Source organism: Melanerpes formicivorus, unplaced genomic scaffold (assembly GCF_026170545.1).
Source record: "Melanerpes formicivorus ecotype bairdi unplaced genomic scaffold, bMelFor1.0.p_v2 SCAF_1, whole genome shotgun sequence".
NCBI classification, from domain to species: domain Eukaryota; kingdom Metazoa; phylum Chordata; class Aves; order Piciformes; family Picidae; genus Melanerpes; species Melanerpes formicivorus.
Genome location: NW_027142353.1, coordinates 34,356,889 through 34,642,098, shown reverse-complemented (window position 1 = coordinate 34,642,098; position 285,210 = coordinate 34,356,889). Strand labels below are relative to the sequence as shown.

General features: G+C 48.0%; 4 protein-coding genes across 12 annotated transcripts in view; 3 read left to right on the top strand and 1 right to left on the bottom strand.

The window, feature by feature from the left end:
- CLNS1A (chloride nucleotide-sensitive channel 1A) overlaps window positions 1-6,813 on the top strand; it is a 22,323-nt gene extending 15,510 nt beyond the window's left edge. The window contains exons 6-7 of the mRNA XM_068139778.1: window positions 2,481-2,558; window positions 6,197-6,813. Coding sequence (XP_067995879.1) covers window positions 2,481-2,548 — 68 coding nt within the window. The 3' untranslated portion in view covers window positions 2,549-2,558; window positions 6,197-6,813. The remainder of the gene's footprint in view (window positions 1-2,480; window positions 2,559-6,196) is intronic.
- Window positions 6,814-15,377: 8,564 nt separating this feature from the next.
- On the bottom strand, window positions 15,378-30,035 carry AQP11 (aquaporin 11). Its single transcript, XM_068139763.1, has 3 exons — window positions 28,872-30,035; window positions 21,641-21,757; window positions 15,378-16,740 (listed from the first exon to the last, which is right to left on the bottom strand). The coding sequence occupies exons 1-3, from the start codon at window positions 29,464-29,466 to the stop codon at window positions 16,688-16,690; spliced, it is 765 nt and encodes a 254-aa protein (XP_067995864.1). The 5' UTR covers window positions 29,467-30,035; the 3' UTR covers window positions 15,378-16,687.
- Window positions 30,036-74,569: 44,534 nt separating this feature from the next.
- On the top strand, window positions 74,570-195,419 carry PAK1 (p21 (RAC1) activated kinase 1). Of its 9 annotated transcripts, none has more exons than XM_068139693.1 (16): window positions 74,587-74,666; window positions 114,198-114,273; window positions 137,430-137,639; window positions 152,069-152,169; window positions 154,541-154,688; window positions 156,559-156,596; window positions 162,294-162,410; window positions 162,750-162,924; window positions 168,614-168,677; window positions 170,529-170,577; window positions 172,846-172,958; window positions 183,985-184,102; window positions 184,555-184,654; window positions 187,982-188,178; window positions 190,308-190,445; window positions 194,943-195,419. In XM_068139693.1, exons 3-16 carry the CDS (start codon window positions 137,450-137,452, stop codon window positions 195,027-195,029), a joined length of 1,635 nt encoding a protein of 544 aa, XP_067995794.1. In that variant the 5' UTR covers window positions 74,587-74,666; window positions 114,198-114,273; window positions 137,430-137,449; the 3' UTR covers window positions 195,030-195,419. The 9 variants fall into 9 exon arrangements, with proteins under 9 accessions (XP_067995824.1, XP_067995794.1, XP_067995777.1 ...); XM_068139676.1 differs by lacking the exon at window positions 74,587-74,666 and adding an exon at window positions 74,931-75,005; XM_068139685.1 differs by lacking the exon at window positions 74,587-74,666 and adding an exon at window positions 75,181-75,360.
- A 16,821-nt stretch (window positions 195,420-212,240) lies between these two features.
- GDPD4 (glycerophosphodiester phosphodiesterase domain containing 4) lies at window positions 212,241-284,654 on the top strand. The gene is given in 17 exon segments (XM_068139664.1): window positions 212,241-212,411; window positions 236,882-237,090; window positions 238,712-238,815; window positions 240,415-240,508; window positions 257,268-257,309; window positions 257,311-257,328; window positions 259,355-259,453; window positions 261,411-261,504; window positions 262,789-262,934; window positions 264,447-264,529; window positions 267,024-267,174; window positions 267,898-268,122; window positions 271,436-271,593; window positions 273,915-274,062; window positions 278,458-278,540; window positions 282,710-282,792; window positions 283,563-284,654. Coding segments are annotated over 16 exon segments (1,743 nt in total). The 5' UTR covers window positions 212,241-212,411; window positions 236,882-236,907; the 3' UTR covers window positions 283,595-284,654.
- The last annotated feature ends 556 nt before the right edge of the window (window positions 284,655-285,210 follow it).

The window sequence follows — 285,210 nt, the reverse complement described above, 5'->3', positions numbered from 1 at the left end:
TGTTTGTAACTTAAAGATAACTGTAGGTGTTGTAGGGTAGATTTAGCCTGAATAATAGAAAGAAATTCTTTACAGTGAGGCTGGTATGACACTGGAACAGGATGCCCAAGTAGGTTGTGGATGCCCCCTCCCTGGAGGTGTTCAGGGCCAGGTTGGATGAGGCCTTGAGCAACCTGGGCTAGTGGAAGGTGTCCCTGTACATGGCAGTGGGGTTGGAACTGGATGATAGACTAGACTAGACTAGACCAGACCAGGTTGGAAGAGACCTTCAAGATCATCATGTCCAACCTGTCATCCAACACCACCCAACCAACTAACCCATGCAACCAAGCACCCTGTCAAGTCTCCTTCTGAACACCTCCAGTGATGGTGACTCCACCACCTCCCCAGACAGCCCATTCCAATGGGCAATCACTCTCTCTGTGTAAAACTTCCTCCTAACCTCCAGCCTGAACCTCCCCTGGCGCAGCCTGAGACTGTATCCTCTTGTTCTGGTACTGGCTGCCTGGGAGAAGAGACCAACCTCTGCCTGATCCTTGAGGTCCCTTCCAATCCCAACCATTGTATGATTCTATGATACTCAGGGTTCAGCAGTGCCCTTCAGCTGAAAGTTTTGACAGTTTCTGACCCCAAATTCTGAAAATGGAGATAAATGGATCAGCCAGAATGTCATGTCTCTGGAAGCCATCTTCATCCATTTTATTTGCCTCCATAATTTTATTTGCTGTGGTGCTGCCTCCTGGCTTGCTGCAATTATTGATGTCCCCTGGGCTTGGTCAGTTTTCAGAGAGATGTTGTTTTCTAACATCACAGCACAGAGTCATTGTTTGTGTTTTCAGCGTGACTGCTGAGAGATGTTTCAGAATAGGATTCAACCCCTTTCTGTTAGAGCCTTGTAGTGGGTTGAGAGAGAAGGCCTAGCTTTCCCTCCCCCACAAAGAGGAAAAAACCCCACAGCTAACTCGGCTTGAGAAGCAAAAGGGATGCTATGTTTACAAGCAGTGTGAAAATGCAGGTTGTATATATACACAATATATACAGTATTTACAATTTATGTACAGAAATATACAGCAAGGGAAAAAAGAATACAGGAACGAAATTCCCTCCTCCAGACAGAGAAGCGTTCCTCCCACTGTACACCCTCTCTCTCCCCCTACCTCCCTTTTTTCCCAAAAAGGGTTAAAGAGAGAAAAAGGCAGTTATTAAGGAACAATGGTTTTAGTAGGCCTCATGTGAATTAATAATAATAAAAAACCAGGTTGGAAGAGACCTTCAAGATCATCGCGTCCAACCCATCAACCAATCCAACCCACCTAAACAACTAACCCATGGCACCAAGCACCCCATCAAGTCTCCTGAACACCTCCAATGATGGTGACTCCACCACCTCCAATGTAGGATTAGTGCTTATTTTATCCAGGGTCGCTCTGGCTAGGTGCCCAGAAGCAGGCAAGCTGGAAAAGGGAGAGGGAAAGGAACGAACTGAGAAAAAATTCCAGCTGCACTAAAACTTAAATCTGCGTTCTACCAATCTACCAATGAAATTTCTTTAGACCTGTCTTTGTTTACAAAACATTCAGCCAGAGTGTCCCAGCACTGTCCCTTTCTTCAAGGCACAGCCTCAAACGGTCGCAAGCCTAATTAAAGCCATTAATGGGGATAATTTGTTACACCAGAACTTCATTTGAAAAATGAACTGGTTCATATCTGGTATTTAGGTCTCTTAATGAGACAGGGTGAGATGGGGGTGTAGGTGACCAAACCCCCTGGATGTGTTCCTGTGCCACCTAATCTAGGTGTACCTGTGTTAGCAGGGAGGATTGGACTAGATGATCTCCAGAGGTCCTTTCCAACCCCTACTATGCTGTGATCATGTCTTAAGTGATCAACTGATGGAGCTGGTAGAACCCACACCCTTGAGCACATTGACGTTTCCCTTCAGCCGCTCTCAGTTCAGGGAAGGAGTTTTCTGCTCTGACTGACTCTTGTCAGCAGAGGGCACTCCCTCTCTTTCCTGGGATAGCAGAGAATCGTTGAATTGTTTTGGTTGGAAAAGGCAGAGCTAAGATCCTTGAGTTCAACCGTCAGCCTAACACCACCATGCCCTCTAAACCATGTCCCAAAGCGCTATGTCCACAGGTTTCTTGAACACCTCCAGGGATGGTGACTCCAGCAGCTCCCTGGGCAGCCTATTCCAATGCCTGACCACTCTTTCAGTGAAAGAAATTTTTTCTAATCTCCAACCTAAACCTTCCCTGGCACAATTTCAGACCATTTCCTCTTGTTGTATTACCTGACACTAGGGAGAAGAGACCAATCCCCCACCTTATTCCAACCTCCTTTCAGGGAGCTGTAGAGATCAATGAGGTCTCCCATCAGCCTCCTCTTCTCCAGACTAAAGCCCAGATTCCTCAGCCATTCCTCATAAGACTTGTTCACATCATCCACTCCTGAGCCTTATGTAGTTTCCTCTTTTTCAGATGGGATGGAGGTGGACATAGCACCAGTAGTTGCCGGGCAGTTTGAAGACGCCGAAGTGGATCACTGAGGAGGCTGCTGTAAGTGCTTCTGTCTCCCCACACCAACACTTTTCAGTCCTGCAGAGCCTTCTGTAACTTGTGTAAATGCACTTCATCACAGATCTCCTACAGGAAATGTCTTGTGGTATCAGGGTGATGGTGATTTAGAGAAGTTTTCTGTAGTGATGACAAAGGTGGGAAGATGTTCAGTGATCTGTCTGAAATTGCCTGTTGGTGTGAGCTGTCATGTTGTGTGGGTAACCCAGAAGGCAGGGCAGCCCTTTGGTAAATTAAGAACTGTCTGATCTCAGAGGCTCTCAGATGCTGATACATGAATGTGGGAAGTTACTCTCCTCAGTATCCATTATTTTGCCCTTAGCCTGCAAGGTTTCCCAGGCCTCTCAAGGGGGCAGAACATGTCACAGCACTGCGCTTCCCTCTCCTTTGCTGTAAGCAGAGCAGGAATGGTTCCTGGTAAAGTCATGGAACAATCTTGATGGGGTTGTTGTCACAATTGCCTGACTTGTAAACAACACCCTGCTCAGGGCATTGTACAAGTGTGCCCTCTTGCTTGCCCACCCTGTACTGCTTTTCTCCCTTTGGTAGCTTTACAGGATGTGCCAGTGCTTCCTGGGAGAGGAGGAGCAGCTTCTTCTGGGGCTGCGTTTGAGGAGAGGCACAGGCACAATGGGTGTTGTGATTCCACCCCTGCTTCAATGCTGGTCCCTGCTGCATGGCTTGCCCCTGCTCTGGTGCTGGTGGCTTGTCCTGGTTTTTTTGCCTCTCTGAGAAGCAAAACCACCAGCTCTCACCTCAGACTGAGCACCACAACTGTCCCTCTGAAATGCCAGAAAAAAGAGTTGTGGGGCAGACAGGCAAAAACTTGGGGGAGAAAATAGGTAAAGGTGCACAGGGGGAAAGAGCCACAACTAAGGAGGCAAGAATGGAAATGTCAATGGAAATGACATGTCAGAAATGTCAGAAGTTGTTCAGGGATGCCAGTGTCACAGAGAAGCAGAAGGGCTGCTGTGCAGGGGTGATGCACACCTGCTTTCCCCTCCTGTTTCTTACTTTCCTGTGTTGCTGTTGGTGCTTCTGCAGTTCTGAAAGCCTCTGAGCAGCCCTCTGTTCACTGACCTCAACCACTGCCACTGGGCCTGAGTTAGTATTTCTTGTTTAGTGTAAGGACTTGAACTTTTCTTCAGTTGTATTTCTCACTGTGGCAAAGACTTTTCAGATTAGAGAGAAGGTTTTCCAGTAAAAATTGAAATACTGTTGCTGTGTGTTTGAAGCATTATGTCATCTGATAAAGAACACCTTTTAAAACTAAGGAAAACTCTTCACCTGTAATTAAAGAGCCTTTTAGCATAGAACCATGGGATTGTTCTGGCTGGGAAAGACCTTTAGGATCATCAAGTTCAACCATTTTCTAACTTTGGCAAGTCTGCTGCTTGGTTCAGATGATTCCACCTCCAATGCTTACTGTCATAGTTTATATTTGAGCAGGATTAAGAAGAGTTAGTGGCTGGTGGCAGATCTCAAAGGAGTTTGAAAGTGCTGGTGGAAACTACTCTAAGTAGTTTTGGTTAGTTAAGTCCTTCCTGCTGCTGACTCACCTGCATCCAGGTCTGGAGTCCTCAATAAAGGAAGGATGTGGACCTGATGGAACAGGTCCAGAGGAGGGCCACAAAAATGATCAGGGAATTGGAACAGCTCTGCTCTGAGGACAGGCTGAGGGAGCTGGGGGTGTTCAGCCTGGAGAAGAGGAGGCTCTAGGAACACCTAATAGCAGCCTTCCAGCACCTGAAGGAGGCCTACAAGAATGGAGAGAGACTGTTTACAAAGGCCTGCAGTGACAGGACGAGGGGCAATGGCTTAAAAGTAGAGAAGAGCAGATTTAGATTGGATGCTAGGAACAACTAGCATGTTGTTCAACAGTGTAGCACAGCTATGCTTCTTTAGCATGAGGGTAGTGGAACACTGGAAGAGGTTGCCCAGGGAGGAGTTTGGGACTTCATCCCTGGAGATATTCAAGGTGAGGCTCAACAGTCCCTGCTGACTGCAGAGGGGCTTGGATTAGATGACCTTCAGAGGTCCCTTCCAACCCAGACCATTCTGGGGTTCTATGACTCTGTGCCTTCCACAGCATGGCAAATGACTGTGGAGATGAATGCTGCCAGAGGTGACTGGATAGGGAGTTCTCAGAGCTGAGGAACTGGTCCTTGTTGGGGCAGATCAAGTAATCTGCACATGCAGTGTCAAGTGTGGCAGCGCTGTCACTCTAGGTAGCAGTTGTGGAGATGTGGGTGTGCTGGCTCTTTTTCAAGTAACCAGCAGCCTGAGTGTGGTGATGTCATTGCAGAAGGTTCAACTCCCTAGGATTTAAGGCAGCAACAAAGAGCTGCACATGGAGTCTTCTGCTCTGGGGACTTTCAAAACTCACCTGGATGCATTCCTGTGCAGACTACCCTAAGTGATCCTGCTTTGGCAGGGAGGTTGGACTGGATGATCTCTGATGTACTGTGATACTGTGCCAGGTGACAAGAACAGCTCTTGCAGCTCTGTGCCAGTCACCTCGCTAACAAGTTTGAGCAGGAGGGTGGCTTGGTTCCACACAGAAAATAGGGAGCAGGCTCTGATCTTCTTAGTACTCTGAAGCAGCTCAGCCCTTCTGAACTGCCAGAATGATCTACAGGAGCATCTTGTTGGTGCTCCTTGAGGGAGCACCATGCTGCTCTGCCTCTGAAGCGCAGCCTGCCGGGCCACTCATGTTGCATGTTACTGCTCATTACCCAAATGAGATGTGACAGTTGCTCGCTGAAGCTCCTGCAAGACTTGCTGGCAGCTGATAGGGGACATTCCCACTGGTCTTGTAATGAGGGGTGGTTTGTCTGTGGCATCATGAGGTTGCAGTAATTGTTTTGAAGCAACTGGTGTCTCTGTCTGTCTTCTGGGACACAGGCATGCAACTGCGTGAGTGCAGTGCTGTCCTTGACTGACCCTAGTTCAGAACTGCTGCCCTTCTGGAAAGCAGGGGGGTTTGCTATGAAGTGCTGTCCTCTGTGACTGCAAGAAGCCACTCTGGAAGGGTGAAAATAAAATACAGGAAGAACTTGCCAGGAAAGCTAATGTAGGAAAAATGGGGTGTTATTGAACAGCATATTAAAGGTCAGGCAGTAAGTGAGCTGGAAATTCCTCATCTGGAAGCAATGGAAGTAAAAAGCTCAGGAATATTAGTTTACATGTAACTGAGTTACTGAATTGATAGAATGAGATAGATGCTTTCCTAGCAGGTGTTGAACATGCTGCTTTTGTGTAGAGAAGAGAGCAGGTGTCATTGCCAGGGTGAAGAGGACCAGTGGGTGTCCCCTTGGGTTAGCCTGTGCAGAACTGTTTACAACTAAGAATGAGCTCAAACTGGAGTAAATGAAGGAGTAAGGCCAGTGGAATGTGCTGCCCAGGGAGGTGGTGGAGTCACCATCCCTGGGGGTGTTCAAAAAAAGATTGGATGTGGCACTTGGAGCCATGGTTTACTTGTCAGGTGGTGTGAGATATTAGGTAATAGGTTGGACTTGCTGATCTCTGAGGTCTTTTCCCACCTGGTTGATTCTGTGATTGACTGCTGAGTTTTGATTTGAATGCCCATTTAGTTAAACTTGGTGCCTTGTGTCTTTCAGGTTCCTCCCGTGGCACTTGCAGGATCAGCTGTAAAACAGAAGGCGTTGCGGTGACGCTCGGGAGTTAGCTTTCCTTTTAATGACCTAAGCTTAGCCATCTAGGTCTGTAAATGCTTTTCTAGGTGTTCAAACACGGGGTTTGGCATTTGTGACCACTATGAGGTTATTGAAAACAGCGAAACAAACCACAAAGCAGTAAAACCTCTTGCATCTAACACTTGAATGGGCCTAATCGGCGGGGGGGGGGGCGTTTCAAAGAAGCCTTTGTAGGAGTTCTAGGACTGCAGAGATAAAAGTGGAAGCAGAACAGAATTTTAGATTGTCCTGGAATTTTCCATATTTTTTAATAGCTGTTCATTTGAGCTGTGGAGCAGAAAGGCCACAGAAATGTTACAAAGTCTGACTAAAAGGAAAATGAGGTCTGTCAAGGATTAAAAGCAAAGCTCAATTTACTGCCCCTCAAGTTTCAGTGCTGTACTTTTCTGTCCCTCTGAGAGCAGAGATTGGGTGGTGAGGAGGTGGAGTGCAGCCTGGAAAGTCCTGAACCAGAACTGTCTGTGTCTTTGTATTAAATGTTAACAACATTGTTAAATAAACTAAGATTTTTTTGTATCTCACGACCAGCTCTGTGTTGCAGTTCTCAGTCCTTTACCTCCAGCAGCTGGTGACTTTGAGCTGATGTCCCTCAAATTTCAGCCCTCTCTGCTGTGGCCAAAAGAAGTCCATTGAAGCTGTTTTCATCATTTACCTGGATAGCAGGGCAGCACCTTTGCAGGATGCAGCTGTAAGGTAGAATTACTCTGACACTTCCTGCACTTAGGAGCCCAGCTTTAGAGTCCCAGCAGATCCCTCCTGCTGGAGCTCTTACTGGTTACCTCTCTGTTGGGGGGTGGTGTTTGCCATGGGACAACAGTGCCAAATCCAAGGATTTTTAACTCACTCTGACTGCAAGTCTGGCACTAAACTTTTTCCACTTCCCTTTGATTTGAAGTTGCTTTGTGAATTTTTTTAAAGGATTCCCTGTGTCCAGTTTTGGACTCCCCAGTTCAAAAAAGACAGGGATCTGATGGAGAGAGTCCAGTGGAGAGCTACCAGGATGACTGGGGGACTTGAACATCTCTCCTCTGAGGAAAGGCTGAGAAACTTGGGGCTGTTTAAGGCTGAGAGAGGATTTTACCAGTGTTTATAAATACCTGAGGGTTGGGTGTCAGGATGAAGGTGCCAGGATTTTTTCATGGTGCCCAGTGATAGGACAAGGGACAACTGGTAAAACTGGAATGTAGAAAGTTCTACCTCAACACAGACTTTATGGTGAGAGTGACAGAGGCCTGGAGCAGGCTGCCCAGAGAGGTTGTGGTCTCCTCTCTGGAGACTCAAAATCCATGTGGATGTGTTCTTGTGTGGCCTGCCCTAGGTGATCCTTCTTTGGCAGGGGGGTTGGATTTGGTGATCTTTGGAGGTCCCTTCCAACCCCTACTATTCTCTGATTCTATTATACTGGTGTATGAAGAATTTTCTTTACCAGCCCAACCCTCTTGGAATGGTATTGAGTGGTCCTGCCCTGCTCAGCCTGCTGGCATCTGGTTTGGGTTCAAGGTGTGTGAAAATGAGAACCACTCTGTGGAATATTCATTGGGAATGCCAAAGCAGCGATGGCTTAATCATGCTGGGAGCTATTGAAGCTGCAGAATAAATCAGGTATTCAGCTTGGGACACAAGAAGACATGCTACCAGAGACCATTTCCTAGCCCCTTTGCACACAGATGTAGAGATGGTTATGCAAATGTATGCATGGTTTTGTTGGGGATACCGAGTGACAAAGGAGGGGACAGAGTGAGGCTTTTCACTGCTGCACTGGCATTTGGAGAATCCTCACGGGGTGAGATTAAGGGAAAGCTGAAACTCTGCCAGCACTGTAGTTTCATCATTGTCATCATGAATCCCCATTAACAATGCTTATCAACAGCTAAAGGGCAGGGGCCAAAAGGTTGGGGCTGGGCTCTTTCAGTAGTGCCCAGTGACAGGAGAAGGGGCAATGGCCACAAATGAGAACACAGGAAGTTCCACCTAAACATGAGGAGAAGTTTTTTTCCTTTGAGGGTGCCAGAGCTGCCCAGAGAGGTCGTGGAGTCTCATTCTCTAGAAGCATTCAAAACCTGCCTGGATGTGATCCTGGGCAACCTGCTCTGGGTGACCCTGCTTTAGCAGGGAGGTTGGACTGAATGATCTCCAGAGGCCTCTTCCAACCCCCACCATTCTTTGATCCTGTGATCATAAAGACGCTGTGACCTTAAAGATCACCTAGAAAGAAGGCTCACAGAGCTCAAAATGGCCATTCATTGTTACAGCAGAGGGGGTTGATTGCTCCCTTTTTTGAGTAGATCTGACTTGCTGGAGTGTGGGCTTTCTGTTGTTGGGCATCTCAAACTGCAGACTCCCTCTTGGATGTCCTGGCAGATGGGCACAGTTAACCTACAGGGCAGCAGGACTCTGCAGCTCCTCTTGGTACTTTCATGCAGTGTCCAAGCAGTAGGAAGCTCCAATAAGGAGAATTTGTGTTGTATTGGTGCAGAACTCCAGGAGCAGACATCACAGGATGCTTCCAGGTGAAATCAGTGGTGCGAGGTTGTGCCCCTGGACTGCTAAGGCCACACCTCAAATAATGGGTTCAGGTTTAGGTCCCTCACTCCAAGGATATTGGGGTCCTGGAGCAGGTCCAGAGAAGGGTAACAAAGCTGATGAAGGGTCTGGAGAACAAGACCTGTGAGGAGGAGTTGAGGGAAGTGTGGTTGTTCAGTCTGGAGGAGACTGAGGGGACACCTCACTGCTGTCTACAACTCCCTGAAAGGAGGTTGGAGTGAAGTGGGGGTTGGTCTTCTCTCCCAACAACAAGTGACATGACAAGAGAAAATGACCTCAGGTTGTGCCAGGGGAGGTTCAGGTTGGACATTTGGAAAAAATTCTTCCCTGAAAGGGTTGTCAAGCCCTGGAACAGGCTGCCCAGAGAAGTGGAGGAGTGACCATCCCTGGAAAGATTCAAAAGCCGTGTAGAAATGGTCCTGAGGGTCAGGGTTTAGCGGTGAGCTGGCAGTGCTGGGTGGCATTCGATGACCTGAATGGTCTCTTCCAACCAAAACTATTCTACGTTTTATGATTAGCTTTGTTGATGTGGAAATACCTGGATGAGCCCTGAAGACCACACTGAGGAATGCCTTGTGCAGACTGACAAGTTTTGTCTTCAGTAACACCTTGTATTTAAGCCGTGTGTAAGTGTTCAGGGAGCATTGATACTTCCTAAGCACTCGGAATGTAAAATACAAATTTTTGTCTGTACTACCAAGAGCTGTTAAATTCATCATACTTTTTTTGTTGTTTTGCCTTAATTTAGTCAATTTAAGACTTTTCTATTTCTTAGTGATTTTTACTTTGTATTCTAGTGGCTATGAAATACAGGCCAGGTTTATATCAAGTGGTTTTCAAACTGTCTAATGTCAAAACAACCAACAGAGGTAGGCACACAGAAGTTTTGGGTTGGAAGGGACCTTTAAAGGTCATCTAGTTCAACCTTAGCAGTGAGCAGGGACATCTTCAGCTAGATCAGGTTGCACAGAGCCCTGTCCAACCTGACCTGGAATGTTTCCAGGGACAGGGCCACAAATCGGATCTGAGCTCTTTGCTTTATGGACTTTGTTTTTGCAGGCAGTGGAGATAGGTTAGAATAGAATAGACCAGGTTGGAATAGACCTTCAAGATCATCGTGTCCAACCTATCATCCAACACCACCTAATCAACTAACCCATGCAACCAAGCACCCCATCAAGTCTCCTCCTGAACACCTCCAGTGATGGTGACTCCACCACCTCCTCAGGCAGCCCATTCCAATGGGCAATCACTCTCTCTGTGTAGAACTTCCTCCTAACCTCCAGCCTGAACCTCCCCTGGCACAGCCTGAGACTGTGTCCTCTTGTTCTGGTACTGGTTGCCTGGGAGAAGAGACCAACCCCTGCCTGTCTACAACCTCCCTTCAGGTAGTTGTAGAGAGCAATAAGGTCTCCCCTGAGTCTCCTCTTCTCCAGGCTAAGCAACCCCAGCTCCCTCAGCCTCTCCTCATAGGGCTTGTGTTCCAAACCCCTCACCAATCTAACCAATCCTGGTTGCCTGTGTCTCTGATTGCTCTTTCTGTTCGCTGCCTGATTTTATGCTCTCCCAAGGTTTAGTTTTGAGATCTTTAGCCTGTGGGCCGCATGGGCTCAAAGGAGACATGCAAATGAGTTCATTATGTAAGGCTCATTTCCATAACAAAAATGAGGTTGACACGTGGGCTTGAGTGCACCAGTAAATGGGAACCCCCCAGGGAGAAAAAAAACCAACATCCTAGTCTGTAAGGTATGGATCACTGTAGAAACAGCCAGAAGTGATAAAATATCATAAAGCAAGAAAGTGACAGAGAGAAGCCTCTGCAGCCTCTGTTTTAGAAGCAGAATGTGGTATTAAGTTACTTACGTTTCAGGTCTCATGCATTGGGGTTTTTGCTCTAGTTGTGGGATACAAATCCTAGAATCAGCATCATTTTGATTGGAAAGGACCTTTAAGGTCATTGAGTCAAACATTCTCTAACTCTACCATGTACTAAGCCATGTCCCTCAGCACCACATTTCTGCATCTTTATTAGAATAAACCTTTATTAGAATAAACCAAACCAGGTTGGAAGAGACCTTCAAGATCATCGTGTCCAACCCATCAACCAATCCAACCCACCCAAACAGCTAACCCATGGCACCAAGCACCCCATCAAGTCTCCTTCTGAACACCTTCAATGACGGCGACTCCACCACCTCCCCGGGCAACCCATTCCATAGCGCAATCACTCTTTCTGTATAGAACTTCTTCCTAACATCCAACCTGAACCTCCCCTGGCGCAGCCTGAGACTGTGTCCTCTTGTTCTGGTACTGGGTGCCTGGGAGAAGAGACCATCATCAGCCTGTCTACAACCTCCCTTCAGGTAGTTGTAGAGAGTGATAAGGTCACCCCTAAGTCTCCTCTTCTCCAGGCTAAGCAGCCCCAGCTCCCTCAGCCTCTCCTCATAGGGCTTGTGTTCCAAACCCCTCACCAACTTTGTTGCCCTTCTCTGGACTCGTTCCAGCAAGTCAACATCCTTCCTAAACTGAGGGGCCCAGAACTGGACACAGTACTCGAGGTGTGGCCTAACCAGTGCAGTGTACAGGGGCAGAATGACCTCCCTGCTCCTGCTGGCCACACTGTTCTTGATGCAGGCCAGGATGCCATTGGCCCTCTTGGCTGCCTGGGCACACTGCAGGCTCATGTTAAGCCTACCATCAACCAGCACCCCCAGATCCCTCTCTGCCTGGCTGCTCTCTAGCCACTCTGACCCCAGCCTGTAGCATTGCATGGGGTTGTTGTGGCCAATGTGCAGAACCCGGCATTTGGATGTGTTAAATCTCATGCCGTTGGATTCTGCCCATCTGTCCAGCCTGTCCAGGTCTCTCTGCAGAGCCTCTCTACCCTCCAGCAGATCAACTCTTGCCCCCAGCTTGGTGTCGTCAGCAAATTTACTGATGATGGACTCAATGCCCTCATCCAGATCATCAATAAAGATGTTAAAGAGCACAGGGCCCAGCACTGATCCTTGGGGCACACCACTAGTGACTGGCTGCCAGCTGGATGTGGCACCATTCACCACCACTCTCTGGGCTCGGCCCTCCAGCCAGTTCCTAACCCATCGCAGTGTGCTCCCGTCCAAGCCATGGGCTGACAGCTTGGCCAGCAGTTTGCTATGGGGGACGGTGTCAAAGGCCTTGCTGAGGTCCAGGTAGACTACATCAACAGGCCTCCCCACATCCACCAGGCGGGTCACCTGATCATAGAAGGAGATCAGGTTGGTCAGGCAGGACCTGCCCTTCCTAAATCCATGCTGGCTAGGCCTGATCCCTTGGCCATCCTGTAAGTGTTGTGTTATTGCACTCAGGATGACCTGTTCCATGATCTTGCCTGGCACTGAGGTCAGGCTGACAGGCCTGTAATTCCCTGGCTCATCCAACCGGCCCTTCTTATGGATGGGCACCACATTGGCCAGCTTCCAGTCCTCTGGGACCTCACCAGTGAGCCAGGACTGCTGGAAAATTATGGAGAGTGGCTTGGCCAGCTCATCTGCCAGCTCTCTCAGCACCCTAGGATGAATCCCATCTGGTCCCATGGACTTGTGGGGATCCAAGCTGCTAAGGAGAGTTCCAACTACCGCCTCATGGAACATAGGGAAACTGTGCAGCTCCCTGGCTCCTTCTGCTAGCTCTGCAGGCCAGCTGTCAGGAAGACGTTCTGCCCTTCTAGTAAAAATTGAGGCAAAGAAGGTGTTAAGTATCTCTGCCTTTTCCTTATCCTTGGTTACAATGTTCCCCTCCGTATCCACCAAGGAGTGGAGGTTTTCCTTCCCCTTCCTCTTACTATTAATGTATTTATAGAAGGACTTTTTGTTGTCCTTCACAGTAGAGGCCAGTTTAAGTTCCAAGTGTGCTTTTGCCTCCCTAATTCTCTTCCTACAAGACCTAGCAACATCCTTAAACATTCTGTGGGTTGCCTCCCCTCTCTTCCAAAGGTGATACACCCTCTTTTTTTCCCTCAGTTCCATTAAAAGTTCATGAACCATCCAGGCTGGCCGTCTGCCCCAGCGGCTCATCTTCTGGCACATTGGCACAGCCTGTCCCTGAGCCTTCAACAATTCTTCATTGAAGTAGGTCCAGCTCTCCTGGACCCCTTTGTTTTTAAGGACTTTATCCCAAGGAACCCTCTGAATTAGTTCCTTGAGTAACCCAAAGTCTGCCCTCCGGAAGTCCAGAGTGGAGGTCTTCTTGCCGCCCCTCTTGGCTTGACCAAAAACCGAGAATTCAATTATCTCGTGGTCACTGGACCCCAAACACCCTCCAACCACCACATCGCCCCCCAGTCCTTCCCTGTTGGTGAAGAGGAGGTCAAGCATAGCCTTGCCCCTGGTAGGCTCTCGCAGCACCTGGGATAAGAAGCTGTCCTCCATGCATTCTAAAAACCTTCTAGACTGTCTCCTCTCTGCCGTGTTGAGTTCCCAGCAGATGTCAGGCAGGTTGAAGTCGCCCATGAGAACAAGGTCCGGAGATCTTGAGACAGCCCTAAGCTGCCTATAGAATGCTTTGTCAACATCTTCCTCCTGGTTGGGTGGTCTATAACAGACTCCAACCAGGGTGTCTGCCCTGCTGGTCTTCCCTCTAATTCTTATCCACAAGCATTCAACCCGATCATCCCTAGCCTCCATCTCAATGGCATCTAGTGCCTTCCTGATGTAAAGGGCCACCCCTCCACCCCTTCTTCGTCTCCTGTCTCTCCTGAAGAGCTTGTAACCGTCAATTGCAGCGCTCCAGTCATGTGAGTCGTCCCACCACGTCTCTGTGATGGCAACTATATCATAATTTTCCTGCTGCATCAAGGCTTCCAGCTCCTCCTGTTTGTTACCCATGCTTCGTGCATTAGTGTACATGCACTTCAGCTGGGCTGCTGGTTTCACCTCCAACTCTAGCTTGTCGCCCCCAGACTCTTGTCTGAGAGGACTCTCTTCAGCCCCTTCCCCCTTCGAAACTAGTTTAAAGCCCTGTCTATGAGACCTGCCAATTCCCTACCCAGGATTTTTTTATCTTTGGGGGACAGTCCGTTCTCATATACAGTGATCTTTCCCCTTCTCTGGGACAGATGTACTCTATCTGTTGCCAGCTGGCCTTTTAGACACCTCCAAGGATGGGGATTCAGCCACCAGTTTCAGAATCCTTTCAGTGAAGAAGTTTCTTCTAATATCCAACCTAACCCTCCTCTGCTGCAACTTGAGGTCATTACCTCTTGTCTCCTATCACTTGTTACTGGTGAGAAGAGGCCAACCACCACCTCACTACCTCCTTTCAGGTAGTTGTAGAGAACCAGGTCTCCCCTCCAGCCACCTTTTCTCCAGGATAAACAACCCCAGTTCCCTTGGACAGTTACAGAATCCTAGAATGGTTTAGGTCAGAAGAGATCTCCAAAGGTCCAGTCCAACCCCCCTGCAGTGAGCAGGGACATCCTCTTTTAGATCAGGTTGCCCAGAGCCTGCCCTGTTGAGCCTCATCTTGAATAGCTCCAGGGATGGGGCTTCAACTACCTCCCTGGGCAACCTGTTCCAGTGTTCCACTCTTCTCATAGTAAAGAACATGTTCCTAACATCCAATCTAAATCTATTCTTCTCTAATTCCAAATCATTTCCCCTCGCCCTATCACTGCAGGCCTTTGTAAGCAGCCTTCTTGTAGGTCCCCTTTGGTACTGGCAGGCTGCTATTAGGTTTCTCTGGAGCAATCTCTTCGTCATGCTGAGCAACCCAAGCTCCCTCAGCCTCTCCTCATAGGAGAGCTGTTCCAGACTGGTCATTTTAGTGACCCTTGTTCTCTAGACCCTTCACCAGCTTTGTTGCCCTTCTCTGGACATGCTCCAGCACCTCAGTGTCCTTCTTGTAGTAAAGGGCCCAGAACTGAGCACAGTGTTTGAAGCATGGCCTCACCAGTGCCACTTACAGGGGCAAGATCACTTCCTTGGTCTCGCTGGTCACACTTCCCAATACAAGCCAGGATGCTGTTGGCTTTCTTGGCCACCTGAGCACCACACTGCTGCTTCATATTCAGCTGGCTCTTGACCAACACCCCCAGGTCCTTTACCACAAGCCTGCAGTATTGCATGGGGTTGTGTCCCAGCTGCAGGCCCCAGAACTTGTTGAACCTCATACAGTTGGCCTTGGCCCATCAATGCAGCCTGTCCAGGTCCTTCCGTAGACCTTCGCTGCCTTCAAGCAGATGAACACTCCCACCCAACTTGTGTCAGCAGCAGCAAATAAGCAGAAGAATGTAAAACCAGCTGAAGGGTCACATCTTAACCAGCTCAGAGTGTAGTGGGTTGTAGTCCTGACCATGATGAAATTTACCAAAGATCAGTTTCCTTTCTTGGTCCAGCTCACACCAGCACCAAGGTGCTGCTAAACAATAACCCAGCAGCTCTTCAGAGCTACTTTTATATGAACTCTCTGAATCCAGGTCATGAGTAAGGCTCTCTTCTGTGAAAGGCAGTTTCAAGCAGTTGATTTCATTTTGCAATATCATCTTAAACATACCTTGGAAAAATTAGAAGGAAAGATTTTTATTGCAGCAAGTAAGAAACTACATCAAAACATTTGCTTCCCAAGGTCTTACAAAAAACACCCCCCAAAAAAACCAGGTTGACAACTGCAGCAGTTCACAGCTGGGTTCATCATTTTGTGGTGGAAAAATTATCTGATTTGCCCCCTTCCTTTTAGAATCTGGTCTGCAAGGTGACTTGAGAGGCCTGCTACTGGGATCCTGTAGAGCTTGTTAACCATCTCTCCTTTCTAACCCACTAACTACAGTGGGAAAAAGTGAATTTAGCTTTAAGTATGAAAAATACTTTAGCATCTGTAAAAAAGAAGATGTAGCCAGGAGAAACCTCATGCTAGAAACAGAACTTCAGAGGCTGGAGCCTGTCAGTGGTCCTGTGTCCTTTATAGCTGAGGCTAGAAAGGGTGTGTTTGTGCCATTTGCTCTTCTATTTATTCCCCTGTATTGCAAATTAATTTATTGCAAGAGAAATACCTGATGACAGTTAGCTAAAAGCTAGGACAAATCAAGTTCCACATGGTTCATCCCTATACACTGAGTCCATTTCACAGGCAGCACTAACCTCAGAGAGCAGGATTTGTGGTGGTGTTGCCTAAATCACCTTTTTCATGTGTACTTACAGAATTTTATGGTACTTTATTGCTGTTCTTTCCAGCCAAGATAAATATTCACCAGACCATGGTGGGAGAGGATGGGGCAGAGCCTTCCCCAAAGGAAGCAAGGGGTTACTTACCTCCTTTTGGGTATTATTAAAACCACGCTGGTTGGTCCTACAGACTTTTAATTTTGGTGTAGGACACCTCTAGAACACAGCTGGAGAACCTCTTCTAGGGAGCTGTGGAGCCTTCCTTCTTCTCAGGGTGGTGGATATGGCAGGTAGGAATAGGATGAGGACTGAGATTGTCAGCTCCTTTTCTGCCAGGTTCCTTCTAGGGGAAGAAATCCAATCAAATGAAACCTTTGAAAGGACAGGGTGTTTCTCTAAAATCAGCTTGCATGCTGTTGGAATAAAGATCAGCAAATGGCACTTATGGCTAAAGTGACAAGTGTCAGTGTTTCCCCAGTCCCATCGTGTTCAGGTGGCGTAGCTGAAGCTGTTGGCAGATCGTCTCAGCATCCCAACGTGCTGTTACAAAATAGGTCACCTCCGACTCTGTGTTCAGATGCATCATTCACCTGTGAAATCTACTGGAAGGTGCCTGGGAAGTCAAATGTCACCAGGTCCCTGAAAGCTCCATCTCTGCAGATGCTGGGAGTCATTCTCAATCTGCTGCTGCCAGCTGTCAGAATCTGCCGTCTCAGGACAGCCGGGGGAGGATCCCATCCCATATGAAGGCCACAAGCATTGTACCTGGAAAGTGAAAGTACAGACAGGTTGTCCAGGGAATTAAAACCCCGTCCCTGGAGATATTCAGGGGAGGTTTGACAGGGCTCTGGGCAGCCTGATCTAGTTGAGGATGTCCCCGCTTACTGCAGAGGGGATTGGACCAGATGAGCCTTGCATGTCCCTTCCAACCCAGACCGTTCTGTGATTCTGATTTAAAAGTAGTTCAGCAAAGCCAAGGTCAAGGGCCTGCACCAGGGACCGGGCAATCCCAAACACAAATACCAGGTGGGTGGAGAATGAACAGAGAGCAGTCCTGAGGAGAAGGACTTGGGACTGCTGGTTGATGAGAAGCTCAACATGAGCCAACAATGTGCACTCACAGTGCAGAAAGCCAACCATATCCTGGGCTTTATCAAAAGTGGTGTGGCCAGCAGGTTGAGGGAGAGGATTCTCCTACTCTGCTCTCATGACATCCCTTCTCTGGGCAACCTGTGCCAGTATCTCACCACCCTCATAGTAAAGAACTTCTTCCTTGTATCTAGTCTAAATCTCCCCTCTCAGATTGAAACCATCACCTCTTGTGATCATAGAATACTCAGGTTGGAAGGGACCCACAGGGACCATTGAGCCCAAATACAGGTATCTAAACACAGCTTATGAAGTCCATTTTTTTTATCTTGGGGCAAAAAAATTATTATATCTGTATATCCTGTTTCAGAAATGAAGAGGATTCTGGTTGACAGCATTCCTCCACCCTAGCTCGTATTTTGGGAAGCTTCATAGATGACAGAATTGCTTAGAGGAAAGGATTCCCTCTAGCCCTGCCTCCCACAGGACTGTTTGCTGCGCTAGACAGGTCAGGCGTGGCTTTGTGTAGCCCAGTGGTGAGAGCCTCCAGGGATGGAGACTGTAGCATTTCTGCCAGTAACTTGTTTCAGTGTTGCTGCACCTGAAGGTGTTCCGGGAATGCAATCTGAACCTCCCAGCCGGCCCTGTTGTTACATTGTCTGCCAATGAGAACAGTTCATCTTTGTAACCACTCTTCAAATTAGGGTCAACTGCTCCTAGATCACCCTTCTGCCTCTTTAGCAGCATAAGCAAGTCCAGCTTTGTACTCCAGGCCTGTCACCATCTTGGCAGTCCTCCACTGGACCCTCTATTTTCTCCAGGTGAGGTCTCACCAGAGTGGAGTAGAACAGCCTTGGGGGTGCTGGTGGGCAAGAAGCTCAACATGAGCTCTCAGTGTGCACTTGCAGCCTGGAAAGCCAATCAGATCCTGGGCTGCATCAGGAGAAGTGTGGCCAGCAGGTCAAGGGAGGTGATCCTCCCCCTCTACTCAGCCCTGGTGAGACCCCACCTGGAGTACTGTGTCCAGTTCTGGAGCCCCTATTACAAGAGGGATGTGGAGGTGCTGGAAGGTGTCCAGAGAAGGGCCACGAGGATGATCAGAGGGCTGGAGCACCTCTCCTGTGAGGACAGACTGAAGGAGTTGGAGCTGTTCAGTCTGGAGAAGAGAAGGCTCCCAGGTGACCTAACTGTGGCCTTCCAGTATCTGAAGGGGGCCTACAGGAAGGCTGGGGAGGGACTTCTCAGGATCTCAGGTAGTGATAGGACTAGGGGGAATGGAATGAAGCTGGAGGTGGGGAGATTCAGGCTAGATGTGAGGAAGAAATTCTTCCCCATGAGAGTGGTGAAGCCCTGGAATGGGTTGTCCAGGGAGGTGGTCGAGGCCCTGTCCCTGGAGGTGTTTAAGCCCAGGCTGGCTGAGGCTCTGGCCAGGCTGATCTAGTGTGGGGTGTCCCTGCCCATGGCAGGGGGGTTGGAACTAGATGATCCTTGTGGTCCCTTCCAACCCTGAATGATACTATGATACTACCTCTACAACTGCTTGGTCCGGAGTTCCTTCCCTCGTAAATTAAGAGCACTTGATACACTCTGTATCTAGGGTTTTTTATATATTAGCTAACAATTTTCACAGAAGTGTAACATTACTCCTGAATCACATTCTAAATTCCTCACTTTGTGGTTTTATGTGTGGTAACACCTGCTGATTTTCTTACTCAAGCTGAAGTCACCTGCAGGCTTTCTGTGAAACAGTTCTGCAGGGTCCAACTTGCTAACTAAGCAGAATGTGGTGGTTCAGAATGCTCCTGTTTAGATCACTTGCCAAAATATTAAATCCCAAGTAGCTACAGCCTGGAAAATCTCAAAATAGTTATCAGGTTGCAGTCAGTTTATATACCCAGAAAGCTACCCTGGAATTCTGGTAAACAGCTGTGATGAGCTGGTGATGCTGTTCAGCTTTGCCTAAGACATTTCTTTAGCTGCTGCCTGGACCAGTTACTCTATGGTTAAGTCATCCTGCCTGGCTATTGAATTTAACAAAATTCTGTTCAATTGGATTTTAGTCAGACTAAGAATTCTTATCTGCATTTGTGACTGAAACTCAATGCAAGCAGAACATAATTTCATAGTATCAGTCAGGGTTGGGAGGGACCACAAGGATCATCTAGTTCCAACCCCCCTGCCATGGGCAGGGACACCCCACACTAGATCAGGCTGCCCAGAGCCTCAGCCAGCCTGGGCTTAAACACCTCCAGGGACAGGGCCTCAACCACCTCCCTGGACAACCCATTCCAGGGCTTCACCACTCTCACGGGGAAGAACTTCCTCCTCTCATCTAGCCTGAATCTCCCAACCTCCAGCTTCATTCCATTCCCCCTAGTCCTATCACTACCTGAGATCCTCAGAAGTCCCTCCCCAGCCTTCCTGTAGGCCCCCTTCAGATACTGGAAGGCCACAATCAGGTCACCTGGGAGCCTTCTCTTCTGCAGACTGAACAGCCCCAACTCCTTCAGTCTGTCCTCACAGGAGAGGTGCTCCAGCCCTCTGATCATCCTCGTGGCCCTTCTCTGGACACCTTCCAGCACCTCCAGATCCCTCTTGTAATAGGGGCTCCAGAACTGGAGGCAGTACTCCAGGTGGGGTCTCACCAGAGCTGAGTAGAGGGGGAGAATCACCTTCCTTGACCTGCTGGCCACACTTCTCCTGATGCAGCCCAGGATCTGATTGGCTTTGCGGGCTGCAAGTGCACATTGAGAGCTCATGTTGAGCTTCTTGTCCACCAGCACCCCCAAGTCTCTCCCCTCAGGGCTGCTTTCCAGCCAGTCCCTGGCCAGCCTGGATTTGTGCCTGGGATTGCCTCGACCCAGATGCAGGACCCTGCACTTGCTCTTGTTGAACCTCCTGAGGTTGGCTTGTGCCCACCTCTCCAGCCTGTCCAGGTCCCTCTGGATGGCCTCCCTTCCCTCCAGCGTGCCTGCTGCACCACACAGCTTGGTGTCATCAGCAAACTTGCTGAGGGTGCACTCAATGCCACTGTCCATGGCACCCACAAAGATGTTGAACAAGACAGGTCCCAGGACTGATCCCTGAGGGACTCCGCTTGTCACTGGCCTCCACTGGGACATGGAGCCATTGACAGCCACTCTTTGTGTGCGGCCATCAAGCCAGTTCCTTATCCATCTAGTGGTCCACCCATCAAACCCATGTGTCACCAGTTTGGAGACCAGGATGTGGTGTGGGACAGTGTCGAAGGCTGTGCTCAGGTCCAGGTAAACGACATCAGTTGCTTGCCCCTCAGCTATTAATTTTGTCACCTGCTCATAGAAGGCCACCAGGTTGGTCAGGCAGGATTTGCCCTTGGCAAAGCCATGCTGACTGTTCCCAATCACCTCTTCACTATTCTTCTGAACCAGTAGTGCCTCCAGGAGGATCTGCTCCATGATCTTTCTGGGCACAGAGGTGAGACTGACTGGCCTGTAGTTCCCTGGTTCCTCCTTCTTACCCTTTTTGAAGATGGGGGCAATGTTTCCCCTTTTCCAGTCTGTGGGGACTTCACCAGACTGCCATGACTTTTGAAATATAATAGAGAGGGGCTTAGCAACCTCATCTGCCAGTTCTCTCAGTACCCGTGGGTGTAACCTGTCGGGTCCCATGGACTTGAACACTTTCAGGTTCTTCAGGTGATCACGAACCTGATCTGCACTTACAATGGGCAGTTCTTCCTCCCTGTCCCTGGCTTTGACTTCCATAACATCAGGAGTGTGGCTAGAGGCCCTTGCAGTGAAGACTGAGGTAAAGAAGTTATTGAGTACCTCAGCCTTTTCCTCATCACTTGTGACCATGTCACCAGTTTCCTTTCTGAGGGGGCCCACACCTTCCCTAGTCTTCTTCTTCCCATTAATATACCTGTAAAAGTTCTTAGTGTTCCCTTTAATCTCCCTGGCTAGATTCAATTCGAACTCTGCTTTGGCTTTCCTAACCAGGACTCTTGCTGCTCGGGCAGCTTCCTTATATACCCCCTGTTCTACCTGTCCTTCTCTCCACTTCCTGTAGAGTTTCCTTTTAAGTAATAGTGTGTTCAGTAGCTCCTTGCTCATCCAGGCAGGCCTCCTAGCATTCCTTCCTGCTTTCCTCTTTGTTGGTATACATGAACAGATATGAACTCAGACAGGCAAAAGAAGTTATTTGTTATAATTGGAGCCCTTTGAGGTTTTTCCTGGTGATGTTTTCCATGCTGTTGCACCTTCATCAGTGTTGTATTGTACCTTCATCAGTGTTGTACGTTGTAATAGGATTAAGTGTGATGAAGTCAGGATTAGCTGACTGCTTCTTTATATACCCTTTAAGCAGAAAGCTCAAGATTTGTAAGGACTAACTGTAAACAGCATGAGGTATTGCGTGGGGTATTTCCATCTGCACACAGCTGAAAGGTAAAATATTTTCTTATGATCCAGAAAACAAAGAGGCTGTCCTGCTAAAGAAAACAAAAGGCTATCAAATAAAGAGCAGGTATTTTTGTTTAATTTTAATCCTGTACTCAATCACACTTTCACAATTACCTGAAGTGTGAAGAACTTACCTAAGGATGGTGCTATCCAGTACACAAGTGAGTAGCTCAGAAATCTGTCGTAGAAACAACTGGGATGTAGTGACAAAGCCAGTGCTGGGTTAAATACTGCTCCTGTCAGATTGCCACCTGAAATCAAATGTAAACAGTATCAGATCACATGATCCTGCTTAGCATTTCTTTTAAATTAGGGTTGAAATGCAATAGGTGAAATACATAACATGCATGTCAAAAGAGGTTTCTCCTTCCCCTGGCTCTGCTCTGCCCTAGTGAGGCCACATCTGGACTATTGACACAGTCTCAGGCTGCGCAGGGGAGGTTTAGGCTGGAGGTTAGGAAGAAGTTCTACACAGCGAGAGTGATTGCCCATTGGAATGGGCTGCCTGGGGAGGTGGTGGAGTCACCATCACTGGAGGTGTTCAGGAGGAGACTTGGTAGGGTGCTTGGTTGCATGGGTTAGTTGATTAGGTGGTGTTGGATGATAGGTTGGACACGATGATCTTGAAGGTCTCTTCCAACTTGGCTTATTCTATTCTATTCTATTCTATTCTATTCTATTCTATTCTATTCTATTCTATTCTACTCTACTCTACTCTACTCTACTCTGTGTTCAGTTCTGGGCTCCCCAGTTCAAGAGAGATGTAAAACTACTGCAGAAAGTCCAGTGGGTGCTGCAAAGATGCTGAAGGGACTGGAGCATCTCTTGTGAGGAGGAAAGGCTGAGACACCTGGGGCTGTTTATCCTGGAGAAGACTCTGAGGGGATCTTATCAATTATTTATCAATATCTGAAGTTCTTGTATCAGGAGGATGAGGCCAGACTCTTTCCAGTGGTGCCCAGTGACAAGACAAGGGGCAGTGTGGTGCAAATTGGAACACGGGAAGCTCCACCTAAATATAAGGAAGAACGTCTTTCCTTTTAGGCGGCCAGAGCGCTGGAACAGGCTGCCCAGAGAGGTTGTGGAGTCTCCTTCTCTGGAGAGATTCCAAACCTGCCTGGACATGATCCTGGGCAACCTGCTTTAGGTGACCCTACTTTAGCAGAAGGGTGGGACTAGATGATCTCCAAAGGTCCCTTACAACCCTCACCACTTTATGATTCTGTAGTATTACCAAAACCAACCAACCAACCCCCACCCCCAACAACAAAAAACCCACCCAAAAACCCCAACAAAATCAACAACAACAAAACCCACACCAACAAACCCACAAACCATTTGAACACATACACTCTTCTGAGGTTACTTACTCAATGTTATGCTTAACATTTTGTTTTCTCAAATGCTTTAAAAGAAGTGTAGGCTCCAACTTCCTTTATCTCTGCCTAGCAAATGTTCTCTGAAGAGGTGGGTTTGACTAATGTGGAATGTTTCTGTTGATAAACTATAAGCTGCTTTGCTAAACAGTCAGAGACTATTTAGAAGAGACAGAAATGACACAAAGAGATAGAAATGACACAAATATTAGTAACCAGATACTGAGCTTTCATCACATCCCCGTGTTGCATGTAACAGATGTGTGATAATGGGGACAAAAAATGACAATTGTTGTTCTTGCTGAGCTGGCCTCCATAGTTTCTTACTAGAACACTAAGATTATTATATCAATTTAGAGAACAGCAAGATGGTCATGTGGGGAAAGTCTTCACATTCTCTGTGTTCTGATTCTCCATTGTTTGAAGAAAATAAAAGCAAACCTCACTCTAGTCTCTTGCAAAAGCATCTTTGCTTGCCTCTGACTTCAGATGGAAATGAAGTTGCTTAACAATTCTATAAAGGAACGGGATCCAAATGAGTTACACCCTGAGGACTAAACTAATGGCACTGCAGAGGAACCTGGAGGTGAGTGGTTTTGATTCTGACATGTGTTGGTCCTCTCACTGTGGTCCTGAAGAAAAAACAGTGCTCAGTACAACCACAGAGGGATAGAATGGTTTGAGTTGGAAAGGGCATCTAGTCCAACCCCTCTGCACTGAGCAGGGACATCTGCAACCAGGTTGTTCAGAGCCCCCTCCAACCTGATGTGGAGTGTTTCCAGGGATGGGACAACTAGCACCTCACTGGGCAATCTGGGCCAGTGTTTCACCACCCTCACTGGAAAAAATATATTCATTTATCTGAAAATCTCTCCTCTTTCAGTTTCAAACCATCACCCTTTGTCCTATTACAACAGGCCCTGCTAAGAAGACTGTCCCCAGCTTTCTTATAGGCCCTCTGAAGTAGTGAGTGGCCACAAGAAATTATTCCTGGAGCCTTCTCATCTCCAGGTTGAGCAACCCCAATTCTCTCAGCCTGTCCTCAAAGCAGAGGGGTTGCAGTCCTCTGCTCATGTTTGTGGTTTCCTCTGGACCTGCTTCAACAGATTAATTAGCCATATTTCTATACTGTTATTAATAGATAAATCAGATATGGGGCTGTTAGTAATCTACTGCCATGAAATAATTGTGTCTATTTAGTTTCTTAAAGGTTATTCTTGATTCACTCTAATAAGCCAGCAGGAGCTTAGAACCTTTGTGCAAACACTGTGCTGCTGCAGTTCTCATTTGTTAGGAGTTTGCAATCACTGACCAGAAGTTTTAAGAAGGTCTTTCTCATTCTCTGCTTCTGCATTTCTCTTTCCATAGTCTCCATATTATTCCTTTTGCCATTACTACAGCTGGGGGAGGTTCCAATCCCTGCGGACCTACTCAGTTTACTCTGGTTTCACACTTGTTTGCAGGAGCAACTCGGATTTACTGTGCAGTCTGTTACTCTGCACGCTGACAGTGATGATCTCCATTGTTGCCAGGAAGGCCATCTGTTATCTGTTTATCAATTCACTGCTGCTGCTTTAATATCCACAAACATATATTTAGGAGTAGAATTTCACTCTTGCGGTGCAGTTGCTGTTTCTGAACACCAGGCAGAGTTTTAACTGTTGTATTTCTTCAGTGCTCATTACTAATAATTACTGGAAGAGCAGCCATAGATCAAGGCCACTAGTATGATCTTAGTGAAAACTATTAAACATCTCAGCCTGTGTTCCAAGAAAGACAAATGATTTTGTGCCAAAAGAAGTGTAACATCTTTGATGCTATACAGATAAAAACTTTAACAGGTGAAGTAATCTGTGATCCAGGCAGTATGTGAGAATGATTGAAGTTCTTAAAAGGTCAAACCAAAATGAGGAAGAAACTCCCATGTAGAGCTACAGGCTGGGGTCAGAGTGGCTGGAGAACTGCCAAACAGAGAGGGACCTGGGGGTGCTGATTGACAGCTGCCTAAACATGAGCCAGCAGTGTGCCCAGGTGGCCAAGAAGGCCAATGACATCCTGGCCTGCATTAGGAAGAGTGTGGCCAGCAGGAGCAGGGAAGTCATTGTGCCCTTGTACTCAGCACTGGTTAGGCCACACCTTGAGTCCTGTGTCCAGTTCTGGGCCCCTCAGTTTAAGAAGCACATTGAGACACTTGAACATGTCCAGAGAAGGGCAACAAGGCTGGGGAGAGGCCTTGAGCACAGCCCTGTGAGGAGAGGCTGAGGGAGCTGGGGTTGTTTAGCCTGGAGAAGGGGAGGCTCAGGAGAGACCTTATTGCCCTCTACAACTACCTGAAAGGTGGTTGTAGCCAGGAAGGGGTTGGTCTCTTCTCCCAGGCAACCAATACCAGAACAAGAGGACACAGTCTGAAGCTGCGCCAGGGGAAGTTTAGGGTGGAGGTGAGGAGAAAGTTCTTCACTGAGAGAGTTGTTAGCCTGGAATGTGCTGCCCAGGGAGGTGGTGGAGTCACCATCCCTGGGGGGGGTTCAAGAGGGGATTGGACGTGGCACTTGGTGGCATGGTTTAGTCGTGAGGTCTTGGGTGACATGTTGGACTTGATGATCTTTGAGGTCTCTTCCAACCTTGGTGATTCTGTGATTCTTATCTTGCTGTGTTAAGCTCAGAAAAATCTAAACAATTTGATATTGTTCTGGATCCATTGTAATACTGCCTCTAGATCCCAGAATGCTTCAGGTTAGAAAGGGACTTTAAAGGTCATCTAGTCCAACCCCCCTTGCAGTGAGCAGAGACATCTGCAACTACAAGTTGCTCAAAGCCACATCCAACCATCCAACCTGACCTGGGATGTTTTCAGGGATCATGTACCACTTCTCTGGGCAACCTGGCCCAGTGTTTCAACCCCCTCACAGGAAATTTTTTCCCCTTTTATCTGGTCTGAGTCTCCCCTCTTTCAGTGTAAAACCATCACCCCTTGCCCTGTCACAATGTTAGACCATGCTAAAAGTCTGTCCCCTTTTTTTTTATAGGCCCCATTAAGCACTGGAAGAATAAGGTCTCCCTGGAACCTTCTCCAGGCTGAACAACTCCAACTCTCTCAACCATTCCTCACAGCCCTCTGATCATTTTTGGGGCCTCTTGTAGACCCACACCAACAGGTCCATGTCCCTCTTATACTGAGGACCTCTAGAGTTTGACCCAGCACTGCAGGTGTTGTTTCACCAGAGCAGAGTAGAAAGGCAGAACCACTCCCCTCAACCTGCTGGCCACATGGCTGGGGCTATGCCACGGGACCACAGGATACACTGTGGGTCCCATCTATCCACCAGATGTAGGTCATGGCTGCCCACCAGGCCTTTGTGATTGCCTCAGATATGTGTCATCCTGTCAGGAGATTGTGCTGATGGCTGTGGGAAGGGGGAGGTCCCAGTCAACAGCTTTCAAAACAGAGCAGGCAAGAGACTGGAGGAAGCAGGAGACTGGAGGATATCCTGGCCAACACTTATATGCAGATGTAGGTAGGGGGAAAGAGGCATCAAGAAAGGTCTGAGAACATCTAGGGTGTCCTACCTACACTCGTGTAATAGTTCAGTGATAGGCATCTTGGGGTTTATGCCCTGCTCTGCTTCAAGAGGCTTCAATCCACATCTCAGAAGTGAACAGCAAACATCAGGCTCATGACTACTGCAGGACTAGGACAGCACTTTTCACCTTTCCTTTTGAGCCCCAAATGTACAAACTCAGGTGTTGTGTGCAAACAAAAACCATGCAAACCTCAGGAAGCTTGGAGCAACTAGAAACCCCCCAAATTTTCCACTAAAAGGGGACAGAAACTAAGTTCAGGATCTGCTTCCCAGAACACCTACTTGTTTTCACATTGGTTCTAGATTAAAAGAAAGGGAAAGAAACATGACCAGGTAGCACAAGGTGCTCTGCACATGATACAGCACAAGCTGTGCATGTGAAGGAGGCCTGGCCATTGGCCATGGCAAGTTTGCTGTTTCCTAGACGTACATGTGGATCAATTGCACTAGAGACTCTTAACAAGTCCAAGATTATGACAAAGAAGAGGACTTGGGACAACCTTCTGCTAGTTAAAGATATGAGGCCAACCTGGCCAAGGACTGGGCATGAACCCTTTGTAAGAACTAGAGAACAGAAGGGCAGTGTGACATATTTTATACCACTTTTTGCTAAGCAAGTAGAAGAATGTTAGGAATCCAGCTTCCTGTGCTTGTAGAAGAGGATAATCTTCAGCTGAGCAACTGAGAAACACATTTAATGTGCTAAACTGCACTGGCACCTCAGCTCTGCCTTCTACAATTAATTTTGGAAAGTAGTTCGAATTGCCAAGTTAATTCCCAAAATTCTCCATGGATACCTTTTAATCTTTCAGGTTTTAGCTAATTTCAGCTAAATATAATGAGGAAAGGTTGGTTGGTTGTTTTTTTTTTTTTTTTTTTCCATTACCACACCTGAAAATGCAACTGTCCTTTATTCTCCTGTATGCTACTGTGTTAGATAGAGTTAAACCTTTGGGAGATGTCAGTGACATCCTGAATGCCTGCAGATGAGAGTGATTTCCCCCTCTCATAAACTTATTGAACCATTTCCTAGAGGACTTCCCTTGGGGTGGGACTGTAGCACAAGCAAGGAACTCCATAACCATCTCTCTTTCACTTCCCTGTACCCCAATCTACAGAACCTCCTTCCTAGTACAACCTGCTCCTTGCAGGACAGTCCTCAAGTGATGACAAGTGACCTCACTCTGGTACTCCACTGGGGACAAGAGGGAGCATCCACAGTCAGCAGAAAGAAGCTCAGACTGGCTCCCCTCACCTTTTCCTTCCCACTGGTCCAGAGAGTCTGTGCAGGTGACAGTGTCCCAGCTCAGTATCACAGTATCACCAAGCTTGGAAGAGACCTCAAAGATCATCAAGTCCAACCTGTCACCACAGACCTCATGACTAGACCATGGCACCAAATGCCACATCCAATCCCCTCTTAAACACCTCCAGGACACCACCACTCTTTGGGAAGCATGAGGTGACAGGCAGAGGCAAGGGCATGGAGAGTCTTGTAAATGCCATGATACAACCTCATTTTTCTTCTGGTTTTAAATTGTTTTTCATGAGGTATTACTTTTGTCATTTCTGCATGCATCCCCCAAATAACCATTCCTGCTTTTGATTTGTGGATTGGAGGTGGTTAAATGAGCTGCACTGCTATGAATTATGCATTAATTAAATGCAGAACTTCCACGTTGTGCACCTGTACCCTGATGTTGCACAATCAGCATTTTTCTCCCCTGCTGCTCTTGCAATGCCACTTAGAAATCAGAGCACACTGGATGCAATCTCTTGTGCTATAGAGTCAGATTATGCAATGAACCTGCACTGGACTCCACAACCTCTCAGGGAAGTCTGTTCCAGTTTTCTGACACTCTCACAACAAAGAGGCTTTTCCTCATGTTGAGGTGGAACTTCCTGTGTTCCAGTTTGTGCCCATTGTCCCTTGTCCTATCACAGAATACTATTGATAAGAGTCTGGCCCCTTCTTCTTGACATCCACCCTTCAGATATTTGTAAGCATTAATAAAATCTCCCCTCATTCTTCTTTTTTTCTAGACTAAATAGTCCTAGGTCTCTCAACCTTTCCTCATCAGACAGATCTTCCAGTCCATCATCCTTGTAGCCCTTTGTGGGACACTCTCCAGTATATCCCCATCCCTCTTGATTTGGGGAGCCCAGAACTGGACAAAAATCCATAACTCATTTCATACTTAACCCCACACCTACCTGCAGTCCAACGAGGCAAACTTTATATAAACTCCACATGAACTCTGCATATGTAGGACCAAAATCTTCCCTATGTGCATTGTTTTGTAATCTAAGGATGTAATTTTACATCTTAACACTTCCAAGAAAATAGAAGCCCCTTCTGTTACAATTTTTTTGCAGGAAGGGGTGGGGTGGGTGAATAAAAGACTAACCTGCATACACCAGCATGGTGATGAGGAAAGCAATCAAATGGACTTTGTATTTGGGATTAATCCTTTCCACTCGCAGGATGGTGAGCTGGAAGACGACAGAAAAGAGCAGTTCTATGCAGAACGCCTGCACCTCTGTAGTCTGCATGGGGTTGCTGCAGCCCTGCGAGAGCGCTCCAGAATGTGGCTCTGCCATCTCCAGGCTCCAGATAAAGTGCATGAACACCCTGGCAAGCACCGCAGCCAGGAACTGAGCGGCGATCTTCAGTCCACCCACCCTGACCGACGTCCCACCACCCCACATCGGCTGCAAGGTGCCACAGGGGTTGCAGGTGCTGCCGGGCAGAGTCAAGCCGTGCAGGACGGTGAAGCCGTAGGTGAGGGTGAGGGCGGTGTGTGGCTTCGGCTCCACGTTGCCGAGCAGGCAGAGCTCGTTCGTGCAGGCGCAGATCTGGAAGGTGCTGAACATCTCTAGAAGGAAAGTGCACAGGCGCTGCCGGGTGCGCAGCCGGCGGCGGGTCACCCTCCGGCACAGCCCCACGGCCACCATGATGCCGGCCATCAGCAGCAGAGAGGTCCCGACCCCACCGACAGCCATGGCGAGGCTGTTTCACAGGCTGAAGGGCTCGGAAGAGTTCGCCTTGGTCCAGCCTCACCACTTACGGGGAGAAAGCAAGGGGCAGAGGGAGGAGAAACCACCACCCTTTCCCTGAGAGGCAGGAGGCAGCTCCAGTCCCCACCTGCCCGCAGGCTGCCCTGCGGCTGACTCACCCTCCGCTGCCGGGGAGCAAAGGGCAGCCCGACAGGAGGAGGGCAGCGGTGTCCCTCTGCCCTGCCCTCCCCTCCCCGCCAGAGCAGGGGGTGGGAGGAGGTAGGTCTCTGTCCCTGCGGCGGAAAAGAGGCGAAGGAAGAGCGGGGCTCTGCTGTTCTTCTCCGTCCGCGGCGGGGCGGACGGAGCTCCCCTCAACCCTCCCGCAGCGGCGGGGGAGAGAAGGAGGGCCCCGGCTGCCAGCCCCCGCTCCCGCGGTCGGTCGGTAGCACAGACGCTCGGCAGGCAGGCCACAGCAGTTAAAAGAATCGGCCCCGTCCCGCAGTGGGGCGAGGTGAGGCGGCGTCTCCTTCTCCTCCTCCTCCGCCGCCCCTCTCAGCAGGGCTCTGGGTGGCCAGGGGCGGCCGCGGCCGCCGGCAGCGCGCGTGAGGGCTGCGGGAGAGCGCATGCGCGCGGCTCCGCGGCAGGGAGCGAGCAGGAGGGGAGTGCGCGCGCCCCTCGGCTTGCCGCCTCTCGGTGCTGCGGGGGGAGGAGGTCAGGGGAGCAGGGCCCGGAGGCACGGCACCTGCCGCAGGCCTCAGCCTGGCTCTTCTGCTCCGGGGTCCTCAGCACAGGAAAGACATGGACCTGTTGGGACGGGTCCAGAGGAGGCCACAGCCGTGGTCAGAAGCTGGCTGTCAGGACAGGCTCAGAGAGTTGGGGCTGTTCAGCCCGGAGAAGAGAAGGCTTCAGGGAGACCTTACTGGGACCTTTTAGTACTTAAAGAGAGCCCGTAAGACGGGAACAGTCATTTTAGCAGGGGCTGTGGCCACAGGACAAGAGGTTGATGGTTTCAAATTAAAAGAGGGGAGATTCTAAGAGACGAGAGGCTGAGGGAGCTGGGGTTGCTTAGCCTGGAGAGGAGGAGGCTGAGGGGAGACCTCATTGCCCTCTACAACTACCTGAAGGGAGGTTGTAGCCGGGTGGGGGTTGGTCTCTTCTCCCAGGCAGCCAGCACCAGAACAAGAGGACACAGTCTGAAGCTGTGCCAGGGGAGGTTTAGGCTGGATGCTAGGAAGAAGTTCTTCACAGAAAGAGAGATTGGCCATGGGAATGTGCTGCCCAGGGAGGTGGTGGAGTCACCATCCCTGGAGGTGTTTGAAAAGAGCCTGGATGAGGCACTTAATGCCATGGTTTATTTGATGAGATGGTGTTGGGTGATAGGTTAGACTGAATGATCTTGAAGGTCTTTTCCAACCTGGTTAATTCTGTATTCTGTACACACGAGGGCAACATCTAGTTATGCTGAAGATGTTGGAGCACTGGCGCAGGTCTGCCTGGAGCAGTGGCAGATGCCCCATCCCTGGAAACATTCCTGCTCACTGCAGGGGGATTGGACTCAATGACCTTTACAAGTCCCTTCCAACCCAAACCATTTTACGTCTCTCCAAGGTTTATAGCGCGGTTCCTCTCACCCTAGGGACCCTTGCTGTGCAGCACACAGGTGTGTGGGTGAGATCAGTCTCTCCCTCCCACTCACTTGCTGGGAGAAAGGCATTTGACAGAGCAGTAGGAGGAGGCAGGTGGTGATTCTTGGGCTTCTCCAGTGGAAGCAATGTTAAAAATAGACCGTGTCCTCATCCTGCAGAAGGCGGTAGCTTTCACAGTAGTCTCCAAATGGCCTTCAGACAGACCTGAAAAATAGGCATGGCCTCCTTAAGGATAATGGTTTGTGCCTACTAACTGAGAGGGGTGAGGCTAGCATGAAGTAACTGCACGTAAATGATTCCTGTCCTCTTAGGCTGGGGTTGAGTTTTCCTTCAGCTTTCCTGCAGCCCTATTTTGCAGTTACATGTCTGGAAAAGGTTGCACCTCTCACTGCCAGCGTTTTGCAAGAAGGAAGAAAAATAATTGCATGAGAGCAGAGCACACAAATGGTTCTGCCACGTGTGCCTCAAGGTACTGCTTTAGTTTTCACCCTGTAGAAGGAATAAATGCACTTTGCAGAGCTTTCCCCTGCTTTTCATCCTTTCTGTGCCACATTTTTCAGAAGTGCCAAAATGCTGGGTTTATGAAATGCGAAACCGAAGCGCTGCTGGCAGAGGTTCCCGCTGGGCTGCCGTGAAATGCGCCTGCGAGGGGCGCCAGGCGCTGAGTGTTCCCAGGATCCAGGATTTCAGCCACGAGGTGGCAGCACAGGTGACGGGTCATCAGGCCTCTCCGGAATGAGTTTGCCCGATTAAGGTCCGCGCGGTGGTTTTCCGGGAAGGAAATGCGCAAACGTAGCTTCCAAGCAACAAAAGCAATCCCCTACTTTTAGTTGAAGGTCATCCTATCCTAGAAAGAAAAGTTGCAAAGCATGGAATAGTTTTTCTAGGAAGGAGTAGCTGTCTTGTTCAACATCTTTGTGGGTGCCATGGACAGTGGCATTGAGTGCACCCTCAGCAAGTTTGCTGATGACACCAAGCTGTGTGGTGCAGCAGACACGCTGGAGGGAAGGGAGGCCATCCAGAGGGACCTGGACAGGCTGGAGAGGTGGGCACAAGCCAACCTCATGAGGTTCAATAAGAGCAAGTGCAGGGTCCTGCATCCGGGTCGAGGCAATCCCAGGCACAAATCCAGGCTGGGCAGGGACTGGCTGGAAAGTAGCCCTGAGGAGAGAGACTTGGGGGTGCTGGTGGACAAGAAGCTCAACATGAGCTCTCAGTGTGCACTTGCAGCCCGCAAAGCCAATCAGATCCTGGGCTGCATCAGGAGAAGTGTGGCCAGCAGGTCGAGGGAGGTGATCCTCCCCCTCTACTCAGCCCTGGTGAGACCCCACCTGGAGTACTGTGTCCAGTTCTGGAGCCCCTATTACAAGAGGGATGTGGAGGTGCTGGAAGGTGTCCAGAGAAGGACCACGAGGATGATCAGAGGGCTGGAGCACCTCTCCTATGAGGACAGACTGAAGGAGTTGGGGCTGTTCAGTCTGGAGAAGAGAAGGCTCCCAGGTGACCTAATTGTGGCCTTCCAGTATCTGAAGGGGGCCTAGAAGAAGGCTGGGGAAGGACTTCTGAGGATCTCAGGTAGTGATAGGACTAGGGGGAATGGAATGAAGCTGGAGGTGGGGAGATTGAGGCTGGATGTGAGGAGGAAGTTCTTCCCCATGAGAGTGGTGAAACCCTGGAATGGGTTGTCCAGGGAGGTGGTTGAGGCCCCATCCCTGGAGGTGTTTAAGCCCAGGCTGGATGAGGCTTTGGCCAGCCTGATCTAGTGTGGGGTGTCCCTGCCCATGGCAGGGGGGTTGGAACTAGATGATCCTTGTGGTCCCTTCCAACCCTGACTGATACTATGATACTATGATACTATGACAAGCTCTGCCACATCTCCAGACATGTAGGACCACCAAGAGTTGGTCTTGATAAGTCTGGGGATAAGAGTATTTGGAGCTGGCCTGTGAGAAACAAGGATGCTTTAACACGAGAGGAAAAAAATAAACCCAACCAGCAGCTGAACAGTGGTAGTGTGAAGAGAGGAATGAAGAAAAGGGCAGAGGGGTTAATATTTGCCATTTATTCTGTGTGCAAGATTGGATGTCAAGGAATTATTAGATATTATGAGTGGGACAAGGCAGGAGACGTGACTGTGTTAAGTCATTCTGTTAGTCCCAAAGCACCTTCACGACACCCCTGATTTGAAGCAATTGCTTTTCTTAGTAATGATGTTCTGTAACTGTAAGGTGGAAGGGGGAAAAACCCCAGCCAGTTATAGCCTTTATGCATTACAGATTTTTGATTAAATTAAGGAATGTTAGAAGTAAAGATCAGAATATGAAAGCTGACTTTTAATATGCATTTAAATGCTACTCAGGTTTTTTTTTTCCCTCCTCTGACCACAACTTCATTCTCTCTTTTGAATTCACTATTGGCAATGTACACAATTATGGATGTGGTCAGCACTAAGCTGGAAAAAAAAATATCTTCCCTTTTTCACTCCTACAAGTAGCACTGCAGATTTTTATGGAATGCTTGCATTAAAGTGACATCAAGAGGCAGGAGTCTGTTGTTCCAGGTCACTGAAGAGTGAATGGCAGCTCTAAAGAGCTTGTTTTACAAAGAGACAGAGCAGGAAATTGCTGGTAACAGTTGTGTGTTTTATTTGGGAATAACTTGGGAATTTAATATTGGGTTGCTTCCTTTACTTCCAGAGCCAAGCACAGCCCTGTGCATTGTTCTTGTTCTTGCAGGTTGCCAGAGAAGATTCTTGTGCCTTTGAGTGGTGCCCAGTGATAGGACATGGGGCAGTGGGTGCAAACTGGAAGGCAGGAGGCTTCACTTGAGCTTAAGGAGAATCTTCTTTACTTTGAGGGTGTCAGAGCACTTTAATGGGCTGCCCAGAGAGGTTGTGGGGTCTCTTTCTCTGGGGAGATTCCAATCTTGTCTGGGTGCAATCCTGTGTAGCCTGCTTTAGCAGGGTAGTTGAACTAGATGCTCTCCAGAGGTTCCCTTCAACCTTTGCCATTCTTTGACCAGTCACAAATGTGTCATTTAAAAACTCAGGCCAAGAAGGTGACGTGTCATTTACAGCATGGTCTCAAGGTGGATTGGAATTGGTAGTTGGTAGGGTTTTGTTTGTTTGTGTGTGTGTGTGGGGGGTTGTCTTTGTTTTTCTCTTTGGTTTTTATTTTGTTCATTTGTTGGTTTTTCATAGAGTTGATGTCCAAGGAGACCTTATTGTGGCCTATATTAAGGGGGCCTACAAGAAAGCTGGTGAGGGACTCTTTAGGGTGTCAGGTACTGATAGGACTAGGGGAAATGGAACAAAACTAGAAATGGATGTTAGAAGAAGTTCTTCCCCATGAGGGTGGTGAGACACTGGCACAGGTTGCCCAGGGAGGTGGTGGAAGCCTCATCCCTGGAGGTTTTTAAGGCCAGGCTGGATGTGGCTCTGGGCAACCTGCTGTAGTGTGAGGTGTCTCTGCCCATGGCAGGGGGGTTGGAACTACATGATCCTTGAGGACCATTCCGACAATTTTATGGTTCTGTGAGTAAGGGGTCCAAAAAGCCATAGTTACCGGTACGGCCGGTAGCAAATCTCCGTCCTGCCTTGTGTACCTATATTGTGACCACCAGAGGGCAGTGTCGCTCCAAACAAGTCCTTTTAGTGCTCGCCATGCAATCCCCTAGCGCGCATCTATGGTTCGCCACCGAGAGGTGAAACTAGAGATCTTCTGCGTACAAGTGGAAGCCTTGTGTAAAAACGAATGTTTAGGTCTGGAATGTCTTTCAAAATTAATTTTGCAACATGTATTTTTTTATATTGAATGAGTTCAGCTCATCTGTTACTTCTTTGAGACAGTGCTGGCTACATAGTATCATAGTATCAGTCAGGGTTGGAAGGGACCACAAGGATCATCTAGTTCCAACCCCCCTGCCATGGGCAGGGACACCCCACACTACATCAGGCTGGCCAGAGCCTCATCCAGCCTGGGCTTAAACACCTCCAGGGATGGGGCCTCAACCACCTCCCTGGACAACCCATTCCAGGGCTTCACCACTCTCATGGTGAAGAACTTCCTCCTCACATCCAGCCTGAATCTCCCAACCTCCAGCTTCATTCCATTCCCCCTAGTCCTATCACTACCTGAGATCCTGAGAAGTCCCTCCCCAGCCTTCCTGTAGGCCCCCTTCAGATACTGGAAGGCCACAATTAGGTCACCTGGGAGCCTTCTCTTCTCCAGACTGAACAGCCCCAACTCCTTCAGTCTGTCCTCATAGGAGAGGTGCTCCAGCCCTCTGATCATCCTCGTGGTCCTTCTCTGGACACCTTCCAGCACCTCCACATCCCTCTTGTGATAGGGGCTCCAGAACTGGAGGCAGTACTCCAGGTGGGGTCTCACCAGACCCCAGGCATGTCTCATTCCAGGTTCTCCCTCTGGGCATCTACCAGCTCTCTCTTGTGCGTCATTGGAACCCTCATAGGAAAAAAAGTTCTTCCTCATACCTAGTCTATATCTCTCCTCTCTCTGTCTCTCTCATCCATTGTCTTGTTGCAACAGGCTGTGCTAAAAAGATTGTCCCCATCTTTCTTCTTGGCCCCTTTAGACACTGAAAGTCCACGAGATGGTCTCCCTGGAGCCTACTCTTCTCCAGACTGAACAACCCCAACTTCGTGTCATCTGCAAAGTTGATAATGATGGACTCCATCCTCTCATCCAGATCATCAATAAAGGCTCAGCCCTCCAGCCAGTTCCTAACCCAGCTCAGAGTGCTGCTGTCCAAGCCATGGGCTGACACCTTGGCCAGGAGCTTGCTATGGGGTATGGTGTCAAAAGCCTAGTCTAGCTAGAGGAAGACATTTTTTACTGTGATAGTGTTGAAACACTGCAAGAGGTTGTCCAGAGAAGCTGTGGATGCCCCATCCCTGGAAGTGTTCAAGGTCAAGTTGGATGGGGCTTTGAGCAACCTGCTCTAGTGGAAGTTGTCCATTTCCATAGCAAGGGAGTTGGAACTACCTGATCATTAAGGTCCCTCCCAACTCAACCCATTCCATGATTCTGTGATTCTCTAACTGCATTTTCTCATGTAGCACTAAAATAGATTTAAATATGCATTGGGTTAGGAACTGGCTGGAGGGCCAAGCCCAGAGAGTGGTGGTGAATGGTGCCACATCCAGCTGGCAGCCAGTCACTAGTGGTGTGCCCCCAGGGATCAGTGCTGGGCCCTGTGCTCTTTAACATCATTATTGATGATCTGGATGAGGGTATTGAGTCCATCATCAGTAAATTTGCTGATGACACCAAGCTGGGGGCAGGAGTTGATCTGCTGGAGGGTAGAGAGGCTCTGCAGAGGGACCTTGACAGGCTGGACAGATGGGCAGAGTCCAACATGATGGCATTCAACAAGTCCAAGTGCCAGGTGCTGCACTTTGGCCATGGCAACCCCATGCAGAGCTACAGGCTGGGGTCAGAGTGGCTGGAGAGCGGCCAGGCAGAGAGGGACCTGGGGGTACTGGTCGATGGCAGGCTGAACATGAGCCTGCAGTGTGCCCAGGTGGCCAAGAGGGCCAATGGCATCCTGGCCTGCATCAGGAACAGTGTGGCCAGCAGGAGCAGGGAGGTCATTCTGCCCCTGTACACTGCACTGGTTAGGCCACACCTTGAGTCCTGTGTCCAGTTCTGGGCCCCTCAGTTTAGGAAGGAGGTTGACTTGCTGGAATGAGTCCAGAAAAGGGCAACAAAGTTGGTGAGGGTTTGGAACACAGCCCTGTGAGGAGAGACTGAGGGAGCTGGGGTTGCTTAGCCTGCAGAAGAGGAGACTGAGGGGAGACCTTATCGCTCTCTACAACTACCTGAAGGGAGGTTGTAGACAGGCAGAGGTTGGTCTCTTCTCCCAGGCAACCAGCACCAGAACAAGAGGACACAGTCTCAGGCAGCACCAGGGGAGGTTAAGGTTGGATGTTAGGAAGAAGTTCTACACAGAGAGAGTGATTGCCCATTGGAATGGGCTGCCTGGGGAGGTGGTGGAGTCACCATCATTGGAGGTGTTCAGGAGGAGACTTGATGGGGTGCTTGGTGCTATGGTTTAGTTGATTAGGTGGGTTGGACTGGTTGATGGGTTGGACATGATGATCTTGAAGGTCTCTTCCAACCTGGTTTATTCTATGTAATTCTATGTAATTCTATGCCCTTCTGCTTCATGGAGCTGAGTTAGAGGCTTAAACTGCAGCAGGCTTTTAGCACCCTGCTTTGGTTTTCAAAAAACACTTAAACTCTGTGCAAACTTCTCAGCCTGGTTCATTCTGACTTTGTCCTTCAGGGATATGGCTTGTGGGTGGCAGACATTACCCTGTATGAGCAGGAGTGCTTGTATTGATCATATTGCCTTTCACACTTGATACCAAAATGGTGTTTTGGCTCAGGCAAAGCAGTTCTTGATTTAAAGTTTAATTGTAGATAAACTGCATGTGTGAGTACAAATCATCTCACTGATGTTGGTATACACCTGCCAAGTGCTCTTCTGGGCCTACCATCAGACATCACGTTCACTTCACAAGCATCAAAGCACTTATCAAAAACTGCATACTAGCAGTGTGCCAGAAACCTCCGGGTGGAAAAGAAGTCAGCTCTTTTGTTCTCCCTCTCTCAGCCCTCGGTGATAATGACTTAGGAGTTGTTTGTATCCTCAAATGTTCAACACCAGTGGTTCAGAAAGCAAACTGGGAGCTCTGCTCTGTGTTATGAACAGGTGATGACAGGTTTTAGGAGGGAAAAAAAAAAAAAGGAGGCAATTCATCTTAGAAGGATCTGAATCAGACAGCTCCAACAGCAAGCTTGACCAAAGGTGAGTGAAGATACGGATCTAAAGGGAGTGACAGATCTAAAGGGGGTGATCACAGCTTTTAGTTGGCTCTGGCGTTGTCTGCTTCTGATGCCAAAGGAAAAATTGTAGCACTGTGGAAAAGGTACATGACTAATTGATAGCTGGGTTTGTATTCACACACTCCCTTTGAGCTGTGATTTCCTTCAGAGAGAGCAGTTTGTTAAGCTCACCTTTGCTGGAGTCCCTGGTGATAAGGTGCATGTAAGTCTTGTGAGGAGCAGATGAGGGAAATGGGGTGGTTTAGTCTGGAGGAGGCTCTCTACAACTCTACAGAAGAAGGCTGGAGTGAGGTGGGGATTGCTCTCTTCTCCTTAGCATTAGGTGATAAATGAAGTTGTTCCAGGGGAGGTTTAAGTTGGATATTAGGAAATATTTCTGTCCTGAAAGAGTGGCCAAATAATAGAACAGGTTGTGCAGGGAGATGGTGGAGTCACCATCCCTGCAGGTGTCCAAGGAACATGTGGACATGACACCTGGGACATGATTTAACAGACATGATGGTGTTAGGATGATGGTTGGAGTCAATGACCTTAAAAGTCTCACCCAACTGAAACAATTCTATGATTCTATTTGCTCACTGTCTGCTTCTGCTGCCATGATGCTGAAGCAAAGAAGAACCTCAGTGTGTTAGATAGGAAGAGCAATTTGAGTGAGTGGCTCCCTGTGGCAGAAGTTTGCATTAGTGAAGTGGTTGTTTCTAGTGCTAGGAGACCTCTCATGCCAGTTTGTCATTGCCTTCACATAATTGCTTTGAAAGTTCAGTAAGATTAAGGCATTATTAACAGAACTGTTTCTTTCATTTCACTCAAGCAGACCCAGCACTTTTGCTAGGGGAAATTGCCACATCTTTTGTTTGCTTGTATTTTACACTTCAGCTTATTTTTTTGCAGTGTAACAGGTGTTAAGTGAAGCACTTTTAGTTGTGAGGGATCAGGAAATCCAGCAGCAAAGCACTGGTATGTTAGTCAAGGGAAGTACAATCTACTCCTTTTGGCGTAATTGTTTGTGTTATGGTCTTGATTGGATTCCTGTTCTGTTTGCCTGCATTCTTCTGATTGAGAGCTGCCTAAACATGAGCCAGCAGTGTGCCCAGGTGGCCGAGAAGGCCAATGGCATCCTGGCCTGCATTAGGAATAGTGTGGCCAGCAGGAGCAGGGAAGTCATTGTGCCCCTGTACTCTGCACTGGTTAGGCCACACCTTGAGTACTGTGTCCAGTTCTCGGCCCCTCAGTTTAAGAAGGACATTGAGACACTTGAACGTGTCCAGAGAAGGACAACAAGGCTGGGGAGAGGCCTTGAGCACAGCCCTGTGAGGAGAGGCTGAGGGAGCTGGGATTGTTTAGCCTGGAGAAGAGGAGGCTCAGGGGAGACCTCATTGCTCTCTACAACTACCTGAAGGGTGGTTGTAGCCAGGAGGGGGTTGGTCTCTTCTCCCAGGCAACCAGCACCAGAACAAGAGGACACAGTCTCAAGCTGCACCAGGGGAAGTTTAGGCTCGAGGTGAGGAAAAAGTTCTTCACTGAGAGAATCATTTGCCATTGGGATGTGCTGCCCAGGGAGGTGGTGGAGTCACCATCCCTGGATGTGTTCAAGAGGGGATTGGATGTGGCACTTGGTGCCATGGTCTAGTCATGGGTCTGTGGTGACAGGTTGGACTCTATGATCTTTGAGGTCTCTTCTAACCTTAGTGATACTGTGATTCTACTTTTCAATTTACAGCATAGACACTTGGATGTGTGGATGCTCATTGCAGTTTGAGATGGAATAGGGTCTCACATGGGATCTCTGCCCCTAAGGTAATACAGGGAATGAGTAAGAACAGTCACACAGAATAGTACATGAACATTAAACCTGTGTTTCACAGCACTATTACACAGAATGGCTGAGGTCAGAAGGGACCTCTAGTCCAATTCTTCTGCCAGAGTAGATTTCCCTAGAGAAGGTTGCACAGGACTGTGTGCAGGTGGGTTTTGAATGACTCCAGATACAGATGAAAATTACTCATTTTACCATGCAGTACATCAAGATAGCTAAATACCTTGATGACAGGAAGGCTGTGCATTGCATGGAGGAGCTAAGCAGCATCTAGGCCTCTTGGTGCCCAAGTTCATACTTTGATCAAAAAGACTAAAGTATGGATCCCCCTAGATGTGCTCTCCAGCTGCTTCCAGTTAGTGGTAAACTTAAGAACTGTGAGATCAGGAAGTGTTACCCAGTTCATATATGGAGAGTGCACATCCTGTGCTTGGGTCACTGTGTGTGGTTTTGTTGGTTGTTCTTTACCTTCAGCTGCTGCTTGAGTTTCTTGGCCTAAAAAGTGAGCAGTGGCTTTGCTGTTTTCTCTAGATATGCTGGGCCCACACTGAATCAGCTGGAGCTCTGGAAGTTTCTAGGAGAGTGAGCTGAGGGCACTGAGTGTCTAAGGGCTTTCTTTATTCAGTAAGATGTTAGCAACATCCTTCAAGGACAACATTAATACACCAGATATTTGAAACAACTGTGCCAAGCCTGCCATGTCTCAATTATTCTGTTTCTACCTTGGTATGAGTGTCAGCCTGCTGAGAGGTGCCATGATGAAGCTTGGAAGCCTGAACTTCCATGTCACCTTTAAACAAAGATTGGTTTGGGGTCAGATTCAGCCAAGGTGTAACTGCAGCCAGATGGTAATTTTCTCTTGTGACACTGGTTCCCCGGAATTTAAACTTTTGTTATAAACACCCTTTTTCTCCCATCTTCTCTGATTGCTGGCCCTCAGGTTTTCAGAATACAATTCACTATATGACTGAAAGGAGTTTTCAGGAATCTTGGGGAAAACACTTTTGAGACACATGGACTGATGCCTTTCTTCTCAGTGGGTAACATTTCTGAACTTAACAGATGAGATAATTTAGGTTAGGATATCACTGCAGAATTTGACTAAACACCATCACAACTTCCTAGTATGCCCAGTGGCCAAGTAAGTCTGAACAATGACAGTTTGAAAGATGATAGAAGATCTTTGCTGGGAAAAGTGACAATGTGGCAGTTTCAGACTGTGCCTGGAAAGTTTTCCACAGATCTTGAACAGAAAGTGGTAGAATGGAAGTAAATTGCCAGTGGATGTAAAAAGGAAAATAGTAAGTTCTAAACAATCCCGTGGGATAGGTAACAAACATACAGGTTAGTTGTGTACAATAACTTGCTCTGGTTTTGGCTTCTTCACTCTAGCAGATACTAGCTCTGGCTTCTGTTGGCTTTGCTGACCTTGACTGTGTGCTTTGTTGTGGCTGAGTATCTAACAAACAACTCTCTGCTCATTTCTCTCCTCTGTAGTGTACTGGGGGGGAGGTAGGGAACAGGGAAGGGGAAGCTATTAGTAGCTCCCTTGGTTTGTCCAGGGGGGGTCTTGTGCTGTTTATGAATTGTAAATACCTGTAAATATTGTGTATACGTATACAATATTTATACATATACAATATACATATTCATTGCATTTAATTTTAGATTGTGGTTGTGGTTGTAAATACAGCTTCATTTGCTTCCAACTGAGCTAGTATGGCAAATTTATGTTGGGGGAATCTTCAACCCACCACAGACAGCATCAATAGTATCATAGTATCAGTCAGGGTTGGGAGGGACCACAAGGATCATCTAGTTCCAACCCCCCTGCCATGGGCAGGGACACCCCACACTACATCAGGCTGCCCAGAGCCTCAGCCAGCCTGGGCTTAAACACCTCCAGGGACAGGGCCTCGACCACCTCCCTGGACAACCCATTCCAGGGCTTCACCACTCTCATGGTGAAGAACCTCCTCCTCACATCCAGCCTCAATCTCCCCACCTCCAGCTTCATTCCATTCCCCCTAGTCCTATCACTACGTGAGATCCTCAGAAGTCCTTCCCCAGCCTTCCTGTAGGCCCCTTTCAGATACTGGAAGGCCACAATTAGGTCACCTGGGAGCCTTCTCTTCTCCAGGCTGAACAGCCCCAACTCCTTCAGTCTGTCCTCACAGGAGAGGTGCTCCAGCCCTCTGATCATCCTCGTGGCCCTTCTCTGGACACCTTCCAGCACCTCCACATCCCTCTTGTAACAGGGGCTCCAGAACTGGAGGCAGTACTCCAGGTGGGGTCTCACCAGGGCTGAGTAGAGGGGGAGGATCACCTCCCTTGCCCTGCTGGCCACACTTCTCCTGAAGCAGCCCAGGATCTGATTGGCTTTGCAGGCTGCAAGTGCACACTGAGAGCTCATGTTGAGCTTCTTGTCCACCAGCACCCCCAAGTCTCTCTCCTCAGGGCTGCTTTCCAGCCAGTCCCTGCCCAGCCTGGATTTGTGCCTGGGATTGCCTTGACCCAGATGCAGGACCCTGCACTTGCTCTTGTTGAACCTCATGAGGTTGGCTTGTGCCCACCTCTCCAGCCTGTCCAGGTCCCTCTGGATGGCCTCCCTTCCCTCCAGCGTGTCTGCTGCACCACACAGCTTGGTGTCATCAGCAAACTTGCTGAGGGTGCACTCAATGCCACTGTCCATGGCACCCACAAAGATGTTGAACAAGACAGGTCCCAGGACTGATCCCTGAGGGACTCCGCTTGTCACTGGCCTCCACTGGGACATGGAGCCATTGACAGCCACTCTTTGGGTGCGGCCATCAAGCCAGTTCCTTATCCATCTAGTGGTCCACCCATCAAACCCATGTGTCACCAGTTTGGAGACCAGGATGTGGTGTGGGACAGTGTCGAAGGCTGTGCTCAGGTCCAGGTAAACGACATCAGTTGCTCGCCCCTCAGCTATTAATTTTGTCACCTGCTCATAGAAGGCCACCAGGTTGGTCAGGCAGGATTTGCCCTTGGCAAAGCCATGCTGACTGTTCCCAATCACCTCTTCACTATTCTTCTGAACCAGTAGTGCCTCCAGGAGGATCTGCTCCATGATCTTTCCAGGCACAGAGGTGAGACTGACTGGCCTGTAGTTCCCTGGTTCCTCCTTCTTACCCTTTTTGAAAATGGGGGTAAGAAGCATGGGAATAACAAGCCTGCTGCTTAGATACACACATTTTGTTGATTAGAGCTATCTGGTTATAGGGCCTGTCAAGTGTTTATAATGAAGCCTGAGTGCAGTAGTAGGGGTCCTGCATGTGCAACATGTCTAAGGAGAAATTCTGCAGTGAAACATTTCCATTTTGGAGAGCTTTTGGGGGAGAAATAGCTGAACAAATACCAAAGATTGTGCAAGGTCATCTCCCCTCCTGGTAGTGCCTGGTTAACGTACTTCTGTGATGTATTTTGTTCCCCAGTTCAAGAGAGGTTCTCTCTCCAATCAGGAGATTGCTGGAGAGAATCCAATGGAGAGCCATAAGGATGATTAGGGGACTTCAGCATCTCCCCAATGAAGAGAGGCTGAGAGCCCTGGGGCTGTTCAGTCTTGAGAAGAGAAGACTGAGAGAGGATCTGATCAATGTCTATCAATCTCTGAGGGGTGGGTGTCAAGTGGAGGGGGCCAGGCTCTTTTTGGTGGTGTGCTGTAATAAGACAAGAAACAATGGATACAAACTTGAACTTCAACCTGAGGAGAAACCTCTTTGCATCGAGGGTGACAGAGCCCTGGAACAGGCTGCCCAGAGAGGTTATGGAGTCTCCTTCTCTGGAGACTTCCAAAACCCACCTGGATACATTCCTGTGTGGACTACCCTAAGTGATCTTGCTCTGACAGGGAGGTTGGACTTGATCTCTGGAGGTGCCTTCCAACCTCTTTTGTTCTGTGATTCTGTGATTGCTTGTTGCAGGGTGAAAGGAGTGAGAATGGTTACAGCTTTGTGATCATGAAGAGTAAAACTTGTTTTGTTCCTGTTGTGGATGGCTTGTTCCCAGTTAACATTGCTGATAAGTGTGGAGTAGGCTGCCCAGAGAGGTTATGGAGTCTCCCTCTCTAGAGACTTTCCAAACCTGGTTGGACGTGTTCCTAGGTTACCTGCCCTAGGTGATCCTGCTTTGGCAGGGGAGTTGGACTAGATGATCTCCAGAGGTCCCTTCCAAAACCTAGCATTCTGTGATTCCATATTACAGTAGAAACAAAGCATACAAACCCCACAAATGAACAGCATTTTCAGGGCTAATTTTTAGGCAAGGCAGAATCTGCTAATTAAATTTACTAATGACATAATGTTGGAAGGCAATATCAAAACAAAGAAGGCCTGGAACATCATGTGGGAAGCACTGCATAACCCTGAGGACTGGCGTAGTAGAAATCAGGTGAAGTTTGGTAGTGCAGATCATGAAGTCATGTCCTGAGGATAAGAAGGAAAATTTTGAGAGAAGAGGTAAGATCTGCCAAGAAAAGAGAGAGCTAGAACAGCTGGGTGCAGCTGCCAGCTGCTAGTGTACTGTGGACTGGCACTTAGATGGAAGGCAAATGAAATCCTAAAATGTGTCTGGTTGCTGTCTCAGAGTACGTTGAGCAAGCTAATGCTCCACAGAGAGGTGACCTGTTTGATGTAAAAGACAATGTTGACACAAGAACAAAGGGAAAGATGCAAGAAGGAGATTCCTAAGCAAAAACAAACAAACAAATCCAGAAACACCCAAACAAGCAAACAAATAACCAAACCCCCAACACATTTGCTTTAAACTTTGATTTCCATGCTTCTAGTACCAGAGAACAATAATTCATGATTCAAAGGCCTCTTTTCCAGTCATCATTTATGTTCTCAGAATCACAGCTAAAACATGTGAGGGCTCGTTTTTGTCACCTAAATTATATCAACCACCAAGAAATGTGGGAGGCAATCCTAAAGAAAAGCCAGAGTCGGGTTGCCAGTTGGATCAGGGTTCACCAGGCCATGCCAGAGCACAGCTGGCTGTGTATAATTTGCCTGAAAAATAAAGACAAATCACAGCATCATAGAATTGTTTTGGCTGAAAAAGACCTTTAAGGTCATGGAGTCCAACCATTATCTTAACTCCACAAAGTCTGGTGCTAAACTATGTTCCCCAGCATTGCATCTCTGCATTTTTAAAACACTTCCAAAGAGGGGGATTCAACTATCTCCTTGGGGAGCCTGCTTGAGACCCCTTCCCGTGAAGAAATTTCTTCTGATATCCAACCTAAGCCTCCTCTGGTGCAACTTGAGGCCATTTCTTCAAAATGGGAAGAGTGGGTTTTGATTAAGCTCAGGATCAAACAGAGGCCCACAAAAATGCAGAATCTCTCCTAGGCTGCTCTCAGCAGAATCTTCAGCTAGCCCACTCAAAGTAAAATCAGAGCCAGGCAGGATATGGCAAAACTGATGTGTGTGTTAGGGTGAAACTGAAACTGCAGGTCAGAAAAGGGAGAAGGATGTGTGTTTTCTTTCCTAAGGAAATGAAACTTGAAAAGACAGAGCTGAGGCTTAAAAGAGTCTTGAATACCTAGGCTTCTGCATCAGAGTTTGTGAAGTGCTTGCTTCAGTCCAGTTCTACAATCTCAAACCAGTAAACCCCCAGTAGCAAAGCTAATAAATGCTTAAGATTCCAAGAGACAGGCTTGTAATGAACCAAGGAAGCGAGGCTTGGTTTTAGTACATGGAAATGAATTCTGCTGATTCTGATGGGGGGGTGGGGGGGGAGGGTATCCTTTGTATGGTAATGGCTGTAATGAATTCAAAACAGACTTAAATCATATTCAAAACATCATAATTAGTTGTATGGATCCCCTTGGGTAAGGTACTCAGCAAGTGCACATGAAGACATAATTCCCTCTGGGTGTTTACAATCTGACATGAACATGAATATAATGAACTGATGTCACAGAATCACAGCATGGTCACCCAGAGCAGGTTGCACAGGATGGCAATGTTCAGGCAGGTTTTGAACCTCTCCAGAGGAGGAGACTCCACAGCTTCTCTGGGCAGCCTGTTTCAGTGCTCCATCACCCTCAAAACAAAGACGTTCCTCCTCCTGTTTAGGTGGCATTTCAAATGTTACAGTTTGTGCCCGTTGCCCTTTGTCCTGTCACTGGGCACTAATGGAAAGAGTCTGGCCCTATCCTCTTAACCTCCACTGTTTAGATACTGCTAACCATTGAGAAAACCTTCTCTCAATCTTCTCCAGGCCAAACAGCCCCAGGTCTCAGCTTTTCATTGTCAGAGAGATGCTCCAGTTCCCTCATCATCTTTGGAGCTTCTGCTGTAATCTCTCCAGTAGTTTGCTGTCTCTTGAGAGAGAGATTCTAGAAGGGTTCCCAGTACTCTGGATGTGGGCTCAGTAGGACAGAGTAAATTCAACAACAGACCACAGCTTTGCAGATTTCTTCAGTGATGGGATAAATATCTGACCAGGCTGATCACAGCCCATATGGACACCATGAAAAAGAGCAATTTGCAAGAAAATATAATTATTTTCCTTTCACCAGTTGTAGTGGGGCCTCTCTTTGAGGCTACCTGTTTAGTTTTTCAGCCAAAGGTCTGTCCTGGGCCTGACTCATCCTCACTTCTCCCTGGAATTTTAGCCAGAGCTGTTAAGTCTCCCAGTGTGAGAAGCAAAGGATAAGTTTTTTTTCAGTTTTAAAACATCTTAGAAGCTCAGATGCTTTTGTGGCTTATTTCCCTTTGGCAAGAGGATGGACTATGTGTCAGGACTGTGCCTCTTGTGCCTGTGAAAACTGACCTAAATTTGGCCAAGTCAGAAGCCTTTGAAAAAGAATCTCATGTTCTGGGCTGTTGTGCTGAACTTCCACAGTAAAATAAAACAGTGGGTGGGAGAGTGACAGAGACTGGTTGAGAAGATGGTGGGAGAAAGGGGATGGGAAACTAGGACTGGCCTTCTGAAGGTGTTGGAAGGCTTTGGGGGAGTAGAGACAGATTTCCCTAAACAGTCTGGGGTGGGCGTGTGTGTGGCACAAATACATTGGACCAACAACCCAAAAACTACAGGATATATGGGACATGAGAAACTGGGACTGAGCAAGAGCTGTTCCCTACAGGACTGCAGAGATTATTTCTCCCCCTTCTAGAGTATTTTAAAGAGAGGAAAGAAATGCTGAGGTTCTACTATGATGAAAATCATAGGAAACTATGGAATAAACTAACATCTTCTGTCTTCAGATTTGGCCAGCTTACAAACAAACAGAAAATAAGGAGGAAAAAAGGGTTTGAGCTGCTGGTGCTGCAAAAAGTGCAATTTTGTCTCATCCCTGAGATATCTAAGTGATGTTTGCACATCCTTCATGGTAAGATCTGTTTTTCTAAAGGAGATTTAGTATACTTAAGACTCAGACTACCTAAATTTGGTGCATAAAGACAAATGACAACAATCTCCCTTTAAGTGAGTGTTGTTCTTTAGGAACCAAACAAGCAGGGATCTGCACCAACTCAGGTAAGTAAACCCCATTAAAAGGCATGTATGCAAAGGGCATTAATGAAGGTTGTGTAGCTGACATACACTTGGCATTTCAAATGCTTAGAGTTGCAAACTTCATTAGCCTTCTTTCAGCATCCTTTTTTTGTGTCTTTAATTAATGTTGTGTCTTGTTTGTATAGAAGTAGAGCCTGGAAGCAAATATTGTAAGGCTTTGCAGTCATAACATGGAGTATCTGTCAGAAGCCTCAGGTTTTCAGTTACTTGGACAACATCTGAAAAAAAAAAATCTGAGATGTATGAACTTTGTTTTGGGAACACCAATAGCAGCATGTAGTCCCTGACTTGTCTATTTAGACTGTGCCTTTCAGAACAGGAGACATGTCATCTTTGTACAGTTTCTACTACCCTTTGTTACCACCTCAGGACTCTCAATTCTGTGGTGGTAAAGATGGTTAGCAACAGCATGCAATGTAAAAGCTTTTGAAATCCTTAAGCCTCACTGCTGCACATCAGAACTCCCCAGCTGGATGTTGCAGGCTGAGTGCTGGTAACACACAATAGAGATTGTCATTTTGTCTTGTTGCAGATGCTTGTGGTTTTGAAGACATCCACTCTTCTCCTTCCCACAGAGCTCAGAGTGATTTGGGCAGGCAGTAGTGACCATGAAAGTTTCTAGCTTCTATTCATTTCTTATAGTATTAGATAAGCTGCTTGGTTTTGTAACACATGAAACAGCTGGAATCACCTTCCCTGCAAATGCTTCAGTGTCCATCACTCAACTCCTTAGGCAGGCTGGTGGTCAAGGACAGCCTGGCTGAACAATGCATGTTCTCCATCCTGCAGTCTCCTCTGACTGAGCTGGGAGAACACAGCTTGCTCAGGTCAGGAAGCTTGTCTGAGGAGCTCACTCCCTGTTGATGCCAACCATCACTCTGCTCCAGCTCTCTGCAGGTCTCTGGGTGCAGCTTTTCAAAGTCAGCACATTTTTTGGCATCTCTGTTTCCCCCTTCTTCTTTGTCAAGGGTTAGAACTGGGCCTGACACTAAAGAAGTAACAGATGCTCTCTGTGAACCCTCTGCCTTCCCAGTGGGGAAGAGAAAGGAAATAAGGGAGAGAGGCTGCTGGGTTGGGAAAGATACTAAACCAGCTTTATGGGAAATGATAGCAATAAATGACATAGATACAAATAGATGCAAACCAATAGCAACCCCCACCCCTGATGGCAATGATGTCACCATCACCAGTGGTGCTGGGAGCAGGCATTGGGAAAGTCCCAGACTGGGTGCAGGAGTTGGATTCTGAAACTGAATTCAGGTTCAAAGAACCTGACAGAGTCCTCCTTGGATGCCATCCATTGAAGAAGACTCTGAATCTCATGATCCCTCAGCTGTACACCAAACGTGACATCCATGGAATGGAATCCCTTTTTGGTCAGTTCAGGGTCATCTGTCCTGTCCACTCTTCCCCACATGTGCAGCCTTTTGCTCTGCAGCAGCAATGTGGCACACAAGATTTATCAGTGACCTTGGTCTGTACCAAAACCCTTGGCAGTAACTCTGACCATCATCATCCTTGCTGCTAGAATCAGCCACTGTCTGTGCAAAAATGTCCTGAACCTCAGAAAGTGCCTTCACTGAGCTGAGACTGAGCTGAGAAGTCTAATCACTGAGCAGAATTAGTGCTGTTTAGCTCAAACAAGAGTATTTGTTGAATTTATTTGGTACACTGAACACAGGGAGGTTGCAATGCCTACCACATCTGAGAAGCCAGAGTAAAAGGTGTAGTAGGAAGAATGAAAAAAGGTAGCAGTAGGCTAAATTTGTTGTGATTTGATTGGTTGAGAGGCTACAGCATAAGAGGGGCATGGAACTTCTGGAGTGGGTTCAGAGGAGGGCTGGAGAACCTCCCCTCTGGGGACAGGCTGAATGAGTTGGGCTGTTCAGCCTAAAGAACAGAAGGCTCTGGGGAGACCTTATGGCAATCTTCCAGTACCTGAAGGGTGCCTACAAAAGCTGGGGACAGGCTTTTTGCAATGGCTTGTAGTGACTGGATGAGAGAGAATGGATTGAAGCTTGAGGAGAGATTTAGGTTGGAGATTAGGAAGAGATGCTTGACAATGAGGATGGTGGCACACTGAAACAGGTTGCCCAGGGAGGTCATAGATGCCCCCTCACTGGAAGTACTCAAGGCCAGTTAGGATGAGGCCTTGAGCAACCTGATTAGTGGAAGGTGACACTGCCCATGGAAGGGGCGTTGGAACAAGATGATTTTCAAGTCCCTTCCAACCCAAACCATTCCATGAATCTATGAAGAGGTAAAGGGCAGCAGCTTGAACTCTGGAAGTTCCATCTTAAAATGAGGAGCAACTTCTTTACTTTGAGGGTTGTGGAGCACTGGAACAGGCTGCCCAGAGAGGTGGTGGAGTCTCCTTCTCTAGAGTAATTCCAAACCCACCTGAATGCAATCCTGTGCAACCTTCTCTGGCAAAGGGGTTGGACTAGATGATCTGGTGGTGCCTGGTGCCACATCCAGCTGGCAGCCAGGCACTAGTGGTGTCCCCCAGGGATCAGTGCTGGGTCCCATCCTCTTTAATATCTTTATTGATGATCTGGATGAGGGCATTGAGTCCATCATCAGTAAGTTTGCAGATGACACCAAGCTGGGGGCAGGAGTTGATCTGTTAGAGGGTTGGAGAGCTCTGCAGAGGGACCTTGACAGGCTGGACAGATGGGCAGAGTCCAAGGGTATGAGATTTAACACATCTAAGTGCCAGGTTCTGCACATTGGCCACAACAATGCCATGCAGTGCTACAGGCTGGGGTCAGAGTGGCTGGAGAGCAGCCAGGCAGAAAGGGACCTGGGGGTAGTGGTTGATAGAAGGCTGAGCATGAGCCAGCAGTGTGCCCAGGTGGCCAAGAAGGCCAATGGCATCCTGGCCTGGATCAGGAACAGGAGCAGGGAAGTCATTCTGCCCCTGTACTCAGCACTAGGTACACCACACCTTGAGTCCTGTGTCCAGTTCTGGGCCCCTCAGTTTAGGAAGGATGTTGACTTGCTGGAATGTGTCCAGAGAAGGGCAACAAAGCTGGGGAGAGGTCTGGAGCACAAGCCTTGTGAGGAGAGGCTGAGGGAGCTGGAGTTGCTTAGCCTGGAGAAGAGGAGGCTCAGAGGAGACCTTATTGCTGTCTACAACTACCTGAAGGGAGGTTGTAGCCAGGTGGGAGTTGGTCTCTTCTCCCAGGCAACCAGCACCAGAACAGGAGGACACAGTCTCAAGCTGTGCCAGGGGAGGTTTAGGCTGGATGTTAGGAAGAAATTCTTCATAGAAAGAGTGATTTGCCATTGGAAATTGCTGCCCAGGGAGGTGTTGGAGTCACCATCACTGGAGGTATTTAGGAAGAGACTGGATGGGGTGCTTGGTGCCATGGTTTAGTTGATTGGATAGTGTTGGATGATAGGTTGGATGTGATGATCTTGAAGGTCTCTTCCAACCTGGTTAATTCTATTCTGTACCATTCTAGTCTAGTCTAGTCTATTTCCAGAGGGCCCTTCCAACCTCCACCATTCTGTGATTCTGTGTGATTGTGTGGAAGTCTGTGGAATGTCTCTGGTCTGATGTGTGGCAGACTTGTGACTGGCAGGAGAGTTTGGCTCAGCTTGCAGGCATGTGGATGAACCTCAGGATCAAAACCTTCCGTTCCATTTCAAGCCACAAGAAAAGACATCTCACGTGCTCAGACAAAGCTTCTGGTTCATCAGCTGCCTTCTTTTGATCTGCAGCAAGTCCCACAAATCACACTTTGGATGCTTACTTTGTTGTATAAGGGAGAAGTGCTAGTGTAGACATTCCTAATGACGTCCCCTCCACCACAGAAGGTGACACCACAGCTAACAACAATAGTGGGCATAACTGGCAAACCTGTTCTCTTGAAACCAGAGTGCAAATAACACGCTGACATTGTGACTTCACTGCTCTATAATGCACTCTTTGGGTTTGTGCTGCAAGCAAAAAGGCAACTTGCTTTAAAGAAAACCCAAATCTCTGTGAGGCTGAAGTCTCAGGGGTGCTTGTTCTTCACTGGCTATCCTGCAGAGCAACCAGCAATCTGCAGCTTAGCCAGTAAGCCTCTCAAACCCAGTAATCTGGCCTCAATGCATGGGAGAGGAATGGACCTGCTGGAGAAGTTCCAGAGGATGCCACAAAATTGATCTGAGGGTTGGCACTCCTCTGCTGTGAGGACAAGCTGAGAGAGTTGGGGTTGTTCAGTCAGGAGAAGAGAAGGCTCCAGGGAGACCTTGTGGACTTTCAGTACTTTAAAGGGGGCAATTAGAAAGTTCAAAAAAGACTTTCCAGCCTGCCTAGAAAAATGGACAACAGTTTGTCTCTTCGCGGATGAAGCGAAGAAAGGGGAACAGGGACACAGGGACTCACAGGGTTCGTGCACTGTAGATTCCTCGTAGATTCTTCCTTTGGATGCGATGTAGCTGTGCAACACTCTGAAATTAAACTCTTTCAGCTAGAATTAAATTTCTTTGTGGAATACACTGAGTTTCACCATTCTCTTGCATTACCCAATAAGTGTGACCCCGACCTTCAGCTGAAACCACCCCTCGGACAGGTTTAGCCTCTCCTGAGGGTGAAAATGCCCAAACAGTTTTACCTAACAGATTCTTTTCTCTAACAACAGGAACTCTATCACCTTCTACTTTCTGTAGCAGATCTGAATGTGCAGGTCCAGCTGGGTTCACTGAACCTCTACTATTTACCAGCCAGGCTGCTTGTGCTAAATGTTTTTCCCAGTTTTTCAAAGATCCACCCCCCATGGCTTTAAGAGTGGTCTTCAACAAACCGTTGTAGTGTTCAATCTTCCCTGCAGCTGGTGCATAGTAAGGAACATGGAATATCTACTCAATACCGTGCTCTTTGGCCCAGTTCATTACAAGGTTGTTAGGTTTATATGGGGTTGGGGTTTTGTTTGTTTGTTTGTTTTGGTTTTGTTTGGGTTTGGTTTTGTTTGGTTTTGGTTTGGTTTGGTTTCAGTTTTGGTTTTGTTTCTTAAGGTACCCCAAAGAAAAGATCCCCACTAGACTGAAAAATAATCTTGTTTGTACGTCCTTATTGTGTTTCACTGAAATGGAATATGACTTCATTCCTCTCACAAGCTCTCACAATCCCTTTCGGGATTCAAGACACCACTTATGCTTATATAACACATCTAGAGCACACAGTCTCAGGCTGCGCCAGGGAGGTTCAGGCTGGAGGTCAGGAGGAAGTTTTACACGGAGAGAGTGATTGCCCATTGGAATGGGCTGCCCGGGGAGGTGGTGGAGTTGCCATCGCTGGAGGTGTTCAGGAGGAGACTTGACAGGGTGCTTGGTTGCATGGGTTAGTTGGTTGGGTGGTGTTGGATGATAGATTGGACGCGATGATCTTGAAGGTCCCTTCCAACCTGGTCTGGTCTATTCTATTCTATTCTATTCTGTTCTGTTCTGTTCTGTTCTGTTCTATTCAAAATGCCATTCTTGTCCTGCTTTGGTCTTTGCATTTTGGTTTTTTTTTAATTTCAAGAGAGTAAAGCATGCTAATGCAAAGATTTCTTTTGTTTTCATGCTTCCATTTTAAAATGAAGAGATTTCTGATTTATAGTCATGTTAAAAATATGTATCACAGAATCATAGAATCAATAAGGTTGGAAAAGACCTCAAAGATCATCAAGTCCAACCTGTCACTCAACACCTCATCACTAACTAAACCGTGGCTCAGGCCCCATTGTGACAGGGAAGGGGTGATGATTTAAAACAACAAGAGGGAGATTCAGACTAGACAGGAGTTCACCACTGACGGTGGTGAAACACTGCTCCAGGTTACCTGGAGAGGTGTTAGATGCCCCATCACTGGAAATATTCCAGGTCAGGTTGGAGGGACTCTGAGCAACCTGATTTAGCTGAAGATGTCCCTGACTAGATGACCTTTAAAGGGCCCATCAAACGCAAGCCAGCAGAATCTTTCATTTGACAGTGACTGGCCAGGCAGGAAACTTGCTTTGTAGTGGGAATCTGCCAGAAGCATTCCTCACACCCCCCAAAAGCAGGGATTTCAGCTGCATTTCTGCTCACCCTCAACACCTGCAAATAGCTATGCTGTTAAAAATAACAAACCTAGAAGGAGCAGAACTTCCTATACAGCTTTTGAGGACTGGTGTTGTTTGCTGAGCTCATTTATTTTCTTAAGCAACTTAAGTTTATGCATTTGAATTTATTCCTCTTACTAAATGTGCCTTATAACCTGCTGTTAGTTTGGTGATGTTCTTAGTCATCACATCATCTTGCAGTGTTTAGGGAAGAAAACACAGAAAAGAGATAGCCACTGGCAATCTCTGAGGTGATTTGTTTAATAATAGCATCCTGTTTACTTCTTTTTCACATTTCCCCACAAATATTCTGCTCTTCATTTACTGATTATGCATGAGGACTGTTTGTTGAAGGAAAACTAGCAGCGGGGTGGAAACCCTAGAGAGGCTAACAAAAGCTTAAGGGGACTTGCTAGTAGTGTGACTAGAGTAACAGATACTCTGAAAGGGAGTTCTTTAATAGCTCTAATTTGTATATCTGGTGCAGAATGAAACTGAGGTTCAAGAGGTGGTGAACTTTTGGTCCCCTCCTCCCTGTCATAACCTCAATGTCTGTGGAGGATCCTGGTCAGGGAAGAATGAGGCCCACTTAGGTCATTTTCCTGGATATATTTACAATGCCTGTTTGTTACAGATTAGTCATCTGTTTGCAATGTTGGATAGTTTGTACATAAGGATGTGCTGCTCCCAGTGGAAATAAACACACAATGACTCCTGCTCTCTTCAGTACCAGCGGGGCTGTTGGGATGTGTGTGTGTTATGCTGGAGCTGTGAATTCAGGTTAGGCAAACTACTGTGGAATCATTTAGGTTGGACATTACTAATCATAATTAGAAGTGGTGGTGGTGCCTACAAGCCATGGCTTTGCCATTGGGGGTTCTGATAAAGCCACTGAATAGAAGCCTTGATCTTGGTATGTATAATGCATGTGGTCCAGGCAGGATTCTCATGTATGTGCATTTAACAGGGTTTTAATAACTCTAGGGCCTGGGCAAGGTGCATGTTTTGTCTGCTTGGGCTTTATATCTGTGGTGGGTTGAGGGGCCCATCCTTCCACCATGGGCAAAAAATGAGACTCAGACAAACGGATTGCAAAAGTGGTGGAAAGTTTAAATGGAAAAGCAGTGAATGTTGTACAGAGAACCACAAGCACAGTGACAAAAGAGATCCCAAAGCATACCCAAAAGCATCCCATCCCCACCTGAGGGTACACCCAAAACCCCCAGAGCTTTCTTCCCTGCCCCCACTTAGGCTAATCTCAGCTGGCCAGATCCGAGATTGCCCTTCCCCCTGGCCTTGGGCTTAGCCAGGCCCAAGAAGCTGTGAGACAGCTCCCCCCCATTACCAGATGGTGGCAAGGGAAGAAAGAGAGAATGCAGGACCCCCACTGATGGCTTTATAAGGGAGCAAGCTATTATGGGATGAAATACGTAGCTTCCCACATCCACCCACTGGGCTGGACCCTTTGGGACGCTGCAGGAGTGGTTTGTGTGCTGGCAGCAGCAGGCACTCAGCCTGAACCACCACAATATCTGAAATGCTTTACCCAGAGGTTCAAAGAATCATAAAATCATAGAATGGTTTGGGTTGAAAGGGATCTTAAAGATCATCTAAGTCCAACTACACTGCCATGGGCAGGGACACCTTCCACTAGACCGCATGACTCAAAGCTTCACCCAGCCTATCACTGAACACTTCCAGGGATGGAGCATCCACAGCTTCTCTCTGGCATCCCTTGTGACTGTGCATGGTATTGTCCTGAAGGGACAAAAAAGCCTCAAAATTACTCTGAATCAGACAAGGAGGCAGAAGTTAGTAGATCTGGTTCTTTAGGCTTGCCTGAACATGTCTCAGAGCCAGAATGAGCCAGGTGGGCGTGCTTTTGGCCACGTTTGGAAAGAAGGCTTTCTATAGGTTGCAATACCAGGGTTTTATCCCTAGCTCTGTGTTGCTACTGGCCATTATCGCCTCGGGAAATCTGTAAGTATCAGCCCAAAGAGCCAGAGCCTTGTCTTGCAATTGTCCACGCGCTGGAAGGAACCACAAGCTTTGCTTGGAAGCTGAACTGTGTTTCAGTTTACCCAGACAAGACAGCAAGGACCCCTCGCTATTTTCAGCGTTGTAAAGCCCAGAGGACAGACACGCGTCTCGCCGGGCCGAGAGGTGAAACCCCAGAGGAGCTGAGTCCCCGGGACAGTTTCGTTTGACTGGAGAAAGGAGCCAGCACTGCTACAAAAGGATTACAGCTGAGAAACCTCCTCTCTACAAAGCTTTCAGCTACAAATCCTTTGGGAACAAATCCTGCCTCAGTAACAAGCTGCAGACACCAATAGAAAGTGAAACGGTGCTCCTGCAGCTTCCACGTGGTCACAGTATCACAGTATCACACAGTATCACCAAGGTTGGAAGAGACCTCAAGGATCATCAAGTCCAACCTGTCACCACAGACCTTATGACTAGACCATGGCACCAAGTGCCACATCCAATCCCCTCTTGAGCACCTCCCTGGGCAGCACATTCCAATGGCGAACGACTCTCTCAGTGAAGAACTTTCTCCTCACCTCAAGTCTAAACTTCCCCTAGAGCAGCTTGAGACTGTGTCCTCTTGTTCTGGTACTGGTTGCCTGGGAGAAGAGATCAACTTCCTCCTGGCTACAACCTCCCTTCAGGTAGTTGTAGAGGGCAATAAGGTCACCCCTGAGCTTCCTCTTCTCCAGGCTAAACAACCCCAGCTCCCTCAGCCTCTCCTCACAGGGCTGTGCTCAAGGCCTCTCCCCAGCCTTGTTGCCCTTCTCTGGACACATTCAGGTGTCTCAACGTCCTTCTTAAACTGAGGGGCCCAGAACTGGACACAGGACTCAAGGTGCTGCCTAACCAAAGCAGAGTACAGGGGCACAATGACCTCCCTGCTCCTGCTGGCCACACTCTTCCTAATGCAGGCCAGGATGCCATTGGCCTTCTTGGCCACCTGGGCACACTGCTGGCTCATGTTTAGGTGGCTGTTGATGCCATTTTGGTTTGTCTAGATCTTAACGTGTGCCACGAGGTACCAGGATCAGTGAGTAATTACAATATCTGATTGTTATAAGCATCTCTTGAAGGTCTGTTGCCTTAGGGAATTCTAGAGTTCCCCCCCGCCCCGTTGTGGGCGATCGCTGGCTTCAGTGCCGAGGTTGCTTTTCTTTACAGTTTAAAGTGCTGTTTGTTGTCTCTGGAGTTTTGTACATCTTCTTTAAATTGTTACTTGTTCCTGCTGGTGAGGGATCCGTTCCACGACCCAACCCCTCAAATCTGTAAATAGGTTTTGATTAGTGTCTTTTGCAGGAGTTTTGTGATTAATAAAATTATTAATATTTTTTATTAATTGCTCCGCATATTGAACATTAATTTATCCTTTTATAGACCACAACAGGTATACACAGGGTAAAAACAGAAAGGCTGATTCCTGTTTTTCTCTGTTCGTGTAGAGAGACAGCACAATGAAGGAAGGTCAATGGCATCCTGGGCTGCATCAAAAGAAGCATGGTCAGCAGGTCTCTGTCACTCTGCTCTGGTGAGATCTCACCTGGAGTACTGCATCCAGCTATGTGACCCCCCAATGCAAAGGAGACATAGACCTGCCAGAGCAGGTCCAGAGGAGGCCACAAAAATGATCAGAGGGCTGGAGCACCACTCCTATGAAGACAGGCTGAAAGAATTGTGGCTGTACAGCCTGGAGAAGAGAAGGCTGCAGGGAGACCTTATAGCTGCATTTCAGTATATTCAGTATTCCTAAGATTGGAAGAGACCTCAAAGATCATCGAGTCCAACCTGTCACCACAGACCTCATGACTAGAGTAGGGAGGACACTACTGCCCACTACAGGCTTGAACTCACAACCTTCCCATTAAGGGTCTGATGTGCTAGCAACTGAGCCACCTGAGAGGGCTAAAACAGCAACTGGGATGCTAACCAAGACTTTTTTCATCCTCCATGTGAATATTCAGTATTCCTAAGGTTGGAAGAGACCTCAAAGATCATTGAGTCCAACCTGTCAAGTATCCTACAGGAAGGTTGAGGAGGACTGTTTAGAAGGGCTTGGAGCAATAGGATGAGGACCAATAGTTTGAAACTGGAGCAGGGTAGAGTGGTGAGGATGGTGGTGAGATACTGGAACAGGTTGCCCAGGGATTTAATTGATGCCCCATGTCTGGAGATGTTCAGTATCAGACTTGATATGGGCAGCCTGATCTAGTAGAAGATGACCCTGCTCACAGCAGGGGGGTTGGACAATATGACCTTTGAGGGTCCCTACCAACCTGATGCAATCTGTGAACCTGTGGAAAATGAGGATGATTAGTGAAACAAACAGCATTTGTTGCACACCAACTGCTTCCCTCTGGCTGAGCAGTCTGAAGGCATTATCCTTAGCCTAAAATTTATTGTGGTGGGAAGGAGGTTGCAGCATTGTTCTTATGAGTTTTGTCAAGGTCTTCATGATGAAGACAGCATGGGAGCAGACATCACAGTGCTTGGAGGAGCTCCAGCTGAATGAACACTAAACAATGATACTGCTGTGGACGCTCCATTCCTGTGTGTGTTCAAGGCCAGTTTAAACAACCTGGTCTCATGGAAGGTGTCCCTACCCATGGCAGGAAGGTTGGAACTAGATAATCTTTACAGTCCCTTCCAACTCAAACCATTCTGTGATACCTGGCAGATTGTCTTCCCCTGTTGCTGTAGATACACCAGCCCACAGAGATTCTCTTTTTGTGACTATATAACTAATGTAATTTCTGTGTTCCAGTGGTGTTCTCTGATAGGAGTATCTGATGATCAAAATATTCATTTTTGTGAGCATTGTCCTGATGGATTTTAGCTGTGGAGGTTTGCAAGCATGGTCCTCAGCCAAAGTGATTTCTTTCTGGCTGGCAAAGTTTCTTGCCCTGTGATTTTTTTCCTCTGCACACTGGGCTGGATGCTGTCTTGGCAAGCAGTTCAGCTACTGCATTGCTCTTCACCTGACCCAGGATCCTTGGAGTCAGCATGACTTTGTCTGCAGCCACTGAGGAAGGTCTGGAAGCTGTGCTTCAAGCACACCTGCCTCACAGGAGATAGTGCTGAGCAGAGTGCACATCACAGCACACACAGTTCTTATGCCAGGAGACAAGTAAATAACCAAGGGTGCAGCAGCAGCATTGCAGCATTGCAGCTGGGTAGCCATGAAGAGCTTGGAGCAAGACTAGATCTCCCTTTCCCCTGGTCTGTCCTCTAACCCTTAGGCTCCTTCTTTTTAGTCTGGTAATTCCTTGCTGCACCTCAAATAGCATGCTCAATTTTGGGGTCCTCACTACATGACAGACACGGAGGTGCTGGAGAGTGTCCAGGGAAGGGCAACAAAGCTGGCGAGGGGTCTGCAGAACAAGTCTTATGAGAAGCAGCTGAGGGAACTGGGGATTTTTAGTCTGGCTGAGGGAGATCTCATTGCTCTCTACAACTCCATGAAAGGAGGTTGGGGTTATCTCTTCTCCCTAGTATCAGGTGATAGGATGGGAGGAACTGGCCTGAAATTGTGCCAGGGGAGGTTTAGGTTGGAGATTTGAGACAATTTCTTTACTGAGAGAGTAGTCAGGCTTTGGAGCAGGCTGCCCAGGGGGGTGATGGAGTCACCATCCCTAGAGGTGTTCAAGAAACATGTGGACATGACATCTGGGGACGTGATTTAATGGCCATGATGGTGTTAGGTTGACATTTGGACTTGACGATCTTAGAGGTCTTTGCCAACTCCCACAATTCTATGATTCCTAAATTGTTTGTTGCACTGTAACAAAAATCCAGGAGGAGTTTTCTTGTCCTTATTTCCTTGGAAACTTCCAGGCTTATTTTTCACTAGACTTTGGTCTTGAGCTCAGGCATTGATTGATACACTCTGGTGAGTACTGCAGTGACAGTTTGAGATGGGAGTCCTGGATTTGCCCCTCTGCTGTGGGTTACTGCTGTCAGAATGAATGTATGCTGGGGCTTCTACCTGACCACACAGACAAGCTGGTTGGAAAAAACAGAATCACAGAATGTTAGAGTTTGAAAGGGACCTCTGAAGATGATCTAGTCCAACCCCCCTGCCAGAGCAGGATCACCTAGAACAGATCACACAGGAACACATTAGGTGAGTCTTGAATATCTCCAGAGAGGGAGACTCCACAAACCCCCCTGGGCAGCCTTTTCCAGGGTTCCACCATCCTCACAGTGAAAAAGTCATTCCTCCTGTTTCCATGGAACTTCCTATGCCTCAGCTTCCACTCATTGCCCTTTGTCCTGTCCTTGGGCATCACCAAGCAGAGCCTGGCTCCATCCTCTTGGCACTTACCCTTTACATATTTATAAACATGAATGAGGTCATCCCTTAGTCTCCTCCTCTCCAAGCTAAAGAGCCCCAGCTCCCTCAGGCTCTCCTCATAAGGAAGATGTTCCACTCCCTTCATAATTTTTTTGTCTCTCAGCCAGACTCTCTCAAGCAGTTCCCAGAGGTCCTTCTTGAACTGAGGGGCCCAGAACTGGACACAATATTCCAGATGTGGCCTCACCAGGGCAGAGCAGAGGGGGAGAAGAACCTTTCTTGACCTACTAACCACACTTCTTCTAATACACTCCAGAATGGCATTGGCCTTCTTGGCCACAAGAGCAATTGCTGCCTATGATAATCCTTCCATCCTCTAACATCACTGAGTCCAACCATCAACCTAAGACCACCATAGCCATTAAATCATGTCCCAGAGTGCCATTTCTTGAACACCAAGGTAGCTGTTAAAGATGCATCTGAGTTAAGACCCTGGATTTTGGGGAGAAGCAGGCAAACTGTAGGCACATGTTTCCTTCTGCTGACTGCTGGAGGGATGGGAGCTCCAGCCTGAGGTGACAGCTAACAGCTGCTAAATGGAAACAACTTAAACTGATGCAGCTGTTGCTAAGGGATGGAGCCAAATTTAGCATTTTAATTTAGCAAACAACAAATTAATTTAGTGTACAGGTGTTAATTTACTACCTTAACTACATAGATATTTATGTTCTTTTTTTTTCCTTTTCCTCTTTGCATTTGAGGCTGCCTGGCAGTAATGGGAGAAAATTAATTTGAATCCCTGCTGCTGTCTGCTTTCTCTCTTCTCTCCGAGCTGATCCCGTGCTACGATTTATATCTTGCCATCTGAGTCTTTAATTGCACTTTGCAACAAGGAAAACCATATAAAACTTGAATTGCAAGCTGGTTCTCTGCGAGGAGCAAATGAAATAATTATTTGGAAGCCCAATCAGGAAGCATTCAAACCTTCCCTGGTGACATGCCCACTTTAGCTGTGCAGCTTTGCTTCCTCCTAGAGCGCAGACCTCAGCATTAAGATCAGCCCAGCGCGGTGAAATTGCTTAATCGGCATTTCATCACCGGCCTGAGTTCTGCTGGGTTTGGTGATGATGCTCCACTGCCAGGGTCAGATGGATTCGGGCACTGCAACTCTCCCACGCTTGTGCTGAGACCTGGCTGATCCTGAAGCAGCTTGTCAAAACAAGAGCCTACAGTTGGATCCTGGCCTGCATCAAGAATAGTGTGGCCAGCAGGAGCAGGGAAGTCATTGTGCCCCTGTACTCTGCATTGGTTAGGCCACACTTTGAGTACTGTGTCCAGTTCTCGGCCCCTCAGTTTAAGAAGGACATCGAGACACTTGAACGTGTCCAGAGAAGGACAACAAGGCTGGGGAGAGGCCTTGAGCACAGCCCTATGAGGAGAGGCTGAGAGAGCTGGGATTGTTTAGCCTGGAGAAGAGAAGGCTCAGGGGTGACCTCATTGCCCTCTACAACTACCTGAAGGGTGGTTGTAGCCAGGAAGGGGTTGGTCTCTTCTCTCAAGCAACCAGCACCAGAACAAGGGGACACAGTCTCAAGCTGCACCAGGGGAAGTTTAGGCTCGAGGTGAGGAGAAAGTTCTTCACTGAGAGAGTCATTTGCCATTGGAATGTGCTGCCCAGGGAGGTGGTGGAGTCACTGTCCCTGGAGGGGTTCAAGGGTGGATTGAATGTGGCACTTGGTGCCATGGTCTTGTCATGAGGTGACAGGTTGGACTTGATGATCTTTGAGGTCTCTTCCAACCTTGGTGATACTGTGATACTGTGATACACTTTGCTGTGGGGATCGGCTGAGAATCCAGAGACCGATACGGATACCTTGCAACTAGATACCCATGGGAATAAAAGAGAGGAGCTGAAAGAGATTAAGCAGTTCTTTGTACATTCTCCCCTGCAAAATGTAATGAACTGAGAGCTTCATTGTTTAGTAACCACTTCAAAATTAAAGGGGAAAACCAATTACTTCAGCATGCTCCTCCTGTATGTGGTTTTATTAAATGTGCTCTGCCCAGAAATCCAGGCATACATGCAACAAATGAGAAATCCTCCACACACACATTTCACAACAGAGCTTTGTCCATCATGGAGCTTGGACATTCCCAACCCCAGTTCCCCAGGAGCTTTCCCACACTCTTTCAAACACAGTCTGCATAGATCAGCAGCTGGCTCACTTTCTGCACTGTTCTTTGAAAATTATTTACCTTGTGCCTCTAGGCCCTTCTTCTCTATACACCCATTTACATCTTCCTGCCTGGGTGGGATAAAGGCTACTGTCAACAGAGAACAAGACTCAGTATCATGTTTTTCTGCAAGGCTGCTGAGTGCTAACACAAAACCTGTGGACAGAGACTGCCAATCTGATGCAAACAGCAATATTAAATGTTTCTTCTCTGTTCACCTTCCTACAGAAGCTCTCTGTATGACTGCACTGAGTCAGGTCTGTCCCACTGGCTATATAATCACTGCAGTTGGAAGCATTCAGGGGCAGTTTAAAGGGTTGATCCAGTCTTGTGAGACAGGAATGCCTGAATTCAAGAAGCAAAAACTGCTGCACAGCCTAAGGCTACTGGTTGAGCTCTTACCTCATCTTCCCCATCTGCAATACTGCTCACAGGATGGTGATTAATTTATGCAGATGAAGTTAATTATTTGGTAAAAATTGAATAATAATTTGATGGGGGATCTCTACATATCCCAGAGGATGTGGCAAAAAGTAAGCCAAAATAGCCAGCCCTGGAACTGTTAATGAAGAAACTCAGACAGGATGCTGAGATCCAAGATATGAACCTCATCAGAGATATTGTCATAGAATTGTAGAATCATAGAGGTGTGCCAGTTGGAAAAGCCCTCTAAGATCATCAAGTCCAACCATCGACCCAAAACCCACCATGGCCATTAAACCATGTCCCATAGTGCCATGTCCACACATTTCTTGAACACCTCCAGGGATGGGGACTCCAGCAACTCCCTGGGAAGCCTATTCCAAAGCCTGACCACTCTTGCATGAAAGAAATGTTTATAATATCCAACCCAAACCTCCTTTGGTGCAATTTCAGGCCATTTCCTCTTGTTCTGTCACCTGATACTTGGGAGAAGAGACCAACCCCCACCTCACTCCAACCTCTTTTCATGGAGTTGTAGAGAGCAATGAGGTCCTCCCTCAGCCTCTTCTCCAAACTAAACAGCCTCAGTTCCCTCAGCTGCTCTTCACCAGACCTGTTCTCTAGACCTTTCACCAGCTTTGTTGTCCTTCTCTGGACAAGCTCCAGCACATCAATGTCTTTCTTGTTGTGAGGGGCCCAAAACTGAACCTAGTATTTAAGGCGTTGCCTCATGAGTGCTGAGTATAGGGGCACAATCATTTCCCTACTCCTGCTGGCCACAGTAGTCCAGATACAGCCCAGTATGCTGGTAGCCCTCTTGGCAACCTGAGCACATTGCTGGCTCATGTTCAGCTGGCTGTCAACCAACCAACACCCCCAGGCCCTTTTCTGCCAGGCAACTTGCCAGCCACTCTTCCCAGGTGCCCATTACAAGGGCACAGTTTGTCTAAACTGAAGATGCTAGATGAAGTTACTCTTTCATAACCAGAGCAACTCGATGTTCCTCTGATTCCAAAGGAGGCACCTTGACAGGAATGCACAGTTAGAGGATGGCATGTTCCTGAAAGCTCACTTTTAACCTGGCAGATTTGGCAGATCTACATAGCATGCCACGGCAGCTGGTGAAAAGGCCCGGGGGTGGTGTGTTGTTGTTTCGCAGTTGCTGCAGGTACACAGGGAGGAAGCAATCGGAAAGGATTATGCAACAGAATTAATTTGTGAAGATTTCCTGTGTCCTGCCGAGCAACCCCTGAGTCACCAGCCATTTGGACAGCACTGACATGTACATCATATCAAAGGAATTCTGCAGGGCCAGCTCTCTTGGCAGGCTAGAAGTGATCTATATCTCCAGTGTAACTTTGGTTTTAGTGTGACCAACCAGTATAATTAAATTACCAAGCTCACTGTCCTCAGCCAAATTGCCCCTGAGCTTTTGTATCTCCCTCTATTGGATTAACTATCAAAGCTGCTCTTTACCTGTGGCAATGATGGCAGTAAGCAGTGTGAGCAATCTGGCAGTATAGGCCTAGAGCCTGACAGGGTGGTAGGCCATGCTCAGTGTAGGTGCAGAAGTGACTAGCAGCTTGGCAAAACAGTGCTGTGCCTGCAGCATGTAACTAAAGCAGGACACTGGTAGCTATAAACACAGAGAGTTATCTGGGAAGAACAGGACGTGCACCTGCATCAACAGCCTTGCATGTTGTTGGTAGTTTGACCAACAATCTATAATAGTGCCATGTGTGGTCACTCGTGGGAACAAATGAAGCTATGCCAACGATGCTCTCCGAGTCTATATAAGCCATAGAAGTTCCCTTAATGTGCACTATACTCTACTCACTATACTCACACTATACTCATACAATAAAGGAACAATACTGGATCATATTGGTCCTCTGCATTGACTCCATTCTCCGTCACCAACATTTACCTGCCAGAATTATAGAACAGTTTTGGTTGGAAAAGACCTCCAAGATCATCAGGTCCACCATGGCCACTGAACCATGTCCTGAAGTGCCATGTCCACATGTTTCTTGAACACCTCCAGGGATGGTGACTCCAGCACCTACCTGGGCAGACTGTTCCCATGCCTGACCACTCTTTCCATAAGGATATTTTTCCAGAATCAAATCTAAACCTCCTCTGGCACAATTTCGGGCCATTTCCTCGCATTCTGTCACCTGATGCTAGGGAGAAGAGACCACTACTGCCTGATTTTAGGCTGGAGGTTAGGAGGAAGTTCTACACAGAGAGAGTGATTGCCCATTGGAATGGGCTGCCCAGGGAGGTGGTGGAGTCACCATCACTGGAGGTGTTCAGGAGGAGACTTGACAGGGTGCTTGGTTACATGGGTTAGTTGATTAGGTGGTGTTGGATGATAGGTTGGATGCGATGATCTTGAAGGTCTCTTCCAACCTGGTCTGGTCTATTCCATTCCATTCCATTCCATTCCATTCCATTCCATTCCATTCCATTCCATTCCATTCCATTCCATTCCACAACCTCCTTTCAAGCAGTTGTAGAGAGGAATGAAGTGCTCCACGTTTCCAGCTTTTTGATTAGTTAATCATCTGACCTATCTTGATGGTTTTGTGATAATTTTAGTTCTCTGGGTGAGTACAGATCATGTAGCTGCAGATCTTTGCTTTGCATTTTAATGGAACTTGGCCGACAGATCGAGAGAGGTGATTCTCCCCCTTTACTCTGCTCTTATGAGACCCCAGCTCAAACACTGTGTCTGGTTCTGGTGTCCCCACTGTAAGAGGGACATAGATCTGTTGGAACAAGTCAAGAGGAGGTGCACAAGGATGATCCAGGGGCTGGAACATCCCTGCTATGAGGATAGGCTGAGGGACCTGGGATTGTTCAGCCCAGAGAAGAGAAGACTCTGGGGGGACCTTGTAACTGCCTTCCAATTCCTGAAGGGAACCCACAGGAAGGCTGGAGAGGGAATTTTTTCAACGCTGTCCACTGATAGGACAAGAGGAAATGGATTTAAATTGAAGCAGAATAGGTTTAGATTGGATCATAGGAGGAAATTTTTCACTACAAATTTGGCAAGGCTCTGGAATGCACTGTCCAGAGAGGTTGTGGATGCCCCATCCCTGGAGATGGGTTGGATGGGGCCTTGAGTAACCTAGTGTAGCTGACACCAGGCAGGGAGGTTGGATTAGATGATCTCTAAGGTCTCTTCCAGCCTAAGCCATTCTATGATTTAAGTGCACTGCCGATGCTCAAAGCTGCCATGAAATATCTCAAATTCGGTGTAGTTTTTCTAAAACATTTGAAGTCAGCTACTCCGTAACCTTGGGGCTACAATCCACCCTGTCCTTCCTGGCCACAATGCAAATAGGTAGGACTGCAGGGTGGTGGTTTCATATTTTCACAGCTTTCTTGTGAAGCATCTGAAGTGCCCAGAGACTCCACGTCTGTCAGCGCTCGGCAGCTTTTGGCTGCTATTCACGTAACTCAGTGAGGCAGAAGAGCAGAGATAAGGGAAAGAAGAGATGAAGATTTCCCTCTGCAGTTTATTCTCCAGGGTTTTGATCAGTCCAGTTTAAAATGGCTCAAGCTACTGAAGGGATTCGAGGCATGACATTTTGGCAGGGTGTGAAACAGAACGTGGCAGAGGAGCTCTGACTGAAGGGCTGGTTTTGTTCTCTCTGAAATGTGTGGCAAATCTCCTGCTGGCCTCACTCAGAACAGGATCTGCTCTTCAGAGTCATTCAGTTTGAATAAGCTCAGCAAAACCAGCAAAAGAATCTAACTGTCTTGTACCATTTCACTGTTACATTCTCTTTCATGCTAACTCTCCTCCATTTACCATCACTGGAGGTGTTCAGGAGGAGACTTGATGGGGTGCTTGGTGCCTTGGGTTAGTTGTTTAGGTAGGTTGGATTGGTTGATAGGTTGGACGCGATGATCTTGAAGGTCTCTCCAACCTGGTCTACTCTATTCTATTCTATTCTATTCTATTCTATTCTATTCTATTCTATTCTATTCTATTCTATTCTATTCTATTCTATTCCATTCCATTCCATTCCATTCCATTCCATTCCATTCCAGGTCCTCCAAGGCAGCCAAGACTTCCTGTGTAGAAAAATGAGCTGCTTTTGTAGGATTTTGGGTAATAAGCAGCCCTGGATCAGTAGTCCCTGTCTGATGTCTCATTCAGACTGTCTCTTGCATTACTTACCATTGGTTTTTAAATCCTGATACTGGAAGTGGAAGCTCTCCAGGGGCATACTTTAAAAAGAAAGGAAAAAAAAATCAATAAAGAGAGGAAAATTGAATTGATTTTTAAATTGTTTTTATCATTATTTCCTGTATAAGATAGTTCATTACACTTGGGCAGTCTCTAATGTGAGGGTAGTTTACTGAGCTCTGTTACACCACGCTTGCAGAGTCGTTTCTCTTGGTGCCTTAATGTTTGGGCAGTGTGTAACAACACATTGTCAAAAATAAGATAGTTTAGGATAATTTGGATTCCTTTCATTTTCAGAAGATTTATTCTGGATTCCTTACTGGTCCAACAGGAGTTTTTGAGGTCAAGTTACATGTAAACCTGTTTCTTCTGTGTTCTTGATGAGGTTTTATCTCACAAGTAGCTCAACATGAGCCAGCAGTGTGCACCTGCAGCTCAGAAAGCCAATCACATCCTGGGCTGCATCAAGAGAAGCATAGCCAGCAGGTCAAGGGAGGTGATTTCCCCCTCTGCTTCACTCTGATGAGACCCCACCTGGAGTACTGTGCCCAGTTCTGGAGCCCCTATTACAAGAAAGATCTGGACATGCTGGAACATGTCCAGAGAAGGGCCATGAGGATGATCAGAGGGCTGGAGCTCCTTTCCTATGAGGAAAGACTGAGAGAGTTGGGGCTGTTCAGTCTGGAGAAGAGAAGGCTCTGGGGAGACCTTCTTGTGGCCTTCCAGTATCTTAAGGGGGCCTACAAGAAAGCTGGGGAGGGACTTTTTAGGATGTCAGGTAGTGATAGGACTAGGGGGAATGGAGCAAAACTATAAGTGGGGAGATTCAGAGTGCATGTTAGGAAGAAATTCTTCACCACGAGGGTGGTGAGACACTGGAAGAGATTGCCTCATCCCTGGATGTTTTTAAGGCCAGGCTGGATGTGGCACTGAGCAACCTGCTCTAGTGTGAGGTGTCCCTGCCCATGGCAGTGGGGTTGGAACTAGATGATCCTTGAGGTCCCTTCCAACCCTAACAATTCTATGATTCTATGATCAAAGGTCTGTAGTAAAATAGGCAGAATAAAATGAATATGAAAGTAATTCTGAGTCTGTGTTATAAACCTATCACAATTCTGTAAGTTGAATCTTGGAAGAAAAACCTGTAACAGACTTCTCTGTGGTAAAACGCTGCTCTGAACAGCAAATTTACATTTTGGGCCAAGCTGAGTTATTTTCTTCTGCATTCTTTCTATTGAGAATTGTAGAGTACATTGTAGAGAGGTTATAGAGTCATGGTTCTGGGACAAGCCAATGAAGCTGGCTGGTGCACCTCTGCTATGAGGACAGGCTGAAGGAGCAGGGGTTGTTCAGCCTAGGGAAGAGAAGACTCTAGAGGGACCTTAATAGCTACCTTCCAATACCTGAAGGGAGCCTGCAGGAAAGCTGGAGAGGGACTTTTCACAGCAGTGTCTAGTGATGGGACAAGGGGGAACGGTTTTAAGAGTAGGTTTAGACTGGATCTTAGGAAGAAGTTATTTGTTATGAGGGTGGCGAGACTCTGGGATAGGTTGCCCAGGGAGGCTGCGGATGCCCCTCTCCTGGGGGTGTTTAAGGCCAGGTTGTATGAGGCCTTGGGTAGCCAAGTGTAATTGAGAGGTGTCCCTGCCCATGGCTGGGGGGGTGGAGTAGATGATCCCTGAGGTGCCTACCAACTTAAGCCATTCTATGATTCACACAACTGGCCAGGTCAGTCACCCAAACAGTTCTGAGAAGGCTCTGTCACACAACATGGCAGGCCAGGACCACTTGCCTGGACTGGCAGCTGGGCAGGAGCCAGCAACCATAGCTTATTCCATGATTCCCACAGGTATTTTGTCAGTCTGGAAACCAATTCTCATGTGCTTGAGCTGCTTGTCTGCCTTTACCATGCTACTTTTCACATTTTCTGCACTGTCAGCAAGTTCCTTCATGCTCCAAAGGCCTATGTGAATGAGCAGTATTTATGACCTCCCCCTTTCCCACCCCCCACCTCTAAGTGGTGCCCCTCTAGCTCTCCCTGGGCGCCTCGTTCTTCACCTGCAGCACCAGCGTGAGATGCTGCCTGCGCTTGACAAAGCAGACCTGCTGTCACAATGGAACACTGATCACTAAAGGAGTGTCTAGACTGCATGTGTTTCCTTGCCTTGGGTTGCTGGCTAAGGAAGGGAAAGGACTTTTGAAAATGGGGCGAATGATTAAGTAAGTCTGGGGTGACAAAGGGAAGGAGAAATGGGAGGAAGTAGGACTCGATGCTTCAAGAAACAGCTGGGGAAAAGCAGTAGCAGGGTTGCGTAGGGGCTTTTTGGACTGCAGGCAAAGGGAAGTTCTGAGGCAGGTCTGGGTAGCTACAACTGTAATTCAGAGATTAAAAGAGGAAATTCTGGCTCTAGTTTCCTGCCTGCTTTTGGAGCATGTCAATACTGATTTTAAAATCTGAAAGCAGGCTTTTCTGTCATGGCAGACCAGGTATTGCACAACGTAGGATTAAAATACAAATGGCCAGATCCTGGTGTAAGCTTGCCTAACTCCAGTAGCTGACCCAAAGTGTTTGAAGCTTATGCCCCCACCCCAAAATCCTGCTGGCATTTGGATATGTTTTTTACCTGAGATTACCAGCCATAATTTTCCAAGAAACAAAACTTCAGATCACTGAGAAGTGATCCACAGTGTGGAGTAAAATTTGACTTATCTTTTAAGCTTGAACTGGCAGCATGCCTCAAACTAGGGGTTTAGGTAGTTAAATTCAACTGTTAGCTAATGAATCAGACTGGTCTCACTGCTAAGCCATTATCCATCTGTATTTTATGACTTGCAGAGATACACAAGGCTTCCAGAAGCAAATAATCACTTGTGGCTTCCCTACTACTCACCCCAACTTGCTGACTGCTCACCAAAGCACTGAGTGCTCTTAGCTGTCTCCATGCAGTTTCCTGGCTAAAGGAGATCTGGAATGTGAAAGTGTATTCATCATTAGAGGTTTTGCCAGATTCCAGGACTTCAGTGAAGCAGGAAGAGGTGATTTAAAATTGAAATGGCATGAAGATTCCTCTGAGTTTTCAGACAGCTATAGGGTAACTTCACCAACAAGAAAGTAACCCTTATGGACAAAGGGAATTATTTGGCATTTAGAAATCACAAAGAGGTTATCAGTTTGTAGTTACTGTTGTACCAGTACCAGACGGATCCTGACTCTCTACTGTGAGCCTCTCAATAAAGAAATGGAGGCCCAGCTGACAAGTGGGAGCATGTCCAGTACAATGCTCTAACCATTAACCCAGAGTGAAACTGGATATAGCCAAATATTGAGAAATGGTGGTGAACAAGCTGGATTTTTCACTTGATAAAAGTGAAGGACAGTAAGAAGGACAAAAACTGTCATCCAAAGGCAGCTTTGCTACTTGCTTCTTACCACTGTATTTGCACTATTCTAGGCAGAGAAATCTCATCAAACATTTCTCCAGGATGGTAGAAAATGCACCAGAATGTTAAGTATGCACCAGGTGTAATGTGGACCTTGCATACGTTTGGAGCTGATTCTGGAGTCCTTTATGATGGATGTTACAAAGCATCTAACATCACTTTACTCCATGCTGGTGAGACCTCACTTCATCCAAGTCTGGAACACTCAATATAGGAAGGACATGGACCTGATGGAGCAGGTCCAGAGGATGGCCATGAAAATGACCAGGGGGTTGGAGCACCACTGCTACAAGGACAGGCTGAGGGAGCTGGGAGTGTTCAGTCTGGAGAAGAGAAACCTAATAGCAGCCTTCCAGTACCTGAAGAGAGCCTACAGGAAGGATGGACAGAGACTGTTTCCAAAGGCCTGGAGTGATAGATGAGGGGCAGTGGCTCAAACTAGAGAAGAGCAGATTTAGATTGGGTGTTAGGAATAGGTTCTTTACTATGAGGGTGATGGAACACTGGAACAGGTTGCCCAGGTAAGTGATTGGGGCCCCATCCCTGGAGATATTCAAGGTGAGACTTGACAGGGCTCTGGACAACCTGACCTAGTTGAGGATGTCCCTGCTGACTGCAGAGGGGGTTGGACTAGATGACCTTTGAGGGTCTCTTCCAACCCAGACCATTCTATGATTCTATGATCTATGATTGTGTGTAAAATGGGAAGGAACAAGGTGCTGCTCTCCACCAATCAGGTGTTCTGGCCCTTTTGTTATTTTGCTACTTTGCTTTTCTGGCACTAGAACAACCTTGAAATTTACTGAGGAAATGATAGATTCTTGAGGTATGCTTTTATGTGTTTGGTTAGACATAATATTTACTTCTGTGCATCACAGATTTGTGTCCAGAAACACATTCCCCACTGCTTCTGACCCTGGACAAAGTAGAATGAAAAGGAGATGGATCTGATTTGGAAGTGGTTTGTGACCATTTTGCAGAGCTGTAGAAGAGGGGTGGTGAATCATAGTCTGTCTTCATTTCTTCACACCATTATAACCACATTATTTTGCTGGACTGAGTTCTGATTTACTGGGTGAGAAGCCTCCGGGCAGTAGTATGCTGACCCACCATCACCTTTAGTTCTGCTTGTGCAGTGCTTGCTGTTCCTGCATCTTCACAGTGAGATCTTTGACTGAGGAGCTTTGTAAATGTGTATTGAGTGACTACAGGAGTCCTTTTGTCTTTTTTGTCTTTTCCCAATCCTTGCCTGACTCCTAAGACTTAAGAGGCTTGTAATTAGTTTTCAAGTCACTCATGAACTCTGGTTTCTTCCATGTAGGCTGAGGCAAATTTGTCTGTAATTACTGGAGCAGATGAAAGGAGTGGACAGATGATTGCAGCTGACTAAGTTGGTACCTCATAACAAGTTACTGTCCCTCAGCTGAGACACAGCTTGTGTGATTGCACATGCTCTTGTCTTCTCCTTGCCCTGTGTCAGCCAAGACATCTGGAGATTTCATCTGACTGAAGAACAACCAGGAAAAATCTCAGGTAGACCAGTTCCTTGGCCCTTCTATTAGAGAGCTGCACAAATAGCTGTGCTGGCACAGTGCAGGGAGGAGCACAGGAGCAGAGATGCACAGCAGGGTAAGAACTATCAATACTGGTATTGCTGACAGAAAAAGAAATCATCAGGCTATGCCCTACAGGCAGCTGGACTGTTAATTCTCCTGGGCCTCTGAAGGGGAACAAAATGTGGTTCTTGCATGATCACTGTAAAATTGACTGTCCAACAAAGCTGGTCTTTGAGGCTGGGGCCTAGTGCCAGGTTTCTTCCCACAGAACACAAGAGACCTTTTTGAGGAGTAAGAAATCCCCTTTCCCCTCCACATACTGGAAAGGGGATGTCTGACTTTATCCTGAATACAAGGCAAGGTGGATCCTTTGCTTGATAAGCCCTTAAGCACTTTCTCTGCATTGAGTGCTTAGAGGACAAATCAAATCATCTGCACTTCACTCATAAAATGATCTACATTTCACTCATTCCTTTCTCAAGCAGTAAATCCTGGTTTGCAGCAGTAGCTCTCTGTCCTGTTCTGATGTTCTTGGTGGACATCCCAAATGTCTCCTTCTCCTTTTGTTTGGGAAATCCCTCTGAAATATCCAGCAACAGTTTCACAAAAAGGAGTCTGGAGAAGAGAAGGCTCTGAGGAGACCTTATTGTGGCATTCCAGTACCTGAAGGGGGCCTACAAGAAAGCTGGAGAGGGACTTTCTAGGGTGTCAGGTAGTGATAGGACTAGTGGGAATGGATCCAAGATAGAACAAGGCAGATTCAGCTTGGATGTTAGGAAGAAGTTCTTCACCACGAGGGAGGTGAGACACTGCAATAGGTTGCCCAGGGAGATGGTAGAAGCCTCATCCCTGGGTGTTTCTAAGGCCAGGTTGGATGTGGCTCTGGGCAACCTGATCTAATGAAGGGTGCCCCTGCCCAATGCAGGGAGGTTGGAACTGCAAGATCCTTGAGGTCTCTTCCAACCCTGACAATTGATTCTCTGAGTCTTGTAATTTGGGTAGATTCAGGAAACTGTAAGTGTTGTAATCCCAGGATATCCCTTCGAGATAATCTCATTAGGATTCTGCAGTACTACAGGGCAGGACAATAGTGAGATGTAAGAATCCAGTTCAGAATGCTTTAGTGAGATCCCTTGGCAGTGGATATACAAAGACTTAAGAAACAGTTTTTGAACTGAGTTAGGCTGCATGTAGATAAAGTAATTTTTCACCTTGAAGTGGCTTTAAAAGCACCTATTATCAAAGTGCTGGCTATTTCATGCTGCTTTGAGTACCTTTAAACATCACACCAGCTGTATATGGAGCAGGCCTTAGGTCAACCACTGCAATTACTTTCCACAGCCATTCTCCAAGTGGTTGAAGGAATGTATTTAGTAAAACACCTTGTCAAACAAGGCACATTGATGTGTATTTTGGACTGATTACTTGCCTGGGCTTCAAGGTTTATTTTTCAGGTGATCAGGGTACATCCATGTTTCTGCAAAGGCTTTGTGATTTTGAGGATGGTACAGAAGGAAGCTTATCTCCAGATCTCAGTTCAGGGCTGCAGGGTAACTGGTTTTAACTCCAGCTTTGATGGTGTGTCTTCTGTGGATCCAACGTCCAGGCTGAGCTGCACTGGTTTCTCTTCAGTTCCACCCTAGCAATCACACAAGCATAGCTCCCATGTAACTGGGGGATTCTTAACACAGGCTAATGGTGGCTCCCCTATGATGGGAAGTGACCAATATACTGTCTTGTACTGACATGAGCACCTTCACACTGCACTCAAATGACACGAGCTCATGCAGTAAGGTTTTGAATCCAATTTTAAATTAATTCAAGAGGGAAATAATTAGAAGTGTGCAACCCCACAGCTGGCTGAGCTGACAAGGGCTTGTAGTGATAGGACGAGGGGGAATGGCTTTAAACTGGAAGAGGGTAGATTTCAACTGGAGATTAGGAAGAAATTCCTTCAGAGTGAAGGCAGTGAGACACTGGAACAGGTTGCCAAGGAAGTTGTGGATGCCCCCACTGTGAAAGTGTTCAAGGTCAGGCTGGACAGGGCCTTGAGCAGCCTGGTCAAGTGGAATGTGTCCCTGCCCATGGCAGGGGGGTTGGAACTAGATGATCCTTGTGGTCCCTTCCAACCCTGACTGATACTATGATACTATGATCTTCAAGGTCCCTTCCAGCTCAAACCATTCTATGATTCTATGACTGCAACCAGCTTTGTTGCAGCCCCACTCTCCCTTCTCTCCCCAGACTCCCATTCTCACTTCCTCCATTTGTTTATTTTTACGAGGTTAATTTTCTGCTGGTTTAGCTCCCAAACAAACTTATCACAGGAGCTGATAAAGGCTGGGACAAGGCAGAAGGACACAGTGGCGGCAGTGCAGTCTCAATGTGCCCGGTGTAGGCACACAGTCTGGTATAAAAGGCATGTCTGGGGTGGTGACCGGCATTATTTGCCTCCCTTTTGACCCTATCCACCTGCTTCACTCAACATTCACTTCTGGACGTCTAGACACCGTGTTCCAAGTGCACAACCTCACCATGCCCACGCTCTGCTCTTGAGAGCAGAGTGGCTGTGCCACTCTTTTCCTCCTTCAGCACAAGCACGAGCTGAAAACTCCTGTTAACTCGGGGTAACAAGTTTCCAGCGAGCTCTGGATCCCAGGGAGAGCAAACACCCGCATCCCTGCAATATAAGGAAGGTATGGACGTCTCGGCTTGTGCAACACAAGAGCAGGGCAGAGCCCGTTTTAGTCTTGCCTTTTTTGGCTCTGCCCGCACGTAGCCCTTAGCAGCAAGGAGCCGGCGCAGCAATAGCACCGAGGGACAGAAATAAAGTCGTGCCAAGAGTGGGATTGCCGGTGATCCACTCCCCGCGATCCTAGCTCCGCTGATGGCGTGATCACGAAAGACTTCTACGTCCCAGGCCAACGCCGCTCACTCGCTCCCTCCCTCTTTTCCCTCCCTCCCTCCCTCTGCCCTGCGAAGGTGCCGGGCTCCAAGCAGCAGCCAGCCTCTGCCACAGCCTGCACTTCCCGACAGCCGGAAGCAAGCTCTGGGGTCCAAACCTGCCCCATTACGAAGGTACCACCCTAGCACCCCCAAACTTTTCACCCTAAGCCACCCAGCAGCGATGCTGCGCCCCGATACTGAGGAGCCCGGGGCTCCCCCGCACCGCCCCGTTCCCGAAGGAAGCCGGGAAGGTCCTGCCCCTCATCCCCGGCTCCTACGCCCGCCGTACCCGGCTGCCCACCTTGGAGGCGGGGGGCTGCGGGGCGGGCCCCCCCTGAGCCAATGGCCGCGGTAAGGCGGGCGAGGGGGGAGGACGGACGGAGGCGGTGCCGGGCCCACAATAGGGGCGGCGGGAGGGAGGCAGCCGGGAGCGGAGCGGGGAGCCGGGCAGCACCTTGCGGCGGGCGGAAGGTGAGACTTGCCGGGCCGGGGAGGGGATTTCCTCGCTTCTGGTTGTGTAGCCGGGACATTTGCGAAGAGCTTGAGCGGTTGGGGCTTTCCTTTCCTTTCCTTTCCTTTTCTTTTAGGAGCAAGGTTCCGAGCCCGGCTCCCCCCTGTTCTGACTCCCCCCTCTTGCCTATCCCCTCCTGCCTCCCCCCCGTCCTCCCTTCCTCCTCCTGTCTCCCTTCCTCCTCCTGCCTTCCTTCCCCCTCCTGCCTCCACTGCTCATTCATTTAACAAAGGGAGTTGTCTTCAGCCCTCGGGGGTTTGCGAGCGGGGAGCCGTTTGGATCCGCACGTTTGGGGGTCCCGGGCAGGGGTTTGAGGTAAGAATCGGGGCTCAGCCCAGAGTTTCTGCTGAGCATCCCGGTCCTGGCTTCGGCTGGAGGGGTGGGCGCTTTGGGCAAACACAAAGACTTGAGGAGCTGGACCCTTTGGTGGGCGATGGGGTGATGCAGCCCCGGGCTTTGTGTGGCTGGTGCGCAGGGATGGAGAGGTGGGAGCGTGGCTTTGAACTCCCCCTGCCCGTGTGTGTTGGAAGCGGTGGATTTTTTGCTGTTAAAGTACTTAAAAGCAAAGCTGAAGTTAGGATCGTGGCATAATTCAGATTGGAAGTGACCTCGGGAGGTCACTAGTCCAGCCTCTTGCTCAAAGTGGGGGCTTCGCTCTGGGGAGTGGGTAGTAGTGAAGTGACGTTGTGGGATAGGTGGCACCTTTGGGCGCTCTCCTGGGCTTCCGAAGGAGAGGCATCATCCGCAGGACGAGCCCTCGGGGGCAGTTAACGCTTCTCTCCTCCTCTGTGGATGGAAATGCCCCAACCCACAGCTCTCCACGCCTGTAATACCTCTTCTTGCTGCTTTTGTTATCCAGAGGGTTTAAAATTCGTGATCGCTGCGAATAGCTGGCTCCTTCCGTGTGTGTGTCATGGTGCATCTGCTGCTGCTGAGCATTGCTTGATCCTGATTCCCACATTACTTCCAGGAGTTTTTACTCGAGGAGCAGGATTTATAGATTGATGTCAAAACGTGGCTCTTTGCAGGGTACCTGTTAGCAGCTGGAAGGCATGCACCTTATGCCGTGATGAAATGTGATGTGTCTATCTATGTATATGCAACAACAACTGTAAAAGCTGTTTAGGCAGGCAAGCTTTCCAAAGTGAAAGTGGGTACTGGGCGAAATGGCTGTGTGGCGCACAGAAGGAGTGTTTGTTCTCTCTGCTCGCAATTACTCTTTGTACAGTGACTCATAGATGCCTTTCACTGAACCACCTCCCCTTTCTCCGTACCTGGAGTTTCCTGGCATTGCTTGCGCACATCACCTGGCAAAGCAGGGAGCATCTCCCCGGCTGCTGCTCCAACATCTCTTGGTGTGGGGGTGTGTTAATTTCGCTCACAGCTTGTTAGGGTAAGGCTGGAAAAACTCCTCCTTGTGGAGCAGTTTGTCTGTGTGTGTCCACTGGATGCTTAGAAATTGCTTTTCCCTGTGTGTGTTCTGTGGATAAGTCAGAGAAGTGAGGCTCATCTCTGCACGGAGAACAGAAAGTAGGGTGGAAATTGAAACGTGTCTCAGTAATGAATCTGTTTAACTGTGGATTGCTCCTGTCTTGGGCCATAGGATAGAATTTTTTCTTAGGTGTACTGAATAACAAAGCTGGAGTTTAAGCTGGGCAGGTATTTAGGCTGAGCCCTGTGGGGATCGACCAGCTTCTTTACATGAGGTTCTATAACTACCATTCTTTGACTTGGAAATGAAAGCCAAAAATAAAACTGAAGAGGAGAATGCTCTTGTAGCATGACAGTGGGAACACTTTGAGTGGTTTGGGGGAATATTGTGTTCTCTGAATGTTCCTCAGAGGGCAAAAAAAGAGAGGGGAAATGCAAGGCTTTTGGTTCGTGCTCCTCTGTGCATCACAGGGATATTGGAAGAAACGTGTGACAAGTCCAGTGTAGCTTCCACAAGTGAAATTACATTACTCGGTGGTTGTGTTTCTGGCGGCCTTGCTTGTGCTCAATTAAAACTCTTTTTGCCCAAGGGATCAAAGAGCTGTTTAATTGCTGCTGATTCTGGTTTGTCCTTTTCCAGGTCTCAACTCTCTTTTACCTTGTCTTTCAACTATGGCAACAAGTTACTGAATTTCACCTGGTTTGCTAACTAGTGTTTTGTTTTCTTTTTTCAAGTATGAGCTAGCTGTGGTGTGGCTTCTTCCCTTCTTTCTCCTCTTTGTGCACCTGTTTTGCTTCCTCAGTGTGGGAAGCTTTGTAATTTCAAAAGCTAGTTGTTATGATACACATCCCTCATATCCTTCAGAGTATACAGAACCACCTAGAGCTGAAACAGACTTTTCTCAGTACCAACATAGAGAAATGATGCGTAGCTCCACCCTTGAAGCGATCTGGGTTTACAGCTCATCTTGTCAACAGGGGATAACAGAAGCAGACTGACTTTGTAAAGGATCTGACCACTCTGTGTGAGGAGGTACAAGAAACAGCCTGAAACCAGGTGACTGGATCCAAAAGTGTTATTTCTTTAAAGCCTAGTCAGTAGGTTAACCCTTTGACAGGTACAAGAAGATCTCTTGTTGGCTTTTTACTTCTATGGGAAGATAGAATATGTGTGCCAGAACTGTGTGGTGTGAAAGAACCTTTTTCTCTGCCTAGCAAGGAGTTGAACTAATTTTTTTCAACCAGGTATCTTGGTCTGTATAGGAGTTGGGTAGACTGTAGACAGATGGAGAGAGTTTGGGCTATTCAGTCTGGAGAAGAGAAGGCTCTGAGGAGACCTTATTGTATCTGAAAGGAGCCTACAAGAAAGCTGGGGAGGGACTTTTGAGGGTGTCAGGGAGTGATAGGGGGTGCTGGTGGACAAAAAGCTCAACATGAGCTCTCAATGTGCACTTGCAGCCCGCAAAGCCAGTCAGATCCTGGGCTGCATCAGGAGAAGTGTGGCCAGCAGGTCGAGGGAGATGATCCTCCCCCTCTACTCAGCTCTGGTGAGACCCCACCTGGAGTCCTGCATCCAGTTCTGGAGCCCCTATTACAAGAGGAATATGGAGGTGGTGGAAGGTGTCCAGAGAAGGGCCACGAGGATGATCAGAGGGCTGGAGCACCTCTCCTATGAGGACAGACTGAAGGAGTTGGGGCTGTTCAGTCTGCAGAAGAGAAGGCTCCGAAGTGACCTAATTGTGACCTTCCAGTATCTGAAGGGGGCCTACAGGAAGGCTGGGGAAGGACTTCTCAGGATCTCAGGTAGTGATAGGACTAGGGGGAATGGAATGAAGCTGGAGGTGGGGAGATTCAGGCTAGATGTGAGGAGGAAGTTCTTCACCATGTGAGTGGTGAAACCCTGGAATGGGTTGTCCAGGGAGGTGGTTGGGGCCCCGTCCCAGGCTGGCTGAGGCTCTGGGCAGCCTGATCTAGTGTGGGGTGTCCCTGCCCATGGCAGGGGGGTTGGAACTAGATGATCCTTGTGGTCCCTTCCAACCCTGAATGATACTATGATAGGACTGGGGGGAATGGAACAAAAATAGAAATGGGTAGATTCAGATTGGATGTTAGGAGGAAGTTCTTCAGCATGAGGGTGGCGAGACACTGGAACAGGTTTCCCAGGGAGGTGGTGGAAGCCTCGTTCCTGGGGGTTTTGAAGGCCAGATGGACGTGACTCTGAGCAACTTGATCTAGTGTGAGATGCCCCTGCCAATGGCAGTGGGGTTGGAACTAGATGATCCTTGAGGTTCATCCAACCCTAACAATTCTATGATTCTATGAGTGTATGTTCTTCTTATCATAGAATCATATAATAGAACAGTTTGGGTTGGAAAGCACCTTAAATTTCATCTAGTTCCAATACCCCTGCCATGGGCAGGGACACCTCCCACTAGATGAGGTGCTGGTCTTTGTACTGACTTGCTTAAGCAGAGAACAATTTGTCTAGTGTGTAACTCTTCTTATTCACTTGCAGCTGGTAGAAACTACTTTGCATCCCTGTTCCCAGGGATGGGAATGGCTGGGACTGTCAGTGGACACTCACTCATGTAGCTCATAAGTCACTGTGATCAGTTCTTCTGTGCTGAGCATAAGGCATGTGATGCTCTTTAGGAATGAATAGCTTAAAAATGCCTGAATGTCTGACCCTGCCTATGCTAAGCAGGCTTTTACTCAAACTTAAGTCCCAGCTTGGAATTCCTGAACTTGGGTGCTGCTGTGCACAGCACATGTAGATGCCATTGATGTGGCTGTGAGGGGTAGTGCTCAATGCAGACACCAGTGATGACTCTTCTGGATTTGTGCTCCTCAAGCACATCCTCAGAGCTGTAGGTAGGAGTGGTTTGGCCCTTCAATGCTCTGTCTCCTTTATGGCATGTAGTAGTGGGCTGCATATCAGAGTTTCAGGGCTTCGTGGGATTTGTGCGATGCTTGGAGCTGAAAACATAGAATGGTTTGGGTTGGAAGGGACCTTAAACATTGTCTGGTTCTGAACCCCCTGCCACAAGTAGGGACACCAGGTTGCTAAAAGCCCCTTCCACTCTGGCCTTAAACCCTTCCAGGGAAGGGGCATCCACAACCTCTCTGGATACCCTGTTCCAGTGCCTATCCACCCTCATAGTGAAGAAATGGATCCTCGGAGTTGAAAAAGTCTCCCCAGGCTCCCAGTATGACCAGTAGAGAAGGAAAGACCTTTTTAGGATGTGGTACATACCATCCTCCAGTAGACACTTAAAAATAGGTCAGAGAGTTGCACTCTAAAAGTGCTGATTCCTCTTTGTAGTCACATTGGTCTCCTCTCCCATGCATTAGGTTTTGTGGCAACATGCAGCTGAGAGGAGCTCACTGTGGAGATGCCGGCAGAAAGCAGTGCTAACAAATCCACTGGCAAAAGCACTGCAGCAGCGGAGTGTTCACAAATTCCCTTCATTTTAGCACTGGCTTGTTGGGGTGGGGAAGGGGAAACAAAAAAATAAAAAAGTCAGCTGATTAAGTGCATTTCCAGGGGAATGTGGAGGAAAAAGTAAAAGCATTCAGTTCTGGTTTAGGTACTTAAAATGCTTGTGTTGAATTGTCTGGGCTCTTCAGACTGGCAAGCGTTCTGGTTTCCAGTCATGTAGCTAACGATGGCCTTTCTCATCTTTACATCTAGTCTGAGATGCAGGTTAAACAGTAACTTCCCTTTCATGGTTTCTTTCCTCCTCTGGTCTTTGGACCTGCTCTATAGCCAGTTTATTTCACCCTTAAGCTGATATAACTGCCTTAAAGTCAGCCTATTTCCTACTTCCTGCCTAGAATCAGTGAAGTATAGTGGTGGTAAATCAGGCATTCTTCTGTCATCATAGGTTTTGAAATTGGATGAGAAAAAAGAGGTAATAGGATAGAAGAAAGGTCCTAATTTGGAAATAACAGCCCAAACCAGAACACTGCAGAAGTGGTAAAGAAATAGTTGGGATCACAAAGGCCTTTGGTAGGAAAAATTACCATGTGAGAGGCAGTGTGTGCAATGTATTGTGACCAGCTTGAAGCATATGACCTCTACCTGCAAACATCTCCTTGATCTAGGTGGGCCTGTAGCTGTGTGACTAGAGGTAAGTCAAGTGACAGTTATGTTCTGCATGTAAATGGGATGTAAAGCCTTGTTCCATGTCTGTTTTGATCTTCTTTTTCCTTAGTCAGTTCATTCCTGTAATCTAAATGGAGAATGGGGAAGGAAAGGAATTACTGTTCATGTTCTGTGTGAGTTGGGCCTGGGGGAGTCATCCAAATTTGCTTTAAGATGCCATTTCCTGTTCTTATGGGTTAGATGTTCATAGAATTGTGGAATGATTTGGTTTGGAAGGGACCTTTAAGGGTCATCTAGTCCAATCCGCCCTTCCATGAGCAGCGACATTTTCAACTAGAGCAGGTTGTGTGGAGCCCTGTCCAAACTGACCGTGAATGGGATGGGGCAAGTTACAATGTCTGTGGTTTAGAGCTGATGGCATTTGAGAAATTCACAGATGGCAGCAGAGAGAAGGAAAATCCAACACAAAATGCTAGGACTCAGTTTGAAGGAGTGGCACTCAAAAGGTGTCACAGCAGTGCTCTTGGGACCTTGAGTTTCTCTAAGCATTGGCAGGGCTTTGAGCTATCCATTCTCGTAATGACTCTAAGTGGCAACACACAAGTATTTCAGCTGATGCCTCTTCCAAGATGAAGCACGTTTCTCAGGGCTTATGTTCTATTCATGAAATAGAAGCTGGAGTGAGGAATATTTATATTTGAACTGGTGGCTTGCTTCATGTGGTTTCCCCTCATTTACATACAGAAAGCTTAGTGTAATGCGAAATACCTTATCACCTCTTGAGCATAAGGAATTGCCACTATAGATTATTTTCTGCACCTACATACTCCCAAATGCTCTGTGGGTTTTAAAATACAAATAGCTTGGCCACTTAACCCAAACTCCTCTGTAGAAAGAACAGAGAACTTAGGTTTAATTTCTCCAGCTGCATGTAAGCGAACATTATGCAATTTCCCCCAACAAGTTAAACTCAAAGGCTTTGTGCCAGGATGAATCTATCATTTGCCTTTAGTAGGTATTTCAAGAATGTCTTATTTCAGTTGTGCTGTGGAGAGGCTAGAAGTCACAGCTGAATGTGAAATTTGTGTGCCTCTGTAGTTCAGACTCGTTTGGGATGAAGGAAAAGCTGATTTCCTTCAGCAGCAGAAGGGGAGGAATATCCCAACCCCCCTTTCTCAACCCTGTCTGCACTGCTGAAGCTCTGAGATTCATTTCAGCTCAAGGCCCTCTGCGAGGTGCGGTCTGTCTTTGAAGCTTTTACTGAGTGCTGTAGCTCCAGCCTGTGTTGAAGTGGAGGAGGAAAGAAACCCAAGGCCAGGCTTATAAAGTATCCTTTGTTTTCCTGGTTCATTGAACTGCTCACCTGAGTCTGGATTCTGGTGTCCGTTCACAACAGAAGGTCGACTGAACAGTGAGATAACCGCTGCAAAGACCAGGGAGTGCCCCAGCACAGAAAGGAATTGGCAGTGAGCAGACACATCAGGATTTGAAATGCAATATGGGTTAGCTCATTAAAATTAATAAGACATTCAATTATAAAACTCCTCATTACATTTTGCACTTCTTCTGGAAACAGAACAATTTATATGTCCTCATCCTTTCAGGAATACCTCATTCTGGACAGATTCTTATGTCATTTCCCTCTACACGCCATGCAAGATGTTGACTCCTACTGGAGCTCAAGTTCACCTGTTTTATTGATTAAAACATTGCTTTAACAGGCCATTTTAATAGACTGGAAGACGTAGTCGTAGGGCTATGTACCAAAATGTTGCTTTAATTGAGAGTGATCCAAATTAGTGCATATTTGGACTAATATTTGTGTTTAGGTTAAAAAATGAAAAGGCAGATATTCACACATTGACTAAGTTTTAGCAACCTGGATTTGTCTCAAAACAAAGCACACAGAAGGGAAACCCTTTGATTCATGCTCAGAAGCTCAAGGAAGTTCATTAGAGGGCTGCATCAAGAAGATTATGGCCAGCAGGTCAAGAGGAGTGATTCTTACCCTTTACTCTGCTCTTCTGAAACCCCACCTCAAATACTGCATCCAGTTCTGATGTCCCCAGCATAAGAAGGACACAGAGCTGTTGGAGTGAGTCCAGAGGAGGGCCACAAAGATGATCCAGGGGCTCAAGTGCCTCTGCTATGAGGTCAGGCTGAGGGAGCTGCGGTTGCTCAGCCTGAAGAAGAGAAGACTGAGGGGGACCTTAGAGCTACCTTCCAATACCTGAAGGGATCCTCCAGAAAGGCAGGAGAGGGAATTTTTTAAGTATGTCTAGTGACAGGACAAGGAGAAGTGGTTTTCAGCTGAGGGAGAGTAGGTTTAGACTGGCTTGTAGGTTTAGACTGGCTCGTAGGTTGAAGTTATTCAGTATGAGTGTGGTGAGACTCTGGAATAGGTTGCCCAGGATGGTTGTGGATGCTTTCTCCTTGGGGCTGTTTAAGGCCAGGTTGAATACAGTCTTGTGCAATCGAATCTAGTTGTTAGGTGTCCCTGCTCTTGGCAAGGATGTTGGAGTAGATGATCTCTGAGGTCCCTTCTAACCTAAGCCCTGCTATGTTTCTATGACATTGGTTCATAAAAAAAGAGGCAAATTATCCCATTTCCCCGAATTCCTAAGAAATATCTATATGGTGGCCTCCAAAATAAAGGAATGTGACTTTTCATGCCACAGATCTAATCACCTTGTGGAACCTTAAGTAATTTAAAGCTGGATTTCTGACATGAATCCCCGTCCTTTACTAAGTATTGCATTTTGTTAAGTAATATCTTTAAAAAAGGGTTTGCTTGAGACGGTCTGAGCCTCTGGACTCGTGGCACTTCTGTCTGAAATGAGAAATTGCTCTAGTAATGCTCAGTGTTCATGCAGGAGGGAGTCTGGAGGAAGATAAAGACCTGAAACAAAGATTCTGGAATGACTGAGTGGATGGCACTTCCCATGGATATGGCCGTTGATAATTCTTTTTTCCACAGAAGTTTGATTAAATATAATTGCCAGGTTGCCCAGGAGAGCAAACTCTCCTGTTTAACCACCAAAGCTTATAGTTCACATCCCTGGTTTGCCCTTGCCGTTGACTCATCACATCATCAGTCTCTCTCTGGATTAAGATGTGAGTCCAGTTTCCACATTGCATCTCTGACAGCAGGTCACAGCAGATTGCAGATGATGGACAACAAAATGGTGGACAGCAAGTTGACAAGAAGCCAGCAGTGTGCTCTTATGGCCAAGGGGGCCAATGGTGTCCTGGGGTACAGCAAGAATAGTGTGACCAGCAGTTTGAGGAAGGTTTTCTTTCCCCTCTACTCTGGAGGTGAAAGTACTCCACATCTGGAGTACTGTGACCAGTTTTGGGCTTCCCAAGTTACAGTATCACAGTATAGGTAAGGTTGGAAGAGACCTCGAGGATCATTGAGTCCAACCTATCAACACAGACCTCATGACCAGACCATGGCACCAAGTGCCATGTCCAGTCTCCTCTTGAACACCTCCAGGGACAGTGACTCCACCACCTCCCTGGGCAGCACATTCCAATGACTGACCCTCTCGGTGAAGAATTTTCTCCTCCCCTCCAGTCTAAACCTCCCCTGGCGCAGCCTGAGACTGTGTCCTCTTGTTCTGGTGCTGGTTGCCTGGGAGAAGAGACCAACTCCTTCCTGGCTACAACCACCCTTCAGGTAGTTGTAGAGGGCAATGAGGTCTCCCGTGAGCCTCCTCTTCTCCAGGCTAAACAATCCCAGCTCCCTCAGCCTCTCCTCACAGGGCTGTGCTCAAGGCCTCTCCCCAGCCTTGTTGCCCTTCTCTGGACACGTTCAAGTGTTTCGATGTCCTTCTTAAACTGAGGGGCCCAGAACTGGACACAGTACTCAAGGTGTGGCCTAACCAGTGCAGAGTACAGGGGCACAATGACCTCCCTGCTCCTGCTGGCCACACTATTCCTAATGCAGGCCAGGATGCCATTGGCCCTCTTGGCTGCCTGGGCACACTGCTGGCTCATGTTTAGGTGGCTGTTGATCAGTATCCCCAGGTCCGTCTCCGTTTGGGAGCTCTCAGCCACTCTGACCCCAGCCTGTAGCTCTGCATGGGGTTGCCATAGCCAAAGTTGAAGAGAGAGAGTCCAGTGGAGGGCCACAGAGATGATGAGAGCACTCGAGCATAGCCCTTGTGAGGAGGGGCTAAGAGACCTGGGGCTGTTCAGTCTGGAAAAGAGAAGACTGAGAGGGTATCTTGTGGGATTGGACTAAATGACCCTTAAAGATCCCTCCCAACTCAATGCATTCTATGATTGTGTGATTTTTCTCAATGCTTATATCTATAGGGCAGGCATCAAGAGGATGGGGCCAGGCTCTTTTGAGTGGTGCACAGCAGAAGGACAATGGGCAATGGGCACAAACTGGAACACAGGAAGTTCCATCTAAACATGAGAAAAAAATATTTCCTGTGAGGGTGCCAGAGCAGTGGAACAGGCTGTCCAGAGAGGGTTGTTGGGTCTCCTTCTCTGGAGAGATTCCAAACCCACTTGGATGTGATCCTAAGCAACCTGCTTTTGGGGACCGTGCTTTATCAAGGGGGCTGTAGTAGATGATCCCCAGATGTCCCTTCCCACCCTCACTGTGCTGTGATATTAAGAGACAAGTTGTGGGAGCTGAAGTCAAAGGAGTGGCCTTGAAATGAATCGTGATAATGCCCCATAGCTCTTCACCAAAACCTCCCACCTTTTGATAATCACAGTAATTGGTGAGGTTCTTTGGTAAAATGTGTGCATGTGGTGGGTGTGTGTCAAGGTGTTTGATGTTTTCTGTTAAGCTCCAAGATTCTGGGGATGTGAAACATATGCAACAATCTGTGCCATCTAAAGGAGACTTCTCCCACTCCTATCCAAGGAAATAAATGACAGAATTTGATCCAAGTGTGCCTCGAAGGCTTCCACATTGAGATTTAATCACGCAGGGTTGGTTTGAGCTTCTGGTTCCTAATTTTTTTTGGGGAGGGAAGTGAGGCCATCTACTGCAGCTTAACAATGTCATTAACGTTGTAACTTAATTCTCCAGAATCACTGCAGTCTTCACAGCCTTAAGAGTCTTCACTGAGCAGCCTTGCAGAAGGCCATAGAAGTTTTGATGGGAGGAAGGAGAGGGAACCAGTGACAAGTATTGTTGTCACAGCTAGGTTGATCTAATAAAAACCCTGTCTTAATTTCTGCCTCATCAAATTTCTTCATGTTGCATCAGCCTATATGTCTGGTAAAGATTTCAGTCTGTTACATTTATGTGTCTTAAAAATTCTTCCAGGCAGTTCTGACTCCCTTGGTAGCAGAGGGAATGATTAAAAAGGCTGTACAAAATGCACAGAAAGCAGCAGGAGTCTTATCCACTGCCTAAACAGTATGAAAGAGGAGGGACTAGAACTGCTTCTCCAGGCCTGTTTCAATCCCTTGCTTATGTTCCTAAACCAGATTTGAAGAGTATGAACAAACTGTAACTGATATTTTTATCTTGGTGAAGCTCTAACCTCTGGTGTCTCTTCACATTTGGCAGCCCTGACAATCATCATAAATTTCACTTGTAGTGTGTGTGAACTAACTTCTGTATCCTTCCTGTTTGTTTGGCTGCTTTTCTCTGTCTCCAATTCTTACTTAGAGCTCTTAAAACCTTGTTTGTTTGTTTGTCTGCCTTTTGCCTTTGTGCATCTCCTGCCCATCTTTCCTTTCCCTGGCCACCTCTAAGACTGATGAGAAACAGTCATAGAATGGTTTGGCTTGGAAGGGATATTTAGAAATCTTCTAGTCCACACCCTCTGCAATCAGCAGGGACATCTTCAACTAGAGTAGGTTGCTCAGAGCCCCAAACAACCTGAACTGGAATGTTTCCAGTGATGGGGCTTCTACCACCTCTCTGGGCAATCTGGGCCAGAATCTTGCCATGCTCAGTGTAGGGAAATGTCTTCCTTCTGTCTAGACTGAATCTCCCTTCTTCAGTTTAAAACCATCATCCTTTGTCTTGTCACAATAGAATCTGCTAAAAAGTCTGCCTCCATCTTTCTTATAGGCCCCTTTTAAGCACTGAAAGACCAGATTAAGGTCTCCCTATAGGATTCTCTTCTCCAGGCTGAACAACCCCCAGCTCTCTCAGCTTTCCTTCATATCCAAAGTGATCATTTTTGTGTCCTCCTCTGCAGCCATGCCAACAGGTCCTTGTCCTTCATATACTGAGGACTGTAGAGCTGAACCCAGCACTGCAGGTGGGGTCTCAGCAGAGCAGAGGGGCAGAATCCCTTCCATTGACATGCTGCTTATGCTGCTTTGGATGCAGCCTAGGACACGGTTGGCTTCTGGGCTGTGAGTGTACGATGTCAGCTCCTGTCCAGTCCTCATACATCACATCTGTGATTCTGAAGATACCAGACAAACACAAATGAGCAGCAGGGAGGTCAAATATTTTGTCCTCCATCTCAGTGAGAAGCAACCTCCTCAGGGCTGGGAGGAGAATGGAGACTTGGATATCAGGAGATACATTTGGCTCATTGCCTTCATCTATGAAGCAGGCAGTTTGGTGATGAGACACAATGAACTATTTAATTGTACAAATTACTTTCAGGGTGAGGGTAGGGCTGGGAATGGCAAAAGCAGGACATTCTACAAGGAGGAAAAGAAAAAACCCCAACAAAACAAAAACAGCAAACCACCCAGGATTCCTTCAAAGCTCTCCCAAAAGCCAAAAAGCAGAGCAGAACTAGTGTTTCTTCCTGTGTAGGCTGCCTTCAAATGGAGGCAGACGGTCACAGGTGGTGTTTGAGCTCTAGGTTCAATAAAGGCACATCCTTCAGTCAGAGAAGGCAAAACAGTGTCACTTGCTGGAATTTGAAAACAGTGTCTAAATGCCTCAGGGACTTGTCATCGAGTGACTCACTGCTCTGTCACAGGAGGGCTCTGGCTTCACTTGAAAGTTAGACTCCCTGAAGCAGCACCCTGCCAGCTCATGATAACAGTCCCCTCTCCCAGACTCGTCTCCAATTTACTCAGGGTGAAGAGAGGATTTGAGGGGACAGGGCAGGAGAAGGCAAAGGTAGGTTAAGTGGTCAGAGATCTCTCACTGTCTTCCTCATGGATGTCTGACTACCAGCATTTTCATTTGTCCTGTGTCTCTCTGGAATGAGTCCTTCAGATGCAGAAGTGGTGAGCTGGCCATATTTGTAAGAATTTAGTCATTTGCTTAGTACAGCCAAAAAAAGTCTTCTCTTGTGTGCAATGTTTTCTTTTGAAGTTATTTGCCACTACAAAAAAACCCAAAACCAACCAACCAAAAAAAAAATCCCCCCCCAAACATCACCAAACAAACAAAACCCCACAAAACCAACCAACCAGAAACCCCCCAACCATGGCAGTGCTGAAATGATCTCAGCTTGATTTCATTTGCCTCCTGCAGCAAATTAGGGAATCGCCAGCGTCATGGTTTGTATTTTTTCCCCCTGTGTTTAATTCACATAGTATCATAGTATCAGTCAGGGTTGGAAGGGACCACAAGGATCATCTAGTTCCAACCCCCCTGCCATGGGCAGGGACACCCCACACTAGATCAGGCTGGCACATCATCAATTTTATTTTACATGCCTTTTGCTTTATTTTTGTTTTGAAGAGCCAGTCCTTTTTAATTGTAGGCAGATCCTGCAAGAGCCCTTCCTGCCTTCTGATCCAGTACTTACTCATCCTGGGACCTACTCCAAATGCCACCACTGGTGCTTTGTGTGGGCATTTTGTTTCCTTCAAAAATGTTTCACTGATATTTGGCAGTTTGGGAGGTGATGATGATGGTCATGGAGGGGAAAAGAATCTCACTTGAGCAGCAAGTGGTTTTTTGCTCTTAGCATCATACCTGTTTGTGTCACCAAGCCTTAAGTTTAGTACTGCAGCAGATGCGTTGTGTATCTGGCGATGTTCAGTTGCTCATTCAATCCCACCCTGTTACTCTGGCTCAGCGTTGAGGAGCAGTGACTTCAACAAGGTGATCTCATCTGTTGTGTGGTGTAGTTGTGTTTGAGTGTGAAGATCTGAGATTCTATTCCATCTGCTCTTCCTGTAGCTATAGGCAAATCACCTGAAATCCAGTAGGATGAGCATGTGTGAGCTCTGTGGTCTGTCTTCCTGCTTTCTCATTAATTTATAGAATCACAGAATTGTTTCTGTTGGAAAAGACCTCTAAGATCATTGAGTCCAACACTGAGTCAACCCAACACCACCATGGCCATTAAATGGTGTCCTAGATTGCCATGCCCACACGTTTCTTGAGCACCTCCAGGGATGGTGACTCCACCACCTCCCTGGGCAGCCTGTGCCAATGCCTGAACAATTTCCTTTCAGGAAAGAAATTTTTCTTGTTATCCAACCTAAACCTCCCCTGGAACAATTTGAGGTGATTTCATCTCCTTTTATCACCTGCTAAAAGGGAGAAGAGACCAACCCCCACCTCATGCTTCCCTTCTGTGGTGGGGCTCTTGTTAGCCTTGTTTCTGTTTTCACTGGTGTGTGATAGAGGGGAGCAGTGAAATGTATCTATATAAAGCACAACCCGTGCTAGTCTCTGCTTACAGACTGCTCAACCTCTCTGTGAGGGCTCTGATTCTAACTTCCTAATGAACTAGTTTGGGAAGAAATAATCTGTGGTTGCCTTTGTGTTCTTCTCGACTAACAGATGAGAAGCCTGTTTGCTTTTTTCCCCAACTCCCACTACCCCTATCACAAAACTATCAACCAAAGATGTGGCTGTTGGCAGCTGTGTTCCTTTTGATGTGGTCAGCACAAATTAATATTAAAAGCCTAATTCTGATCTTGCATTTTCTCAGAGACTGACTGCGTGATGAAAAGACAGGAGGAGGCTTCTCTCTCCACCTGCTGGGAGCCTGCTCATTGCTTGCCTGTTTTTGGAGGCTGCAATCAGTGGTTGCAGTTTGGCACAGCTGAGGTCATCATGGCATGCAGCCATCCAAAGTCAAGGGCGCTTTTCCCTTTTGGCACTTGTCGGTGAGCTGACCTGGCACAAAACTTAACAGAGCAACAGGAGTGAACATAGAGGCAGTGTAGTATTAATGATGTAAGGACTGCAAGATGTATGGCTAGATCTGGTGGCTGGTTTCTCAGGGTTAGCTCACAAGTGAGTGCCTTCTCACTCTTGAAATGTCTGTCTGCATTGTGGTTCCTAACATGCACAGCTTTTAATTTTGACTATTTTATTTTCTCATTCCCTGGTACTTGAGCTCTTGAAACCTCTAGCACCTGCCCAGTCAGCTCCTGCTGGACCAGCTTATCATAGAATCATAGGGTGCTTTATGTTGGAAAGGACCTTTAAAGCTCATCTAGTCCAACCCCCTTGCAGTGAGCAGGGACCTGTATTTGAAAGTCCTCAGTACAAAATGGATTTTGACCCCTTTCTATCTGTTTCTCTCTCTTTATGAAATGTATTTGGGAGAAGGAGCCTGATGGAAAATCACAACCAGGCCATGTATTTCTCTGTTCTTAATATTGTTATGCTGTTCTGGATCCTCCTTTGACCCAGTGTGGAAGCATAATGCTTCCCTGCCATGCTGTAGGAACTTCCATGCTTTGCCTGGTAGGTTCATTTGTTAGCATAGCAGAGCACTCTGGGGGATTTTCCCCATCACCTGCATCATGTCTTGCACCCTGCAAGTGTTTTGTATATTCTTATAATCTTGAAAAGGTGATTCAGAACTGAAATGTTGTTTTTCCCCAGCAGGTTTTAAGCTGGGCCCAAACTTCTTGCTGGTGTCCAGCTAGAACTATATATTTTCTTAAATCCAAGCCAGAATTAAGTTGCTAATGCTGCTGCCAGTCACACAAAATGTCCATTGTTTTGCTGTTCCACCTTGCAGGCCCTCAGTTGGTAGTCAAATTGCTATAGTGCAGGACTCATCTCTTGTACAAATGCTTGGTGGCTTATTTATGGAGGTGCTGCGATTCGTTCTCACCTTTCACCCAAACAGTGCACATAAAGGCTCACAGTGAGCATAACGCACAACTTTGCTGGAGAATTTATCTACTCTCTTCTGTCATGCAGATGTAGAGGGCAGAGGGAGAAGCAGCAGGCACAGGGAGGAACAGGAAAAACACATTTCTGGTATAGAATAATGTCACTCTATCTCTGAACACCCTGAAATGGGTACAGGAAGACTTTGGCAACATCTGTGCCTCGGAGCTCATAGCCAAGATGAAAACAAGATGAGAAACTTTCATGTTGTCAGGAGGTGTGCAGCAGGTATTTGGTGAGATCTGCTGGGTGTGGAGGAGCAAAAGAAAGTTCTGGAGCTTGGTTGCTTTTTTCTTTCCCATTTTTCCCTGTTTTTCTTTTTTTCCCTCCTAACTTGGGGACATAACTCTCTCAGTAGCCCATGGGTTTCAGTGGGAACGTTCAAGGACTGTCTTAGCAGCACTGGAGAGCCTAACCTTGAGAGCAAAAGTGGAGTGTTTCATGTGGTTACAGACTAAAAGATGTGGGTAGGCATCTAGTGGGAATCCAGTCAGCGTGTGGGCGCTTGATTCCCTCGGAAACTGCTGGGATTTGGCACCTAAGCTGCTGAAGTATTTTTAAAAGCTCTTAAATATGTTTCTGAAATTTGGGTCTGATGTTGCTGATCGGTGCAAAAGGCTATGAGGGGAGGTATTTTGTTTGGGTTGGTTTTTTTTTTCCTGAAGTAATTGCTGCCTTTGTTCCTTGTTCCTTTCTAAGCAGACAAACAGGAGAAAATTGAAGGAAAGTAACAGAAATGACTTTGGGGCTGGAGGGCGTGACGCAAAAGGGAGATAAAAGAGCTCTACACTTGTGGAGTTTTTATAAAATGAGGAGGAGGGCAGGACTGTTTCTGGACTCCTGAAGGGTGTAAATGCCAAGGAATGGAGGGTGTGGAAGAAGGAAACTGTTTTGGTCTCCACTGTGCAAGTGCCTGCACAGAGAGAGAGGTAGCTTCATAGCCTCAGATGAAAAGAGCATTTGCAGTGACCTTGTGAGTGTTGGTAACAAAGGGTTAAAGTGGATGTGTGTGCTGGGTTGAGGCAGCCCCCTCCCAATGGTCCAATCGTAGAATGGACCAGGTTGGAAGAGGCCTCCAAGATCATCCAGCCCAACCTATCACCTAGCCCTACCCAATCAACTAGACCATGGCACTAAGTGCCTCATCCCGTCTTTTCAATTTAGATTTCCTGAAAACTTCTGTCAAGAACTTGAAACTGCTGCAAGGTTGGAGAAAAGGTTGTAGTTGTAAAGCCACCCGAATGACAGGAAGTAAATCTGCGATGATTTCACCGTTCAGGACGTGCTGTGAAGAGCAGAAATGCTGTGTGTGGTAGCAGGGGAGGTGCCTGCTTCAGTACTTCAGCCAGGGTAAAAGCACTTAAATTTGCAGCTGTTTGCACCTTGGATTGCCTGGCATGGATTAGGGCCATCTGTTTCTCTTGAACTGGGGAGCCCAGAACTGGACACAACACATCCATCAGGATATGAATATAAGATGCGTTAGGATATAAACCATTAGGATTAGGGTACCTTGGGGAGTGCTTGAGGACAAAAGTGTAAGAAGGTTACTTGAAGTTGATAAAGCCACAGCAGAGAATATAAAACCTTAACTGCTGAAGGTGTTAGGAACATTCCCACACCAAGTGGGAATTTTATAGCAAATAGATCAGAGAAACTAACTTGAGATTAATGCAAAAGGAAAATTAGACCACATAGATAAATGAGATGTCAGTAAGTCACCAGGGCTGGATGGGTTTCAACCAAGAGCCCTGAGGAACTTGACTGTGAAACTGCAGAACTGCTGGCCAAGCTGTAGCATTTATCACCTCAGATGGCTGCTGTGCCAGAGGAGTGGGGAGCTGCCAGTGTAATTCCCATCTATAAAAGATCTCTAGAGAGAACCCTGGGAACAGCACACCAGATAGTACTGCCCTCAGGAATGGAAGGGTTTGTAATAAGGATCTCTGGAGACACAGAGAAATGTTCACTCTTGGGGAAGAGTTGAGTGTGGCTTCGGAGAAAAGAAAATCCTGCTCCTCTACCCTAAGAAGTTCTGTGAGGTGTTGGAACAAAGGGTCAAAGTGGATGAAATAAATTTAGGTTTTCAGAAAAATTCTGTTAGGAACTTGAAGCTGCTTGCAAGGTTGGGGGAAAGGTTATAAAGCCACATGGTCATGGATTGACTTGAACCTGCTGCTGCATTTCAAACCACTACACACATGAATAATAGGAGGTAAAAAATCAGGGATGATTTCACTTTGCAGGAAGAGGAGGGAAGCATCACTACAGCAGCAACCAAAAAAGCCACTGTCTTCACCAGGAAGGGATGAAGAGTATAATTTTGCTTCGGTATGAATGCCTGATACACCTGCGTCCTCTGTGGGATGTGTAGGAGAAGATCAGATGGCTGGGACTCTTCCTTTTTGGGACAGTATCACAGTATCACCAAGGTTGGAAGAGACCTCAAAGATCATCAAGTCCAACCTGTCACCATAGACCTCATGACTAGACCATGGCACCAAGTGCCACATCCAATCCCCTCTTGAACACCTCCAGGGATGGTGACTCCACCACCTCCCCGGCCAGCACGTTCCAATAGCGAATGACTCTCCCAGTGAAGAACTTTCTCCTCACCTCCAGCCTAAACTTCCCCTGGCACAGCCTGAGACTGTGTCCTCTTGTTCTGGTGCTGGTTGCCTGGGAGAAGAGACCAACCCCCTCCTGGCTACAACCACCCTTCAGGTAGTTGTAGACAGCAATGAGGTCACCCCTGAGCTTCCTCTTCTCCAGGCTAAACAACCCCAGCTCCCTCAGCCTCTCCTCACAGGGCTGTGCTCAAGGCCTCTCCCCAGCCTTGTTGCCCTTCTCTGGACACATTCAAGTGTCTCAATGTCCTTCTTAAACTGAGGGGCCCAGAACGGGACACAGGACTCAAGGTGTGGCCTAACCAATGCAGAGTACAGGGGCACAATGACTTCCCTGCTCCTGCTGGCCACACTATTCCTAATGCAGGCCAGGATGCCATTGGCCTTCTTGGCTGCCTGGGCACACTGCTGGCTCATGTTTAGGTGTCTGTCAATCAGCACCCCCAGGTCCCTTTTTATATGGCTGCTCTCCAGCCACTCTGACCCCAGCCTGTAGCACTGCATGGGGTTGCTGTGGCCAAAGTGCATCACCCGGCACTTGGGCTTGTTGAATGCCAACAAATGGGATGGAGGGAAAGAGGTAGTTAAGGCCTCATCCCTGGAGATATTCAAGGTGAGACTCAGCAGGGCTCTGGGCAACCTGATCTAGCTGAGGATGCCCCTGCTGACTGCAGAGGGAGTTGGACTGAATGACCTTTGGAGGTCCCTTCCAACCCAGACCATTTGATGAGGTTTAAAAGATAAAATCAGCAGGTGAAGCTGAATATGAAAGATCTTTTAGCTCCCTTTTGCTATTACAACCAGGGAAGTTCTGATAGAACAAGATGGGCTTTGATTTTAAACCAGATGAAAGAGCAGGTTACAAGTGCAGTGGAGAAGAATTGCTGCTTTTGGCCTCAGAATAGGTGGAGTTTGGTGTCAGGCTGTGCAGCTGTCGCCCACGCAGGGCAAATCCCACCTGTGTTACCTTTGCAAGAGACTCAGCATGACCCTTCCTTTCCCCAGGGCTTTCTTCTGCAGCTTTTCATAGGAAGTGATTAGCCAGGTGGCTGGCAAGCATTCAGCACTCCCTTCTGTGCGTGCCCAGAGTCTATTTTTTTTGTTTTTAATTACAAGTGGCTTATCCCTCAGAGAAGTGATGAATATTTTCTTTCTTCCTTTTCTTTAAGTGCTGCCTTCAGCAGGGTGTGCATGTGAACTTTATTTTAATTAAGGGTGAGGAATCTCTTTTACATAACTATATCCCAGATTCTCATGAGAGAGTGAAAACAGCCCTGAGGGAGTGGTGAAGAGGCCAGCGAAATCGGTTGCCTCACCAGTGGAAGACCTGATTCCAATCTCTCTCTGCTTCTCTCTACCTGTGGGACTTGCTCCAGGCTGGCTGACAGCCAAAGGGATTGGACTGAAGCAAAGGGTCTGTCACCTTACATCTTTGTTTTGACCCATTCATTTGTGGGTCTGAGCAGATACAGGAGTGGATGTTGCAGAACTGCCTGAGGTTGTTGTTCTCGCAGTGGGAATAGCCAAATGGGACACAAATCTGCTGTCAAGCCCTTTCAGCCATGGCTGAGTGATAGCTCAGGTGATTTCTACTCCTGTGCCTGCTGCCAGGGTATTATATTGCAACCCTAGGTTCACCTATCTCCTTGAGCAGGACTGTTGCCATCAGTGTGGTCTCCACCAGCCAGTTGGGCTGCTTTGGGTTTAGTAGAGGTGCCAGTGGGACTGGGTCTTTGAGAATGAAGACAATTTGGACTGGAAGTCCCAAGCCAACCTTTTGGAGGCTCTTGGATTTGTTTCTGGAACAGGATGCCCAAGGAAGTGGTGGAGTCACCATCCCTGGAGGCATTTAAAAGGCATTTGGATGAAGTGCTGACAATATAGGCCTAATATTTGTGTACAGGGAGGTGTTAGGTTATAGCTGGACTTGATGATCTTAGGATCTTTTCCAACCAGGCAATTCTATGATTCTGAAATGCAATGAACTAAAATTTGGTTTCAGTTGCAAAGCTTGAAAGGGATTTGGGAGTAGATGAGTGAGGTTTTATTTTCTGTGCAATTAAGAAGGGAAAATCCAGGGTGTGGGCTTGGTCTTTTGCTTGTTTGTTTGTTGCCTCTTTTCTGTCTTCAGAAGAAAGAAACGATAAAGGTGTTGAAACTCAATTGTTGGATTACTGGAAGCAGGGCATGTAAATGAAAGAGGATCTCATTCCCTGAGCACAAAGAGAAATCTGAAAAACAAACCACAAGCTCTGTGAAGATGCTAATGAAGTTCATGAGTCAAACCTGGCATGTTGTTAGCATCTGCTGCTTGTTTACAGCAGCTGAAGTGAGCATCCCTTTCAGAAGGTCTCACATACGGGAGGGAGTTTTACTACCCTATCAAAATACCAGCATGGCTTTGAAGAAGCTAAACTCCTGGTAGAAGTCACAGTTGTGACCTTGTGGCATCCTGCTGAACTTGGTGGTAGCCAGCAATGTTTGTTTTTTTCCTTCTGAAAAGCTCTGGAGAGGTTTTTCCTGTCTTCTTATTGCATCCATTGATACAAAGATACTGAAGCCACTGAGTGAGGTCCATGCTGCTTTTCTCACACCTCTGTAACTCTCAAAGGAAAGAAGCTTTTCTCAATGTTCAGATGGAACTTCCTGTGTTGGAGTTTGTGCACATTGCTCCCTTGTCCTGTTGCTGGACACTGCCTGAAAGAGACTGTCCCCATCATCTTGATCCCCATCATTTACATATTAATAAGCATTGAGAAGTTCCCCTCAGTCTGCTCTTCTCCAGGCTAAACAGCCCTAGGTCTCTCAGTCTTTCCTTATCAGAGAGATGCTTCTGTCCCCTCATCATCTTTGTAGCATCCATTGGGCTCTCTGCAGTAATTCTCTCTCTCTCTTGAACTGGATACAATACTCCAGATGTGGTTTCTCTAGTGCAGAGGTAGAGAAAAAAAGCCTTGACCTGCTGGCCACATTCTTCTTGGAGCACCCCAGATAGCATTGGCCTTCTTGGCCACAAAGGCATATTGCTGACTCATGATGAAAGACCTGAATCCCAGGTCCTTCTCTGTGGCGCTGCTTTCCAGCAGTTCAACCCCTAACCTATACTGGTGCAGGGGATTATTCCTCCCTGATTGGAGGACCCTACTCTTGCCCTTGCTGACCTTCGTTGGGTTCCTGATACAGGGGCTTTGCAGTTGTACACAGCTGCTGGGCATCATTGCTATGAAAGGAGGAAACACTTTGGAGGAGCAGAGCAGCAGGAAGGGGAGGCAAAGATAAGCTGGTTGGAATAACGTCCTTCAGCTGTTCTGCAGAGCAATCTAAAAGAGCACACTTCAGACAGAAAGGAATCTGATGGCTATGCCACAGCTTGAACGTGTTTTGCTGTGGGATGAGTTCATAGGTTGGAGCATGTGCTTCTAGTGGAGGTCAACAGGGAGTCAGCCTGGTGTCAGATAGGGGAAGTGAAGAGCAAGGTCAGTGTGAATCATGTAAGTCTGAGAGATTGTGCCATGGGCTTTAAACATGTTAGAGTGCAGAAACTGGAGAGAGAGTCTTGATGGTTTGATGGTTTCCCAGAGAGAGAGGCCTGAAATGGAAACCCCAACGCTGGTGTAGGTGGTCTAAACAAGAACACCATAAACTGTGCCAGGAGAAGTGATCCAGATCTCTGCTTTGTGCCACTTATGCTCTGTAGGAAGTAGGGTAAAATGTTGTAATCATTTGGTAGGTTGAGCCAGAAACAAACTTGTGAGGCACATTCAGGAGGAAGGGACAAACGCTGAGCACTGCCCATGTCCCCAACCGGGGAGGTTGCACAGGAGATGGGTAAGGATGGCAGAGCACTGCCAACTCCTGCTCTGCTCCCTATGCTGTTTCCATTCTGAGTGTGGCACCAGACCCAGCAGCTTCTGCCTGGCAACCTGCCCCAGCCATCAGATCCCTGCTCTATGCCTCGCTCTGGAGTCACTTGCAAAATTAGCAGGGGGTTGGAGGGTGGAAACAGAAACCCCAGAAACAGAGCAGGACAGAAGTCTGGAAACCCACATGGTGTTTCTTCTGTGCTGTAAACTTGTGTGTCCTTCCTCAACTCAGACTGTGTCCTTGGGGTATGTGTGGGTAGCAGAGCTGTTGGACACTCGCAGGTGCTCTGTGCTACCCAGCAGAAGCTGTTCCTTCACCTGTGTCAGTAACATTTTGTCACCGAGCTGTGTTTTATGGAGGGATGCTTTTGTGTAGAGAAAATGTAGAGAAAGATCCTGAGATTCTTACGAGCCTCTAGTGTAGGCAGAAAGAGTTGGGCGTGGGGGGAGAAGGAATATTATCCTTTTCTACAGAGACTCCTTGTTCATTTTCCCTTCCAAGACAATTTCAGGGTACTTCTTTATTCCAAGCCTTTGTTACTTCTTTGTGCAGAGAAAGAGCAGGCAGTCAGCTCTTATTGCAAGCAGCACAGATTAGAAGGTGCTTGACTACGTAAGTCTCAAGCAGATAAATAAGAACATCCTAAGGAATAATTTGAAGTGTGATGCTTTAGAATAGATTAGAATAGAATAAACCAGGTTGGAAGAGACCTTCAAGATCGAGTCCAACCTATCATCCAACACCACCTAATCAACTAAACCATGCAACCAAGCACCCCATCAAGTCTCCTCCTGAACACCTCCAATGATGGTGACTCCACCACCTCCCTGGGCAGCCCATTCCAATGGGAAATCACTCTCTCTGTGTAGAACTTCTTCCTAACCTCCAGCCTAAACCTCCCCTGGCACAGCTTGAGACTGTGTCCTCTTGTTCTGGTGCTGGTTGCCTGGGAGAAGAGACCAACCTCTGCCTGTCTACAACCTCTCTTCAGGTAGTTGTAGAGAGCAATAAGGTCTCCCCTGAGCCTCCTCTTCTCCAGGCTATGCAACCCCAGCTCCCTCAGCCTCTCCTCATAGGGCTGTGTTCCAAGCCCCTCACCAACTTTGTTGCCCTTCTCTGGACATGCTCCAGCAAGTCAACCTCCTTCCTAAACTGAGGAGCCCAGAACTGGACACAGGACTCGAGGTGTGGCCTTACCAGTGCAGTGTACAGGGGCAGAATGACCTCCCTGTTCCTGCTGGCCACACTGTTCCTGATGCAGGCCAGGATGCCATTGGCCCTCTTGGCTGCCTGAGCACACTACAGGCTCATGTTCAGCCTACCATCAACCAGCACCCCCAGGTCCCTCTCTACCTGGCCGCTCTCCAGCCACTCTGTCCCCAGCCTGTAGCACTGCATGGGGTTGTTGTGGCTAATGTGCAGAACCCGGCACTTGGATGTGTTCAATCTCCTGCCCTTGGACTCTGCCCATCTGTCCAGCCTGTCGAGGTCCCTCTGCAGAGCCTCTCTACCCTCCAGCAGATCAACTCCTGCCCCCAGCTTGGTGATGTCTGTAAATTTACTGATGATGGACTCAATCCCCTCATCCAGATCATCAATAAAGATGTTAAATGTTTCTGGACTGCTGCAGGGATACAGAGGGATGGGTGAAGTGAGAGGTTTTTTGTCTTTTTCTGCACAGATCTCCTAAACCTCAGTAGTTTGAGTTTTACTTTGTTTTCTTTGGCTTCAGAGACGGCCAGTGTCTGGAGCTGAGGCACTCTGGTGCTTTGCTTAATGTCCCCAAAAGACCTGCAAACTTAGCCAAGCTGTTGGGCTTGAAAGAGATGAGCTGCGTAGCTTGAATTGCGACTTGGTGCCTCCAGTTCTGGGAGGCTGTAAGGACTGCGACCTTTTGAAACCTTGTTCAAACTGTTTTTGTTGCACTCAGGACAGGAATGTTGTGTTCTTTGTTCCACCTTCTAAAAGGCAAACCTTGTTGGATAGGCTGCTTGCAGCTTTTATAGTTTGATATATGTGGGTCAGGGGAGGAAGCAGGCATGGTCTGGGAGATGTTTCCAAGCTGCTGGAAAAAGTTATTCTGAATGCATGAAGGAGGTTTTAAGAGCCCAGCTGAATTTTTGCAAATTACTTGTCTTGATTAGGTACAGAAATAAACCCTCAAATGTGAATTGCTTCCAGCTTCTGTGCACATGAGCAATTGGGCTGACTTCTTAAGAAGAGCGTGTCCAGCAGGTTTCCTCCCCCTCTACTCTGCCCTAGTGCAACCATATCTGGAGTATTGTGTTCAGTTCTGGGCTCTCCAGTTCAGGAGAGGCAAGGAACAACTAAAGACAGTACAGTGGAGGGCTGTGAGGACGATGAAGGGACTGGAACATCTGTCTGATGAGGAAAGGCTGAGAGACCTGGGGCTGTTTAGTCTGGAGAAGACTGAGAGGAGATCTTATTAATGTTTACAAATATCTGAAGGGTGGTTGTCAAGAAGAAGGGACAGTCTCATTTCAGTAGTGTCCTGTGATAGGACAAGGGACAGTGGGCACAATCTGGAACACAGGAAGTTCCACTTCAGCATGATGAGAAACCTCTTTACAGTGAGGGTGACGGAGCACTGGAACAGGCTCCCCAGAGAGGTTGTGGAGTCTCCTTCTCTGGAGACTTTCAAGACCCATCCAGATGCATTCCTGTGTGACCTGCCCTAGGTGATCCTGCTTTGGCAAGGGGTTGGACTTGATCTTGGTGGGGGTCCCTTCCAACCCTTACCATTCTATGATTCTCTGAGAGAGACCTGTGTGTAGTTCTCAACTCTTCCTTTCCCTGGCGGGAAACATCTCTGTTTCCATTACTGAAAGGTCCTTTTGTTCTCAAAATGGATAAAAATGTGCCTTCAGCAGTTACCAATAAATTAAAGGTTTGCACTGGTTCTTGAAACCCTTGGAAGGGAGGTTCTTGACGCCTGTGCACCTTTAGATGCACAATTTCACAGAACCAGAGACTGGTTGATGTTGGAGAAGGGATCTCCAGAGGTCCTCTGGTCCAGCTTCCTGTCATTAAGAAGAGCCACCCAGAGCCAGTTGTCCATGAATGTCCAAACAGCTTTCAAATATCTCCAAGGATAGAGATTCCACAATTTCTCTGGGCAACCTGTGCCAGTGTGCAGTCACCCTCAGAATGAAGAAGCCTTTCCTAGTGTTCAGAGGGACTCCCACGTGTTTCATTTTGTGCCCATGGTCCTGGCACTGGGTATCATCAGCAAGAGCTTGACTCTGTCTACCGTGCATCTTTGCTGGACTCTCCCCAGTATGTCCCTGTCTTCTCCTGCACAGGGAGTCCAGCATTTGGCCCAGCACTATGGCTGTGGCCTCACCAGTGCTGAGTAGAGGGGAAGAATCACCTGCCTTGATCTGTTGCCAGTTTTTGGCTGATGCAGACCAGGATACCATTTGCCTTTTTGGCTGCAAGGAGCTACTGAAGGCTCATGTTCACCTTAGTGTCCACCAGGACCCCGAGGTCCTTTTCTGTCAAGCTACTTTCCATCTGGTCAATGCCCAACATATATAGGTGCCTGGGGTTCTTCCAGATCAGGTGCAAGACTTTGCAATATGTGCTTGTTGAACTTTGAGGTTCCTGTAGGCCCACCTCTAGTTCCCTGGGTCTTCCTTGAAGATTGGGAGTGACCTTTGCTTTCCCCCAGTCTAGGGGCACTTGTCCCAGTCACCATGATTGATCAGAAATCATTGAGACCAGCCTCATAATCACAGAATGTTAGGAGTTGGAAGGGACCTTCAGAGATCATCAAGTCCAAACCCCCTGCCAAAACAGGATCACTTAGGGTAGTCTGCACAGGAATGCATTCAGATGGGTTTTGGATATGTCCAGAGAAGAGGACTCTACAACCTCTCTGGGCAGCCTGTTCCAGTGCTGTCACCCTTACTGTAAAGAAGTTTCTCCTCATGTTGAAGTGAAATCTTCTATGTTAAAGTTTGCATCCATTGTTCCTTGTCTTATTACTGTGCACCATTGAAAAGAGCTTGGCCTCCTCCACTTCACACCCACCCCTCAGATATTGATAGACACTGATCAGATCCCCTCTAAGTCTTCTGTTCTCAAGACCAAGCAGTCCCAGGGCTCTCAGTCTCTCTTCACCTGCCATATCCCTCAGCACTCATGGGTGCATCCCATCAGGGCCCCTATTTGCCTTCCTATATGTAGATGTGAACAGAATCTTCTGGAGGAGAACTAAGACCTTGAGAACTGAGATGGTTCCTCAGTTTTCCTTTCTCCTTTCCCTCCTCTGTTGCCCACTGACCTCAGCGCTCAATTACTGCGTGAGGCACTAAAATTGCATGATGAGGCTGCTGTGGCTTCCATTTAAAGCTTAAACGTAATCATAGTATTGTTTTGGATGGAAAAGACCTCTAACATCATTGAGTCCAGCTATCAACCTAAGACCACCATGGCCATTTAAACTGTGTCCCAAAGTGCCATAACATAGCTTTAAAAGCAGGAGACCTCTTTTACAAAGGCTGTCCTGCTGCATGGAGTCTCTCCTGGGGTGGTGGTGGTCATGCACATGCACAACTTGGTGTGTGTAGCCTGTACAGTGCATTTGGTGTTCTTCTAGGCTGAGGATGGGAGTCTGCTGCCAGGCCTGGCTGTGTGACTTCATCTCTGAGTGCCTTAACTCACTCTATTTGCTTTGGAAATTAGAGTTTCAATTGGTGCTGATAACCCAGATGATTGTTGTGTTATACATTTAGGGCTCTTTCCTCCCTTTCTCTCCCCCCCAATTTTTTCCTTAATTACTTATGTAAATAATTTTAGAAGGCTTAGCATTAATTTTGGAGAAGCTGGCATACAGAAGGCTGGGAGGCTAGCAGCAGGTGCTGTAAGTAATCGTTCTGCTAAATTAAGCTTTCCAAGGCAGTAGGTTAATTTCTGGGTAAGCAGCCTGCATGCAGATTCTTAGAATCAGCTGGATCATGACCCAGCAAGTGACTCAAGGCTTTGTGTAGCTTTAATGGCATGAATTGTCTCTCTGAAGCCTTTCATTTTTCATAGAATCACAGAATTGTTTTAGTTGGAAGAGACCTTTTGGGATCATTGAGTCCAACTGTTAACCCAGCACTGCCACGTCACCACTAAGCCATGGCCTTTAAATCCTTCCAGGGGTGGTGGTTCCATCACTTCTCTGGGCAGCCTGTTCCAGGGCTTGACAACCCTTTTGCGGAAGGAATTTTTACTCACATCCAACCTTAGCCTCCCCTGGCACAACTTGAGGCTGTTTCCTCTTGCTCACTACAACCTCCTTTCAGGTAGTTGTAGAGAGCAATAAGGTCTCCCCTCAGCCTCCTTTTCTCCAGACTAAAGAACTCAAATTCTCTTAGGAGCTCCTCACCAGACCTGTTCTCCAGACCCTTAGCAGCTTTGTTGCCATTCTCTGGACATTCTCCAGCATCTCAGTGTCCTTCTTGGGGTCTTTCAGGACCCCAAAACTGAACACAGTATTTGAGGTGTGGTGTCGCCAATACTGAGTAGAGGGGCACAACCAATTCCCTTCTCCTGCTGGCCACGCTGTTCCTGATCCAGGCCAGGATGCTGTTGGTGTTCTTGGCCACCTGAGCACACTGCTGGCTCATGCTCTGTGTATCACAGTATCAAAGTATCACTTAGGTTGGAAAGGACCTCGAGGATCATCGAGTCCAACCTATCAACACAGACCCCATGACTAGGCCATGGCACCAAGTGCCACGTCCAATCTCCCCTTGAACGCCTCCAGGGTCGATGACTCAACCACCTCCCTGGGCAACCCGTTCCAATGCCGAATTACTCGCTCGGTGAAGAACTTCCTCCTCACCTCGAGTCTAAACCTCCCCTGGCGCAGCTTGAGACTGTTCTGGTGCTGGTTGCCTGTCTACTGTCAACCAGCACCCCCAGACCCTTTTCTGCTGGACAGCTCTTCAGCCACTCTCACCCAAGCCCTGTAACATTGCATGGGGTTGTTTGACCCAAGTACAAGACCTGACATTTGGCCTTGTTAAACCTCATATCATTGGCCTCAGCCCACTGATCCAGCCTGTCCAGATTGCTCTGAAAAGCTTCCTTACCCTCAAGCAGATCAACATTCCTGCCCAACTTGAAGTCATCAGTCAATTATTGGGGTTGCTCTCAATCTTCTTGTCCAGATCACTGATAAATATTAAAGGGAACAGGCCCCAAAACTGAGCCTTTGGGAATGCCTCTAGTGACTGGTCACCAACTGGCCATTCACCACTGCTCTTTGTGCCTGGCCATCCAGCCAAGCCTTGAGCAGCCAGTTTCTCCAGGAGAATGCTGTGGGAAATGGTGTCTAAAACTTTAGTAAAGTCTAAGCAGACAACATCTGTAGTCTTTCCCAAAGTCTGTGGTGCTTTGGATTTCGTAACTAGTACAAGAGCAAGTAAAGTAGTGTCTGAGAGCTTTGGGCCATTTCCTTCTCCACTTTTGCATGCATGAGTGGTTTTCTGCAAAAAGATTTCCTCTGATATCTCTCATGGAGTTATCTTGGCATCTGTAACCAGTCACTATTGTCCTGGGGGACAGATTCTGCTCAAGTGATGTCATCATTAGCCTGTTGCTTTTGCAATGTCACAGCTCTGGCCAACAATGGTCTTCCTCAAGGCTTGAAGTGAACCCACACAAGCGTGGCTTGCTCTTCAGAGACACTTCTGAGCTCATAAGGCTGATGGGGTCAGTGATGTTTGTGATTCTGACAACTAAGTAATTTTCAGACTCGGCAGGGCTCTGAGGAAATTGATAATAAAAATCTTTATTTCTGCCACTTTGGAGAACTTTGGCTGGAGATTGAGTCCAACCCTGCTGCCAGAGCAGATCACACACAGGAACGTGGCCAGGTGGGCCTTGAAAGTCTGCAGAGACTCCACCTCCTCTCTGGGCAGCCTGTTCCAGTGCTCTGCCACCCTCAAAGTAAAGAAGTTCCTTCTCATGTTTAGATGAAACTTCCTATGTTTGTGCCCATTACCTCTTGTACTGCCTCTGGTGACCGCTGAGAATAGTCTGGTCTCATCTTTCTTTGACATTTATCTTCTTGCATGAAGATCATGCCAAAACATAAGGGGAAAGGAGTCATTTCTACTTGGAGAGAGTCCCACACGAAATGGAATAGAGCAGAAATAATGCTCTTCTTCCAGGGATTCAAGAAGGAAGAGAACTTCAGAGGCCTGGAGGAAACAAAAACAAAAAAAAGAGGATGTTTGGTGTTTCCATGTGACTGCAGGTTGGGACTTGTCCCTCCTCTGACTTGCGGTTGGTGCCTCCTGTGGATGCTCAGCCTAGTTATCAAGCTGTTGCATGGAATCGTGCACCTGCTAAAGGGATCTGAAGCCTCTTTTCACACTGCTTAGCTGATTTTTGTTATAGCCAATTATCATGATGATCTGAAAGGTCTCTTCCAACCAAAATGATTCTATGACTCTAAGGTTTGTAGACAAAAAAGGCTTGAAGCTCAGTGTTGGGGCAGAGCCTTTTCATGTTTTATAAAACACAAATAATGCAGGTGACAGACTTGTGAAGGCTGAGCTCAATTCTTCTGAGCAGTGTTAGAGTGGCATGGCTCTCATAATTGGTTTAGGGGTCTTTAATATCTTAAAAAAAATCTTTTCTCACTTTCTAGATTAAAACTTTACTGATTTGTTTGCTCTGAGAGCTTGAAGGGGCACTATTCACATCTCATGAGCTCAATATTCTACTCAAGCAGGTTCTTGTGTTATAAGAAAAAATATTTCAGTCTCTGTTCCTGAAAGTGGCTGCTTTGATTTAAATGGACACCTTGAACTAATCAAGAATAAGGGGTTGCTTCCTCACTGAATCAGAGTGTTAGGGGTTAGAATGGACCTCAAAACATCATCCAGTCCAAGCCCCCTGCCAGAGCAGGATCACCTAGACCAGGTCACACAGGAGCACATCTCCAGAGAGTGAGACTCCACAGCCCACCCCGGGGCAGCCTGTTCCAGCGTTCTGTCACCCTCACAGGGAAAGCATTTCTTCCTGATCTTCCTATGCCTCAACTTCCAGTCATTGGCCCTTGTCCTGTCATTGGGCATCACCAAGCAGAGCCTGGCTCCATCCTCTGGGCACTCACTGTATGCATATTTATAAACATGAATGAGCTCACCCCTCAGGCTCCTCTCCAAGCTACAGCGTCCCAGCTCCCTCAGTGTCTCCTTGTAATGAAGATGTTCAATTCCATTAATCATTTTTGTGGCTCTGGACTGGACTCTTTCAAGCAGTTCCCTGAGGTAGTTCTTGAACTGAGGGGCTCAGAACTGGACACGATATTCCAGATGTGGCTTCACCAGTGCAGAGTGGAGGGGGAGGAGAACCTCTCTTGACCTACTAACCACTTCCCTTCTAATCCACCCCAGAATGGCATTGGCCTTCTTGGCCATGAGATCACATTGCTGGTTCATGGTCATCCTTCCATCCACTAGGACCCCCAGGTCCTTTTCCCCTTCACTGCTCTCCAGCAGCTCAGTTCCCAACCTACAATTCCTCAGTCAAGTCTGGAAGCCTTGTCTGGTGGAGAAGTTGCTGTCCTCCAGCTTGAAGATCCTCATTGAGTTCCCTTCTCCATGGTGGAAACAAGATGTATAAAGCAACTTAGCTTTTTGATAGCTCTGTAATCTCATGTAGCTTTGTGAGCATAAAGTGACATTCCATTTTTGTGGGAATTGGGGGCAAAATATCTTTTTAGAAGAGATGGTGAAGAGAAAACCATACTCATTGCTGCTCTCCCCGCTCTTTACAGATCTTCTGATGGTGCATGCCCTGTGGGTTTAACAGATGGGCCAAATGCATATTGATGCACCCAGAGCATCTGAACATATTGTCTGTGATGCTGTGAGATGCCTGCAAGGCTTGGAAATGGAGAGTTGCACTGGGCAAGAGCTGTGTGGCCAGTGATTTGGTGGTGGGAGCAGAGCAACCTGCTAATCTTGCACATAGTTTCTGGGCAGCCTTTTCAAAAGGGGTCAGAATTTGACCTCTCTTAAATACCGTGGGGTTGGAGGCAGGGAAATCTTTCCCCGATGATTCAGCTCTGCATGGGCTACCAGAACTGCAAACGTCAGGTAAAGCAGCAACCAGCTACTCAGCAAAGCCTTGCAGGCTGCTTTCAGAATGGCCTCATAGAAGAGAAAGCAGAGGTCCAAACATCCTCTGCTCTAAATGTGTGGCTTTTAGGAGGGAGTAGGCCATTTAAGAGCACTGCTTTCTATCTTTCTGACTGACTGTCTTCAACTCAGCCTATGCAAATCTTTTTTTCTATGCTGCATGATGAATTTGTAATGCTTTCCATTATCAAAAGTAGAACTTGAGGGAGAAAGAATGCTGTCCTTGACCAAAGATGAATGCTGCATTAGAGGAGTTGGACACACTAATAACAACAAAATATTACTCCAGCAGTCTGTCCTCTGAAATCAAACGTGTCAAGCAGACTGCTGCAACATTGGATGGAAACTTGGCAATTATGTTTGGGTGGCAATTTGATTCTGTTCTCCTAATATACTTCTGGAGAACATCCAACTGTAGCTCTGCTCTGATCCCAAGGCTATCCTGTGGATGCCCTGAGCTCTTACAAGTGTTGAGCAGCGAGCTCTGATGGTGTGGTCTGCATGGTAGTTAGAAAGCTCTGCAATTTGCTTTGCCCTCAGAGGGCTTTCCATTTGGCAAAGAAGAATTGATACCATCCCAATTTTAACACTGGAGCAGGAAGGGAAGATAAAAAGCTGCAGAGAACCAAGCTTTTGTCTAAGCTGTGGAGCCAGCTGGGTGTCTTGTTCAGACTTGCCAGCCTGCCTTCTCATCTGGGGCTCTGAGTGGTCAACAAACAGTATTCCTTCTGTGAAAATCAAACTGCTTTTGGTGTGGCCAGTGAACCCTGGTCTCCCCCAACCATCCTCAGTCACAGTTGTCACCATGAGTGCTGAACTGACCAACATAAATGCACAGTCTCCTCTCTTTCTCCTGTCACAGCTTTCCACTGCTTTTGCCTTTAAAATTACTTTTGAAGTCGAGTCCCTTTTATATTGACTATAAAGCATGCATGATAATTACAGGACAATTGCTGTGTTAGCTGGGATGCTGCAGCCTTTCTGGAGGACAAAAGCACTCTCCAAGCAGTAGCAGCTTAACTTCTCTCTATCTCCAGGGGCCAGGGACGAGGAGTTTCCTAGGTTTTCAGCTCGGTGGTGACAGTGGTATCTGTGTGGCTGCTGTTTATTACTCTGTAAGTAATAGTTTAATGGCCCTGCATGCAATAAATTGCTGTTCCGTGCTGGCTTGTGGTTTTCACTAGTGTGTCAGAGAATCACTTCTGCCTTTTAATTTACATCATTCAAGAAGGTAGTATTTTAAAAATGTGATTATGATATCAAGGGTTTGTGAAGTGGAGGGCAGACAGGCTTTTGCTTGCTCCAAAGATTTCCTGTCTGGAGAATGTGAGTCATAAGCATGACAACTATAGGATGTTTTTTATTGAGTCAGGCTTCTCTCTTTTTCTCCTGTGTTTGGATGTTCTTAAAAACATTATTAGTTTCAGGGTAAACTGCAGACATATCAACTCATCTGTGGAAGTCTTCTCCTTTGGTACCTAAATGCTGCTTTTAAATCACAACCTGTCTTATCTCTTCAGCAGCTTGTTGTACTTAGTTGGACCCTTGCTCCAAAATGAGGCACACGGAATCACTATGGTTGGAAAAGATCTTGAAGATCACCAAGTCCAACCACTGCCTAACTACCAGATCCACTACTACATGTTTCAGTCTCTGAAAGCCCCACTGTCCTTTGGCTATCTTTTAAATATCTGTTTTCATTAGGATTGTGGGGGTTTTTTTTGTGTGTGTTTGGTTTTTTTTTCTTCTTGTTAATTGTTGTCAGGGAGCTGCTGTGACAGCTAAAGAGGCTGCACCAAATGCTTCCATATTGTGTCCCAGTTGCTGCCTTGATTATTTACAGGGATATGATTGTATTGATCATTTGGGGGGGATACCATCTGACTTGCACCATAAGTGTTGATCCTGTCACATGCAATCCCCTGCTGCCTCCAGAGATTCAACTAAAAGATACATTTATGAATCAGATGCCACTGCCCCTATGTTGGGGTCAGTGAATCAGTGACTTCAGTCTGGGCAGATTCCAGGTCCCCCCATTCAGAGCAGCCATGCTGTATGAAGCCCTTAGCTTGAGGAATACATAGAATCATAGAATTGTTAGGGTTGGAAGGCACCTCAAGGATCATTGCTTATGGGTGATTTTAACCTGCCTGATATCTGCTGGGAACTCAACACAGCAGAGAGGAGGCAGTCTAGAAGGTTCTTAGAGTGTATGGAGGACAGCTGCTTATCCCAGTTGCTGTGTGAGCCTACCAGGAGTAAGGCTTTGCTTGACCTCCTTTTTACCAACAGAGAAGGGCTGTTGGGAGATGTGGTGGTTGGAGGCTGTCTGGGGTCCAGTGACCATGAGATAATTGAGTTTTCAATGTGCAGTCAAGCTGAGAGGGGCAGCCACAAAACCTCCACTCTGGACTTCCAGAGGGCAGACTTCAGGTGACTCAAAGAACTAACTCAGAAGGTACCTTGGGAAACAGCTCTAAAAAACAAAGGGGTCCAGGAGGGCTGGACCTGCTTCAAGAAAGAACACTTGAAGGTGCAGGAACAGGCTGTGTCAATGTGCCGGAAGATGAGCTACTGGGGCAGATGGCCAGCCTGGATGGGCAATGAAATTCTAAAGGAACTAAGGGGAAAAAAGAGGGTGTATCATCCTTGGAAGAAAGGTGAGGTAACCCATGGAATGCTTAAGGATGTTGCTAAGTCATGCAGGAAAAAAGTTAGGGAGGCAAAAGCCCATTTAGAGCTCAGACTGGCCTCTGCCGTGAAGGACAACAAAGAATCCAAATATTAATAGCAAGAGGAGGGGCAAGGACAACCTCCACTCCTTGGTGGACATGGAGGAGAACATAGTAACAAAAGATAAGGAAAAGGCAGAGGTACTTAACACCTTCTTTGCCTCAAATTTTAATAGCAGGATAGGTTGTCTTCCTGACAACTGGCCTCCTGAGCTGGAAGATGGAGGCAGGGAGCAGCATAGTTCCCCTGTGATCCAGCAGGAAGTAGTTAGAGACCTGCTCAGCCACTTGGATCCCCATGAGTCCATGGGGCCGGATGGGATCCATCCTAGGGTGCTGAGAGAGCTGGCAGATGAGCTGGCCAAGCCGCTCTCCATCATTTTTCAACAGTCCTGGCTCACTGGAGAGATCCCAGATGACTGGAAGCTGGCCAATGTGATGCCCATCCACAAGAAGGGCCGGTTGGATGAACCAGGGAATTACAGGCCTGTCAGCCTGACCTCAGTGCCAGGCAAGATCATGGAACAGGTCATCCTGAGTGCAATCACACAGCACTTACAGGATGGCCAAGGGATCAGGCCCAGCCAGCATGGATTTAGGAAGGGCAGGTCCTGCCTAACCAACCTGATCTCCTTCTATGATCAGGTGACTGCTTGGTGGATGTGGGGCAGGCTGTGGATGTAGTTTACCTGGACTTCAGCAAGGCCTTTGACACCATCCCCCACAGCAAACTCCTGGCCAAGCTGTCAGCCCATGGCTTGGACGGGAGCACACTGTGCTGGGCTAGGAACTGGCTGGAGGGCTGAGCCCAGAGAGTGGTGGTGAATGGTGCCACATCCAGCTGGCAGCCAGGCACTAGTGGAGTCCCCCAGGGATCAGTGCTGGGCCCCATCCTCTTTAATATCTTTATTGATGATCTGGATGATCAGATGGGCAGAGTCCAAGGGCATGGGATTTAACACATCTAAGTGCTGAATTCTGCACATTGGCCACAACAACCCCATGCAGAGCTACAGGCTGGGGTCAGAGTGGCTGGAGAGCAGCCAGGCAGAAAGGGACCTGGGGGTAGTGGTTGATAGTAGGCTGAACATGAGCCAGCAGTGTGTCCAGGTGGCCAAGGCGGCCAATGGCATCCTGGCCTGGATCAGGAATAGTGTGGCCATCAGGAGCAGGGAAGTCACTCTGTCCCTGTACACTGCACTGGTTAGGCCACACCCTGAGTCCTGTGTCCAGTTCTGGGCCCCTCAGTTTAAGAAGGACATTGAGACACTTGAACGTGTCCAGGGAAGGGCAACAAGGCCTCAAGCACAAGCCCTATGAGGAGAGGCTGAGGGAGCTGGGGTTGCTTAGCCTGGAGAAGAGGAGGCTCAGGGGTGACCTCATTGCCCTGTACAACTACTTGAAGGGTGGTTGTAGCCAGGTGGAGGTTGGTCTCTTCTCCCAGGCAACCAGCACCAGAACAAGAGGGCACAGTCTCAGGCTGCACCAGGGGAGGTTTAGGCTGCATGTTAGGAAGAAGTTCTTCATAGAAAGAGTTATTGGCCATTGGAATGGGCTGCCCAGGGGGGTGGTGGAGTAACCATCACTGGAGGTGTTTAGGAAGAGGCTTGATGGGGTCCTTGGTGCCATGGTTTAGTTGATTAGATAGTGTTGGATGATATGTTGGACTCAGTGATCTCAAAGGTCTCTTCCAACCTGGTTTGTTCTGTTCTGTTCCAACCCCCCTGCCATGAGCAGGGGCACCTTAAACCAGATCAGGTTGCTCAGAGCCACATCCAGCCTGGCCTTAAAACCTCCAGTGATGAGGCTTCCACCACCCCCCTGGGCAACCTGTTCCAGTCTCTCACCACCCTCATGGGGAAGAACTTCTTCCTAACATCCAATCTGAATCTACTCATTTCTATCTTTGTTCCATTCCCCCCAGTCCTATCACTCCCTGACACCCTAAAAAGTCCCTCCTCAGCTTCCTTGTAGGCCCCCTTCAGATACTGGAAGGCCTCATTAAGGTCTCCTCAGAGCATTCTCCTCTCCAGAGCGAACAGTCCCAACTCTCTCTCTGTTCTCATAGGAGGGGAACTCCAGCCCTCCAGCCAGACATGCTCCAGCATGTCAAGATATTTTCTGCAATAGGGGCTCCAGAACTGGATGCAGTACTCCAGGTGGGAGGTGAGCTGGCTGTTGCTTGGCTCCCTGCAGGATACAGGTTGGATTGGGTTGAACTGGGCTCATAGCTGTGTATTCCCCAGGGGCAACATTCAGCTCTGGAATATACTTATCTGGTCAAGAGTGGGGAGCAGGGGAATGACCATCCACCAGCAGCAGACTGGTTTTCTGAGTGTCCCTGCTGTTAGATCTGGGCACTGTGTGGGTAGCAATTTGCTCTCAGACCTTAATGCTTCCTGGCTGTAAATCCATCCACCTTGTCTCAGGTTGCGTTGGGGGTGGCAGGAGTTATTTTCAGGGCTGTTCTGGAGGTATCTGTGGGAGAAGATGACAATTTGGGAAGTGGTGCTGGAAAGAGGTTCTGGAAGAGCATCTGTCTGTTGCTGGTGTTACTTACCTAATCACTAGTAGCGACAGGGAACCAAACGTGGGGGGGTGGTTGCACAAGTTCCGTGATGTCCTGGATGTAGCTTCTGTGTGGGTCTTTGCTTTTGAAAGTCTGGTTTGTTTGGCACCCAGCAGCTTTTGGAGAGGTGTTTTCAGCCAGGGTGCTTTAAAAAAATCAGCACGTTAAAACCCCCTGCTAATGTGGAGCTGGGTGAGTGTGTGCACACTGCAGGCACAAGCTGGTGGAATGCAATTGTTAGCAAATAGACCCTTGGAAGCCTCCTCTCGGATGTTGTCAGCATGTCCCTCACATTTTGCCAATTCTCAGAAGCTGTCAGGTAGTACTGTGTGGGAAGTGTTACAGGGCATTATGGGATGAATCCTGAAATCCTAATTTTGGGCCAAACTCCCACTGTTTTCAGTGGGTGGCTTGCTGGCAGTTAGGCCAAGTATCCCTTAGCTATCACAGATGACCTTTTCTGTCTTTTTGAAGTCAAGGAGAGTGAGAATTAGTGCCTGTGTCTTGTCCTGTAGATCAAACTGCAGCCCTTAAGATTTATGCACATGCTTGGATTTGTGAACAAGAAGTTGGTTAAATAGAACCATTTCCAGTAGCTGTCCTTTAGCTTCCCAGTGATGCTGGTGAAATGCCAGAGATGAGGAAACAGAAATTAGCTGGTGATGTAGGGCAGTGAATGAAGATGACTCTAATTCTGTTGGAGAAACTCCTGCTGCTTTCATAAATGGCTAAAAGATAACCACTATTGTTTTAAAAGGAAAACTTCAGAACCTTTCCAAATATCAGCCCAAATTGATTTAAACACTGTTTGTACTGATCAATTATTTTAAATTTTGTTTTAGGAAAAGGTTTCTATGAATAGGTCCATGTCCCAGTGGAGGCCAGTGACAAGCAGAGTCCCTCAGGGATCAGTCCTGGGACCTGTCTTGTTCAACATCTTTGTGGGGGACATGGACAGTGGCATTGAGTGCACCCTCAGCAAGTTTGCTGATGACACCAAGCTGTGTGGTGCAGCAGACATGCTGGAGGGAAGGGAGGCCATCCAGAGGGACCTGGACAGGCTGGAGAGGTGGGCACAAGCCAACCTCATGAGGTTCAACAAGAGCAAGTGCAGGGTCCTGCATCTGGGTCGAGGCAATCCCAGGCACAAATCCAGGCTGGGCAGGGACTGGCAGGAAAGCAGCCCTGAGGAGAGAGACTTGGGGGTGCTGGTGGACAAGGAGCTCAACATGAGCTCTCAGTGTGCACTTGCAGCCCGCAAAGCCAATCAGATCCTGGGCTGCATCAGGAGAAGTGTGGCCAGCAGGTCGAGGGAGGTGATCCTCCCCCTCTACTCAGCTCTGGTGAGACCCCACCTGGAGTACTGCCTCCAATTCTGGAGGCCCTATTACAAGAGGGATGTGGAGGTGCTGGAAGGTGTCCAGAGAAGGGCCACAAGGATGATCAGAGGGCTGGAGCACCTCTCCTATGATGACAGACTGAAGGAGTTGGGGCTGTTCAGTCTGGAGAAGAGAAGACTCCGCGGTGACCTAATTGTGGCCTTCCAGTATCTGAAGGGGGCCTACAGGAAGGCTGGGGAAGGAATTCTCAGGATCTCAGGTAGTGATAGGACTAGGGGGAATGGAATGAAGCTGGAGGTGGGGAGATTGAGGCTGGACGTGAGGAGGAAGTTCTTCCCCATGAGAGTGGTGAAACCCTGGAATGGGTTGTCCAGGGGTGACCTCATTGTCCTCTACAACTACCTGAAGGGTGGTTGTAGCCAGGAAGGTGTTGGTCTCTTCTCCCAGGCAACCAGCACCAGAACAAGAGGACACAGTCTCAAGCTGCACCAGGGGAAGTTTAGGCTGGAGGTGAGGAGAAAGTTCTTCACAGAGAGGGTTGTTCGTCACTAGAATGGGCTGCCCAGGGAGGTGGTGGAGTCACCATCCCTGGAGGTGTTCAAGAGGGGATTGGATGTGGCACTTGGTGCCATGGTCTAGTCATGAGGTCTGTGGTGACAGGTTGGACTCGATGATCCTCGAGGTCTCTTCCAACCTTGGCAATACTGTGATACTGTGAAGATGTAAAAGATGAGTGCCCAGAGGATGGAGCCAGTCTCTGCTGGGTGATGCCCTATGACAGGACAAGGGGCAATGAGTGGAAGCTGAGGCATAGGAAGTTCCATGGAAACAGGAGGAATGATTTTTTCACTGTGAGGATGGTGGAACCCTCTAAGAGTCTGCCCAGGTGGTTGTGGAGTCTCCCTCTCTGGAGATTTTCAAAAAACACCTGGATGTGTTCCTGTGTGATCTGGTCTAGGTGATCCTGCTCTGGCAGAGGGGTTGGACTGGATGATCTTTCAATGTCCCTTCCAACCCCTAACATTCTGTGATTCTGTGAACTTCTGGATAGCCAATCCAGCCCCCCATGTAGAGTCATGGTAGCTGGAGCCATTTGCTCAGGGGTCTGGTGGTGTTTTGAGCACCCCCAAGGATGGGCACTTCATGATTTTTCTGGGCAACCTATTCTGTAGTTTGTTTCTCCCTTCAGGGAAAACATTCTTTTTGTTGGCTTTTTTGTGTGTTTTGTTTTCTTTTCCTCCTCCTTCTGACACTTAAATGAAATTTCCTGTGTTTCAGTTTGTGTCCATTGCCTCTTGTCCTGTTGCTGGATACCACCAAGAGGAGCCTGGTTGCATCTTTACACCTCCAGCAGGTATTTATGCACATTGATAAGATCCCCCTGAGCTTTTCCTTCTACAGGCTGAACAATGCCAGCTCTCTCAGCCTTTCCTCTTACATCTGATGCTCCAGTCCCTTAATCATCTTTGTGAACCTTTGCTGGACTCTCTCTGATGTGTCCCCATCTCTCTTGTCCTGAGGAGATGAGCATTTGACCTGGCACTCCATGAGTGTTTGACCAGCCCTGAGCAGAGGGGAAGATCACTTGCCCTGACTTGCTGGCAGCGCCTTTCCTAATGCAGCCCAGATGCTTTTGACCTTCTTTGCTGCAAAGGCATTTTGGAGACTCATAGTCAACTTGATGTCCACCAGGACTTCCATGTCTTTCTCTGCACAGCTGGTTTTCTGACAGTCAGCTCTCAGTCTGTGCTGCTGCCTGGGCTCATTCCTCCCACGTAGCAGGGCTTTACATTTTCTTTTGTTGAACTTCATGAAGTTGGTGCTGGCTCATTTCTTCAGCCTGAACATATCCCTCTGAGTGGCAGTAGTCCATCAGACACCCCTCTCAGTACTGTATCATCTTGAAGGTTCCTGAAAGCATACTTAGTGCTGTCACCATAATCTTCCCTTTATGAGGAATCCAGAGCCCTGAGTGAAGTGTTTAATAAATCAAATGTCTCCACAGTTCTTGAAAGTACATTGCTGTGCACTAGGGAAAATCAGAAATGAGGGATCATTAAATACAGTGCCTTGTAGTGAAGGACTTCATCATTATTATTTAAGATCTTAATTCCTTGGCTCTCTGATACTTCCTGCAGCTCGTGTCCTGTGCTGACACTATAGCACCCTGCTGTGCCACTGTATAATGTTGCTTGTTGGCCAAAATCTGGACAAGAAATGCTTTCTAGGATAGGAAATCCATGGGCTTACAAGGAAAAGAGCAGCAGAATGAGAGAAAAAACTTCTTTGATAGTATTGCAAAGTGATTTTCTGCCCCCCCCCCCCCCCCCAAACTGTGCCCCAGAGTAAACAGGAGCATCAAGAGACATTTTCTCAGTGCTTTATCTGTAGGCACATCCCCTCCCCCCGCCTCCCCCCAAAAAACCCCTACACCCTAGGCACAGTCTAAACCTCTGGGCTAACAGATGGTGTTGAGAGGGGGAGGAAAGGGGGAAACAATTTGCATCTAAATAGCCTAAATGAAAAAAGGGTCATGTCCACAGACCAGCCCCACTCACCTGCTGTTTAAATCCCCCTGAGAAAGGGGCAAAATGAGCTTCCTTTTCGAACGTCTGCCTCAGCTGTACTTGCTCTCAGCAGCATTCTGCCCTGCAAAAGCTGCAAGCCCCAGAATCTGGATGGAGGGATGGATTGTCTTCTGGCCCCAAAACCGTGGACTCTTAGGGCTTTGGTACTTTGAATGCAGTTGACAGCTGTGTCACTTTTGTTCAGCCCTCCCATCAGAGTGACTGCTGCTGTTGGCTGTGGTAATTAGCACGAGCACTAATGGTATAGAAAAGGTTCAAAGCAGGAATTGCCTCTTGTGTCAGCTTCATGCTTGCATGGCTGCATGAGGCACTTTTCAGAGGTGCCCTTTGCCATATGGTCCTGCAACATTCTGTGCTGGGTTTGTGTGAGTAGGTGAGATGGAGTTTGGTCCTGGTGGCCACCAAGCTGCAGCACAGGAGTGGTCTTGATGCTGCTTCATGGTGGCTTGGTTCAGTGTTGGATGGCCACACTTAATCCTGCATGTGCATGAAGCCAAGTTCCTCTGGCTTACTGACTGTGTACTGTAAAAATATGCCAGGCTAAGCTCAGACCTTGCAGCTTTGTAATGATTTTTTTTGAGTGTAAAGGTCTAAAATTGTTCAAACTGTTGCTCTTTGTGGGATGGGGAGTGGAAAAGAAATATTCACCCACCATTTCTACATCTTGGTGGATAAGAAGCTGGACATGAGCTGGTGCCATGCACTTGCAGTCCAGAAGCCAACCCTGTCCTGGGCTGTATCCTCAGCAGCATGGGCAGCAGGTGGAGGGAGGAGATTCTGCCCCTCTGCTCCTCTCTGCTGAGATCCCACCTGCAGTGCTGGGTGCAGCTCTGGAGTCCTCAGTACAGGAGAGATAGGGACCTGTTGGAGCAGATCCAGAGGAGGCCACAAAGATGATCAGGGGAAGGAACCCCTCTGCTGTGAGGCCAAGCTGAGAGAGTTGGGACTGTTCAGCCAGGAGAAGAGAAGACTCCAGGGAGACCTTATTGTAGTCTTTTAGAACTTAAAGGGGGCCCATAAGAAATATGGGGACAGACTTTTTAATAGGGCCTGTTGTGATAGGACAAGGAGTGATGCTTTTAAACTACAAGAGAGAGATTCAGAGTAGGTATAGGGAAGACTTTTTTTTCCACTGGGGGTGGTGAGACACTGTCCCAGGTTACCCAGAGAGGTGGTAGATGTTCCATCCCTGGACACATTCCAGGTCAGGTGGTTTGGGGGGTTGGGTGTTGGACTACATGACCTTTACAGGTCCATTGCAGTCCAAAACATTCTATGATTCTGTGATATCCATGGAGAGTGCTCTGGGTCTAGTCCCTGTCCTACCAGCAAGGAGTGAGCTTTTTTCTCTTTGGGCAGGCCTTCTCAAAGTTTAAGACTGTTGGAAGCCTGTGACAAGGAATATCTTGCCCACTTCATCATAATCATGTACACTGTTGACACACTGAAACTATCTTATCTAATTTCATAGAACCAGTTTGGTTAGGAGAGACCTTTAAGATCATCACCCCCAACCATTAACCCAGCACTGCCAAATCCACCACTAAACCATGTCACTAAGTACTACATCTACATGTCTCTTCAATCCCTCCAGGGCTGGTGAGTCCTCCACTTCTCTGGGAAGCCTGTTCTAATGTCTGGCAACACTTTTGCTGAAGAAATTTTTCCTAACGTCCAACCTTAACCTTCTCTGGTACAACATGAAGGTGTTTGAGGAATGTAAGCAGCAGAGGAGGCAAGAGGGCTTCATAACTAAGTTTAGTCTCATTGCTAAGTGTAAGGATGAGTGAAACTTGTTTCTACCCACCACCAGTTCCTCCTTCTACACTGAAATGCTAAACATAAATAACATGAAGATAGTCCAAGTGGTTCAGGAAGTTTATTAGTATTGTCTGTCGGCATTTTTTTCACCTCCCAGTAAGCCTCAGAGGCATTTGGAGTTTGGGTTTGGCAGACTTGTGGGCTTAGCAGGATAAGGAGGAGATGGCTGGGGACCCACACTGTCTTCTGGGTGTTGCCCTAGTGCAGTAAAATTTCTGCAGCTGAGGATTTCTATTTCTGGAATTTGAACACCTTGAACCTCATCTTTCTTCAGGGCAAGCCCAAAGGGAAGATGTGAGGTGACCCTTTTCTGAGCTGCCCAGCCTTCCCTCCCACCAGTGTCTGGGAGGAGGAAACGGGCTCAAGAAGTGTCTTTGTTTTCCTTTTCTGGTTCAGTTCCCAAGTCTATTTCAATCCAGTGAGTGGTAGTGGCTGAACAACCTGTGTGTGTGAGGTAAACCTGGATTTGGGCAACAGCCTTGTTTATATGCCTCTGGGGAGGAGGATTATTTATTCATTTATTTAACATTAAGATGGATTCTAGGTACTGGAAAGATGATCTGGTGTTCACATACCAAAGGAACAAGACAATGTGGTATATTCAGTTATATGAATTCAGAGCTGTCTGTTGTGCTTTATAACTCCTCCCCCCTCCCCCCCCCCCATTTTTTTTAATATATATATGTGTTTATTTATTTTTTAGTGCTTTGAGGATAATGAAATTTATAGGTGGTCATATGATGCATCCTCACTGTCTATGAATAAACAGAGTGAGTTATTGGGATGATGCAAGTCATATACACATCTCTGTTTATGTACCTATGATTGAATCATAGAATGGTTAGGGTTGGGTATGACCTTAATACAGAGTACAGAGCACAGAATTAACTATGGTGGAAAAGACCTTTGAGATCATCAAGTCCAACCTATCACCCAACAGCATCTAATCAACTAAACCATGGCACTAAGTGCCTCATCCAGGCTCTTTTTAAACAATCCCAGTGATGGTGACTCCACCACCTCCCTGGGCAGCCTGTTCCAATCCCTGACCACTCTTGCAGTGAATAAATTCATCCTAATCTCCAGTCTAAATCTCCTCTAGCACAATATCAGGCCATCTTCTCTCATCCTGTCACCTGATCCTGGGGAGAAGAGACCAATCTCCGCCTCACTCCAGCCTCCTTTCAGGAAGTTGTAGACAGCAATGAGGTCTCCCCTCAGCCTCCCCTTCTCCAGAAATCATGTATCTCACGGTCTGAGGATATCATATTCTCATGAAGCACATCAGGGACACACTTTGTTAGTTACAATGAAGCCAAGATTAAGCATCAGGGAGGAGTCCTGAGACCAGTAGGAATGCTTAAGCTGCTGTCTTCATTGACCCATCAGGACTCAACATCCTCTCTCTTTGTAGCCTTGATGTCAATGAGATGTTCTGAAATATTTCTTTTTCTCTCTCTCTTTAAACAAAACCAGGTCAATTGTGCAGCTGTAGAAGAGGCACAAGAAGAAGGTGCTGGTTGCTAGAGAGAAGAGACCAACCCCTTCCTGGCTACAATCCCCTTTCAGGTAGTTGTAGACAGCAATGAGGTCACCCCTGAGCCTCCTCTTCTCCAGGCTAAACAACCCCAGCTCCCTCAGCCTCTCCTCACAGGGCTGTGCTCAATGCCTCTCCCCAGCCTTGTTGCCCTTCTCTGGACACATTCAAGTGTCTCAATGTCCTTCTTAAACTGAGGGGCCCAGAACTGGACACAGGACTCAAGGTGTGGCCTAACCAGTGCTGAGTACAGGGGCACAATGACTTCCCTGCTCCTGATGGCCACACTATTCCTAATGCAGGCCAGGATGCCATTGGCCTTCTTGGCCACCTAGGCACACTGCTGGCTCATGTTTAGGCAGCTGTCAATCAGCACCCCCAGGTCCCTTGTAAGCTGATTTACTCAGGGCTGCTTTTGGAGACCCCATTTCAAGAAGTCATGCTTTGGAATTTAACAACTTCTTTTTGAGATGTCCTGGTTCAGCTTTGTCATAAACAAATCATCATGGTTTGGCAGATGTTCAGGTGTATTAAGGACTGAAACCCTCAGGGGAGGTTTCCCCTATGGGGATGTAAATTCAAATCATGTTAAAAGTTTAAAGAATATGTGTTTTGGGCTACATGTTTTAGGCTTAGCTCCAGCTTCTGTTTTGAAAGCTGAAAGTGGCCTGGCACAATGGCAAGCCCCAAATTTGGAGAATAATTCTTATGAGGAGTGACTGAAGCAGCTGGGCCTGTTTAGTTTGAAAAGAGAAGGCTGAGGGGAGACCTCATTGCTGTCTACAGCTACCTGAAAGGTTGTTGTGGAGAGGCTGCTGCTGGTCTCTCCTTACAGGTAATTAGTGATGGAACAAAAGGGAATGGCCACAAGCTGCCACTGTGTAGGTTTAGACTGGACAGTAGGAAAAAGTTTTTCCAGCAAAAGTGGTCAGGCATGGGAATGAGCTGCCCAGGGAGGTGGTTGACCCTGGCTGTGTTTAAAGGTGGTTTGAATGTGGTACTTGAGGTTTAGGGATGAACCTTGTAGAGTGGGGTTCTTGGTTGGACTTGGTGATTCTGAGGGTCTTTTCCAACCTGAATGTTTCTGTGATTCTGTGGTTTGGATGTCTGTTTTGTAACATTTAAGTAGAGCAACAGATAGTGATAAAACTTGGAGGCATTTGTTAAACCAGACTATTTAAACTCCTCAGATCAAACTAGGTGTATGCTGAAGAATGTTCAGAGAAAATACAAGAGTTATTTCCAGTCTGAATTGGCTTTTCTTAAAAATAAAAGCAACCAAACATGTGCATCTTGGAGGCTGTGATTCAGGACCTGCAAATACCAACAGGACAAGAATAACCAGGAATGGAGGAAAATTCAGCTCTAAGGAAATGAATGGAAAGAGAGAGTGGAGAGAACATCCTCATACTTGCAAATGAGACCTGGGTCTCTTTCTCCTGGAAAATAAAAGACTGAGAGGGGATCTTCTGAATATGTATCAATATTCATAAGGATCCAGAGGAATGGGGCCAGACTCTTTTTTCAGTGCTGCTCAGTGATAGGGCAATGGGCACAAACTGTAACACAAGGAGTTCCATCTGAACATGAGGAAAAACATTTTTCCTGTGAGGGTGCAGAGCGCTGGACCAGGCTGCCCAAAGAGGTTGTGAAGTCTCCTTCTCTGGAGACTTTCAAAACCCACTTGGATGTGTTCCTGTGCAACCTGCTCTAGGTGTACCTGCATTAGCAGGGGGTATTGGGCTAGATGGTCTTTCTGTGGTTCTGTGAGATAGTTCACTTAAGCCATTGGGTTTTGCTCTGTTCTGGATCGATCTGCAGGATCTCCTTTCCTATAGCCAACTTACTTCATTTCACCACATCCCTCTGTAAGGAACCCAAGAGCAGGAATGGGGTGTTGCAGCAGGCTGTGCTGCAGTGGGTGTAGGGATGTTAAGTTCAGTGAAGGAGGCAGCACTTACATGAGGCAGGGTGTAAATGCCATAAAGTGGATGGGACAGAATTGATTTTGAACGTGCAGTCCCATGCATTCCACCTGGATATGCTCTGGGACCAGCACTGAGTTTTCTTGTGGGCTGTGAAATAGCCGTTTCCAAAATGGACTGCCCTGTTTGCATCTGAGTTTTATAGCTATTGCTGTAAAGGTGAGAGGTTAAATTTTAGTGTGCTAGCTACAGAATTTAAGATATCTTGTTTTACACTCTTCATTTACAATAGGAAAGAGAGGAAGTGTGGGAAGGTAACCTGGGGTGGATGCTGAAATGAGGATTGATTTAAGTGCTGAAGAAGCTATGGGGTTATGTGTAGGTAGCAGGAACTTCTAGAAGAGTGTGCTGGTAGTGAAAACATCCTTGAATCTTAATTACTGTCATTAAAGAAAGAATGATCAGAAAACTCTGCTTCTTGATCTGCTATATGATGTGCTTTCACAGGGAGGCTCATTCACATGCAGAGGACCTTAGCAGGAAGTAGCAGGGGAACTTCAGTAAGGTGACTTTCACTGATGGGCAGGAACAAGAGGGAATGGCCTCAAGCTGTCACTGGGTAGGTTTAGACTGGACATTAGGAAAAAAATTTTCCCAGCAAGAGTGGTCAGGCACTGGAACCTGCTGCCCAGGGAGGCGGTTGAGGCACCAACTCTGGATGTGTTTAAAGGTGGTTTGAATGTGGTACTTGGGGATATGGTTTAGGAGTGAGCCTTGCAGAGTAGGGTTCTTGGCTGGACTTGGTGGTCCTGAGGGTCTTTTCCAACCTGAATGTTTCTGTGATTCTGTGAAAATGTCTTGACTCCTTGAACATCAAGCCTTTGTTGCTGTCTTCACTTTGGAAATCTGGTGAGCACTTAAAAAAGGTACAGCATTGTCTGTAGAGCTGCTTGGCTGCTCAGTAATGGCCATAAAATGACTTGTACTGTTTTAAAGTACAGAGGGGAGATGCAACCAACCTGACAAAGCAGTCTTGAGATGAATAAAACATGCATGCTGGTAATCCATCCATCGGTGAAATTCAAATTCTGCTGAATTAGCAGTTCATATTGGGGCTAATTTTGTGATGTAGATAGATTCTTGTCCTCTGGGAACTGGATTGAAAGAAGCAAGCCACTTGCTGCAGATGCTGACAGGGCTGTGTACAGGAGCTCTGGGTTTTGTGGCTGCAGCTCATGTTGCTGCTTCATGAGTAGGCATGAGTTTTAAGTAGGTAGCAGTGAAGATCCAAACATCCTACTTAAAGCTGCCTAAATAATTGTAGCCAGAACGCAGAATTGGAAGGTCTGTGCCCCAGAAAGGTTAGCACAAAGATATTGAGGAAAACCTTGCCTACTATTTCAGGTCCTGTTATTAACTCCTACTCCTAATTATACAGTGCCATAAAATGGACTTGCTACTGTATTAAGTGATGTTCTTCTATTTCCTTTTATTCAACAGAGTGAAAATAGTTCACTTTGCTCACAGGCTTCATTTAACTGAGCACTAAGGCAGAGTTATGCTGTAATACATTGCAGAAACAGCAATTCCTTTGTACCAGTGCCATAGAGCTTGCCTTTCTCTATTTGCATACACAGTATGATTGAGACCTGAGTAAATGATGTGATGAAAGACTTGAGGGTACCTCCTAAACCCAAACTGCTGCTCATTAAGTTGAATGATGATGGTGATTCTTAACGGACTAGCAAATGCTCTGCCATCCATTTGGTACAAGTAAGGAAGCCTATGAACAAGAGACCTTGCCATGGTGTACTTGCTACACTTACTCCTGTACATCCTGGGATTATCAGGTAGGTAGAATAGGGCATTTTACTGGATGGCATATAATTATCAACACAGTGCTGATGCTCTACCAGCAAAGAAGGCTCTACTGTGAAAGCTCAATTAGGTGGAAACCCTAAGCTACCCTAGGTTTTTTCCATTTTGCCTTTTAAATGAACTGCTTTTAAAGCATTGCATGTATCATAATTGAAGGAGTAATCATTGCAAACTGGAAGCAGATTTATGTGCAGTTCTCCAGTTGTTTTTTGGTTGTTGATGCTAAATTACCTCCTTCAGTTCTGGGGTGTTTGCCTGTGCCATCCTTGTCTGTTAATTCAGTTTGTCTACACAAAGCTCATGTTTGAGGCAGAGATCATTCTGTCTCGGGAGAATTCTTCCTTCTTCCTCTTTCCCCAGCTTTGAAGAAGAACCAACACTTGAAGGGAGCAATGTGAAACTGAAGCAATCTTTGCCATTTCCGTTAATTGAAAACTCCTGCCAGTCGGAAAAAAATTCTGGCTAGCAATTAAGGGAATGTGACAGATTTGCCAGTCATTACATAAATACCATGGAGCACAGGGCTTCCTACTGTCATTAGCAGCAGCCAGCACAATGGAGCTATAGAAAGGAGCAAGGGCTCCTCTGATGCTAAATGTTTGCATTTCCAATTAGCGCTCAACTGTTGCGGCGTTCCCCCCTCTGCTTAATTGAGACTCTTGCATGGCTAACAATGCTCGGTGCTGTCATCTTGGGTCTTGGTTTCCCAGTGAGAAAGGGGCTGAATGAGTTTGGCCTTAAGAACATCAGTTGTTTCTTTGCAGGTCTTGATGTCTCCTCTTCTCAGGAAAACTTGCCTCTGGCAGGTTAATGCAAACCTTTTGCCCTTTCCCTGCTGTGGCTCTTTGCTAACCGCTGCACCACGGTGTCCTCTGCATGTGTTGGGGCTGTTCAGTCTGGAGAGGAGAAGGCTCTGAGGTGACCTAATTGTGGCCTTCCAGTATCTGAAGGGGGCATAGAAGAAGGCTGGGGAGGGACTTCTCAGGATCTCAGGTAGTGATAGGACTAGGGGGAATGGAATGATGCTGGAGGTAGGGAGATTCAGGCTGGATATGAGGAGGATGTGAGAGTGGTGAAGCCCTGGAATGGGTTGTCCAGGGAGGTGGTCGAGGCCCCGTCCCTGGAGGTGTTTAAGCCCAGGCTGGCTGAGGCTCTGGCCAGCCTGATCTAGTGTGAGGTGTCCCTGCCCATGGCAGGGGGGTTGGAACTAGATGATCCTTGTGGCCTCTTCCAACCCTGACTGATACTATGATATGTGGGGTGTTGGTGACGTGACCTGACAATGTTCTTGTTTTCTGGCATAATTCTTCCACCCCCCCCACCTCCGTTGCTGCAATGTCAAATCTGTGCACTTTAAGAAGGTGCAGGGTTTTGTGTTTGTGGGTTGTTTTTTGTTTTGCAAACAACTATGTATTTAAGGTGTGAATCCTTTTGTACTAGGAGTTATTCTGCGTTAGGGGATAACAGGGCTTAATTCTGAGCTCTGTGCTCTGTCCTCTTCTCCTGGATTGGAAACTTTTGAATGGAAGAATGATTAATGATTTGTCTGCTTTCAGCTGCTGTTGCTGCTAATGTGCAGTTTGGACTTGCTGCCAAGTAACTTAGGTGGAGAGTGGTGTGTGTGTGGGGGTGTAACTCTGTGTGCTAATATATTTTTCTTTATGCTACATCAAGTCATTTCCTCTGGAACACAGATTTCCTCCAGGAAAACTGCTTATGTGGGCTTTGGGTACGCTTGAACATAACAGACCTTTTATTTTTCCCACCCTGCTTAGCAAGTTTGGACTCTAGTTGCTACTTTGACTTCTGTGGTTGAGCCAAAGTGGAACCAGAGCCAAGGCTGCTCCAAACTGTACTGGAAAATGGATCCTGTCCTGACATCTGCAACGGCAAACTTGCTTGTTGAGGCATGTAGCTGGGGGAGGTGAGAGAGCAGCTCTGGAGATGAGGAAATAAAGAGGATGATTTGTGGGCTGAGAGCTTTTAAAAATGATACTCTTGGTTCCTTCTGTCTCAGCTTGGATTTTTTTTCCCCCCTTCCCCCTCCCCCCCAAAAATATGGATGCAATTTATTTCTCTTGGGCTGTTTAAAAGAGCTGTTAGAATGGGATAAGTGCTTGGTTGAAATGAGCAGGCTGTTGTCCAGGGATAGGAACAGCCTGAGCTGCTTCTCTGCAGCTCTCAAGCTTGAGCTACCTGTCTGGAGCACAAATCAGGTGAGTTCATGGTGTGCTTCAGGAACATGGGCAGAGCAGGCATTGATTGTGAAATGGTTTTTGTTGGACACTGCCAGTTACTGGTGAAACAACCAAAACTAAGTTGAAACATGGCAATTTAGGCTGGCATTGCCTCTCTGCACTTTTGGCTTCAAGCCTAATCTGGTGGAAAGGGCTTGACCTGCCTCAGTGCTATTCAAACAGTGTGTGCCTGGGTCACTGTCACTGCGGTCATGCAGGAAGCCTGCATGGTGGAGGCTGGTGAAAGCTGGCTCTTGGTTATTTAAAACAAAAGAGAAAGAAGCTTCTTTAACTTCAGTGAAAAGAGAACTGGGCTCTGTTGCTAGGAACCAAGCAGTTATAATTAGTCTGTTCTTCTTTAGAGTCATGTCTGTGTGGTATGATGGCTTAGCATGTGTATCTGCCCAGGAGGAGATTTTGCAGCTCTCCTGCCCAGAAGTAATGCCCGCCGCTGTGATGGCCATGTCCTCCTGCAAAACGCAGGCTGAGCAGCCCCACACAGCAGCTCTTTGCCCAAACCACTAGGTCTAAATTAAAGGGGTTTTGTTTTTGTTAAAAAAAGGAACCTCCAGCCTTTTTGGTCTTTAAACTTCCAAGCCATGGCATCCTCCAGCATTCTGGCTGGGTTGTAAACTGGTCAGTCCTCCTTTGCGTCTCGCACTATGGAAGTAATGCTGCCAGCGGAGCAAGACTGCAACCAGTAGTTGGCCATCTGCCATGAGAGTGTGTCTGCCTTCCCCCTCCTCACACCCACCCACTCTGGCTGTAGCAGTGGGTACATTCTCTTCTAAATGTGTACTGCTCCTCAGTGTCTATTGAATTTAGCAATTTCACCTGCATCTCTCGATGTTGGCAGCGCCTGCAGGGGTCTAACAGGTAAATTCTGAAGATGGATGAGAACAAACTGATGTTTTGTGATTCTTTGTTTGTTAGAACCCAATGAAAAGCTGTTTTTTTGTTTTTCTTCTTAATTCTCATGTAACTATTTGGTCTGGGCTGATGCATTGATGGCCCATTGTGGCAGTTTTAGGCTGATGCCTATGAAGATTTTCCCACAGATTGAGTAGAAAAGTGATAGAATGTAAATAAATTACCATTGGATGTAACAGGGAAAATAATGAGGAGGTCTAAATTTAATTGGCACAGTTGCCTGATGCTCAGAGGTGCAGGGACTGACTGGAGAAACAGCTAAATGCTACAGTTTCTGGGTTTTATTTTAATCACCTCTAAATGTTACAATCAGCCTGTCCTCCCTCAGGGTTTGTGTATTGCTGCTGCCCGGCTCTGTGACAGCATGTGTCCCACATCCCATCTGCTGTCAGGTGAAGGAAAAGGACATTTCTTGCCCCTTTTTTTTCAGGTGGAATATGTGTGGAATTGAGACTGTTTAAGACTTACTCCCACTTAAAGTAATACAAAAAATGAATTAGTATCTTTATCCTGTGTTGAAACCCAGCTGATAAACTCTGCTGCTAGTTTTCTGCTGGGATTTGGATGAAAGCGTGACACACAGGAAGGGAATCTGCTGCTTGTGATGCATTGGAACAGAGCAGAGGACACCAAGGAGGTAGAAGCAGATTTTAACTCTGTGTGTGTTTCTAGCCATGGGATAGAAGGGTACAGGGGTACTGGTGCAGAGGCAAAACTCCTGTTATCACAGAATCCATCGGGTTGAAAGGGACCCTCAAAGGTCATCTTGTCCAAACCCCCAGCAGTGAGCAGGGATGTCTTCAACTAGATCAGGTTGCTCAGGGCCACATCAAGTTTCGAATCACAGAATGGTTTGGGTTGGAAAGGACCTCCAAGGGTCATCTAGTCCAGCCTCCCTGTGGTGAGCAGGGACATCCTCCACTAGATCAGGTTGCTCAGAACCTTCTCAAACCTGACCTTGAATATCTCCAGGGGTAGGGCCTCAATTACTTCCTTGGGCAACCTGTTTTCAGTGTTTTACCAGCCTCCTGGTAAAGATCTTGTTCCTAACATCCAATGTAAATCTACTCTTCTCTAATTTCAAACTATTGCCCCGCATCCTATCACACAGGCCTTTGTAAACAGTCCCTCTCCTCTCTCCAGGGAAGGGGCCCCAACCACATCCCTGGGCAACCTCTTTCAGTATTTCACCACTCTCACTCTAAAGAGCTTCCCTCTTATGTCTAACCTAAGTCATCAAGCTTGGTCAGCATCAACTCAATTAAAAGTCAAGATTTGCCTTTTTTTGAGGGCAAGATATGCTTTCCTCATCCTGGCAACAGCAGAAAAATAGCATCTTGGAAAAAATGTGAGATCTCCTTCTGGTAGTAAGCAGAGAGGGGGGAAAAGAGTTACTGAGCATCTCCCTCGTCTCTTTCTTGTTTAACACAGTTTATTCATCTGCAAGTTGTAGTGAGTAAGTTACAGCTACTGTCTTGCCAGACTGCATGAATTATAGATGGCTCTTTTATGAGTTTTCCTGTTGGCTCCAGCAATTAGTATGCATTGGACATAGTTATCTTTGTGGTATCTCCTGTAGCGTAGGTTTCGGCTTCTCTGACTTTTTAATTGCTTTCTGTGTTAGCAATCAGTCATCTGCCTGTCATGCCAAGGAATGCAAAGAAAACACAAGCCAGCTTGATAGAAACTTATAGATCAGCTTGGAGGATTGGGTTGGAAATGATGTGGTTTACCAGAAGGAAAAATGACATAAATAGAGCATCTTTGTTCTCTTTCCCCTTCTTTGGGGTGTGTGCGTGTGTGTATGTTACATGTGGTAGTGCCAAAAGGCTTCACGTATGTTGGGGTCCAACTCTGCGACATGAACAGCTCAGGAGGCTGTGCCTGTATTACAGGAAAACTACAGGAATAAACATCATGATTGTGAGCTATATCTAGAATGGTTTTGGTTGGAAAGGACCTAAAAGATTCACAGATTGCATTGGGTTGGAAGGGACCCTCAAAGGTCACCTTGTCCAACCCTGCTGCAGTGAGCTGGGACACCTCCAACTAGGTCTGGCTGCCCAGGGCCACATCAAGTCTGATCTTGAATGTCTCCAGGGATGGGGCCTCCACCACATCCCTGGGCAACCTGCTCCAGTATTTCACCACTCTTGTACTAAAGAAGTTCCTCCTAATGTCCAACCTAACTCTGCCCTGCTGCAGTTTCAAATCATTGCCCCTCTTACTGTCACTACAGGTCCTTCCAAACTGTCCCTCCCCAGCCTTCCTGTAGGTCCACTTCACATACTGAAATGTAGCTGTAAGGTCTCCCCAGAGCTTTCTCCCCTCGAGGCTGAACAGCCCAAACTCTTTCAGCCTGTCTTCATAGAAGTGCTCCAGCCCACTTCACCTTTGTGACCCTCCTCTGGACCTGCTCCAGCAAGTCCATGTCTCTTTAGTCCCTACCTCTCCCACCATGGGCAGGAGCACATTCCACTAGACCAGGCTGCTCAAGGCCCCACTTACCACAGGTCAGCGAGTGTCTGTGTACTCTGAACTTTGGGTGTTACTGTCGGCACCTGTGGGTGCTGTCTTCCGTTCAGCACCTCCTCTTGCTCTGTCTTGAACTGCCAAGTGGTTTCCTGAGCTTCTTGTCCCCTTGCTTGTGGTTGTCTATCACTCCTTCCTGTCTGCAGAGGTGTGAGAGGAGAGTTGGTCAGGTCAGCTGGGGAAACCTAATTTAGCTAATGAGCTTCAGAAGGGGCTGGGGAGGGGCAGGGAGCATTTGAAGGCCTCTGTAGCTCGACTTATGGCAGTCATGGGTTGCAGTATGCAATAAAACTTTTTATTTTCCGAAGTACCATGTGCTGAAACAAGCCAAACTTTCAGTACTCCCAAATGGCTGCAGAAACAGTAAGTCCTCCATCATGACTGTGCCTTCCTAGTGGTGTCTGTGGGATTTGGGTTGGGTGTTGGTATTTTCATATTTATATAGTAGTTAAGAATAATTGTGTCTGCAGCTCCGATGTATTCCCTCCTCTGACTGCAGTTGAAAAGTTCATCTGCTGTTTCATTGCTTCCACTGTTCACTTAATCATACCCTGGAAAGAGAAGATGGATTTCTCAGAGCACAGTCATGCTGGCCTGAAGAAGGAACTAGCTCAGTCCAGGGACACTTTGCATTCCTGTCGGGATGGAGCAGAGTGACTCACTTTGGGCTCACAGTGCTGATGGGATGTTGGCTGGGGAAGCAATTGCCTGGCACTCTGGATTAGAGCAGAGCCTGCATGGGGCTTGTTGAAAGCCTGTTTCCCTGTGAATTGACAGGAGATTATTTTAGGAAGAAGAGAATTTGCACAGTCAACAAGGCTGCTTCTGTAGCCAGCTGGTATGGCTCTGTGGGCTCAGCTCTGCTATAAAGCCTGGAGAGATGGATGTTCTCCCCTTCTACTCTGCCCTTCTGAGACCCCACTTTGAGTACTACATCGACTTCTGCTGTGCCCAGCACAATAAGGACATGGAACTGTTGGAGTGGGTGCAGAGGAGGGTCATGGAAATGATCAGAGGGCTGGAGAACCTCCCCTGTCGGGACAGGCTGTGAGAGTTGGAGCTGTTCAGCCTGGAGAAGAAAAGGCTCCAGGGAAATCTTAGAGCAGCCTTCCAGTATCTGAAGGGGCCCTACCAGAAAGCTGGGAAGGGACTTTTTGTGAGGGCTTTTAGTGATAGGATGAGATGGAATGGATTGAAGCTGGAATAGGGCAGATTTAGACTGGATATTAGGAAAAGATTCTTTACAGTGAGGGTGATGAGACACTGTAATGGGTTGCCAAGGAAGACTGTGGATGCCCCTTATCTGGAGGTGTTCAAGGCCAGGTTGGATGGGGCCTTGAGCAACCTGCACTAGTGGAAGGTGTCTCTGCCCATGGCAAATGGGTTGAAACTAGATGATCTTTAAGGTCCCTTCCAACCCAAACCATTCCATGATTCTAATTTGGTCTGGACAGTTTTTTACATCCACATACTTTGAAACCAATGGAAGTTTAACATACAACAATGTTGGGTTTGGGGATAAACTCAGTCTCTGTCTCTGTATCACAGACTCATGCCAGAAGGTTTTTGGTTTTCCCTTTAAGTATGTAGTGGAAAAAAGCTTTTGGAAACCTTCTAGGATAGTGCTGCTATAACGTCTGCGGAACCAGTCTCTCAGTTTTGTGGGATGAAGGATTTCTCTCACCTCCCATCTCCAAACAGATTGGATAGCTCTTGTAACTCCAAACATCACACTTGGAGAAGGAGGGAGGTCTAGAGGCTTGAGGGATGGGGGAGAAAGGCGAGGGTGTACTGTAGGCTTTGCCCACTTGAAAGCTGCAATTGGCAAGTGTAAACCAAAATTGTTAATCTTTGTAACATCTCAGCAGTTACTTACTCATTCAGGGCATGCTGTAAGACACAATAGCTTGTACTGCCAGTGGTTCTAGCCCTGTGGTAAACCAGTATTTCACCTGTGCTCTATCTTTTCTGACTGAAGGATTTTGAAAACCTCTCCTATACTGAAGGAGCTCACTTGTATTGAACTCACTCTGGTGAGACCCCGCCTGGGGTACTGCGCCCAGTTCTGGAGCCCCTATTGCAAGAAAGATCAGGATGTGTTGGAATGTGTCCACAGAAGGGCCATGAGGATGATCAGAGTGCTGGAGCTCCTCTCCTATGGAGACAGACTGTGAGGGAGTTGGGGATGTTCAGCCTGGAGAGGGAAAGGCTCTAAGGAGACCTTATTGAGGCCTTCTGGTATCGGAAGGGGGCTACAAGAAAGCTGGGGAGGGACTTTCTAGGGTGTCAGGTAGTGATAGGACTTGGGGGAATGGAGCAAAACTAAAAGTGGATAGATTCAGATCGGGTTTTGGGAAGAAATTCTTCTCCATGAGGGTGATGAGACACTGGAACAGGTTGCCCAGGGAAGCGCTAGAAGCCTCATCCTTGGAGGTTTTAAAGGCCAGGCTGGATGTGGCTCTGAGCAACCTGATGTAGTGTGAAGTGTCCCTGCCCATGGCAAGGGGGTTGGAACTACACAATCCTTGAGGTCCCTTCCAACCCTGACAATTCTGTGATTCTATATAGTAAGTTTTACTCTGTCCACTGCTTAGTCCTGCACCTCTGATGTCAGGTAGCAAGCACCAATCCTCACCTGCTCACTCCTCTACTTGGTGTACAAGGATCCAGCAATGAGACAGTCTCCCCTCCAATCTCAGCCATGCCTATAGCTCTACTAAGTCTGACCAGTAGGATATCTTTGAAAAGACCTTTTTTGAATCACAGAATCAACCAGGTTGGAAGAGACCTCAAAGGTCATCAAGTTTAACTGATCACCTGACCCTATCTAATCAACTAGACCATGGCACTAAGTGCCTCATCCAGGCTTTTCTTAAACACCTTCAGGGACACTGACCCCACCACCTCCCTGGGCAGCCCATTCCAAGGGGCAATCTTTCTTTCTGTGAAGGACTTCTTTCTAAGATCAAGCCTAAACTTCCCCCTGCACAGCTTGAGACTGTGTCCTCTTGTTCTGTCACAGGTTGCTTAGGAGAAGAGCCCAACCCCCACCTGGCTGCAACCTCCTTTCAGCTAGCTATAGAGAGCAATAAGGTCTCCCCTGAGCCTCCTCTTCTCCAGGCTAAACAACCCCAACTCCCTCAACCTCTCCTCGCAGGGCTTGTGCTCCAGACTGCTGCGGAGAGCAGATCAGGGCTTTGCAGCAGCAAATGTGATGCTTGCTCCTGGGAAGGGCCATTTGGCAGGCATGGAGACACTAATACTCATTCTCCTTCTGCTTCCCTTTTCACAGCATATTCCTAGTTCCCTCCCAGCCTTTTTTTTTTTTTTTTTCCCCCCCTCATGGTTAAGTAAGCATCAGTGCAAAGCATCTGTCTGTTCTGTGGCACACCTGCTTATGTAATTTCAAATGCTTTAGCTGTGCTAGTTCAGTACCAACCACTGACCCAGTGCCATGCAAAGCCCATCAATGAGGGCTCTTCATGCTGCACAAGATACGTGCTTGGCAGTGCCTGCCAAATCTACCAGTTGGGTTTAGTTTAGACTTTTTTTCCCCACTGCTTAGACAGGGAGGGTAGACATTTCATAGAATCATACGATCAACCAGATTGGAAGAGACCTCAGAGATCATCGAGTCTAACCCATTACCTAATACCTAACACCTCCCGACACCTAAACCATGGCTGCAAGAGCCACATCCGATCCCTTTTTGAACACCTCTAGGGACAGTGGCTTCACACCTACCTGGGCAGCACATTCCAATGGCAAATTACTCTTTCTGTGAAGAATTTTCTCTTGACCTTGAGCCTAAACTTCCCCTGGTGCAGCTTGAGACTGTCCCCTCTTGTTCTGCCACTGGTTGCCTGGGAGAAGATTTGCACTACTTCATGGCTGGCACTCCAGCTGTCACTTAGTTCTGCTCCAGCTTATGCTGGAGAATGGCATGAGGCTGAAGTATGAGTTCTGTGAGATGCCCAAGGCACATGCCAGAACACGCCCAGACAAATGCACAGCTGATTTCCTTCCATCCCTCCCAAACACCAAAACTATTTCACAGTTAAAATCAATACCCTGAATGCTAGTCTGTCATTTAAAATTCTTCTGCACAGTTGTGCTGTGAGGAAGCACGGGGGGCAGGGGGTGTGTGAACTAGATGATGTCTAGAGGTCCCTTCCAAACCCTACTGTTCTGTGATATCATTGTGTGAAGAGAGACTGCAGTCAAATCTCTCTCAAAGCACCAAAGCCTGGTGGGCCCTGCTTTACTCTCAGCCCTCCCATGTAAGGGTAACTATGAAGAAACTGGAAACTACCTCAACATGAGGAAGAAGTTCTTTATTGTAAGGGTGGCAGAGCACTGGAACAGGTTCCCCAGAGAGGTTGTGGAGTCTCCTTCTCTGTTGATTTTCAAGACCCATCTGGATGTGTTCCTGTGTGACCTGCGCTAGATTATCTGAGCCTACTCTGGCAGAGGGGTTGGACTCAAAGATCTTCTGTTCAACATCTTTATTGATGACCTTGATGAAGACACAGAGTGTGTCAGCAGTAAGTTTGCAGATGACACCACACTGGGTGAGAGTGTTGATCTGCACAAGGGTAGGGAGGCTGTACAGAGGGATTTGGATAGATTAGATCCATGGCCAACATTAATGGGATGAGCTTCAACAAGGCCAAATGCCAGGTCCTGCACTTGGGTCACAACAACCCCAAGCAATGCTACAGGCTTGGAGCAGTGTGGCTGGAAAGCTGTCTGGCAGAAAGGGACCTGGGGTTCTGACAAGCAACTGGATATGAGCCAGCAGTGTGCCCAGGTGGCCAAGAAAGCCACTGGCATCCTGGCTGGGATCAGAAATGCTGTGTCAAGCAGGAGTAGGGAGGTAACTGTCCCCTGGTACTCAGCTCTGGTGAGGCCACACCTTCAGTATTGTGTCCAGTTTGGGGCACCTCAATACAAAAGAGATGTGGAGGTGCTGGAGCCAGTGCAGAGGAGTGCAAGGAAGCTGAGGAAGGGCCTGGAGGATAAATGTTATGAAGAGCAACTGAAGGAGCTGGGGATGGTTAGTTCAGACAAGAGGAAGACCTCATTGCTGCCTACAGCTACCTGAAAGGACATTGTGGAGAGGCTGCTGCTGGTCTCTTCTCACAGGTAATTAATGATAGAACAAGAGGGAATGGCCTCAAGCTGCCACTGGGTAGGTTTAGACTGAACATTAGGAAAAAAATATTCCCAGCAACAGTGGTCAGGCACTGGAATGGGCTGGGCAGGGAGATGGTTGAGTCCCCAGCCCTGGATGTGTTTAAAGGTGGTTCGGATGTGGTGCCTGGGGCTCTGATTTAGGGGTGAACTTTGCAGAGTAGGTTTGTGGGTTGGACTTGGTGATCCTGAGGGTCTTTTCCAACCTGAATGATTCTGTGATTCTCTTATTTCCAGAGGTCCCTTCCAACCCCTAACAGCCTGCAATCCTGTGAACTAAAAGTATTTGAGGGCAGGAACTGCTCTGCTAGGAAGAAAGGCTGAGAGAGTTGGGGTTGTTCAGTCTGCAGAAGAGAAGGCTCCAGGAAGATGATCTTGTGGCTTTTCAATACTTTAATTGCCCTATAAGAAAATTGAGGTAAATATTTTTATCAGGACCTGTAGCAACAGGGCAAAGGATGACAGTTTTAAGATAGAGGAGATTAAGACTAGCTAGAAGGTAAAGGGATGACAGAGATTGGAGTCAATACAGCTGACCAATATGATCAAGTATTGTGCCTTTATTGTTCCAGTATTGCAGGCCTATGGTGCAGGCCTGTGGTGCAAGTATAGCACAGTAAAGTGTAGAAGAAGAGGAGAAAGGAAAGGCAGAAGTGCGTAGCAAGGGAACTTCTACAACTTATATAAACTCAGAGTGCCTTGTTGGCATGGCTTCATTGGTTCCCTGTGAGTGACCACACATGGCACTATTATAGATTATTGGTCCAACTACTAATGACACAACGAGGTTGTTGATGCAGGTGCATGTCCTGTTGTCCCAAGATAACTGTCCATGTTTATAGCTACCAGTGTCTTGTTTTAGTTACATGCTGCAGGCGCAGCACTGTTTTGCTCCACTGCTAGCTGGCTCTGCGCTTATGCTGAGCATGGCCAACCACCATGTCAGACTCTAGGCCTGCACTGCCAGATTGCTCACACTGCTCGTCACTGGCACTGCCACAAGAAGGAACAATTTTCTTCCAGTGAAGGTGGTGAAACATTGCCCTAGGTTGCCTGGAGAGATGGTAGAAGCCCCATCCCTGGAAACATTCCAGATCAGGTTGGACAGGACTCTGAGCAACCTGATCTATCCAAAGATGTCCCTGCTGACTGCAGGGGGTTTGAACTAGAAGACCATTAAAGGCTCTTTCTAACCAAAATTATTCTATGAAATAAGAGAAGATGGACCTGCAGACCAGCCATGGCTTGGCAAATGACAGCTGGGGAACCATTGCTTTCACCAAAGTCTAGCATGTTACTGCTCAGGGCCCTCTATGAGCAGCATTTACTTTTCTTAGCACCTTGCAGCTAAGAGAGCTGTGTACCCTGGGTCTGAACCTCATCAGGTATGTTGAGCATCAGTAGTTTGGCCAAGGAAGACTTTGAAGGCTGGACTAGGAGGTGTGTGGTTGTAGGACCATGGTATGGTTGTGGGATCTGTTTGCAGCGTAACTCAATGTGCTTCTTTTGAGTCTGTCCTGCTGGAAAAGCAGCTTCCTGGAAGCCAGCAGTGATCTCAGTTTTGTAATTGGACTTCCTTGTTGTGGTCAGAAGGTCACTCAAAGTCAGGTTGGACAGGGCTCTGAGCAACCTGGTCTAGTTAAAGATGTTTCTGCTCACTGCAGGGGCTTGGACTAGATGACCTTTAAAGGTTCCTTCCAACCCAAACCAATTCATGATTCTTCTTGATGAAAGCAAATTGCTTTTGACTTTCTGCCACCCAGTAATTCTCCCTGAGCGAAACATCTTCCCTTGCTGCTGGAGTAATTTGTGCTGCTGTCGGACCATTCCTTCCACCCAAACAGAAACTGGTCCTGCTTGGCTCTTTGCTGTGCAGTTCGCTTCCAACTTTCTTTTGAGAACATAATGCAGACAAATTCCAGTTTCCAGAAGGATCTTGCTGCAGCCAGGCTGTGTCTGGAGTAAAGCTGATCTCATTTGGGTGGAACAAGCTAGTTGTCGCCGAATAATCTATTACCCTGTTTCAAAGCTTCCCTCTTTAGATCTGCACAGCAGGGATTATTTACTTAAGGATTTATGTGTGTGTTGGGGATCTGGTGTGGCTTGACCCTTCCAGCAGAACAAAATGCACTCAGCTTCCCAGTGCTCTGAATTGTGCTTGGAGCATGTCACTACCCCCAACTTGGGACCAGCAAGGAGTGTGGCTGAGATGATGTGGGTCCTGCTTGGCTCCTCCCCGGCCATCCCTGCCTCTGAACCAGTTCAGCAGCTCACGAGCAAAGAGCCTGCACCAAAATTCTGAGTGCAGTTTGTGTCATGTTGTGCTGGAGCCAGCCTTTTGCTGTAACACAGAATCACCAAGGTTGGAAGAGACCTCAAAGATCATCAAGTCCAACCTGTCACCACAGACCTCATGACTAGACCATGGCACCAAGGGCCACATCCAATCTCCTCTTGAACACCTCCAGGGATGGTGACTCCACCACCTTCCTGGGCAGCACATTCCAATGGCAAACAACTCTCTCAGTGAAGAACTTTCTCCTCACCTCGAGCCTAAACCTCCCCTGGTGCAGCTTGAGACTGTGTCCTCTTGTTCTGGTGCTGGTTGCCTGGGAGAAGAGATCAACCCCCTCCTGGCCACAACCACCCTTCAGGTAGTTGTAGAGAGCAATGAGGTCCCCCCTGAGCCTCCTCTTCTCCAGGCTAAACAATCCCAGCTCCCTCAGCCTCTCCTCACAGAGCTTGTGCTACGAGGAGAGGCTGAAGGAGCTGGGATCATGTACATTAGACATTGGAAGGAACCTCCAGTAATCGAGTCCAGTCCCCCTGCCAAAGCAAGATCACACAGGGTAGTCCACACAGGAATGCATCCAGGTGAGTTTGGAAAGTCTCCAGAGAAGGAGACTCCACAACCTCTCTGGGCAGCCTGTTCCAGTGCTCTGGCATCCTCACTGCAAAGAAGTTTCTCCTCATGTTGAAGTGAAATCTTCTATGTTCAAGCTTGAACAGATGTAGTGGAAGTAGGATGGAGATTTTATAGTGGCCTTCCAGTATATGAAGGAGGCCTACAAGAAAGCTGGGGAGGGACTGAGGGGCAATGGTTTTGAACTTACAGAAGGGTGTTAGGAAAAATTTCTTTACCATGAATGTGGTAGAATACTGGAACAGGTTGCCCAGGGAGGTGGCAGAGGCCCTGTCCCTGAAGGTATTCAAGGTTTAAGCTCGATGGGACTCTGAGCAATCTGATCTTGTTGGGGATGTATTTTGGTGTTAGGAACAAGTTCTGTACCATGAGGGTGGTGGAAGACTGCAAAAAGTTGCCCAGGGTGTTGGCAGAGGCCTCATCCCTGGAGACATTCAAGGCCAAGCTTGATGGGACTCTGAGTAACCTGATCTGGTTGGGGATGTCCCTGCTCACTGCAGGGAGGTTGGACTAGATGACTTTTAAAGGCCCTTCCAACCCAATGCATTCTATAATATGAGGGATCTCATGAGCTCAGCATCTGGCTGGCTCCTCTCAGGCATTCCTGCTCTTTGCCACCTTGAATCTATCGCTCTGCCCACACTTCTGCCCCACCTTACGCTTCTGCTCTGTGGTTTGCTTGAGAATTGGTTGTACCCTGAAACAGACTTTTCTTAATGACTAATAACTGACAGTCTTAAAACACAGTCTGGCTAACAGAAAAAATTGGGAGCTTGAGCAGAATTTGTTGCACTGACACTGAGTCTGTGTTGATGTGAGGTTACAGACTAGTCTGCAAATACCTGCTTGTGGTTTATTTGACACTCTGTGATTCTAGGTTACCAAAACTGAATAAACAAAGCTGCTTCTTTTTCTTTCCTCTTCTTTTCTCTTCTCCTATTCCTAGTTACGGCCTCCCAGCTGAAGATGTCTAACAATGGAGTGGAGACAGAAGACAAACCACCTGCTCCTCCAATGAGAAATACCAGCACTATGATTGGATCAGGAAGCAAAGATCCTGGGACTTTAAACCATGGCTCCAAACCTTTGCCTCCCAACCCAGAGGAAAAGAAGAGGAAGGACCGATTTTACCGAGCCATTTTACCAGGAGATAAAAGTACAGCATTTGAGTTGTTCTTCTAAACCTCCTGTCTGAATTTTGCTCTGAGTGACCCTTAGTTGAGCACCTCATGCCTAGAGATGGTTTAGGTTTTAGCATATGTGTGGTGTGTTTGTTTCCTGCACAACTCTCTAAGCCATTTTGGGGTAAAAAAGGTGCTGCAATAGATCTGCTCTTTTGTGGCAGGGTTAACCCTGTCACATTTTATCATAGAGTATTTTTTGATTGGATAAGGTTTCTAAAATCATTGAGTCCAACCATCAACCTAACACCACCATGGCCCAGAGTGCTATGTCCACACATTTCATGAACACCTCCAGAAATGGTGACTCCAGCAGCTCCCTGGGAAACCTGTTCCAATGCCTGACCACTCTTGCAGGAAAGAAATTTTTCCTAATATCTAGCCTAAACCTCCCTTGGTGCAATTTCAGGCCATTTCCTCTTGTCCTATCACCTGCTACTAGGGAGAAAAGACCAACCCCTACCTTACTCAACCTTGTTTCAGATAGTTGTAGAGAGCAGTGAGGTCACCCCTCAGCTTCCTCTTCTCCAGACTAAACAACCCTAGTTCCCTCAGCTGCTCCTCACCAGAACTGTTCTCCAGACTCTTCACCAGCTTTGTTGCCCCTTTTCTGGATGCACTTCAACATCTCAATGCCCTTCTTGTAGTGAGGGCCCCAAAACTGAACACAGTATTCAAGGTGTGGTGCTGAGTACAGGGACAGGATCACTTCCCTACTTCTGCTGGCCACGCTACTCCTGGTACAAGCCAGGCTGCTATTTGCCTTCTGGCCACCTAATCCATCCTTCTTACTCTTGTTTTGTGCTTTACCCCTCACTTAACTGATGAGAGCAGTGTCCTTAAGAACTGGGACTGCCACTTCCCAGCCTGACCTCTTCTTAATGGTCTTCAAAATCATGAATATTTTTTCTTTTTTTTGCACCAATTACAGACTGGCCAATGGCAGCTGGCATCAGCAACTGCTTTGGTGGGGAGCAGGGGGAAATCTTTTCCTTGTTTGTTGTTTTAAACAGAAAATAACTAAATTTAAGCATGACTAAGCATGATTTAAGCAGGATTATCACAGTATAACTTAGGTTGGAAAGGACCTCGAGGATCATTGAGTCCAACCTATCAACACAGACCCCATGACTAGACCATGGCACCAAGTGCCACGTCCAATCCCCTCTTGAACGCCTCCAGGGATGGTGACTCCACCACCTCCCTGGGTAGCACATTCCAATGACGAATGACTCACTCGGTGAAGAACTTCCTCCTCACCTCGAGTCTAAACCTCCCCTGGTGCAGCTTGAGACTGTGTCCTCTTGTTCTGGTGCTGGTTGCCTGGGAGAAGAGACCAACTCCCACCAGTCTACAACCTCCCTTCACGTAGTTGCAGATGGCAATAAGGTCTCCCGTGAGCCTCCTCTTCTCCAGGCTAAACAACCCCAGCTCCCTCAGCCTCTCCTCATAGGGCTTGTGTTCAAGGCCTCTCCCCAGCCTTGTTGCCCTTCTCTGGACACATTCAAGTGTCTCAATGTCCTTCTTAAACTGAGGGGCCCAGAACTGGACACAGTACTCAAGGTGTGGCCTAACCAATGCAGAGTACAGGGGCACAATGACTTCCCTGCTCCTGCTGGCCACACTCTTCCTAATGCAGGCCAGGATGCCATTGGCCTTCTTGGCTGCCTGGGCACACTGCTGGCTCATATTCATAGTTTCATAGTTTCATAGTTTCATTCAGGGTTGGAAGGGACCACAAGGATCATCTAGTTCCAACCCCCCTGCCATGGGCAGGGACACCCCACACTAGATCAGGCTGGACAGAGCCTCATCCAGCCTGCTCTTAAACACCCCCAGGGACGGGGCCTCGACCACCTCCCTGGACAACCCATTCCAGGGCTTCACCACTCTCATGGTGAAGAACCTCCTCCTCACATCCAGCCTGAATCTCCCCACCTCCAGCTTCATTCCATTCCCCCTAGTCCTATCACTACCTGATATCCTGAGAAGTCCTTCCCCAGCCTTCCTGTAGGCCCCCTTCAGATACTGGAAGGCCACAATTAGGTCACCTGGGAGCCTTCTCTTCTGCAGACTGAACAGCCCCAACTCCTTCAGTCTGTCCTCATAGGAGAGGTGCTCCAGCCCTCTGATCATCCTCGTGGCCCTTCTCTGGACACGTTCCAGCACCTCCACATCCCTCTTGTAATAGGGGCTCCAGAACTGGACACAGTACTCCAGGTGGGGTCTCACCAGGGCTGAGTAGAGGGGGAGGATCACCTCCCTCGACCTGCTAGCCACACTTCTCCTGATGCAGCCCAGGATCTGATTGGCTTTGCGGGCTGCAAGTGCACACTGAGAGCTCATGTTGAGCTTCTTGTCCACCAGCACCCCCAAGTCTCTCTCCTCAGGGCTATCCTCCAGCCAGTCACTGCCTAGCCTGTATTTGTGCCTGGGATTGCCTCGACCCAGATGCAGGACCCTGCACTTGCTCTTATTGAACTTCATGAGGTTGGCTTGTGCCCACCTTTCCAGCCTGTCAAGGTCCCTCTGGATGGCCTCCCTTCCCTCCAGCGTGTCTGCTGCACCACACAGCTTGGTGTCATCAGCAAACTTGCTGAGGGTGCACTCAATGCCACTGTCCATGTCCCCCACAAAGATGTTGAATAAGATAGGTCCCAGGACTGATCCCTGAGGGACTCCGCTTGTCACTGGCCTCCACTGGGACATGGAGCCATTGACAGCCACTCTTTGGGTGCGGCCATCAAGCCAGTTCCTTATCCATCTAGTGGTCCACCAATCAAACCCATGTGTCACCAGTTTGGAGACCAGGATGTGGTGTGGGACAGTGTCGAAGGCTTTGCTCAGGTCCAGGTAAACAACATCAGTTGCTCGCCCCTCATCTATTAATTTTGTCACCTGCTCATAGAAGGCCACCAGGTTGGTCAGGCAGGATTTGCCCTTGGCAAAGCCATGCTGACTGTTCCCAATCACCTCTTCACTATTCTTTTGAGCGAGTAGTGACTCCAGGAGGATCTGTTCCATGATCTTTCCAGGCACAGAGGTGAGACTGACTGGCCTGTAGTTCCCTGGTTCCTCCTTCTTGCCCTTTTTGAAGATGGGGGCAATGTTTCCCCTTTTCCAGTCTGTGGGGACTTCACCAGACTGCCAGGACTTTTGAAATATAATAGAGAGGAGTTTAGCAACCTCATCTGCCAGTTCTCTCAGTACCCGTGGGTGTAACCCGTCGGGTCCCATGGACTTGAACACTTTCAGGTTCTTCAGATGATCACGAACCTGATCTGCACTTCAGGTGGCTGTCGATCAGCACCCCCATGTCCCTCTCTGTTTGGGAGCTCTCCAGCCACTCCGACCCCAGCCTGTAGCTCTGCATGGGATTGCCACAGCCAAAGTGCAGCACCTGGCACTTGGACTTGTTGAATGCCATCCCAATGGACTCTGCCCATCTGTCCAGTCGGTCGAGGTCCCTCTGCAGAGCCTTTCTACCCTCTAACTGACTCCTGCTACATCTGTCCTGTGTTACTCCCTGGCCATTTACTCTGTTTCTAGTGTGTGGGTCAGGCTCTGTCTACTTGCTCTTCAGAAGAATCCATTACTGCAAAGTCTTACACATTTCCTGTGAACTTGACGAATTTTCTTGTGTTCTAGTTACTGTAACAGATGGAAATGTACATGAAATTCTAATTTTTAAGATCAGGATATTTTAAAAAGTCTCTCTCATAAATCTTTGGAAGTGATTTAAGGAAAAAAAAAAAAAAGTAGTATCTTCTTTCCCTAAGATGTGCTGGTTTCTTTTTATATCTGACCTGTTTTTTTGGAGTTCTCTTTAATAGATCATCTTTTTTATAGAGTCTGCATTGCAACGGTGTCTGGACACTAGGTAGCTGAAGTCAAGCCCAGGAATCTTCAACTTCTTGGGCTTCAGGAGGGAGCTCCTCTCTGAACAGAGTCCAAACCTACCTGGACATCATCCTGGTCAACCTGCTCTAGGTGACCCTGCTTTATCAGGGGCTTTAGACTAGATTATAGAATCACAGGACTCGAAGGATCATCCAGTCCAACCCCTCTGCCAGAGCAGGATCACCTAGAGCAGATCACACAGGAGAGCATCCAGGCAGGTCTTGAATATTTGTAGAGAAGGAGACTCCACAACCCCCCTGGGCAGCCTGTTCCAGAGTTCTGTCACACAGTGAAAAACATTTTCCTCCTGTTTCCATGGAACTTTCTATGCCTCAACTTCCACCGCTTGCCCCTTGTCCTGTCCTTGGGCATCACCCAACAGAGCCTGGCTCCATCCTCTTGGCATTCACCCCTTATGTCTTTATAAACATGAATGAGACATCCCTTCCATCTCCTACCACGCTGGGATTCGGTGAGTGATAGTTTCGTTAGTTTAAACAAGCAAGATGTAGGTTCATTTGCTACAAAACATTGCAGCATTCATTATTATAATTATAGGATACCTTCGACAGCTTTGTATTGCTTTGCAAGTGTGGATTTTTGATTTTGCAATCCAGAAACCCATCAACTGAGTGCTAAAAGTTTGCTGGATCTCAGTTAATACTTGCCATTATGGGTATTAATCCTAAGAAGCTGCAAACTTTTTCTGTTGGCTTACTCAGAAGAGAGGAATTTTAAAATCTTTAGGCTCAGCAGTTGCAGAGAACAAAGAAGAAAGCTTAAATTTATAAGAAAGGAGTGGCTAAGCTTATTGCTAAGCCTCTGTCCACCATTTTTGAGAGATCATGGAGAACAGGGGAAGTGCCTGAGCAAAGCCAGTGTCACCCCAGTCTTCAAAAAGCACTAGAGTAGAATAGAATTAACCAGGTTGGAAAAGACTTTCGAGGTCATCGAAGGAGGGCACAAGAAACTATAGGCCAGTCAGACTGATCCCCATCCCTGGAAAAGTGATGAAACAGCTCATTCTGGAGGCTGGCTGTAAGCACATGGAGGAAAAGATGATTATCAGGAATAGTCAGCATGGATTCATATAGGAGAAGTCATGCTTGAACAATGCAGTAGCCTTCTATGCTGGTGCATCCAGCTGGGTAGACGAGGAGAGAGTAGTGAATGTTGCCTACTGTGACTTTGACAATTTCACCCATAGCATCTTCATAAGTAAGGTTAGGGAGTGTTTGGACATTGTGGTGGATTGTGAACTGGCTAAATGACAGAGCTCAGAGGGTTGTGATCAGTGGTGCAGGTTCTAATTGGAGGTTTATGTCTCATGTTGTTTTGCAGGGGTTAGTGCCTGGGTCTAGTCCTGGGAACATCTTCATCAACAACCTGGGTAGGTTGGACCAGTGTACTCTCAGCCACTTTGCTGATGATGCAGAACTGGGAGGAGTGGCTGACACACCATCAGGCTGTGCTGCCACTCAGTGAGAGATAGACAGGCTGGAGAGTTGAGCAGGGGGGAACCTCATGAAGTTCAGCAATGGCATGTGTAGAGCTCTGCACCTGGAAAATAACCACCCCACACACCAGGACAGATTAGGGATTGACCTGCTGGAAAGCAGGCTGGTGGATAAGTTCACCATGAGCCATCAATGTGTCCTCGTGGCCAAGAAGGCCAGAGGTATTTTTGGGAGAATCAAGAAGAGTGTGGCCAGCAGATTGAGATGTCCTCCTCCCCTTCTTCTCTGCTCTGAGGCCGCATCTGGAATTTTGTGTCCAGTTCTGGGCCCCTCAGTTCAAGAAGGACCTCAGGGAACTGCTTCAGGGAGTCCAGTGCAGAGCCACAAAAATGCTGAAGGCAGTGGAACATCTTCCTTATGAGGAGAGACTGAGGGAGCTGGGGGTCTGTAGCTTGGAGAGGAGACTGAGAAGTCATCTCATTCATGTTTATAAATATGTAAAGGGTGAGTGCCAAGAGGATGGAGCCAGGCTCTGCTCAGTGATGCCCAGTGACAGGGCAAGGGGCAATGGTGGAAGTTGAGGCATGGGAAGTTCCGTGTGAACATGAGGAAAGATTTTTTTTTCACTGTGAGGGTGACAGAATGCTGGAACAGGCTGCCCAAGGGGGTTGTGGAGTCTCCCTCTCTGGAGATATTCAAAAGCTGCCGGGATGTGTTCCTGTGTGATCTGCTCAAGGTGATCCTGCTCTGGCAAGGGGTTGGACTGGATGATCTTTCGAGGTCCCTTCCAGACCCTAACATTCTGTGATCCAGTAGACAGACTGCTGCCTATCTGGTGATGCCTGCCCTCACAGAAGATTGGCCAACATGGCAGATGCTTTGAGACATGAGAGATTTTTGTGTAACCAAGCCCAGCAGAGCCTTCTGTTGCAATACACCTGCCTGAACAAGAATGGTTGCTTCTGTCCTCTAATTCTTATCCAGCAAAAAAAAATATCTTTAACACTCCATTTCAGATTGGTTGGTATTTCATCTTAGGTAAAATTCTTCTACTTTCATGATGTCAACTCAATTCCAAGTTTCTCCTGCTGCTTAAACATTGAGAAAATTCTCAGGTGTTCAGATACTTTGGTTTGGGCCTGAAATAACTTGAGTCATAGAATCACACAATGTTTTGGGTTGGAAGGGACCTTTAAAAATCACCTAGTCCAGCCCCACCGCAGTGAGGGACATCTTCGCCTAGATCAAGCTGTTCAGAGCCCCAGACAACCTGTCCTAGAGTGTTTCCTGGGATGGGGCATCTACCACTTCTCTGGGCAACCTGGGTCACTGTCTCACCACCCTCACTGGAAAAATGTCTTCCTTCTATCTAGTCTGAATCATATCTCTCTTAGTTTCAAACCAGTACTCATTAACCTGATGCCACAGGCCTTGCTATAAAGATTGTCCCCATCCTTCTTACAAACTCCCTTTGAAATATTGAAAGGTTGCACTAGGGTTTTCCTGGCGTGCTTTGAGTGTTATTTGGTGGTTTGGCTGGACTGAAAGGGGACTTGGTTTCTGTTCAGTTAGAGGAATGCAATTTAGGCAAACCCACAACTTTTGGATCTCTCCCCAGAGCAGCCAGTGATCTCTGGAGGGGTTGCAAAGAGCCTGTGAAAATCCAAAGTGCTTGGTGGCTAATTTTGCTAGCAAGTATGGACATGAGCTTTCATGCAGTAGCCCAAGAGCTGCTGAAGTTCATGCAATCAGTCCCTTGGGAGAAGTGGTGGCTCTTTACTCTGTTCAGGGAGCAGTGCTTGAGCAGACCCTTTACAAAGGATGGATGGTAAAGAGGGTGAAGGAGTTGTGCTTTATACAAAGGTGCAGCTCAAAGGTGGAGTCTTGCTGTGGAGCAGGCAATAGACCTGTTGAAAGCTTGTCTGTCCTGATCAGAGGCGTGGCTACCAAGCAAGGACATCTTGAGGGCATCTTTTACAGGTGGTTGTATCAAGAAGGCCAATTCTAGTGGAAGATGCTTTGGAAAGTGTAAAGGACTCATGAGGCTTAAATCCTGGGTCTTGTGTGTATTTGCACGCTTCCACTGAGCTGTGTCCCCTTGCCAGGCTGCTCTGGAGATGTCATGTTTTGCCTGCACAATTTAGGATGTAATTTATAGTCCTGACTTCCTGGCATAAACCCCCAAACACCAGTTTTAGTTAAAAAAAACATCTATTGACTATCGACTGGGTGGGTCCTGTCCCACATGGATGCAGAGCTTGTGTGACTGGTTTTCAACAGCAGATGTGAACATCTGAAGTTCCTCGGGCTCAGGGCTCATCAGTGGCCTGGCTGAAAGTAAAATTTTGGGTTGAATGGGGCCCATTTAACTCCTCTGAGTTTTGCTGAGCCCAGCTGCAGGAGCCCTTTCCATGGTGATGGGGAGAACTTTGCTCTTTAACATCTTTATTGATGATCTGGATGAGGGCATTGAGTCCATCATCAGTAAATTTGCAGACGACACCAAGCTGGGGGCAGGAGTTGATCTGCTGGAGGGTAGAGAGGCTCTGCAGAGGGACCTCGACAGGCTGGACAGATGGGCAGAGTCCAAGGGCATGAGATTGAACACATCCAAGTGCTGGGTTCTGCACATTGGCCACAACAACCCCATGCAGTGCTACAGGCTGGGGTCAGAGTGGCTGGAGAGCAGCCAGGCAGAGAGGGACCTGGGGGTAGTGGTTGATAGTAGGCTGAACATGAGCCTGCAGTGTGCCCAGGTGGCCAAGAGGGCCAATGGCATCCTGGCCTGCATCAGGAACAGTGTGGCCAGCAGGAGCAGGGAGGTCATTCTGCCCCTGTACACTGCACTGGTTAGGCCACACCTCGAGTCCTGTGTCCAGTTGTGGGCCCCTCAGTTTAGGAAGGAGGTTGACTTGCTGGAGCATGTCCAGAGAAGGGCAACAAAGTTGGTGAGGGGTTTGGAGCACAGCCCTATGAGGAGAGACTGAGGGAGCTGGGGTTGCATAGCCTGGAGAAGAGGAGACTCAGGGGTGACCTTATTGCTGTCTACAACTACCTGAAGGGAGGTTGTGGACAGGCAGAGGTTGGTCTCTTCTCCCAGGCAACCAGCACCAAAACAAGAGGACACAGTCTCAGGCTGCACCAGGGGAAGTTTAGGCTGGATGTTAGGAAGAAGCTCTATACAGAGAGAGTGATTGCCCATTGGAATGGGCTGCCTGAGGAGGTGGTGGAGTCACCATCATTGGAGGAGACCTGATGGGGTGCTTGGTTGCATGGTTTAGTTGATTAGGTGGTGTTGGATGATAGGTTGGACTCGATGATCTTGAAGGTCTCTTCCAACCTATTCTATTCTATTCTATTCTATTCTATTCTATTCTATTCTATTCTATTCTATTCTATTCTATTCTATTCTATTCTATTCTTAGAATTGTTTAGCTTGGGAAAGACCTCTGAGACCATTGAGACCAACCAGCCACCTAAGACAACCATGGCCATTAAACCATGTCCCAGAGTGCCATGTCCACGTGTTTCTTCAGTCTCAGTATGCTTCAGAATGGGCTCATGGGTTTACATCACAGTGGGACATCCTGGTTCCTAGTTGCAGCTCAGGTTGCCAAAACATGATAAGGAAACTTGATGGGTGGATCTTGTGGAAAGGTCACACGTGAGGTTTTGCATGAGATTTTGCATGAGAAGCTGGTAAGGTGTTAGTGAGAATAAAGCAGTTGGTGGTTGGTAGGCCTTATTAAACAGACAGATAATTCATCTTTTGATTATTTTTTATTTTACTGGATATTCTTCAAGGCTTCTTGATTCATTGCAATCACTGTAGATGTGGATTAAGTTTGACAGGGCCTGTCTCTTTAATCCTGTGACATAAATATCTGCTACAAAAAGCAATGCTGGTATTAATGGTTTAACATGTTTAGGCCTTTAGATCTGTCATAGTTTGGATTGAAAGCTTCTGGAGCTCATTGTCCTCTGAAGCTCCTGGAGGAAATTCTGAGTTATGGGCCAGTTTCATGTGTGTTCACATGATGGAGAATTCAGTGTGGGTGCTGTAAAACCCAGAGCAATGGTTTCACCCACTGTAACATCATCACTAAGGCTAAGTGATTTTAGTGTGGGTGTTGTGGTAGCTGTCCCTAAGAGCTGTTGAGAGTCAGGGGGAATTCAAAGGGTTGAGGTGCTGTAGGAAATGGTTGCAGGAAATGAAGGCAAGTAGAATATTAACTGCTTCAAGGGTGTGAAAACAGCATAGCTGCAGAAAATGCTCTTCCTGTTTCTCTGCTGCAGTGTAGCCATAGTGAAACTCTCCACCTAGGTGTCAAACATAAGCAGAGAGCTGAGGTGTTGATGTGACAGGAATCAGCCCCTCCAGCACTGCTTCTTATTGCTTTCTGTAGCTGAGGCTCATTCAGGACATCACCTCCTGCTTGGGATAATTCAGCAGTCAGCAGTCACCTCAGTTTGCTAGTTGAGTGGGTTCTGAAATGGTTGCAAAGAAGTTTGTTAGGATTTGATTGTGTGGCAGGGAGCTTGGGCTGTCTGAATGCAAAATTTAAGGGCAGTATACATGCTTCTGGGTAGAACCATAGAAGTGTTTCAGTTGGAAGAGACCTTTAAGACCATAAAGTCAAACCATTAACCCAGCACTGCCAGGTCACCACTAAACCATGTCCCTCAGTGCCTCATCTACATGGCTTTTATATCCCTCCAAGGTTGGTGATTACACTACTTCCCCAAGCAGCCTGTTTCAGGTTTTGACAACCTTTTTAGTGAAGAAAGTTTTCTTATAGCTACCCTAAATGGTTAGGAGGAAGCTCTGCACAGAGAGAGTGATTGCCCATTGGAATGGGCTGCCTGGGGAGGTGGTGGAGTCACTATCACTGGAGGTGTTCAGGAGGAGACTTGCTAGGGTGCTTGGTTGCATGGTTTAGTTATTAGGTGGTGTTGGATGATAGGTTGGATGCAATGATCTCAAAGGTCTCTTCCAACCTGGTCTGGTCTGGTCTAGTCTAGTCTATTCTATTCCACCCTTTATGAAACCTGAGGCCATTTCCTCTTGGCCCTATTGTTTGTTACCTGGGAGAAGAGACTGACTCCCACCTGGGTACAGGTCGATGGCAGGCTGAACATGAGCCTGCAGTGTGCCCAGGCAGCCAAGAGGGCCGATGGCATCCTGACCTGCATCAGGACCAGTGTGGCCAGCAGGAGCAGGGAGGTCATTGTGCCCCTGTACACTGCACTGGTTAGGCCACACCTTAAGTCCTGTGTCCAGTTCTGGGCCCCTCAGTTTAGGAAGGAGGTTGACTTGCTGGAATGTGTCCAGAGAAGGGCAACAAAGTTGGTGAGGGGTTTGGAACACAGCCCTATGAGGAGAGGCTGAGGGAGCTGGGGTTGCTTAGCCTGCAGAAGAGGAGACTCAGGGGAGACCTTCTTGCTCTCTACAACTACCTGAAGGGAGTTTGTAGACAGGCAGAGGTTGGTCTCTTCTCCCAGGCAACCAGCACCAGAACAAGAGGACACAGTCTGAAGCTGTGCCAGGGGAGGTTCAGACTGGGTGTTAGGAAGAAGTTCTACACAGCGAGAGTGATTGCCCATTGGAATGGGCTGCCTGGGGAGGTGGTGGAGTCACCGTCATTGGAGGTGTTCAGGAGGAGACTTGGTAGGGTTCTTGGTTGCATGGTTTAGTTGGTTGGGTGGTGTTGGATGATGGGCTGGACACGATGATCTTGAAGGTCTCTTCCAACCTGGTCTGGTCTATTCTATTCCCTACAACCTCCTTTCAGGCTGTTATAAGAGTGAGAAGCCCTCCCTTCATCATCCTTTTCTCCAGGCTAAAGAATCCCAGTTGTCTCAGCAGCTCTTCCTAAGATTTGTGCTCTAGACCCTTCAGCATCTTAGTTGCCTGTCTCTGGACATGCTCCAGGACCTCGATGTCCCTCTTGTAGTGAGGGGTCCCAAACTGAACACAAGATTTGAGGTGTGACTCCAGCCTAAAACCATCACAATGATCCTGCTGAACAAAGTATTTCTGATACAAACCTGAGTGCTCTTGGCCTTCTTGCCACTTGTGCCCACTGCTGCTTCATCTTTAGCAGGTTGTTGAACAACTTCCCCAGGTCCTTTTTTTTGCCAGGCATAGTGGCTTAATGCCCTTAAGCTTTTTTAATGGATACCCTCAAATCTACTGCAGCAATCACCCTGGAGCATGTATGTGTGTATCAGCTATGCAGCACTCCTACACAGGGTGCTAGTACTGGTGCCCTTTTCCTCCTCAGCTGAGAGGAGGAAAACTTCTAGGCTGAGCTGACCCCTCTTCTTTGGCTTGGAGGAATGGTCTGATTCTGTAGACAGGCCCACAGAATGTGGTGGCACTGATGGTTTTTGCTTCTCCTTCCCACTTGCTTTGCTAGTGCATGTAGCTTTTTCTGGATACCTGCTGAATGCAGCTGCTTGTTCCTCTTTTGGCAGGCCTCCATGCTGCAGATGCTCACCATCTGCTAGCCAGCAGCTGCTTTGGTCTCCTTCTAGCTCCCTACTCTGTGATGGCTCCTCCAGCATGGCATCTTTCCCTCCAACTTCCCCTTGGCAGCTCTGTCTCTCTTCTGTGATTCAGCTTCCCCCATCCCTTTTGTTTGAGAGAAGGATCTAACCCAATCTGTTCCATCTTCGTGTCCCAAATGGAGCACCTGCTCTCCAGAATTACTCTGTGCAACAGCAACTCTGGAATGACTCAGAAAAGAAAGCCAGAGCTGGTGCTGAAGGAGACAGAATTTGGTTCTCTGTGGCTAAGCCCTGACCATCCCTACACAACTAACCACCAGCAGTGTCTTAAATCACTGCAATGTTGAGTACTTCTGAAACACCTGGGGGCTGGCATCTGTGTTGCCAAAAACGCACTGGGGAACATCAACCATGAAACAGATTCTGCTTGGCTTAAGATGCTGAAGGTAGCAGCTGGGGAACATAAGTGGTTTAGTAACCTTCTCCTGGCTCTGCTAATTTTGTGACTGTGAGCAGTAGCAAATCTGTGTAGAACATGGTTCTTTCTTAAACTGGTCTCAACTGGTTTAATGCAGTAAATGTTAAAAGGGGGTGTGTGTGTGAAAGCTGGGAGGGACTTTTACGAGGACTTGTAGTGGTAGGACAACAGGGAATGGATTTAAGCTGGAAGAGGGTAAATTTAGACTGGATATTAGGAAGAAATTCTTTATAGTGAAGGTGGTGAGACACTGAAACAGCTTGCCCAGGGAGGTTCTGATGTCCCCTACTTGGAGGTGTTCAACACCAGGTTGGATGAGGCCTTGAGCACGCTGGGCTAGTGGAAGGTGTCCCTGTCCATGGCAGTGGGGGTTGGAACTAGGTGATCCAATCCAAAGCATGCTATGATTCTGTGAAGCTAGTGTCCTTAACACATTGTGAATATGGATGAAGTTAATCCAAGGCAAAATGATATAATCCTGTTTGAAGACCTGGCTTCTTAAATTTGCAGGCTGCACCTCTTTGTTTTATTTCTTTTTCTTTATAACTTCTGTTCCTCACCTGCCAGATTGTGCCCTCTTGCTCCATGTCTTAGAATCATAGAATGGTTGGAAGGGAGCTCTGGAGATTTTTTGAGTCCAACCTCCCCTACCATAACAGGATCATTTAATCTAGCATAGGTCTCACAGGACCTCCAAAAGTTCTTCTAGTCCAACCTCAAAGGTTGTCTTCAAAGCTTGTGATTAAAACCACACTTAGTGACCAGACATTTATAAATGGCTTTGTTGATAGAGGGTTTTGTAGCAGCAGCACAGGTGTTATATTTGGTTTTCCTCATGAGTTCTGTTTTGAAGAAAGGGGACTAAGGAAGCAAATTACAAGCAGCATTTGCAATTAGTTTGGCCCCTGGTTCAATACAAGAGCTAAGTGTATATTTAACAGCACCTAATATTGTTTTGAAAAGTAACTTAAAACAGCAAATAAAAAAAACCCCTGTACTCAGAACTGCATGGCTTCCCTTCATTGCCTCTTGCAGTGCTTTTGACTCTGGCCTGTATAAGTCTGACTGACTGTTTTGGGTAAATAGCTCTTGTGCTGTTGAACCTTACAGGTTAATACTTGGCATACCCAAAATATCACTTTCCTTGACCTCCTCTTGTCCTGTGTTACTGGACTTGGATTTTTGTTGTCTGCTCACGGAGGCTGCTCTTAAGTGAGGTAACAAAGCTGCCAAACAGAGAGGGACCTGGGGGTGCTGATTGACAGCTGCCTAAACAAGAGCCAGCAGTGTGCCCAGGTGGCCAAGAAGGCCAATGGCATCCTGGCCTGCATTAGGAATAGTGTGGCCAGCAGGAGCAGGGAGGTCATTGTGCCCCTGTACTCTGCATTGGTTAGGCCACACCTTGAGTCCTCTGTCCCGTTCTGGGCCCCTCAGTTTAAGAAGGATATTGAGACACTTGAATGTGTCCAGAGAAGGGCAACAAGGCTGAGGAGAGGCCGTGAACACAAGCCCTTTGAGGAGAGGCTGAGGGAGATGGGATTGTTTAGCCTGGAGAAGAGGAGGGTCGGGGTGACCTCATTGCTCTCTACAACTACCTGAAAGGTGGTTGTAGCCGGGAAGGGGTTGGTCTCTTCTCCCAGGCAACCAGCACCAGAACAAGAGGACACAGTCTCAAGCTGCTCCAGGGGAAGTTTAGACTCGAGGTGAGGAGAAAGTTCTTCACTGAGAGAGTCATTTGCCAGTGGAATGTGCTGCCCAGGGAGGTGGTGGAGTCACCATCCCTGGAGGTGTTCAAAAGGGGATTGGACGTGGCACTTGGTGCCATGGTCTAGTCATGAGATCAGTGGTGACAGGTTGGACTTGATGATCTTTGGGGTCTCTTCCAACCTTTGTGATACTGTGAAAGCTTTTCAACATGCTGTTTGTCTGCCCCAGAAGGAAACCTCATGGTTAGCAAAAGAGAGATGTAGTTGGGTAGGCAAATCGGAAGCTTTTGTGGAAGTGTTTTAATTCTTGATGGATTTATGGATTTGTTTGTTGTTGTTCTTGTCTCTTCCAGCCAATAAAAAGAAAGAGAAAGAGCGGCCAGAGATCTCCCTGCCTTCAGACTTTGAGCACACCATTCATGTGGGGTTTGATGCGGTCACAGGAGAATTCACAGTAAGTGAAGCTGGAGGAAGAGAGAACTGTTGTGGTTTGGCTTATTGCTGGGAGAAGCCAGCACCCATTAATCTTTTACATAGAAGAGCTATTACCATCATCTAGTTTGATCTCCTTTGAAAGGCTTCTGCAGGGGTTACCCACTAATTCCTGCTGAGAGACTGTTTGTCAAACTTGGCACATCCCAGGAGCCCAAGGCTGCCAGCAAACTTTTCCTTTCCTGTTTTTTTGCCTGATGTGAACAGCAAAACGTGATATCTCTCTCCTCTCTTCCCCTCCTTTCCCCTCCTTTCCTCTTCTAGGACTGGATCATAATTTGTGCCCACCACACCAAATGGGGCTGGAAGAGTTCCCCTTTGGGAGACACAGAGCTGTGCATAGATATTTCTGACAGCGTAGCTGTGTGCTGTCCTAAGGCTAAATCACAGAATTGTCATGGTTAAAAGGGACCTAAAAGATCATCCATTCCAACCCCCCTGCCACAGGTAGGAACACCTCACACTAGATCAGGCTGCCCAGAATTCCATCCAGCCTGGCCTTAAAAACCTCCAGGGATGGGGCCTCCGCCACCTTGCTGGGCAACCTGTTCCATGTCAGATGTTTTTATGTTGTGGGCTGTTTTAAACTGACTTGTGAAACACTGTGAAGACAGAGTCGTCTTTCATCAGACTATTCTTCTTAATTTGAGCACAAGGTAGTGTTTAATAGCAGCAGAAGTTCACAGAAAGAATCACAAAAAACATTCAGGTTGGAACAGACCCTCAGGATCACCAAGTCCTACCGATATCCCTGCTCTACAAAGTTCATCCCTAAACCATATCCTCAAGTTGTTTGTGAGCAGGCTGTTTTCACCTGCCTTTAATATGCTCCTCTTTCAGGGACTCTCCTGACCTGACCCACAGGCACAGTTGTGTTTTGCATATCAGCTTCCAGACTTGCCCGAGTTGACCTGGATGTACCAGTGAGGCATTATCTGTGTGGTGTGTCCAGCCAAACCTTTGGACAGGGAGTGCAACTTTACTGATAAATCACAGCATCATAGAATGGTCTGGGCTGGAAGGGACCTCCAAAGGTCATCCAGTCCAAACCCTGCTGCAGTAAGCAGGGGCATCCTGAACTAGATCAGGTTACCCAGAGCCCTGTTGAACCTCACCTTGAATATCTTCAGGGATGGGGGACTCAACCACCTCCCTGGTTAACCTGTTCCAGTGTTCCACCACCTTCATGGTAAAGAACTTGTTCCTAACATCCAAAGTAAATCTACTCTTCTCTAGTTTGAAGCCATTGCACCTCATCCTTTCACTGCAGGCCTTTGTAAACAATCTTCTCTTCATCCTTCTTTTAGGCCTCCTTCAGGTACTGGGAGGTTGTCACTTTGTCACCTGTCACTTCATCTATGCAAACTGTTATTCTTGCTGGTGATGACAGGCACAAGTCTGGTTGTACTCCAGATTTATTTTCTGTCTGAAATTTTGTCTCTCTAATGAAATTTTGAGCTTCATATGTGAAGCTGATATCTCTGCTTTCCCAGCTCTGGTTACAAACTGCTATTATCAATGCTTATCAATGTCTAAAGGGCGGGTGTCAAGAGGGTGGGGGCCAGACTTTTTCAGTAGTGCCCAACGACAAGGACAAGGAGCAATGAGCACAAACTGGAGCACAGGAAGTTCCACCTAGACATAAGGAAAAAATGCTTTCCTGTTAGGGTGCCAGAGCACTGGACCAGTCTGCCCAGAGGGTTGTGGAGTCTCCTTCTCTGGAGACTTTCCAAACCCACCTAGATGCATTCCTGTGCACCCTCCTGTGGTGTCATGGGTTGACCCACATGTGAGTGACCCTGCATTAGCAGAAGGTTTGGACTGGATGATCTCCAGAGGTATCTTCCAACCCCCACCATTCTGTGATTCTCAAAGAACTGTAGTGGTACAAGAAGACCCAAATGAGTGTTCAGCTGGATGCTGTCTAGCATGTTACCTCTAGAGTCTTTTGTGGACGGATGTAAATAGGGCTGTACCTGTGCATGAAGAATGTGGGCTTTTTGCTTGAGGCTCTTCCTGAACTGCAGTATTAGGGTCTATCTCCTTTCTGGATTTTAAGTTTTGGTCTTCAAAGGACCTAGGACTCGCTCTGAGCCCCATGAGCAGGGTGGCATTTGCATGTCCATGTAAGGAAGATGTGATTTCTAACACAGTTGATGGCTAGGAAGGTTCCGATACACCACCTCTATCACCTCTTCCCCTCTCCCTTTCTCCTCTGTTTCCCTCACAGCACTGCATAATCCCAGAAACTCTGGCAGAACTGTGACATCAGGGACATGTACCATGAACCATGTTAAGCAAACTGTGAGCTCATGAGGTACCTCTCCCCGCAGGGCATGCCAGAACAATGGGCACGTTTACTGCAGACTTCCAACATCACCAAGTCAGAGCAGAAGAAGAACCCTCAGGCAGTACTGGATGTGCTGGAGTTTTACAACTCCAAGAAGATCTCCAACAGCCAGAAGTACATGAGTTTCACAGGTACATGGTGATTTTCTCATGCTTTGTCCAGCTGTCTATTAGGCACTGTGTGGGGTTTCTTTTGTTTTATCAACAAGCAGGTCTGTCTTATCAAGGGCAATGTGAGTGACATTCTCTGGCTGCTCAAGCACCCCTGTGCTTGAGCTGTTCTGTAAATCCTCCTGCCCAGCCTAGCTGCAAAGCCAGAAGTCAGTCAACCATCTGAATCTTCTAAACACAGAGGTTTTCTGAAGCTTAAAGCCAGCCTCTTGAAGGCAGATCCCAGAGTGCTGGTGTTGGGTTCCCAGTGATGAAAATCAGGCAGCTAAATTTTGCACCAGTTTGGGTACAAAAGAGTGGTCAGGTATTGGAGTGGGCTGGGCAGGGTGTCACCAAACTTGGATGTGTTTAAAGGTGGTTTGGATGTGGTGCTTGGGGATATGGTTTAGGGGTGACCCTTGTAGAGTAGGGTTCTGGGTTGGACTTGGTGATCCTGAGGGTCTTTTCCAACCTGAATGTTTCCGTGATCTCTGTGATTTCCCAGCATGAATGTGGATATTGATTCTTTCATGCCTAGGCTGAGGGTCTGTCTGCTCCCAAGTGCCATGTTGAGGAATGCACTTCAGCTGGTAGATGCTTGGTAACTTCTGGTTGGATTTCTCTAAAAATCAAATCTTCCAAGGTTTTGTGCCTTATTTTTATGGAGAAGGCCAACTGTATCCTGGGCTGCCTCCAAAGCAGTGTGGCCAGCAGGTCAAGGGATGTGATTCTGCCCCTCTGCCCTGCTGAGACCCCACCTGAAGTGCTGGGTCTAGGTCTGGAGTCCTCATGGAGTGACATGGACCTGTTGGAGTGGGTCCAAAGGAGGCCACAAAAATGATGGGAGAGCTGACACTATTCTGTTGAGAGAGTTGGAGTCATTTAGTCTGGAGAAGAAAGGGCTCTGGGAAGACCTTATTGCAGCCTTTCAGTACTTAAAGTGGATCTATAAGAAAGATGAGGATGGTCATTTTTGTGAGACCTATTGTAACAGGGCAAGGGCTGATAGTTTTGAACTGAAAGAGGGGAGGTTTGGACTAGATAAAGGAAACTTTTCTCCCCTCCCTCCCCCTCCCCCCCCAATTCAATTAAGGTGGTGGAAGAGGTTCCCCAGAGAGGTGGTAGATGCCCCATCCCTGGAAACATTCCAGCTCATGTTGGATGGGGCTGTGAGCAATCTCACCTAGTTGAAGGTATCCCTGCCTATTGAAGAGTGGTTGGACTAAATGACATTTAAAGGCCACTTTCAACCTAAACTGTCCTATGATTCTGTGGTTGTCTGCCCACAGGAGGACTCCTGCAGCCACCACTCATTTTCCCTTTCAGTAAGAACTTGTTCCCTTTCTAAATATTAATCCCTGCTTTGCTTCCTTTTAAGAGGGCAGAACCTAAGAGCTAGTATCAATTAGGAACAGAAACACAGACATTCTATGTATGTGCAGGGATCAAGAAGCCCACCAGTTGACTTGTGGAGTCATCTGTTGCTATTCCAGGAAGCTCAGGAGGCTGAGACTGAAACTCTTGCAGGTCATGGTCTGGCTGCAGTGCCTCTGAAAACATTTTGATTATATGGGTTGAGGACAGTGTTCACTCAGGTGTTGCTCTGGGATTTTCCATCCTCCTGCAGCAGGGATCTGGGGCCCCTGTATTTATCTACAGAGTTGTTGTTTGGTATTTTTTTTAACTGCTCTTCCCATATCTGCTGGGTGTCAGCTTGTTCTGGGAAGTTGAAGGTAATGCCATGTTTGGGAACAGCCTTTTTTCCTGCCCCTTCTGAAAAGAGCTTATTCCATTCTCCTCCTCCTGCTGCTGCTGCATCTACACCTCATTTAAATCACTCTGTCTCTTTCAGATAAATCAACAGAGGACTACAATTCATCAAACACACTGGTAAGGCTTTTTCACATTCAGCCTCAAGTTTGGGGATTGAAAAACTTGCATGTGAAGATTGTAGTTTACTTGGTGTTTTAAAATCAAAGCTGCAGATATTTACCCAGTGAAGATATGTTTATAGAACCAGGCAAATGATCCTAAAAAGGCATGCTGCTCTCTCTTGGGGTTTTTGTTGTGTTGTGTTTTGTTTTTTAAGCTGGGAGAGTGGCCAAGAGGGCAAATGGCATCCTGGCCTGCATTAGGAATAGTGTGGCTAGCAGGAGCAAGGAAGTCATTGTGCCCCTGTACTCTGCATTGGTTAGACCACACTTTGAGTGCTGTGTCCAGTTCTGAGTTTAGGAAGGACATTGAGACCCTTGAAGGTGTCCAGAGAAGGACAACAAGGCTGGGGAGAGGCCTTGAGTACAAGCCCTATGAGGGGAGGCTGAGGGAGCTGGGATTGTTTAGCCTGGAGAAGAGGAGGCTCAGGGGTGACCTCATTGCTCTCTACAACTACCTGAAGGGTGGTTGTAGCCAGGAAGGAGTTGGTCTCTTCTCCCAGGCAACCAGCACCAGAACAAGAGGACACAGTCAGCTCTTCATGGAGAAAGTCGTTTGTCATTGGAATGTGCTGCCCGGGGAGGTGGTGGAGTCACCATCCCTGGGTGTGTTCAAGAGGGGATTGGATGTGGCACTTGGTGCCATGGTCTAGTCATGAGGTCTGTGTTGATAGGTTGGACTCAATGATCTTTGAGGTCTCTTCCAGCCTTGGTGATACTGTGAGAATCAAGTAGGTAGAAGAAACTTTTTATAAGTGAATGGCGAAGGAGTGAAAGGAAATGAGGGAATTAAGGAATAGAAATAGTTCTGTTTTCATAGCAGTTTGTCCGTGTTATTCCTATATCTAGGATGTGGTGACTGCTCTGCTTTCAGCTTTTGTGTCTCTCTCATAAACATCTGTGCTCTACCAAAGTTTAATTGCTAAACTGCAAGGTCTGAGTGACCACAGCTAATGCAGATTAGTGTTGATTAACCAGGCTAATCTTCAGTAGAGGAAGAAATAAAAGGTGGTTCTCCTCTCTGCTTGAACTTTACTCTGTCCTTACCACTCCTGTTTGCATTGCTAGGAGACACGATAGGTTTCTGTATGTCCCTGGGAGGTAGAAGAAACAAAACTTCCCATTTAAGATGATTTGTAAACCCCCACAATTCCCTCATCTCTTGTTTTCTCACTTCTATGTCATTGTCTATTTGAATATCCAAGATGATACAAGGGCTGTAGCACCTCTGCTATGAGGATAGGCTGAAGGATCTGAGGTTGTTTAGCCTAGAGGAGAGAAGCCCCCTGGGGGGGACCTGAAAGCTGACTTCCAATACCTGAAGGGAACCTACAGAAATGCTGGAGAAGGACTTTTCATAAGGGTGTCTAGCAATAGGACAAGAGGAATGGTTTTAAGCCGACGGAGATAAGTTTAGACTGGATAAGAATGGTAAGAATGCTAGGAGGCCTGCCTGGATGGGCAAGGAGCTACTGGACACACTATTACTTAAAAGGAAACTCTACAGGAAGTGGAGGGAAGGACAGGTAGAACAGGGGGAATACAAGGAAGCTGCCCGAGCAGCAAGAGTCCTGGTCAGGAAAGCCAAAGCAGAGTTTGAGTTGAATCTAGCCAGGGAGATTAAAGGGAATACTAAGAACTTTTACAGGTATATTAATGGGAAAAAGAAGACTAGGGAAGGTGTGGGCCCCCTCAGAAAAGAAAATGGTGACATGGTCACATGTGATGAGGAAAAGGCTGAGGTACTTAATAACTTCTTTACCTCAGTCTTCACTGCAAGGGCCTCTAGCCACACTCCTGATGTTATGGAAGTCAAAGCCAGGGACAGGGAGGAAGAACTGCCCATTGTAAGTGCAGATCAGGTTCGTGATCATCTGAAGAACCTGAAAGTGTTCAAGTCCATGGGACCCGACGGGTTACACCCACGGGTACTGAGAGAACTGGCAGATGAGGTTGCTAAACCCCTCTCTATTATATTTCAAAAGTCATGGCAGTCTGGTGAAGTCCCCACAGACTGGAAAAGGGGAAACATTGCCCCCATCTTCAAAAAGGGCAAGAAGGAGGAACCAGGGAACTACAGGCCAGTCAGTCTCACCTCTGTGCCTGGAAAGATCATGGAACAGATCCTCCTGGAGTCACTACTCGCTCAAAAGAATAGTGAAGAGGTGATTGGGAACAGTCAGCATGGCTTTGCCAAGGGCAAATCCTGCCTGACCAACCTGGTGGCCTTCTATGAGCAGGTGACAAAATTAATAGATGAGGGGCAAGCAACTGATGTCGTTTACCTGGACCTGAGCAAAGCCTTTGACACTGTCCCACACCACATCCTGGTGTCCAAACTGGTGACACATGGGTTTGATTGGTGGACCACTAGATGGATAAGGAACTGGCTTGATGGCCGCACCCAAAGAGTGGCTGTCAATGGCTCCATGTCCCAGTGGAGGCCAGTGACAAGTGGAGTCCCTCAGGGATCAGTCCTGGGACCTGTCTTATTCAACATCTTTGTGGGGGACATGGATAGTGGCATTGAGTGCACCCTCAGCAAGTTTGCTGATGACACCAAGCTGTGTGGTGCAGCAGACACGCTGGAGGGAAGGGAGGCCATCCAGAGGGACCTTGACAGGCTGGAGAGGTGGGCACAAGCCAACCTCATGAAGTTCAATAAGAGCAAGTGCAGGGTCCTGCATCTGGGTCGAGGCAATCCCAGGCACAAATACAGGCTGGGCAGTGACTGGCTGGAGGGTAGCCCTGAGGAGAGAGACTTGGGGGTGCTGGTGGACAAAAAGCTCAACATGAGCTCTCAGTGTGCACTTGCAGCCCGCAAAGCCAATCAGATCCTGGGCTGCATCAGGAGAAGTGTGGCTAGCAGGTCAAGGGAGGTGATCCTCCCCCTCTACTCAGCCCTGGTGAGACCCCACCTGGAGTACTGTGTCCAGTTCTGGAGCCCCTATTACAAGAGGGATGTGGAGGTGCTGGAACGTGCCCAGAGAAGGGCCACGAGGATGATCAGAGGGCTGGAGCACCTCTCCTATGAGGACAGACTGAAGGAGTTGGGGCTGTACAGTCTGCAGAAGAGAAGGCTCCGAGGTGACCTAATTGTCACCTTCCAGTATCTGAAGGGGGCCTACAGGAAGGCTGGGGAAGGACTTCTCAGGATATCAGGTAGTGATAGGACTAGGGGGAATGGAATGAAGCTGGAGGTGGGGAGATTCAGGCTGGATGTGAGGAGGAGGTTCTTCACCATGAGAGTGGTGAAACCCTGGAATGGGTTGTCCAGGGAGGTGGTCGAGGCCCCGTCCCTGGGGGTGTTTAAGAGCAGGCTGGATGAGGCTCTGTCCAGCCTGATCTAGTGTGGGGTGTCCCTGCCCATGGCAGGGGGGTTGGAACTAGATGATCCTTGTGGTCCCTTCCAACCCTGAATGAAACTATGAAACTATGGATCTGCACAAACAGACCTAATCTAGTGGGTAGAGTGTCTTGTCAACTTGGTTTGGAAGTGTTTATAGTGTGAAGGATGTCATGAACTTGCAGCCCAGAAGGCCAATGGCATTCTGGGCTGCATCAAAAGAAGTGTGGCCAGCAGATCAACTGAGGTGATTTTGTCACTTTACTCTGGTGAGACCTCACCTGGAATACTGTGTCCAGGTCTGGGGTCCTCAATACAGGAAGGACATGGACATGATGGAGCAGGTCCAGAGGAGGGCCACAAAAATGATCAGGATATTGGACCACCTCTGGTGTGTGGACAGCCTGAGGTAACTGGGGTTGTTTAGCCTGGAGAAGGGAAGGCTCCAGGGAGACCTAATGGTCCTTCTGGTACCTGAAGGAGTCCTGCAAGATGAATGGAGAGAGACTGTTCACGAGGGCCTGCAGTGACAGGATGATGGGCAATGGCTTCAAACTGGAGAAGAGCAGATTTAGATTGGATGTTAGGAACAAGTTCTTTATTAGGAGGGTAGTGGAACACTGGAAGAGGTTGCCCAGGGAGGTGGTTGAGGCCCCATCCCTGGAGATATTCAAGGTGAGGCTCAACAGGGCTCTGGGCAGCCTGATCTAGTTGAGGATGTCCCTGCTGACTGCAGAGGGGGTTGGATTAGATGACCGTTGGAAGTCCCTTCTAACCCAGACCATTCTATGGTTCTATGATTCAATTTCAAATTTAGCAGATTGGAAGTTTGATTTCTAATCACACTATTGCAAAAGTTTCAAGATAATTTATCTCAAGCACCTTTAAAACAAAAAGCAATAATAAAAAGAATGCTCCTATTTTTCTTGACATTTTCTTTTTGAAAAGCAATTTTTAACAGATTTTAAAGGCTTATGCTAGACTGTGCATCCAAAAGCTGTCATTACTTAGTTCTCAGTCACAACAGCACGAGATTGAACACATCCAAGTGCCGGGATCGGCACATCGGCCACAACAACCCCATGCAGTGCTACAGGCTGGGGTCAGAGTGGCTGGAGAGCGGCCAGGCAGAGAGGGACCTGGGGGCACTGGTCGATGGTAGGCTGAACATGAGCCTGCAGTGTGCCCAGGCAGCCAGGAGGGCCAATGGCATCCTGGCCTGTATCAGGAACAGTGTGGCCAGCAGGAGCAGGGAGGTCATTGTGCCCCTGTACTCAGCACTGGTTAGGCTGCACCTCAAGTCCTGTGTCCAGTTCTGGGCCCCTCAGTTTAGGAAGGATGTTGACTTGCTGGAACAAGTCCAGAGAAGGGCAACAAAGTTGGTGAGGGGCTTGGAACACAGCCCTATGAGGAGAGGCTGAGGGAACTGGGGTTGCTTAGCCTGGAGAAGAGGAGGCTCAGGGGTGACCTTCTTGCTCTCTGCAACTACCTGAAGGGAGGTTGTGGACAGGCAGAGGTTGGTCTCTTCTCCCAGGCAACCAGCACCAGAACAAGAGGACACAGTCTCAAGCTTTGCCAGGGGAGGTTCAGACTGGGTGTTAGGAAGAAGTTCTACACAGAGAGAGTGATTGCCCATTGGAATGAGCTGCCTGGGAGGTGGTGGAGTCACCATCATTGGAGATGTTCAGGAGGAGACTTGGTAGGGTTCTTGGTTGCATGGTTTAGTTGGTTGGGTGGTGTTGGATGATAGGTTGGACGCGATGATCTTGAAGGTCTCTTCCAACCCGGTCTGGTCTATTCTAATACCAAAGCTGATATTAACTTCACTTCCCGGCTCTTGGAGAAAATGTTAAGATTTCGATGCAAATTAAGACATTTAAAGACAGATTCTCCTATCTACATGACAAGGGTTTGAAGCAGGCAGCAAAACAAAAGAGACAACATAAACAGGGACAAATATTTCCAAATACTCATTCTGTCCCCAGAGTTGCTGAGGCTGCCAGTGTGGGTGTTGGGAAGGCAATGAGAGAGCCCAGGTGGGTCTCAAGTGCTCGGGAAGAAGCTTTCTGTCACTCAGGTAGATGACAAGCTCTGTCTGAACAGTTGCATCAGGCAGTGGTGGACTGCTGCTCCATTTCCTACAAAGGCTCAGGACCGCTGGGCTTTGGACTTCTCAGACACTGTAACTTTCCGATGATTGTTTTTCTGTTCTTCCGCATAGCCTCTGTCAGGAGCTTAACCCAGCATCTGGGATTTTGTTTATGATGAGCAATTGGGTTTTTATTTTGCTCTTTGTGTTCCCACGTGCAGAATGTGAAGTCTGTCTGTGAGACCCCTGCAGTGCCCTCAGTGTCTGAAGATGAAGATGATGAAGACGATGCAGCTCCACCCCCTGTGATAGCTCCGCGACCTGAACACACAAAATCTGTGAGCAGAAGTACTTCCTTCAGCCCCTGCTGCTGGAGTCATGGTTGGGTCTTGATTGTGGCTCCTCATCCACGCTGCATGGCATAATGCTGAGTCTTTCATGGGAGTAGCAGGAGAAGCTGGGGGACATGCCTTCTGACAGACCACCTGTGTGTTATCACCTCCTTAGTTTAGGGGCAGGGGGAGGCACAGGAGAGCCCTTGCTTAGTGACATTAGGTGTAACTAAGTAGCTCTAGAAATGCATCCCCCCCCCAAGAACAATGAGAAGATGAATAGAAACGTTTAAACCTTCATCTGATTTGCATTCACCTGTGTGTTTTTTTTCTCCACACCATTAGATATACACCCGCTCGGTGATAGAACCCCTTCCTCCTCCTACCAGGGACGTGGCCACCTCTCCTATTTCTTCTCCATCTGAAAACAGCACAGCAGCACCTGACATGCTGGTCAGGAACACAGAGAAACAAAAGAAAAAGCCAAAAATGTCAGATGAAGAGATCCTGGAAAAATTAAGTATGTCCTTTGATTGATTGATTGATTCACGTGTGTGTTTATAAAAGTACTTATTTATTTATCTACCTATCTATCTATTAATGTAAAATTACATTTCAGGTCCTGCTATGTTGATATCTCAAACTCTTAACAAACTGAACTGTTTTGACATTCCCATTTTGAGATCCCTTGCTTAAGACATTGTGTCGTGTGTGTGTGTGCCAAAACAGGGGGGCAGATGTAAGGAGAGAGCATAAATGTAAGCTGAGCACCTGTCATGCCAACTGAGGTCCCCAGGGAGTTACAGATGCTCAGGCTCTGCAAAACAAGCCCTGAATAAGTAACATCTGCTTAACTGTGAAGCCTGAGATTTGTTCCACATCTTGATATTCTGTAGCTCTGGAGCGTGGATAATTATATTGCAATGTTAGACATAATGTGCCTGAAAGACAGAGAGAAAATTCATTAACAGTCCCTACCTTCACTTCCAGTGCCTCCTCTGCTGCCTGCAGTTTTGGGTTATGCTGTGGCATAGCCAACACTCTTCTGTGCACCTGATTGCTGTCCTCAGCCTGGGATAATTTTTATTCATAGTATCATAGTATCATTCAGGGTTGGAAGGGACCACAAGGATCATCTAGTTCCAACCCCCCTGCCATGGGCAGGGACACCCCACACTAGATCAGGCTGGCCAGAGCCTCATCCAGCCTGGACTTAAACACCTCCAGGGACAGGGCCTCAACCACCTCCCTGGACAACCCATTCCAGGGCTTCACCGCTCTCATGGTGTAGAGCCTCCTCCTCACATCTAGCCTGAATCTCCCCACCTCCAGCTTCATTCCAGTCCCCCTAGTCCTATCACTACCTGAGATCCTGAGAAGTCCCTCCCCAGCCTTCCTGTAGGCCCCCTTCAGATACTGGAAGGCCACAATTAGGTCACCTCGGAGCCTTCTCTTCTCCAGACTGTACAGCCCCAACTCCTTCAGTCTGTCCTCATAGGAGAGGTGCTCCAGCCCTCTGATCATCCTTGTGGCCCTTCTCTGGACACGCTCCAGCACCTCCATATCCCTCTTGTAATAGGGGCTCCAGAACTGGACACAGTACTCCAGGTGGGGTCTCACCAGGGCTGAGTAGAGGGGGAGGATCACCTCCCTCGACCTGCTGGCCACACTTCTCCTGATGCAGCCCAGGATCTGATTGGCTTTGCAGGCTGCAAGTGCACACTGAGCTTCTTGTCCACCAGCACCCCCAAGTCTCTCTCCTCAGGGCTGCTTTCCAGCCAGTCCCTGCCCAGCTTGGATTTGTGCCTGGGATTGCCTCAACCCAGATGCAGGACCCTGCACTTGCTCTTGTTGAACCTCATGAGGTTGGCTTGTGCCCACCTCTCCAGCCTGTCAAGGTCCCTCTGGATGGCCTCCCTTCCCTCCAGCGTGTCTGCTGCACCACACAGCTTGGTGTCATCAGCAAACTTATTAGTGTAGAGCATTTCTAATCCTTTGAACTGTTAATCCTACATTAATTACACACATGCCTTGCTTGTCAGCTGCAGTAAATTGGGTTAGCACCTCTATGGTCAGGCTGCTGCTGAGGGTATAGCCCTAAAGGTCAGCATTTCATGGAGAAAATACTAGTAGTTGAATGAAGAAAAGTGTAACCTGAGACTATAACTTAAGAAAACCCCATTTAAGTACCTCATTTCTCTCAATAAAGGCTAAATTAAATTGCTGACAGGTTAATTGCAGCTGCTTGCTGCTGGAAAACTCACAACCAGTGTTTCAAACCAGCAGCTTCACTTGTTCACTAAATTACCAGGACCTTTGTACCATTAAGGGCTCAAACCATTTTTGTGGCCAGGGAGGGCAAGCAGGGATTGTGGCAGGCAAAAATAATATTTTACAGAATCACAGAACATCAGAGGTTGGAAGGAGCCTCCAGAGATCATCCAGTCCAACACCCCCTGCCAAAGCAGGATCACCTAGGGTAGTCCACAGAGGAATGCATCCAGGTGGGTTTGGAAAGTCTCCAGAGAAGGAGACTCCACAGCCTCTCTGGGCAGCCTGCTCCAATGCTCTGTCACTCTCACTGCAAAGAAGTTTCTCCTCATGTTGGGATAAAATCTTCTATTTTCAAGTTTGTATCCATTGTTCCCTGTTTTGTTACTGTGCACCACTGAAAAGAGCTTGGCCCCCTCCACTTGACACCCTCTTCTCAGATATTGGTAGACATTGATGAGATCTCCTCTTAGCCTTCTCTTCTCCAGACTAAACAGCCCCAGGGCTCTCAGTCTCTCTTCATAGGTGAGATGCTCAAGTCCACTAATCATCCTTGTGGCTCTCCATTGAATTCTCTCCAGCAGGTCCCTGTCTCTCTTGAATTGCTCAAAACTGGACACAGTTGAAAATTGTCTCTGCTGACTGCAGGGGAGTTGGAATCTTGTGTAATGAAGAGAAATACAAGGAGAGTTGGGAGGCAGATGTACCTTCTGACACCTTGCTTGCTCCATTAAGTGTTAGTCAGTGCTCAGGTGATTCCTTAGCCCTGTCTGTGTGTGTGTGAAGCTCAGTGGCTGCTGTTAAGTGACAACTTCTAGATGTGGTGATGAAGTTTTAATCCTGTTGTAAACTGTTTTGTGGGGTTTGGTTTTTTTTTTCCTCCTCTACTGAGGACAGTGGAGTTGTACTTGTGCAAAGTACTTGTTTTGGTTTGAAATGTGAATAAAATTACTGAAGTTTTAAAGCATATATATCTATCTATATTTACCTATCTCTATATAGAGATATATAGAAAGATAGATCTCCACCTTTTAGCATTAACACAGCGTTGGTGCAAATGTTAATGAATCCTCACTTGACTCTTTGGGATGTAGGAAACATTAACCCATTTTACAGGTGACAGCATTAAACAGAGCAAAACTGGCAGCTGTCTCTTGTCACTGCAGCATGGCCCTGTCACTGCCTTGGGGAAACATTTGCTGTTCTTTCAGCCTGCGTCAGGCTTCGAGGGAAAATTCATGACCGTTAGTTCAGAAATGCTTCTCCTCCTCATGGCAGACAGCACTGCTCCCTAATTGTACAGTGGGGTTTATATAGACAGATTTCTCTTCCCACCCTCCTTTCCATAGACCATATTCCCTTCCTTTACCTCTCTCTGCCCTAAACCCCATGGGTTTGGGTGCTCTCCAAGAGCATCATAAAATAGCCTGCTCTTACTCTGCTTGCTACTAGATGCCTTGGCCTAGTGACCATGAGCAGTTTCTTTGCCAATGTACATCTGTTCAAGGCTCAGCCCTAGACCCCCATGAAGGCAGCACCATATGTTGGCAGCTTGAGTGACTTGCAAGCACTGACTCAGATGCAGCTCTGCATCCCTTGATCCTATTAGCCACCCTGGTGCTGTTGGAGAGGAGACTTTCTCCCAGCTGAGCTCTAGGAATTGCTGGCTCTCCTTTCTTCATCCTAAAAAGGGTGCAATTCCTGGCTGCCACAGGGGTGTTGAGTTTCAGTGATGCTCCTTTTGTCACCTTCTTCAATTTACCCCTTGGCAGCCCCCAGTGCAATTCAGAAGACTCCAGCACAACTATGCAGCCTGTCCTTGCTCTGGGAGCTGCCTCCTCTCTTACACAAAACATTGTGTTCCTCATGGACACCAAATCCACCTCAAGCCTGAGTGGTCCCTGGCTGTCCTGTGTTGCAGAACACCAGGCAAAGTGCTTTTCTCTCTGAGGGCTGCAGTAATATACTTTCTTCTGCCTGAACAGTCACGTTAGGGGAGACAGCTGAGATTTGCCTTGGGTTGCGCTTCAAAACCAGACCAATGCTGCAGCTGCATGGTAACTGCTGCCAAACCTCCACTGCCTGTTGGGGAGCAGGAAGAGCAGCCAAACATTGCCTAGGCTGGGACAGGGGAAGCTTCACTCTGAAGGGTCTCTCAGGGTTTCCTTCCAGATTCTTGCAACCCAGTTACTGGGTCAGTAATGGCTATGGTTGTGCTGATATCAGAAACATCATAAATACTTATGTTCTGACAGAGATTCTCATGGTGTAGGGAAATCTTTGGCTAGATCTCTGACAGACTGCTGACTCTACGATGAATGAGGCCTTGGCCTCCAAATACAGAGGACACTGCCATGCAGGGGCATCTTAGATCATCCAGCGTAGTGAAGTTTAGGGTGACTTCAAGCTGAAGGTTCATAGAGTCACAGAATGTTTTGGGTTGGATGGGACCTTTAAAGGTCATCCAGTCCAATCCCCCTGCAGTCATCTTCAACCAGATCAAGTTGCTCAGAGCCCTGTCCAACCTGACCTGGATTTTGTCCAGGGATGTGGCATCTACCACCCCTCTGATCATCCAGGGCTGGTGTTTCATCACCATCAGCAGAATTTCTCTTTTTCTATTTGTCTAGTCTAAATCCCTTCTCTTTTAGTTTCCAAACACCATCCCTTGTCTTGTCACAACAGGCCCTGCTAAAAAGTCTGCGCCTCTCTTGTTTTATCATAGGATCATAGAATGGTCTGGTTTGGAAGGGACCTCCAAAGGTCAACTAGTCCAACCCCCTCTGCAGTAAAATCACAGAATCACCAAGGTTGGAAGAGACCTCAAAGATCATCAAGTCCAACCTGTCACCACAGACCTCATGACTAGACCATGGCACCAAGTGCCACATCCAATCCCCTCTTGAACACCTCCAGGGATGGTGACTCCATCTCCTCCCTGGGCAGCACATTCCAGGCTAACGACTCTCTCCATGAAGAACTTTCTCCTCACCTTGAGCCTAAACTTCCCCTGGAGCAGCTTGAGACTGTGTCCCCTTGTTCTGGTGCTGGTTGCCTGAGAGAAGAGACCAACCCCCTCCTGGCTACAACCACCCTTCAGGTAGTTGTAGATGGCAATAAAGTCTCCCCTGAGCCTCCTCTTCTCCAGGCTAAACAATCCCAGCTCCCTCAGCCTCTCCTCACAGGGCTGTGCTCAAGGCCTCTCCCCAGCCTTGTTGCCCTTCTCTGGGCACGTTCAAGTGTCTCAATGTCCTTCTTAAACTGAGGGGCCCAGAACTGGACACAGGACTCAAGGTGTGGCCTAACCAGTGCAGAGTCCAGGGGCACAATGACTTCCCTGCTCCTTCTGGCCACATTATTCTTGATGCAGGCCAGGATGCCAGGTTGCCCAGCACCCTGCTGAGCCTCACCTTGAATACCTCCAGGGATGGGGGCAGCTTTAAGTACTAAAAAGCCTCAATAAGGTCACCCTAGAGCCTTCTCCAGGCTGCACAACCCCAACTTTCTCAGCCTGCCCTCCCAGCAGAGGTACTTCAGCCGTTCAGTCATTGTTGTGGCCTCCTCTGGACCTGCTCCAATACATCCATGTCTGTCTTGTGCTGAGGTTTCCAGCACATAGTAGTGTTTGCATATGTGAGAGCTACCTATCCGATCCTGTGCCCTAATAGTGTGCAGTCACCACCTGCTAGCGAATATTAAGGTGCTGAAGATCCTTGTTGTGAAGGGAAATTCCTGTGAGGGGGATGCCACAGCTGGTGTGTGTGTAATTATTTGAGGGCTTCCTTGGTGTCTGTGTGCTTCTGGATTCCTAAGGAGTGCTTCAGAAAGCTCAGCTGAGCCTGCTGTGGATGTGGGGCTGCTCTGTGGTACTTAGAGCTGCATGAGAAAGTACTTACAACATCCTCATGGTTTTTGGTGGTGTTTTTTCTTCTTTTCAGGGAGTATTGTGAGTGTGGGAGATCCAAAAAAGAAGTACACCTGCTTTGAGAAGATTGGGCAAGGGTTAGTATATTCTCTGTCCTATACATTTCCTTATGCAAAAAAGGAAACACTGAAACCAAGCTAAGTTACCTTGCTGGAAAAGCTGTTGGTGATGCTTTGGAGAGTTTATTTTCATAGAATCATAGAGTCACTGAGCTTGGAAAAGACCTGTAGGATCATCAAGTCTGACTGTTAACACTACCATGACCACTAAGCCATGTCCCCAAGTCCCCTGTCTACACCTCCAGGGACGGTGACTCTGCCAACTCCCTGGGCAGCCTGTTGCAATGCCTTTCAGTAAAGAAATACTTCCTGATATCCAACCTAAACCTTCCGTGGTACAATTTGAGGCTGTTTCCTCTTTTCCTATCACTAGTTTCTTGAGAGAAGAGCCCAACACCCACCACTCTATAACCTCCCTTCACTGTACAGAGCTAAGGTCTCCCCTTAGCCTTTTTCTTGTGCTTGTTTGTTTGTTTGCTTGGTTTTTAATTTTGTTTTTCTTTTGTATTTTTTTTTCTGGGTGTGGTGGGTTGAAAGCTCCCCCTGACATTAAATTTTGCCAGACCAGCTCAGTTGGAAGCAAATGAAAGCTGTATTTACAAGCAAAACTATAATCTACAATGAAATGCAATGAATATGTACAAAATGTAGAGTAATTACAATATTTACAGGTATTTACAATTAATAAACAGCACAAGAAGCCCCCTGGCCAAAGACCAGGGGAGTTACAACAGCTTTTCCCCTGCCACCTCTGCTCCTTTCCCTGCCCCCATACACAAAAAGTGACAAGAGACAGAGCAGAGTAGTTGTTGTTAATACCAGTCACAACAATGCAGTGCAGCCAAGGTCAGTAAAGCTAGGAGAAGCATCAGCCAGAGCCAAAGAAACAAAAAGAGAGAAAGATTGTTTACATGACTAGCTGGAGTCCCTTATCTTTCCAATGGGATTGTTTAGAATTATCATTATTTTCCTTTTTACACCCCATAGTGATTTATTTGCATTTTACCACTTTCTGTTCAAGAGCTGTGAAAATGTCTAAAGGCATAGCCTGAAACTATCACACTGGGTTTTGGCTGTTTTGGAGGATTCCGTCCCCTCCCAGCTCTTCTCCCATTTCCTGGCAAAGTCTTGAGCTGCAGGGACTGGGGTTATTTTTGTGGGGGTGTGATTGTGTTTTAATATAAGAAAATGCCTTTAAATGATCAGCTGCAAGCAGAGAAAGAATAAATGTCCCTTTAAAGGTCCCTTCCAACCTAAAGCACTCTGTGATTGTATGATTCTTCAGTATGCAAGGCAATCTCCAAAGTACAGCACTGCTTTCTGAATCAACTCTCCTTGACACAGGTGTTGTGTCCCTGTTGGAAGGGCAGGGGGAAAGTAGAGGTTGGGGAAGAGGCTCCAGTGAGGCAAATGAGTACAAATCACAGAGATCTGCTGTGAGCTCCTTGTGCTGAGGCTTAGATTCCAGCTTCCCTCACTACAAATGCCACATTTGTTTACCTTAGCTGATCCTATCTGCTCTGTAATCATGTTGGGCAGTCTGCAAGCCAGGGCAGTGTGGTCATGCCAGTTTAAATGGGATCGACTTATGGTCCTACAAGCTGTGTTACGCTGCTGATTTAGCAGCAAGGCTTTGGATGACCACAGTGTCCCTTATTAGGAGCTTTGTTCCCCATAAATTCTCTGGCTTCTGCTCCAACAGCAGTCTTGGCTCAGAAATATTTCAGTTACTATTTACCACTGGAATTAATGCATGAAAAGGAATGGGACTGAAAGCACTTCAAAGAGCCAAGGGGGAAACTTTCAGTCTTACTCTGAGTCCCTGGTAAATGTTGGCTTTTTTTTTCTTCTCTCCTTCTTTGTTTTTAGAGCCTCAGGTACAGTTTACACAGCAATGGATGTAGCTACAGGACAGGAGGTAAGTGCTACCAGAATAGCACAGCAGGGGATTTTGGATTGTGTCCTAAAAGTTCAAACTGATGCTACAAAATAAAGACAGTCTTTCAGGGGTTCATGCCATCTGATTTTTAATGAGGTATTTATTTCCTTACTAATGAGGCATGGTTGAGTGGTCTGAGCAGAGAAGTGGAAAAATGGTTTCCCAAGTGTTTTGATTTTCTGAAATGATTTCATATTTGTACAGAATACTTTTGTGACCACAAAGGCTGGGAGCAAATGTTCAGACTGGATAGTTCCTCTGCAGAAGTTTCTCTCTTTTATTCTTGCAAGTATCTAAGGTGTGGGTGTCAGGAAGCTGGAGCCAGACTCTTTTCAGTGGTCTCCCAGTGACAGGACAAGAGGTAATGGGCAGAAACATGAACATAGGAAGTTCCATCTGAACGTGAGAAGGAACTTCTTTGCTGTGAGGGTGGCAGAGCACTGGCACAGACTGCCCAGGGAGGTGGTGGAATCTCTGTTGACTTTAGAGACCTGCCTGGGTGTGTTCCTTTGTGATCTGCTTTAGGTGATCCTGCTCTAGCAGTGGGGTTGGACTCAGTGATCTTCAGAGGTCTCTTCCAGCTGCTAACATTCTGTGACTCTGTGATATCTTCATCCCCAAGATTTCCACTTGTCACCATTTAAACTCTTCTATATGCCTTCTGCTCCTTTGCTTCCTACACTTACACTAGCTGACTTGCACAAAAATAAACCTCTCCCACCCTTTGCACACTTGCTTCCTGCCCTTGAATTGAGAGACAAGGAATGTCTGTCTGTCTTTTTTCTTTTCTTTACTTCCCAAATATTGCAAAGTGTCCTGCATATTGCATGCTTGCATAATAAACCAATTGTGATGGAATTGCAGTGTCAGTGGAAACCAGTATTGCTAGATGGAGGATTTTTAAAGAGGGAAATGCATGCATTACTCCAAATATATTTCTGGGAGTGTGCAGCAGTGTGTGTTTGCTTTGCATTTCTACAGTCTCAGGGTTATCCCTCAGTGAATTTCAGAATTGTGCTGTGGTGGTTTGAGGCTATGCCTTTAAAATTTAGTCACCACCACATGCACTTTTTGCTGAAATGCCTTCACCCCCTTTTCCAGCTTCTGAACCACAGAATCACAGAATGGTTTGGGTTGGAAGGGACCTTAAAATCACCTAATTCCACCCCCCCCCGCCATGGGAAGGGACCCTTTACACTAGACCAGGTTGCTCAAAGCCCCATCTCACCTGGCCTTGAACATTTCCAGGGATGGGGCATCCACAAGTTCTCTGGGCAGCCTGTTCCAGCATTTCACCACCCTCATAGTAAAGAATTTCCTCCTATATGGACCAGCTGCAGGAACTTGCAGAGTTACTGAATGTCTGAGCAGCTTGTGATGAAAAAGTGCTTTCCTGCTTCACTTGACATCACAGTCACAGTGTCACTTAGGTTGGAAAGGACCTCGAGGATCATCGAGTCCAACCTATCAACACAGACCCCATGACTAGACCATGGCACCAAGTGCCACGTCCAATCTCCCCTTGAACACCTCCAGGGTCGATGACTCAACCACCTCCCTGGGCAACCCGTTCCAATGACAAATGACTCGCTCGGTGAAGAACTTCCTCCTCACCTCCCCTGGCACAGCTTGAGACTGTGTCCCCTTGTTCTGGTGCTGGTTGCCTGAGAGAAGAGGCCAACCCCTTCCTGGCTACAACCACCTTTCAGGTAGTTGTAGAGGGCAATGAGGTCTCCCCTGAGCCTCCTCTTCTCCAGGCTAAACAATCCCAGCTCCCTCAGCCTCTCTTCACAGGGCTGTGCTCAAGGCCTCTCCCCAGCCTTGTTGCCCTTCTCTGGACACGTTCAAGTATTTCAATATCCTTCTTAAACTGAGGGGACATGTGCAGAAGGGGCCAGTCTCTCTTCAGCGGTGCCCTGTGACAGGACAAGGGGCAGTGGGTACAAACAGGAGCACAGGAAGTACAACCTCAACATGAGGAAAAACCTCTTTACTGTGAGGGTGACAGAGCACTGGAACAGGCTGCTCAGAGAGGTTGTGGAAACATCCATCTGGATGCGTTCCTGTGTGACCTGTCCTCTACCCTAGGTAATCCTGCTTTGGCAGGGGGCTTGGGTTAGGTGATCTCAGCAGATCCCTTCCAATCCCCACCAATCTATGGTTCTGTGAATGCTGGACTAAAATAATCATTGTGAATTTCCAGGGTACATCTGTAATAGTGCTTTGTTTGGTCTTTCTCCGCTGCAGGTTGCCATCAAACAGATGAATTTGCAGCAGCAGCCCAAAAAAGAACTGATTATAAATGAAATCCTTGTGATGAGGGAAAACAAAAACCCCAACATTGTCAACTACTTGGACAGGTATGTCATGATTTGAAGCATTCACTGACTCTGGAAAATGCTTTCTTATCACTGTCTTTAAGTAATTCTGTCACAGTTTAATGCAGGTATAGAACAACCTCACATTGCTTAGTGCACGTGGCCGTGTTGGAGTTTGGTTGGATTAGTGGCTGCAGCATCTCTCCTATGAGGACAGACTGAGAGAGTTGAGGTGGTTCAGTTTGGAGAAGAAAAGGCTCTAAGGAGACCTTATTGTGGCCTTCCAGTATCTGAAGGGGGCCTACAAGAAAGCTGGGGAGGGACTTTTTAGGGTGTCAAGGAGTGATAGGACTGGGGGAAGTGGACCCAAGCTAGAGGAGGGGTGATTTAGATTAGACACCAGGAAGAAGTTCTTCCCTCTGAGGTTGGTGAGACCCTGGAACAGGTTGCCCAGGTAGGTGGTTGAAGCCTCATCCCTGGAGGTTTTTAAGGCCAGGCTGGATGTGGCTCTGAGCAACCTGATCTAGTGGGAAACGTCCCTGCCCATGACAGGGGGGTTGGAACTAGATGATCCTTGAGGTCTCTTCCAACCCTGACAATTCTCTGATATTTCTGTGATCTCTCTCCATATCTTAAGAGAAGGAGATGCCGATGAGTCATCTAGGCTCTCTTACAGATGCTGGCAGCACAGGCAGTAGCAGTATGATGTCAGGACTCTTCTTTCCAGCTCTCTCCTTTGTCAGATTGCACAGAAGGAGCCAGTTCCTTCCTGCCTCTACAGAAGAAACAGAAATAGTTTGAAATGTGTTATTTGTCTTTGCTTTATTCTACAACTGAGCAATGATGATGCTCTCCTTGTGGAAGAGCAAACTTCTTCTGGGGTTAGATGGTGATCTTGTCCCTGTGGTTGTCCACTGAGGGTTTCTGCACAGTAGCATGACAGTGACAAGGGTGAATGACATGTGACACAGCCAAGCAAAGCTGCTTTCTTGCAGGTGTGAACCACAGAAGTGTTTAGGTTGAAAAAGGCCTTTAAGATCATCAAGTCCAACTGTAAACCTAATACTGACAGGTCCACCACTAATCCATGTTCCTCAGCTCCACATTTACAGCTCTTTTAAATTCCTCTTGTATTGGTGACTCCACCTCTTCCCTGAGCAGCCTGTTCCAGGGCTTGACAACACTTTTGGTGAAGAAGTTTTTCCAAATGTCTAACCTGGGGCAACTTGAGGTCATTTCCTCTTGTCCTATGATTACTGCTTGCAAGGAAAGACCAACCTCCATCTTGCTCCAACCTCCTTTCAGAGAGTTGTAGAATGCAAAGGTCTTCCCTGAGACTCCTTTTCTGCAGTCCAAACAGCCCCTGTTCCCTCAGCTGCTCCTCAGAAGACCTGTGCTCTAGCCTCATTCACCAGCTTCATTGGTCTTCTCTGGACAAGCTTCAGCACCTCAATGCCCTCCTTGTAGTGAGGGGCCCAAAACTGAACCCAGTATTTGAGGTGCAGCCTCACTAGTGCTGAGTGCAGGGGCACTATCTCTTCCCTGGTCCTGCTGGCTACACTCTTTCTGATCACTTCCCTGGCCTTCTTGGCTACCTGAGCCCATTACTGGCTCATCTTCAGCAGGCTGTTGAACAACATCCAGGTCCTTTTCTGCTGGAGAGCCTTCTAGCCATTCTTTACTAAGGAGAAAAGGAGACCTGATGTAGATGTTAGAACTCTTTGTAAGGCAGAGGGAATGAGGTTATTCCAGCTCAGGGCTGGGCTTTTTGGGCTCACATATGTGCTGTGGCACTCCATTTACATCCATATGGGACAGCTCTTCCTTGAATCATAGAATTCTTTTGATTGGACCTCCAAGATCATTGAGTCCAACCTTCAAGCTAAGACCTCCATGGTCATTAAACCATGTCCCAAAGTGCCATGTCCAGGCCTTTCTTGAACACCTCCCTGGGCAGCCTGTGCCAATGCCTGGCCACTCTTTCAGCAAGGAAGATTTTCCTACCATCCAATCTAAATAATCCTTGCTTCTCCTTACTGCAAGAGCTGCACCCAAGACCTGCTCTGCTTGTTCTTGAGCTGATGTCCTTGGGCTATGACAGTAACAAAGCAGAAGCAAGCAGCACAGTGGCTGCTGCACTGTGTGCAAACTCTGTGAAAAACAAACACATGTAACCATGAAAATTCTGGTTGCTGTAGCTCAAGGCAGCAAAATGTCCAGGTCTGCAGACAGATGTGGTTGTGAGAGCTCTTCCCCACAGGATATTCATGCTGAGGGTGATGGTAGCAGTGCTGCTGTCATCAGCTGTTTGCAGGCTGACTGCTTTGGAAAGAGCAGATAGCAAATGTACTTCTTTGGGTGCAGAGAGGTGCCCCAACAAGGAATTGTTGCATCTCCCCTGTTTGAATTCCAGGAAGCAGTCCCAGACTGTCAACACTGACATCTGGGGTGTACTGAAAGCCCAGTAGGCAAAAGTGTTGCCTTCCAATACCTGAAGGGAACCTACAGGAAGGCTGCAGATGGACTTTTCATAAGGGTGTCTAGTGACAGGACCAAGGGGAATGGTTTGAAGCTGAGGCAGGGTAGGTTTAGACTGGATCTTAGGAAGAAGTTCTTCGGTATGGGGGTGGTGGGACTCTGGAATAGGCTGCCCAGGGTGGTTGTGGGTGCCTCTTCCCTGGGAGTATTCAGGGCCATATTGGACGAGGCCTCGAGCAGACAAGTCTAGTTTAGAGGTGTCCTTGTCCATGGTGGGGAGGTTGGAGTAGATGATCTCTAAGGTCCCTTCCAACCTAAACCATTCTGTGATCCTGAGTTCACCATCACCATAACACTGTCTCAAGCCTGTCATTCACCTCACGTTAAAGGTAAGATATAGCTTGCTGCGGTCGAGCTGCAACAGGACTTTCAGGCTGCTGCACTCAACATCAGTCTGGCATTCCTGATGAACCAGGTCTGTAGCTAAAGAGTGCCTAGATAGGGTGAGCTGCAGGCTTTGGGCCTAGCAACCCTTATTTTTTGATGGAGGGATCACAGCATCACAGCATGGTAGGAATTGGAAAGGGTGTCTGGAGATCATCTAGTCCAATCCCTCTACCAAAGCAAGTTCACCTGGAGCAGTCTGCACAGGCTGTAGTCCAGGTGGGTTTTGAAAGCCTCCAGAGAAGGAGACTCCACAACCTCTCCAGAAAGCCTGGTCCAGTGCTGCAACACTCTCACAGTAAAGCATTTTTTCCTCATGTTGAGGTGTAATTTCCTGTGTTCCACTTTGTATCCATTACCCCTTGCCCTATGACTGGACACCAATGAAAAGAGACTGGCACCTTCTTGACACTCACCCTTAATGTGTTTGTAAACATCTAGGATTTAGGATTTAGGAAGGGCAGGTCCTGCCTGACCAACCTGATCTCCTTCTATGAGCAGGTGACTGCTTGGTGGATGTGGGGAGGCCTGTGGAAGTAGTTTACCTGGACTTCAGCAAGGCCTTTGACACCGTCCCCCACAGCAAACTCCTGGCCAAGCTGTCAGCCCATGGCTTGGACAGCAGCACTCTGAGCTGGGTTAGGAACTGGCTGGATGGCCGAGCCCAGAGAGTGGTGGTGAATGGTGCCACAGCCAGCTGGCGGCCAGTCAGTAGTGGAGTCCCCCAGGGATCAGTGCTGGGTCCCATCCTCTTTAACATCTTTATTGATGATCTGGATGAGGGCATTGAGTCTATCATCAGTAAATTTGCTGATGACACCAAGCTGGGGACAGGAGTTGATCTGCTAGAGGGTAGAGAGGCTCTGCAGAGGGACCTCGACAGGCTGGACAGATGGGCAGAGTCCAACGGCATGAGATTTAACACATCCAAGCGCCAGGTGCTGCACATTGGCCACAACAACCCCATGCAGTGCTACAGGCTGGGGTCAGAGTGGCTGGAGAACAGCCAGGCAGAGAGGGACCTGGGGGTGCTGGTTAATGGTAGGATGAACATGAGCCTGCAGTGTGCCCAGGTGGCCAGCAGGGCCAATGGCATCCTGGCCTGCATTAAGAACAGTGTGGCCAGCAGGAGCAGGGAGGTCATTCTGCCCCTGTACACTGCACTGGTTAGGCCACACCTCGAGTCCTGTGTCCAGTTGTGGGCCCCTCAGTTTAGGAAGGATGTTGACTTGCTGGAACGAGTCCAGAGAAGGGCAACGAAGTTGGTGAGGGGCTTGGAGCACAGCCCTATGAGGAGAGGCTGAGGGAGCTGGGGCTGCTTAGCCTGGAGAAGAGGAGACTCAGGGGAGACCTTATTGCTCTCTACAACTACCTGAAGGGGGGTTGTAAACAGGCAGAGGTTGGTCTCTTCTCCCAGGCAGCCAGCACCAGAACAAGAGGACACAGTCTCAGGCTGCGCCAGGGGAGGTTCAGGCTGGAGGTCAGGAGGAAGTTTTACACAGAGAGAGTGATTGCCCATTGGAATGGACTGCCCGGGGAGGTGGTGGAGTCGCCGTCGCTGGAGGTGTTCAGGAGGAGACTTGATGGGGTGCTTGGTTACATGGTTTAGTTGATTAGGTGGTGTTGGATGATAGGTTGGATGCAATGATCTTGAAGGTCTCTTCCAACCTGGTCTGGTCTATTCTATTCTATTCTATTCTATTCTATTCTATTCTATTCTATTCTATTCTATTCTATTCTATTGACAGCCCCAGGTCTCTCAGCTTTTCCTCATAAGAGAGATGTTTTGTTCCCTTAATCACCATAGCCCTCTCCAGTAGTTCCCTGTCTCTCTTGAACTGTGGAGCTCAGAACTGGACACAATACTCCAGATGAGGCTTTTTCAGGGCAAAGTAGAGGAGCAGGAGAGCCTCCCTTGACCTGCTGGCCACACTCGTCTTAATGCACCTCAGGATGCCATTGGCCTTCTTGGCTGCACATTGCTCTTCAATGGTCAACTGCTGTCCACCAGGACCCCAAGCTCCTTCTCCATGGAGCTGCTTTCCAGCAGTTCAACCCCTAACCTGTACTGGTGCATGGGAATGTCACCCAGAATCTTTCTGGAAATCTGAGGGAGTATTTGCACACTTGTTTGCTGTGCATGGGTATCAACATCTAATCAGCTGGCTCTTTAACAAGTCTCTGTAACAGGCTTTTAATGTCTGAGGCAAGAAGATACCCTTCTTGTGTACTGCAGCATCAGCTGTGGTACTGAATTTATACGGTGCTGTGTCCTATGCATGGCTGCAAACAGCTGCTTTGTTGAAGGGACAGAAAGTCTGCTCCTGAGACTTTGGGGAAGGGGTGTGGGCACAAGGAAGTGAAGCTGGGCAGGCACCCTCTACTTACAAAGAGCAGAGGGATTTTACTTGTGTAAAATGAATCAAGTGGTAAAGAAGAGTTAAGAGCTGCATCTGGGCTGAAACTGGTTGTTTCTCATGGCTGATTAGAGGCTTTGTCTTGGCAAAACTGTTTGTGAGACATTCTCTTCCCATCAGACACAGCATCACTGCCTACATGCACTTGCCTTGTCTAGCCAGTACATCCCAGCTGTAGGGTAGCTGCATGTTCTGCTGCCTTGTTCAAACTTCCAGCAACAAAGCTGCTGCTTTTGTCATCCCACTCTCACTAATCTTTTTCAGAGGGATTAGCTTTTGTCTGAGTGCTGCAAATGGACAGAGCAGCAACTAGGAAGAAAAAGGGGGTTCTTGTGCCTGTTGTGCCTCTTTAGCCTCCCAACTGCAGGATGCTGTTGCTGGGGATCTGTGTCCCTCCTGCCTGGTCTTTTCTATCTGTTTGCTTCCTGAGTGCTCAATAAAGCCAATATTTGAACACCACTTTATGACTTCTATCTACTGCTGTCACAGAAGGAAGTACAAGGAAGGCTTTCAGTACCTGAAGGCAGCTTACAAGAAAGCTGGGGAGGGACTTTATAAAAGAGCTGGTAGTGATAGGATGAGGGGGAGTGGATTTAAGCATTAGGAGGGTAGATTTAGACTGGAGATTAGAAATTCTTTACAGAGAGAGTGGTGAGACGCTGTAATGAGTTGCCCAAGGAAGTTGTGGATGCCCCCTCCCTGAAGGTGTTCAAGGCCAGGTTGGACAACACCTTAAGCAACCTGGTTTGGTGGAAGGTGTCCCTGCCCATGGCAGAGGGGTTGGAACTGAATGATCTTTAAGGTCCCTTCCAACCCAACCCATTCTGTGAACCTCTGATTGTAAGATGCACTTGTCACTGTGGGACCTGGTTTCTCTTTTGTGGTTCCCTTTGTGACAGTGCCTCCCCTTCTGAGGCCCTAATGGGAGCTGCAAGATGGTTGCAGTATGAACCAGCTCTCTCTCACTTTTCTTTGCCTCAGCTCCTGCCCTTATCTAAGGGTTTCCTGCACTTTGTCCTTTCTTTCTTGCTGTCCTACTTGCTGGTGGTGAAGACAGCTTTTCTGCTGCAGTGTGTGTGGCCAGTGTGGCACAAAGGTGTGCTGTGACATTTAATTTAACGTGGCCTAATTCAACTGTGCTCAGCAGCTGAATTTAGAATCATCTTGCTCTGAAAACAGTGGCACTAGTTTTCCCCTGCAGACAAGCAGCCACTTGTGCTGAGTTACCTTCTGGAGGTGTCAGTTTCCAGGGAGTGAAAGAAGGCTTCAGAGCCTTGCTTCTCAACACAGGCATCAGATACCCAGTGTTTGGCACAGAAAACTCCTGCCCTTTGGTTTCTTTCTTTCTGAAGAGATCTCCTTAATCTAGTAAACCCCACAATTCCTCACTTCTTCAAGTGGTAGCCACTGTTACCTTCACCCCAGCCACACACACAGCTAGGGCTGGAAGGTCCATGAAGAAAGCTGAAGATTCCTGACAGTCACACTGTGAAACATCACTGGTTTCTTTCCATGCTAACTTCATCTTTGCATGTTGGAGGCATGTTCCTGGTGCAGAAATCTGTGATGAATGATCTTACTCTTGTGAGCAAATCAACTTTTGTAAAGTTTATCAGTTCAAAAGGACTATGACTGACTGGTCTGTGTTTGTGACAGGAAGGGCTTGGTAGACACCTTCCTAAGTGGAAACTGAGGAACATCTTACAGGAGCATGACTTGCTCTTGCAGATGAAGCAAGAGAAAGCTGTGGACCACCTCCTCCTTCCTCAGAGCCTTCAATCTGCTTGCTTTTACTGTTAGCCTTGTTTTGAAAGGTGACTGTGGATAACAAGCTGCAACACCATGCTGTGCCTGACATGACATGGAGAGCAGCGTGTAGGTGTATGGGCTTCCTGGTGGTGTCTCCAGAACTGCTGAGAGAGTGGTTTTGAGTCAGTTCTGGGCCCCACAATGCAAGAAAGATGTTGAGTTGCTCAAACGTGTCCAGAGAAGGGCAACAAAGCTGGGGAGGGGTCTGGCACAAAGCCCTGTGAGGAGAGGCTGAAGGAGCTGGGGTTGCTTAGCCTGGAGAAGAGGAGGCTCAGGGGAGACCTTATTGCTCCCTACAACTAGTTGTACAGCTGGTTGTAGCCAGGTAGGGTTGGTCTCTTCTTCCAGGCAATGAGCAACAGAACAAGAGGACACAGTCTCAAGCTGTGCAGGGGGAAGTTTAGACTTGACCTTAAAAGTTCTTCACAGAAAGAGATTGCCCCATTGAAATGGGCTGCCCAGGGAGGTGGTGGGGTCAGTGTCCCTGGAAGTGTTTAAGAAAAGCCTGGATGAGGCACTTAGTGCCATGGTCTAGTTGATTATTTAGGGTCAGGTGATCATTTGGACTTGATGATCTTGAGGTCTCTTCCAACCTGGTTGATTCTGTGAGTCATGCTTACAGTGGGAAGCTCAGTGACTGAAACTTGCATCTCCTTTGCCTAGATGAAAAGATCCCTGATGCTACCACTCAGTCTTCTGCAATGGCAGTTGCTTGGTGGCAGCTGGCAAGGAACCACAGTTCATTCCACCACCCTGTGTGTTGTGTCACATCTCTCAATTATTGAGGTGCCTGGGCCTTGGCACATGCCTTTGCTCATGGCACAGTTTTGGCTCACAGTGGGGTACTTGGCTCTGTCAATCCCTTTTGGCTGTGCAGAGATACCAGCTTGCTCCCAGCTGGCACAGGCTCGAGGTTGTCACACAGGAGTGGTGAAGCTCCTGCTGCCCGCATCCTTACAGTCAAGTGGATTTGGGCTGCCAGTGCTGTTGGCAGTGAAGGGATGTGTTGTGATGTCCAGGGTGCCACTGACTTGAAAGGGTGCTGATAAGATTTGGAGAGAGCCTGGTTTGGTAGAAGTGATGAGGAAGTAGCAACAGCATAGGGGCAGGAAGGAAGGGTGTGACAGAGTGGTTTTCAAGGCCTATCAGAAGGTAGATGACCCATAGAGTAGAAATGGGCTGAAATTGTGCCAGGGGAGGTTTAGGTTGGATATTAGGTAAACAGAGGGGTCAGGCATTGGAACAGGCTGCTAGGGAGGTAGGTGGTAGAGTCAATGTCCCTGAAGGTGTTCAAGAAATGTGTGGTCACTGCTCTTGGGGACATGGTGTTAGGTTGGTGGCTGGACTTGATAGTCTTGGAGATGATTTCCAACCACAACAATCTGTGGTTCTGTGAGTGCTTCTGAAAGCAATTCTGCTGCTCCTCTCTCACTGTGAGGGGCTGCTGTGCATGTGGTACTGCTTTTGCTGGAGTCTGTGCTGCCAGCAAAATAACGGCCAGTCAATCAGCTTCTGTTGGGAGTTGGAGGCCTGTCTGCTCCAGGAGCATAGCTCTGTGCTCTTGGGCTCTGTATCCTGAAAGAAACTCCAAACTCTACCTCCCTGCAGAGTCTTCAGGGTGCCATCTTTGTCTCTGATATTAAAAGCTCTTCATAATGCATCTGTCACACAGCTCAGACTATAGTTCTCTTTTTGAGGGAGTTCTTTCATCAGCTCAGTATTGGCAGGGTGGCCTTTGGAGGTCATAGCTTTCCTCCTGCCCATTTCTCTGATGTCTGACTCATCTCTGTCTACTTTCCATGCTAAGCTGGGCTCAACAACTTCTTTTTCCTTCACTTTTGCTTTTTAGCTAATTGTTCCCTAGAACTTGTCCAACGTTTTGCCTCTAACTTCCAGCAAGTTCTCTCTTCGGTAGGATCAGTGTTTCAGAGCAAAGCAAGAGTGTGTTGGAGGAACTCTAATGCCAGCAGAAGTCTTTAATTAGATTCTCTGTCCTCTCTCTTGACTCATCTGTCCACTCACTTAACAAAATGGGAGGATAGGCCGAGAAAATGGGTTCTGAAGTTTTCGAGCTGATGATTCCTGCCTTCAGGAATGTGTTATCCTCGTGTATCAGTCATGGAAGATTGTGTTGATGTTTTTCCAGATGGGTCCCAAAAGGCAGAAGTGGTTGGTGGTTTGGGTTTGGGTTGGTTTTTTTTTCCTAAAATGAGTTAATGCTGAGGTAATCATCCCAGGTCTTCTATCTTTAGACACAACCACAACGCTCCCAGCAGAGCAGAATATCTTAAATGGTTGAGAAAACTTGCCTTCACTTCAGCTGTCTCCTCATCATCTTCTCCCTGGCCTTCTTAGACAAGACCTGCCCTTTTGGGCTTGCTTTTTTGTATTTTCAGTCTTCAGAGTTGCATCCAGCAAGATGTTCTCACTGGCACTCATGAATGGTTCTGAGTTTTTCAGACAAAAATCCCTAACTAGTTGGGTCGCATAAAAAAGCTTGAGGGAATGTCCAATCCATGATGCTTTAAAAAATAATAAAATACAAGTTTGTTCTCACTTGTTCATGGGCAACCAGAGACTGTGTCACCCAGGATTGTGTCCCTGGGCCTAGGTAAAGTAGGCAGCTGTTTAGGACAGGAGGATGCCAGAATCATAGACTCTAAGACTCTAAGATCACTGAGTCCAACCATCAATCTAAGACTGCCATGGCCACTAAACCATGTCCCAAAGTGCCCTGTCCACATGTTTTTTGAACACCTCCAGGGGTGGTGACTCCAGCAGCTCCCTGGTGTAGTGGGTTGGGGCAGACCCCCTCCCCACCACGCGCAGAAATAATGACTCAAACAAACGGATTGCAAAGGTGATGGAAAGTTTAAATAGAACAGTGAGTGCGTGCAGGAAAAAAACCTAAAAATACAGTGACGAGAGAGAGAGACCCAAAAACAGACCCAGAGAAATCCCATCCCCACCTGGGGGTGCACCCAAACCCCCAGGGCTCCTCCTTCCCCCCCCCCACTGCTAGGCTAGTCTCAGCTGGCCAGATCTGAGACTGCCCATCCCCCCGTGGCCTTGGGCCTAACCAGGCCCATGGCCGGGAGATCTCTCCCCCAGTTACCCGGTGGCGAGGAGGAAGGAAAGAGGAAGTGCCAGACCCCGCCGCGAAACTTATAGTGGTGCAAGGGATCATGGTAGGAAATAACCTAATTTCCTGTGTCCACCCACTGGGCTGGACTTCTGGACACAGGAAACACCGCTGTAGCAGAGGGCACCCAGCCCAAACTACGACACCTGGCCAGCCTCTTCCAATGCCTGACCACCCTTTCCAAATGGATTTTTTTCATAATCTCCTACCCAAACCTCTCCTGGCACAATTTTGGGCCCTTTCCTCTCATTCTATCACCTGATACTAGGGAGAAGAGACCAACTCCCACCTCACTACAAGCCCCTTTCAGGGAGTTGTAGGCAGCACAGCCCCCAGCCACCTCTTCTGGTGCAAGAGCCCTCCAAAGCCATCCTGAGTGCCAAATGTCTGGGCTGCAGGCTTGGACCCCACCCTTGACTAGTAGCTCTTCCCTTTCTCTGCCAGCAGCAGCAGGGGTTGTATGGCCTGATCTCTATCTTAGTCTGGGCCCTTTCCAAGGTAGAAAAATTCAGCCTTGCTTTTATGGCCAAGAAACTTGTAGCCTGCTGTACCATTACCTCTCTCCTTGACTTTCTGCACTCACCCTTCTCTCTGCTCCTTCAGGTTGTGGTGAGATCCTCCCACGTACCACCTGTGCCTGAGTACTGTAGGGTGGGCTGCTCAAGCCTCATGGTTTCTCTGCACTTCAAAGGTGGCTTTAAACCCCAGTGCATCTGGGCCAGGTAACCAGTAGTGTGCTCATAATTACTGATTGTAAAGCCTTGGTTTGTCTCTTCAGTTACCTTGTAGGAGAAGAGCTCTGGGTGGTCATGGAGTACTTGGCAGGAGGCTCCCTGACAGATGTTGTGACAGAGACCTGCATGGACGAAGGACAGATCGCAGCTGTGTGCCGAGAGGTAAAGTGGCCTCTGTGCTTGGAGGGAGCTGTGGCTGGGATGGGACCTGGGTTTTCTGTGACCTCTCACTAGTTCCACAGGAACAGCTGCCTCCAGTTTCTGCAATGCAGCAGCCATTCCTTCAGAGGATGGATTTCATCTGGGGGGATGCAGCACACAATCCTAATAATGTTTCACCCTAGGGGGTGGACTGAAGTATGAAATGGAGCTGGAATCCCCTTGGTTATGCCTGTCCTCCAGGTCTTGTGGGACTAACTTGTCCTCCTAGGCCCTGCTGATCCCAGTAGGAGATCTCTCTGTAGCCCTGCACATACTGAATATATGAAAGACACTAAGCTCTTGCTACTCCAAATGCATGTTGTTGGAGTCTACTAGCTGGCTAATTGTGACTGGGGAATAATTCCATGCACCATAAGAATATCTCAATTATTTTAATTCCTTTTTTTTTTCAGTGTCTCCAAGCTCTGGAATTCCTCCATTCAAACCAAGTTATTCACAGGGACATCAAGAGTGACAACATCCTGCTGGGAATGGATGGCTCTGTCAAACTGAGTATGTGGGGAACATTGCTGGTGGTAAATTGAGTTATCAGCCCAGGCTTGTTGTCTGCTCTGGGCCAGGACTACTGGGAAGATAGGGGTGTGATGGGTGCTGTGGTGATGGAGAGAGAGGCTCCTGTAGGTATTTTCATAGCATTGGCTTTAATGGAGATTGGCAAGCATGAATCCTTGTGAGCCAATACCAGACTCAGAGTGAGGTTTGGGGTTCATGTAGCTTTGGGCCATCTGTTTCTGTGGACTAAAATAACAGCACTTTAATGCTTTTCTAGTCTGGAAGAGTGGGTTTGAAAGTGTGGGGCATGGGGGTATTGATTGACCCTGTTGACTCAGAACATGAGTCAGCAGTGTACCCAGGTGGCCAAGAAAGCCAATGGCATCCTGAGCTTGTATTAGAAGCACTGTGGCCAGCAGCAACAGAGAGGGGATCATCCTCCTTTACTCACCACTGGTGAGACCACACCTCAAGTACTGTGTTCAGTTCTGGGCCACTCACTACAGGAAGGACATTGAGGTGCTGGAGGGTGTACAGAGGAGGGCAATGAGGCTGCAGAAGGGCCTGGAGCACCTGGCCTGTGAGGAAGGGCTAAGGGAGCTGGAGGTGTTTAGTCTGGAGAAGAGCAGGCTCTCTACAACTACCTGAAGGGAGGCTGGAGCAAGGAGGAGGCAGCCTCTTCTCTTTGGTGTCAAGTGACAGGACTAAAGAAAATGGTTTCAAGCTGCACCAGGAGAGGTTCAGGCTGAGTATTAGGAAGTATTTCTTCACTGAAAGGGTTCTCAAACATTGGAACAGGCTGCCCAGGGCAGTGGTGGTGTCTCCATCCTTAGGGGTGTGCAAACACTCTGTGGACCTGGCACTTAAGGACATGGTCTAGTGTTGAGGTCGAAGGTTGGACTTGGATGATCTTAGAGGTCTCTTCCAACCAGATGTTTTCTGTGGTTCTGTGACATGAGTGACATTAGGGACATGGTTTAGTGGTAACCTTGCAGTGGACTAGATGATCTTGAAGGTCTCTTCCAAATAAAGATATGCTGTGGTCTCTTCAGTCTGGAAAATACTGCAGGTATTTGGGTGGCCTGGAGAGTGGAGGAAAGCTTGGAAACTGTATAGCTAGGAGGCTTCTAATCTTAAAACACCAACCCAGACTGGCCTCTAAATGTTGTTTCTCCCTTGTGGTGTTATCACCAGTAATAGAAACCTTGAGACTGTTCTGCCCCTCGGGTGCTAAGGTAGCTGTTGTGCTTGTCATTGTCCATGCAGAGATAAGTCTGGAAGCTAGTGAATTATTATCTTCCACCTATAGCTTTAACAGAACTGTGCTTCCTTTCTCTCCCTCTCAGTTCTGTTGGCTAACACCCAGCAGGCATAAATAAATCTATTTTTGTCGACAGCAACAGCAGATATGACTCAAAATTCACACAGTGCAGATATGCTGAGTAAGAAGGTGGGGTGAGGGTTGGGGTTTGGGGTTTTTTTTTTTCACATAACTGCTTTTTAGACTAAAGCTGTACTTTGGTACAGGCAGATCTCTGGAGTGTTAGCAATGAATTGCTGATCAGGGCCAAATTGTGCTGTTCTTAGGGATTAAATTCTTGGAGCACAGGTACCAGGCTGCAGTTTGAAGTTAGAGAAGTCCTTGTGGATATGATGCCCTAACCTTCTGGACTTCAGCTGCTTCTTGGCTCTCCTGGAAGTTTGCTCTGTTCATGGACCATATGTACCTGTCCTGGTTGTTACCCTTGATGAAGCTCAGCTAGAGATCAGTTTAATTTTAATCATTTGGCCTAAAATTAGCCCTGTGGTGCCACAGGGGGTAAGGATGGGCAGTGCATCTTGCTTTGCTGATTCTGCTGGCCTCACAAGAACAGAATTAGCTTTCTTTTGGTAGGACAAATCCAAACAAGACACTGGAGCAAGCAATCTTTGCGTGAAGGCTCTCCATCTTTCTCTCTATTCAAATAAAATAATCAGTGTAAATTTAGGTCCTTTAATTCTGGACACTGTTTGCTCTGTAGGCCAGATTCTCTTTGAGGGGATGTTGTACCTACTGGGGAAGTACTATTTCCGGGTCTGAAAATAGCAGCAGACAATAGAGTGTGTGCATTAAGGGTTATATCTAGACCAGACTATGCACTAGATTTGATTTTCACATGCCCAGGAACAGTCTGGCCCATATATTACATAGTCTGTTACAGCTGCACAGTGCTGCAAACAGCCAAGTGTCTCAGCATCCAAATATGGTTATTTACCGATCCCCATCATCGCTCACGCAGGCAAGTCAGCAGCTCTGTAATCCCCATGGCCTCACTGACTCAGATTTAGAAACTCACCTCTCAACACCTTCTGCCTTAGCCACAAAACCAACCCTGCTTTCACAGAGGGAGCAGCAGCACACCAGAGGGTGCAGCAGGGCAATGTGTGCCACAGCTCTGGCATCAGGAAACCTTGGGTTTGGGGAAACTTGCTGACGTAGGAAGCAGGTCTGCCAGTTATGGAGACCTTAAACAGGTGGTTTTTAACTGATTGGCATGAAGTGAACCTCCACTTCAGAACTGGTCTCAAAGGTCTCTTCCAACCTCACCAGTTCTAATGATTCTGTGATCTTCCCTTGAGGGGAGAGTACAGAGACCTGGACCAGGGCCCACAGTGCACAAGCCAGCCGCCCAAGAAGCGCCCAGAGGTTTTAAAGGTTCATTTGAGACACTGAGAGATCTCAGCTTTCAAGGCTTTTAAATTATTGGCTCAATAGGCACAGTGCTTAGAATGCAAATCAGGTTGAGCAGGGCAGGCTGCTGCCAAAACCAAGTCATTGTTGGAAAATGCTGGGCAGGGTCTTGGCTTTTTAACTCCAGGCTCATCACAGGTGCACAAGGCAGCTGGGGACGTCTTAAGGCGGCTTACAAGAAAGCTGGTGAGGGACTCTTTAGGGTGTCAGGTAATGACAGAACTAGAGGGAATGGAAAAAAAACAGAAATGGGTAGCTTCAGATTGGATGTTAGGAAGAAGTTCTTCACCATGAGGGTGGTGAGACACTGGCACAGGTTGCCCAGGGAGGTGGTAGAAGCCTCATTCCCTGGAGGTTTTGAAGGCCAGGCTGGATGTGGCTCTGAGCAACCTGCTGTAGTGTGAAGTGTCCCTGCCCATGGCAGGGGGGGTGGAACTGGATGATCCTTGAGGTCCCTTCCAACCCTAACAATTCTATGATTAATGGCCATGGTGGTCTTAAGCTGATGTTTGGACTCAATGATCTTAGAGGTCTTTTCCAGCATAAACAGTTCCATGATTTCTAAGTCTGTTTCTTTCCCCTCTTCCATTTTCCAGCTGACTTTGGCTTCTGTGCCCAGATCACTCCTGAGCAGAGCAAACGCAGCACCATGGTGGGGACTCCCTACTGGATGGCACCTGAAGTGGTGACGAGGAAAGCATATGGGCCCAAAGTGGACATCTGGTCACTGGGGATCATGGCCATTGAGATGATCGAAGGAGAGCCTCCCTACCTCAATGAGAACCCCCTGAGAGTAAGTGACTAGCTTTTACTTTCGGGTCTTCAGTAAGCCCATGAATGAAACTAGGCTCAAAAGCAGGCAGGTGAATCCTCCAGCATGGTTTCATCACCTGCACACCCACATCTCCTTAGATGTAGTAGTGAGAAGACTGGGTTTGAGTTAAAAGCCATCATTAGTTTTAGGTAGCAAAGGTGTGAGTTCATCCTTCTGCAGACCAGGAGTACTGCATCCAGCTCTGGAGCCCTCAACAGGAAGGACATCCACCTGATGGAGCAGCTTTAGAGGAGGACCATGAAAATGATCAGGGGGATGGAGCACCTATGCTATGAGGACAGGCTGAGGGAGCTGGGGGTGTTCAGCCTGGAGAAGAGAGGGCTCTGGGAAACCTAGTAACAGCCTTCCAGTACCTGAAGAGGGCCTGCAAGAAGTCTGGAAAGGGTCTGTTTACAAAGGCCTGCAGTGATAGGATGAGGGACAATGATTTGAAATTATAAAAGAGTAGATTTGGGTTGGATGTTAGGAGCAGGTTCTTTACCACGAGGGCAGTGGAACAGGTTGCCCAGGGAGGTGGTTGAGCCCCCATGCCTGGAGATATTCAAGGTGAGCTCAACAGGGTTCTGAGCAACCTGATCTAGCTGAGGATGTCCCTGCTCACTGTAGAGGAGTTGGACTAAATGACTTTCAGAGGTCCCTTCCAGCCCAAACCATTCTATGATTCTGTGATGTCTTTCCCTTGTTTAGGATTTCCTCATAGAACTGTTTTGGTTGGAAAAGACCTTTAAGATCATCAAGTCCAACCGCTATTGAATTCTACCAAGTAGAATGGAGGGGAAGATGCTGTCAGTTTGTGGGGACATAGCAGCTCTTGATCTAAGTTTGGTTTATGTCTTCCCCCTCAGCTACATAGAATGAGGGGATCTAGGAAAAATCTGCTTAACTTCTGTCTCCATTTGTTCATAGAATCATAGAATCACCTGGGTTGGAAGGAACCCCTAAGGGTCCAAAACTCCTACAGTGAGTAGGGACATCCTCAGCTAGATCAGGTTGCCCAGAGCCCTGTCGAGTCTCACCTTGAATATCTCCAGGGATGGAGCACAAATCATCACTCTGGGCAACCTGTTCCAGTGCTCAGCCACCCTCATGGTGCAGAACTGGAAGTGATTTTGTGGAGAGAAAAGCAGCATTGAAGAAGAGTGAACGGGAGGTGGCGGAGTCACCGTCCCTGGAGGTGTTCAAGAGGGGATTGGACGTGGCACTTGGTGCCATGGTCTAGTCATGGGGTCTGTGGTGACATGTTGGACTTGATGATCTTTGAGGTCTCTTCCAACCTTGGTGATACTGTGATTCTGTGAAGGAAACTGGGTGTTGAGGTAAGGGAGGGTGGTTAAGCCACAGCACATATTAACCTCATTTAACAGCTCAGCTTGTGCCAATTCCCAAGCTATCAGGCTGCTCCCGTGGGATGTGCTGAGAGAAAGGGCCTGCATATTAACAGGTCTCTGACAGATTTCCCCTTCCTTTGAAAATCCATCCAAGAAGTTTGTTGCCTGGAACCCTGAAATGGGTGAATTCTAAGTTCCTTGTTTCTTAGAGGGGAGTGTTTGAGAATGCTGCATCCTTAAGCAGTAGTAAAGCTGACTGTCTCTGGAGGGTGTTAAAAGCTGCTTGAGGGTCTGCTGGACAGCTTTTGTGAGGATCCGACTGCATCTTTATTGACTCTTTAGGTCTTGTGTGCTCAGGCAAAGTACTGACAGAGCAAAATCTCCTATTTATGCAGGGGCACCTTCCCATGAAGATATAGTTATTGCAGGAGTCTGGCCCTGGTAGAGTCATGCCAGTTAACTTCCCTATGTAAACATGGTCTGGAATGTTGTTTTTGTCCTCTTAATCCCTTGAGAGGGCTGCAGGATCCCAACCCAGATTATGAGGGTGAAACAATAAAGGATTGGATCCCATCCACACAAAAGTAGGGCTGGCAGCTATTCTGTTTGGTGGAACTCAAGCATTGATTAGTCCCTTTGATAAGGTGGTGGTTTTTTTCCTCTCCATTGAACTGGGGAGAGAAGAAATGGGTGTCTCTGTACTCCAGAGATGGAATCTAACCTTCGTAACTTCCTGTTTGGTGCCTGTTCTTGCCCTAGGCTCTGTATCTCATTGCCACTAATGGAACTCCAGAACTGCAGAACCCAGAGAAGCTTTCACCCATATTCAGAGACTTCCTAAATCGCTGTCTTGAAATGGATGTGGAAAAGAGAGGCTCTGCAAAAGAGCTGCTCCAGGTAGGTGGTGGGAACAGGGCTGTGATCAGAGTCATCATGCAGTCCTGAGTGAGGCCTGGCTTATGGAGAGATCTTGTTTGGAGTTTTCCAGCCTCAACAGTTCTAAGTATTTAACAGACCTTTGAGATCAGCAAGTCCAACCACTTGCCTAGAACTCGCACTACTGCTAAGCTACTACCACTGAACCACAGGCCTAAGCACCAGACCTCTGTGTCTGTTCAATCCTTCCAGGGATGATGGTGACTCCACCACTTCCCTGTGCAGCCCATTCCAATGCCTGAGACCCCTTTCTATGAAGAAGGTTTTCCTAATGTCCAACCTGAACCTCCCTTGGCACAACCTGAGGTTGTTTCCTCTTGTCCTGTTACTTGCTGCATGTGAGAAGAGACTGGGAACCTGCCTTGCTCCAGCCTCCTCTGAGGCAGTCATAGAGGGCAATGCTGTCTCCCCTCAGCCTCCTTTTCTGAAGGCTAGACAACCCCAGTTCCCTCAGCTGTTCCTCACATGACTTCAAGGCCCTTCACCAGCTTAGTTGCTCTTCCCTGGACATGTTCCAGCACCTCAGTGTCTTTCTTATAGTGAGAAGCCCAAAACTGAACACAGTATTAGAGGTGTGGCCTCACCAGTGCCAAGCAGAGGGGGACTTATCAGCTGAAGGCACAAGCACAGCTAAGGTAACCTGCCAGAAAAACAAAGCAAAACAAAACAACGAACAAAACAACCCCAAAATCTGAATCTATATCAAAGTCTGAACAGGCTTCTCCCACTTTGTGCTGTTCTTGCTACTCTAGGAGCAGCTGTACAGCATGTTCTGTAACCAGCCCCAAAGAAGAGCTGTGCCCCAGGCCTGCCAAATGCTGAGTCCCTCAATTCCCATGGTTTTCTTCACATAGCTGGCCATGACTTCTGTACATGTTGTCATGGTCTGTCAATGCTTGTTCTAGTTTGGTCAGCAGGAGAGCTTCTAGCTATTGGATGTTCTGGTTGTCTCCTTCTAGTGGAGGGATCACAGAGCTCTTCAGAACATGCATGGCTTGCAGTAACTGGAGTGGTTTGTTGTTAGCACATTTTGCCAGATACTACTCACAGGATCACAGAATGTTAGGGGTTGGAAGGGACTTCTGGAGATCACTGAGTCCAACCCCTCTGCCAGAGCAGGACCATAGAGTCTAGTGCAGGTCACACAGGAACGCAATCAGATGGGTCTTGAAAGTTTCCAGAGAAGGAGGCTTCACAACCTCTCTGGGGAGCCTGTCCCAGTGTCCTGTGACCCTCACAGTAAAGAAGTTCTTCCTCATGTTGAGGTGGAACCTCCTGTGCTGTAATTTATGTCCATTACCCCTTGTCCTATCACAGGGTGCAGCTCAGCAGAGCCTGTCCCCTCCCTCTTGACACCCAGCCCTCAGATATTGATAAACATTTATTAGATCCCTTCTCAGTCTTCTCCAGACTAAACAGCCCCAGGGCTCTCAGCCTCTCCTTATCAGTCAGTGTTCCAGTCCCTTCATCATCCTTGTAGCCCTCTGCTGGACTCTCTCAAGCAGATCCTTGTCCCTCTTGAACCATGGAGCCCAGAACTGAATGCAGTACTCTGGGTGGGGTCTCACTAGGGCAGAGTAGAGGGGGAGGTGAACCTCTCTCAATCTGCTGGACACACTCTTCTTAATGCACCCTAGGATCCCATTGGCCTTCTTGGCCACCAGGGCACATTGCTGTCCCATGCAGAACTTGTTATCCACCAGGACTCCCAGGTCCTTCTCCACAGGGTTGCTCTCTAATTCACCTCCCAGCCTGTACTGGTGCAGTTTATTATTCCTTTCCAGGTGCAGGACTCTGCACTTGTCCTTGTTGAACCTCGTTAGGTTCCTCTCTGCCCAAGTCTCACTGAATGGCTGCACAGTCTTCAGGTGTATCAGCCAACCTCTCAGTTTGGTATGGTCAGCAAACTCACTGAGCAGACACTCGTTGCAGAGGTGATGGAACAAAGCTTGTGAGATATCTTAATCATGGAATGGTCTGAGTTGTAAAGACTTGGTGCCATGCCGTAGTCATGAGGTCTGTGGTGACAGGTTGGACTTGATGATCTTTGAGGTCTCTTCCAACCTTGATGATTCTGTGACCTTTAAAGATCTTCTAGTTCCAACCCCCCTGCCGTGGACAGGGGTACCTTTCACCAGGCCGGATTGCTCAAAGCTGCGTCCAGCCTGGCCTTGAACGTCTCCAGGGATGGGGCATCCACAACTTCTCTGGGCAGCCTGTTCCAGTGTCTCATCACCTTGTCATCAGTTATTTCACTGAAAACCTGCTGTCTTAGTCTGAACTCCTGGTGAGAAGAGAGGGTCAGGCTGCCAGGCTCTTTACTGGCATGGGAGAGAGTAGTGGTTTGTGTGTTCCTTCGGTCAAATCTACCATGGGGGTGGAAGATGTGGCTCTTTGTAAAAGAAATCAGTGATGAGGAGCACTCAGACCCCAAACTGTGAGACAGTCCCCTTTTGTGTTTCCATTTCTTTCCACTGGTTTCTGCAGTGGATTCAGGTTTGGATGTGTTACTGCCTTCTCAGGTGGTAATGAAGCATTAATCAGCTGCAAAATGGCAGTAGCTAAAAGATAATTTTATCTTCTGGCCCTTCCATGCCCAGAATATCAGAGAGCACCAATGTTCTGTTCTGTGGAGCAGGAGGACATTTTGACTCTAACATTTCTGCCTGGTTTTTAGCTGTCTTTTAGTCCCTGCTTATTTCCCACCCCCCCCCAAGATCTGGGAGCTTTGCATGGTTGATCCCTTCTGATGCTCCCAAGTCCTGTGAGATATAATTGTATTTTGTTTTCAGAACAGCTTGTGGACTTGCCCTACATGCCTTCAGTCTCATCTGAGAGCTGTTTTGATAATCAAGATTGTTTTACTTAAGACAGCACTTGGTGTATGAGATGGACCCAATGCTATTTTTATAAGGGCCTGTGGTGATAGGACAAGGGGCAATGATTTTAAACTGGATAGAAGTTCTTTACTATGAGGGTGGTGAGACACTGGAACAAGTTGCTCAGGGAAGTTGTGGACTCCCTGGAAGTCTTTAAGACCAGGCTGTTGAGCCTTTGAGCAAGAGGTCATTTGGATGTGGTGCTTGGGAATATGGTTTAGGGGTGAACTTTGTAGAGTAAGGTTATGGATTGGACTTGGTGATCCTGAGGGTCTTTTCCAACCTGAATGTTTCTGTGATTCTGAAGATGGTCTAGTGGGAGGTGCTTCTGCCCATGGCAGGTGGGTTGAAGCTAGATGATCTTTAAGATCCCTTCCAACTCAAGCCATTCTTTACCATGAGGGTGGTGGAACACTGGAACAGGTTGCCAGGGAGGTGGTTGAGGCCCCGTCCCTGGAGATATTCAAGGTCAGGCTCAACAAGGCTCTGGGCAACCTAATCTATTTGAGGATGTCCCTGCTTACTGCAGAGGGGGCGTTGGACTAGATGATCTTTGGAGATCCCTTCCAACCCAGACCATTCTATCATTCTGTGATTCTATATTGCATGCCCTGTGCTGGTGTTCTAAATGCCAGCTGCTTTACAAATGTCTAATATCCCTGGAAGTCCCAGGCAATGCTTTCCCCAGACCTGTGATGACAGCAAAGAGTGAGAGACGATTCCTTCAGGAACAGATTCTGCAAGAATTCATGATTCCCCAGGGCAATTGGCTGAGTTTTCTATGGATTTCAACATGTACAAACATTGGGGAATTTAGCATGATGGTGGAGTCTTCATCCCTGGAAGGATTTGAGAGCCATGTAGATGTGGTGCTGAGGGATATGTGACCTGGCAATGCTGGGTTAATGGTTGGATCTAATGATCTTAGAGGTCTAGCACTGCCTGAAGGTGTTCAAGAAATCTGTGGACACTGCACTTTGGGACATGGCTTAATCATAGAGTCACAGAACTGTCAGGGTTGGAAGGGACCTCAAGGATCATCCAGTTCCAACCCCCCTGCCATGTGCAGGGACACCTCACACTACATCAGGTTGCTCAGAGCCACATCCAGCCTGGCCTTAAAAACCTCCAGGGATGAGGCTTCCACCACCTCCCTGGGCAACCTGTGCCAGTGTCTCACCACCCTCATGGTGAAGAACTTCTTCCTAACATCCACTCTGAATCTACTCATGTCTAGTTTTTCTCCATTCCCCCCAGTCCTATCACTGCCCAACATCCTAAAAAGTCCCTCACCAGACTGCAGTGGCCTTAGGCTGGTGGTTGGACTTGATGATCTTAGAGGTCTTTCCCAACCAAACTAACTCTATGCTTCTATTCCAACCAAAGGTGGGTGTAAATCTGGGCAAACCTCAACAGTTTGTGGTGGTAAAAGACCTTTCAGGTTCCCCTCTTCAGAAATTAGTGTAGGTTGTAAAGCTTCATGTGGCTGCGGGTGCCAATATACTGAGTAGCCACCAGACTGCTGGAGCCTGTTCTGAAAAATTTAACCCTCTTTTTCTTTCTGTCTTCCTCTTCCCAGCACCAGTTCCTGAAAATTGCAAAGCCTCTGTCTAGTCTCACTCCTCTGATTATTGCAGCTAAAGAGGCAGCCAAGAACAACCACTGAAGTGGTGGAGTCGACACGCTCGGCACGTCAAGACTTTCAGATGTTCATTTCAGAGACTCAGTTACTTGCCCCTCTCCCCTTCTGCTCCTGCTTCACAGGGGTGCTCTTAAACTTTGCTCTGCCCTGAAGGGTGCCAGAGGTATTGCTCACTGAAGGTGGAAGGGCAAGCAGCAGGGACATCGCTGGTCTTCCACAGCTGCCTTTCCATCCTCGCGACGGGGGCGAGAGGGGGATTTTCCCTGGCTGAGCAGATCCTTCTGAGAACGTCTGAGCCTGACCCAACGTAGCAAAGCCAGTTTGTTTTCATGTTTCTTACTGTGTTTGTTTTAAAAATCATGTGGAGCCTTAGACCATGTTTATCTTAATAAATTAAATCTTGTGCTGCCTGGACTTCTCCTGCTTCTGGCTAGCTGCTATTAGACCACTGAGGCTGCTCTGTGCTTTGGATGACTCGAGGAGGGAAGGAAGCAGGCAGCAGACATGTGAACAGCTGTAACAACTGAAAGGGGAATGAGGGTGTGAAGGCTCATCTCCTACAGCACTGCTGGATGCTTCCAGGGAGCATGGAGAAGGCTTCTGTGTGCTTCCTGCAGCTGCTGGAGAACTTAATGGATGATCTTTTTTGCCAGACTGTGTGAACTAGGGGGACTCCTGCTCTCCCTTTAGTTTCAACTCAACTAGTTTAAAGAAAGCTCAAACTTTTCTGATGTTCTAGAGGGTGAATCACATGGGGGGAAAAAAATGGCAGAGGGCTCTTATAGGGTTATTTTATCAGTGCTGTGAGGCTTCTTAGAGACCCTTGCCCTGTATGATGAAGCAAACAGAGCAATTACCCTTGTAAAGATAAGATTTGCCTGCAAAATGATGTTGAAAACTCTTCTTGAGAGCAAGTCCAATGGAAAACAAACTGATCATGGATACTGCTTTCTCCTTGGAGACGCGGAGAATGTTCATTTTTGGAAATGAGAGTGGTTTCTTTATGCTACTGATTCCTTTTGGTTGCTAATAGTCTGTAAAAAGAGCAGGGAACCTGGAAAACTGAGGTGTAAACACTGGGCTTGTGTTCAACTGTACACTGATTTTTAATAAAATGATGACTGCTGCCTTTCTTAACTTGGGGCTGAGGGAGGATCAGACAAGTCACTGTCACCAAACAGGTCTGGTGGTGGCATCACAGGATGCTTGGATGTCTTGAATGATGTAAGGTAACCTTCTCTCCTACTCCTCCTTCTGCAGTCCTTTGGGGCACCGAGTGCCTCTCGAGGGAGTGACTTTACACAGAAAGTGGAGAAAAGACCTGTCTTGTATCTGGGGGCACTGCTTTCTCTGTAATCCTTTGGTCTGTTATCTTGCCTCTCTCCCAGGTGCTTGTGTTGCACAGAAAGCTCATTCCTGTGTCATGCTGAGACCTGCTGCTGGCTCAGCCCTTTCCTCCCTGCACCTAGGTTTCAATTCAAATGTATTTCCCCTGTCCATTCAATACATGGCAGCTCTTACACTAATTTTACTGGGTGTAGGTGGAGTTTGTGAGGTCTTTTGCTTCTATGGTGCCTTCTCTCGTCCTTTCATGCTTCAGCCTGGGAACTGTTTGTCACAAGACTCGAGTCTGAAGTCCATTGCCACTGCAGCTTCTTCCCCTTTGTGTGCCTATATTTGAACTTGTAATACTGAGTTTCTCCTCTCAAAGGTTGTATCCAAAGATGGGCAAAACAGGAAAGCTCCCAGCCTGGAGAAGGATGTGAAGTATTGGTAAGCTCCTCTGCTTGGAGCTAAGGTGGAGATTGTGAAATGGAAGGCCACTGCCCTTGAATAATTCCCTTTGATAAGGACTTTGTTTATATGTGGAAGGCTCAAGATGACATACATGGGAAGAAAGGAACTGGGGGCTAGATCTCATCTGAAATCTCACATGGCTCTAGTCTTGCAGATTTGGCAACTGACTTTTTTTGACCTCACAGGATTAAACCCAATCCACAAACACGTAGTTTATGCATGCTCCATTCTCTGCATCCCATCCGTGCCCTATCTCAGCTTATTTTTCTGCAGCAAGATTTCTGCTCAGTTTCCCCCCCCAAGTTTGTGTGTGTTTAAGTTGTCCTTCTGGGTATCAATACAAATGACTGTTTACCTCTCCTTTTGTGCTCATGATGTGCTTCTGTCATGTTGACTTCCACCTGGAATCTGTTCTGCCTGGTTTCTGTTAGCTGCCTGAGAGGAGGTTTGCCAAAAGCCTTTTGTTCTGCACCGAGGAGCTGCAAGACTGTGACCGCAGACGTGTGTCTTTTTCTTTCCCACTCATGATGGGTGAGAAAAGGAGGTTACTGCTATGGTGTTCCCAGACCTAGTTTCAAGTTAACAGGCACATCATGTTTTTATGTTCTCAGAAGATCTGAGCAAGGTTTGTAACTGCCTTCAGCTCATGAGAATGGAGTTAGTTTGTTGTTCTGAGATACGTCCTTTCCTCCACTCTTCCCTTCATCTGTGCGTTGCCACCTGTCTTAGCTTCCACCTAGCCCTTTATGGCACCTTCCTGGCTACAGAGAGCTCCTTAACAGCAACTCTCTGACTCTAAAATTAACACCTGGGGCTTATTTTTCATAGACTCATGGGCTGGTGTGGGTTAGAATGGACCTTAAGGATCATCCAATTCCACCCACACTGCCATGGGCAAGGACATCTCCCACTAGACCAGATTGCTTAAAGGCCTTCTTGTTCCGGAGAACATCTTGATTCTCCTGTGACCTGAAAGTGACTCTCAACTTGACAACTTATTTGGTGGCTTTGCTTCTCTTTTTCTTCTCCCCCAACCCCCATGTTCTATGAACTGATTGACTTGAGTTGAAACCATTTTTAATCATAGCCCTTTAATTATTTATTTGTCTATTAATATTGAAGCCTTTCTTCTATATTAGAACATGAAATATTCAATTGTTGGAGTGGCCTTTCAGAAAATTGGCTTCCTTTTGGGGGGAATCTCAAGCAACCCTATACAAAAAAGGATGTAACATGCTACAGCTTGTAAAGAGCTTGGTGGAGGGCTAGGCTGAAACTCACCTCTTCATTTCCAACCCCCAGAGGATTGTCTTACTGAAGAAGCAACAAATAGCTTTGAGGAGATGCTTCCTCCCTTTGCTCATTCGTGTTACTTTAGGTCTCATTTAAACTAATGACTGGAGTTCAGCACAGCCAAGAGTGTGCATGTGCCTTGAAGAAGGCAAGACTATGAAGCTGAGAGTGATGAGCAGGGGTAGAGGGGACGGCAGAACTTGCTAGTTTAGTTGCATCAGCTATTGCCCACCCTTAACCGTCCTTAAAATGTCTTAGTTGAATGGATCTGTTTTTAAAGGGCATTAATCTGGCTGGTGAGTCATTGCAGGCTCCTCTCTAGGAGCCTTTATGCTCCTACCAGACAAAAGAGGTGCATGGTTTTTCTCCAGCAAGGAGGCTCCTTGAGAAAGGAAGTTTCCATGGAGACACTTACTTGACTTAAACGATCTGCTTAGGGCTTGAGAAGAGGCTTGGTGGGCGGACACCACATGGACACAAAAGCCACTGTTTTATGAAGCAACCAGGGTTGCTGCACTGTTTTGTTTCCAACTGGATGCCCCTTTTCAGGGGCCTGCTTTTGATAAAGTGCCAAAAAAACGTTGCCTGGTCAGCAATGTGAGGTGTGCACAAGGCAGTTGCTTCTCAGCTGAGCTCTCTGTCAGTATCCCGATCCATCTGTCCCTCAGAATGCTGCAGGATGCTCTAAGTAGGGCACATTTGCAGCAAAGTGCTGTGCAAGAGCAGACTGCAGTGGCCTCTAAGTAGCTGCCTGCTACCTTAAATCCTTGGCTGACAGTGAAATAGGTCCAGACCCATGTCCAAGAATAATATTTCTTTGAAACTGATTCCTAATTAAGAGCTTGGAAGAATCCCTTTCTACAGTGGATGACAACACTTTCAGTGTTAAAACTGTTAATGGTGAGGTCTGATTCTCCATCTTCCTACCATAAAAGATAAGAAGACCTTTTAATGACTTCTTTCAACAGTAATTGGAGGGGGTTGGACTAGATAACCTTCAGAGGTCCCTTCCAACCCAGACCATTCTAGGATCCTGTAATAGAGAGCCTATAGAGATGTATTTTGGGATCATAAACCCCATTGGATCAAGCATCTGGGTAATTAACGCTCTAGGTTCTCATTGTTTCTAGTAGCAACTTGCAACACCAAAGGTGGGATCTTGGAGGAGCAGCTGCCAACTTTGACAAGGAATAGCTAACTGTAGTGAAACCGCAGTGCAGATGGGACCTGGAGAGAAACTGGCTGCCAAAATGGATGCCTGCAGAGAAATGGTGGGAAGAGCTACAGAAGAAGATGGAGTTGGTCCAAGGAGTGCTGGGGTAGGATGAAGCAAAGATTAGAACTTCAATTATTCATTCCTAAGGAAATTCATGGAGTGCCACAGCAACCTGCTGCATCTCTAGGAGCTCATCTCTGGAGGAGGAGAGCAGAAAGGAGCCTGGGAAAGAAAGAGAGAAGTGGAGCCTGGAGCAACAATATGGCTTTGAGTCACAGCCTGGGCTAGGAGGACTGGAGGTAATCCAGAAAGTTTGCAAAAATGATAGCATCCAGCTAAAAAGGGAAAGTGGGAGCTAGAATGGAGGAGATGGCCTTGATGTGCCAAGGAACTGAGGAGAGGCCAGATTCTGTCGGTACGTGGAGCAGCAGAAGCAAATTTAACACAGGCTTCTGTGGATGAGAAGCTTCTTCCCTCTTGCAGCATCAGTGTGGTGTCTTTTTGGAACTGGCAACTGCTTTGGGATTGTATCAGCACCTGCTGGGCTTTGGCCTCTAGTGTACAATGAAGCCTTTTTTGCTCTGCACCTCCTGATTTCTGACTGTTGGTAGATGTCTTTGTGTAGTGTCCCACCTGGAGCTGCAGGGGCTGTTGCTCTTTTAAAGCCAGCTAGCTAATGTGTTTCTCTTCATGCCGCCTTGGTGTAGCCCTCCTGTAGTGCTGGGTTTGGTTAATGTATGAGCACAGCTCAGCCAGTCTGAAAAATAAAACTGAAACCTTAAATAAATCCTGAATGTGAGTTCCTGGGTTCTCCTTCCCTTGCTGTTCAATGACAGGTTTGGGCTGCTGAGAGGAAGGGATCTGATCTTATTTGAGCAAACTGACTATGCTGAACGTTGTGGCAGCAAGTGTGGTTTTCACCTCTCAAGTGTAGCTGCTGGATGTTAAGAAGAAATTCTTCCCAGAAAAGAGAGATTGGCCATTGGGATGTGCTGCCCAGGGAGGTGTTGGAGTCACCATCACTGGTGGTGTTTAAAAAGAGCCTGGATGAGGCACTTGGTGCCATGGTTTAGTTGATGAGATGGTGTTGGGTGATAGGTTGGACTTGATGATCTCTGAGGTCTTTTCCAACCTGGTTAATTCTGTGTTCTGTACTGCTCTGACAAACTTCAGTCTGGAAGCAGGATCTAGGCCAGGGCTTGAGGGGGAAGCTGTTGGCAAGGGACATTGTTGCATCCCAGATGTTTGTTTTCTCCCTGTGTAGAGCTTGGTGTCTGAGGCTCCTGGTATGGAAAAGGAGATCAGGAGAGGGTTTGGAACAGGTGCCTGAATGGCTTTCTGTTGTGGGATCAGTAAGGTGAGGGTGATGGAAAGAGCAGCAGTGTTTCATCCTACCTTCTTGTTTGCTCAAGTGTCTCATTGTAGGGGAGAGCAGGAACACCATGATTTGGGAAGGATGTGTGTACCACCATAACCCTCCTCCTGCTGCTCTTCACCTGCTGCTTGTAAAACATCTGACCTGGAAGAAACTCAACCCGGTGCTGGGAAGTCTTTCTAAGCTCAGGTAAGTGGCAGTGGGAAGCTCTCTCAAGCTCTCATGAGACAGCTGGGTGCTGAGCCAGATTTTAGAGATGCAGGAAACCCCTTGGAGATGATCTTGGAGGGTGTCCTGTGGCTACAGGTACAGTTATTGCTATTTCTGTGGTACCTCCCCCAGATCTTTAAAGTTTTACTTCTTCCAAAATGTAGTACTTTGTTCTCTTAGCTCCTGCAGGGTAAGGTTTACATGGAGAGAGGTGATGCTCTGTGTTAGACCAACTGATCTGCAGGGGGGGTAAAAGGGGAGGAAAAGTGGGGAGAAGCTTTGAGGAACACACAGCTTCAGGTCTAAGCCAGATACAGTGAACTGGAAACTGAATCCTGGTGGGAACAGTTATTCTGTGTGTGACTGCAGGATGTTTGGTTATTGGGGAGTGAAATGGGAAAGTAGTGGTAGGAGAATCAATGTTCTGGTAGGTACAACAGAGATGTTCCTCATGGAAAACTGCAGCACCCCACACATATGATTCTCTGCTGGGTCCCTCATCCTTTGCAGCACCCAGAAGACTTCCAAGTTTCGATTCCCAAGCTCATCTTTTGGGAGGATCTGCAGCTTGATCACGCTGAGCAGGGAGCTTGTGGGACGCTCTGGCAGGTCCTTCCTCATTGGTGGGGCTGTAATGCCCTCTCCTGGCAGCTGCACTTGGAGATTCGTTTCCTTTTCTGTGGCTGAGTTTTCATGAGCAGTGTTTAAAATAAGCTTTTCATGTTTCTTTTGGAGACTGCATGCTGAAGGAAGCTGGCATGCAGGGGTAAGGAGGTTACATGGGATCTGGTGTCCCAGGATGTCTGTTCCCCTGAGAACTTCCCATCTCCAGCTTTGCTCCTATCTCATTTCGAAGTTGTTATTTACACTTGGGTGTTGCAGCAGCCACCCAAGACAAACATGTCCCTCCTTGGCCAGCAGTTACTTGTGAGCCATTGGGGACAGCCTCCTGCTCCTGTCACACCACAGGTCCCTGGTGCTGGGTTCACTGGTACATCAACAGGGTGGGAGTTTGCAGACATCCCCATGTAGGGTTGGACTCAATGATCTAAAAGATCTTTTCCAACCAAAAGGATTCTATGATTTATACTTCCCCTGGGGCTCTCTGGTGGGCCAGGTCTGTGCTGATGTAAGCCTGGTAAGGGAGAAGGGACTTGTCCCTGCTGCAAGGCACTGCTAAGTGGAGGCTTGTCCCCTCCAAATGAATCAGGGTTGACCCCTTACCCCACACCTTGTTCCCCAAACCTACTAACCTACATGAATTTAGGGGCTAGCAGCTCTTCTGGCAGTCAAGGTCAGAACCTGCTGGTCACATGCATGGCTGTGACTGTGTCCAGGACAAAAGTGTTCCTGGATCATCCTTGAAAAGTAGTGGGCAGGTAACAACCCACTGCTTTCTCACTGCTGGAGAGCTGAAATGCTCAAAAGCTTCTCCTGAGGGCTGGACTGGCACAGGAGGGCAGTGAGCAGGAGGTCAAACCATTCCCCCAGTCCAACTTCTTTTCCTTCCCCAAGCTCATGGCTGCATGAATAATGATCCCCTAGGTGGGAAACATTCACTACTTCCTCCTATTCCCCACATTTCCTGAGCACACCAGACTCTAACTCCTCCTCTCAGCCAAGGTCTCTGTGTTTTGCAGGCACTCCAGGGCACCCCAGGCTTTGGGAATGGCCCAACCCAGGTACACCATAAGTTGTCCCATCTCCTTTGCCATGAAGAAGCCAGCAGGCAGCTCCCAATCCAGGGAGGACCAGCATGAGATCAGTGTCCCCACACCAGGCACATCCAGCTTGGCTTTCCCCCTGCACCAAGGAGAGCATGCTGGGTGCTCCCAGGTAGGTGCAAGAGCTTTAAGCAATGCTGCCACCTGAACTGGTGTGCTGGGGAAGGACCATCTCACTAATGGTGGCTACCTCTGGCCAGCTTGGCTCTGCTTGCCTGGGCCCCTCATCTGTGTGCAAAGGGGAGCAGCACACAGTAGGATTGCCAGGCTCATCCTGGTGAGGATAAATGTCACACAAGAAGCTCCACAGTGGCAAAGCTGCAGCACAAACATCATGACTTGGGTTGGGAGGCATGGAGCACAGCACAGGCCTAAGAACCCATCTGGAGGAAGCACCTGAAATGGAACATCACATCTGAGCCCCCCCAAAGCTCGTTTGGACTCAGGAGCATCACACACTGCTCAGTTCCTCAAAGGGTGCCTCATGTGCTTTGTAACCCCAGGGTGGTGGTGGGGAATCTTCATGTGATATCCCAACACCCAAGTTGGGCAACCATCAGGTAAGAGGGTAATGTGGTCCTCCAGATTCACCCACTAAAGAGGAGCAGGTGGCAGGAGGAGGCAGCACAGAGCAGCTGCTCAGGTGTTCACAAAAAGAGTCGTGATATGCTTCACTCCTGACTTCCATCACAGTCCCTCTACACCTCCTCCTTTGGAGAATTTAAAAAAACCCCTGGAGAGGGCTGGAGCTCCTCTCCTATAAGGACTGTGAGTTGGGACTGTTCAGTCTGCAGAAGAGAAGGTTCTGAGGAGACCTTATTGTGGCCTTCCAATATCTGAAGGGTGCTACAGTAAAGCTGGGGAGGGACTTTTTAGGATGTCAGGTAGTGATAGGACTTGGGGGAATGGACCCAAGCTAGTGCAGGGGAGATTTAGATTAGTCACTAGGAAGAAGTTCTTCCCCATGAGGGTGGTGAGAAACTGGCACAGGTTGCCCAGGGAGGTGGTGGAAGCCTCATCCCTGGAGGTTTAAAGGCAGGCTGGATGTGGTTCTGAGCAACCTGATGTAGTGTGAAGTGTCCCTGCCCATGGCAAGGGAGGTTGGAACTAGATGATGCTTGAGGTCCCTTCCAACGCTGACAAACTGGTGAAATGGTCACAAGTGATGAGGAAAAGGCTGAGGTACATAATAACTTCTTTACCTCAGTCTTCACTGCAAGGGCCTCTAGCCACACTCCTGATGTTATGGAAGTCAAAGCCAGGGACGGGGAGGAAGAACTGCCCATTGTAAGTGCAGATCAGGTTCGTGATCATCTGAAGAACCTGAAAGTGTTCAAGTCCATGGGACCCGACGGGATACACCCACGGGTGCTGAGAGAACTGGCAGATGAGGTTGCTAAACCCTTCTCTATTATATTTCAAAAGTCCTGGCAGTCTGGTGAAGTCCCCACAGACTGGAAAAGGGGAAACATTGCCCCCATCTTCAAAAAGGGCAAGAAGGAGGAACCAGGGAACTACAGGCCAGTCAGTCTCACCTCTGTGCCTGGAAAGATCATGGAGCAGATCCTCCTGGAGTCACTACTTGCTCAAAAGAATAGTGAAGAGGTGATTGGGAGCAGTCAGCATGGCTTTGCCAAGGGCAAATCCTGCCTGACCAACCTGGTGGCCTTCTATGAGCAGGTGACAAAATTAATAGATGAGGGGTGAGCAACTGATGTCGTTTACCTGGACCTGAGCAAAGCCTTCGACACTGTCCTGCACCACATCCTGGTCTCCAGGCTGGTGACACATGGGTTTGATGGGTGGACCACTAGATGGATAAGGAACTGGCTTGATGGCCGCACCCAAAGAGTGGCTGTCAATGGCTCCATGTCCCAGTGGAGGCCAGTGACAAGCGGAGTCCCTCAGGGATCAGTCCTGGGACCTGTCTTATTCAACATCTTTGTGGGGGACATGGACAGTGGCATTGAGTGCACCCTCAGCAAGTTTGCTGATGACACCAAGCTGTGTGGTGCAGCAGACACGCTGGAGGGAAGGGAGGCCATCCAGAGGGACCTGGACAGGCTGGAGAGGTGGGCACAGGCCAACCTCATGAGGTTCAACAAGAGCAAGTGCAGGGTCCTGCATCTGGGTCGAGGCAATCCCAGGCACAAATCCAGGCTGGCCAGGGACTGGCTGGAAAGCAGCCCTGAGGAGAGAGACTTGGGGGTGCTGGTGGAGGAGAAGCTCAACATGAGCTCTCAGAGTGCACTTGCAGCCCGCCAAGCCAATCAGATCCTGGGCTGCATCAGGAGAAGTGTGGCCAGCAGGTCGAGGGAGGTGATTCTCCCCCTCTACTCAGCTCTGGTGAGACCCCACCTGGAGTACTGCCTCCAGTTCTGGAGCCCCTATTACAAGAGGGATGTGGAGGTGCTGGAAGGTGTCCAGAGAAGGGCCACGAGGATGATCAGAGGGCTGGAGCACCTCTCCTATGAGGACAGACTGAAGGAGTTGGGGCTGTTCAGTCTGGAGAAGAGAAGGCTCTGAGGTGACCTAATTGTGGCCTTCCAGTATCTGAAGGGGGCCTAGAGGAAGGCTGGGGAGGGACTTCTGAGGATCTCAGGTAGTGATAGGACTAGGGGGAATGGAATGAAGCTGGAGGTGGGGAGATTCAGGCTAGATGTGAGGAGGAGGTTCTTCACCATGAGAGTAGTTTTCCAGGGAGGTGGTTGAGGCCCTGTCCCTGGAGGTGTTTAAGCCCAGGCTGGATGAGGCTGTGGCCAGCCTGATGTAGTGTGGGGTGTCCCTGCCCATGGCAGGGGGGTTGGAACTAGATGCTCCTTGTGGTCCCTTCCAACCCTGACTGATACTATGTCTATGATAATTCTGTGACGTCCCTGTGTGATCTGGTCTTGGCGAACCTGCTTTGGCAGGGGGATGTTGGAGTAGATGATCTGCAAAGGTTCCTTCGAGCCCCTGCTGTTCTGTGATTTGCAACATTATGTTTAATGAGACCTTTAAGTTTCCCTTCCAACCCCAAACAGAGAGCATGGCTTGAGTGCAGCAGTATTTGGCCAAGGAATACTTTGCCAGACCCTCCTCTTCTTCACCAGTCCTTGCATCTGCTTTCCCCCTCGGAGACTCCCTTGGTCCTTTGGGTCAGCACAAGCTTCATCCTCACTCCAAGGACACTGAGGTGCTGGAATGGGTCCAGAGAAGGGCAATGAAGCTGGTGAAGGGTCTGGAGAACAGGGATGGTGAGGAGCATCTGAGGGAATGGGGATTATTTAGTCTGAAGAAGAGGAGGCTGAGGGGAGACCTTTTTGCTCTTTACAGCGACCCAAAAGGAAGTTGTAGTGAAATTGGTGCTGGTCTTTTCTCCCAAGTAACAAGCCACAGGACAAGAGGATATGGCTTCAGGTTGCACCAAGGGAGGGTTATGTTGGATATTAGGAAAAATTTCTTGATGGAAAGAGAGGTCAGGCATTGGAACAGGCTGCCCAGGGCAGTGGTGGACTCACCATCCCTGGAGGTGTTCAGAAAGTATGTGGACATAGCACTTGGGGACGTGGTTGAGCGGGCACTGTGGTTGATGGGTGGACTTGATGATCTTAGAGATCTTCCCTAACCTTAATGGTTCTATTATCCTGCTGGGTGCATTGCAACCCCCTGATTCCTGCCAGGAAAGAACAAACTCACCCCATTTCATAAAGTACAGCCATAAATATGGAAGAAGAAGGGCAAGGAACATCTCTTCTCCTCTTTTCACAGCACACTGTCAGCTGGTCCGTGGTGTCAGCACCAGCCAGCCCCATGGGGGGAACATGGGTGACCCAGTTGCTGCAGCAAAGGCTGCAGGAAGCAGAGAGATTGTGACTCCTGGCTGTTTTGAAGTGTGATGTGAAGCTCTCCATCCACAGCACAGGGCTGGTGTTTGTGCTGAGGAGCTGGCTCCCCACAGTTGGGCAGCACCGTGACTCCATCTGGTCCCTCCTCACTGCCTGTCTGAGAGACGTGGCTTAGAGAGGCACAGAATGGTGGGGGTGGGAAGGGACCTCTGGGGATCATCCAGTCCAGGTTCAGGCCCTGGCTTCCGTGGAGGCTTGTGAGCATCACACAAAAACTTGTTTGTTCAGTGCCTTTGCTTTACACTGAGTCATCCTACACCAACACTTTGAGGGGCTGATGCTCTCCCTGATTATTGGTATTTCAGAGCCAAAAGAGCTCAGGAAACGGAGAGAGAGAGACCTCCAGTACAGTCTCTTGCCCTGGAGCTCAGTGTGAAGGCAGCTGTCAGCATCTTTATGCTTGGTCATGCCACACATTCCAAGTCTCCTGGCATCTCTGCTCTGTTATGATGGGACCTGGAGCCACTCAAGGTGTGTTTCACTCAAGGTCTGTCCTTGAGGAAGGCCACAAAGATGATCAGAGGGCTGGAGCACCTCTCCCATAGACCCATAGAATCAATAAGGTTGGAAAAGACCTCAAAGATCATCGAGTCCAACCTGTCACCCACCACCTCATGACTAGACCATGGCACCAAGTGCCACGTCCAGTCCCCTCTTGAACACCTCCAGGGACGGTGACTCCACCACCTCCCTGGGCAGCACATTCCAATGGCAAATGACTCTCTCAGTGAAGAACTTTCTCCTCACCTCCAGCCTAAACTTCCCCTGGTGCAGCTTGAGACTGTGTCCTCTTGTTCTGGTGCTGGTTGCCTGGGAGAAGAGACCAACCCCTTCCTGGCTACAGCCACCCTTCAGGTAGTTGTAGAGGGCAATGAGGTCTCCCCTGAGCCTCCTCTTCTCCAGGCTAAACAATCCCAGCTCCCTCAGCCTCTCCTCACAGGGCTGTGCTCAAGGCCTCTCCCCAGCCTTGTTGCCCTTCTCTGGACACGTTCAAGTGTCTCAATGTCCTTCTTAAACTGAGGGGCCCAGAACTGAACTCAGGACTCAAGGTGTGGCCTAACCAATGCAGAGTCCAGGGGCACAATGACTTCCCTGCTCCTGCTGGCCACACTATTCCTAATGCAGGCCAGGATGCCATTGGCCTTCTTGGCCACCTGGGCACACTGCTGGCTCATGTTTAGGCAGCTGTCAACCAGTACCCGCAGGTCCCTCTCTGCCTGGATGCTCTCCAGCCACTCTGACCCCAGCCTGTAGCACTGCCTGGGGTTGTTGTGGCCAATGTGCAGAACCTGGCACTTGGATGTGTTAAATCTCATGCCCTTGGATTCTGCCCATCTGTCCAGCCTGTCAAGGTCCCTCTACCCTCTGACAGATCAACATCTGCTCCCAAGTTGGTGTCATCTACAAATTTACTGGCTCAATCCCCTGAGTTGGTTCTGTTCAGCCTGAAGATCAGAAGGCTCTGGAGAGACCTTATAGAGGCCTTCTAGTACCTGAAAGGGTCTACAAGAAAACTGAGGAGGGACTATTTATAAGGGCCTGTGGTGATAGGACAAGGGGCAATGGTTTTAAACTAGAGCAGAGGAGATTTAGATTAGACATTAAGAAGAAGTTCTTTACTATGAGGGTGGTGAGACACTGGAATGGGTTCCTCAGAGGAGTTGTGGACTCCTCATCCCTGGAAGTGTTTAAGACCAGGCTGGATGAGGTTTTGAGCAACCTGGTTGAAGTGAGAGGTGTCCCTGCCCATGGCAGGGGGACTAGAACTAGATGATCTTTAAGATCCCTTCCAACTCAAGCCATTCTATGCTTCTTTCCCCAGCCCAATCTCTGTGCTTCCACTAGCTGACACTTCTGCTTTCTGGTGGGGTACCGCGTGCTGCAAAAGGTAGACACATCTCACCCATGGCTGTGGCATCTCTACCAGCCCACTGCTGTCCCCCAGGAAAGCGAGGACAGAAGTCTGGATCATTCCAGGTCACCTCCTCCTTCCCTCTGCCTATCTTATCATTCTTGGAAATGCCAACATCATAAATGGTGCAATTTCTGTAATTAATCTCACAGGGATGTTGTTAACCTGCATGAGTCACTTGAGCTCAGGGATCTGCAGCAGCTCCTTGTGCAAACATGTCTGGTGGGTTGAAAAACTGCCCCCCAACATCAAATTGCCAGCCCAGCCCAGCTGGAAGCAAATGAGGCTGTATTTACAAGCAAAACGACAATCTGAAATGAAATGCAGTGAATATGCAAAAAATAGACAATATTTGCATGGATTTGCAGGTATTTACAATTGATAAACAGCACAAGAACCCCCTGGACAAAACCAGGGGGCTAATAACAGTCTGCTCCCTTCCCTCTACCCTGCCTGTACACAAGGGACAAGAGAAAGAGTGGAGAGTTGTTTGTTAGACACTTAGCCACGACAAAGCACACAGCCAAGGTCAGCAGAGCCAGGAGAGCACCAGCCAGAGCAGAGGAAGCAAAAAGAGAGAAAGTTAGTTTCCAAATCTAAGTTTTATGCCTGTTCTCTCTCCAAGGGGATTGCTTAGAACTTATCGTGATTTTCCTTTTCACACCCAAGGGTGAGTTATTTACATTCCACTGCTTTCTGCTCAAGATCTGTGGAAAATTTTCCAGGCACAGCCCAAAACTGCCACAGCATATGGTGACAGGGGGACAACCAAGCACATCCCAGGGCAGAGGAGAAACACACCAGCCCCTTCAGTTTAGGAAGGATGTTGACTTGCTGGAATGTGTCCAGAGAAGGGCAACAAAGTTGGTGAGGGGTTTAGAACACAAGCCCTATGAGGAGAGGCTGAGGGAGCTGGGGATTGTTCAGCCTGGAGAAGAGGAGGCCAAGGGGTGACCTTATTGCTCTCTACAACTACCTGAAGGGAGGTTGTAGCCAGGTGGGGGTTGGTCTCTTCTCCCAGGCAACCAGCACCAGAACAAAAGGACACAGTCCGAAGCTGTGCCAGGGGAGGTTTAGGCTGGAGGTTAGGAAGAAGTTCTACACAGAGAGAGTGATTGCCCATTGGAATGGGCTGCCCAGGGAGGTGGTGGAGTCACCATCACTGGAGGTGTTCAGGAGGAGACTTGCTAGGGTGCTTGGTTGCATGGTTTAGTTGATTAGGTGGTGTTGGATGATAGGCTGGACACGATGATCTTGAAGGTCTCTTCCAACCTGGTCTGGTCTATGCTATGCTATGCTATGCTATGCTATTCATGCTGTACATGGCAGGGCACTGCAAGGGGGCAAATGTCCCATGCTGGGTGGGGCTTAGGTAGGAGGATGTGAAGGTCTAGAGCCCTCAATATAGGAAGGACATAGACCTGATGGAGCAGGTTCAGAGGATGAACACAAAAGTGATCAGGGGGTTGGAACACCTCTGCTATGATCACAGGCTGAGGGAGCTGGGGGTGATCAGCCTGGAGAAGAGGAGGCTCTTGGGACACCTAATAGCAGCCTTCCAGCACCTGAAGGGGGGGTACAAAAAGGATGGAGAGAGACTGTTTACAAAGGTCTGTAGTGATAGGACAAGTGGCAGTGGCTTCAAACTAGAGAAGAGCAGATTGAGATTGAACGTTAGGAACAAGTCCTGCACCATGAGAGTGGTGGAACACTGGAAGAGGTTTCCCAGGCAGGTGGTTGAGGCCCTGTCCCTGGAGATACTCACAATGAGGCTTGAGAGGGCTCTGGGCAGCCTGATCTAGTTGAGGATGTCCCTGCTGAGTTCAGGGGGGGGTTGGACTAGATGACCCTTGGAGGTCCCTTCTGACCTAAAACATTCTGTGATTCCATTGGCAGCAAAATACTCCATGTCATGGCTGGCAGCTGGGCAAGGAGACAGTCCTTGCTCCTTGTTTGTGCCATTTCCACTGGTTTTATCTTCTGACACAGAGACAAAACTCACTGGAGTTCAAGGTTGATGCCCCCAGGGTAAGTTTCTACAGCACCAGCCTATTGCAGGAATCTTATTTATGGGCTCTTAACCTCCAAGGCTGGGCTCACTGGTGGCAGGGCTCCAGCAGATCCTTGCCTTGCTTGCCTTCATTGCCAGCTGTCAGGAGGGCTAGGACACTGAATGGAACACCTGATGAGATCAGCTGGTGAACTCTGAGCTGAAGATATTGAAGTCAAAGCAGCCTCTGCCCAGGTGGTGAGACCTTTTTTGCATGCTGAGGACATGGTTCAGCCCTGTCCCCTTATCTCCCAGGTACCCCTTGGAGTCCATCCATGCCATGAGGATGCAGCAGCTGGAAGAAAGGCAGCCCAGACAAGAATGGTGGTGAAGACCCTTCAGAAGGTGTTTTGGAGAGTGCTGACTTTGCTGCCTGCTTCAAAGGCAGATCAAGCTGGGCCACTCCCATGCTATGCTTCCCCTGGTCCTTCAGGACCTTAGCATTACCCCTGTTGGCACAGCTGGGCTCAACAAGGCCACAGACACGAGGAGAAAACCCCAGTGGGTCTGCTCAGGAGATTAAACCTGCAAAGCACCTGGAAAAGCTGCTGCTCCTGCTGCCTACATCTCACGAGTGCCATCAACCTCCTTAATCTCACCTTTCCCTGCCCTGTTTATAGGATTTCCATGAATCAGGCTATATAAACCAAATCATGTTTCTAGAGGCTCACACACAGCCCCAGGCCTCTTTACTCCAGCCCAACTGAGCATCAGCTGGAAGGTGATCAGCAACAAAAAGCAACTGCTTCTATTTTCATACCTTGCAGTCCCTCCTTCATTTAATATTCCAAAGGGAGATGATTGCTATATTAGGACCTAGTGCTAAGTAAGGACTAAGTTATTCTGCTTTTAAAGTTGAACTCTTAGGTGCCTTCTGCTTATCATTCTGTTTCAGAGTGAACCAGGCTGTCATCTCTGCAGCTCATCTTCTGATCAAAAGTTTTCTTGGCATGTCAGCAGTCCCAAAGCTCCTGTGTCATTATTTCTGCCCTCTCCTCCTCCTCCTCTCTGTTTGTGAAGGCAGTTTGCTGATTTGGGGTTTTTTTTTGAGGGACCCTCTGGTCCATCTTTTCATCCAACATGAGAGACCACAAGGATGAGGAAAAACCCCTGCAGCAGTGGTGTTTCAAAGAGCCTTCAGGGGCTGGAGGGAATGTTTCTTTAGCCTCTCATGCAGCCAAGAGCTTTTGAGGAGCAGGAAGAGCTGTGTGAGGTTGTGCAGGTTTCTAGCCTGAGGAACTTCACAGTGGGATTTTGCCTCTCTGCAAGTCCAGAGTGCATTGGAAGTTACAAAATGCATCCATTGTGCTGACCTGCCCCCTTCTCCCCCTCCAAAGGAAGTTATGTCTCTAATAGGATTTAGATACTAAAGCCCCAAAATCGCTTCAAAAGAGGGAAAATAAGTCAAATAAGCAGGTTTTGCATCCAGGGCTGCTCTGGTGCAATGGATTCCTGCCCAGAGCTTACAGCTGTGGGAAACATTTTCACAGAGGATCTTCAGGAGTTTTTAATTCTGAGGGGCAGCAGCAGCAGCACATTTTGCCCAAATCTTTGGGATATTTCCTCAGACCCCTTCCTTTTCAAACACTGAATTCTGCCAGGGCAGGGTTTGAATACCAGTCTCTCCCGCTGTGGGTGGGTGAGGGTGGGATGAATCCAACCCAAGCTCACCCTTAAGTCCCTGGTGCCTCTCAGAGCCAAGCGGTGAGCAGCTGTCTGCATCCCAGGAGGAGATTTTACTTTTTCCAGCCTTGGGAAGGGAATTTATTTCAGCTCTGCGTGGCCCCTCCCACGGTGGGAGGGACGGCTCCGGCAGCCTCTCTACCACAGGGTGTCACACAGCGGTGCCACCATTCAGGTCCCCGAGTGTCACAAGCGAAGGACACAGCCAGCCAAGTGCGGCAGAAAGCGTAAAGAACCTCCCCATGTGTGTCCCGGGCAGGTAAGTTGCATCTTCTCTCCTAACTCTTAAAGATGCTCTCTCCTGGTGGAATCTACCTCTGCCTGCCCTAAAAGTTAGCACCGGGGAGGCTGGGCAGGACTTCTTTTATTTCTCCTGCTTTTTGGTGCTGTTTTTTGTCGTGTGCTCCCCCCCCCCCCCCCCTTTTTTTTCCCCTTTGGACTTTTCAATGTGCTGGTTGGGATGCGCCAGCTGGTGACTGCCCCAGCTCCTGCCTCGACCGCAGCGAGAAACAAAGCCCGATGAGGCAGGGAATGGGGAGAACTGGGAACAAAAGGGGGTGATTTATGAGCAGAGAGGGGCTTTGGATGGCTGCTTGGGGAGTAAAAAAAAATAACGGTCTGTGCTGGATGAGTTGGCTGTGAGCTGTTTGCGAGACGAACTGGGAGCTGGGGTGAGATGTGGGACGGGAGCGGAGGGGTGGTTGCTGGGGTCGCTGGAGCCGGGAGGGCGGTGGGAGGGAAGCGGCGGCCGAGCTTTTGCAGTGCTGGGGATAAAGGGCTGTTTCCATAGTAAAAGGGAGAAAGGAGCCTCTCTCTTTCTTCCCCTGGGCTCCCCGAGCGTGTGAACGGGGAGCTCGAGTCGGGAACAAATAACCCGTGAAAGGGTAACATCTGGGAACAGCTGTAAATAATCAGGACCTGGTTGGTTGCAAGGGCTGGAAGCAACTCTCTGGTCCAACACTTGGCCCCACTGCTGAATGTCACCCTGGGAGTTGTGATGGGCAACTATTTGGAGAGCAGTTTGGTTTGCAGCTGAAAGCAGGATTTGGCCCTTCGGTCCGATGTTGCTGTCTGAATACTTCCAAACTGTTTAAGGAATTGCACTTCTATTAAGAATTTTATTCTTTTTTTCCCCCAATCAGGGTGGTGAAACACTGGCCCACGTTGCCCTGAGAGGTGGTAGATGGAAACATTCCAGGTTGCCCAGGGATCTGAGCAACCTGATCTAGTTGAAGATGTCCCTGCTCGCTGCAGGGGGGTTGGACTAGATAGCTTTTAAAGGTCCCTTCCAACCCAAACCATTCTGTGATTCTATGATTCTGTGATTCTCTTCTGTGACCATTTGTGGGCTAATTAACAATAAAATGGGGGAATGTGCGCTTCCAGGAAAGAGTGAATTTTTGTTCAGGGTTGGGCACTCAGCTGACATGAAACTGGGAACAAGCACCAGGTCAGTTTTGGTTTGGATAGTACAAACCGAGGTCCAGCCCATGGTCTACATCATAGAATCATAGAATTGTTAGTGTTGGAAGGGACCTCAAGGATCATCTAGTTCCAACGCCCCTGCCATGGCCAGGGACACCTCACACATCCTCTTCACTTCTCTTCTTTCTTTGGGTCTCATAGTATAGCATCTCTCAGGACTTATCCTCCAGGTGGAAGGGCAAGGGAGAAAGCAAACAATTCCCTACAGCTGCTCAAAGCTTTTAAGCTGCATTTAACAACAACAAAAAGCACCATGGACTGTAGGGCCGGCTGGTCTTTAATTTAAAAAGTGTTCTGGAGGTGAAGGGAGCCAGAGCTGCTGCTTCCTTTCCAGCTTTGCTATTGAAATGTTTAAAAGGTGTGCAAGAGGAGGCTTAGGAGAGACTTTCTTGCTCTCTACAACTACCTGAAGGGAGGTTGTAGCCAGGTGTGGGTTGGTCTCTTCTCCTGGGTAAATAGCACCAGAACAAGAGGACACAGTCTCAAGCTGTGCCAGGGGAGGTTTAGGCTGGATTGTTAGGAAGAAATTCTTCCCAGAAATAGAGATTGCCCATTGGAATGAGCTGCCCAGGGAGGTGGTGGAGTCACTGTCACTGGAGGCATTTGAGAAAAGCCTGGATGAGGCACTTAGTGCCATGGTTTAGTTGATTAGATAGTGTTGGGTGATAGGTTGGACTTGTTGATCTCTGAGGTCTTTTACAGCCTGGTTAATTCTGTGATTCCATGGAGACTTCCGGGCAATTTGAAACCTTTGCAGAGGAATGCAAAGCTGGGTTTCATGACCAGCCCTGATGATATTGAACTGAGGGAGGTGACTCAATGGTGCCTTTTAAGCTTTATATGTCATTTCTGGTGATGAAAACTTTGGTGGTGGTAGATCATTGTGAGACTACCTGCAGCTCCCAAAGTGCCTCAGAGCAAGTTGCCACCATCCAGCAGTCAGGCATTGGAACTGGCTGCCCAGGGAGCTGGCGGGGTCATTGTCCCTGGAGGTGTTCAGGAAAAATGTGGATGTGGTACATGGGACATGGTTTAATGGCCATGGTGGTCTTAAGTTGAAGGTTGGACTTGATGATCTTGGAGGACTTCTTCAACCAAACCTATTCTATGATTCTGTGCAAACATTGCCCAAAGTTTAAGAGTGTTGTTTTGTGTTTGTTTGTTTGCCTGAGTTTGTGGCCCTTTGACAATGTGCACTTAGTTCACAGAATCACAGAATTGTCAGGGCTGGAAGGGACCCCAAGGGTCATCTAGTTCCAACCCCCCTGCCACACCATTGTTTTGCTCTGTGAGAGCTCAGAAGCCCTCCTTCAGGCAAATGTTTCTCATTATGTCCCTCAGAACCCACCACACATCAGGTGAGGTGTGTGCTCCTGCCTCCTCAGAGTGTGGAACAGATCCTCTCCAGTGGTGAATTCCCAGCTTAGTGACTCTATGTGGTGGACAGGATGGAAAGAGCTCTGCAACCATAGAATCATAGGGACCTCCAAAAGTCATCCAGACAATCCCCACTGCAATCACTGGGGACATCCTCAACTGGATCAGCCTGCCCAGAGCCCTGTCAAGCCTGACCTTGAATATCTCCAGGGATGGGGCACCAACCACCTCCCTGCAGACTGCAGCATTGTGTGTGCAGTGATAGCCTGGCTTTGGCCCAAACCTGACTCCAGGTCTTGGGAAAGCAGTTTCTCCTCATGTCCAGATGGAACTCCCTGTCTTCCAGTTTGTGCCCATTGCCCCTTGTCCTGTCACTGTGCACCACTGAAGAGAGTCTGACCCCATTTTCTTGCCACACATCTGTGGTAGTTTTAGGCCATGCCTTTAAATTTTTTTCTCAGCTCTTGAACAGAAAGTAGTAAAAATGTAAATGAATCACTATTGGGTGTGAAAAGGAAAATAAAGATAGTTCTGAACAACCCCATTGGAGGAGAACAAGAAACTTAAAGTAGTTGTACCAAAACAATCTCTCCTCACTTCCTCAGTCTGGGAGATGCTTCTGCTTCTGCTTGACCTTGGTTGCACTGCTTTGTTGTGACTGGTGTTAACCTCTCTGCTTCTGTCTCCTGTCCCTTTTGTACAGGGGATAAGGGGGAGGCAGGGAGGGAGAAGCCAGTAGCTTCCCCTGGTCCTTGGCCAGGGGGTCCTTGTGCTGTTTATTAATTGCAAATACCTGTAAATGTTGTAAATCCTGTATCTTCTGTACACATTCATTGCATTCCAGTGCAGATTGTAGTTTGGTTGTAAATATAACTTTCATTTGCTTCCAACTGAGCTGGCCTGGCAAATTTAATGCTGGGGGGGGGGTGTGGAATTTTCAACCCACCACAACATCCTTTAGATACTGATAAATATTAAGAAGCTCCTCTCAGTTTTCTCTTTTCCAGACCCAGGTCTCTCAACCTTTCCTCAAAAGATGCTTCAATCCCTTCAGTATCTTTGTATCCTCTGCTGGACAGTCCTGAGTAGTTCTTTGTCTCTCTTGATCTGAGGAGCCCAGAGCTGGACACAGTAAATGAGGGTCCTGGAATGTTGTGATTTGTTAGGTTTTGGGTTTTTTTAAGCAGATAAGATAAGAAGTTGGGAAGATTGTTTGAGTTTCAAATCTCACTGGAAGGAAAGAAAAAGAGCCAGTGTGGGTAGAGCAGCTTGAGGACATGACCTTTGATGCACCCTGGACTCTGCATTTATGGCAGGATGAGCCCTGAGGGCAAGAAGGGCTTGGCTTCGTGTTGCAACATCTGCTCCAGCTATGGAAAGCTCACTCAGGACAGCTGAGCAGGCTGCCTGCAGGTGCTCATCTCTTCAGCATCTTGTCCTCACCCTGGTCTGGATGCTGCTCTCAAAACAGTGTTCAGGGAGGACCCGTGGCTGGCAGCTTTTTGGTGGCTGAAACAATGGCATTTTGTAAGAACCCAGTGAACAGTGGGTGAGCTTGGCTCCTGGTCCCTGTGACTCTCCCCACTAGCAGGAAGGTGGCATCTGCTGCCAATGTTTCATGTCCAGTCCAGGTTGAACGAGGGAAGAAGGAAATGTGATGCTCTAGAGGGTTGAACAGATGGAACAGGCCCATGTCCTGGTCTCATACTGATCCTGTTCTCCTGCCATTGTTTGCCTTCCAAGTCTTCACAGAATCACAGAATGTTAGGGGCTGGAAGGGACCACAAGAGATCATCCAGTCCAAACCCCCTGCCAGAGCAGGATCACCTGTACCAGGTCACACAGGAACACATCCAGGCAGGTCTTGAACATCTCCAGAGAGGGAGACTCCACAACCCCCCTGGGCAGCCTCTTCCAGTCTTCTGTCACCCTCACAGTGAAATAATGTTTCCATGTTTCCTCATGTTTCCATGGAACTTCCTATGCCTCAGTTTCCACCCATTGCCCCTTGTCCTGTCACTGGGCATCACTGAGCTGAGCTTGGCTCCATCCTCTTGGCACTCATCCTTTACATGTTTATAAGCATGAATGAGGTCACCCCTTAGGCTCCTTTTCTCCAAGCTGAAGAGCCCCAGCTCATGGCATCCTTTGGGGATGATGAGTTAAGCATGATGAGCACCTGCTTTCTGCATGGACTCTCCATGCTCCTGGCCTAAGTCCTCTCTGGTGGCTGAGCAGTTGCAGCCTAGGTGAGTGCACATGGTGCTGTAGCAAGACTGGGAAGAGGAACCACCTTCTGCAGGTGTGATGCCAAGAGAAGGCTCTTGGGGTCACCACAGCACATTCACTCTTTATTTTAGTACACACTTCCATGGAAAGATGGCCAAGGGCAAGAAGTTAACCATGATGGTGGTGCGTGATGGATAGCTTTCAGGGGGATAGGGTGGGATTGGGTGAGGGGAATGTTCACCTGTGTGAATGAGATTTTGACTACTGCCCATGCAGCAGTTTAGATGTCAACTCCAGTCTTGATTGTAAGAATAGGGAAGGACATATCTGCAAGTTGAGCACAGCATGGGAGCAGCTCAAAGCATCAAAAGTAGTGTGGCCATTAGGTAGAGGGAGGGGATTCTGTCTCCTGCTGTGCTTTGGTGAGACCCCACCTGCAGTGCTGGGTCCAGCTCTGGAGTCCTCAGCCCAGGAGAGACATGGAGCTGTTGGATTGGGGCCAGAGAAGGCTACAGCAATGATGTGAGGGCTGGAACCCCTCTGCTGTGAGGTCAGACTGAAAGAGGTGGTGGTGTTCAGCCTGGAGAAGAAGTTCCAGGGAGACCTTATTGCAGCTTTTCAGTACTTCAAGGGGACCTGCAAGAAAGATGGGGACAGACTTTTTATCAGGACCTGTTGTGACTGGACATGGGGTGATGGCTTTAAGCTGAAAAAGGGAGATTCAAACTAGAGAGAAGGAAGAAATGGTTTGCACTGAGGGTGGTGAGACACTGTCCTACGTTGTTCAGACAGCTGGTAGATGCCCCATCCCTGGCACCATTCCAAGTCAGGTTGTCTGGGGCTCTGAGCAACCTGATCTGGTTTAAGATGTCCCTGCTGAGTACAAGGTGTTGGTCTAGATGACATTTAAAGATCTCTTCCAACCCAAACCATTGGATGATTCTATGATTCTACCACTGCACACTCAAACTGGAGTCTAATTGCTTTGCAGTCAGTCCCTTCCTCATCCTCCTGCTTCATTTCCTCTGTTCTCCAGTGCAAACTTGAGGAATTCCTTGTTTCTCTATCCTCCATCTGTTTTAATTCACCTGGAAGCCCCTGGAAGCTTCTCAATCAATGAGGTGTTTGTACAGCACCAAACTTCTGTGACCATTATGTGTCTGGTTCTCTCTGCTCTGTCAGCCCTGGCTGCCACCACTGATTCAGTCCGGTCCTTTCAGCATCTGCTCTTAATCACTGAACTTATTTTGGAAGGTCTCCAGGTTGGAGAAATAAAAGACACTTGAGAAAAAGAAGGAGGGAGGAAACTGGCAAGAGCATTTGCTTTTTGAAAGGCTGCTTATTTCTTAAGATGTGCTTGCTACTGATTAACCTTTGCTCCATGTTTTCTTTAATTGATTCATGCCTTAGAGCGGTCAGAAAGTTTCTGTGGGGTCGTGGTGGCTTTCTCCTAAGTGCTCTCTTCTCCCTGCAAAGCTCTCAAGACTTTTTTTTGTCAAGTAAAACTCAATTTGTGCAAGAAATGCAGGTGAATGACACCAATCAGAGAGTCATAAAAACATTTCTGTTGGAAAAGACCTTTAAGATCATCAAGTCCAACCATATCTAACTCTGCCAAGTCTGGTGCTAAACCATGGAGCTCAGCACAACGTCTCTGCAGCTTTTGAACACCTCCAGGGATGGGGAGGTGTTCCCTGGGGAGCCTGTTGCAGAGTTTGAGACTCTCTTCAACTCAAAAGAGTTGGATTTTCTTCTAATATCCAACCTAAGCCTCCCCTGGTGTAACTTGAGGGCCATTTCCTCTTTTCATACCACTTGTTACTAGGGAGAAGAGACCAGCACCCACTTTACTTCAACCTCTTTTCAGGGAGTTGTAGAGAGCAAGGTCTCCCCTTAGCCTCCTTTTCTTTTGACTAAACAACCCCAATTCCCTCAGCTGCTTGTCATAAGACCTGTTCTCCAAGTCTTACTCTCACTCAGGATGTCCAACTCCATCTTAGTGCTTTACTGTTGTGAACTTTTCCTTCTTCCCTGCTGCTGGTTAGCAACCTGCTACCAAGCTGAGTCTGTCCCATCTATCCTCTGCAATGGTGATTTTTTGGACCCTTCTGTCAGAATGAAGCACTGTAGGGTTGGGAACTCAATAAATCTGTTGGTGTCTTCCATCCAGTCCTACCCACTGGACCAGCTGGGCTCCCCACAAGTGCTTCATGTAACTCATAATGGAGAACTTTCTGTGGCTGCTCTCTATATGGCAACAGGCGTAGACCCACAGCCAAGGTGGCCTTGGCCTCTTCATGTTGCTGGCTGGGTGACTACAGCCAGCCCTGTCCACCTCTGCGCCTGTGGAGCAGGGCTTGAGGTGCACCTGTCAGAAGCTGCCTTTCGGGAAAAGATGCTTGTTGGGCTGGAAGGAAGCAAAACATGGTCTGTAGGTGAGAAGGGCTTGAACAACAGCATCAGAAGTGCCACCAGGACACGTGTCAGCAGAGCCTGAACGAGACACCAGAGGCTGGCTCCTGGCACTAAGCCCTTGCGTGTTCGTCACTGCCAGCTGTAACTGCAGAGTCCTCCTGCTTTGACCCTACCTACGATTCAGGGCTGGCTTCCAGTACAGGAGGAGCTAAAGTGAGCAGGAAAAAACTGAGCAGGGCAAGGTTCATCATGTGCTTGGTGGTGCCTGGCCCTCCCTGATCCTGGGAAATACTTTCCTCATCCCATTAGCTGACGTCAGCCTGGTCTGAGCGTTTCTAGGGGTGTGTCTCCCAGGTAGTCATGGGCTTTGGTGCCCATAACAAGGCAGCTTGGGAAGCTCAGGATGCAGCTGTTCTTTGACGGTGAGCTGGAAGGGTCCCAGGGCTCAGCTGGGCTTGCTGAGTTTCAGTGAGGTTTGCCCCTTTGTTCTGGGCTGGGTTTGTGCCCTGGCACTCTGGACACATGCAGGAGAGTTCATCTACCCTTGGATGAGTCACAGAATCACAGAACTGTCAGGGTTGGAAGGGACCTCAAGGATCATCCAGTTCCAACCCCCCTGCCATGTGCAGGGACACCTCACACTACATCACGTTGCTCAGAGCCACATCCAGCCTGGCCTTAAAAACCTCCAGGGATGAGGCTTCCACCACCTCCCTGGGCAACCTGTGCCAGTGTCTCACCACCCTCATGGAGAAGAATTTCTTCCTAGCATCCAATCTGAATCTACCCTTTTCTAGTTTTGCTCCATTCCCCCTAGTCCTATCACTCCCTGACACCCTAAAAACCCCCTCCCCAGCTTTGTTGTAGGCCCCCTTCAGATCCTGGAAGCCCACAATAAGGTCTCCTCAGAGCTTTCTCCTCTCCAGACTGAACAGCCCCAACTCTCTCAGTCTGTCTCCATAGGAGAGGAGCTCCAGCCCTCTGTTCATCCTTGTGGCCCTCGTCTAGACATGTTCCAGCAACTTGTGCTACTTTGCTGGGTGTACTGGGAACTCAGGGTGACTACTCAAATACAAAGGAGATGAGTCCAGCTGCTCTTCCAGGAAGACCAAGGGAGGAATGAAAACATCCACCCCAAGCTCTGCAACTAAATAATTCACTCCAGGCCGCTGGGATGTGAGTGCTGCTGGGCACTGATCCAGCAGAGCTGTCTATATTGGGTGTCCTGGGCCCTGAGGAGGTCCATCAGAGTTCTGCCCATGAGCTGTGTGCATTGATCTTCCTGTCTTACAAAACACACTGCCTGGCTCACCCCAGCAGATGGGTGAAAATCAAAGGAGCTGTGCAGTCCTCATCTGCTGCTCTTGGTGGTGCAACCTGAAGTTAGGAAACTGAGGTTCTGGGAGACAACTCCACTGCTTTCATCTTTTTGGTGCTAGGTCAGGAGATTTGTGCAAGGATCATGTGTGTCACACTACCCTCTCCCTCTGAAGTGGGTTCAAAGGTTTTCTGAGATGGCTTATGCAGAGATGTGCTGGTGTTTAATTAGCTAGAAAGGATTTTCCTCTGGGAACAGCAGAACCACATTCTTAGGGTGAAAAAAAAAATCAATCACAGAACTCCTTAGACAGGAAAAGACCTTTAGAGCACTGAGTCCAAAAAATGGGACAGCCATGAGGCATTTGGATGCTGTACTTAGCTAAACAGAGAAACCTCTGGCTGGTGGCATGGAAAACATCCTTTTTTCCCTTTCCCTCCCCTCCTTACAGGGGTGTTTTGCTCCAAGGTCTGAACTTTAACACCCGCAACTTGGAGGAGGGCCAGCGCCGGGGGCTTCGTCGCGGTGGCCGTCTCGGGCCCCTCTCCTTTGTGAGGGTTGAATAGCAGCTCTGCAGAGCTGCTGGGCAGAGGTATGTGATCTGCCGGCCTCTTTTCTTCCCCCCCTTGGCTGACAAAATCTTCCCTTGGAGACGATGCTTGTGGCAGCGTGCTGGCCTTGGAGGGGCTGTGGGGCCAGAAGAGGTCCCCACGCTGTGTCCCGAGCTGCTTAGACATTCACAGGAGCAGAGCAGGACCCAAGCCAGGGCATGCTGACCTGCACAAAGTAGGATTTATCTTCAAAGAAGTATTTCCTCCATTTCTGAGCTCTTTTTTCTTCTTTTGTTCTCTCTCTCTCTCTCTATTTTTTTCCTCTCCTTTCCTCAAGGGATTTATTCCTCCTCCTCCTCCTCCCCACCCAGGCAGGCTCTCAGAGGTGGAAGCACTTTTTGCCTCCTCATGATAGCTTGTCACTGGTGGCAGGGTGACTTCTTAGAAAGTTGTGGGCCACCCAAGGGCCAAGTCCTGGGCTGTGCATGATGAGCTGCGTGGGGCTGAGCTGGGCACGGCTGCTGGTGATGTTGTAGTGCCACAAGCACGGTGAGGACAAAGTTCTTCCCTTCTCCTGTTGACCATGCTGAAGTGTGGGGAGCATCATTTCATCTCTGTTTGGTTGTGCCAACAGCATCCTGGCTTGCATCAGGAACAGTGTGGGCAGCAGGACTGGGGAAGTGATTGACCTCCTGTGATCTGGGGAGGCTGCACATTGAATACTGTGTTCAGTTGTAGGGCTCTCACTACAAGAAAGACTTTGAGGCACTGGAGAGTGCTCAGAGAAGGGCCACAAGCCTGGGGAAGGCTTATGAAGAATGCCTGAGGAAAGTGGAATTATTTAGCCTGGAGAAAAGGAGGAACAGGAGGGACATTCTCATTCTCTACAGCTCCCTGAAAGGATGTTGGAGCCAGGTGGGTGTTGGTCTCTTCTCCTCAATAACAAGTGATAGTTCAAGAGGAAATGGCCTCAAGTTTCACCAGGGGAGGTTTAGTTTGGACATTTTGAAAAAAACTCTTCCCTGAGAGGGCTGTCAAGCCCTGGAACAGGCTGCCCAGGGCAGTGAGAGAGTCACCATGCCTGGGAGGATTGGGAGGATTGAAAAGACACACAGAGAGGATAGAATAGAATAAACGGGGTTGGAAGAGACCTTCAAGATCATCGCATCCAACCAATCATCCAACACCACCTAATCAACTAAACCATGCAACCAAGCACCCTAGCAAGTCTCCTCCTGAACACCTCCAATGATAGTGACTCCCTGGGCAGCCCACTCCAATGGGCAATCACTCTCTCTGTGTAGAACTTCTTCCTAACCTCCAGCCTAAACCTCCCCTGGTGCAGCCTGAGACTGTGTCCTCTTGTTCTGGTGCTGGTTGCCTGGGAGAAAAGAGCAGCCCCCCACCTGTCCACAACCTCCCTTCAGGTAGTTGTAGAGAGCAATAAGGTCTCCCCTAAGCAGCAGATGTGCTGCTTAGCAGCAGTTTAGAGGTGGACTTGCCAATGCTGAGTTAGCAGTTGAACTCTATGATCTTAAAGAGGTTTTTTCCAACCAAAATGATTCTATGCTGAGTCTCCACTTTCAGGCTTGACCTGGAGGTATGAGCTCAACAATGACACTTAGACATGAACATCTTGCTGCTTCCAGGTAGCAACAATATCTAACTTGGGTACTGGAAGGTCTCTGTGTAGTCACAGCTGGGAGATCACTGTTCCTAACCACTTTTGAGGGCCAATTTATCCCTATTCCCACCTGCACTGCCCAAAGAAAAGACACCAGCTGCCCCAACGGGGTGACTATCCTTATGCAGGGGACCTCCAAGACTAAACTTCAAGGCTCACCTCTATCCCTGGAAAGGGAGTGGAGAGACTGAGGGAGCTGGGGCTCTTTAGCTTGGACAGGAGGAGCATGGGGGGGGGGGGGGGGGGGCTCATTCATGCTTATAAATATGTAAAGGGTGAGTGCCAAGAGGATGGAGCCAGGCTCAGCTCAGTGATGCCCCAAGACAGGACAAGGGGCAATGGGTGGAATTTGAGGCATAGGAAGTTCCATGTGAACATGAGGAAAACTTTTTTCACTGTGAGGGTGACAGAAGACTGGAAGAGGCTGCCCAGGGGGGTTGTGTAGTCTCCCTCTCTGGAGGTATTCAAAACCCACCTGGCAGGGGGGTTGGACTGGATGATCTCCTGTGGTCCCTTCCAACCCTTAACATTCTGTGATTCTGTGAACTAAGGGCTGTAACAAGGTTATGTGTTATAGATCAGCTATGTGAAGGAGGCCAAGGAAGGCACTGCTGATGCATCTGGCATCTCCAGGGCCAAAGCCACTTGTGTGTTATGCTCATTTCTGTGATTCTGGGAAAGTGTCTGTAGACTCTTGTGGTGGGTTTGGAAGGATAAGGCTGAGAAGCCTCCTCCCTTCCCCCTTGTAAAGTAAAAGGGAAAAAAAAATTGAAGAGAAAGGAAAAAAAAAACTCGCAAGCTGAATTAGCAAAGCAGTGGAGCTATATTTACAAAGCGATGTAGGGTTTGCAGGGGATTATTTACAAATTTACAATATCTACAATATATACAAAGATATACAACAGAGTAACACAGAAATGAGAGTAATCCCTCTCGGCAGAGAGGTCCCCCACCTCCGCTCTCCCCTCTCTTCCCCCCCTTTCCCCAGATCAGGTTAGAAGAGAGAGAAAGCGAAAGAAAGAAGTTAAAAGCAGTTTTGTGTTAATTGGAAAAGAGTTAATATACAGGCCTGGTATCTTGTTTTCAAGGCCGGGGCCTTGGCAGAAAGCCCAGGACAGAAAGCTGTTGCCTGAAGAAGAGGCGGAAGCAAGACTGACTGAGAAGTGCTGGAAATGTCCAGTTCACTCCCAGTTCCGAAAAGTGCTTCCTCCCACTCGTCCAATGAAATTAGTTTAGACTATTCCTTCCGTTTACCAACTTCCGTCCACCATGTTCCCTTTCTTAAGGGGGCAACGTCAACCGGCCACAGTCCACCCCTTCTAAACAATTTCATTGGCTGTTCATACTGTCCATCCAATCCAAAACGATATTTACAGTTCGTGAGTAAAGTTCATAGTCCATTCCGGCTATGCTCAGACGTAGATGATTCAAAAGTCCAAGAAAATCAGAAAATGAGAAAAATGGAAAATAGTTCATTTCTTCACTGATGAAGCGAAGAAAAGGGAAACAGGGATTCTCAGGGTCTCTTAGTTGACTCAGAGCTCTCAGGGATCTCAGGGTTCGTGCACCGTAGATTCCTCGTTGATTCTTCCTTTGGACGCGATGTAGCTGTACAACAGTTCGAAATTAACCTCTTTCAGCTAAAGTTAAATTTCTTTGTGGAATACACTGAATTTCACCATTCTCTTGCATTACCCAATAAGTGTGACCCGGACCTTCAGCTGAAACCACCCCTCGGACAGGTTTAGCCTCTCCTGAGGGTGAAAATACCCAAACAGTTTTACCTAACAGATTCTTTTCTCTAACAACAGGAACTCTATCACCTTCTACTTTCCGTAGCAAATCTGAATGTGCAGGTCCAGCTCGGTTCACTGAACCTCTACTATTTACCAGCCAGGTTGCTTGTGCTAAATGTTTTTCCCAGTTTTTCAAAGATCCACCTCCCATGGCTTTGAGAGTGGTCTTCAACAAACCGTTGTAGCGTTCAATCTTCCCTGAAGCTGGTGCATAGTAGGGAATGTGGAATATCCACTCAATACCGTGCTCTTTTGCCCAGCCCTTTACAAGGTTGTTCTTGAAATGAGTTCCGTTGTCTGACTCAATCCTCTCTGGAGTTCCGTGTCTCCACAGGATCTGTCTCTCCAGACCAAGAATGGTGTTGCGTGCAGTTGCATGTGGAACTGGATAAGTTTCCAACCATCCAGTGTTTGCCTCTACCATAGTAAGCACGTATTGCTTACCAGAACGAGAACGTGGTAGAGTGATGTAGTCAATCTGCCAAGCTTCACCATACTTGTACTTGGACCATCTGTCACCATACCACAAGGGCTTAAGTCGTTTTGCCTGCTTAATAGCAGCACAAATGTCACAGTCATGGATGACTTGCGTGATAGCATCCATGGAAATGTCTATGGATCTGTCACGAGCCCATTGGTATGTTGCATCTCTGCCTTGATGTCCTGACGAATCGTGAGCCCACCGAGCTAAGAATATCTCACCTCGGTGTTTCCAGTCGAGATCAAGATTAGAGTCCATGTCTACTTGAGAAACTCTTGCAGCTAGATCTGCCTGATGGTTGTGTTGCTGTTCCTCAGTAGCTTTGCTCTTAGGAATGTGAGCATCAATGTGTCTCACTTTCACTGGAATTCTCTCGATTCGATCAGCAATGTCCTGCCATAGGTTGGCTGCCCAAATGGGTTTTCCTTTTCTCTGCCAACCACTCTTCTTCCAGTTCTTTAGCCAACCCCATAGAGCATTGGCTACCATCCATGAGTCGGTGTACAGATAAAGCTTTGGCCATCTCTCACGTTCAGCCACGTCGAGAGCTAGCTGGACAGCTTTTACCTCTGCGAACTGACTGGATTCTCCTTCTCCATCTTTCGCTTCTGCAACTCGGCGTGTTGGACTCCACACTGCAGACTTCCACCTTCGCTTGTTTCCAACAAGACGACAGGAACCGTCTGTGAACAAAGCGTATTTCTTTTCATCATCAGAAAGGTCATTGTAAGGAGGAGCTTCCTCAGCACGAGTTACTTTCTCCTCTGGAGGTTTAGCACAGTTGATGCCTTCAGGCCAACTTGAGATCACCTCCACTAGACCAGGTCTTTCAAGATTTCCCATTCGAGCTCTCTGTGTTATCAGAGCCATCCACTTGGACCAGGTTGAGTCAGTGGCATGATGTGGTGTGGATCCTTTGCCTTTGAACATCCAATTCAAAACTGGTAATCTGGGAGCTAGAAGAAGTTGTGATTCAGTTCCAATCACTTCAGAAGATGCTTTTACTCCTTCATAGGCAGCTAGAATTTCTTTCTCTGTTGGTGTATAGTTAGCCTCTGAACCTCTGTAGCCTCGACTCCAGAAACCAAGAGGTCGTCCACGTGTCTCACCTGGAGCTTTTTGCCACAAGCACCAGGTTGGACCATTGTCACTTGCAGCCGTGTACAAAATGTTCTTAATGTCTGGACCATCTCGGACAGGTCCCAGACCCATTGCTTGAATTACCTCTTGCTTTATCTGGTCAAAGGCTGCTTGTTGTTCAGGTCCCCAGTGGAAATGGTTTCTCTTTCGAGTTACATCATACAGAGGTTTCACAATCTGACTGTATCCAGGAATGTGCAGTCTCCAAAATCCCACTATCCCCAAGAAACGTAGGGTCTCTTGCTTGTTTGTGGGACTTGCCATGGTAGAGACTCTATTTACCACATCCACTGGAATGTGTCGGCGTCCATCCTGCCACCGCACTCCCAGAAACTGAATCTCTGTGGTAGGTCCTTTCACCTTGTCTCGTTTGATGGCAAAACCTGCATTCAGAAGAATGTCAATGATTTTGTTACCTTTCTTGAAGACTTCCTCAGCAGTTTTACCCCAGACGATGATATCGTCGATGAACTGGATGTGTTCTGGAGCACCTCCTTTCTCCAGAGCATCGTGGATCACTGCATGACAGATGCTTGAGCTGTGGATCCAGCCCATTGGCAGCCTGTTGAAAGTGTACTGGATTCCTCTCCAGGTGAAAGCAAACTGAGGCCTGCATTCCTCTGCTATGGGAATAGAGAAAAATGCATTAGCAATGTCTATGGTAGCATACCATTTGGCCTCTTTGGATTCCAGCTCATACTGTAGTTCCATCATGTCTGGTACTGCTGCACTCATAGGTGGTGTTACTTCATTCAGGGCTCGGTAGTCAACCGTCAGACGCCAGTCTCCATTCTGCTTCCGCACAGGCCACACTGGACTGTTGAAAGGTGAATGAGTTTTGCTGACGACTTTCTGACTTTCCAACTGACGAATCAGATTCTGAATGGGCAACAAAGAGTCACGGTTGGTTCTGTATTGTCTGTGATGCACAGTCTGAGAAGCAACCGGCAATTTAATGTCCTGTATCTTATGTTGTCCCACAACTGCAGATTCATCAGAAAGTTCAGGTCTGGCAGACAGCTTCAATTTTTGTCCATCAATTTCTATTGAAGCTACTCCAAAAGCCCATTTGTAACCTCTAGGGTCTTTGAAACGCCCTTCTCTCAGAAAATCAATTCCCAAAATACAAGGTGCATCAGGTCCGGTCACAACTGTATGCTTCCTCCATTGTTTACCAGTTAGACTTATATTAACCTCTACCTTACTTAACTCTTGAGATCCACCAGTGACTCCCAGAATAGTTATAGACTCTGATCCCTGATAATTTGATGGTACTATGGTGCACTGAGCTCCTGTGTCAACCAAGGCCCTGTACTTCCGAAATTGTGAAGTGCCAGGCCACTGGATGTACACATCCCAATAGATTCTGTTATCTCTGTTATCCCTCTCCTCCCCCTGGCGGGAGGCAGGGCACCCCTAGTTATGGGGAACATGTGCACATGTGCATTGCACATATTGTGCAGGGTTATAACTTTGCATGTTATAACTGGAGCCACTGTTGGAGCCATAAGAGTCGTTCTGGGGAACTGTAGAAGTAACAGCTACCCTTCTGGTATTGCTACCTCGGGTTCTGCCACTTTGCAATTCCCTCAGTCTCCTGAAAAGATTAGAAGTTGGTTGGCCATCCCAGCGGTTCATGTTCTCACCAAACTGATCACGCAGAGTTATCCAAATAGTTCTACGTGATTGCCTTGGTGGTCTGTTTTGGAATGACCTGTTTTGGAATAACCTGTTTTGGAATGACCTCCTTGGAGGACGTGTATTCCTTACAGATGAAACTTGTACCCACCTGGAGGGAGAATTGAAATTATCCCTTTGTGCCAATTGGGATATGGAATTTCTAAATTCATCTTTTAACTCTCTTATGCAATTCTGTATATCACCAGACATAGTTTTAATGGCCGAAACCAAAGAACCACGTGTCATGCTATCCTCCAATTGTCTCATTTGATCACTGAATTGGCCAACCGTGGGAGAAGCTCCACCATAACTTCTTGACACAATTCTGCTTGCCAGAATGTTTGCATAATTAGAAGGAGCAAGTTTGATAATCTTTTTAGCAAGACCGATACCCACAGGAATGTCATCAGGATTCAGAGTTTCATGTTCACCATAGAGTAGCTCTCTAACAGCAAATTCTCTCAAGCGCTTAATTCCCTCATCTATGGTAGTCCAGGGTTTAGGATTCCAGGGAAGGTCATCTCGGGAAGGGTATCTCAGGGCAACCGCTATTAAAAGGCGTATCCACAGATTAACCTTACCGAGAGCTTCGCCTAGATGTCTATCTATTCCATTGTCCCTTGAGAGAGTTCCTAACTGAGCTGCTGACTTGTCTCCAACTGTTAGAGCTGAAGCACCTGTATCATAACACCTACTAAGCCAAGCTAGAACTGGCTCCTTATCTGCCCTAGTGAAATCTTTACGGACATTTCGCAATTCTTCCCGTGGTGACGAACAGTCTGTAATGTCATCTTCATCTTCATCTCCCTGAATTCTTTGCCCATAAAATCCTGCTGTCATTCTCCTAAGGATCTCTTTAAGCTGAGAACCACCTTTGCCAGCTGCTTTCCTAGCTTCATCTCTATCCTGCTTTGCTCTCACTAGGTTAGCTAGATCTTTAAAACAAACCTTCTCTTCCTCCTGAGCAGGATCTTTTAGAGTAGAGGGCCCCTCACCAGGATCAGTCTCCACCTCTTCTTCTCCATCTTGGGCCTTTGCAGCTCTGGTCTTTAAAGGAGCCACCTTAACTGGAGCTGTGTTTGAATTTACAGCCACCTTAATGGAAGCTGACAGGTCCTGAGATAAATCAGCTGCTGGGGCAGTGACTTCCGGTCCCACCGAGGGAGTGGGTGGAAGTGACGTTGCTCCATTAATGGCCGATGGAGAAGAAGAAGAAGGAGAAGGAGTGGGAGAAGGAGTAGGTGCCATGTTGATACCAGCCGATGCCCTTGGCTGCTTGCTAGAATCAGCAAAGTCATTTAGAGCTGCTTTACCAATTAACTTTTTAGCCTTCTTTTTAACTGACACGGGTTCTCCACAGTCCTCGTCACTAGATGACTCTGGGACTGACCTAGAGCCACGGCGTTTTCTTTTTGATCTAGTTTTAATAACAAAACACGCCCTGGACACCTTTTTCTCTCGCCGTAAAGAGAACAGTAAATATGTGATTACCATCACCAGCAACAGATTTATACACATCAAATAAATCACTTTTGGATCCCAGGCATCACCTAAAGTTACTCTCTCCTCAGGCGGAATCTTAAAACCCTTTATCTCAATTGGGAGAGTGGTGGAGGTAACATTCCTGTATCTCACTGGCCATAATAAATTAATACATTTTCCATACCATAATTTAACTCTATACATAACCCACATATAAATTGTCCGCACCAAATATTTACCCAGGTAATCCAAAATCAAACCCAAACAATACCTGTAAACCAGAGCCCCAAAAATTGAAAAGAACAATCGCTCCATAAACCACAATACCTTCATGTTTGCTAATTCAGCTGGAAAACACTAAATCAATCAAATAATAAATTAAACTAATTATCTGCCGCACGTTGGGTACGCCAATAAAAAAAATGTGGTGGGTTTGGAAGGATAAGGCTGAGAAGCCTCCTCCCTTCCCCCTTGTAAAGTAAAAGGGAAAAAAAAATTGAAGAGAAAGGAAAAAAAAAACTCGCAAGCTGAATTAGCAAAGCAGTGGAGCTATATTTACAAAGCGATGTAGGGTTTGCAGGGGATTATTTACAAATTTACAATATCTACAATATATACAAAGATATACAACAGAGTAACACAGAAATGAGAGTAATCCCTCTCGGCAGAGAGGTCCCCCACCTCCGCTCTCCCCTCTCTTCCCCCCCTTTCCCCAGATCAGGTTAGAAGAGAGAGAAAGCGAAAGAAAGAAGTTAAAAGCAGTTTTGTGTTAATTGGAAAAGAGTTAATATACAGGCCTGGTATCTTGTTTTCAAGGCCGGGGCCTTGGCAGAAAGCCCAGGACAGAAAGCTGTTGCCTGAAGAAGAGGCGGAAGCAAGACTGACTGAGAAGTGCTGGAAATGTCCAGTTCACTCCCAGTTCCGAAAAGTGCTTCCTCCCACTCGTCCAATGAAATTAGTTTAGACTATTCCTTCCGTTTACCAACTTCCGTCCACCATGTTCCCTTTCTTAAGGGGGCAACGTCAACCGGCCACAACTCTCTTCCTGGATCAGAGCTTCCTCACACCAGGAGCCATGGGAATACACCCTGGGAAAGCAGTTCCTGAAAAGCCCATCTTCTGAGCCATTTCATATAGGTCAGCATATACTATTAGTTTTGTTTTAATGAGATTTCTGAGGTACCAGAGGTTTTCTGGTCCTTCCATGGCCAAACAGAGCCCAGCCCACACTTTAGCACAGAGGAAAATATAGGAAGCAGACATAAAAGTACAAAATTCTGTTCTATTTAAGTCAATATTCCATGATGGATTTGGGGGCTTCTTTGCTAACCTCAACCAGAATCTCCTCTTCCCCTTTAGCACCATTGAAGCCAACAATTGCTGGGGGCAGGAGAGCACCTTGGGTTGGACAGGAGTCACTCTTTCTTCCCCTAGAGACTGGAGCATCCCTTCCCCAGAGCAGCAAGGACTGATGAGCCTCCTGCCCACTCACCACCTGGACCCACCATGGGGAGGCTGCTGCAGTATTAGTCCATGGAGACTCAGGGCTAGCATGGCCTCATGGCCCCCAAACATGGCTAGTGGCTGTGGGTAACTGCCTTTGCCTGAGTGGTGCAATGGAAGTTTCTAGGACAGTTTGGGGCTTTCTAGAAAGAAGAGGAGGAGGTGCAACATTCTACAAGGAGGGTCAGGCAGGCAAGGCCTTCCAGAAGAGAAGCAGAGTGGGATGGGAGAACTGGGGGCATTGTTTCCTGCTCTGTCTGATCTTTCACAGCCTTGAACCAACAGATACAAAGGAGTAAAATCAACCTTCTGGCAAACATATGGTTGATCACCATTACCCCAAGCTGAAAATAGTTGGGTTGGACCTCTGTAGAAAGAAGCTGTCACTCAAAAATGATTTAAACCCAAACCTCACTGAACAGCTGTGCTGGGAACAAGGTCCAGTTCTCCCTGACATGGAAGCTTCCCTAGCCAAAATTGTCCCCATCTGTGTCAGACCCACTCTTTGGCAATGGAGGAGTGCTGGTGGCATGCAAACCTCTGCAGAACTGAAACCACTTGGACCTTCAGGGAGGTTTCTGAGAAATAATGATGGATGGGAACAAGCCTGAGTCCAGCTAACAATGTGACATTCAATGAAAGTCTCTCTCCACGCCTTCTTTTTCTTCCTCTTCCCCCCCAACCCCCCTCCTTCAAGCTATTATTCACCAGCTTTATTCAAAACATTCATCTTACTCCTGACATGAGAGAGAGAAAATCTGTTGTAGCTCTTTGAGTCCCTTTCACCAAGATGATGATTTCCCTTTGCCTGTTTCTACACTGTTTGTATAAAATCCCTTGTGAACCTTCTGGGGCTCAGCCAATAATGTCCCTGGGCACACATTTGTTACCATAGCCCACAAAGCTTTTTGAAGATGAAGAAAAGCAGCTGTAATTTCTAATGATGATTAAGTGAGTTTTCTGCAAGTGGTTGTGGACAGTGAGTCATCTCCAGGGACTGGACCTTTGGGACAAATGTGCTCCAAATGTGAGAGACTACTGAAAGAGGTACCTTGAAGGAGTGGAATCATAGTGTCATAGAATCATAGAATGGTCTGGGTTGGAAGGGACCTCCAAAAGTCATCTAGCCCAACACCCCCTGCAGTCAGCAGGGACATCCTCAACTAGATCAGGCTACCCAGAGCCCTGTTGAGCCTCATCTTGAATATCTTCAAGGATAAAGCCCAAACCACCTCCCTGAGCAACCTGTTCCAACATTCCACCACCCTCATAGTAAAAAACATCCATCTAAATCTGCTCTTCTCTCATTTGAAGCCATTGCTCCTTATCCTGCCACTGCAGGCCTTTATAAACAGTCTCTCTCTATCCTTCTTGTAGGCCTCCTTCAGGTACTGAAAGGCTGCTATTAGGTCTCCTTGGAGCCCAAAAGCCAACCATGTCTTGGACTATACCCAAAGCAGTGTGGGCAACAAGACAAGTGAGGGGATTCTGCCCCTCTGCTCTGCTCTGCTGAGAGTCCTCTGCAGTTCTGGGTCCAGCTCTGAAGTCCTCAGTACAAGAGACACATGGATCTGCTAGAGCTGGGCCAGAGGAGGTCATAAAAATGATCCAAGGGCTGGAACCCCTCTGCTGTGAGAGAGTTGAGGTTGTTCAGCCTGTAGAAGAGAAGGCTTTGAGGAGACCTTAATTGTGGTCTTTCAGTTCTTAAAGGGAGCCTACATGAAGATGGGGACAAACTTTTTTAGGAGGGCCTGTTGTGACAGGAGAAGGCGTGATGGCTTTAAAGAGAAAGAGGAAGATTTAGGGACAAGATAGAAGGAAGACGTTTTTTTACCATGAGGGTGGTGAAACACTGGCCCAGGTTGTTCAGAGAAGTGATAGATGTCCCACTCCTGAAAATATTCTAGGTCGGGTTGGATGAGGCTCTGAGCAACCTGCTCTAGATGAAGATGTCCCTGCTGGCTGCAAGGGTGTTGGACTGGATGACATTTAAAGGTGCCTTCAGTCTCCAAATATTCTATGACTCTATTAACTAATGAAATATGCTTTGCTTTTGTCTCAATCTTCATGTATTTGGGATCCTACACAGAAGCAAGGTATAATTTTGGCTTAGGAAGAAACTGTTGAAAGTCTTTGTGATAAATTGTAATTATCACCTGCCAGAGGAAGGGAAGGATGTAGAGTGTATTCCAGATCACAGGCAGGTTATGACTAGGTGCATTTTATTTGATCCTTTTTCCTTTCTTCTGTTAAACCTCATTAATACCCTGAAAAGAAACAGGCAGCAGATGATTCATGGATTCAGAAAATGGTTTGTATTGGAAGGGACATTAAAGATCATCTAGTTCCAACCACCCACCATAGACAAGGACATCTTCTTCTAGCCCAGGTTGCTCAAGGCCCCATCCAACCTGGCCTTGAACACCTGCAGGGAGGGGCCATCCATGACATCCCTGGGCAACCTGTTCCAGTGTCTCAGCACCCTCACTGGGAAGAATTTCTTCCTAATCTCCAGTCTAAATCTGCCCTCCCAAGAGCCTTCTTTTCTCCAGGCTGAACAGCCCCAACTCTCACAGCCTGTCCTCACAGTGGAGGTGCTCCAGCCCTCTGATTGTGGAACAAAAGAGATCCTAGGCAGAAATGCAGGCTCAAGACATGCATTTTGCTGAGTTTTTCCAGATGGTGGCCAGGTCTGTGTGCAACTTGTGATAGTGGTGATCAATCAGAAGCTGGCTAGAAGGTTGATTTTACTCCTTTGCATCAGTTGGTACGATGCCATGGAAGATTCCCAGGCGGAAGGGCAGGAAACAATGCCCCAAAGTGGTGGAATGGCACCACAAGTTCCCACATAAGGCAGCTGCAGGTTCCAGGGAGGCTCAGCTCAGCCTGAAGACACCTCCATCCCCTAGTATGAAGTTTAACTTCCCTCCAAATCCCTTGGAAATGGTGGTGTGGGCATCACTCCTTCTTGTGCACTGCTCTCTTAAGGAAGCTTCACTTTCAGTACCCTTCTCTTTCAGGCCATGAGGTTGAATATGCTTCTTGCTGCTTCCCTCCTGCTCCTTCCTCCACCACCGCCCTGGGCTATTTCTCATGCTTTTCCTCACTCTCTGTCAAGCAGTGTGAATCTAGCAGCCCTGTCCAGTTGCCTGCTCTTATGGGGACTCTTACCTGCCAATAATCAAATTCTGTGTTTGCAAGGGAAAGACCTGAGGTCTCTTGGGTTTATGGAGCTGAAAACCATGTGGTACTGCTTTCACAGCTCACTTGCCCAGGAGTCCTAAACTTTGCTGTCCTACTGGTGCATGTTTTCCTTCTTGCTCATTGCTGCCCTGGCTTTCCTGGGTCAACAGATTCAAGCTTGCACTTTCCCTTTGCTGTCTTTTTCTATTTGTATGGTGGAGGTGGGCAGGGATCATAGAATCACAGAATGTTAGGGGTTGGAAGGGACCTGGACAGCTCATCCAGTCCAACCCCCATGCCATGCCAGGATCCCTGTACTAGATCACACAGGAATGCATCCAGGCAGGTCTTGAATATCTCCAGAGAGGGAGACTCCACAATCCCCCTGGGCAGCCTGTTTCAGTGTCTGTCACCCTCACAGTGACAGAACACTGTGATTGTGTCACTCCAGTGTCATTGGGCATCACTGAGCAGAGCCTGGCTCCATCCTCTTGGCACTCATCCTTTACATATTTATCAACATTAATAAGGTCACCCCTCTGGCTCCTCTTCACAAACTACAGAGCCCCAGCTCCCTCAGGCTCTCCTCATAAGGAAGATGTTCCACTCCCTTCATCATAGCTCTGTGCTGGACACTTTCAAGCAGTTTCCAGAGGTCCTTCTTGAACTGAGGGGCCCATAACTGGACACAATATTCCAGAAGTGGCCTCACCAGGGCAGAGTGGAGGGGAAGGAGAACCTCTCTTGATCTACTAACCACAGCCCTTCTAGTTCATCCCAGAATGGCATTGGCCTTCTTGGCCACAAGATCACATTGCTGGCTCGTGGTCATCCTTCCATCCACTAGGACCCCCAGGTCCTATTCCCCTTCACAGCTCTCCAGCAGCTCAGTCCCCAACCTGTTCTGGTCCTTGGGGTTGTTCTTTCCCAGGTGCAAGACTCTACACTTGCCCTTGTTGAATTTCATTCAGCTTCTCCGTACCCAACTCTCCAGCCTTGCAGATCTCTAAATTTTCACAGAATCACACAGTGGTAGGGGTTGGAAGACCATCTAGTCCAAGACCTCTGATAAAGCAGGGTCACCCAGAGCATGTTGAACAGGACCAGTTGAGGTGGATTTGGAATCTCTCCAGGGAAGGAGCCTCCACAACCTCCTAGACAGTGTGTGTGTGTGTGGGGGGGGGGGGGGGTTGGGGGGAGAATACTTTTACCACAAGAGATTAGACTTTGGGGGAAACCTCCTAATATTAAAACTAGTTTGGAGTGGATTAGGCCATCTTGGCAGCTCATGGGATCTCTATCAGGGGTAATTTTTGTTAGGGGAAAATATTAAAGCCTAGTTTTAACACCTGACATGCTGTTGTAACCAGCCAGATGGAGTGAGCAGTGTTTCAAGGTCTCTGTTATCTCTGTTTTGCTGTCAAATCCTGTAGGCAAATATTGATGTGTGAATCTGGTGTCCACACCAAGAACATCATGGCTCTCTGCCAGCAAAACTCATGGGTTTGGTCCAGTGTCCTGAATTCCTGTTGCTGAAGGGCTGGGCAAGAAGAGATGCTGTGGTCTGGTTGTAGGGGGAATAATGGTTTAGGGATTCTTGTAGGAGGTAATAAATACTCCACCCCCATGGCACAGAAGACATCACAGAATCAACCAGGTTGGAAAAGACCTCAGAGGTCATCAAGTCCAACCTATTACTTAACACTTCTTGACCACAAAACCATGGCTTCAAGTGCTACATCCAATCTTTAACACCTCCAGGGATGGTGACTCCACCACCTCCCTGGGCAGCACATCCCAATGGCCAATTACTCTTTCTGTGAAGAACTTTCTCCTTGCCTTGACCCTAAACCTCCCCTGGCACAGCTTGAGACTGTGTCCTTTTGTTCTGCTGCTGGTTGCCTGTGAGAAGAGACCAACCCCCACCTGGCTACAACCTCCTTTCAGGTAGTTGTAGAGAGCAACAAGGTCTCCCCTAAGCCTTCTCTTCTCCAGGCTAAACAGCCCCATCCTCTTGTGAGCTTTGAAGGTTCAGATATATTCAAAGGACATGGATAGGGTAACTTGGTAGGTGCTGAGTTTATGCCAGGCATATCTGCAGGCAGATGATGAAGGCAGCAAGATCAGCTGCTGTCTGCACCACTCACTGGTGGCATAATGCCCACATGCCCTGTCTGTGCTCTGGGTATCTCAGGGTGGATGTGGTTCTGAGCAACCTGCTCTAGTGTGAGGTGTCCCTGCCCCTGGCAGGGATGTTTGAATTAGGTGATCCTTGAGGTCCCTTCCAACCCTGACAATTTTGTGATTCTATGACACCTCCTCTTATTTCTTCTCTGATGTGCAAAGCTTACCCCAAAGGAAAGTGGAGCGAACATCTTCCCACAAAACCTGTGGCCTTCTTTCAGGAGGAAGATGAGATAAAGCCACTCAGATGGAGGCCAGCTCCACCAGCCTCAAGAGGCTGAAGTTTGGGAAGCTGAAGGTGGTCCGGCGGCGCTTGCTGCAGCGGTATGAGCACCAGCCCTTCATCTCCTGCCTGGCTGGTTTCTACAGCTGCCGCTGGAAGCGCTACCAGCGCAGGAAGACTGAGCCTGGGAAGTGCTGCTGCAAGACGGTAAAGTAGCTGAAAGCCAGCATGGATCTTCACTCCTCTGTAGGCACAGATCAGTACAAGCTGACAAGGGGTTGATCTCATGGGCCAAAGACATCCTTAGGTTGACCATGAGCCAGCAATGTGCTCTTGTGGCCAAGAAGGCCATCTTGGGGTGGATCAGAAGGGCTGTGGATAGTAGGTTGAGAGAGGTTTTCCTCCCCCTCCACTCTGCCCTGGTGAGGTCCCATCTGGAATGTTAGTATTCAGTATCACTAAGGTTGGAAGAGACCTCAAAGATCATCGAGTCCAACCTGTCACCACAGACCTCATGACTAGAGTAGGGAGGACACTACTGCCCACTGCAGGCTTGAACTCACAACCTTCCCATTAAGGGTCTTATGTGCTACCAACTGAGCCACACTTGTCCCATCAATTGTGTCCAGTTCTGAGCCCCTCAGTTCAAGAAGGACCTCAAGGAACTGCTTGAAAGTGTCCAGCACAGAGCCACAAAAATGATGAAGGGAGTGGAACATCTTCCTTATGAGGAGACCCTGAGGAGCTGGGGCTCTGTAGCTTGGAGGAGTAGACTGAAGGGTGGCCTTGTTCGTGTTTATAAATATGTAAAGGTTGAGTACCAAGAGGATGGAGCCAGGCTCTGCTCTGTGATGCCCAATGACAGCACAAGGGGCAATGGGTGGAAGATGAGGCATAGGAAGTTCCATGGAAACATGAGGAAAACTTTTTTTCACTGTGAGGGTGACAGAAGACTGGAGGAGGCTGCCCAGTGGGGTTGTGGAATCTCCGTCTCTGGAGATATTCAAGACCTGCCTGGATGCGTTCCTGTGTGATCTGGTCTAGTTGCTCCTTCTCTGGCAGGGGGGTTGGACTGGATGATCTTTTGAGTTCCCTTCCAATCCCTAACATTCTGTGATTCTGTGATTGCCCAAGAGAGTTTGCATCCTACTGATATTTCTGGGGTTATTAGATTTTGCTCTAAGTGTTTAGTATATTGCTTTTGAGGACATCCTCCTGGGCACAAGGCACAGGGAGAAGGGCAACAAAGTGTGTCCACAGAAAGGCAACAAAGCTGGTGAAGGGTCTAGAGAACAAATGTTATGAGGACTGGCTAGGGAACTAAGATTGTTTAGTGTGTAGAGGAGGAGGCTGAGGCGAGACCATATTGCTCTCTACAACTATCTGAAAAGAGGTTGGAGTGAGGTGGGGGTTGTTCTCTTCTCTCAAGTAACTAGTGAAAGGACAACAGGAAATGGCCTGAAATTGTCCCAGGTAATATTTAGATTGGAAATTAGGAAAATAATTCTTTACTGAAAGAGTGGTCAGGCACTGGAACAGGCTGCCCTGTGAGGTGATGAAGTCACCATCCCTGGAAGTGTTCAAAAGATGGGTGGACATGGTACTTTGGGACATGGGTTAATGGCCATGGTGGTGTTAGGCTGATGGTTGGACTTGATGACTTTAGAGGTCTTTTCCAACCAAAACAGTTCGGTGTTTCTGTAAGTCCTCTTCATACCTACTTCAGGGGGTCCAACACCAAGCCAAGGGTTTTAGGGACAGTACCATTTTCTTTGACTGTTTTGGGGTAGACAAGGCTCTGACACTTGTCCTTCTTCTCCTTCTCCAGAGGGAATGTGTGTTTTTCCCGCTGCTTGTTGGAGCTTTCTGCTTTTCTCTCATCTTTCTGTACATGTGGGGTGAAGCAAAAAATGACTACAATAACTTTGACTGGTAAGTACCATGTTTTCCAGCTCTCCCTCTCTTCAGAAAGCTCCCCAGGGTAGATGGGGAGAGATCAGGATCCCCCTCAGCAGCTGCAGGGCTGCAGCAGGGCATCTTAGCCATGAGCTAAAGATTTGGCTCTTTAAACTCTTGTATACAGCATCCAAATTAACTGCCCAGTGATTTCAGGGGTGCTGAGGTTCTACCCTTTACTTGGCTAAAATGTTTAAGTGTTAGTGTGAATTTGGGAGAAAGGGGAGATTGTTCATTATAAAAAATAGCGATTGAAAGGGACTAAATAGTTCTTTTCTTCTCTGAGTCCTTTTCCCCCCACCTGCTCCCTCTGGAGAAATATCCAGGCAGGCATCAAAGGCATTGTACAAGTATCTCACTGTAATGACAATTCCATGTCCCCAGGCTCAAAAATCTCAAATGATCAGCAGAGGTTTGTGCAAACCCTTCCCTTCTGCACTAGGCAGGTAACAGGTATGCAAATCTGGCCCCTAAAATGAAATTAAACCTGCTCAAATTGGGTGCGTTAAGAGGAGAGTGGTCAGCAAGTGGAGAGAGGTTCTCCTCCCGCTCTACTCTATCCTAGTGAGGTGACATCTGGAGTGCTGTGTCCAGTTCTGGGCTCCCCGGTTCAAAAGACACAGACAACTGCTGGAGAGTCCTACAGAGGATATGAAAGTGGTGAGGAACTGGAGCATCTCTTGGAGCAGGAAAGGCTGAGACAAGTGGGGCTGTTCAGTCTGGAGAAAAGAAGACCAAGGAAGGATCTCCTCAATGCCTGTCAATATCTAATGGGCAAAGATCAAGAGGATGGGAGCAGACTCTTTTCAGTGACAGGACAAGGGTCATTGGGCACAAACTGGAACCCAAGCTGTCCCATCTGAACATGAGGACAAACTGCTGTGAGGTTGACAGAGCACTGGACCTGGCTGTCCAGAGAGGCTGTGGAGTCTCCTCTGGAGAGATTCCACCTGGACACAGCAATTCTAGACAACCTGCTTTGGGTGACCCTGGCAGGGGGATTGGACTAGATGATCCCCAGATAGAGGTCCCTTCAAACCCCCAACATTCTGTTATTCTGTATAATCTTGTGAGGGTGGAAGTGTAGTGATGTGATTCACTCTTACTGAGCTCTTGGGTACAATGAAACCTTCCCTCTCTCTCTCCTTGAACTATCTCTCTGCAACTTCCTGTGTTTTCTTCTTCAGATCTCCACTTAAATCTCCTTATTGCCATATACCCTGCACAACCAGAGGCAGACAAGGTGGACTGTTGACCTGACTTACATCAACCTTCTGTTTCCTTAGGCTACTTTGTGTGCAGCAAGGTGCTGTTTCTTCTAGCCAGACTGGGAGCTCTCTGCAGCAAGACCATCAATTTGGTCTTTTACCACCCAGGGTTTATTCTGGTGGTTCATGCAATCATGGCTGTGGGGGATGGAAGCTCTTAACCACTTTTCTATGCTACAGGATAGGTTATTTCTCACTTTTTGTTTCATTGCTTTGAAAATTCCAACATTTCAAGGAACAAGGCTGCTGTTCCCCTCCAGTCCCTGTGCTAAACACAAACACTGGCATAATATTTATTGCTTTTTAGGTATAACTATGGGAACCTGGGCTTCTGGTTTCTCTGGTCTCTTGTGCTCCTGATTGTGGCTGCCATCCTCTTCATGTACATCACGCTGTTGTTGGTAAGTAATGCTCCTTGTATGCCAACCATGATTTACAGTCCTAAAAAGTAAACACAGAGATGGCTTTAATGTGTCAGACCAAAGCTCAGCCTACCCACCCATATGATCCTTAATGGATACCTGGGGAAGATTGGAAACACAGCAGTGTTTACAGTACTTTCTCCCCGTGTCCACCTGCAGATAGCCAATTTCAGCTTAGGGATCTCTGAGCCAGATGATCTTCTTTTGATGGTTTCCCTGTAAGGATTAAGCCCAGTCTCCTTGAACCCAAGGAAAGCTGAGCCAGCAGTGGCTGGATTTAGATTCAGGGGAAGCTAAAGATTTGTGCTTTAACAGCAGGAAAGTATGGGGCTCTGAGTCACCACCAGTGGTGATGTCATCAAAGCTGAGCTATTCCTCTACTCCTGAGTAAAAAGTTTCATTAGAAGAAGGGAAATGATATCACTGAAGCTGCCTTAACTCACTTTTTTTTTTTTTGTTGCTGGAGGGTTTCTCTTCAGGCAGGGACTACAAACATGGTCACAAGACACTGCTGAATTTCATGCCCAATGAGGCAACGTTCCTGAAATCTTCACTTTTCCAAACCTTGTGATATTTTTCTCTGGACCTCTGGTCTTCTGTCTGCTTTGCTTATTGGAAAAACACCAAAAGCAAGCATTTCCAAAAACTACTGCCCACTCATCCTTTTTTCCTCTGTCCTTTCCCTCATAGGGGACCCCCAGATAAAGACAGGACTGTGTTTCCACCTTCTGCTTCCAGAGCTGTCGGCTAAGAAATCACTTTAACTCCAGGGAAACTCTAGGGACAGGAGCCCACATTCAGTTTTATCCTCCAACTTTCATTTTGAAATGCCAGGTGCTGAAGGTGAGGCTATGGCTTTGACTCACCTTTGTGGCCAAGACAACCAACTTTTATTGTTAGTTCCTGCTGTTCTTAACCATTCCCCGCTGCATTATCACATAATTTGTCTGCAAATTCCTCATGGCAGCAGATCTCCTTTCGCTTTATTCCTGCAGCCCCTAGCACAATATGTTTCTGGGGTCCTTTATCTCTGGTGAAGTACAAATAAATACTGACTTTTGTTCCAGTGTTAGCAATAAAACCCCAAAGTGGTAAAAAGTGACAGCTGCTTGGCCATGCCTACAGAGATCAATGGCATTGTAAAAGCTGTGGACTGACTGAGCTCAGAGTAGGACAAAATATATTTAATTACAAGGGTTTTGTGGCACCCTGAGAGTTTATAGCTCAATATCTGTTATTCAGTGGCTTTGTGTGGGTGGTTTGGTGGTTACAATGCCACCTTGGGCAGCTCAGAGCTTTGCCAGAGATGCCTGTGTGCCATAGATACCTCTGAGATCATGCCTCTGCAGGCTATAGAGCTAAACTCAACCTCAGGATCAGAGTAAGCTATTATAGCATGTGCTAGAAACAGGATTTAAAGGGTCTTCTGGGCTTGCAGAGCTCAAAGACCCCTGAGGCTGGTGTGTGAGCTCAGTCATGTTGTCTGGATCCAAACAGTGTCCCAGCAGTGCTACAGGCTGGGGTCAGAGTGGCTGGAGAGCGGCCAGGCAGAGAGGGACCTGGGGGTACTGGTTGATAGTAGGCTGAACATGAGCCTGCAGTGTGCCCAGGTGGCCAAGAGGGCCAATGGCATCCTGGCCTGTAACAGGAACAGTGTGGCCAGCAGGAGCAGGGAGGTCATTCTGCCCCTGTACACTGCACTGGTTAGGCCACACCTTGAGTCCTGTGTCCAGTTCTGGGCCCCTCAGTTTAGGAAGGAGGTTGACTTGCTGGAATGAGTCCAGAGAAGGGCAACAAAGTTGGTGAGGGGCTTGGAGCACAAGCCCTATGAGGAGAGGCTGAGGGAGCTGGGGTTGTTTAGCCTGGAGAAGAGGAGGCTCAGGGGAGACCTTATTGCTCTCTACAACTACCTGAAGGGGGGTTGTGGACAGGTGGAGGTTGGTCTCTTCTCCCAGGCAACCACAGTATCACAGTATAACTTAGATTGGAAAGGACCTCAAGGATCATTGGCACCAGAACAAGAGGACACAGTCTCAGGCTGCACCAGGGGAGGTTTAGGCTGGAGGTTAGGAAGAAGTTCTACACAGAGAGAGTGATTGCCCATTGGAGTGGGCTGCCTGGGGAGGTGGTGGAGTCACCATCATTGGAGGTGTTCAGGAGGTGTTGGGAGGAGCACCAACAGAACCTCCACCTTGGACTTCCGAAGGGCGAACTTCAGCCTATTTAAAAAACTTGTCTGCAAAGTCCCCTGGGTACCAGCCCTCATGAACCAAGGGGTTCAGGAGGGTTGGACCTACTTCAAACAGGAGCTCTTGAAGGCACAGGAATTGGCGGTTCCCATGTGCCGGAAGGCAAGCCGGCGGGGAAGGCGACCGGCCTGGATGAGCAAGCAGCTCCTGGAGGATTTAAGGGGGAAGAGGAGGCTGTATCACCTTTGGAAGGAGGGGAAGGCTTCTCGAGGTATGTTCAAGGAAGCTGTTAGATTATGTAGGAATAAAATTAGGGAGGCTAAGGCCCAGCTGGAACTGAAGCTGGCCACCTCAGTCAAAGATAATAAAAAGCATTTTTATAAATATATTAACAATAAGAAGAAGGGCAGGAAGAACCTGAACTCCCTAGTGGACCTGGAGGGGAACACAGTTACTGAGGATGAGGATAAAGCTGAGGTCCTGAACACCTTCTTTACCTCAATGTTTAACAGCAAGGCAGGAGTTCAGGACGAGTGGTCTCCGGAGCTGGGCGTTGGGGTCGGGGAGCAGAGTAATACCCTGGAAATCCATGAGGAGTTAGTTCGGGACCTGCTGAGCCACTTGGATATCCACAAGTCCATGGGACCAGATGGGATCCATCCTAGCATGCTGAGAGAGCTGGCAGATGTGCTAGCTAGGCCACTCTCCATCATTTTCCTCCAGTCCTGGCTCACTGGTGAGGTCCCAGATGACTGGAAACTGGCCAACGTGGTCCCCATCCACAAGAAGGGTCGGATGGAGGAACCTGGAAACTACAGGCCAGTCAGCCTGACCTCAGTGCCAGGGAAAGTGATGGAGCAGATTATCCTGGCAGCAATAACTGCGCACCTGAAGGATGGCCAAGGGCTCAGGTCCAGCCAACATGGATTCAGGAAGGGCAGATCCTGCCTCTCCAACCTGATCTCTTTCTATGATCAGGTGACCCGCCTGGTGGATGTGGGGAGGCCTGTGGATGTGGTCTACCTAGACTTCAGCAAGGCCTTTGACACCGTCCCCCACAGCAAACTGCTGACTAAGCTGTCAGCCTGTGGATTGGACCACTACACTCTGTGCTGGGTTAGGAACTGGCTGGAGGGCCGGGCCCAGAGAGTGGTCGTGAACGGTGCCGCATCCAGCTGGAGGCCAGTCACCAGTGGTGTCCCCCAGGGATCAGTGCTGGGCCCTGTCCTCTTCAACATATTCGTTGATGATCTGGATGAAGGGGTAGAGTCAGTCATCAGCAAGTTTGCAGATGACACAAAGTTAGGGGCAGATGTTAGTCAATTAGAGGGTAGAAAGGCTCTGCAGAGGGACCTCGACCGACTGGACAGATGGGCAGAGTCCAATGGGATGGCTTTCAACAAGTCCAAGTGCCGAGTGCTGCACTTTGGCTATGGCAATCCCATGCAGAGCTATAGGCTGGGGTCGGAGTGGCTGGAGAGCTCCCAGACAGAGAGGGACCTGGGTGTGCTGATCGACAGCCACCTGAATATGAGCCAGCAGTGTGCTCAGGTGGCCAGGAGGGCCAATAGCATTCTGGCCTGCATTAGGAATAGTGTGGCCAGCAGGAGCAGGGAGGTCATAGTGCCCCTGTACTCTGCTCTGGTTAGGCCGCACCTTGAGTACTGTGTCCAGTTCTGGGCTCCTCAGTTTAAGAAGGACATTGAGACACTTGAGCGTGTCCAGAGAAGGGCAACAAGGCTGGGGAGAGGCCTTGAACACAAGCCCTATGAGGAGAGGCTGAGGGAGCTGGGATTGTTTAGCCTGGAGAAGAGGAGGCTCAGGGGTGACCTTATTGCCCTCTACAACTACCTGAAGGGTGGTTGTAGCCAGGAGGGAGTTGGCCTCTTCTCCCAGGCAACCAGCACCAGAACAAGGGGACACAGTCTCAAGCTGCGCCAGGGGAGGTTCAGACTCGAGGTGAGGAGGAAGTTCTTCACCGAGCGAGTCGTTCGGCATTGGAACGGGTTGCCCAGGGAGGTGGTTGAGTCATCGACCCTGGAGGCGTTCAAGGGGAGATTGGACGTGGCACTTGGTGCCATGGTCTAGTCATGGGGTCTGCGGTGTCAGGTTGGACTCGATGATCCTCGAGGTCCTTTCCAACCTAGGTGATACTGTGATACTGTGATACTGTGATACTGTGAGACTTGCTAGGGAGCTTGGTTGCATGGTTTAGTTGATTAGGTGATGTTGGATGATAGGTTGGACACAATGATCTTGAAGGTCTCTTCCCACCTGGTCTATCCTATCCTATCCTATCCTATCCTATCCTATCCTATCCTATCCTATCCTATCCTATCCTATCCTATCCTATCCTATCCTATCCTATCCTATCCTATCCTATCCTATCCTATCCTATGGAGGAGTTTCCTGTCTTTGTGATGCTGACAAGCTGTCAGGGCAGGTGATGGGCAAAGCCAGAGAGGAAGATGAAAGATATGAAGTTAAATTGGTGTTCTCTATGGTTCAGTTTAGCCTTGGTCCCACTCTTCATTATGTAGACACATCCTTCTCTTCTCAGGAGCTCAGTTCTGTCCAAGGAAGCTAACAGCAATTCTCTTCCTCAGAAAGAATAGAAATACTCTGGATGCTATCAGACAAGTCCTACAAGAGAAACACTTCAGAGGTTCCTCTGCTCTGGAGACAGCCCCTGCAGTGAGGGTGCTTTGATGAAGCTAAGAGACTCAAATCTCTTGGGGATTTCTAAGGGCACTTGCCTTGCTTGATTGCATCACTGCCTCATTAGGCAAGATTACTGAAGGTATCCGTGTTGAGCTGAGTGCTGGAAGGCATGAGACCTCACATCATCAGAGCTGTTACCTAAATAGGATTAGGTCTTGAAGGAAAGGGGATTGAGGAAAATAATCACCACAACGATTCATTCTCCCACAAGCTCAAAACGGCCAGGATCACACAATGGTCACATGCAGGCTCTTGTGAAGACAACCATTGCTTGGCAATGCTCATGCCGGCAGGGCTCCTTTCAGAGAATGACTCAACCAGGAATGAACCCTCCACTGCTGTTTTCAGATCTTTTCTGTCCTAGAGCCTGGCCTTTCACTGTAGCTTTTGATGAAGTACCCAGCAAAACACCAGCAGCTTCAGTTGAGATCTGACCTCAGAGGAAGGGTTCAGGGGAGGTTCTTCAAGGATACCTAAGGAGTGAGGTGAGGCAAACTGCCACTGAGACGATTAGGGAGCTGTTAATTACACATTCATGCACATCACTTGGATCATGCAGTGGCTCTTAAAGCAGGTGAGGAGATTAAACAGTATGTGTTAGAGAGAGAGAGAAGAGTGGAGAGAGAAGTGAGGTAAGACCAGAGGTAAGAGGAGGATCTACTTTAGAGAGTCCAATGAAGAGCTACAAGGATGATTAAGGGACTGGAGTACTGCCTTGTGAGAAGGGGCTGAGAGCCCTGGGGCTGTTTGGTCTGGAGAAGAGAGGGCTGAGAGGGGATTTAATCAATGTTTATAAATATCTGAGGGCTGGGGGTCAAGAGGAAGGGGACAGGCTCTGCTCAGTGCACACTGTGATAGGACAAGGGGCAATGGATATAAACTACAGCACAGGAGGTTCCACCTCAACATGAGGAGGAACTTCTTCACTCTGAGGGTCTTAGGGCACTGGAATAGGCTCTCTGGAGAGGTTGTGGAGTCTCCTTCTCTGGAGACTTTCAAAACCCATCTGAATGTGTTCCTGTGTGACCTGCACTAGATTCTATGGTCCTGCTCTGGCAGGGGGGTTGGACTCGGTGATCTTCAGAGGTCCCTTCCAACCCCTAACATCCTGTGAGCCTGTGAATTCCAGCAGTGTTCCATGTGGCTGACATCTTCCTGGTGGTGGGTGCACCCCAACTGTTGGTGGTGCTGCCTTTTGTTCCTGAATTCCCCTTCATTCCTACCTAGGGGTGGTTGGCAGGGGTGGTCCCATAGCAGGGCAGGTCACACACTGTCTGTGTGATGGTGCAGGTGCATCGGGACCCCAGTTTGGCTGGGTCACTCTTGGGGTGCCTGCACATGGTGTTGTGGTCGTGACAAGATGGCCCAATGCAGCCAGTGCTCAGGGTGACTGTGGTTTCACCTGAGTTTGTGCAGGCTCAGTTGTGGAGGTGGCATCAGCTGCCTTGAGTTGGCACAGGTGTTGGAACCCAAGGGGTGTCTGAACTTGTACTCAGCTCTGGTGAGGCCACACCTCGAGTATTGTGTTCAGTATTGGGCATCTCAATACAGGAGAGATGTGGAGGTGCTGGAGCCAGTGCAGAGGAGGGCAAGGAAGCTGTGAAGGGCCTGGAGAATAAATCTGATGAAGAGCAACTGAAGGAGCTGGGGATGGTTAGTATGGAAAAGAGGAGGCTGAGGGGAGACCTCATTGCTGTCTGCAGCTACCTGAAAGGACATTGTGGAGAGGCTGCTGCTGGTCTCTTCTCACAGGTAATTAGTGACAGAAGAAGAGGGAATGGCCACAAGCTGCCACTGGGTAGGTTTAGACTGGACATTAAGAAAAAGTTTTTTCCAGCAAAAGTGGTCAGGCATTGGAATGAGCTGCCCAGCAACAGTGGTTGGCCCTGGCTGTGTTTAAAGGTGGTTTGAATGTGGTACTTGAGCCTATGGTTTAGGGATGAACCTTGTAGAGTGAGGTTCTTGGTTTGACTTGGTGATCCTGAAGGTCTTTTCCAACCTGAATGATTCTGTGGTCCTGTGAACTGCAGCATCCTGTTTCAGGAGCACGCTGTCCTGGTTGCCTGCATACAAAGAAAACATATTCGTTGATGATCTGGATGAAGGGGTAGAGTCAGTCATCAGCAAGTTTGCAGATGACACAAAGTTAGGGGCAGATGTTAGTCAATTAGAGAGTAGAAAGGCTCTGCAGAGGGACCTCGACCGACTGGAAAGATGGGCAGAGTCCAATGGGATGGCTTTCAACAAGTCCAAGTGCCGAGTGCTGCACTTTGGCTATGGCAATCCCATGCAGAGGTATAGGCTGGGGTCGGAGTGGCTGGAGAGCTCCCAGACAGAGAGGGACCTGGGTGTGCTGATCGACAGCCACCTGAATATGAGCCAGCAGTGTGCTCAGGTGGCCAGGAGGGCCAATAGCATTCTGGCCTGCATTAGGAATAGTGTGGCCAGCAGGAGCAGGGAGGTCATAGTGCCCCTGTACTCTGCTCTGGTTAGGCCGCACCTTGAGTACTGTGTCCAGTTCTGGGCCCCTCAGTTTAAGAAGGACATTGAGACACTTGAACGTGTCCAGAGAAGGGCAACAAGGCTGGGGAGAGGCCTTGAACACAAGCCCTATGAGGAGAGGCTGAGGGAGCTGGGATTGTTTAGCCTGGAGAAGAGGAGGCTCAGGGGTGACCTTATTGCCCTCTACAACTACCTGAAGGGTGGTTGTAGCCAGGAGGGAGTTGGCCTCTTCTCCCAGGCAACCAGCACCAGAACAAGGGGACACAGTCTCAAGCTGCGCCAGGGGAGGTTCAGACTCGAGGTGAGGAGGAAGTTCTTCACCGAGCGAGTCATTCGTCATTGGAACGGGTTGCCCAGGGAGGTGGTTGAGTCATCGACCCTGGAGGCGTTCAAGGGGAGATTGGACGTGGCACTTGGTGCCATGGTCTAGTCATGGGGTCTGTGGTGTCAGGTTGGACTCGATGATCCTCGAGGTCCTTTCCAACCTAAGTGATACTGTGATACTGTGATACTGTGATACTGTGAAAAGGGAGCAGAGGAGCAATCTGAGATGAACTTCTACTTCAGCAGAGAAGTTTGTTTGAGAGAAGCTTCCATGGCAACACATCTTGCACAGCTTTACAGGCTCGTAAGTGCAGCTCAGACATTCCACACCTAAATCAATCTCTCACTGTGGGCACCATACAATAGCTGGGTCACTCTAATACACTTTGGACAAGGGATCCTACAGGGAGGCTGGAGAGGGACTTTTCATAAGGGTGTTTAGCAGTAGGACAAGGGGGAATGGTTTGAAGCTGAGTGAGAGTGGCTTTAGACTGGATCTTAGGAAAATGTTCTTCAGTATGAGGGTGGTGAGACTCCAGAACAGGCTGCCCAGGGAGGGCTGTGGGTGCCTCTTCACTGGGGGTGTTCAAGGCCAGATTGGATGAGACCTTGTGCAGTCAAGTCTAGTTGAGAGGCATCCCTACCCATGGCAGGGAGGTTGGAATAGATGATCTGTGAGGTCCCTTTCAAGCTAATCTATTCTATGACTTTCTAAGAACTGATGGCCAAATAGGTTGCCTCCGCAATGAATTACCTCTTGTGGTGTTGTTGAACAGTGTTGGATGGTGTCTACCACTGCATGTGTTGCAGGAAGGACTGTGTGAGGTGACCCTGCCCATGGCAGGGGTGTTGGAACTAGATGATTCTTGAAGTCCTTTCCAAGCCTAACAATTCTGTGACTGTAGACCTTCACCCAGGCAATGTTTCCTTGTGATGTTTTGCATCACAGATTGGTTTGGTTGAAAGAGACCTTTAAGATCATCAAATCCAACACTTGACCAAACATGGCCAGGCCACCGGTAAACTATGTCTCTCAGCACCACATCTACGCTCTGTGCTGGGTTAGGAACTGGCTGGAGGGCTGAGCCCAGAGAGTGTTAGAGAATGGTGCCACATCCAGCTGGTGGCCAGTCACCAGTGGCGTCCCCCAGGGATCAGTGCTGGGCCCCATCCTGTTCAATATCTTCATTGATGACCTGGATGAGGGGATTGAGACAGTCATCAGCAAATTTGCAGATGACACCAAGTTGGGAGCAGATGTTGGTCAGTTAGAGGGTAGAAAGGCTCTGCAGAGGGACCTCGACCGACTGGACAGATGGGCAGAGTCCAATGGGATGGCATTCAACAAGTCCAAGTGCTGAGTGCTGCACTTTGGCCACGGCAATCCCATGCAGAGCTACAGGCTGGGGTCGGAGTGGCTGGAGAGCTCCCAAATAGAGAGGGACCTGGGGGTGCTGATTGACAGCTGCCTAAACATGAGCCAGCAGTGTGCCCAGGTGACCAAGAAGGCCAATGGCATCCTGGTCTGTATTAGGAATAGTGTGGCCAGCAGGAGCAGGGAAGTCATTGTGCCCCTGTACTCTGCACTGGTTAGGCCACACCTTGAGTCCTGTGTCCAGTTTTGAGCCCCTCAGTTTAGGAAGGACATTGAGACACTTGAATGTGTCCAGAGAAGGGCAACAAGGCTGGGGAGAGGCCTTGAGCACAAGCCCTATGGGGAGAGGCTGAGGGAGCTGGGATTGTTTAGCCTGGAAAAGAGGAGACTCAGGGGAGACCTCATTGCTCTCTAGAACTACTTGAAAGGTGGTTGTAGCCAGGAAGGAGTTGGTCTCTTCTCTTTAGCAACCAGCACCAGAACAAGAGGACACAGTCTCCAGCTGCACCAGGGGAAGTTTAGGCTCAAGGTGAGGAGAAAGTTCTTCACTGAGAGAGTCGTTCACCATTGGAATGTGCTGCCCAGGGAGGTGGTGGAGTCACCATCCCTGGAGGTGTTCAAGAGGAGAATGGACGTGGCACTTGGTGCCATGGTCTAGTCATGAGGTCTGTGGTGACAGGTTGGATTCGATGATCTTTGAGGTCTCTTCCAACCTTGGTGATACTGTGATACATGACTTTTAAATCCTTCTAGAGACAGTGTTTCCATCATTTCCCTGGCCAGCCTCTTCTAGCACTTGAGAACTCTTTCTGGGAAGAATTTTTTCTATAATATCCAACCTAAACTTCCCCTGGCACAGCATGAGGTCCTTTCCTCATGTCCTGTCATTTGTTACTTAGGATAACAGCCTGACCTCCACCTCACTACATTCTCCTTCCAAGTAGCTGTAGAGAGCCAGAAGGCCTCATCTTCTCCAGGCTAAGCAACCCCAGTTTCCTACGCTGCCTCTCATAAGACTTGTTCTCTAGACCCTCTACCAGCTCTACTGCCCTTCTCCGGACACACTCCAGCACCTCAGTGTCCTTCTCGTAGGGGCCTTCAGTGAAGGGCCCAGAACTGAACCCAGTCTTTGAAGTGTGGCCTCACCAGTGTCAAGTCTAGGGAGGTGATCACTTCTGTGGTCTTGCCGGCTGCAGTGGTCCTGATTGAAGTCAAGATGCTGCTGGCCTTCTTGGCCACCTGGGCACGTGCAGCCTCATGTTCAGCTGCCTATTGACCAACATCCCCAGGTGTCTCTGCCAGGCAGATTTCCAGCCTCTCTTCCCCAAGCCTGTGGCACTGCATGGGATTGTTGTGACCCAGGTGCAGAACCCAGCATTTGGCCTTGTTGCCCCTCGTGTTATTGGCCTCAGCAAACCAATCCAGTCTGTCTGGGAACCTCTGTAGAGCTTCCCTATCTTCAAGCAGACCAACACATCATCACATCAGAAGAAAGAGCACCCTGATGTTCTTGCTGGAGCAGAAAGCTTTACAGCAACTGATGCCTGGTTTGGTTTTGTTTGTGAGCACTACATCCTCTTCCTTAATGATGGCACCCAACCTTAGCCTGCAAGCCTTCTTCCATGACCTTATTGTGAACCACTGAAGCAAACACTCTTGTGCCCACGGGCAAAACGCTGCACAAAAAGCACTTGCATTGTCTGTACAAAGACCCTCTCTGTCCACGTGCATCATTGTAGCTCCTTTCAGACAATCAGTTTCAATTAATTCAATTGTTCTCACTCTCCAAGACAATTTTCTTATCCCTATCACAGCTAAAAGGTTAAGCTGAGGGGTCTAACTGCAGGGCCATTCATGCTCAGCGGAGAAGAAAAAAAGCTTTCCTTTTCCAGGCTTTTAAACACCATCAGGTAATATTTTCTTGTCTGCAGTTATCAATATGTTAGTTTGAAGGGTTTTGGAGGAGGTGACTCATGACTGGAGGCTAAGAGAAAACTCAAAATAATACATTGACATTGAAGTCCAGTGATCTCAAACTGCCATCCCTAAAAGTCTAGGGTACCAGACAAGTTATGAGCTGCTTCATTTGGATTTTTTTCTTGCCAGAAAGTAAGTGTAAGGACCTGAATTCTGCTATTGTGAACATCTGAGCAGGCAGATGCTCCAGGGGAGTCAAGTGTCTAAGTGCCTGCCTCTGCGTCCTTGTGGTGCTAGGTTCGCAGAATCATAGAATCACAGAATGGTCTGGGTTGGAAGGGACCCCCAAAGATCATCTAGTCCAACCCCTTCTGCAGTAAGCAGGGACATCCTCAACTAGATCAGATTGCCTAGAGCCCCCTCAAGCCTCACCAGCGATGGGGCCTCAATGTCCTACCTGGCCATCTTGTTCCAGTATTCCACTACCCTCAGGGTGAAGAACCTGTTCCTAACATCCAGTCTAAATCTGCTCTTCTCTAGTTTGAAGCCATTGCTTCTCATCCTATCACTCCAGGCTTTTATAAAGAGTCTCTCTCCATCCTTCTTGCAGGCTCCCTTCCGATACTGGAATGTCACCCCAGAGCCTCCTCTTCTCCAGGCTGAACACCTCCAGCTCCCTCAGCCTGTCCTTGTAGCAGAGCTGATCCAACCCCCTGACCATTTTGGTGGGCCAGTTCCATCAGAATAAACCTTTATTTAGAATAAACCTTTATTTAGAATAAACTAAACCAGGTTAGAAGAGACCTTCAAGATCATCGTGTCCAACCCATCAACCAATCCAACCCACCCAAACAACTAACCCATGGCGCCAAGCACCCCATCAAGTCTCCTCCTGAACACCTCCAATGACGGCGACTCCACCACCTCCCCAGGCAGCCCATTCCAATGGGCAATCACTCTTTCTGTATAGAACTGCTTCCTAATATCCAACCTGAACCTCCCCTGGCGCAGCCAGGTCCCTGTCCTTCCTATATTGAGGGTTCCAGATGAAGTCTTACCAGAACAAAGTGGCAGAATCATCTCTCTCCATCTGCTGGCCACAATGCTTTTGATGAGTAAGGATTTTTTTTTGGCCCAAGTGCAGAACCCTGCACTTGCTCTTGTTGAACCTCATGATGTTCAGAACCTGCCTAAGCCTCATCAGCAGTATTGAACTAAATGCAAGGCCATACATGCTGAAGTAGAATGGGGTTAAATGTCTGTTGTGTGTACTCTTGCAGCATAACCTTGTGGTCAGTGCATTCACTCATAAAGAGGCAGGTAGATTGTGGAGGGAAGACATTTTCATATCTCATACTGTAGAAGAGAAGAATGCAAATGTTAGAGGCTGTAAGATTCAAGGAGACGACAGGCCTAGCAAAAGGGAGCTTGGTCTAGCCTCAGCAGTATTAGTCACAAACATACTGGTCACTTAAGATCAGATGTCAATAGACTATCCCAGGACATGTGTGGAAGCGTTTTGGAGGAGCCTGCCTGCTGTTGCTGGTTGTCACATTGCCTGAGGAAGACCTGTTCAAGGTTCAAGCATGTGGGACATTGCTGAATGCAACTGCTGTCTGTGGGCAGAGCACGTTGAACAGGTCCTGAGGCCACTTTTGAGGAGCAGGATAAAGCTGGGTGGTTATGGCTTGAGATGCTAAGCTTCAGGGGTGCACATCACATGAGCTCACTGGTCCATGAGTAATAGAATCAGAATCACAGAATGATTGGGTTGGAAGGGACCTTAGAGATTATCTAGTTCTAACCCATTGCAATGGACAAGGACAACCTTCATCTAGACCAGGTTGCTCAAGGTTCCATTCAACCTGCCTTGAACACCCCCACGGATGTGACATCCATAACCTCCCTGGGCAACCTGTGCGAGTGTCTCACCAACTTCACTGTAAAGAACTCTTCCTGATATCCAGTCTAAATCTACTCTCCTCCAGCTTCAATACATACCCTCTCATCCTTCACTACAAGCTCTTGTAAAAGTTCCTCCCCAGCTTTCTTGTAGGCCCTCTTCAGATACTTCAGGCCTGCAATAGGATAGAGGAGAGGAAGAGGAGAGAGAGGAGAGGGGAGGAGAGGGGAGGAGAGGAGAGGAGAGGAGAGGAGGGGAGGGGAGGGGAGGGGAAGGGAGGGGAGGGAGGGGAGGGAGGGAGAGGGAGGGAGGGGAGGAGGAGGTGGGAGGAGAGGGAGGGGAGAGGAGAGGAAAGGAGAGGAGAGGAGAGGAGGAGAGGAGAGGAGAGGAGAGGAGGAGGAGAAGGAGAAGAGAAGAGAAGAGAAGAGAAGAGAAGAGAAGAGAAGAGAAGAGAAGAGAAGAGAAGAGAAGAGAAGAGAAGAGAAGAGAAGAGAAGAGAAGAGAAGAGAAGAGAAGAGAAGAGAAGAGAAGAGAAGAGAAGAGAAGAGAAGAGAAGAGAAGAGAAGAGAAGAGAATTAACCAGGTTGGAAGAGACCTTTGAGGTCATTGAGTCCAACCTATCATCCGACACTATCTAATCAACTAAACCATGGCACCAAGCCCCCCATCCAGTCTCTTCCTTCCCAATGCTTTCTGTAGGCTGAACAACCCCAACTCTCTTGGCCTGTCTTTGTAGGAGAGGTGCCCCAGACCTCTGATGACATTAATGGCTCTCCTCTGGACCCACTCCAGCTGTCTAATGTCCCTTTTGCACCAGGGACCCCAGAATTGGATGCAACACTCCATGTTTGTGTGAAGTTGTGTTCTCCTACAGTGACCAGCAGTGAAACTGCAGGAATTCCTTCGTCACCGCCAAGGGTGAAACCTGGTGATTGTTCTTCTCCTAAGCTGATAGTGAGACGTTGTTTCCATCCATACAATGAGCTCACCCTCTGATGGCATTCCTAGATGTGGTGCATCATTATACAAAAGCTGTGCTGCAGTAGCAGGAGAGAGTCTGGCTGGGCACAGCCTGTGGCACAAGGCATTGGCTGCACCTTAGGAATGGACCAGGCCTTTGTGTCAGACTGCTTGCAGAAAAGGAGCAAAGTGCCTTTTTCCCCCCTGCTTGTTTTCTGAAACAGCTTATTTAAATGGGTCTGGCTTAAGATCTTTATCAGTAATTCAATTCTCTCTGAACTGCTCCCATGGTTATTCACCACATACTGGGTGTAGGATTTGATTAGAGGAGGCTAATGTGTCAAGAAGCACTTAAAAGTTGATCTGTATTCTCTGCTGAGCTTATATCTGGCTTCAGATCATCTTGAGCTTGGAATGAGAGTGTTTGTAACTGGATGGGAAACATTTTATATTCCTTTGTAGCTGTGTTTTGGGAGAGAAGAGCCTTTTCCCCTAAATCTGTCCTGTTTTCATGCAGTCCCTTGGTGCTACAGTCTGGAGGGACCTGCATCATAAATAGTCCTTCTCAAATTGATGTCTAGTAAGAGATACTTTTCTCTAAACCCTGATATCACAGAATCTCAGAATGGTAAGTGTCAGAAGGGTCATCGAGTCCAACTCCCTTGCTAAAGTAAAGTCACCTGGAGCAGGTTGCCCAGGATCCCAGTTGCCAGGTGGGCTTGGAATCTCTCCAGAGAATGAGGCTCCACAACCTCCCTGGGCTGCCTGCTCCAGTGCTCCATCATCCTCACAGTAAAGGGGTCGGTCTTTATGTTCCTATATCTGGTGATACTTGTCACAGTATCACATAGTATCACCAAGGTTGGAAGAGACCTCAAAGATCATCGAGTCCAACCTGTCACCACAGACCTCATGACTAGACCATGGCACCAAGTGCCATGTCCAATCCCCTCTTGAACACCTCCAGGGACGGCGACTCCACCACCTCCCTGGGCAGCACATTCCAATGGTGAATGACTCATGGTGAAGAACTTTCTCCTCACCTCCAGCCTAAACTTCCCCTGGTGCAGCTTGAGATTGTGTCCTCTTGTTCTGGTGCTGGTTGCCTGGGAGAAGAGGCCAACCCCTTCCTGGCTACAACCACTTTTCAGGTAGTTGTAGAGGGCAATGAGGTCACCTCTGAGCCTCCTCTTTTCCAGGCTAAAAAAATCCCAGCTCCCTCAGCCTCTCCTCACAGGGCTGTGCTCAAGGCCTCTCCCCAGCCTTGTTGCCCTTCTCTGGACACGTTCAAGTGTCTCAATGTCCTTCTTAAACTGAGGGGCCCAGAACTGGACACAGGTCTCAAGGTGTGGCCTAACCAATGCAGAGTACAGGGGCACAATGACCTCCCTGCTCCTGCTGGCCACACTACTCCTAATGCAGGCCAGGATGCCATTGGCCTTCTTGGCCACCTGGGCACACTGCTGGCTCATATTCAGGCAGCTGTCAATCAGCACCCCCAGGTCCCTCTCTGTTTGGCAGCTCTCCAGCCACTCTGACCCCAGCCTGTAGCTCTGCATGGGGTTGTTGTGGCCAAAGTGCAGCACTCGGCACTTGGACTTGTTGTCCATCCCATTGGACTCTGCCCATCTGTCCAGTCAGTCGAGGTCCCTCTGCAGAGCTCTTCCACCCTCTAACTGACTAACATCTGCTCCCAACTTGGTGTCATCTGCAAATTTGCTGATGACTGACTCAATCCCCTCATCCAGATCATCACTGAAGATATTAAAGAGGATGGTGTTTCTTACAGTGGTCAGGAAACTTGCCCCAGGCACTCAGAATCCTGAGCACAGACATGTGCCTCTTCATGTCAGCAAATTGCTTCTGATGAAATTCACCACCAAGTTCATTGATTGCTTTGAGACTTGATAGGGTGCTTGGTTGCATGGTTTAGTTGATTAAGCAGTGTTGGATGATGGGTTGGACACAATGATCTTGAAGCTCTCTTCCAACCTGGTCTGGTCTATTCTATTCTATTCTATTCTATTCTATTCTATTCTATTCTATTCTATTCTATTCTATTCTATTCTATTCTATTCTATTCTATTCTATTCTTGCAGCTTGAAGAAGCTCAGCTTCAGAGTAATTTCTGTCTTTCGTCGTCCTTTGCTTCTTGGTGTTCAAGGCTTTTTGGGTTGTCTTCAGCCATGGCTGTGCCTTCAGCATGCTCTGTGCCTCACAGGAACTCTCCTGCAAGGGCTCCAACTTGCTGTCTGAGGGAAGGAATATACCAGCCACCAAAACCTAAGAGTAGTTGAATCTTCAGGGCAGTTCATCCTGCTCTGAGATGTGCCTCTCTCTTGTATTTCCTGCCATGGCTATGGGAGTGCTGTCTTCTTTGCTGTCTGCTCTGGATTTTTATGATGTTTTGGAGGCATGCTTTCCTCCTTGACCTCTCTCCTGTGTCTGATAGACCTCTAATCACAAACAACTGCACAGAAAACCAGGCAAAGTTAGTGTTGTATTGGTTGCTACCATAAAAGCTGACCCTGGCCATCAGTCCTCTTCAGTGTTTGTACTCACAAAGAAAAGCCATTGAAAGTGTGTAGCCCAAACTGACCAATTATCTGAAAGGGTTTTGATCCTGCAGGGAAACCTTGGTAAGTTCTTGGCCATTTCAGAAGCATTTCTACTGTGGCGAACCCTCGCTTCTCTCCATACACCTGCTCTGCTAACAGCCTTGACATTGTGCAGGAAGCTGTAGTGAAGAATGGCTTCCCAATGCAAAAAAAATGTCTACAAGTACCTCACTGAACACACTTCATCATCTTCTACCAGGATGCAAACAATCTCTTCTTGATTTCTCAGGTCCTAGCCATGTGCTTGCTTGCAGAAGGCCAGCAGCTGTACCCTACACTGGAGTCACAAGGTGAGAAGAATCAGGGCTTTCTGGTGACTCTAACCCATGGTTTAGAGCAACTGAGTCTGTGGTGTTTCTCTGCATGAAAAAAAGATAGCTTATGGAAAATACTTTAGAGAGGCTCTCTTCCCTCTCTCCCATAAGATATCTTATAATGTTATTCCCATATGGAAATGTTATCTTATTCCCATAACATACATAAGTTTTCTCTAAGGAAACTTTGTATACCCATAAGATTACTCCACCCACCCAAGCTGATCACCTAAACTCCCTTTGCAGTCAGTGGGGGGAAATGAATCCTCTGAAGATACAATTCACCCCAGCTGGTCATAGACACCCTTAAATTAAGAAGGGATGAATCACACTTAAAGTACCTTTTCCCCCCACTGATGCTAAAAGGAGCCTGCAGTGACTCATTCAGGTGAAGATGTCTATATTTGACGTACCTGCATGTGATAACATGAGGGAGAAAAGCCAAGTTTTCATGAGGAGCACAGCATAATGTTCTGCAGCAGAGTCCAGCAGCAATGAAACCCAGTGGCTGCTATCTCTGCAGAAGACAAGCTTTGCTCTGGCAAGACAGCCTTGCTTTCCAGAGGTCCCTTCCAACCCCTAACATCCTGTGATCCTGTTTCCAAGCCATCCTGGTTCCTTGTGCTTCTTTTGGTGTTTGAGAAATGCCACTTGGAGTTTTGAAGGTGCAGAAACAAACCCTTAGAGAGGATGCATTAGAATCACCTTCCTTAAGAAATTCTCAAGGCACGTAAAAAATGAGCCTTCAGCCACATAGTTTAGGGGAGGATGTAATGTGATTGCAAGGCTTGAAGTGGAAGGGAAGAGAAGAACATGAAGGTACTTGGTCCTCTGTTTCATGTAAGTAATGGAAACACAGTCAGCTTTCCTATTGAACACATTTGGGTGTACATTTTGGGTGTAATTAATCCCTTCTGAATTTAGTTTAGGGATTTAATGCAAGATGGTCATCTAGGCTCCATCTACATGGAGAGAGAGGGGCATTTCTCATGATCAAGCAAGCAGGAAATTCTCCAGTGATTATAGGAATCCTGAGGGCTAACTTAGTTGGGTACCCAACTTTTAAGATCACTCTTGCCATTCAGAAATGCCAGTCACAGGATCACAGGATGCTAGGGGTTGGAAAGGACCTCTGGAGATCATTGAGCCCAACCCCCCTGCCAGAGCAGGACCATAGAGTCTAGTGCAGGTCACACAGGAACACATCCAGGTGGGTCTTGAAAGTCTCCAGAGAAGGAGCCTCCATAGCCTCTTTGGGGAGCCTGTTCCAGTGCTCTATGGTCCTCACAGTGAAGAAGTTCCTCTTCATGTTGAAGTGGAACCTCCCGTGCTGTAGTTTATATCCATTACCCCTGGTCCTATCACAGGGTGCAACTGAGCAGAGCCTGTCCCCTCCCTCTTGACACCCAGCCCTCAGATATTTACAGATATTTATTAATTCCCCTCTCAGTCTTCTCCAGACTAACCACCCCCAGGTCTCTCTGTCTCCCCTCATAAGGCAGTGCTCCAGTCCCTTCATCATCGTTGCATCTCTCAGTTGGACTCTCTCCAGCAGATCCCTGTCCCTCTTGAGCTGGAGAGCCCAGAACTGGATGCAATATTCTAGGTGAGGTCTCACCAGGGCAGAGTACAGGGGGAGGAGAGCCTCCCTCTATCTGCTGGACGCACTCCTCTTAATGTACCCCAGGATCCCATTGGCCGTCTTGGCCTCAAGGGCACATTGCTGTCCCATGCAAAACTTGTTATCCACCAGGACTCCCAAGTCCTTCTCCACAGGGCTGCTCTCTAGTAGATTGCCTCCTAACCTGTGCTGGTGGAGTCAATAGCACTGCTGGTCTGGTTTTAGTCCCATTGGATCTTTCTGTTTCCGTATTGGCATAGTGAAGCTCATGCATCCTAAATATATTCAGTCCAAGTTGCTTAAATAAGCCTGAGTCAGATGGGTGGCAAACACCTTGTGCAGAAATGCTGAAACTGATTTTTGTTTTCTCTGCCTCCCCAGATTGGGACTTTTCTTGTGCTTGGCTTCTCTGTCACAGCCCTCTTCATTTTATCAGTACTTTGGGGAGATCAATGGAAAACTGTCCGCCTGTCATTCCAGGTAAGAGGGGATGGGAGGTCTCTTAGAAAGAACAACTTGTCTATAGAAATATTTTGTGACAAATGGTAGAAAATATGCTCTACAGTGAGTGGTTTTCCCCTGGAGTTTTCTGGCAGGACACATGGATTTGAATAAACTATGACTAAATTCATCCTGACAGCAAAAGGAAGCCAAGACTTGAAGTTGAGTTTCAAACTACCTGATGTAGCAGACCTCATTTTGGGAAGCCACATCCTTTGTAAATTGTTCTTTTTGGTCAAAAATATTGTAGTTGTGCTGCTGATATGCAGGTGCCCAGGGAAGGTAAATCAGATTCCTTTAGCTGTTAGGGCTGCTGGAGCAAGAGCTTCCTCCCTAATCAGCTCCTTCCACCCCTGATTCCATTTCAGTCTTCTGTGACTCAGAAGAACTTCATCATCTGAAGGAAGGACATTACTGGGCTATTAGAGAGTAGGTGGGGGAATCCTGGTGTCAGGTGGGACAACATGGCAACATGACCCATGGTAGGGGGGTTGGATGATCCTTGTGGTCCCTTCCAACCCTGACTAATACTATGAACATGCTGGATGCAAGAGATCAGAGTGCATGGTTTGCTGGCTTCCTTAACTCTCACCTGATCTGAAAATGGAAGCAAGACCTACCCAGTGCTGTTTAGTGTCTGAGCAGCTAGGTCCCTACATACATTGGGAAGGAGGAGGTTTAGAATCATAGAATCATTTAGGTTGAAAAAGACCTTTGAGATCACTGAGTCCAACCATTAATCTAGCACTGCTGAGTCTAGTGCACAGCCTTTGACTATGCAGCTGCCTTCCAGATGTTGTTTGGTTCCATCACCTCTCTCTCACATGGATTATTGCCTGTGAATGTTGAGAGAATGATGCATATAGACTGGAATCCTCAGTCACAGCGTTTGAAGGGTGTGGTTAATTGCACATTCCCACTACAGAGTTTGGTGCACTGGCAAAGGTAATGAGGAACCATCAGCTTCTCCTCCCTCATACACACTCCAGAAGAGGTAGATGAACAGAAGGAGACACAAGAACCTTTGGGTTCTCCACAGGTGCTCTTTGTTTTGGGTGAGCTCACATGGCCTCCCACTGCTGTTTCCAAAGGGCATGAATCTCTTGTAGATTCTGTGTCATGTTCACTATAGTCCTGCAAAGCTATCTCAAATACCGTGGACATCTCAGGTGGCACCTCTGTTTATGCAGCTGAGGCCTGATTCTGATCAGCAAGTGCTGGAATCAGCTGTCTGGGGCAGACAGTATCAGATGCAATAACATCTCTCACTGACTGCTGCTTTCTTCAACCCTTCCAGCTTAGAGAATCAGGTGTGGGCTAAGCAGTAGGAAAAGATTGCATCTGGATAGCTTCTTTTCCTAGATCATACCTTAATAACTCCCAGTTCTATCTCAAACAGAAACCATGGAGCTCTGCTGAGCATGAGAAAGTGATGGACTGGTTTCTTTGAAAGGTTTGCCTAGTTTTATGGGGAGTGTGTGACACCAACGTCCACTGAGTATCTGCACTGGTTTCCAGCTCTGCTTATGCATTCATGATAAGCACAGAAGTGACATCAGTTGAATGGTTTAGCTGCAGTGTGGCTTGGAGATGACTGTCACCTGGATGGGATTGGATTGGGTTTGACTGGATTAAACTGGCTGCTCCCTGGAACATGCTCACAGATGAAAGTGCTTATGAATGGGGACAGCTGTGTCCCCTTCAGCTGACTTAGGAGAAAGGAGAGTTGTGTAGTGCGGTGAGGAGCATTCCTCAGCCTGAGGGCACAGATCTTGCCTTCCAACTTGGGAAGATTGGTGGATCCAACAGAAATCAGGATAGAAGCTGAACTGCTGGTATTTTCAGCAGGTGTCCACCCAGGTGGAATACTGTAGCTGTGTTGGTGTTTGTCTCCACACTTCATCCTTTGACTAAAATCCTTTTCTCTCTTTGTCAGATTACAGCTCCCTATCTCCACATAGGGGCAATAACCCTCATGGTCCTCCTGTCCTGGCCTGTGGCTCTTCATGCTATCAGAGCAGACAAGAAAGGTACAGTATCTCTGCTTCCTGCTCTTTATATGAAAAAAGATGTATATCAGTGTGGGGAAAACAGTTGGGCAGCAGCTTTTTCTCCAGTCCACTTCAAGTTAGTGCATCTAAGAAGGAGCCAGGTGAGACAGTGGAAAGAGCTTCTGGCTCAGTTCCTAGTGTTTTGTCCTGGGAATTTCCTATGCATCTCCAAGAAGTGTGACCAAGCAGTGTAAGGACAAGGTTAGACTCCAGGAACAAGTGAAGAAGAGCCTGGTTCTGGGACTGATTGTTTTTTTCTCTGTCCTAGACTCTCCATTTAGCCCAAATTATCTACATGACATCCATCTACAGCTGATGATTTGTAACAACATTTGAAATGGGCTGGTGAAAGCAGTTTCCCCCCTGCTCAGGATTTTTCTTGTTGAACTACAACTGAGGAGGTTGGGGATGAGTATGCTGCAACCTTAGAAGTTACACTTCACCATTAATGGTGGACTGTAATCCACTGATGTTCACTAATGGACATCCAGCTCAAAGTATCAGCTTGGTTTAAGACCAAGTTCCTTCAAATCCCTTGGCACAATGTGCAGAGCAGTGGTGGCAGCCACCCAAGATGGAGATGTTGGTGCATAGCTGCTCAGTTCTCAGTGGAAATGTTTTATTCCCTGAGGTGAAACCTCCATGAGGCTCTTGGCCAGTGTGTCAACAGAAAGTGGGCAAGTTTCTGAGATGCAATACTCATGCAGTTAGAGGCTGTAGGATTCCGGAGGTCGTACACAGAAGGTCACTGACTGCAATCTGAATCAACCAGGGAATTACTCACCTTAAAGGGATGTAACAGGAAAAAAGGTTCCTTCTCTTCTTCACTGTGAATAAGACTTCAAAGTGTTGTTTTTTTCTCATCTGAGTATGAAAAATATTGGCATCATAGAATACCAAGTTGGAAGGGACCTCAGGGATCACCTGGCCCAACCTTTTTAGGAAAAGCATCCTTCTGCTGAGGGTTGTTTGCCTACAGATGAGGGATAGTTCACTTCAACACCTCTAAAGAAAGAAATGAAGGCCATGTCTTGCTCTAAAACATAGTAAGATGTAATTAAAACACAAACCCATCAGTACTGACTTAGCCCACATCCTTGCCTTGACCAACCTGTTTTCCTGGGCAACATTGCTTGGAGAGAAATTGAACATTTGTGCAAGAAGGGATGGAAAAAGGGATGGGATAAAGCCCAGCAGCTACTTAGTAAACCCATATGTTACCACATGGATTAACTTGAGCCTTCCTCCTTCAAATTCTTTCAGTTGTTCAGGTGATAATTGTTGGTCCATACCTGGCTATCCTTCTCTTTCTTTTCTTGATACCTCTGGGGATGTACTCTCCTTGCATCAGAGAGATGGGGACACTTGGACCAAAGCCAGCCCTCATTGGACACCGTGGAGCACCAATGGTAGGTCTAGAGAAGTTATTTTACATTAATTCTTCATCCTGCATCTTGCTACTTTCATCATCATCTTCACAGAATCACAGAATTATTGAGGCTGGGATAGACCTCTGAGATTGTCAAGTCCAGCCTGTGACCCACCACCACCACACTGACCAGACCGTATCACTTAAACACCTCCAGGGACAGCGACTCCACCACCTCCCTGGGCAGTTCATCCCACTGTCTAATCCATTCCAGTACTGTGGGTTTGTTTTGGTTTTTTTCCACATGAAATCTGTGGAAGGTGGAAGGGGAGATATTTCCATTTGGAAATGCATGCCAAAGGCATCAGAGAAGCTTGGTAAAAAGGTCTGTACTGGGACCTGTGCTGTTTAATATTTGTATCAATGCTATAGACAGTGGGCTCGAGGCACCATCTGCAAAGTGTGCAGGTGACACCAAGCTGAGTGGTGCTGTCAATACACCAGAGATACAGGATGGCATCCAGAGAGACCAGGACAAGCTGGAGAGCTGAGCCCTGGTGAACCTCCTGAGGTTCAACAAGAGCAAGTGCAGGGTTCTGCCCCTGGGCTGGAACAATCCTCACTATCAATACAGACTGGGGGAGGAGGGGATAGAAAGCAGCCCTGTGGGAAAGGACTTGGGGGTGCTGGTGGGGAGAAGCTGGACATGAGCAGAGTGTGAGCTTGCACCACAAAAAGGCCAATAACATCCTGGGCTGCATCAAAATCAGTGTTGCCAGCAGATCCAGAGAGGTGATTCTGCCACTTTGAGCTGGTGAGACCTCACCTGGAGTACTGCATCCAGGTCTGGAGCCGTAACTTATAGGAAGCACATGGACCTGATGGAGCAGGTCCAGAGGAGGGCCATGAAAATGATCAGGGGGTTGGAGCAGCTCTGTTATGAGGACAGACTGAGGGAGATGGGGGTGTTCAGCCTGGAGAATAGGAGGCTTGGACGAGACCTAAAAGCAACCTTCCAGCTCCTGAAGGGGGCTACAAGAAGGCTGGAGAGTAACTGCTTCCACAGGCTTGCAGTGACAGGACAAGGGCCAATGGCTACAAACCAGAGAAGAGCAGATTTAGATTGAATGTTAGGAACAGGTTCTTTATTAGGAGGGTGGTGGAATAGGTTGCCCAGTGGGGTGGTTGAGGCCCCATCCCTGGAGATATTCAAGATGAGGCTCAACAAGGCTCTGGGCAACCTGATCTAGTTGAGGATGTCCCTGATGAGTGCTGAGGGGGTTGGACTTAGATGAGCTTTGGAGGTCCCTTCTGACCTAAAGCATCCTATGGCACACTTTCTAAGGGGCAAGATGGGTTTGGTGGCTGAAGTGGAAGGAAACAACAGCAGACTTTAATAAGATAATGATGTTCCCTTTATAAAAAGTAGAGGTGTTAAAAAGAGATAAAAAGAACTTACAGAGTCCTCCAGAGGGTGTTTGATTATTATCTGCTCATGGACTTTGTTTCTTTGCTTAGTTTTATTTATTTATTTATTTATTTATTTATATAGCTGGCACCAGAAAACACTGAGATGTCATTTCAGAAGACCATTGAACATGGTGGAGATGGTCTTGAAACAGATGTCACCATCAGGTAAGGGGAAAACCTCCCATCTTGCAGAACGTGCTGCTGCTTCTAAGAGCTGCCAGCGTACACTGGCAGCCCAGAAAGCCAATCAGATTCTGGGCTGCAGCAAGAGAAGCGTGGCCAGCAGGTCAAGGGAGGTGATCCTCCCCCTCTGCTCCACCCTGGTGAGACCCAATCTGGAGTACTGCATCCAGTTCTGGAGCCCCTGTTACAGGAAGGATCTGGACATGCTGGATCACAAGGATGAGCAGAGGGCTGGAGCTCCTCTCCTATGGAGACAGGCTGAGAAAGTTGGGGCTGTTCAATCTGGAGAAGAGAGGGCTCCAAGGAGACTATATTGTGGCCTACCAGTATCTGAAGGGGGCTACAAGAAAGCTGAGGAGCAACTTTGTAGGGTGTCATGTAGTGATAGGACTAGGGGGAATGGAGCAAAACTAGAAGTGGGTAGATTCAGATTGGGTGTTAGGAAAAAGTTCTTCCCCATGAGGGTGGTGTGACACTGGCACAGGTTGCCCAGGGAGGTGATGGCAGCCTCATCCCTGGAGGTTTTGAAGGCCAGGCTGGATGTGGCTGTGAGCAACCTGATGTAGTGTGAGGTGTCCTAGATGATCCTTGAGGCCCCTTCCAACCCTGACAGTTCTATGATTCTATAAGATGTGCAGCTCCAGGCAGCTAGGTTTTTACTGATGGCTGGAACAAGGTCCCTCAATTGACACATGATGATAGGGGCTGCAGGGCATGGTTGCTCTCAGGCAACTCAGCAAGCTGTGGCTATTGATTTAATAATCATTATGCCTACAGCACATTTTAAATTGCATTGCAGAATAGAAAGCCAGGCTCCTACCCTAGTGTGAGTTGGAGGCCACAGTGTGCCTATCAGGCCTACAAACCAACAGAAAGCTGTGTTCAGAGTCAGAACAGCATTGTCCTGATTATTAAATCTTAAATTGCCTTTGTTTTGAGTTGCCCATTGCCATGAGTTGCTAACATGCTGTGAAGGGTGAGCAGTTTCCAGTCACTGAATGAGAAAAATACTAACACTTGGATGTTCTACTGATGGAGACCTTCCTGTGAGAGAAAGTTTTGCCTTTCTATCACTCTCCATTTAGACTTCAGACCTCTGAAACACTTGAATATTTCAACCTTGAGTAGCATCTGAGATATGACAGCACTTAATGGTTTCAAACTGCACCAGGGGAGGTTCAGTCTGGATATTAGGAAATATTTCTTCAATGAGAGGCTTTCTAAACATTGGAATTGTCTGCCCAGGGCAGTGGTGGAGTCACCATCCCTGGGGATTTAGAATAAACCTTTGTTTAGAATAAACCTTTATTTAGAATAAACCAAACCAGGTTGGAAGAGACCTTCAAGATCATTGTGTCCAACCCATCAACCAATCCAACCCACCCAAACAGCTAACCCATGGCACCAAGCACCCCATCAAGTCTCCTCCTGAACACCTCCAATGACGGTGACTCCTCCACCTCCCCGGGCAACCCATTCCATAGCGCAATCACTCTTTCTGTATAGAACTTCTTCCTAACATCCAACCTGAACCTCCCCTGGCGCAGCCTGAGACTGTGTCCTCTTGTTCTGGTACTGGCTGCATGGGAGAAGAGACCATCATCCGCCTGTCTACAACCTCCCTTCAGGTAGTTGTAGACAGCAATAAGGTCTCCCCTGAGTCTCCTCTTCTCCAGGCTGAGCAACCCCAGCTCCCTCAGCCTCTCCTCATAGGGCTTGTGTTCCAAGCCCCTCACCAACTTTGTTGCTCTTCTCTGGACTCGTTCCAGCAAGTCAACCTCCTTCCTAAACTGAGGGGCCCAGAACTGGACACAGTACTCGAGGTGTGGCCTAACCAGTGTAGTATACAGGGGCAGAATGACCTCCCTGCTCCTGCTGGCCACACTGTTCTTGATGCAGGCCAGGATGCCATTGGCCCTCTTGGCTTCCTGGGCACACTGCAGGCTCATGTTCAGCCTACCATCGACCAGTACCCCCAGGTCCCTCTCTGCCTGTGTAGACCTGTGTAGACCTGCTGCTTTGGGGCATAGTTTAGTGTTGAACTTTCAGTTCTGGGTCAAAGTTTGGACTGGGTGACCTTTGAGGTCTCTTCCAACCAGATCCACTTTGCCCCTGAGGAAACTGAGGCATAGATAGGAATGACTTCTCCAAGGTCACCCAGCAGTATTTAAGCTGGAAATAACCTCTGCACAAATAAAGGATGGTCAGGCATTGGAATAGCTTGCCCAGGGAGGGGATGGTGTAACCATCCCTGAAAGTGTTCTCTGAAAAGGGGCAGATGTGGCACTTCAAGATGTGGTAGTGCTGGGGCAATGATTGCACACGATGATCTTAGAGGTCTCTTCCAACCAAAACAATTCTATGACTCTGTGCTTGCACTCACAGTGCTCCACACATTCTTTTGACCTGGCATGAGTCTGCTCATGCCTTGAATGAACCTACATCCTAGGTGACCTGTGCTCTTACTCTCCAACAGCTATGATGGGGTTCCTTTCCTCATGCATGACAGCACCTTGAGGAGGACAACTAACATCAAAGAGGTCTACCCCAATGACACTGCTCAAAATGCTGCTTTATTCTCCTGGGATACCCTGCAGGAGTTGAATGCTGGAGCGTGGTTCCTTAAGGTAGGCACCATAAAGACCTCTCATAAGTGGATGTAGAGGAAACATCAGCTGGCTACTACTTAAAAGCATCAGTGTTAGGAAAGGAGCTACTGGTTGAGTCACACCTCAAAGAAGTCAGTAGACATCCTTCAGATGGGGTCTTCTTGGGGTTCTTCAGGCTTAGGAGACCTATAACAATTGTCTAGTGTATGTTCTTGTGGCTCTTTATCATGGCAGCAGCAGAACACAAGGGCTGGGGGCAGAAGACAAGAGCTAACATGGTGGGACAGAGAAGCACAGCAGAGCTAGCTGAGCACTATGCATTCTAGGTCCCAGCAGCAGTGTCATGGATTCTCTTATGTTGGACATTTTTGGGACTCAACTTGTCATTGTGCTGGGCATCTAATTTTAAATCTAGTATTAACTAGAAAGGGTCCAGATGATCCTTAGATGGTGCTTGGACTTGATGACCTTAGAAGTCTTTTCTAACCATGGTGATTCTGTGATTTTGGTTTAATTTCTTCTGTTTCTCAGGAATAAAAGCTAAGCAAAGGGTTAGATAATGGTTGGACTTGATGATCGTAGAAGTCTTTTCCAACCATGGTGATTCTGTGATCCTCACTTGCTGAGGGCTGATGTCAAAACTTTTTCTCTCCTAGAGAAATGAGGTTTCTGCATGCAGCTAACTCCCGGAGGTGACTGCCTGATCGATTTCCTTTTCTCTGTCTGTCTGTTTATCCCCAGAACAAGCCATTTTCATACATGGGCTCACTCTCAAGGGCAGAGCAGAACCAGGCAATGAATCAGTCCATTTACAAGCTCAGCAATTTCTTGCACCTCGCAGACAGTCAGAACAAACTTGTGATCTTTGATCTCTACCGCCCACCAGAGAAACATCCTTACAGGAACTCCTGGATCAACAGAACCCTGGAGGTCATCCTCAATGAGTCAGGGATTAGACCTCATCTGGTAAGGTGGATTCCTGCCTCCAAATCTCTTTTTCATGGGGATTTAGGGGGTCATAAGATCTCAGGGGAGACCTTATTGCTCTCTACAACTACCTGAAGGGAGGGGGTTGGTCTCTTCTCCCAGGCAACCAGCACCAGAACAAGAGGACACAGTCTCAAGCTGTGCCAGGGGACGTTTAGGCTGGATGTTAGGAAGAAATTCTTCCCAGAAAGAGAGATCGGCCATTGGAATGTGCTGCCCAGGGAAGTGGTGGAGTCACCATCCTTGGAAGTGTTTAAAAAGAGCCTGCAATGTGCCCAGGAAGCCAAGAGGGCAAATGACATCCTGGCCTGTATCAGGAACAGTGTGGCCAGCAGGAGCTGGGAGGTCATTGTGCCCCTGTACACTGCACTGGTTAGGCCACACCTTGAGTCCTGTGTCCAGTTCTGGGCCCCTCAGTTTAGTTTCATAGTTTCATAGTTTCATTCAGGGTTGGAAGGGACCACAAGGATCATCTAGTTCCAACCCCCCTGCCATGGGCAGGGACACCCCACACTAGATCAGGCTGGACAGAGCCTCATCCAGCCTGGGCTTAAACACCCCCAGGGACGGGGCCTCGACCACTTCCCTGGACAACGCATTCCAGGGTTTCACCGCTCTCATGGTGAAGAACCTCCTCCTCATATCCAGCCTGAATCTCCCCACCTCCAGCTTCATTCCATTCCCCCTAGTCCTATCACTACCTGAGATCCTGAGAAGTCCTTCCCCAGCCTTCCTGTAGGCCCCTTTCAGACACTGGAAGGCGACAATTAGGTCACCTCGGAGCCTTCTCTTCTGCAGACTGAACAGCCCCAACTCCTTCAGTCTGTCCTCATAGGAGAAGGAAGGATGTTGACTTGCTGGAATGTGTCCAGAGAAGGGCAACAAAGTTGGTGAGGGGTTTGGAACACAGCCCTATGAGGAGAGGCTGAGGGAGCTGGGGTTGTTTAGCCTGGAGAAGAGGAGGCTCAGAGGAGACCTTCTTGCTCTCTACAACTACCTGAAGGGAGGTTGTAGACAGGTGGGGGTTGGTCTCTTCTCCCAGGCAACCAGCACCAGAACAAGAGGACACAGTCTCAGGCTGTGCCAGGGGAGGTTTAGGATGGAGGTGAGGAAGAAGTTCTTCCCAGAAAGAGAGACTGGCCATGGGAATGTGCTGCCCGGGGAGGTGGTGGAGTCACCATCACTGGAGGTGTTTAAAAAGAGCCTGGATGAGGCACTTAGTGCCATGGCTTAGTTGATGAGATGGTCTTGGGTGATAGGTTGCACTAGATGATCTCAAAGGTTTTTTCCAACCTGGTTGATTCTGTATCATACCCTACGTGAAGTCTCACCTGTTGCATTTGTTCTAAGAGGTGTCATCTGGAGAGTATTCCCACCACTGGTTCCTCAGCAGGTACAAAGTGGTGTAAGCTTACAGCAGAACAGGGAAATCATGGAGATCTTATTGATACTGATCAGTGTCTAAAGGGTTGGAGGCAAGAGGATGGGGCCAGACCCTTTTCAGCGGTGCCCAGTGTCAGAAAAAGGAGCAACTGGCACAAACTGCAATGTAGGAAGTTCCATCTGATCATGAGGAAAGCCTTCTTTCCTGTGAGGCTGCAGAGCACTGGACCAGGCTGCCCAGAGAGGTTATCTAGTCTCCTTCTCTTGAGACTTTCAAGACACACCTGGATGCAATACACTGCAACCTGTGCTGGGTGAACCTGCTTTAAGCAGAGCTGCTGGCCTGGATGATCTCCAGAGCTCCCTTCAAACCCCTACCATTCTGTGACTCTGCAAAATAAACCAGTTTAAATTTCAGCTAATGCCTTAGCCCCCATATGGCATCTTTGATCACTGGAATAATTGTCAGCCTCCTCCCTGATACCCATCCTTATTTTATATATAGAAATTCCTACCTGGAATTGGGAGCCTTCAGCACCTTCCTCCTTTCCCTGGCAATGGATGAACACTAAACTCGCATGGATCAGGTTATGTATCAGGAAGTTATGCTGAGGATCATAGAATCATAGAATGCATTGAGTTGGAAGGGACATCCCATGGTCATCTAGTCAAACCCCCCTGAAGCAAGGAGGGGCACCCCAAACTATCACAGTATCATACAGTATCACCAAGGTTGGAAGAGACCTCAAAGATCATTGAGTCCAACCTGTCACCACAGACCTCATGACAAGACCATGGCACCAAGTGCCACGTCCAATCCCTTCTTGAACACCTCCAGGGATGGTGACTCCACCACCTCCCTGGGCAGCACATTCCAATGACGAATGACTCTCTCAGTGAAGAACTTTCTCCTCACCTCCAGCCTAAACTTCCCCTGGCACAGTTTGAGACTCTGTCCCCTTGTTCTGGTGCTGGTTGCCTGAAAGAAGAGACCAACTCCTTCCTGGCTACAACCCCCTTCAAGTAGTTGTAGAGAGCAATAAGGTCTCCCCTGAGCTTCCTCTTCTCCAGGCTAAAAAATCCCAGCTCCCTCAGCCTCTCCTCACAGGGCTGTGCTCAAGGCCTCTCCCCAGCCTTGTTGCCCTTCTCTGGACATGTTCAAGTGTCTCAATGTCCTTCTTAAACTGAGGGGCCCAGAACTGGACACAGGACTCAAGGTGTGGCCTAACCAGTGCAGAGTACAGGGGCACAATGACTTCCCTGCTCCTGCTGGCCACACTGTTTCTAATGCAGGCCAGGATGCCATTGGCCTTCTTGGCCACCTGGGCACACTGCTGGCTCATGTTTAGGCGGCTGTCAATCAGCACCCCCAGGTCCCTTTCTGTTTGGCAGCTCTCCAGCCACTCTGACCCCAGTTGCTGGGTTGCTCAGAGCCCCATCAAACCTGCTCTTGAATGTCTTCAGGGATGGCCTCCACCTCCTGCAACAACCAGTTTCAGACTGCCACCACCCTCACAGTAAAGAACTTCTTTCACAGAACTTCTTCCAATGGACTTCCTTCTAAGATCTTGTCTCCTGTGCTGGGAGACGGCGACAACAGAATATTTTCTATTGCCTTTCCCATGAACCAAAGCTGTCTTTCCATTCATTTCAGACACCATATCTTTTGTTGGGCTGTGTGAAACCTACCCAGTGATTTCAAGCTGATAAGCAGGGAACAGAGAGTACTTACTTCTTGCCTTGCAAGTTTTAACCCTGCTTCCAAATGTTCTTTGATCATTGAAAGAAACTTCCCACTTGACAGGCGGGGTTAAGCCCCTCAAGATGTTATCTTCGTTAGGTTTGTGTGAAGGGCAGTGCACATCAGTAGGTCTGCTGTGAATTCACTGGGTTCCCTTGTTGCCTGCAGGTCCTGTGGCTGGAGAATGACATGAGGTCCTTTGTTCAGTCTGTTGCTCCTGGGTTTCAGCAGACAATGGGCAGTAAGGCCCCAGTGGAAGACTTACTGATGGACAACATTGTCAAGCTCAATCTGGCCTACACCGAAATGTCCAGTGAAGATATCCGGTAGGTTGCAATTTTAACCCCAACTGCAGCTGGTGGACTGCATCTGGACCACATTTGCCGCATGTGTGTGGCAATGTCTCCCTCCAGTGACCACCTCCAGGATCTATAGCACTTTGGGAAGAGCTTCTCTAGATCCAGTGGCCAACCCCCGTAGAATTCTGAGAGTAAAGGACTGCTTCTAGTGTTGACCTTGTGTGCCGTCAAGAGGTGTAATATGTAATTATATCCCTCCTGCAAGTCTATCCTTGCTTGACCAGGATCTGAAGATCCTCTGGTTAGAACAGCACAGCTGCCTCTGATTTATTGTCATTTTTATGCCTGCCACCCTCACTCCCACCAGCAAAGAATCATGGAGGATGCAGAACTCTTTAACCTCCTGTGATTCATCTGCAAATAACAGTGTGAGTGCATAATGCTGTGGTGAGAGACTATCACTCTCTTGTAGCTGGTGGTTTGGAGACTTCATTTGCCAGTTCTCCTTTTGTTTTTTTTTTTAAATAGGGTTGTTTGCTCTTTCAATTGCATAGATTTGTTGAAATCTAATCTTTCAAAGACAAGAAAGGAAGAAATCTAAGCCTTTGGATGGCAGAATTGTTTTCTCAATGGTAATTGTCACAGGGTATATAATCCTAAGCAGATCCATTTGGATAAATCCTGGATAGGTTCTAGGTGCACTTAAAGATGCTGATATTGAGGAGACATTCCTTTACCATTACACAGACTATGATCTTCATATTGAGATTCAATGGTCTACAAGAACTTGAACACTGATGAGTTGGTGGCAGCAACCATAACAAACATGAGTAGCCAGCCTGGGGGTGGTTTTGAACACACTTTTGAGAGACTACAGACACATCATCCAGGCACAAATAGAGGCTGGGTGCAGAGAGGGTTGAGAGTAGCTCTGAAGAAAGAGATTTGGGGCTGTTGGCTGGGGAAAAGCTCGCCATGAGCCAGCGGTGCCCTTGTGCAGCACAGAAGGCAGCCTTGTGCCGGGCTGCAGCAAGAGGAGTGTGGCCAGCAGGCCCCTTGACTCTGCTCTGCTGAGACTCCACCTTGAATACTTTGTCTAGTTCTGGTGTCCCCATCGTAAGAAGGACACAGAGCTCTTGGAGCAAGTCCAGAGGAAGGCCACAAAGATGGTCCAAGGGCTGGAACTCCTCAGCTATGAGGATAAGCTGAGGTAGTGGGGTTGTTCAGCTTGGAGAAGAGATAACTCCTAATATTAGCCTGCCAGTACCTGCTGGAGGCCTGCAAGAAGGCTGAAGAGGAGCTTTTCATCAGGGTCTTTAGTGAAAGGATAAGGGGGAATGGTTTGAAGCTGAGGGAGAGTAGCTTTAGACTGGATCTTAGGAAGTTCTTCAGTATGAGGGCAGTGAGACTCTGGAATAGGCTGCCCAGGGAGGCTGTAGATACCTCCTCTCTGGGGGTGTTGAAGGCCAGGCTGGATGAGGCCTTGTGCAGCTGAGTCTAGTTGAGAGGCACCCCTGCCCATGGCAGGGAGGTTGGAGTAGATGAGCTCTGAGGTCCCTTCCAACATAAGCCATTCTATGATCATTAGGTTGAATCATGTGGTAGAAGGACAAGAGGTATGACCTTTTGGACTTGGCCAGCAGATCCAGAGAGGTGATTCTGTCACTCTGCTGTTGTGAGACTGAATATGGAGCCCTGCATGCAGCCTTCAGCACAGAAAGGACACTGACCTGATGGAATGGGTTGAAAGAAGGGCCATGAAAATGGTCAGGGGGCTGGAACACCTCTGCTATGAGGACGGGCTGAGGGAGCTGGGGTTGTTCAGCTTGGAGAAGAGAAGGCTCCAGGGAGACCTAATAGCAGCCTTCCAGTAGCTAAAGAGGGCTACAAGAAGGCTGGAGAGAGACTGTTTAGAAAGGCCTGTAGTGACAGGACAAGGGACAATGGCTTCAAACTAGAGCAAAGTAGGTTTGGATTGGATGTTAGGAACAAGTTCTTTACCACAAGGGTAGTGGAACACTGGAAGAGGTGATCTGGGCCCCATCCCTGGAGATACTCAAGGTCAGACATCTTGTTGAAGATGCCCCTGCTTACCGAAGAGGCTGTTAGACTAGATGACCTTTGGAGATTCCTTCCAACCCAGACCATTCTATGACTTTTAAACTGCATTTTCTTCCAGTAGATCAGGCACTGTTGTGAATGATTAATTATTGGCTGTTTGGCTGTCCTTTCTATTCCTTATCTAGGTCCTAAGCAAGCCTTTCCTACAGAAAATTGCTGTTCTTCCTTGATTGACCTCAAAAGAGGTATTTGCATAACAAAAGCTGTTACCTTTTGGTCTTTTCAAGGAAATATGCTGAGGCAAACATCACCACCAACCTCTATGTGGTCAATGAGCCATGGCTTTTCTCCCTGGCGTGGTGCTCTGGAGCACATTCTGTGACCACCGATGCTGTCCACACACTGAAGAATCTCAGCCAGCCACTCTTCCTCATGGTAAGTGAAAATCTTTCCCCACCCAGGTGAAGGAAGAAGGGTTGGGATGTTCATGCTTACCTGGAACTTCTGAGCCACCCCAGGTGTCTCCTTAACCTTCTCCTCTCTTCTCTTGGCTCAGGTAGAAGCATTCTGCTTGTTAGGATTTGCAGTTTAGGCCTTGAGGTGAGGGAAAAGAAGTCTTACTGAGTCTTGTATGGGGAGAAAAGAAGGGTCTTTGGGGGCACAAGATGTTGTATTTCCATTGAATGAAATGGATTTCCATTTCTAAGCTTTTGAAACACCTTACTGATGTCAGGAGTTCCTCATTTCCAAGGGCTTCCTACTGCCCTTCTCAAACTTGGTCTTGTTCCACAAGCCTCAGGGAAGCAAGCATAGAATGAGCCCTTTTTTGCTGGAATGATTTTTTCTCATACAATATGTCTGTGCCCTATTCTGCTTTGGACAACCTGGAAGGTTAAGGAGCACCTGTAGTCACACCAGGGCCTCTGCAGCCTAAAGGTTACTGCTTTGAATAACTGGCTTCACACACTTGAAGCAGATTTTATGGTGCCCCCATCCAGAAAACTGCAATGGTTCAGAGCATTCTAAGAGTAGGTGGAGGCCCAGTCGAAGGATGAAACTTCAGATGCTCTTAGACTTAAAGCAGGAGCCACCTCAGATCTTCTGTGGTGTTCCTTAAAGGACAATTTCGCTAGGGAGGAGGAGATGCCAGCAGGTTACCCAGGGAGATAGTTAAGTCCCCATCCCTGGAGATTTTAAAAGTGAGGCTTGACAGGGCTCTGGGCAACCTGATCTAGTGGAGGATTTTGGTGGGTTAACGCCCAGCCTGAAAAAAAAAACAGGGTGGAGGGCTTGCGAGTGCTTTACCCTCCCTGCAGGGCTTTTTCCCCCTGGGAAGCTGAGTCTGTTCCATGCCCCCCTCCCTGCCCAGCTAGGGTATAAAAAGCAGGACATTGCAGCCATTAGCTCTCCTTTTGGCTCCTGCCTCTCCTGAATGAGAGCTACTGCGGCTGCTTTCCTGCTCCTCTGCCACGTGGTCAGGACTGATTATTCTCCCTGCTGCCTCCATGCCTCTTCAGAGAGAGACTGGTTTTGTATTATTCTTCTTTGTCCCACTCCCATCCATCCTTGTTCCTTGCCCTTGTGAACCTTACCTGTTATATATATATATGTATATATATTTTTTGTTTAAAGAAAACTGTTTACCTCTCTACTTCCAAACCGGCTCCAAATTATTGTTTGGTGGATTTTACTCCTTTCCTTTTTTTTTTCCCTCTCTGTTGGGAGGGAGGAGGGGGGAGTGGGGAAGAGATTCTCAGCCTTGCCCCAATCTGAGCTCTTAACTCCCAGTTAAAGCTTAAAACACCACAAGGATGTTCCTGCTCCATGCAGGGGAGCTGGGCTAGATGACCTTCTGAGGTCCCTTCCAACCCAAACCATCCTATGGTTAAGCATGTAACTGGTGGTCATACTCCTACACCCAGGGAAGCAGAGCTAGAGGGCCTGCCTGTACAAACATGGGATCCCTGCTATGTCCATTCTGATGTGCTACAATATTCTTGGCCACATATCAGGCTTGTTTCCATGAGGGATGACAATTGGGCACCAACAACCACTGATGAGTGGTGTGGTAGGCTAAGGGAAATTAAGAGCTAATTGGTATAACCACAAAGAAAAGTCCTCCAGAGTCCTCATAGAATCAACCAGGTTGGAAAAGACCTCAGAGATCATCAAGTCCAACCTATTACCTAATACCTAACACCTCCTGACAACTAAACCATGGCTCCAAGTGCCACATCCAATCCTTTCTTGAACACCTCCAGGGACGGTGACTCCACCACCTCCCTGGGCAGCTGAGTACAGGGCAGGATGACTTCCCTGCTCCTGCTGGCCACACTATTTCTGATACAGGCCAGGATGCCATTGGCCTCCTTGGCCACCTGGGCACCCTGCTGGCTTACATTCAGAGAGTCCCAGGGGGTCAGGCAGCTTGTCCCAGGATATTGTAATCTGTTATTCTATTGCATTTTCCTGTATCTCTCTATTTAAGGGAGCGCACAGCCAGAGCTCACTCTCTCTTCTCTCCTGTCTGGACATGTGTGCTGTTTTCTTATGGTTTCTGGGGGAGAGGTTTTTCTCCTGGCCTTGGCTGGCAGTGAATTTCTGTGGTGGTGAGAGAAGTTCAATTCTCCCCCCCCTCCCCCCCCCCCCCCAACACACCAAGCAGGATGAAATGCAATGAATATATACAAAATATACAGTATTTACAGTATATACAAAAATAGACAGGAAAGAATGTAACACAGAAAACCTACCCCCACCCCCTGATAAAGGATGGCCCCCAAAAAAAAAACCTTTTCCCTTTCCTCCTTTTCTCCCAAAAAGGGTTAGAGAGAAAAGTAATTATTAGGGAAATTCTGTTAGTACAAAGCGTATGCTAAGGGAAGAAAAAGAATTAGTTTCTTATCTCCTTAGTACAGATCGACAGCTGCCTAAACATGAGCCAGCAGTGTGCCCAGGTGGCCAAGAAGGCCAATGGCATCCTGGCCTGTATTAGGAATAGTGTGGCCAGCAGGAGCAGGGAAGCCATTGTGCCCCTGTACTCTGCACTGGTTAGGCCACACCTTGAGTCCTGTGTCCAGTTCTGGGCTCCTCAGTTTAAGAAGGACATTGAGACACTTGAACGTGTCCAGAGAAGGGCAACAAGGCTGGGGAGAGGCCTTGAGCACAGCCCTATGAGGAGAGGCTGAGGGAGCTGGGATTGTTTAGCCTGGAGAAGAGGAGGCTCAGGGGAGACCTCATTGCCCTCTACAACTACCTGAAAGGTGGTTGTAGCCAGGTGGGGGTTGGTCTCTTCTCCCAGGCAGCCAGCACCAGAACAAGAGGACACAGTCTGAAGCTGCACCAGGGGATATTTAGGCTGGAGGTGAGGAGAAAGTTCTTCACAGAGAGAGTCATTTGTCATTGGAATGTGCTGGCCGGGGAGGTGGTGGAGTCAGCATCCCTGGAGGTGTTCAAGAGGGGATTGGACGTGGCACTTGGTGCCATGGTCTAGTCATGAGGTCTGTGGTGACAGGTTGGACTTGATGATCCTTGAGGTCTCTTCCAACCTTGGTCATACTGTGATACTGTGATACTGTAGTCAAAGGTCAGTGCCAAGCACAGAAAGAAAAACCACTGTCCAGGCTGACTGAAACAGACTGAGACTGACTGCACAGACTAAAACTTAAAGTTACATTCCCACTGATCTACCAATGAAATTCTTTTAGAACTATCTTTGTTTTCCTTTTTACACCAAAACATTCAGCCAGAGTGTTTCAGTAACTGTCCCTTTCCTTAAAGAATACAGAATACAGAATTAACCAGGTTGGAAAAGACCTTCGAGATCGAGTCCAACCTATCATCCAACACCATTTAATCAATTAAAACATGGCACCAAGCACCCCATCCAGTCTCTTCTTGAACACTTCCAGTGATGGTGACTGCACCACCTCCCTGGGCAGCACATTCCAATGGCCAATTTCTCTTTCTGGGAAGAACTTCTTCCTAGTATCCAGCCTAAACCTCCCATGGCACAGCTTGACTGTGTCCTCTTGCTCTGTTGGTGGTTGTTTGGGAGAAGAGACCAACTCCCACCTGGCTACAACCTCCCTTCAGGTAGTTGCAGAGACCAAGAAGGTCTCCCCTGAGCCTCCTCTTCTCCAGGCTAAACAACCCCAGCTCCCTCAGCCTCTTCTCACAGGGCTGTGCTCCAGACCTCTCCCCAACCTTGTTGCCCTTCTCTGGACACAGTGTCTCAATGTCCTTCTTAAACTAAGGGCCCCAGAACTGGACACAGGACTGAAGGTGTGGCACAGCCTAAAACTGTCACAATTTCCAGCTATGCCACTGCGTCTGTTGAAGCCTGCAGTAGACCTGGGTCCAGGGGTGTGTGTGTGTGTGTAGTTTGGGCCTGCTCTTGGTCCTGATGAGGCTGAGTGGGGTGGAGGTTTCCAGAAGGCTCTGGAAAGTTTTGTCCTGGTAGTCCCAGGTGAAGGACTGAGCCTAATTTGTGAACGTGTTCCTTTGACCTGAATGCCTTTTGTATATATTTCTAAATAGGATTTCCATTTAAACTTCCAATCCAGGGTGGAGCATTTTTCATTTTACTCCTGGGAAGGGGTAAAACTTCTGTGTCCTTTTGCCCTGGGTAGCACTCGTAGCTCAAAACTAGGACAAGTGGCCACTTTGAAATGTCACCAAATGCTTTAACCTCCTGAGGGATGCTCCTGCACATGCAAATCAGGCAGCTGAATGGCTACATTCAAGCAGCAAGAAGGAACTTGAGCAACTTTTTTTTTACATATCTTGAGGTGTTTGGTGGTGTGAACAGCCTCTCTTATTCTTTTCCAGACTCCGCAGCAGTACAACATCATGTGGATCCTGACGGACCTGACCTCTGTGCTCCTCATCTCACTCATCTTTGCCCTGCACTGGTAACTACCAAATTACTAATGGCCATCCTAACCTCATCTTTTATGCCAGGTGGAGGGAAAGAGGGATGCTTTCAGGGCTACAACTGCTCTTAAGGACATTACCTCTCCCTTCAGGAACTAGAAGAAAGCCCTGAAAGTCATAGTACCATAGTATCAGTCAGGGTCGGAAGGGACCACAAGGATCATCTAGTTCCAACCCCCCTGCCATGGGCAGGGACACCCCACACTAGATCAGCCTGGCCAGAGCCTCAGCCAGCCTGGGCTTAAACACCTCCAGGGACAGGGCCTCAACCACCTCCCTGGACAACCCATTCCAGGGCTTCACCACTCTCATGGTGAAGAACCTCCTCCTCACATCTAGCCTGAATCTCCCCACCTCCAGCTTCATTCCATTCCCCCTAGTCCTATCACTACCTGAGATCCTGAGAAGTCCCTCCCCAGCCTTCCTGTAGGCTCCCTTCAGATACTGGAAGGCCACAATTAGGTCACCTGGGAGCTTTCTCTTCTCCAGACTGAACAGCCCCAACTCCTTCAGTCTGTCCTCATAGGAGAGGTGCTCCAGCCCTCTGATCATCCTCGTGGCCCTTCTCTGGACACCTTCCAGCACCTCCACATCTCTCTTGTAATAGGGGCTCCAGAACTGGACACAGTACTCCAGGTGGGGTCTCACCAGAGCTGAGTAGAGAGGGAGAATCACCTCCCTCGACCTGCTAGCCACACTTCTCCTGATGCAGCCCAGGATCTGATTGGCTTTGCAGTCTGCAAGTGCACACTGAGAGCTCATGTTGAGCTTCTTGTCCACCAGCACCCCCAAGTCTCTCTCCTCAGGGCTGCTTTCCAGCCAGTCCCTGCCCAGCCTGGATTTGTGCCTGGGATTGCCTTGACTCAGATGCAGGACCCTGCACTTGCTCTTGTTGAACCTCATGAGGTTGGCTTGTGCCCACCTCTCCAAAGTCTCCAAAACCCCCTCTGCTTCTCCTGCTTGCTTGCTTGTTCCCTTTCCATTCTGGCAGCTCAGGCAACGTGTGCCCTCAGGATTCAGTGGCAGCTTGGTGGATTTGCTTTTTCAACACAAACTCATATGATGGGCTGAGAAAGGAACTGATTTTTCTATCCTGACTATTTAGAAGGCTGTTGCATTGAACTAAGTTAGGAGGAAAGCTCTCAGTGTTATTACCTGAGCTCTTCATCTCTCTCTCTCTGCATGTGCCAAAGTCCCTGAGGAAATTCATCCTCCCAGATGGAAATGTCTGAACGTGTCATAGAGCAGCAGGTTAAAGGAGGTGATTCTGCCCCTCTGGTCTAGTGAGACCCCAGCAGCAGTGCTGTGTCCAGCTCTAGAGTTCTCGGCATAACAAGGACATGGGCCTGTTTGTGTGGTTCCAGAGGAGGACACAAAAATGATCAGAAAGCTGGATCTGCTCTGATATAAAGAAAGGCTGGAAGAGTTGGGATTGTTCAGCCTGGAGAAGAGAAAGCTTCAGGAAGATCTTACAGAGGCTTCCAGTACTGAAAGGGAGCTTATAAAAAAGATGGGAGCAGACTTTTTAGCAGGGCCTGTTGATGACTTTAGTCCAGTTCTGGAGCCCCTATTAGAAGAGGGATATGGAGGTGCTGGAAGGTGTCCAGAGAAGGGCCACGAGGATGATCAGAGGGCTGGAGCACCTCTCCTATGAGGACAGACTGAAGGAGTTGGGGCTGTTCAGTCTGGAGAAGAGAAAGCTTCCAGGTGACCTAATTGTGGCCTTCCAGTATCTGAAGGGGGCCTACAGGAAGGCTGGGGAAGGACTTCTGAGGATCTCAGGTAGTGATAGGACTAGGGGGAATGGAATGAAGCTGGAGGTGGGGAGATTCAGGCTGGATGTGAGGAGGAAGTTCTTCGCCATGAGAGTGGTGAAGCCCTGGAATGGGTTGTCCAGGGAGGTGGTTGAGGCCCTGTCCCTGGAGGTGTTTAAGCCCAGGCTGGCTGAGGCTCTGGCCAGCCTGATCTAGTGTGGGGTGTCCCTGCCCATGGCAGGGGGGTTGGAACTAGATGATCCTTGAGGTCCCTTCCAACCCTGACTGATACTATGATAAAAGATAGGAATTATGGAGTGGATAAAATGACAATTTTTCTTACACTGAGGATGGTGAAACACTGTCCCAGATTCCTCAGAGATGTGGTAGATCTCCATCCCTGGAAACATTCCAGGTCAGCTTGGAGGAGGCTCCGAGCAACCTGATTTAGTTGAAGACGTCCCTGCTCCCTGCAAAGGGGTTGGACTAGATGGCTTTTAAAGATCACTTCCAACCCCAAATATTCTATCATCTTAAGAAAAATAACCACATTTTGTTTCCTCCCACACTGTCAGAGATATTGTCTCTGTTTAACAACTGGGCAATCTGGAGCTGGTGGGACAGACTCACTCCAGCAGGTTTGGTTAGGCTGATGAATGCTGTGATCTCAAGTGGTGTCCAAGGAGGTGCTGGTCTTAGCTCTTCAGCTTTCTGGCTGAAGGAAGAGATGCCTTCCAGAAGGACCTTGACAGATAGTAGAGGTGGGCCCAAGCCAACCTCATGGGGTTCAACAAGAACAGGTGCTGGGTCCTGCATCTGGGTTGGGGCAATCCCAAGCACTGATATAGGCTGGGCAGTGAGAGATTTGCATGCAGCCTTGAAGAAAAGGACTTGGGGGTGCTGGTGTATGAGAAGCTCAACAGGAGCTAGCAGTGTGCATTTGCAGCCCAGAAAGCAAATCACATCTTGGGCTGCAGCAAGAGAAGCATAGCCAGTAGGTTGAGGTAGGTGATCCTCCCCCTCTACTCCACTCTGGTGAGAACCTACCTGGAGTACTGTGTCCAGTTCTGGAGCCCCTATTACAGGAAGGACTGTGTCCAGAGAAGGGCCATGGGGATGATCAGAGGGCTGGAGCTCCTCTGCTATGATGACAGACTGAGAGAGTTGGGGCTGTTCAGCCTGGAGAATAGAAGGCTCCGAGGACAACTTATTGTGACCTTCCAGTATCTGAAGGGGCCTACCAGAAAGCTGGGGAGGGAGTTTATAGGGTGTCAGGTAGTGATAGGACTAGGGGGAATGGCTCTAAGCCAGAGGAGGGGAGATTTAGATTAGATGTCAGGAATTTCTTCCCCCTGAGAGTGGTGAGACCCTGGCACAGGTTGCCCAGGGAGGTGGTGGGAGCCCCACCCCTGAAAGTTTTGAAGGCCGGGCTGGATGTGGCTCTGAGCAACCTGATGTAGTGTGAGGTGTCCCTGCTCATGGCAGGAGGGTTGGAACTGGTTGATCCTTAAGGTCCCTTCCAACCCTGACTGTTCTGTGATTCTGTGAATGGGTTGAAGGAGCAGACCAGCCAGCTGACAGCACAACTGAGCTGCAGGGGACAGCAAGGGGAAAGATTGGGAAACTTCTGGGTGAGCAGTCTGGATTGCTTGTACCCCTTCCTTACTTTGACATGGAAAGGAGTGACAGCTCTAATTCTGCTCTGGGATGGGGGAGACATTAATCAGTAGCAGTATGTCAAGGTGCTGAACTAGCCACGTCTGCTGGGCATCCAGGCTTTTCTCTTCCCAAGGCAAAGTGGTTTCTTCCCTCCCATCTCATTCTGCCCTGCTCCTGCTTTGGTAGCTTTCCCCATGCTTTCAAGGCTGCATGTTGCAGGGTGGTTTGCAATCACCCCTTCAATGCATCACCACCATTGTCAAACCCCGCCCCCCCCCGCCTGTCTTCTTCATGCATGTCTCTGTATTGTGTGTGCATATCCCAGGGCCCTCCAAATGCTCTGATCCAGCCAAATACCAACCTCTACTGGACTGACATTGGAGCAAGGGCATTCCCAGACCTTTGGGCCATCAGCAGTGCCCAGCAGCCTTGCATGTTCTTGTATGTCAGGTTTAGGAACACCCCAAAATCTTTGCATCTCCCTGGCTGCTTAGCAACCAGCAGCTGCAAATGCTTCTGAGCTCTTAAGTGTGTCATTGAAAACAGGGCTTAGTCACAAAGCTGCCTTCAAAATGCTGTTGCACACATGAAGTGCCATCAGTCATGCACTGGAGTCTATTTCTCAGTGTAAGGTCCTGACCAAATCCCAAAACTCCTAGGCAGTTCCTGCCCTGAGAGCTGCAAGGGGAACAACAACAGGTGGTGGCCTGAGCCAGATGCTTTGTCTCTTGCAGGTGGCGAGAGCAGAGTTTCTCCTGCTGTGCCCATGACAATGGCCAGATTCTGGAAAGTGGCACCTACAACAAGTTCAGGACAGGTGAGCAGAACAAGGAGAGCTGGGAGTCACATCCTGCCCAGGGCCATTTCTGTGAGGCTACTGCAGTCCTGATGGATGGGTGGTGGATGCTCATGCTGTGGTGAAGGATGGCAGCATCCCACCTCTTCTGAGCCTCAGGTAGTGGCAGTGATTTCTGCTCTGTGTTCAGCACTGGTGAGGTCACAGCCAAGCACTGGGTCCAGTTCTGGCTGCCCAGTACCACACAGACTGCAACAAATGGGATCAAACTCAGTGAGGCCACTAAAATGGAAAACAGGGCATTTGAGATCTGGGTTTGCATGGTGGGAGAGAAGGTCAGTGGTCATCTTGTCACTGTCCGCAACCATCTGATAGGAGGTCGTAGAGAAGACGGACCCAGATGTTTCTTGGATGTACAGTGACAAGGGCACAAGCTGTAACCTTGGGGCTTTTGCCTGGATGGATATAAAGAGAAGACAAAAAAAATCAACCTTATGGGGGTGGTCAGGTGGTGGAACAGGTGGGGAATATCCACCCTCAGAGATGTTCAAAGCCCTGCTTCAAGCAGAGGTAGGAGCAGAGACCTCCAGACATCCTTTCCAACACACATCACACTGTGATGCTGTGAAAAGAGAGCCCAGAGGTGCTAAGAACTCTTGGGTCTGCAAGGCAGGGTGGGATTTGCTGGGGGCCCTCCCATGCACCAAGTTTCTGCATCCATGATTATCCAGACAAGGCTGCATGCATTTTCAGCCAGGTTCTGCTTGCTCACTCTGTGTTCTCTTGTCCAGAGCTCAGCGACATGCCGACCATCATGGCCTGACACAGGCAAGGAAGGGACCTGCCATCTCGAGGAGGACTGGAGAAGAGGCCTTACCCTGCTGTCCATTCCTGCAATACAAACCTCAACTGCCACTGGAGCCATCTGGGAGGGGGCGGTCAGATCCACACAGTGAAGAGGAACCATTTTGCCTCCATGACCCTGCTGGAGATGAGCATCAAACGTCATCTCCTACAGTTTTTCTCTCACTCCCATGTCTGGCAAGGATCCCTGGAGCATAGGGGAGCACAGATGCAGTTGCATCCATGAAGAAGCTGTTCACCATGATGAGATGCAACAACCACATGGGGACCACCATTTACCTCTGAGACCACTGGTATCCCACAGGACAAAGATCCTGATGTGTGTGAACCTTCTGTTTCCACAGCTGGGTTTTACACATGCTGCAAATATCTGAGCTTCCTCCAGTCCCCCTTGTTCTCAGCTGCCCAAGTTTCTCCTGTCAGGCCAGCCTCTTCTCCACACACTCCCTCCTTTCTTGTAGGTGTTGTCCATCCCTGAGAGCATGTTGGCCCCACCATGATGACCAAGTGCTGCTGGCTGGGTCAAATGGGTCTGTATCTTTTTAGAAGACAGGCAGGAGAAGCTTAAGTTTATTTTCCCCACTCTTACTCTGCCCTGCTGAGACCACATATGGAGTATTGAGTCCAGTTCTGGGCTCCCCAGTTCAAGAGGAATATATAGACCCTAACACAGACCCTACCAGAAGAGGCTCTTCCCATGGTTGGTGAAAGACTAGTCGGTGCCTTGGCCATGGTAGCTACTGGGACTATGACCACTGAGCTGTATGTGAATTGGTCTCACCAAATGTCCTCTTTGCTTTTCCTTTGGGATTTATTCTGATTTTCATGTCTCCCAGTGGATGCTGGGACACAGTGGGGAGTGGGTGGTCTGTGCCCTGAGGGAGATGTGAGCATCTTCCAGGTTTAAGCCATACATTTCTACTTGAACAGATAGCAAGAACACATGGTTTTGTAAATTGTAAGAAGTGCTGTTTTAAATACATTTTAGCTCTTCTAGGCTGTTTTGGTCTTATTTCAGCAAACTGGGGGCTGGGAAGGAAGTGGCAGTCTTCACCTGAAGCAGGCTGTAGGCATTTTCTCATACCTGAGCCTCATGCAGCTTGGTGGGTTTGCCAAACTGAGCTCTCACAAGTGAGTTGGGACTAGGAAGCATTAGGCTGCAGAGTTAGCTGTGTTGAGAAGTACTGAAGCCTTTCCAAGCTGCAGTTTTGGAGCATTTTGGAGGCTAGAAATGCAAAAAAGTGCAGCAAACTGCTGGCTAAGCTGTCAGCTCGGGGCTTGGACAGCAGCACTCTGTGCTGGGTTAGGAACTGGCTGGAAAGCTGAGCCCAGAGAGTGGTGGTGAATGGTGCCACATCCAGCTGGTGGCCAGTCACCAGTGGTGTCCCCCAGGGATCAGTGCTGGGCCCAATGCTCTTCAATATCTTCATTGATGATCTGGATGAGGGGATTGAGTCAGTCATCAGCAAATCTGCAGATGATACCAAGTTGGGAGCAAGTGTTGGTCAGTTAGAGGCTAAAAGGGCTCTGCAGAGGGACCTCAACCAACTGCACAGATGGGCGGAGACCAACAGG

Excerpts from the sequence above, each read along its gene's own strand:
- PAK1 (XM_068139723.1), top strand. The coding sequence starts at position 137,450 with ATGTCTAACAATGGAGTGGAGACAGAAGACAAACCACCTGCTCCTCCA. Across the intron at positions 168,678-170,528 it reads TTTGAGAAGATTGGGCAAGG|AGCCTCAGGTACAGTTTACA; the intron begins GTTAGTATATTC and ends CTTTGTTTTTAG. Across the intron at positions 172,959-183,984 it reads ATTGTCAACTACTTGGACAG|TTACCTTGTAGGAGAAGAGC; the intron begins GTATGTCATGAT and ends TTGTCTCTTCAG.
- AQP11 (XM_068139763.1), bottom strand. The coding sequence starts at position 29,466 with ATGGCTGTCGGTGGGGTCGGGACCTCTCTGCTGCTGATGGCCGGCATC. Across the intron at positions 21,758-28,871 it reads CACCATGCTGGTGTATGCAG|GTGGCAATCTGACAGGAGCA; the intron begins GTTAGTCTTTTA and ends ATTTGATTTCAG. Across the intron at positions 16,741-21,640 it reads CTGGATAGCACCATCCTTAG|GTACAATGCTTGTGGCCTTC; the intron begins GTAAGTTCTTCA and ends TTCACTTTCCAG.